This window comes from Rhipicephalus microplus, unplaced genomic scaffold (genome assembly GCF_043290135.1).
Source record: "Rhipicephalus microplus isolate Deutch F79 unplaced genomic scaffold, USDA_Rmic scaffold_97, whole genome shotgun sequence".
Classification (NCBI taxonomy): Eukaryota; Metazoa; Arthropoda; class Arachnida; order Ixodida; family Ixodidae; genus Rhipicephalus; species Rhipicephalus microplus.
Genome location: NW_027464669.1, coordinates 561,125 through 849,482, shown reverse-complemented (window position 1 = coordinate 849,482; position 288,358 = coordinate 561,125).

The window sequence follows — 288,358 nt, the reverse complement described above, 5'->3', positions numbered from 1 at the left end:
TCACGGGGTCGTGACGTGGCTGAAGACAGGAGACATTGTGTTGGAATTTAACTGTTTATTTGGGCGAACCTGTGTCCTGTAAACAGAAAATCCGATTACAGTAGCAGTCTTGGACTGATAGCGGCGAACGGAGCGTCGGCCGTCGATCAACTACTCACAAGCGGCGAATTGCGTTGGCATTTGTGCTCTTGCCATCGAATGTTCTAGCGTTATCGCTGGCGGTGGCGTAGGTTCCAGAATAATCTGTACTAATCACAGAGTGGGCGTGAGCTTATCGAAATGATCCACTAAAGTCCGGAAGGTTCTCGAAAACTGCAGGCGCGGTTTGCACTGAGAATTGTGTAGTGTTTTGGGGCAATAACAAAACTTGAGAAATAGAACGTAGCAATGCTCTCCTCCGAAAAAGGCATCGTCCCGATGCTTTAACTAAGACGAAGGTACAACAATAATGCAAGAAAGCACAATGAATAAATTACGATAGAGTACTAATACAAAAACACTGTTTCAGTTTGTTAACGCGCATGAAACGGCTTGAGGCGCGCGACATGGACGACTTCAGGTCGTGATTCGTGTCGTTGAGAGTTCGTTATGCCGTCGGGAACAACCTCGTAATCAAGTTGGCAGAGACGTCGAACCACCCTGTACGGTCCGAAGTACCGTCACAGAAGCTTTTCACTTAGTCCGTATCGGCGTCCACACCCAAACACGTTCGCCGGGCTGGTATTCCACGAAGCGTCGTTGAAGATTGCAACGGCGCCTGTCAGTCGTCTGTTGATTCTTGATACGGAGACGCGCGAGTTGTCGGGCTTCTTCGGCGCCTTGAAGGTACTCACTCACATCGAGGTTTTCTTCGTCGGTGACGTTGGGTAACATGGCATCGAGTGTCGTTGCCGGGCTCCTTCCGTAGACCAATTTGTATGGAGATATCTGCGTCGTCTCCTGCAGCGCCGTGTTTTATGTGAAGGTCACGTAGGGGAGAATGGCGTCCCACGTCTTGTGTTCGACATCGACGTACATTGCCAGCATGTCGGCGATTGTCTTGTTTAGCCGCTCGGTGAGGCCGTTGGTCTGTGGGTGGTACGCTCTCGTCCGGCGGTGGTTTCTGTGGCTGTATGCCAAGATCGCTTGAGTTAAGTCAGCAGTAAATGCCGTTCTTCTGTCGGTAATAAGGACCTCCGGGGCGCCGTGACGTAGGACAATATTTTCGACGAAGAACTTAGCTACCTCAGATGCACTGCCTTTGGGAAGGGCTTTTGTCTCGGCGTAGCGGGTGAGGTAGTCGGTAGCTACCACAATCCATTTGTTTTCGAAATCTGACATCGGGAACGGCCCCAGTAGGTCCATACCAATCTGCTGGAAAGGTCGCCGAAGTGGTTCAATTGGCTGCAAAAGTCCCACTGGCCTTGCCGGTGGTGTCTTGTGTCGCTGACGGTCCTGGCATCTCCTCACATAACGAGTGACACCGGTGGTAAGACGCGGCCAATAGTACCTTTCTTGTATCCTCGCAAGCGTGCGAGAAACACCGAGGTGCCCTGCTGTCGGATCGTCGTGCAGGGCCTGTAGGAGTTCTGGTCGCAGAGCTGAAGGCATCACAAAGAGGTATTTGGCTCGAAGCGGTGAAAAGTTTTTTTCCTTTTGGAGAAGACCGTTTCGCAGAAGGAACAACGCAAGTGCACGCTTGAATACCTTCGGGACTTCGATGGTCCTGCCTTCGAGGTATTCTATTAGGGCCTTAAGTTCTTGGTCGGCCCGCTGTCGCTCAGCGAAGTAGTCGGTAGTTATCGTTCCCAAGAAGTAGTCGTCATCCGGATCGTGGGGTGGTGGTTGGTCGACAGGCGCACGAAAGAGACAGTCGGCGTCGAAATGCTTTCTGCCGGACTTGTAAACGACGGTAATGTCATATTCTTGAAGTCTCAGGCTCCATTGTGCGATGCTACCTGAAGGGTCCTTCAAGGTTGCTAGCCAACACAAGGCCTGGAGGTCGCTCACACCTTTGAAGGGCCTGCCGTAGAGGTAGGGGCAAAATTTCGGCGTAGCCCAGATGATGGCGAGGCACTCCTTTTCTGTTGTGGAATAATTGGCTTCTGCTTTGGATAGCGATCGGCTGGCGTAACTAATAACCGTTTCAAGTCCATCAGCCCTCTGCACAAGAACGGCGCCAAGACTTACGCTGCTTGCGTCAGTGTGTATTTCTGTCTCGGCGAATTCGTCAAAATGGGCAAGTAACGGAGGCGTCTGGAGGCAGTGTATAAGCTCCTGGAAAGCGTGTTCCTGCGGCTTTTCCCACTTGAACTCCACGTCGGCCTTGGTAAGGTTAGTGAGAGGATCGGCTATGCGGACGAAGCTTTTCACGAACCGCCTATAATAGGCGCACAGGCTCAGAAATTGGTGCACCGCCTTCTTGTCAGTGGGGGGCGGGAAGCCGGCGATGGCGGCTGTTTTTTGTGAATCGGGATGAACTCCAGACTTGCGAATAACGTGCCCCAGAAACAAGAGCTCCTCTTACGCAAGTCTGCACTTTTCAGGCTTCAGTGTGAGCCCGGACGTCTTGATGGCTTAAGTACAGCTTCAAGGCGTCGAAGATGCTCGTCGAAACTAAAGCAAAACACGACGACGTCGTCCAAGTACATAAGGCAACTCTGCCACTTCAATCCTGCCAGTACTCTATCCATAACAAGTTGAAAAGTTGCAGGCGCTGAGCAAAGACCGAAGGGCATCACCTTAGACTCGAAGAGGCCGTCTGGTGTTATAAACGCCATCTTCTCTCGGTCTCTTTCGTCGACTTTGATTTGCCAATAGCTAGTCTTCAGGTGCATTGATGAAATATACTTGGCGTTATGGAGCCGATCAAGTGCGTCGTCTATTCGTGGGAGAGGATACACGTCTTTTCATGTGATTTTGTTCAGGCGGCGATAATCGACGCAGAAACGTAGGGTTCCATCCTTTTTCTTCACTAACACCACGGGGGACGCCCATGGACTTTTGAACGGCTGGATGATGTCATCCCGCAGCATCTCATCCACTTGTCTCTTCATGGCCTCACGTTCTCGCATCGAAACCCTGTGCGGACTCTGACGGAGTGGTCTGGCATTTTCTTCAGTTATGATGCAATGTTTCGTGATTGGGGACTGCCGAATTTTCGATGACGACGAAAAGCAATCTTCGTATTGCAGGGGCAGGGCCTTGAGCTGTCCTTGCTTATGGTTCAGAAGTCTGGACGTCGAAAGCTTTGGGAGGGGCTTGGTTCCTCTGAGCAGGTTCCGCAGAATCGGTGAGGGCGAAAGCACTGGTGGCGTCCACAATTTCTTCGATGTATGCGACCGTTGTTCCTTTGTTCACATGTTTGTACTCATTGCTGAGATTCCTTAGCATAACCGTTGCTTTGCCTCCCCGCAGCTCTGCTACTCCTCTTGCGACGCATATATTTCGGGTGAACAAGAGATGCTGACTGCCTGCAGCGACGCCTTACAATTCAGGTGATTTAGGAGCGCCGACTGAAATAATGACGCTGGAGTGAGGCGGAATGGTGACTTCTTCCAGCATATTCAAGGCACCGTTTCCTGATGGCGTGCGCGGCGGTAGTGCTTCTTCTGTGGATAACGTTATCGACTTTGTTCTTAGGTGGATGACAGCCCCATGGAGGCATAACAAGTTCATACCAAGGATGACATCTCTCGAGCAACGCTGTAGGACTAGGAAGTATGTGGGATAAATACGGCCGTAGATGGTGACTCTCGTTGTGCCGATTCCTGTAGGCGTTACAATATGACCTCCGGCTGTGCGGATTTCAGGGCCTTCCCAAGCTGTCCTTTTTCTTTAACTCCGTGGCGAACGACCCACTGATGACGGAAAAGTCGGCTCCAGTATCGACGAGAGTGGTCACACTAAGGCCGTCGATAAGAACGTCGAGGTCGCTTGTTCGCCGTCTCGCATTACAGTTAGGGCGTGGCGTCGGGTCACGGCTGCGTCGGCTTGTTCCGCTGCTTCCATGTTGCGTCGTCAGGCCACCTTCGGTAAGTGAGTTTTCGCCTTAGGCTTTGCCAGGTTGGCCTTGTGTTCGGAAAGCTCCGTCGCATCGTCATCATTGTCGGTGGATCTTCAGTAGTTCGTCGCACAGCAACCGCACCTCCATTGGTTGCTGCCCTTAGTTTCCCGGATACGGGCTAGGAGACCGGCGCCGCGTTGGGCCAAAGTACTGCCGGTGGTGCAGCGACATGCAGCGGCTGGGCGACGGCGAAGGGGAAGGACTTCGTGTCGTCCATTGAGCTCCTGTCAGGTAGTCGGCGATGTCACGTGGCCGCTCTCCTGGCTGTGGACGCGGTGCATTGACGGCGAAGCCACGCAGTTCCATCTGTCGGTACTGGCAACGGCGGTGTGTGTGTCCGGCCTCGCCGCAGTGGTAGCAGAGCGGGTGGTGGTCAAGGGTGCGCCAGACGTCAGTCGTCCTCTGCGCACTGCGCTGGGCCGCTGGCAAACGGTAGGGCGTCGGTGGGTGTGGTGGGGGTGGTGGCGGCGGTGGCGTTTGGCGACGGAAGTGCGATGGGGCAGCGTTTTGGCGTGCGCATAGAGGAGAGGCGTGGCGGTGGGCTGCAGCAGCAAAGGCTCTGGCTTGCAGCTGAGGCTCTTGAGACTGAGGAATGCCAAGCGACTGCTGGATGTCCTGGCGTACGACATCCGCGATGGATTCCACGTGAGGCTGCGCTGAAGGAAGTAATTTTCGCAGCTCTTCTTGCACGATCGCTCGGCTCGTCTCACGCATGTAAGTGGTTCCAAGCCCTTGAATGCCGGCGTAGCTTGTAGACGAGAAGCTACGGTTATATTGCCGCGTGCGCATCTCGAGCGTCTTCTCTATCGTACATACTTCTGAAATGAATTCGATGACCGTCTTTGGCGGGTTTCTGATCAGCGCGGCGAAGAGTTCCTGCTTTACTCCTCGCATTAGCAGACGGACCTTCTTCTCCTTGGACATGTCGGAGTCAGCGTGGCGGAAACGTTGTAACATGTCTTCCACGTGTTCGTTTGGCATTTGCATGCGGGTTTCGAGAAGAGCTACGGCTGGCCTTCTGCTTGCGCACCACACTTGCGAAAGTGGTTAGGAACCTGGGGCGAAAGACGTCTCACGTTGTAAGGTTTCGCTCTTGATTCTCGAACCAGGTCCGAGCAGCATCTTCTAAGGCGAAATACACGTGCCTGAGCTTGTCGTCGTCTGTCTAGTCATTGAAGGCAGTGACGCGGTCGAACCTTTCAATCCAGCTTTCCGGGTCTTCCAGTGGCGAACAGCGGAAAGTTGGCGGCTCTTTGGGTTGTCGGAGCAGGAGTGGTGCAGGCTGATGGGGGCGGCCATGGTTGCAGTAGTTGATGTCAGGATCCGGGTCTGCCTAGCTGCTTCAGGAAGAACCAGTACTGTGGTTGTAGTTCCCTCTGCCGGCGGCTTGTTCGCTGTTCAGAGTTAGCGTCCATGTCTGCTTTGCCGCTTGGGCTGGGGTCGCGGTTTGAAGGGGGCGTCGGGAACATCAAAGAAGCAGCACCTCCACCAGATGTCACGGGGTCGTGACGTGGCTGAAGACAGGAGACTTTGTGCTGGGGCGAACCTGTGCCTGGTAAACGGCAACGCTAATTACGGTAGCAGTCTTAGTTTAAGAGAATTTTATTTCCGGATATATCATACACTGCTATGTGCACACACAAAAATGGACAATGGTGAACAATGCGTATGTACAATGCAAGCTGCTATATACAGCGAAAGAACTTATAGTGTATGCAGTGACGTACAATGCGAAAATTGTTCAACAGAGACAGGACATTCTTGTCATCGAGATGATTAAACTTAAATAAACAGTAAGGCTATATGAACAAACAAGGAGAGGTCATTCACAGTGAAGGGTGATCTTTAGCATTCAACTGTGAGGACAATTAGCTCTGGCGCTCAAGAACAATACTGCACAAAAGACATGTTTCTAAGGAAGAAATCAAAAATACACACTATAATGTCACAGTGGTACAAGCTCTAGCCCACCTCCACAATAGGGGAGGAAAGGCATGGACACTCTTTTGTTTTTTACGATAATAAATCGCGTAGACCAACGTCGGAGGAAAGCCTCCTCTCTCAGCGTTACTTCTGTGTTAAGATGCCTAAGCATTATGTTTCTTAGAGGTAGTAGAGAAAACATGGCTCTCTGGGGGCGTCTCCTCAGACGGGCCAGTCCCCTTCGTTTCCATAGGACTAAGGCTCCGATAGTCTTTAAGAGTACGACAAAGTTATTCCTGTGGCTAGACTTCCACTGCGTACTTGTTTGGAAAATTGTATAACCATGCGCCAAAAGGTGCGTGCTACTATACATTTATGGAAGACATGGTTCAGTGTTTCGACGCGACCGCATTGCGGGCGTGTGGCGGAGGACGCCACGCCCTACGCCGCAAGGCGGTTGGCCGTTGGTAAAGCCTCCCATTCCCTAAGCCAGTTTAGGTCACGGACCTCGGAGGGGAGAGACGTGTTTGTAGAAGCCCAACGTCTTTTCGCCCGGCCTTACCGGTGTTGTTCTTCAGATAGGCTTTTAAATGCTAATAATTCACTCATGTCGGTGGGGGACATTTTCATAAGTTCTTGAACTGGAAAATCGTTTCGCCATTGTTGCAAAGTTTTTATAACATGTGTGTAATACACCTGTGGCTGTTCGGCAGCTGGTCCCGTGTCGTTTACTAAACCGAAAAATCTTCTAGAGGTTCCTTGCAGATACACTAGGAGTTGCCTGCCTCGATCCGATGAGTTCTCCAAGAGTGCCCAGGTGTTTTTGAGAGCCAACATGCGGCACATTACATCAAGGTTGGGTACACTGAGCCCTCCCCATTTTACTGGTAGGCGGACCAAGGCTCTGGCAACTGCTTCGGCCTGGCCATCCCAAAAAAAGGAGGAGCACGCAGTAGCCATTCTCAGCAAAACCCGACGAGGTGGTCGAGCTATTCTGGCTACATAAAGCAGTGGGGCTGTTATGCTGGATTTAATTAGATAGCTCTTTCAGTAAAAGGTTGTTGAAAAGTTCTGGCGACTTCAATGCGTCTGTCCACTTTGTGTTGGATTTCTTTCCATGTGGTGCGGGCTACCTCACCAGTCGAAAGGAAAGTTGCACCTAAGACTTTAACGCCTTGGACAATTTGGACGCCATCAAGGAACTCTTCAATGTGCATTGAAAAGCACAATGCCTTGGTTTTTCCGGGATTAAGACGTGCTCCCGACAGGTAACTATACGTGTGGAATATTCGCAGAAAGGCTCTGTGGCTATCTATGTTCCGAACAAACAGCGAGATGTCATCGGCGTATGCCGCTACTTTCACTTCGCCCAAGCCTGGGAGAGGAAAACCACGCATCGTAGTGCAGTCCTGGATTTGTTTCAATAATGGATCTATGCATAATACAAAGAGGATTGCGGAGAGGGGACAGCCTTGTCGAATTCCCCTACTTACAGCAATAGGTTCAGATGTATAGCCATTCACTACTAATGACGTTTCCAAGTCTGTGAAGAGTAAGCAAAGGATGTCGGTTAAATGTGCTGGGAAGCGATAACATTCAAGCACAGCGAAGAGATAGTTCCATTCTACGCCATCAAAAGCTTTATCCTGATCAAAGGAAACGAAAATACCAGATATTTGTGTTCTTGTAGCATATGTGAACAAGTCGCGAGTCAGCGAAAGCGAGGAATAGATCATACGACCTGAAACACAGCATGTTTGTATGTCGCTTACTATTTCCGGTAAAAAGATAGTTATGCAGTTTCCAAGGATTGCTGTCAATATCTTATAATCCGAATAAAGTAGGGAAGTGGGCCTCCACGCCCTTGGATCGGACGGCTCTCCTTCGCTTTTAAGTAAGAGTATAACTCTGCTCTTTCGAAACGTATTCCGTCTGATTCCGTCAGCAAGACGCCCATTCATCATTGTCAAAAGGTGGACTTGTATTGTTTCAAGGAAGGTTTTGTAGAAACTCAAAGGTATCCCGTCAGGGCCGGCGGCGGTGGTTGCGTTCATGTGCTGAAGCACAAAGCGTAATTCATCCAGCGTCACTGGGCTGCACTGACCATCGCGAAGCCCCTCCGGTACGCGGGAAATTCCCGCGCAAAACTCAAAAACTATGGTTGTATAGTTCACGTCGCTCACGTCCTCCGCCCTGAAATTATTCGAAAATTGTGTTTCAAAGACCCTCATTATGTCTTCTGCTCGTGTAGACTGTTCGCCGTTCGGCAACTGTACGAAAGTAACATGCACTTGTTCACCCAAGGAGCCGTTGCGAACACTTCGAAGAACAGCTGCATCTGAAACCGGTCGTCCGTTGTGAAAAGACTGCGTAGCCGTGCGCGAACTAAGACGCAGCAAAAGTTGGTACCGCGCTTTTAACTGATCGAGATAGTCGTGCATTGCGAACGTCAGCGTCTTGTCTCTGCGTACAATGCGCGCTTTTCGTAGCGTGTCGTTTATCTCTGTCGTCAGGCGCGCTTTCCTTTCGCGCCCCGCTTAGATAAGCTCGGCGCGCCAACTGTGTTTCAATGCGTCCCAGCTGCGGGGTTCAGGCGGCCTATCGCACGCTTGCTCTAATGCATTGCGCAGTAATGCTACGCTTTCCGGGTCGTGCACGAGTGTGGTGTCCATTTTCCAATGGTTTCTAAATGTAGTGGATTGTTCAAAGAAAAGTTTTACAGACACTGGAAAGTGGTCTGTAACGCATGGAGCGTCCGGTGGGAAATGTAGGACGTCGCAGCTTCGGACATGTGTGGCTAGCACTTCAGGAAAATAGTAGTGATCTAGCCTGGTCATGTTGGAACCCCGTTGCCATGTTGCAACGAAGTCAATTCCGTGAGTGTCGACCCACGCATCCCTGTGCTTGAACGTGTGGATGAGTTGTCGCAATGCGATAACTCCGCTATATTGTCTGCTTTCTATGCGTCCGCGCGCATCTCTGTCGGTGTCCTCAACACAGTTAAAATCCCCTACCATGAAAGTGAGGTAACTGTCAAATATAAATAAGTCGAGTGAATTGAAAAAATTTGCCGTGCTCCCACGTTGAGCTGGGGCGTATATTACGAGCGCCCTTACTCGTCTGTCGTGAAGGTCGAAGTCTACTGCTATTGTGCGACCGCCAAAACCATAAACATAGTGTGCTCCTCGATGTAACACTGGTGTCAAAAAAAAAACAACTCCAACTCCGCACATGTTTGAATCGGTCAGCGAAAAAAGGCTTCGACTCCAAAATGCGAACAAAAGAATTGGACATCATAAGGGGTTCTAAAGTTACATTCCTGTAAAAAGAGGACATTGACATGACACGACCTTGCGAAGTGCATGACTTCTCTCTGCATCAGAGTCCATGGTCGGTGGGTGGGCACGTTTCGTGGCTGGACGGTCAACTTCCATGGCGCTGGCACCGACACTCGCACCAGCAGCCGCACCTGTATTCTGGTAAATGGGGTTAGACAGGCTTAGTTTATGGGTCTGGGCCGAGTATTTGCCGGCGGGGGCGCTTGGCGTTGTCAGTGGCATGATCACTATCGTGGTCTTGACCGGGCCGATGACCGAAGCTTCTGCACGTCCCGTTGTTCGGGTGCCGCGTCCTATCGAAGCTCTCGGCGCCTCGGTGCGGCTGGTGGCGCCAACTATGGCGGAACTGTAGCCCTCGTGGTCTCTGCTAAGTATGGGCACACTGGCTTCGACTTTGGATGAGCTGTGGTCTTTATAGGCGTCTGGCGAAAGTCGCTAGTCTCGGACAGCTCGTGAGGGGTTAACGAGGCTTTCTCTGACAGGGGAGGCAGGTCTCCTGCGTCTTGTGTTTTAGTATGGGCGTCACTGTCGCTTGTGTCGGTGTCGCTTACTGGCTTGAGCGCCGGATAATCATCTGGATATGCGGGCATGAGGTCAGTACACGCTTGTTCTTCAGTTGCCGCTGCTGCAGCCGCTGCAAAGGACTTCGGACGTACGCAGTCGGCTGTTGCATGGCTGCTCGAGCACTTGCGGCATGGTTCTGCGCATGCCTCTGTGGCATGTCCAAACATTTTGCAGCGCGTACAACTGGACGTGGCAAAGTCTTTGGCAATGTGGCCAGCATTTCGGCTTTTAGAGCCCACTTTCTTGACACCCCGGTAGTCACACATGACATTGTAGCCTTGAACTGTCAGAAAGTTGGGTATTTGGTTTTTCATTTCCACTCGCGCTACAGGGACACCTGTGCCTACCTCAGGGCGACCCTTGAACACGGGCTCGTGGATTTGTTGCACGTTGCTGTATGTGGAGAGAGCGGTCACTAGGGCCGCGTCACCTACCCACAGCGGTACCCGAAAGACTATGACGTGGACTATTTCAGGACCGACGCTGACCAGTGGAACTGATACGCCATTCAAGATAATGGCGCCCCGGCTCTTCAGCTTGGTGGCGGCGTGGACGTTTGCGGCTGCGGCGCCGAACTTTGCTCCTCTCATGTGCTGGAGGGACTTGATACCGGCTGGGCCAGTAACGGCTTCGAGGGCATCTATGATGTCGTCGATGGTGCTCCCCTCTGGAGCGCTGAAATTAAGGCAATGAGCTTTCGGCGGTGGCGCTGCACAAGCCATCACACTTTCGTCCTGGCCCTGGCCTACACGGCTTGCGCTGTGGTGCCCGGGCGTTGAGTCACCATGAAGGCCTGGACCGAGCCGGGGGGATGTCCTGGGGTCCGCGCGATGCTCGATGAGATGGGGTCGACAACTGGCAGCGTGCCTGGTCGCGAGAATCCCGGCACCAGATAAGCGGCGAACGGAGCATCGGCCGTCGATCAACTATTCACAAGCGGCGAAGTGCGTCGGCATTTATACTCTTGCCATCGAATGTTCTAGCGTTATCGCTGGCGGTGGCGTAGGTTCCAGAATAATCTGTACAGTTCGCAGAGTGGGCGTGATCTTATCGAAATGATCTACTAAGGTCAGGAAGCTTCTCGAAAACTGCAGGCGCGGTTTGCGCTGAGAATTGTGTAGTGTTTTGGGGCGATAACAAAACTTGAGAAATAGAACGTGGCAATATAACAATTTCAATCAGTCAGTGGAACATTGGCAATGGCGTTTAAAACAGACACGCTAGTACTGTAGAGCAAAGATATACTTGACGCTGTCCAACGCAATCTAGTTGCTGCTCTTGAATGAGATCGAGAAGCTGGCTCTGTGTTCTTTCACGTGACTGAAAAGTGATGACTGGTTGCATACAAAATTGTGAAGCGATAAACTGGAAGGGCTTCAGCACTGATGTTTTCTTTCTGTGTTTTAGTTGTTATCATCCTGGTATTTTTGTCGAAACAGTGAGTACAAATCCGTAGTGGGACACTAGGCTGAGAACTCAGAGGGCATAAATATATCGATCAATTAAAGTTTAGTTACTTTCGTCGTATTACATTCTGTGAAAAGAACACGAATCGAAGCTAAATGTACTTTTATTCAAAAAGAAAGAAGAAGAATCAGTTTAATCTTGTGCAGCCAATTGGCTGCCGGAATTACAAGATGTATTATCCCTGTGAACAACGCTAGCTGGAACTGATCATCCATTGCGTATAATAATGAGCTATCAGAAAGTGGTGGCCTACAAAGGGTATACGCAGAGAGCGCTTCCCACTGTTTTGGTAAACTCGTCCGGAGCCTTTGGTCGATCTGCACTTGTCAAAAGTGCGAATTTAAAATGATATGAAATCTATCATTATCATCATCATCATCATTATAATCAGCCTGGCTACGTCCACTGCAGGACAAAGGCCTCTCCCATGTTCCGCCAGTTAACCCGGTCCTGTGCTTGCTGCTGCCAATTTATACCCGCAAACTTCTTAATTTCATCTGCCCACCTAACCTTCTGTCTCCCCCTAACCCGCTTTCCTTCTCTGGGAATCCAGTTAATTACTCTTAATGACCAGCGGTTATCCTGTCTACGCGCTACATGCCCGGCCCATGTCCATTTCCTCTTCTTTATTTCAACAATGATATCCTTAACCCCCGTTAGTCCCCTAATCCACTTCGCTCTCTTCTTGTCTCTCAAGGTTACACCTACCATTTTTCTTTCCATTGCTCGCTGCGTCGTCCTCAATTTAAGCTGAACCCTCTTTGTGTGTCTCCAGGTTTCTGCTCCATAGCTAAGTAACGGCAAGATACAGCTGTTATATACCTTCCTCTTAAGGGATAATGGCAATCTACCTGTCATAATTTGAGAGTGCCTGCCGAATGTGCTCCACCCCATTCTTATTCTTCTAGTTACTTCAATCTCGTGGTTCGGCTCTGCGGTTATTACCTGTCCTAAGTAGACATATTCTTTTACAACTTCAAGTGCACTATTACCTATCTCGAAGCGCTGTTCCTTTCTGAGGTTGTTGTACATTACTTTTGTTTTCTGCAGATTAATTTTAAGACCCACCTTTCTGCTCTTCTTGTCTAACTCCGTAATCATGAGTTGCAATTCGTCCCCTGAGTTACTCAGCAATGCAATGTCATCGGCAAAGCGCAGGTTACTAAGGTACTCTCCATTAACTCTTATCCCTAACCATTCCTATTCTAGGCTTCTGAAAACCTCCTGTAAGCACGCGGAAATTACAAAGGGCTCTGAAGCCAATCTTTACAAGTGCAGAGAACTGCTAATACTTTTCAAACGAAGAACTTTAGAGAAAAAAAAACAATTCAGACGAAGAATAAAAGCGATCGCTGTTTTGTGAGGGCCTGTGTTTTCAATTCAGAGAGTTTGGTTCCATTTGGTATGAGGTTTATTTTTTGTTCACTTCACAGTTCAACTTTAAACCTTGTTTTAAGAACTTTCCCTGTATCCACAAAAATCTGCGCAGGGTTGTTCTATTGCCTTGTACATTTCTCTTTCAAAGAAATCATTTTGTGGCGAACTTCATCAACCTTATTTTTTCACGGATTGGCTGGATTACGCAAATGCGTGTAGGACAAAATACCAATAAATAAAGAGACGATGTTGCTTTTAAAGGCTCAAATCGTTTGAAAGGCGAAGGAAAATCCGTTTTTAAGCGAGGTTCTTTCTTTTTTCTCTCCCATTGTGCGTGCATGTATGTTTTCGTAAAAGTGTGCGTGTGTTCAAATGTTTGCTTGTGCTATGAGTGCTTTAGGTCACCATGCGGTGTATAGTTAGAATGCGAATTTCTTGATTTTTTTACCGTGTGAAACCTACTTGCTGTCATAATATGCATCCATAAAACTCTTCACATATACTTTATATCCTTTTTACACTAACCTTATTTTTTGAAGAACTTCTTCCGAATATGCGGCAAACTGAAAGTAACGAACACGAACAGAATTATGATTGCCGCTCAATAGTCGAGTGACACTCTGGTGGTTTTTGTGACATTTCTCGAGTGACAATAAAAAAATAAAAAAAGCAGTTGGCATATTTACATGGACCATGGAAGAGATCCCAGGCTTAAAGTCCAGACTCCCGATTTCCTAAGCATGTCCTTGTGACGTCTTCTAGATAGAAGTAGACGCGAGGCAGCTTCCGTTCCATGTGCAAGTGGGAGAGCCTGGGTCATGGATCTTGAGCCAGGTCTCTGGGCCTTCATTAGGGAATCAATGAAAGCTCGGTGACTGTGTGGGTGGCTGCATGACGATTGTTGCAGGTGGCATGAAGTCTGTCATCGTCACATTGGCCGAGGTCAAGGTCTTGGTCTGCCAGGTGTTAGCAGGTAGAAGCCCGAACTTTTGCGGTAGAACTTCCTGCCTGCGGTTTGCTCGCAGCTCGGAGTTGTCGTAGGTGCTTTTACGAATGGCGCTGGGTTTCTGGCTTCACGGAGGTGTCAAGTACATGAAAAAAGAACCACCTCCAACAGATATCAAGGGCTCGTGACATAAGTAAACAGAACCGGCTCGATGTTCAGATTAAAACTGTTTATTCGGCCAAACTTGTGGCCCGTTAATGAAAAGCCAGGTTACAGCAACACGCCGGAACTCACAGCGGTGAACAGAGCCTCGGCCGTCGTTCAAATGGCAAGCAATGACGTGTGTCAGCATTTATACCTGTGCCGTCGAATAATCTAGCCCTATCACAAGCGGTGTCGTAAGTTGCAGAAGAATCTGTAATGTTCCCGTTGCGGGCGTAATTGCATCGGAAGGTTATACGATTACCTAATGGATCTTTAGTCAATGGGCGTGGTTGCTCAAGGCAGCGCTTGAACGAGCGATGTGGTTATAAAAAATCAGAGAAAGAAACGTCGCCATAAAAACACTAAAAAACGAACCACGTGCCTGTTTCTCGATTTCGTCAAAGCTTTTGAAGCTGTACCTGACTGTGGTTCAGTCTTTAAACTGTCTTCTCTCAGTATTGACTCATTCACGCTGTCTTGAGTATGCAACTACTTGTATTTCTGCCAGCAGTTAACGGTGGTTAATGACACTTGATCTAACATTTGCGATATCAAGTCTGGTGCTCCCTAATGCAGTGTACTTGCTTTATTACTCTTTTTGGTATACATTAACGACTTGCTCGCTAAGCTTTCATCATCAGGTTGTTTGCGGAATTGCGCCATCTACCAGAATATTCAATCAGTTCACAATCATTCCGCTCCCCAAAATGACCAAATCTAACTGACAGGTGGTGCGAAGTTTAGCATATATCTCTTAATGACTCCAAATGCAAGTTAATCTTGTTCACTAGAAAGCGTACTAACTTCTTACTTCTTTCTATTATTGATAATGCTGTTGTTCAGTCGAACCAACGTACAAGTATCCTAGTGTTCATCTTTCATCTTATTTATCATGGACTACGCACATAGTAGCTGTCTCATCGAAAGCCTCCCACTCTCTCGACTGCTCAGATGAGCAGAAACTTCCGGAACGCTCCTTATAACGTAGGCGCAATATTATATATAACGTATGTTCGCCCACAACTTGAGTGTGCGTCATCCTCAAGGCCACCATATCAACATTAGCTTGTTGGTATGTTATAAATCATTCAGAATAGGGAAGGGAGACTCATAGCTAGTAACTACGGCTATCATGAAGCATTACCCTAATAAAACAAGGCCTTGTGTTTATGTCACTAAATCAGCGCAGCGTCATTGCTCTTTTATGTTTATTTATTGGTAAATCTAGAGTAATTATGTAGCAAATTGCAGCACACTTCGCCACTTGATCCTTTTTTCGCCAAGCTCGACGCATTCACAACGCAGGCGGTTTCATATGCATTTATGACGACAGGCATCACGAACCTCTATCCATCGCACATTGGAAGCGCCTTGCAGATGATATCAAAATATTTTTTAGTCATAAAACTCTTCCTGATTACCTTAATTTGTTGCGTTTCTTGTCCTTTGCACTTCATCATTTGTTTTTTGAATAATTTGTTTATATAGTTATCTATTTGTATACTTATGCGCTTTTTACTCATTGTCCTTTCATTGGTCTAAAGACATTTTTAATAAATGAAATAGATAAGTAGGTACATAAATAATAAATAGTAATAAATCTTGTTGTTACCAGTGTGCGCCCTAATGCTCGTTTTCTTCATTTTATTACATGTCTTTTGTGTACTCCCCCAATTCATTTTATATACAAAGCGTGTCCTAGATAGCCCAAGGCAATTTGATTGCATTTATCTATCTATCTATCTATCTATCTATCTATCTATTTATCTATCTATCTATGTCTCGGGCGCTGTTCATCACCTTCTTAGTATGGTAATAATCAAAATTGGTGTGGCACGTTATGAGGGTCCGAAGAATGTGCATATCTGGTTGGTACTCCAATAACGTGAAAATGCTTGCGCGCACGTCTTGAAACTGCTTTCTCCAAGACGCGTCTGGCGCATACCGGAAATATATGGGCCGTGAGAGAAAGGCAGATTAAGCCAGCTCAGTTAAACCGTCATCATCATCGCGTGCTATTCTCAGCACTGCCAAATTTCAACGCACTATTGAAGTTTCGAATAAATGCACTTTCAGCCAAATAAAGAAGTCGTTGCAGCACTGTGGGACGATCAGGGTTGACCAATCGCAAAATGTAACATGTGGAAAGGAACAATTTCCAGAATATCATTCATAATTTTGAGCACCGTCATCACCGTCGTCTAGCGCCATATGTATATAAGGCCTATAATGTATATAGTAGGCACATAGTGCTTTTGATTAGTTTCATTTTTCTTCTTTAAATGTTTCTCCGTACAATACTGCGATGATGAGAGAACCGGCGCTTGCGTAGCCTACCTTCTCACATTTTGTCAAATCTAAATAACAAACAATTTGGGGCTTCATCTTCAGTTCGTTTTGTTTATTTCTTTATTTACTGTCCTCTGCTAATGGTAACTGCGTGATGCCGGGCACCCATCAATATGGCACAGGCTTCATTTTGATGGCAGAGGCTCGGCTATTGATGTGCTTCCATCAATTCTGTGTGTATTGATTTAGAGTGCGCAGTAGGTCGAGAAGAACGTATGTAAAAGAACAAAAAGTAAGCGATCGATTTGCCACAGCTTGTGTTTTCGTTAACCAGCAGACAAGCCTGAGGTACTATTTGATCTTTGGGGCACAGTCCTTGAAAAAGAAGTTGCTGACTTAGACGGTTTGCGTACATTTCTGAGTTTAGTTGAGTTGAATGAACTTGATTTGTCCAACGGTTGTTGATGTGCCCAGGGCTTGGGTGGCACAGGCATATCGTTCGAGGAACATATCCGAGCTCTTTTACCACTGCATTTGTCAGGCTTTTTTATGGGTGCAGCCGCAACAATTAAGTTGTTCTTCCAGTATTTCTCTTTGTTTAGCTCTGCATATTTTAGTTTATTGCAATGGTCTAGATCTCTCCACAATTTTTTCTTTAATAGTGCGTACTCCCATAACATATGTTACTTATTTATTTATTATCTGGTAATGTTTTCACCAGGCCATTCCGAGCGGAATAACGGTATTGAACCGGTTTTCTGGTTTCCACAGACGAATCGGAGTAGCTACCGTATTTGGTTAGTCCGTCAAGTGTATATATATCAAAAGGTGGCTCGTCAGGCCCTACGTTCAAAGCATTGCGGTTTAGAGACAGTGAAGGCAAAATAGACTTAACACGGGTGGAAATGACTAAGAGAAGGCTAACTGAATGGTGGCTACAATCAAGGCGCGACTGAAATGCAATCCTTCAACGCATAATGATAGTAACTAAAGTTGTGGCTAGGTGGCGTTCTGGTCTAACGACTAAGAGCACCAGGAATGCAGCTGTATTGACAAATAGGGTACTGTGGAACTACAATAGGTATTACGTCGTGAGAGAGCTTTGGATAGGTGTCATCGTACCAGGTTTGACGTTCGGCAATACGGTCTTGTGCATGAAATCGGAAGTTCAAGAAAGAATGTAAATAAACAACGTGGCATAGGTAGACTTGCCATGGGAGCACACGATAATACCACAAATCAGGATATACAAGGTTTCAAAAATTGTTTTAGTACAGAGAAGCAAGCAGCAAGATGAAATTTGAAGAGTGATTAAGAAAAATGGGAGAAGAGCGTTGAGCTAGGAAAGTTTTCAGCTATTTGTACATAACGAATATTAATACTAGTTGGAGGAAACGAACTCGAAAATTGTCAAGCAAGTATATAGACAACAGCAGAATACTAAGCCAAAAGGAAACATAGGTTAAAAAGAAGTCGAAGGAAACAGAGAGGGACATGAAGCAAGAAGGGAATGCTTAAGAAATCATCACAGGAGACCTACCGAACTTTCAAGCAGGAAAGCGCAAGGCAAGAGATCTACGATAATTCTCGGGGTGGTTCTCTGCTCTTCGGGGCTAGAACAGAAGTAGTGCGGACCAAGACTTACCGAGTATTATAATGTTACGGGTAACTTATTTAATAAATTAAATACGATGCACCGTGCTCGGCGAACAAGATGGCGACAGTTCATCAACAATCAGCCACCAACGTCGTCTTTCTCTTTCTTGCAGACAGGCTGTGCCGGTTGTTGCGTATCATAACCCCCGGCGGTAGAAGCACCGTCTCGGTGCTTAAGCAACTCGGATGCGGTAGAAGGAGGGTGATAAGGCTTGAGTCGAGCTATGTGCACGATGTCACTCGAAGGTGACGATGATGACGTTGAATCGGCTGGAACGATCTCGTATGCAACGTCAGTCACCTGGCGAACGACGTGGTATGGTCCAGTGTAGCGTGGCAGCAGTTTTTCAGAAAGCCCTACACGCCGAGTGGGGGACCAGAGGTGGACAAGGGAACCCGGTGAAAAGTGCACGTTTCGATGATGGCAATCGTAGAGCTGTCTTTGGTGCTCCTGTGAAGCCTGCAGGCGGCTGCGGGCGAGTTGGCGTGCGTGGTCGGCACGCGTGATGGCTTCACCGGCAAACTCAGTGACCGAGGGCAGCAATGTGTCAAATGGTAGGGCGGGTTCTTGGCCGTATAGAAGATAGAATAATGAATGGCCGGCAGTGTCGTGACGTGAAGAATTATATGCGAACACCACAAATGGCAAATGAACGTCCCAGTCCTGGTGGTCCGCCGCTACGTATTTAGAAAGCATGTCGGTTATGGTGCGGTTGAGGTGCTCCGTAAGACCGTTGGTGTGCGGATGGTACGAAGTAGCAAACTTGTGCTTGGCAGAGCAAGAGCGCAGGATTTCATCAACGACAGTTGATAGGAAGGTCCGGCCCCGGTCAGTGAGAAGTTGGCGTGGAGCTCCGTGTACTAAAATAATATCATATACCAGAAAGTCCGCCACATCGGTTGCGAAACTCGTCGGAAGTGCTCGTGTGACAGCGTACCGTGTCGCATAGTCAGTGGCAACAGCGATCCATTTGTTGCCTGAGCTGGAGATCGGGAATGGGCCAAGCAGGTCGAGGCCAACTAAAAAAAGGTTCAATGGGAATGTCGATCGGCTGAAGGAATCCAGCTGGTAGGGAAGATGGTTTTTTGCGGCGCTGACAGGGCTCACAAGCGGCGACGTAGCGTCGAATAGAGCGGCATGACCAGGCCAAAAGAAACGACGACGTACACGGTCGTATGTGCGAGAGACGCCCAAGTGTCCCGCCAAAGGAGCGTCATGAAGTTGGTTGAGAACAGTCGTACGAAGATATGCTGGTATGACGGGGAGCAAGTCATGGCCATATGAATCGAGGTTACGGCGATACAGGATGCCGTCTTTTACCAGGAACATTTGTAGAGATGCGTCGCGAGGCATTGACTGAAGCTTGTCAAAGATGGTTCGCAGGGAAGCATCCAGGCGTTGTTCGTGGCCAAGGTTGAGTAGCTGCATCACAGACAGAAGGTCTAGAAAGGTGTCAGTATGAGCAGCCTCTTCCACAGGGTAGCGTGATAAACAATCCGCATCTTGATGTTACCGCCCTGTTTTGTACGTTACGGTGACCGTGCATTCTTGTAATCGTAGGGACCAACGAGCGAGGCGTCCTGTGGGTTCCTGGAGCGAGGCCAGCGAGCAGAGCGCGTGGTGGTCGGTGACTACCCGGAATGAACGCCCGTATAAGTATGGGCCAAACTTGGCGACTGCCCACACAAGAGCGAGACACTCACCTTCAGTGATTGAATAGTTGCGCTCGGCTGTAGACAGCAGGCGGCTTGCATATGCTATAACACGTTCATATCCGCGTTGATGTTGCATTAGCGTTGCCCTGATGCCATGCCCATTAGCGTCAGTGCGAACCTCGGTTGGAGCTGATGGATCGAAATTGGCTAAAATCGGCGGTGTTGTAAGGAGCTTCGTGAGCTGAGAAAAAGAAGAGGCTTGATCAGCGCCCCAGAAAAACGGGGTGTCCTTCTTCAGGAGGTTTGTGAGTGGGCGTGCAATGATGGCGAAGTCTTTAACAAACCGTCGAAAGTAGGAGCACAAGCCCACAAAACTGCGAACATCCTTTGTTGACTTCGGAACAGGAAATTCCGTGACGGCGCGAATTTTCTCGAAATCCGGGCGGTCTCCTGCGGCATCGAGGATGTTGCCAAGTACGGTTATTTGACGACAAGCAAAGTGGCATTTCGACGAGTTCAGTTGAAGTCCGGCTCAACGAAAAACTTCAAGAATCGCCGATAAACGCTTGAGATGGGAGTCGAATGTGGGCGAGAAAACGATAACCTCGTCTAAATAACATAAGCAGGTTGACCATTTAAACCCTTAGAGCAATGAGTACATCATTCTTTCGAATGTTGCTGGCGCATTACAGAGACCAAAGGGCATAACATTGAAGTGATAAAACCCGTCAGGAGTGACAAATGCTGTCTTCTCATGGTGAATCTCATCCACAGCGATTTGCCAATAGCCAGATCGAAGGTCGATAGTGGAAAAATACGTAGCACCGTAAAGACAGTCTAAGGCATCGTCGATTCCAGGCAACGGATAAACATCTTTCTTCGTAATTTTGTTGAGATGCCTATAATCTACACAAAAGCGCCATGTTCCATCCTTCTTTCTGATCAGGAGGACAGGAGAAGCCCAGGGGCTATAAGAGAGTTCAATTATGTCTATTGCAAGCATCTTTTGAACTTCCTGTTGTATGACTGTGCGCTCGGACGCGGAAACACGGTATGGACGTCGGTGAATGGGACTCGCGTCACTAGTATTGATGCGATGAGTAACAACACTCGTTCGGCTTAAAGTCGTGCTGGCGAAGTCGAAAATGTCACTATAAGACTCCAGGACGTGACGAAGGGCTTCCGCTTGATCAGGAGCGAGGTCTGATGGTACCATTTGGTCAACGTCGACGCCCAACGAACGTGATAGAGTTGGTTCATGGTTTGAGGTGCAGTAATCATTCACTCTGAAGGGTTCAACCGTATGGTCTTCTAGAGAAGTAATTTCGGCCAGGGAGATACCTTGTGGAAGAATTTGGGAAGTGAGGGCAAAATTGACAATAGGAAGGCGTGTGCGGTTTTCAACGATTGTCAAAATGGTGGGCGGAACAGCCACGCAATGCGTAAGCATCACGGCATGAATTGGTGCCACCAAGTAATCGCCGTCAGGTACATGTGGTGTAGAGAAGAGGTCGATATGTTTGACACAGGCGGAAGGCGTGCAAAATCAATGGAGCAAAGGCGACATTGGGATGGGTTGGTCAGATCAGAAAGTAGAGGCATTTCAAGGTCAAGCCAGCCGGCTGAACAATCTATAAGGGCCGAGTGACCAGTTAGAAAATTCATACCTAGAATTACTTCATGAGGGCAATTTTCTATAATGGTGAAAAGAACAGCAGTGCTTCTATCGGCGATAGTCACACGGGCAGAGCAAATGCCAATAATCGCGGCAGTTTCTCCGCCGGCGACTAGAACGACTCGGTTCAAGGCGGGCGTGACAACTTTCTTTAGGCGCTGACGAAGAGCAGCACTCATTATGGACACATGTGCGCCGGTATCGATTACCGCTCGCACAGGTACATTGTCTAAAGTAACGTTCAACAGATTCCGGGTGGTCGGTAATGTTACACGAGGGTTTCTTGCAGAGGTCGTCGTCAATGCAGCTTCGCCTCCAGAAGCTGCACTGCCTAGTTTTCCGGTTGGGGGCGCTGAGAATAGGTCGGAGAGGCAGGACGGCGTTGTGGGGGCGAACGAGATTGACGGCGAGCAGGGGATGGTGAGCGGGCGTAGCGAGGTCTCGTCAGAGGTGCGGCAGAATCAGTGGATGTGGTCGGCATAAGGAAATCAAAATCAAATGTTGAGGACGACTGGTGGTCAGAAGTGGCCTGGGTAGGAGGCCCATAGCGTGCCGGCGGAGCCCAGTGATTGCGGCTGTGGCGAGCAATATGACCGACACGTCGGCAGTTGAAGCATATGGGCTTGGCGTCCAGTGTACGCCATTCGGACGAATTGCGCTGTCGAGAGTAGTTGGAACCAAATCGAGGAGCGGAGGGACGACGATAAAAAGGCTCGGCAGAGTAGACTGGTTGAATGGGGTGTAGGCCGACGTTCGATAATTCTTGACGAACAACGGCTTGTATCTGTGATATAGTGGTCGGTGAAGGATCAGGCGTTGAAAATGGAGTAGCCACTGGTTGAGCTGCCTCGACCTCACGACGAATGATGCGGGTGAGGTTGTCACATCGGGGAACTTGGTGGACGGAGTCATCACAAGAGGAAGTAGCAGCTGTGTTCGGCAGGCGCGTGATGCCGTGGGTGATGCGGCGGGCTTTAGCCTGTTCTAGACGGTGGCATTCTGTCAGGACCGTGTCGATGCTCGAGACATTATTAAAAACCAGCAGGTTGAAGGCATCGTCAGCAATCCTATTGAGAACGTGATTAACTTTTTCTTCTTCTGACATGCGCTGGTCTACCTTGCTACAAAGCGCCAAGACGTCAAGAATGTATAAGACGTACGATTTTATAGACGTCTGGGCGCGAGTGGCGAGAGTCTTCTTGGCAGCGAGCTGACGACCAGATGAATCCCCGAAAAGATCACGGATCTTCGATTTGAGAAGATCGCAGCTTGTGATTTCGGCTTCGTTGGTTTCGAACCATGTCCGCGGCGTGCCGTCGAGGTAGAACACAACATTGGCGAGCATGAGCGTGGGATCCCAGCGGTGGGTAGCACTGACTCGCTCGTACCGGTGCAGCCAGGAGTCAACGTCGATGGTACCGCCAGCGGAGAAAGTTCCAGGATCCCGCAGGGTGGCAGGGTGACGTAGGTTGTCGACTCGGATCGAGAGACCGGTGGAGATGAGGCACTGGCAGTTGAAGTAGCCGAAGAGTCCCCGATGTTGCGACCGCTGCGCGTTCATCGAGGTACGGGAGTCGTCCACCTCCACCAATAATGTTACGGGTAACTTATTTAATAAATTAAATACGATGCACCGTGCTCGGCGAACAATATGGCGACAGTTGATTCTGATGCTGATGACCTCTGATGGATGGCGCTTACTCACAAAGGATATGAGCCAAGAACGGGGCGGCAGGATACTTAAATGAAACTAAATTAAAAATGAAGCCAATCTGAAAATGTAGCTTAAAATAACACTACCAAAAAGCAAAAACGTTTGCTGAGCAAGCGGTCAAACCATTTTGGTTTTTGAAAGACATAACTACGAATTATAAACTAAAGATCTGCAAAGGTAGGGGTTCACTAGCATGGTAATCTTTTAGTTGCGTTGATGTAATCAAACACAGCGGAGCATACATTCCTGTGGCAGTAACCAAATAAAGTTCCGCCAAGTGATAAAATTACTGGTAGAATTACTTGTATTCCTAGCTTTTGTTATGGGGCTACTAAAAATCTTTTTCTCTGATAAGAATAATGATGACAGAATAAAAAGAAATGTTCAATTGTTTCAATTTTGTTGCACCAAATGCATAGCGGTGACGCCTTGAGCCGAGCTTTATTAAAGTAATAATTTAGTTGTGGAACTTCACAGCGCAATCTGGTATAAGTGACCTCTAACTGGCGAGATACACACCACTCTTTATTCCATCAATAGCTCAAATGCTCGAAATCTTGGAATTTATCCAAATTACCTTTTCCCCATTGCAGGCAAGCATTTCGTAACCTTAGCGCGGTTACGTAAGCCGTATCTGGCAAAACTGGGATGGTGGGCCCACCCAGGGAAACTGCTGCTAAAGAGTCCGCCATCTCGATCAAATATAATCCGCGGTGGCCTGGTACCCATAGCAAGTGCAGTTTTTTTACGTTTTTCGGTACCAAATGCCGAAACGTATTCATCACCTCTAAATTTACTGCCGCAGAAAGTGCATTACAAACTGATAACGAATCTGTATCGATAACTGCTAATGATTCGCTTGAGGGTAACTTACGTAGGGCAAGAACAATGGCCAATAATTCTGCAATGAATACCGGGGTATAATGTGGGAGCCGAATCAAAAAGAACCAGTCCAAAGAGGGAGAGAAGTTGCCAACCCCAGCCTTTTCTTTTGATACAGATGCATCAGTCGCTATGATATTGCTTATCTCTAGGTGAGCTAGATAATCTGCTAACTGGTCATTTAAATACCTATATGCCAATTGTTTTGCGTTATGAGGAAATATATTATCAAATTGTATGCTAAGCATCGACTTTAGGCTGTGTATTGGACCAATATGTCTAATTTTTACATTCAGTTGCTTTAGTAGCGCTTGTGCAAATACTATTTGCGGGGTGTGTAGTCGCGACCAATGGGTTTCGAAAAATAAAGTCGGTTCTTGAATGAAAGCGTAAAATGAGAGTCTTTGGTGTGAATTGTATATCTTTAAGAATGCTTGCAGAGTAAGAATTTTAAACCTATTTAGCAGAGAAGGTAGGCGAGCTTCCATAAACAACACGTTATTTGCAACAAACTTTGGTAGACCCAGACACAAACTCAACGCTTCTCTTTCCAGCAGTATTAGGAGTCTCATTTCATAAGCTGCGCTACCAGAAAATAATACACAACCGAATTCCATGATGGGCCGCACATAATGTTTATATATCATTATTAGCACATCTCTTCCTATACCCGCTTTACGGTTTGCAAGCTTCCGTAGCCACCTCATGGCCCGTGTTGCCTTTGGAGTACACATCAACAATGTGACCTATCCAATTTAATGTGTCATTATATATGATGCCCAAATATTTAAGGGAATTCGCCTGCGGAATGAGCTCATTACTGTACTTTAACGAGATGTTGATAGGCTGCAGAAAAGAGAATGCAAGAAGCACACTTTTGTTTACGTTCAGGGTCATATGAATATTTTTAAGCCATCTTTCTATCATATTGAGATAATTTTGTAGACTCTGGTATAATGATTAGAGGTCGGTATTACTTGCAAAGAAAGCAATATCGTCCGCGTACACATATAACTGAATATCCTTAGTTTATGGAATGGAGCTTAAGAAAATGTTAAAAAAAACTGGCGACAGGACAGCCCCCTGTGGTACACCACGTGTCTGCTTATATCTATTCGATGAGTACCCATCTTTAAAGCAGTAATATTCTTTCCCTCTTAAAAACTCCGACACCCACGCAGTGATGTAGTTGGGAAAGTGGTGATATTCCATCCGTTTTAATAAAAGTGAATGCTCAACCGTATCGTACGCTTTAGCCAAATCTAGAGAAATTAAAGCACAGTAGTGGCGCCGACGCCGAGCCAGTTGTATTTGGCTCTCTAAATCAACATGCGCACGCCATATTGAGCAACCAGATCTAAAACCAATTCGACTGGGGTTTAATATTGCGTTATTATTAAAATATTTCATTACCTGGGCATTCAAAACTCTTTCAATTAGCTTAACCAGATTTGACGTGAGTGATATCGGCCTTACATTGTCCAAGGCGAATCCTTTTTCCTGCTTTTTAAGAAGTGGAATCACTTTAGAGAGCTTCCATTCCGCAGGTATGTAAGCTTTTGTCAAATAAAAATTCACCAGATTAAGTACTTCAGTTGGACAAATCTAGAATATTGCTTTTATCATTGCATTTGTTACCCCGTCTGGTCCAGGTGCCGAAGGAGATAAGTGCCTTATTATCTCTGCCAGCTCATCTAAAGTAACCTCCTCGAAATTCTCGCCTGCCATTAAGTTCACAATGTGCAGTGGTATAGTTGACATAAATCTATCTTGGAGCCCTTTCGCAATATTTTCTACTAAATCAGAGAGCTCACGGGGGGAAAGAACATAAGAGTCAATATTTTCAGCGAGTGGTAACATCTTTTGAGATATTAAAAATCTGAAGAGCGCTTTTTTGTTTTTAGCTGTAGAAAGATACTCATGTCGTTTCATATTAAAACCATCTTTTGCTGTACTTACTGTGCGTTTGAAGTCTGCTGCTGCGAATTTATAATCACACCAATTTTTTGGACATTGGTTGACCAGCAGTTCTTTCAATGCAGCTTTCCGTTTTCTATAGCTCCTCATGCACTCTTCAGTCCACCATGGACTAAAATAACCTCTTGTGGCCGAGTCTAATTTAAACGTTGCGTCTTTTACTGATCTTTTTAACACTGCACACAGACTCATAGCCCTAATGTCACCTTGTATGTCCTTGCGGTGATCAAAAGTAGCCCTCAAGTCTTTTTCTAATTTTTTATAGTTGAGGAATGAGCGGGCCTTTTCGGTGACATGTATTTTTGGAAAGTTCAGTACAAAACTAATAGGCAAGTCTTCACTGTTAGTAGCACAGTCTGAAGTTTGCGACGAACATATATTTACAGATGAGCTTGAATATGTCAAGTCAATTGGGGATTTAGAGAGACCACGAACAAAAATAGCATATTGCGAATTCAAACAAGATAAATTCTGGTCAATAGCCCATTCCCACAAGCGTTTTCCGCTTAAATCTGTTTTAAAACCCTAGGCCACATGATGTGAATTGAAGTCTCCAGTGATTAATATATCCCTTCTGCAGGCAGAGAACATATCGTCTAGACTTCGTGTGTCTTGCACCCTGGCTGGGAAATACGCATTTACAAATGACAAGGGAGAAGCGTCTGGCAATATTATGTCTACTATCAAAATTTCACAATCTGGAGTCACACAACGATAAGAGATCATAGCTTTGTGACTAAACTTAGTTGCTATCAAGAAAGCAAGCCCACCACCTCTGCTAGGTCAGTCCAATCGAAATAGCCGATAATTTTTTAGGTAAAACTTCTGGCTGGTTGAAAGCCAGGTTTCTTGCAGTTATATAATATCCGGGGAAAGTTGTGAAGAAAGGTATGATAGGTTTGTGGCTGCGGAAAATATAGATCTGCAATGCCACTGTAATATGGTTAGTGAACCTATTTTGACGACAGAACCGTCGCAGAAACTACTTGGTCCAAAATGTCCTTTCGCAAAAAGTCTTTCTTAGACATGTTCTCAAAGAATTCTTTTTTGGATAGATACTTTTTAGATTTCGAATTATGCGAAGAGTTTTTTGATTGAGGAGATCAGGTTCGCTTCAGAACCTTATGAGAGTCCATATCCATATCTGCACATGCTTCCGAATCATCCGTAAGATCACCGTCTTCCGTTGTTTTGGAAGTCCCTGCCTCAGGAAAAACCGCTCGCTGACGTGTTGTCGCACTTTCTATTTTCGGACGCTGCGATACCAATGTTGTCTGAGGAGCCCAATCGTTCGTAGATGATACACCTAGAATTTGAGATAGTTGATTGGAAACCAATTGTGCCAAGCCTTTAAAAAGGTTGTTTGCGAGGCGTTCCATTGCCTTTTCCATAGCCTTCTCTATGCCCTCTGCGATAGATTTTGCGAGATGCATCCATGGCGGTGGTATTACGTGCTGCAACACCTGCATATCCTTTGGATCTCTCCTGCATTTCTGCAACGCCCTCTCTCCGAGAGCACCTCTTGCGTTCTACAATATCCAATATGGCAAGCTCCCTTTCTTTTGCTGAACAGTCTGCGGAGTCTGCAGGGTGCGCCCCATTACATAAGCAGCACCTCTCTTTTTCAGAGCTGCACTTGCGGCTGTCATGATTTTCACCACACTGACGGCATCTAAGAACTGATCGGCACCCTCTGACGCTATGTCCATATCGCCAACATTTCAAACACTGCAGGGGTTTGGGTGAAAGTGACTCTACCTTATAGATCAGTGGCCATGCCTTAATTTCGGAAGGTCGGACTGTTCCTAAAAAGGTCACTATCACCGATTCCGTATGGGATTTTGTGTTGTCAATTGTACGGGTGCACCTGTACACTGAAATTGCACCCGCCACCGAAAACAAATCGAGCACTTCTGCAGGTGTCAGGCTTGTGTTCACACCGCGGACTAATCCTTTCGAGCATGCGAGGTGTGCCGGAATAAATGGGCTTACCAGATGCGCTGCGAATTCGGAACATTGCAGGAGCTCACGAATGCATTCCTGATCTGCGGAACAGCACAGGATGCCTCCGCGACCAAAGTGGCGGACCTCATTGATCTCCTGGAGATGCGAAGTGGCTTTTCGAAGCTCCACTTGAATCGCCTTAGGGTTCTTCTTCTGAATACTGCCCCCATCTGTAGGTACCAGCGCCACAGGGACACTTCTCGCTACACTACGTAACAAATAGTCTATCGGCCAATCCTTGGCGGGAGTGGAAGCTAACCAAGGGGAGGGCCCTTGGCCGGGGAAAAAAAATGACATCAAGATTGAATGACTCGCTTCAGCTGAGAAAGACCAATACAGTTACCGGAAAATAACGAACTCTCAAAGAACAATAAGGATACTGCCGCCCGATCCTGAGCCCGGGCAGCTTCTTCACAGCGCTCTTCATTAACAACCAGCCACCGACTTCGTCTTTCTCTTTCTTCCAGACAGGCTGTGCCGGCTGTTGCGTATCAATACGAAGGCACAAACACGGTTTGTAGTGCGTGTGGAAAGGAGGAAGAATCAGCTGAACATTTTATAATGTTCTGTAAAGGGCTCCACCCAATAGTCGAAGATAAGGGCGCCAAATTTTTTCGAAGCATAGGAGTTTAAAGACAGTGAAGGCCAAATAAACTTTAAAAGGGTACAAATAACCAGGAGAACATGCATGCATGCATACATACATACATACATACATACATACATACATACATACATACATACATACATACATACATACATACATACATACATACATACGCCCGTCCGACGGTCCGTCCATCAATCCATCCATCCATCCATCCATACATCCACTCACCCATCCATCCACCCATCCATCCATCCATCCATCCATCCATCCATCCATCCATCCATCCATCTATCCATCCATCCATCCATCCACCCACCCACCCACCCATCTATCCATCCATCCATCTAACCATCCATCCATCCATCCATTCTTCCATCCATCCATCCATCCATCCATCCATCCATCCATCCATCCATCCATCCATCCATCCATCTATCCATCCATCCACGACGTCAACCCTTTTTATTTTCGAAATCTTTCATAGCGAACCTTGGCGACTTTGAATCTATCTATCTATCTATCTATCTATCTATCTATCTATCTATCTATCTATCTATCTATCTATTTATTTATATAACCTCCTACAAATTTAGCTATCCTGGCCGTTTCGTTATTGGTATCTATACCGAAATTGGTGTGTCATGACACGACTGTACGTCAAGCATAAGTGACTTGTCGTAACATGCAAATAATATGTATGACAGTAATGTCATGTTTAACATTTCATCGCACCGCTGCTCTTGAGGCAGTTTCATTCCCATGACATATTACAAAAATGGTATATATGGTATGATATGACTGCATGACGAACATAAATGGCAGGCCCTAATGCGAAAATCATGATAGGCATTTTTGTAGGTCATGAAACACGCAAGGCTAATGATATGCTCACCGTCGTATCGCTTGCTTCACGTGTACCGAATTTGGTATTACGGGACGTGTGTGGATAAAAACAAACTATAATTGGTGCAAACATGATAATCATCAGATGCGTGTCATGTAAAACAATGACTAAATACCACGCTATGAATTGCTCGCTGCCATTTCGCTAGCTACACATATACCAAAATTGGTAATACGGGGTGCGAACAGAGGATGGAGTGAAGTGACACGTCCAAAAATGATACTGATAACATGCATGTCATATAAATACATGCAAGTCACGTAAATATGTCAAATACGTATGAATGTCATGTAAATACATGCATGTCACGCAAATAGTGCGCTCGTGGCCATTTCGCTAGCTTCACATATACAAAATTTCGTGCAACGCGAGGTTAATGGATGACGAATGTATACGACGTCTGCAAACATGATAATTATGACATGCGTGTCATGCAAGAACACGACAACATACCACGCTGATAATGCGCTCGCGGCCGTTTCGCTAGCTTTAAGTTTGGTATTACGTGATAACAGTGATATGATTTATTTACGGCGTGCATACGAAGGTTTTCAGAGGCCTATGGTGGGAACAGTTAGGCATAAGAGTTAAGAAAGAGTACCTTAGTAAGCTGTGCTTTGCCGATTACATTGCATTGCTGAAAAACCCAGGGGACGAATTTCAACTCATGGTTACGGAACTAGACAAGAAGAGCAGAAAGGTTGGTCTTAAAATATTCTGCAGAAAACGGAAGTAATGTACAACATGCTCGGAAGAGAGCAGCGCTTCGAGATAGGTGATAGTGCACTTGAAGGTGTAAAAAATTATGATTTTTTAGGACAGGTAATAACCATGAAGCTGAACCACGAGTTTGAAGCAACAACAAGAATAAGAATGGGGTGAAGCACATTAGGCAAGCACTCAAAACCATTACTGGTAGATTTTCAGAATCCTTAAAAAAAGGTATATAACAGCTGCATCTCTTCGGTACTTAGCAACGGAGCACAGACCCACCGTGGTGGTCTAGTGACTAAGGTACCCAGCTGTTGACCCGCAGGTCGCGTGTTCAAATCCTAGCTGCAGCGGCTGCATTTACGATGGAGGCGGCAATGTTGTAGGCCCGTGTGCTCCAATTTGTGTGCACGTTAAAGAAACCCAGGTGGTTGAAATTTCCGAAGCCCTCCACTAAGGCGTCTCTCATAATCGTATGGTGGTTTTGGGACGTTTAACCTCACACATCAATTCATCAAGCCACGGAGCAGAAACCTGGACACTTACAAAGAAGATTCAGCTTAAATTGAGGACGACGCAGTGAGCAATGGAAAGAAAATGGTAGGTGTAACTTTAAGAGACAGAAAGAGAGAAGAGTGGATTATGAAAAAAAATGGGGGTGAAGGATATCATAGTTGAAATCAAGAACAGGAAATGGGCATGGGCCAGGCATGTAGTACGTAGACAGGATAACCGCTGGTCATTAAGGGTAACTAACTGGATTCCCTGAGAAGGTAAGCGGGTTAGGGGGAGACAAAAGGTTAGGGGGGCAGATGAGATTAGGAAGTTTGCGTGTATAAATTGGCAGCAGCAATCACATGACCGAATTAACTGGCGGATAATGGGAGTTGCCTTTGTCCTGCAGTAGACTTAGTCGGGCTGATGATGTTGATGATGACATTAGATGACGACAAAAAATTTCAGAAGCAAACATGATAGTGAATACGTGGAAGTCATGTACGGCATAATTTATTTCCTAAAGAATCCCAGGTGGTCGAAATTTCCGGAGCCCTCCACTACGGTGCCTCTGATATTCACATGGTTGTTTTAGGACGTTAACCCCCTGTCACAGGTCCCGTTAATTCGGGAGGCGATCGCCGGGCTAATTCCAAGGGCCGAAGTATCGGCCCCTCGAACCGCACCACGAAAGCGTGGACAATTCAGAAGTGGTTCAATTTGGCGTGCCAACGGACGCCGGCTGTGGCCCAAAGAGCAAGTCAGAGCTGAGAGCTGATAAACAAAACAAAATTATATTTTCAATTATGGCAGATCAAAACGATACACAAGTATGCACACTCGACAATAGTTGAATACAATTGGTCACCAATCAAACAATGTACTACACAGTACAATCAGCCACACTCGAAACAACGGACACAGACAACAATACGCACTACAATGGAGTCGCATGCATCGAACAACCAAGACACTTAAAGACTAAAGAGTTAGAAAACTTATTCAGTCCAAAGTTCTTGGAACAAAAGTCTGAACGATACTCTTCCAAGAATCACTCACTCAAAGTCCAGCGTTGTTGTCGTTCCGCTGCCCCCGAAGTTTCTCTTCCAGGAAACCTCGCGTCTTCAATTGGCCACTTTCCATGCTTCAAACTTCTTCGCCGGAAACACGTCGGCTTCAAACACGCAGCTGTTGCCACGCGTCTTCGCACGATAGCGGTAGACACACGCTCTTGCCTGTAGCTCGAGCCTTCACCCCTCAGGTGGAAATCCCCTTCTTCTGATTTGTCCCTACGGACAAAACTTTCGCCGACTACACGGCGGAATCCCTACGTGCCCTGGCACTAACCTTCTTCTTCTCCTTATCTCCCATGTCCGCTGCTCGGTTAAATACCTTCCGCGAGAGATTCTAGAAAGTTCTCATCATTTCGTCGGCGCGATACGCAGCGAAGGCTGGGGAGAGGGCGAGACGGTTCGAAGGCCGTCCGCGACGGATGACGCAACCCGGCATCACCCCGCCCCTTTCCATCTAGAAAATTCCAGGGCTTGCTCAGCCGTCGACGCGAGGAAGTTCGTTGGCGAACCTACGCTTCCAAGGGGAGAGCGTCGCGCGCCCGGGGAGTCTTTGGATGCTTGTTTTCTTTTTTTATCCTTGACATCTCGGTGCTTCGTCGCGAGAAATTGCCGGCGCGCCCTTTTTTGCGCGCTCGTTTTGTGACACCCCCCCTCTAATAATCAAAAATTAATTTATGTCTGCCTCGTAATGTTGTGCTGATTTTAAAGTGACGTGTCTTCTTTCCTCCTTCTTGATGTATATATCATCGATTTACGTCGCACGTGAAATGTGCCAGTTTATTTTTAATGCTCTTTATTTTTTCTTCACTACAATTTTCTTGCAAACCAGTCCATTCTAGACTACAAATAACGGAACGCATAACCTTTAATAAGGTACACCGAACTGCGTAATTGCGCTTCCTTCGCTTAGAAATGAGAGTTTGGCTATCCAGCAAGAGCCATGCTTTTGATAGACTCGGCAGTGGTAAGTCACTAGCTGAATCATTATCGACTATTCCTCCTACCACTGTGTTTGCTGTTTGTGGCAGTAGTATCATTGTTCACAATAGCTACATTTTGTTGCTATAAGACGTAGGACATATTTACCAAAATCCTAGAGTGCCGGTCACTGTCCTGTTATGAGAGAAGGACGAGAGAAAGGCAATGGGACCTTAAAGAAGAATCCCGACGTCACTGATAACAAGTGCTGTGGGATAATTCGATGCCCTCGGTACTCACGACTGCAACATCCCAGAAGGTGCACTTCCTCGCTTTTTGTCACTTCCTGGAGCCCGATATGGACTTTCGAGCGCCATGGGTCCTCGCCACTCACAAAACGTTACGTATATCAGCACGACACGAGAAGTCTGCTTCATATTTAATATTTGGCAGAATGAAGCATGTTAACAGATGTAATATAAAGAAATAATCCAGAAGCAAGTAAAAAGGAAAGCAAGGTTACAACGTAATAGGCTACAGTCCCACTTCGAAAAAGACCTTAGGGCAGAACGAAGGCTTGATAGAAGCTTCTGAACTTACGCGCACTGCTTTGTTAAAAGAACTAGCTGCCTGTATTGACACGGAAATTTTTATTCAAGCAGAAAAATGATGCTTTCATGAGAACTTATACGCAACCACTTTGTATAAAATGTTCATCTGTTTACACAAATCAATTTTGAAGATTGTTGCCCACGTGTTAGGTAATAAATAAAAAAAGGCACAGCTTTGCCTCAAAAGTAAAGAAATGAACGTGATAGCAACATATTGGAATATCACGTGCAGAATGGCCAGCGGATCAAGACAAGCCCCGCGTTTCTCACGCAAGAATGACGCACAAAACGTACTTTGAGGTACAGATAAACGCGAACAAGCGTCTCAGTTGTAACTTCGCTGTGTCTGAAAAGTGCGCTCTTTTCACAAACGTAAATTGTGGAACGATTGCAGTGACCTTTGTGCGCCCGGTAACTAAAACAGAATCGCTCCGTAAAAGCTGAAAGCCAATCAAGACGTACCATTCTCTCTTTTTTTTGCAAGATGAGGGTGCGTGAGGCGCATTGACTCCCTGCTTCTTGAGGGGCAAAGTGCGCGTGCCAGATTGGAGTCCGGCCGCGTCGTAGTGACGATGTTGCCAAGCGCGCTCATTGCACCATCGTACATATATAGCTTAAAGCAAAATCGTCCCTCCGCCCCCCCCCCACCCTGGAAAAAGTTTCAAGATAGCTTGGCACTTCAACTTTGAAGGAAGTGCCCCTCAGTGGCTCAGTGGTAATGCCTTACACTCGCGAATGAGGAGACCCTTTTTCGTTTCCACATGCTAGAATTTTCTGCATTTCTTTCTTTCTTGAATTTTCATATATATAGATACGTATGCATATACGGTGAGCGACAGCGATGATGGCGCCGGCGGCAAAGTCCAACCGAGAGTCTCTGTGTAATTGATATCGCAATAGAAAATTGCTCTACATAAACATTCTTTTATTTCCTTGCAGCATCGTTGAGACTGCAGCGAAGGCACTCAATTCCAATCTCACTTGCCTTGTTTATAATAGCTGCTCGAGTCGAATGGCTTATACTTTTGTGATACTGATTTAAAATATTTCTAGATTGCAGGCCTGAAATAGAAAAATTAGGCCAGCAAAAGCAGAGGATTGCGTGTCGGTGGGCAAACTAGTGTTCACAATGAGTCCAGGTTTTCTAGAACTCTTTCAGAAGACAAAAAAAGTTAAGCCTTGCTGTTCAAGGGAAGGTACTGATAATAAATGTGGATCATTTCTCAGTGAACTTCCGCGAATTGGAATCTATCTATCTATCGATCGATCTATCTATCTATCGATCGATCTATCTATCTATCTATCCGCCAATGACCTTTAGCTTTCCTCGCCATTTCAATAATAGTATCAATACCAAACTTGGTATGACATGACATCACTGTATGGAGAACATATTTAATAAGTCATAAGATGAAAATCACCACACGTATTTCATGAGTGTCATGATATGCATTTCATGGTCCTGCAGCTCCTGCGATGGTTTAGTTCACATGGCATGTTGCAAAACTGGTATGGTATTACATGTTTGCATGGCGAACACAAGTGACAGACCCTAACATAAAATCATGACATGCGTGTCACGTAACATGACTGCAGGCCAAGCTCATGATGTGCTCGCTACCGTTTCGCTAGCGTCACATATACCATATTTTGTATTATGGTACGTGAAAGGATAACTAAGGTATTTGACTGGTGCAAACACGATATTTATGAGAGGCGTGTCACACAACAACATGACTGCATGACACGCTAATGATGTGCTGGCGGCCGTTTCGCTAGATTCACATGTACCAAACTCGGTATTACGCGACACGAACGGACGACATAGGTAAATTACACATTCAAACATAATATTCACGACAGGTGTGTCACGTGACAAATGATGACATGCCGCACTAATGATGCGCTCGGGGCCGTTTCGCTAGCTTCCATATGCCATATTTTATATTATGTGACGTCGTTGGACGACGAAGGTATGTGACTGGGGCAAACATGATAATCATAAGATGTGTGTCATGTCAAGACTTGATTACAAGCCACAGTCAAGGCACCTACACATTTTGACGTGACGCGATGCACGTGCTTGCCGGTGCTCATTTCATCGCGTCACGTCGGCGTTGCCCCACCAGACGCCGGGTCTGCCACGTACTCGCAGGCGCACGCCGCGCTGAGTTGTTTTGACGCATGCGTGTTTCAGTGTGTGCGGCATCCTTCTGTCACGAAAAGAGGGAGACGCAGTGTTCTCTGGGTAACGCGACGGCGCGCAATGCAGCATGTCGCATTTCGCGCCGGTTGCCGTCGGGCCACGCCGACGGACGCTGGTCACGCCAGTCGCGCCTGGCGTCAGCCTATAGGGTGGTCACGTTTTGCTAACGTAGCGTCGCTGTGCCCAGCGTGCGCGCGCGCCAACACTACATTGGAGTATATTGAGCCCTTCATGATGCGTTCAAGGCTGCTTTGCTAGCTCCACATATCTCCCGGCTGCGGCGGCTGCATTTCCGATGGAGGCGGAAATGTTTTAGGCCCGTGTGCTCAGATTTGGGTGCACGTTAAACAGCACCAGGTGGTTGAAATTTCCAGATCCCTCCACTACGGCGTCTCTCATATTCATATGGTGGTTTTGGGTTGTTAAGCCCAACAAATCAATCATTTAGCTCCGCATATGATAAATTTGGTGTTACATGACGTCAATGAATGAAGAATGTACATGACTGGTGCAAACATGATAATCCTGACAAGCCTGTTATGTAAGTGAATGACAACCTACCATGCTGATAGCGTGCCAGCGGTCATATCACTAGCTCCACATCAACTAATCTTGGTATCACGTGACGTGAATAGATGATAAAGGCAAACGACACATCCAAACATGATAATCATGACACCGAAGTTGTGTACGGTATCATTTACCTCCACCTTGTAACGTTGCGCTGATTTAAAGTGAGATATCAACCTTTCTCATTCGTGCTTCGCATATCATAAATTCCTACTGTACGTGGGATCAGCCATTTTTTTATATCAGCGGCTCCGGGTAATCTCCAGCGTTTCGAGAAAAGATAAAACTATATTTTCCAAATGTGCACATAATTTCTTTCCTTTGTCCGCATTCTGAAAATACAGAAAGCGCTCGAAAACTTTTTTTGTAACAAAAGTATTTGTTTGCCTTGTGTTTCTGTATGTTTGGGAGCACTCTCATAGTTATACTTGTCCGAAAACTCTAAAAATAACGTAAAATGGACACATTGGTTCTCCTTTTCACCTTAGCAGTCTAATGTTTATTGGTAAGTTTACGATAGTTTATACCATTTCCCCCCTTGACCTGTGGTTTCTCAAGCAGTCCAAAAAAATATCAACTAAAACAGCGTTGAAGAGAAGAAGCAGAGGGAAACCCGAAATAAGGCAAAACACCGAAACAGTCCCGTACCATCTTCTCCATTTTTCTGCTTTGTGACGCTCTTAGTGAGTCAGCACTCGCTCTCGCCACATCAGTTTTTTCGAGCAAAGATGATGTGCGCATACGGTGTGCCTGCTTTAGCAGTCTTTGCAAGGGTGCAATCTGGCGCTTGAAAAAAGAAGAAGCAACGGCAGCCGTTATATGTGCGGTCAGGCCTCTGCTGATAGCTTGTGAATGAGACTATTCTAAAAGCATGAAGGGCGCTCAAGATATACGGCGGACATTATCTGCAGAGATCGTAATTCTTACGATATCTGCTTGATCTTTAGGTATGGGCTTTAGACGACGTGACACCTTAGCAAAAAAATATAAATGGGTATAAAATAGGCACACAGAAAATTGGTGGATCCTGAGTGAAAATTCTCAAACTTTAAAACAGCGTAACTAGATGATTGTAAAACTTTCAGATTCAGATAATTGTGAAAATTTTTTCAGAGGAGTGCTTCTGGATGGGTCGGCATCCTTAGCCAGTGATGCGCTTGCTGAAGTATTTGCTTATTCAAAAAGAAATGCTTTAAAAATTAACACAAAAAAGACACAACTCACAATTTTTCGCATTCGACAAACAGTCATCGAACCTACAAAATACTTACATCGTGATAATGAAATTGTTAGTATTGTAAACGAGAATAAACCTTAGGTGTCATTTTTGCAGGAACATTATCATGAAATAACCATGAACACTATGTTCATGGTTACTTCAACGTCTATACATATATATATATATTTATTTATTAATTTATATTTAAAGTATGAAGAAGACTTTATTCGAGACGATCTCGAGCTGGCACGCACTGATGATGATATTGCCACGTTCCATTTTTCAAGTTTTTGTTATCGTTCCGAAACACCACACGATTCTCGGCGCAAACCACGCCTGCAGGTTTCTAGAATGTTCCGGGTTGTAGTAGATCATTTCGATAAGACCACGCCCACTGTGCGAACGGTTCAGATTGTTCTGGAACCTACGCCACCGCCAGCGATAACGCTAGAACATTCGACGGCAAGGGTATAAATGCCGACGCGCTTCGCCGCTTGTCAGTTGTTGATCGAAGGCCGACGCTCCGTTCGCCGCTATCAGTCTGAGACTGCTATCTGTGCGAGACTGCTGCTGTAATTGGACTTTCTGTTTACCGGGCACAGGTTCGCCCAAATAAACAGTTAAATCCCAACAAGAAGTCTCCTGTCTTCGGCCACGTCACGACCCCGTGACATTTGGTGGAGGTGCTGCTCCGTTCATGTACCGGACGCCCCCGTCAAGCCGCCCTCAACCACTGGGACCATGACGAAAAGCTGCGTCGTGTGTTCTTCTATTTAGAAGACACCGCAAGGACCTGGCTCGAAAATCGGGAGTCCACGCTCCGAACGTGGGATGCTTTCTGCGGCGCCTTCCTGCAAACGTTCGCGAGCGTCGCTCGAAAAGAGAAGGCCGCTGCTTTATTAGAGACCCGGGTTCAGCTACCAAATGAACATGTCGCCATTTTCACAGAAGAAATGACCCGACTATTCCGTCACGCTGACCCAGACATGCCTGAGGAGAAAAAAGTTCGTTTCCTCATGCGAGGGGTCAAACAGGAGCTCTTCGCGGGGCTGATAAGAAACCCACCGAAAACCGTCCAAGAATTTGTAGCCGAAGCGACCACTATTGAAAAGACCCTGGACATGCGCACCAGACAGTATAATCGTCGCCTGACTGCAGACTGCGCTGCTGCTCAAGCCAGTAACTCCGGAGACCTGCGTGAAACGATCCGAGCGATCGTGCGGGAAGAGCTGCGCAAGCTGTTGCCTTCGGCGCAGCCTCAAGTGGATTCGATCGCCGACATTGTGCGAGAAGAAGTTCGGCAATCGCTTCAAATTCCCCACGCACCGCTGCCCGAGCCGGAAGCTATGAGCTACGCCGCTGCACTGCGCCACAACGCTCCTCCCCGTCCACGCCAAAACGCCGCCCCATCGCACTTCCGTCGACAGACGCCACCGCCGCCACCACCCCCACCGACGTCATACCGTTCGCCAGCGGCCCAGCGCAGTGCACCGAGGAAGACTGACGTCTGGCGCACCCCTGACCATCGCCCGCTCTGCTACCACTGCGGCGAGGCCGGACACACATACCGCCGTTGCCAGTACCGACAGATGGGATTGCGTGGCTTCGCCGTCAATGCACCGCGCCCACAGCCAGGAGAACGACCACGTGACATCGCCGACTACCTGACAGGAACTCGGTGGACACCACGAAGCCCTTCGCGTTCGCCGTCGCCCAGCCGCGGCACGTCACCGCACCACCGACAGTACTCTGGCCCAACGCGGGGCCGGTCTCCTAGCCCGTATCCGGGAAACTAAGGGCAGCAACCGGTGGAGGTGCGGTTGCTGTGCGACGAAATACCGAAGATCCTCCGACGACGACGACGCCGCGACGGAGCTTTCCGAACACAACGCCAACCAGGCAAAGCCCTGACGGCGAAAGCTCACTTACCGAAGGTGGCCTGACGACGCAACATGGAAGCAGCGGAACAAGCCGACGCAGCCGTGACCCGACGCCACGGCCTAACTGTAATGCGAGACGGCGAATTAGCGACCTCGACGTTCTTATCGACGGCCGCAGTATGACCGCTCTCGTCGATACTGGAGCCGACTATTCTGTCATCAGTGGGTCGTTCGCCGCGAAGTTAAAGAAAGTTAGGACAGCTTGGAAAGGCCCTGAAATCCGCACAGCCGGAGGTCATCTCGTAACGCCTGCAGGAATCTGCACAGCGAGAGTCACCATTAACGGCCGTATTTATCCTACAGACTTCGTAGTCCTACAGCGTTGCTCGAGAGATGTCATCCTTGGCATGGACTTCTTATGCCTCCATGGTGCTGTCATCAACCTAAAAACAAAGTCGATAACGTTATCCACAGAAGAAGCACTACCGCCGCGCACGCCGTCTGGACACCATGCCTTGAATGTGCTGGAAGAACAAGTCACCATTCCGCCTCGCTCAAGCGTCATTATTTCAGTCGGCGCTCCTGAATCACCTGACTTCGAAGGTGTCGTTGAAGGCAGTCAGCATCTGTTGGTCACCCGAAATATTTGCGTCGCAAGAGGAATTGCAGAGTTGCGGGGAGGCAAAGCAACGGTTATGCTCACAAATTTCAGCAATGAGTACAAACATGTGAACAAAGGAACAACGGTCGCATACATCGAAGAAATTGTCGAAGCCACCAGTGCTTTCGCCCTCGCCGATTCTGCGGAACCTGTTCAGAGGAACCAAGCCCTTCCCATAGCTTTCGACGTCAATCCCAGACTTCCAAACGATAAGAAAGAACAGCTCAAGGCCCTGCTCCTGCAATACGAAGATTGCTTTTCGTCGTCATCGACAATTCGGCAGACCCCAATCACGAAACATCGCATCATAACCGAAGAAAATGCCAGACCACTCCGTCAGAGTCCGTACAGGGTTTCGACGCGAGAACGTGAGGCCATCAAGAGACAAGTTGATGAAATGCTGCGGGATGACATTATCCAGCCGTCCAAGAGCCCATGGGCATCCCCCGTGGTGTTAGTGAAGAAAAAGGATGGGACCCTACGTTTCTGCGTCGATTATCGCCGCCTGAACAAAATCACAAGAAAGGACGTGTATCCTCTCCCACGAATAGACGACGCACTTGATCGGCTCCATAACGCCAAGTACTTTTCATCAATGGACCTCAAGACTGGCTATTGGCAAATCGAAGTCGACGAAAGAGACCGAGAGAAGACGGCGTTTATAACACCGGACGGCCTCTTCGAGTTTAAGGTGATGCCCTTCGGCCTTTGCTCAGCGCCTGCAACTTTTCAACGCGTTATGGATACAGTACTGGCAGGATTGAAGTGGCAGACTTGCCTTGTGTACTTGGACGACGTCGTCGTGTTTTCCTCGAGTTTCGACGAGCATCTTCGGCGCCTTAAAGCTGTACTTCAAGCCATCAAGACTTCCGGACTCACACTGAAGCCAGAAAAGTGCAGATTTGCGTATGAAGAGCTCTTGTTTCTGGGGCACGTTATCAGCAAGTCTGGAGTTCGTCCTGATCCACGGAAAACAGCCGCCATCGCCGAATTCCCGCCGCCCACTGACAAGAAAGCCGTGCGCCGATTTCTGGGCCTGTGCGCCTATTATAGGCGGTTCGTGAAAAACTTCGCCCGCATCGCCGATCCTCTCACTAACCTTACCAAGGCCGACGTGGAGTTCAAGTGGGAAACGCCACAGGAACACGCTTTCCAGGAGCTTAAACATCGCCTCCAGACGCCTCCGTTACTTGCCCATTTCGACGAATTCGCCGAGACAGAAATACATACTGACGCAAGCAGCGTAGGTCTTGGCGCCGTTCTTGTGCAGAGGGCTGACGGACTTGAAAGGGTTATTAGTTACGCCAGCCGATCGCTATCCAAAGCAGAAGCAAATTATTCCACAACAGAAAAAGAGTGCCTCGCCATCATCTGGGCTACGTCGAAATTTCGCCCATACCTCTACGGCAGGCCCTTCAAAGTTGTGAGCGACCACCACGCCTTGTGTTGGCTAGCCACTTTGAAGGACCCTTCAGGTCGCCTCGCACGATGGAGCCTGAGACTTCAAGAATATGACATTACTGTCATTTACAAGTCCGGCAAAAAACACTCCGACGCCGACTGTCTCTCTCGTGCGCCTGTCGACCAACCGCTACCCGACGACCCGGATGACGACTACTTCTTGGGAACGATAACTACCGACGACTTCGCTGAACGACAGCGGGCCGACCCGGAACTTAAGGCCCTAATAGAATACCTCGAAGGCAGGACCGCCGAAGTCCCGAAGGTATTCAAGCGCGCACTTGCGTCGTTTTTTCTACGAAACGGTCTTCTACAAAAGAAAAACTTTTCACCGCTTCGGGCTAAGTATCTCCTTGTGGTGCCTTCAGCTCTGCGACCAGAACTCCTGCAGGCCCTGCACGACGATCCGACGGCAGGGCACCTCGGTGTTTCTCGCACGCTCGCGAGGATACAAGAAAGGTACTACTGGCCGCGTCTTACCACCGACGTCACTCGTTATGTGATGACATGCCGGGACTGTCAGCGACGCAAGACACCGCCGACAAGGCCAGCGGGACTTCTGCAGCCAATTGATCCACCTTGCCGACCTTTCCAGCAGATTGGTATGGACCTACTGGGGCCGTTCCCGACGTCGGCTTTCGGAAACAAGTGGATCGTGGTAGCTACCGACTACCTCACCCGCTACGCTGAGACAAAAGCCCTGCCAAAAGGCAGTGCATCCGAGGTAGCTAAGTTCTTAGTCGAAAATATCGTCCTACGTCACGGCGCCCCGGAGGTCCTTATCACCGACAGAGGAACGGCATTCACTGCCGACTAAACTCAAGCGATTTTGGCATACAGCCAAACAAACCACCGCCGGACGACAGCGTACCACCCACAGGCCAACGGCCTCACCGAGCGGCTTAACAAGACGATCGCCGACATGCTGTCAATGTACGTCGATGTCGAACACAAGACGTGGGATGCCATTCTTCCGTATGTGACCTTCGCATACAACACGGCGGTGCAGGAGACGACGCAGATATCTCCATACAAGTTGGTCTATGGAAGGAGCCCGGCAACGACGCTCGATGCCATGTTACCCAACGTCACCGACGAAGAAAACCTCGATGTGAGCGAGTACCTTCAACGCGCCGAAGAAGCCCGACAACTTGCGCGTCTCCGTATCAAGAATCAACAGACGACCGACAGCCACCGTTACAACCTTCGACGACGCTTCGTGGAATACCAGCCCGGTGAACGTGTTTGGGTGTGGACGCCGATACGCCGACGTGGACTAAGTGAAAAACTTCTGCGACGGTACTTCGGACCGTACAAGGTGGTTCGACGTCTCGGCCCACTTGATTACGAGGTTGTCCCCGACGGCATCACGAACTCTCAACGACGCCGATCGCGACCTGAAGTCGTCCATGTCGCGCGCCTCAAGCCGTTTCATGCACGTTAACAAACTGAAACAGTGTTTTTTTGTATTATTGTTGTATTGTAATTTATTCATTGTACTTTCTTGCATTATTATTGTACCTTCATCTTTAGTTAAAGCATCGGGACGATGCCTTTTTTCAGAGGGGGGCAATGCCACGTTCCATTTTTCAAGTTTTTGTTATCGTTCCGAAACACCACACGATTCTCGGCGCAAACCACGCCTGCATGTTTCTAGAATGTTCCGGGTTGTAGTAGATCATTTCGATAAGACCACGCCCACTGTGCGAACGGTTCAGATTGTTCTGGAACCTACGCCACCGCCAGCGATAACGCTAGAACATTCGACGGCAAGGGTATAAATGCCGACGCGCTTCGCCGCTTGTCAGTTGTTGATCGAAGGCCGACGCTCCGTTCGCCGCTATCAGTCTGAGACTGCTATCTGTGCGAGACTGCTGCTGTAATTGGACTTTCTGTTTACCGGGCACAGGTTCGCCCAAATAAACAGTTAAATCCCAACAAGAAGTCTCCTGTCTTCGGCCACGTCACGACCCCGTGACAATATCAACAGACGAGGAAATTATAGAAATGATGACGACACGTCCGATTGATAAAAAAGAGTTGGTGACTGCGCTCACACCAATTCCCCATCACGCTGGAAGCGGCCTCCTGGCCGTGCGAGAGAAAAGATTAGGCATTGCGTCGGGTATACCGTTTCAGTCGAGAAACGTGCATGATTTGTGTCCCACAGAAATGGTGGTCGGAACGAGAGTTAAGTGGGGAGATACAGTAATATACGGGGGACGTTTGTTCAATCAGCGTATACGGTCCTATAAAAAGACTGAGGCATTACTTACATAAGCCGGGCACATGCACTGGAGTCTAGAGAAGAACTTCGTCTCCTGGAGTAAAGGTGACAGAACGGTGAGTTGAGTGGTAGCGAGACTTGCGAGCTTCCTGAGGGATGCCGGTGTTGATTCGGGCCAGATGACGGCAGCACTCGGGGCGAGACAAAAACTGTGCGGATAAAGGGCCTGCTGAGGTAGCAGGAGCCGAAAGGAAGGATACGTCCAGAGTTACACTTGGAGAACAGCCTTGAACCAGAAAATAGGGACAAAAGCCGGTGGTGCGTTGCGTAGCCGTATTGTAGGCGAACGTTACGAATGACAAATTGACGTTCCAGTTCGTGTGGTCAGGGATGGCGTACATGACAGTCATGTCCGAGAGGGTAAGAAGAAAGCGTTCCGTCAAGCTGTTTGTTTGTGGATGATAAGTAGAAGTAGTCTTGTGGATGGTATTGGCGGCGCGTAGAACCTCAGCAATAATAGAGGAAAGAAAGACCTTGCCGGGGTCGCTGAGCAAAACACGTGGAACTCTATGGCCTAAAAATATGTTACGCAAGAAAAAAATGTGCTACTTCAGTGGCTGAACCAGCGTACAGCGAGGCTTTTTCGCCTAATGAGTGAGGTGGTCAACAGCCGTCACAATCCAATGATTTCTATTGGAGGTCACAGGAAGGAGGCTCAACAAGTCTATCCCGACGACTTCGAATGACGAAGCGGGACAAGGAAAAGGTTGGAGAAATCCAGAAGGAGCAGTAGTGGGTCGTTTTCGTCGTTGACATAAGACACACGTAGAAACATATATGGCAATAGCGAATGCAAGGCCAGGCGAGGTGAACCAACAGCGTATATTGTCGAACGTTTTGTGATAGCCGAGATGCCCACCAGCAGGATCATCGTTGAATGCCTCAAGAGCCTGACGTTGTAGACAACGCGGCATAACAGGGACCCAGTTCTTTTCTTTAACATGGTAAATATAGTGGTGTAAAACACCATCATTAAGCTTAAATTGTTCCAGTTGTCAACGAAGTCGGGCGTGCGGAGGGGCAGATGTGCCTTTAAGCGTGCCAATATGGAGCGGCAGTAAGGGTCAACGCGTTGATGCGACACAAGGGTAGATGGGCGGCGAGATCTTAATCAACTGATACTTGCAATGGGTAATACCACGGTAGAAATTGGTGACGGTGGGCTATTACGGTTTGGTAGTGGGCAGAGAGGGAGAGGATCAGCATCTTGGTGCTTCGTACCAGACCTGTAGACGATATCCAAGTTGTGCTCTTTTAAAAGAAGCACCCAGCGGCCCAAAACAGCTCAATAAGTTCTTTAGCGACGAAAGCCAGCAAAATGCGTTGTTGTCGGTGACGACAGTGAAGTGGCGGCCGTGGAGTTATGAAAGAAATTTTGGTACCACCTCTACAACAGCGAGACACTCTTGTTCGGTTATTGTGTAATTGTTCTAGGCAGCAGTCAAAGCGCAATCGGCGTAAGCGATGACACGTTCGTGTGCGGTGTTGTCACGCTACAGCAGAACGGCACCGAGACCAAACCACTGGCTTCAAGATGAAGAATGTTGAGTGCACCTGAATCGAAGTGACTGAGTACCGGGTCGGATGTCAGGACTTGCTTCAACGCCAGGGAAGCCTTTTCTTAGCCCTCGGACAAGACGAATGCCGTGTTACTTGCGAGCAGTTGATGGAGCGGAGAGGCAAGCCTTGCGAAATGGCGTATGAAGCACCGAAAGTAGGATGCCAAGCTGAAAAATTGCGCAGGTTTTTTTGACGCCACGGACGGGGAAACTTGAGGACAGCAGCAAGCTTTTAAGGATTTGGTCGAATACCGTCTCTGCTGACTAAGTGCCCTATAACATTGAACGTCTTGATTGTGAAGGTGCATTTTTTTGTGTTCAGCTGTAAACCAGCTTTTGCAAGGCAACCTAGGACTTCTTCGAGACAGTACAGATGTTGCGAAAAGGTAGACGAAAACACTATGATGTCGTCGAGGTAGCATAAGCAGGTTTTTCATTTCAGGCCACGCAGTCCGCTATCGATCATACGTTCGAAGGTAGCGGGCGCGTTACAAAGTCCGAAGTGCTTTACGATAATTTGATATCACCCATCTGGAGTAGTAAAAGACTTATTTGACAGATTCGGACACGGTATTCGGATTCGGTATTTGCCAGCAGCCTGATCGAACCTCAAGGCTGCAAAAATACTCTGCGCCATGCAACGCATATAGAGCGTGATCAATTCGTGGGAGAGAGTAAACATCTTTGCGCGTTGTTTTGTTCAGTGCCTAGTAATCAACGCAAAAAACGTACTGTTCCGTCTTTCTTTTGCACCAAAACAACTGGTGAAGACCATGGCCTTGAGGAAGGACGTGTTATATACCGTCGAAGCATGTCTGGGACGTTTTCCTTGATTGTCTTCCTTTCTGAAAGAGACACGCGGTATGGGTGCTATAGTGAATAATTCGGAAGCCGTCAGTCTGAATTCGGTGAGTCGCGTAAGTTGTCATACCAAGGACAGCAAATTGAATGTCAAACAAAGAGAGAAGTCTGTGCATGTATTCAGCAATTCTTGACTCTGGGCTTCTGTCAGATCAGGGTTTATCGTCACCGATAGAGGAGTGGGAGAGTTGAGTGGTGGTGTGCTTGGCTCCGGTAGGTCTTCTTGACTTAGAAGGGCAACAATTGCAACGGAATGCGGGTCAATAGCGCATGTGACTGTTGATGCACAGGACAACAATAAGGGTTCGGGGGTCTGATTTAACGCAGTAATAAAAGCAGACCCTTCAGGAAAACGAACAAGGCCTGGATATATAAGAATACCTCGACGTACCTTCTGGCCACAAGGTAGTAAAAGTACGTCGCCATCCACAATGTCGATGCAATTAACGCTAATTACTTTTCGGGTTGTCGAAAGAACACATTGTGAAGTGGTGACGAGACGAATGCGCACTTTGTGTTCCCATGCAGAAACGTCGGTGGAATTGAGTTGCATTAGGCGCTGACGACAAGATATAGATGCGCATGCAGACGACAGGAAATCCCAACCCAAAATGAGTTCGTAGGTGCACTCACGAAGAACTGCAACAGCAATATGATAATGAATACCGTCTATAAAAACACTGGGCGAGTGGGCGAGAAATGGCGATCGTCGCAGCACGGAGAGACGGGCTCACGTAAGGTGTTGTGACTTTGCGGAGACGGGATCAAAGGTAAGAACGAATAATCGGAATAGCAGCGCCAGTATCTACTAGAGCTTCGACGCGTATACCGTCTACTAACACTGTTAACAAGTTCGATTGTCTGCCTGGAAGAATTGCTGGCTGTTTGTTGGATGCAGTTTCCCCTCCTAAAACTGCATTGGTTAGTTTTCCGAGTGGGCATTCAGAACATTGGAGGCGGGTCCCAGAGGCGACACAGAACGGCGATTGGGAGATGGTGAGCGGTGGTGAAACTCACGGGAGTTCACAGGCAGACCCATACTGTAAGGTGGAGAGGGCGAACGCGGAAAGGAAGACTGGTAAGGCGTGCGCTGGTAGTTCGTGAGTGAACTGAAGCGTCCGCGTTCCTCTGGAGCGTAGCCACGTTGCTCGCCCTGTTTGCGCCTTCGGCAAAAGTGAGATATGTGATCCCTATAGCTGCTATAATAACAGATTAGGCGTGGAAGACGTGGCATGGTGTATAAAAGCTGTGGGCACATCGGCGGTGACACTGACGGCACACGTCCCTGACCACCTGTTGTAGCCGCTGAGATAGTGGTGGGTGCTGAGAGTGCCGCAACTTCTGCGTACGTTGGTACCTGACGAGGTTTGGAATCGGCGAAACAAGGTGGATGTGATGCAGATGCAATCTCTTGCCTAATAAAGTCCCCAAAGTTGGTTGGACCTGAGGCTAAATTAGATGGTGGAGCGCTGGAAGAGCAGCGCCGATCAAGCTCTTCACGAACAATGTCGTGGACCAGGGCATGAATGCCGAGGGCTGCAGCAAGTGGAATGTCCGAGGCATTATGGCAGAGACAAAGAGACAAGTTCTTCAAGTTTCTGGCAAATGGTGACATCATCTTGGGTCGTGGTAGAATTTTGCGACGAAAGGGCGTTGAATTCGATGGTATTCACGCCTTTGATGATATGGCGTATTTATTCACTTTGAGGCATAGATGAGTTTACACGCTTGCACAAGGGAGGAACATCCTCAATGTACGAGGTGTATGATTCACCCACCAGTTGAATGCGTTCAGCAAGCTTATTCGTTGCTGCTTTAGCACGAACCTGGGGGAACTGAAAATCTCAAGAAGCCACCGTGCGAACGTGTCCCAGTCGCGAATATCTTGGAGGTGGTTCCAAAACCAGGTTTTGGCAACATCATTCAGTTAGAAATGACTATACGTAATTTTTTTGAGTATCGCGCCTGTTCAACTCGCTGACGAGGTTGTAGGTGTTTAGCCATTCTTCAACATCATTCTCTTTGAGACCCGAGAATACTGGCGGATCACGCTGGTGGCGGTGGATGGCCAGGGTTGACGGCGGAGGCTGCACTGGGCTAGTGGTGTTGGATAAACCAGGATGGTCTTGCACTGCCTTGTCATGTCGTAGTAGACCATGACCCGAGCGGAGCTCCAATGGTAACGTGCGAGAGAACTTGGGGATCGAGAAGCACCGTCCACCACTTATGAGGAAGAGCTTTATTCGAGACAAGCTCGAGCTGGTACACATTGACGATGACATCAACAGTTGAGGAAATTATAGGTATAATGATGACACGACCAATTGATAAAGAAGAGTCGCTGACTGCGCTCACAAGATATATATGTAACGGATGAGACATGGCGTCAGTCAGAACACCAGTTTATTCTGACCCTTCGTCTTCCTCCTCTTTCTTCTTCACATTCACTTGTGAAGCGTCACACGTTTCCCCCTCCCCCCGAGAGAGCGTCAACTTATTAGGACAATAGTAGCGACGCAGTTTGTTGACGTGCACAATATCAGTAGTTATGCTTAACGGAGCTACACATCGGTCGATCTCATAGTTCACAGGAGAGACTCTGCGAAGAATTGTGTAAGGTCCTTCCATGACTGAACTGAGCTTTCCTTTGTTCGGGTGCCAAGGTGTTTCGTAGAGGACCAATTCGCCAGGTTGAAGATCTTGTGGTAGGAATTTTTTGTCGTAGATTATCTTGTTCTTCTCATGCTAGGCAAGCGTGTTCTTGATTGCACTTTTCCTTGCTTCTTGCACACTCTCCATTGGTGCGTCTAAAATTGTGTCGTATGAAGGAATTCCATACATTAGGTACGATGGTGGATATCGTGTTACTTCATGTGGGGTTCTGTTGTATTCATCGACAACATCCGAAAGATGTTTGACTCAAGACTTCTGTGGCTGCTCATTCATTTTGCACTTTAGCCGGCTTACAATAGTCTGATTTGTACGTTCGTTCATGCCATTACATTGAGGGTGTTGGGAGGACGTGAACAATTGGTGGACAGCATTGCGTTTTAGAAACTGCTTGAATTTTCCAGCTGTGAAAGCTGGTCCACGATCAGATAGGAACTTCTTGGGTTTTCCTGCTGCAAAGATGGCGGTGATGCGCGAAATGTATGCGTCACAAGTTTCGTTCTTGTGGGGAAACGCCCAGACATACCGCGTAGCGTGGTCGATAGCCAAGTGAATAAACTTCTTTGTCGAGCCATATCCTGAAAAGCCACTTATAGTGTCCATTGCTAAAAGATCGAAGGGTTGTTCTGCAGGTGGTAGTGACTCGAGAGATCCGAATCTCTTGGTTTTCGGCTTCTTGCAACGCTGACATATGTCACAGTGGCGGACGTAGGATGAAACGTCTGTGATGATTTCCGGCCAATAGTAGGATGATGACAACAAGCCCAGAGTTTTGTTTACTCCGACGTGTCCGAACTGACAGTGTGCTTTCTGCAGAAGGCCCAGTCGAAGCTTGAGAGGAACGTACACTTTGCGAATTCCCTTACGTGTCACGATAGTGACCCCATCTTTCCGTTGTGTACTTGCAGCGAGGGTGGTCATCCTGGTAAGTTTGAAGTTCTGGTAATGAAAGGAGTTGAACCATAGGGCTTCGCGAAAATGCGTCCGCCTCGATGTTTTCGCTGCCTTTTTGATGTCGAATATTAACGTCACACATCGACAGCTTCAAAGACCATCGAAAGAGCCGGCCATGTGGGTTTTTTATGTTTCTGAGCCATTTTAAAGCAGCATGATCGGTGACAACAGTCAATGGTCGTCCATGTAAGTAGCAGTGCCACTTGTCAACATCGTCAATTATAGCGAGGCATTCGAGCTCTGTAATGGCATAATTTAATTCGTGCACGAGTAGCTTACGCGAGTGATAGGCAACGGGGTGTTCTTTACCATCATGATCTCTTTGCTTCAGAACTGCACCTACGCCTACGTTAGATGCGTCGCAATAAAGAATGCATGGTTGCTCGCAAGAAAAAATTCGTAAAATGGGTTCTTTGGTCAGACAGTATTTCATGTTCTCAAAGGCTTGTTTACATGAGGAATCCCATTCCCATGGTGTGTCCTTCTTCAACAGCTTCGTAAGTGGGAAAACTATGTCACTGAAGTGCGGTATAAACTGGCGGTAAACGTTGGTGGTGCCTAAGAAACGCTGAAGCTCTTTCGGGGATTTCGGTCTTGGGAATCGCAAAACAGCTTCTATGTTTCCTCGTATAGGGGACACTGTACCGTGCGACACTCTGTGACCCAGATATTCAATAGAATCTTGGGCAAAATGGCATTTCTTCAATTTAAGTTTTATATTCTCCATTTTTAGGGCATGCAAGAGAGCTTGGAGGTGCTGTAGGTGCTCAGTAAATGTGTCGGAGAAGACTACGATATCATCAAAATAATTAACGACATTCTTTAAGTTATGTTTTCTGATAACTGATTTCACAGCTCTTTCGAATGTAGCAGGAGCATTTCTCAAACCGAAAGGCATAACAAGCCACTCATAATGGCCATTCGGCGTGACAAAAGCTGTTTTTGGGATGTGCTCTGGGTTCATTTTGACATGCCAATAGCCTGATGTGATATCCAATGTCGAAAAATATTTCGATTTTCCCAGGTAGTCTAGAACATCGTCTATACGCTGAATAGGTTGGTAGTCAGGCACAGTGACAGAGTTAAGCTTTCGATAATCAATGCATAAACGTGTGCGTCCTTCACCTTTTTTCTCTGCAAGAATGACTGGAGCCGCTTATGGGGAAAAAGATGCACGCACTACACCTTGCTTGAGAAGTAAGTCCACTTGCTTGACAATTTCCTCTTTGTCTGCCAGGGAGCATCGATATGGTGGTCTGTGGATAGACACGTTGTTGCTGAGGGCAATGCAGTGTCGTTCCTCCGCGATACATCCGAAGTCCACCTGAGACTTTGATAAAATGTCTTCGTAATTGTGAAGCACCTCTCTCAAAGCAGCTTGTTGCGATGGTGGAAGGTGCGTGACATCAACGGCTTGGAGAGGGGTTGTATCGGCACTGAAGACACACTTTTGTGTTTGAAAGGAATTCTGCAAAGCTTTGTTGTCTTGAAACAAAGTCATTGTGTTTAAATCCAGTGATAGGTTATAAAAGAAGGCGTTGTCCAGGCCTAGCAAGAATTCAGTCTTCATGCCTGGTAGAACGTGTGCTTGGACTGCCCGCTTTAACTTCCCTATTTCCAACTGTATGCGTACGCGGCCTAAAGTTTTTGTGGTTGAGGTGACTTGTTGGATACTAATGCATGAATCCTTGAGCAACTGCAGCTTGAGTTTTTTGAACACAACTTCATTGATAAAGGTAGCAGTCGCTCCTGTATCCAGAGTTGCGTTCACATGTGTCCGTTCACAAGTGCACCAAAACGTATTATTGAGCCTTTGGGCCGCCCTCTTCGTTTCCCTAATTGTCAGTTAGAGCAGACACCATTTCACGACGAGGGCACTCATTGTGCCAGTGAAACTGATTCGGCAAACCAGCAGATGCACAATGTCGGCACTCACTGTGAGGGGTGCGCATCAATCTTGTAGGGAGCCATGGTCGCGTAGAATGAGGCTCTCGACGCATGAGCTGCCGTTTTGACGAGTGTTGGGAAGCATCTCTGTGGACAGAGTCTTCCGCTTGAAGCGCAGCAGTAAGCCACTTGGCTGGGGTGGTGAGCGCCAATCCAGCGAGGCGCCTTTCGATCTCTTCAGGTACACCATCAGTCAATCCTGATACTATGTGAACGTCTTTTAAGTCTGCGAGGTGACCAAGGTGTGTCTTCTCTTCGTAGTAGTGCCTGATGCGCTGTTCTCTTTTGAGCCTGCAGTGTATGAATTGGCGGAAAGGCTCGCTAACAGGTGTAGAAAATCGTGATATCATGCTTGTTTTGATGCCTTCCCACGTATCCTCTGCGTCGAAAATCTCAGTGAGGTACCAGCGGAATGCCTCACCTTCCAGGTACTCGCTGATGCAGTCGATGCGATCTCGTTCGGACCAGCTGACGTTGCTCGCCTTCATTTCGAAGAGGTGCAACCACTTGTCAACAGGGACGTCGTCTTCAGCTCCGGTGTATTTCGGCAGGCTGATCATCTTCTTTGGTGGGCTCATGATGTTGCTGCGGTAGATCCTGTCGACTTAGTGTAACGGATGAGATATGGCGTCAGTCAGAACACCAGTTTATTCTGACCCTTCGTCTTCCTCCTCTTTCTTCCCCACATTCACTTGTGAAGCGTCGCACACACACACACACACACACACACACACACACACACACACACACACACACACACATATATATATATATATATATATATATATATATATATATATATATATATATATATATATATATAAAATACTTAACAGCCGCTTAACACGGCTGCATGAAAGAGAAGGACGAAGTGAGTTTCGTTTGAAGCTGGACTGGCGCCATCTTGCTCGTCTTGTTCTGTGCGTTCTAAATAGATTATTAAAAAAGTTATTCTTAACTTATTGGCGGAGGTGGACGACCCCTGCACCTCGATGGAGACGCGCAGTGGTCGCACCATCGGCGACCTTTCGACTGCTTCGACTGCTAACACTTCCTCTACGCCACCCTCATCAGTCCAAGCCACCACCTACGTCACACTTCCGTACCTCCGGGATCCAGGCACTTTCTCCGGTGATGGTGCAATCGATCTTGACACTTGTCTGAACCGGTCCGAGCGCGTCAGTGCTACTCACTACTGGGATCCTACGCTCATGCTCGCCAATGTGTTTTTCTGCCTGGACGGCACTCCCCGAACACGGTTTGAAAGCCACGAAGCCGACATAACGCGCTGGGATCTCTTCAAAGAAAAGATACGCGACCTGTTTGGCGATTTATCTGGTCGTCAGCTCGCTGCGAAGAAGACTCTTGCCACACGGGCCCAGTCTTCTACCTAATCCTGCGTCTCCTACAATCTTGACGTCTCGGCCCTTTGTTCCAAGGCCGACCAGTGCATGTCGGAAGACGAAAAGGTTAACCACGTCTTGAAAGGCGTTGTCGACGATGCTTTTGACCTGCTGGTTTTTAACAACGTCTCGAGCATCGACGCCTACTTTAAAGAATGCCGACGTCTCGAACAAGCTAAACCCCGCCATGTAGCCCAAAGCATCGCGCGTCTTCAGAACACAGTGGCCACTTCTTTGTGTGACAACGCCTTCCACCAGGCTCCTCGATGTGACAACCTTACACGCATCATTCGTCGAGAGTTCGAGGCAGCACAACCAGTAGCCAGGCCATTACCAACGTCTGCGCCTTCCCCGACCACGATCTCTTTAATACAAGCGGTCGTTCGTCAAGAGCTATCGAATATCGGCATACATCCTCTTCCTACCGTATACTCTGCTGAGCCTTCTTATCGTACCCCTTCTGCGCCTCGCATAAAACGCAATCCGTCCAAATGGCGTACTCTTCATGACAGGCCCATATGTTTGAACTGTCGACGCGTTGGTCATACCGCTCGTCACTGCCGCAGCCGCTGGGCTCCACCGTCCTGGTATGCACCTCTGTATCACGCCTCTTCTGTCCGCCAGTCGTCCCCATCACTTTCTACATCAACGCCGGCTACATTTTCCGCTCCCGCAGCACCTCTGAGCAGACCTCTCTATGACCAGTCACCATCCCCTCCTTGTCGTCAGTCCCGGTCGCCCCCGCAACGCCGTGCTGCCTCCCCGACCTATTCGAAGCACCTCCGACCGGAAAGCTAGGCCGTGCAGCTTCTGTAGGTGGAGCTTCATTGACGACTTTTGTGGGAAATCCTCGATTAACGTTAATGACGAACCGGAACCTTTTGGACGTTACTGTCGACAATGTTCGTGTCAGTGCATTGATAGATACTGGCGCGCATGTGTCCATTATGAGTGCTAACCTTCGCCACCGACTTAAAAAAGTTGTCACGCCCACCCTCAACCGAGCTGTATGAGTCGACGATGGTGGAACTGCCGCAATTCTCGACATGTGCTCTGCGCCAGTGTCTGTTGGGGAGAGAAGCACTGTCGTTCTTTTCACCGTTATCGAACATTGCCCTCATGAACTCATTCTTGGTATGGATATTATAGCCACGCACTCTGCCCTCATAGATTGTTCAGCTTGCTCTTTCCATCTCGATTTATCTCTCTTTTCCGCCCGACCAGCTGTCACAGGTCCCGTTAATTTGGGAGGCGATCTCCGGACTAATTCCAAGGGCCGAAGTATCGGCCCCCGGAACCGCACCACAAAAGCGGGGACAATTTAGAAGTGGTCCTATTTGGCGCGCCAGCGGTCGCCGGCTGTGGCCCAAAGAACAAGTCAAAGCCGAGAGCTGATAAACAGAACAAAATTATATTCTCATTTATGGCAGATCAAAACGATACGCAAGTATCCACACTGTCATCTTTAGAGTGGCCGACTCTGTCATGTTTACATTGTTGGTCAGTTGAAGTCGACAATAGTTGAATACAATATGTCACCATTCAAACAACGTAATACACAGTACAATCAGCCCCACTCGAAACAACGGACACAAACAACAATACGCACTACAATGCAGTCGCATGTTTTGAACAACCAAGACACCTAAAGACTAAAGAGTTAGAAAACTTATTCAGTCCAAAGTTCTTGGAACAAAAGTCTGAATGATACTCTTCGGAGAATCACTCTCTCAAAGTCTCGTGTTGTTGTCGCTCCGCTGCCTCCGAAGTTTCTCTTCCAGGAAACCTCGCGTCTTCAACTGGCCGCTCTCTAGGCTCCAAACTTCTTCGCCGGAAACACGTCGCCTTCACATACGCAGCTGTTCCACGCGTCTTCGCTCGATAGTGGTAGACACACACTCTTGCCTGTAGCTCAAGTCTTCACCCCTCAGGTGGAAATCCTCTTCTTCTCCTCCTTTGTCACGGAAGACAAAAGGCTTCACCCACAAGGCGGAACACCCTATGCACTCTGGCGCATACTTTCTTCTTCTCCTGCTTTGTCACTACGGACAAAACCTTCGCTGACTACACGGCGGAATACCCTACGCGCTCTGGCGTTAACTTTCGTCTTCTCCTGATCTCCCATCTCCCCTGCTCGGTTGAATACCTTACGCGCGAGATTCCAGAAAATTCTCATCATTTCGACGGCGCGATGCGCAGCGAAGGCTGGGGGAAAGAGCGAGACGGTACGAGGGCCGTCCGCGACAGATGACGCAACCCTGCATCACCACGCCCCTTTCCATCGAGAACGTTCTAGGGCTTGCTCGGCCGCCGATGAGAGAAGGTTCGGCGGCGAACCTACCCTTCGGAGGGGAGAGGGACGCGCGCTTGGGGAGTCTTTGGATGCTGGCTTTTTTTATCGTTGACCTCTCGGCGCTTCGTCGCGAGAATTTGGCAGCGCGCCCTTTTTTGAGCGCTCCTTTTGTGACACCAGCCCACCGCGAACCAGCCTCTGCTGCATTGATTTCACGTGCCTCTCACCTAACTCTTTCACGCATGTCGACTTATGCTCCACGCCGCGAGTACCTGATGGTGATTACATGGTGGCCCCTATTACTTTCGTAATGTTTACGCATGGGGTTGCTGTGCCGCTTATGATTCTGACGATTACGAGAAACCGCACCTTCCTTCCACTGGTGAACTTCTCACTCACCACCCAAGTTCTACCACATGGTATCTCCCTGGCCAAAATTACCGCTCTCCAAGATGACCATGTCGAGCCCTTCAGAGTTGGCGATTGCTGCAGTTCATTCAGTGGTTCCACTTCATCAAGTTCTCGGGGCGCCAACATCGAGCAAATGGTGTCATCGGAACTCACGTCTGAGCAAGCTGCACCGCTTTGCCATGTCCTTGAGGGCTATCGCAGCATTTTTTACTTTGCCGGCAACTCTTTAAGCCAAACGACCATTGTCACTCATCGCATAATTACTGGCCATGCAACTCCCATTCACCGACGCCCCTACAGTGTCTCTGCATCGGAGGGTACAATATTACAACATGAAGGCGGCAAAATGCTTGCGAAAAACATTATCCAGCCTTCATGAAGACGCTGGGTTTCTCCAGTCGTCCTTTTTAAAAAGAAGGATGAAACATGACATTTTTGTGTCGATTACCATCACCTCAATAAAATTACAAAAAGAGACGTTTATCCTTTACCTCGCATCGACGACGCCCTCGACTGCCTGTACGGTGCCACTTATTTCTCAACTATTGACCTTCGGTCAGGATACTGGCAGATAGCCGTCGACGAGATGGACCGTGAGATGACCGCACTCCTCACTCCTGATGGCCTTTATTCATTTAAAGTGATGCCCTTTGGTCCCTGCAATGCGCCAGTCTTGTTTGAAAGAATGATGAACTCATTGCTCCAAGGGTTGAAATGGTCCACCTGCTAGTGTTACCTTGACGATCTTATTGTCTTTTCACCCACATTCGACTCACATCTCGATCGTTTGTCAGCTATTCGAGACGTTTTTCGTCGAGCCGGACTCCAGCTTAACACCTCCAAGTGCCACTTCGCTCGTAATCGAATTTCCGTGCTCGGTCACCTTGTCGATGCCCAAGGCGTGCGTCCAGATCCAGAGAAAATTCGCGCAGTCACAAACTTTCCCGTTCCGAGGACCACGCAGGATGTCCGCAGTTTTGTGGGGTTCTGCTCATATTTCAGGCGTTTTGTTAAGGACTTTGCGACCATTGCACGCCCCTCACCGACCTCGTGAAAAAAGACGCCTCGTTTATTTGGGACCTTCACCAAGCGTCATCGTTTTCCCAAATTACGACACTGCTGACAACGCCACCAATCTTGGCTCATTTTGATCCATTAGCCCCAATTGAGGTTCACACGGACGCCAGTGGACACGGCATATGAGCTGTGCTATTGCAGCAACAACTGGGGCACGACCATGTTATCGCCTACACAAGTCGACTGCTATCTCCAGCCGAGCGCAACTATTTCATCACGGAGCATCAGTGCCTCGCCCTTGTATGGGCAGTCGCCAAGATTCGTCTATACCTGTACGGGCGCTCATTCTCTGTTGTCACGGATCGTCACGCGCTCTGCTAGCTAGCCTCCCTGAAGGACCACACAGGACGTCTCACTCGTTCGGCCTCAGGCCTTCAAGAATACACGTTCTCTGTATTCTTGAAGGCCTGATGAAATCTTACGGAAAATATATGGACTCCGTAACATTTCCTTATGCTACATACGGAAAAAATATGGAGTTTTATGGAAATATACAGAAGTTGTATGGCATTTACGGAAAGCTTTTTATGGAGTATACGGAACGATAAGGAAAATGTATGGCATATATGGAAAGCTTTTTATGGAGTATATGGAAGGATAAGGAAAGATAAGGAAACTTATGGAGCATACGGAGAGTTCATGATGGAAGATATGGAAAGATAAGAAAAGTGTATGGAGTGTACAGAAGCTTTCATAAGGAAAATGCAGAATGTAAGGTCTTACGGAAATATACAGATTTTGTAAGATGCTTACGAAAATGTGCAATAGTCTATGAAAGGCATGTGGATTGTTGCAAAAATGTGGGAACTTTACAGTTGTCACATTTTAAGCAGGAAATCCGAGCTCTCCAAAGTTATAAATGAATGCACAGTGACATATATAGTACAAAAGAATAACGCAGGCTAGTCTGTGTTGTCAGTCACCGCTGTTCGCCCTTTTCGAGAATGAATACAACTTCTGCAGATGACCAGGTGCTAAAGTCTGTCACACGGAAAATGTGTCATTCACAAGGAATGACAATAACTGTCATTTTACTTGCATGCTGTCACACGAAAACAAATCAAGCAAAAAAAGCGTAACTTCAAGGGCTCGTTTTTTGGTAGAAACAATAATAATGAGAACTAAATTCAATGTGAATGAACTTGTCAATATCAATGAAACTGTTCTCATTGGCAAAGAGAAATGTCATTTTAAAATATCGACCATGAGCTTAGCTCTCCTGAGCACCGACAAAAGAAATGAAAATCTATGAAAACTAATTGCATGTAGCCAAAAAATAATTTTTTATTGATAGTATGTGCTCCTACAATATAAATACAGCTATACACAACTTGCCACAGCTTCACGACAGAAACGAGGTAGGGGCAGAGGGAGTGGTCAGAAAAATAATTAAGTATGAGAGCACAACTGATATGTACAAACACATAATGGTGCTTATCACTGATGCACGGATGGTCGTGTATAGAGCTGGGTCGTTTTGAGATTTTCAAAAGCATTGTTTCAGACCACCATGCAGATTACGCTTCAATTGTAGTGCTACATAAGACACAACTTATGGGCCAGCTTTAATGAATAAGAAGATTATAGGTTAAACAAATGCTTTAAAATATATCATATCATGGCTGCATGGACGCATACAAGCTATGTAAAGCGAAATAAAGTGAGGACGCATGAGTTTCTCTTGATGCTTCAGTTCTACATAGATGCTTCAACTGTGCTGCAAAGAAATTTAACCAATGTCTGTGTGTGCAACATTGTCCATTTTAAACTATCTATATGTATATATAAAATTCCTACACCGAGTTACGCTACGTAGCACTCCATAACTCTTCCTTTTATTAAGGGCAATTTTTCAAACAATCAACATTATTTATTTTCTGTCTGATGACTTCGTGCCCGCAATTCTTGGTTTGGCTCGATCACAATTGTGCAGCCCTTATTTTGGAGGAATCAAAAAACATCAACCAAAATATCTTTTGGAACTGCTTCTCGGTGATATTGCCTTCCCTCAACTGCCACAGCTTGAGATGAGTCATATAGCAAGTCTCGCGCATACCTAGGGCCTACCCTTGAAGAAACTGGTCCGGCTGTGAAATGCTCAGTTTTTTCTCAAATGAATTTTTTGGTTTGAGTTTTCTCACTTCTCGAGTCCCTTCACAGTCAAGCAGACCCATTGTTCCCCTTAGTCCTTAATTTTGTGATATTATGAAATAAATAAAAAATTAATAATGAAAATAAAAATACTAATAACTGTTGCGCAAAAAACAGTCCCACATACGTACTTGAACGCAATATTGCTTTTATTTTGTTTTAGAACCCAAGGCTTTAGAAAAGATAGCAGTACAATAAAAACGTTGCAAAAAAAACGAAAAAAAATTAAACTTGCCGGGACTCGAACCTGCGCCACTTAGTTGTGCTCGCGTACGTGAACTGAGTGCGTTAGCTTGCTGAGCTATTCGCGCTGAAGGTAGGACATTAGTTTAAGTTATGTATATAAATTTGCTTTTACACGCTATATGTTGGCATATTTATGTACGATATGCGATCGTATCTATTGTTGTGTGCATATGTTTTGGGATTGTATATACGTCACATGCTTTTCGCATGTCTTTCAACTATAGATTGCTGCCCCGCCGCGGATGAAAACAAGTATTTTTACACCCACACACAAGCTTGAGCAGTTGAAGGTTGTTTCCCGGGGCTCTCTTGCGATTGAGTCTGCCACCACAGGGAATAAGAGTGATACGCCATTAATCCCTGCATCTAGCTGTATTCCACTTAGTAGCTCTATCGCTTGATGACAAATCGAGCGCGGGGCACGACGCTATTGCGCACGACCATGCCTCGCGTAGCGGCGACATCAGCTGATTGCGCCGGCCGGCTTGCTTCAATTTGCTTCAGAGCAAAGAAATGTCATACCTTGAAAGATTGCGTACTGCACTATGTCAAAATGTTACTGCTTTGTAGCCATTCTATGATTCATTGAGAATTGATAACTCTGATATCACTACTGTAGAGCTTTGCGTCGGCGACACGCACCGAACGTGAAACCGCACTACGTCTGTCGTAGAAGCAGTAGGAGGCTGTCGCCTGCTAGAACAAAAACAAAACAAAGACCTGGAAAATATTCATAAGTTGTAACTTGTTTTTTGAATAACCGTTTATCACTTTTAAAGTTATTTTGCCAGACAACATAGATTTTTTTTTCAGTTTATAGCAGCGACAGGTGTTTTTTTTATTTTCCTCACACAGATGTCCAAGTCAAATCCATTCACAGCTAAAGCCACATGTTGTTTGTCTTTGTTTTCGTGGGCATGCCGTTTCGGTGCGTCTATGTGTTCGCGCTGCTACACACGAGAGCACGAAATGTTAAATTTACGCAAGGAAGCGCCGTTCCTCGTTCGTGTGATGTGCTAAGATTGCGCCCTATTCCCGCGGTTGTTCGAGTGCGGATCAAGTGCGAGTCGTCCAAGGAATCGGCGGGTTGGGCGGGCGCTCGAAGGACTCCGAGGTGACGGCTGACGCCTGTGGTCGCTTCCCTCAGCACAGTGTGAAAGAAACTAATAGTAAGGGGGACACTTTTTTATGTAGACCAAGTATGCCACTCAGTGCAAGTGTGTGTTGCTGCACTCGAACGAGGCGTCGTGAAACGGCAACCTTACGCGCCTTTGCGAGTGCGGTTGCCGATTCGCTTTGACAACGCTAACGCCAGCAGAGCCATGGCGCATCGGCGCGGCCTTACTGGAGCTAATTCGAGACAACTGCGGCAACATGCATGTCTATGATGATCGATTTTTTCATATGTGCAATGTAGTGAGGAAGACGCACACGGCGCTTGCTACGTTGTTGATTAAACGAAGCCTGCAGTGCCATTTGATGCAAAGCAGCATTTTGTTTACGTTCGCGGGCGATACAATTTGTAACTTGGCTCGATTCACCTAGACAACCGCCTAAGTGGGTTGATTAGCATACGTTCACGGTAGAGCGTTATTATGCCCCTAAACAGTGGCGTGTGCTTGTTGAAAGATATAATGTGTGTGCCTAGTGTAGAGAGAGAGAGAGGTGTTCGTGCAATCTGCATGTGTACCTGCAAGACGCCTTTGCTTGTAACTAATAATGTACCGGCCAGCACCTACATTGTACGCCTGACTTTGAAGAAAATTTGCATGCACAATGTGAGATTTTGTAATCTGCCAGAGTTGCTTTTTATAAAATAATACACTGCCAGCATGTTCAAAATATGTTTCGCTGCTGTGTGGCAGGGGTGCGGTTATCACGCTGTTGTGTAGTTGCTGATGCAAGCACTTATAGTTTTGATGTATTAATATTTCTCATCTAACTCATCAGGTGTTTAGCTGTTTCAGCACAAACAAGGCAAAGAGAGAAGGAAGACTGGTAATGACAGGACCAGTGCCGACTTTTGTTTGCAGGAGAATACCCATGTTGGTGTATTTATTGTGACAGCCTTTCTGTGTTGCTTTATTGCCCAATTTATGCAACAACACAGTTGTCAGCAATATGAGAGAGAACACTGAAATTAGCTTTTAAAGATCATGGTGACTAAATGCCTAGTAACTCACAGCACAAAGTAACAACAAAAGACATCAGTATGATCAATGTGGATGAGTACAGTCTTGCATCTAAAAAATATATTGTGCAAAATGTTGCCTAAGTAAGAAACCTCTCTATGTTTGCAAATAGTGTGACGTCACTTCGAGCACCGTGCCAGCCATTCCCTCCCTCTGTGCAAGGGCTGGTTGGCAAGGAAGTTGTTTGTGACGTTCCTGATAGACCACTGAGATGTATGCGATTCTAAACCTGTAGCCTAATATATACGTAATCTTTTGTGCAGTTACATCGCTGCATCTGACACCTACAACTTATTTGCATATTTACATTGCTCCCTTAGGACCTAACACACAAACTTGTTGTTTGCATTGTCACTTCATGAATATCGAGCGGTAAAGGTACTGAGTATATGTGAAACAAGAATCTCTGCTTATTACATGAAGAAATATGAGGCCTTCGATAAAACGAGTTATACCTTTATTGAGCTTGCGTACTCGTCGGGGCGATTCATACATGCAGCTTCAGCAAATGGTATCTTCCAGCCCGGTGACCTTGCAATTTTTTTCTGCACACAGCGCAAACACCGAGATGTACCCACTCGCAGGTGGTCACGTCAAGTGCATATTTACCTTGACTAAAATTTCGAATCAAGTTTTTTCATCGACCGGTCCCTGCCATGAGTGCTAGTCTTCGCAAACAAGACACATTGTTATTGACACTGCACACACCACACTCAGTACTCTCAGTTGAACCGATATTTTCAATACCTTTCAGTGCACACTACATGCCGCAATCAACAGTGCACATTTTTGAAGACTATGCCGCTGTTGCTCGCACAGGCCACCACGTGTGTTCACTTCTTCAAGATAAACAGACAGTGTGGCAAATATTTTACCACAGAGTTTACCACACAGCTGGATATTTGCTGACACATACTACAGCTAATGTCGACATTGTAACGTGAAGTGTAAGCTTTGAAAAATTAAAACTTGCCCCAAACACCGCACGACTGTACCGGGCTGAGCCACCAGCGGGAGTGTTTTTCCAGCCACACCTTTTACATGTGCCAGTGACATCATGCTGTGACGTACCTCGGTAGGGGCCTATCGCTGCATACTTTATGTGAATGAGGGTCCTGTTAGTGAAAGCAGGCATTGTTGATTTCGTAACTTGTTCATGCCCAACTGGACCTTCATTTGCAAAAGTTGTCTTACTGATATTCAGGCGAACTTTTGAGTAATAAATTATACAGTTGGCAGTCTGCGCTTGCCCCATACTGTTGTTACTGGTGTTTCTTGTTTAACGTTACTTTGCACTGCTCATTACTACTCACCTACACAAACTAGCCTATCTTGCCGCTATTTTGGACAAGATGGAGTAGGCAAGTGCGATAGTGTTCATAACTCTAAATTCTCGAGCAAAATTTATCGTTTCATATTCAGTTAGTTGCATTTATATCAGTACATTATAAGAAATCATTGATTAAACATGAATTCGTGTTCCTTTACATAATGCTCACAACTTTTATATCAAATTGAATGGTGTTTATAAAAAACATGGGTTTTAGCTAAACTTCATGCTCTTTTCTCGAAGAGCTGACAAAACGCTATTGCATGCTTACTTGCCATGAATTGGACGGTGTTCTAAATACATTGCAATTCTTCACCGGACTGCCAGTACACTTCACATTGGGAGAACATTTAATAACCATGGATTGATTAATTAAGAACGGAAAGAAAGAAGCGGCAGGACGGTATACTTGATATTGGCATCCGTTTTGCTACCCAGCGCATTATCATGCAAACTTCCTATAGAGTGGTTATGCGTCTTGCATGTGTGTCTGTAAACCAAGAACTTTGGGTAGAACTATATTTATCTTACAAATGGTTGCAGGACTGTGGAGGCTGTAGGGCTGCTTAGGAATGGTGGAATCCCTGGACATGTGTTCAACCTTGCTGCATCAGCTCCTTGGTGTTTTCACGGCATCTTTACAGATGTGTTGGGTGAGTAAAGCAAGCAGGTTTCAACACAAGGAAAAGTATAATATGGCAGCACCTCTTGTGCGTGCCTTACATCCCAAGTATATCAAATATTTATCTTGCCTTGTGGCCTGTAATTTTTAAAGAGACACTTCTTTTTGCTTTATATTTGAGTCTTGATGCTTCGACAGCAATGTAATTGTGTTTGACAGCAAGTGTTCTTGAACAAATAACTGATCTCAATAATGACAAAACACCCTTCATACTTGGTCCTTAGCATAAGCTAGCACTTATCTGTAGCAGATTCAATTCTTCATTTTTTGCTGGGATGATAATGGGCAAGTAGCAAAGGCAAGTTCAGATTGGATTGGTCGGTGACGTCTGTTTAGGCTCTGCCATATTGCTTTGCAACCAGAGTTACTTGTGGCCACATATACAATGAAGCCACATGACGTGCATTCTAAATGAGATTACCATATCACATTTCACTGCATCTTAGTATGTGCCAAACAAATGCAGATATCATTAGCTTGCCACTATAAAGGGATCTAAACCAACACAAGGTTGAAATTTAGTCGTGGTGTTGCAGCTGTGTATGACTCTACAATAGATACATAGCCGTGATAATTTGTCTATATGTGCTCGCAATAGTAATGTTACACACATTGTACGATACAAAAGAGGTACTCGCTTATTTCGCTTTTTTTCGCTATGCTTCTTTCTTCTCTCTTCTTGCCATGTGCTCCTCCTCACTGTACAAGGAGCAAGAGCAGTGGGCATACAAACACGTATTTAAAAAAAATGTTGTAAGGTGAGCACTGAGAAGCTGAACACTTCCAAAAGGCTCAAAGAGGTAAAGGTATTGTTTCTAGCTACTTTTTGGGCACCCATAGCTAGTTGTGCTGCAGTTAAAAAATAAGTTAAATGTTAAAAATAATTGTAGATGGTTTGGCACCCATAATTGCAGTTACATACAGAAGTAGGTTTCAATGCGTAAGCAAAATCTGTTTACTCTAAATCAATCCTAATGATATCTGAAATTCAGGAAATATTCACAGAAAAGCTCAGGAAAAGGCTGAGTGTTTGCCCCTTGAACGTGAAGGAGATACCCTTCTTCTAAAAGGTCAATAGACAGTCTAGTAGTCTCGATATTGCATGCACTATAAAATATTCTGGTGTGGTGCTTTTCATGCATGTTATAATGAGAGGGGCTTTTATTAGAACTGTTGTCACTTTGCCCTGCGTTGCTGAAATTGTTCACTTAGTTATAATATATGAATCACTTTATGCCTTTTGATTTTATGCAAATGGTTTGCTTACCAATTCGGTTTAACTTGATTTGGATAAAATCATAAATGCTCTGAAACTTTTTTTACTACACAGCAGGTTTAGTTTTAAAATACGCGACCATTGAGGTGAACGCAGTTGGTGGCGTGCTTGATTAATGCTTAACTATCACCACTCTAACTACACCTGCTACAGTGCATAGTGTGACAAAAGTAATGGTACTTAACATTACTGGCAGCATACACTTTTATGTCTCAAAATAGGTTAAAAAGCCTGGTAAAATTGTGTGTACGTTTTTTTTTCGCTTCTTTTTTCGCTTCTTTTTTTTTCGCTTTTAAGTTCCTCAAACATTTAGGTGTTCAAAAGAAGTATCATAGCCATATACTTTCTTTGTCAGCATACTCACCACTCTAATAATGAGAATTACCCGACAACATTACCCAGTAAAATAAAGGGATGTTATAAAAAGTAATGTTAATTCAATTGTCAAAAAACGTTGCCAAGTTACGTTTTTGTTCACTTTTTTTCACAATTTTGTTAAAGTTACTTTTGACAACATCCTGTATAGTTTGTTTGGCATAATTTTCTGCTAGTTGTCATTATAATGTGTTCAACAAAGACAACAAACCCTTAAATTTATAGTTCTTTCCTTTACTCATGAATCTGAAACAGTGAATCTCAGTAATCTTAGCGATGTGTGACTTGTTTTGCTTTTTTTTGATCAGTTGTGCATGTGTTCAAGTACATGCATTTAGGTGGGAGGGCAAACTATTGCCTCCTCCTGTGACTAGCAGATTTTCTGAGAACGGACAGATGCATAATGCTGCCAAAGAAGTATAGGGATATTGGAAGTAATCGTAACGTAATTGCAATCGTAACGTAATTGCCAGTAGGCAAAAAAAGGTGTCCCACACTCGCCATAATGGTAACAGGCAGCGGTGACTGACTCTTCCATGTATAAATGCACATATATACCGTACAAAATGGAAGAGGGATAGCCGCCATGGTAGCTCAGTTGATAGAGCATCGGACATGTTATTCGAAGTTTGCAGGCTCGGTCCCTGTACAGGGCAGGTTATCTTTTTTTTCCTGCCCCGCCACGGTGGTCTAGTGGCTAAGGTACTCGGCTGCTGACCCGCAGGTCGCGGGTTCAAATCCCGGCTGTGGCGGCTGCATTTCCGATGGAGGCGGAAATGTTGTAGGCCCGTGTACTCAGATTTGGGTGCACGTTAAAGAACCCCAGGTGGTCAAAATTTTCGGAGCCCTCCACTACGGCGTCTCTCATAATCATATGGTGGTTTTGGGACGTTAAACCCCACAAATCAATCAATATCTTTTTTTCCTTCTACTTTTCTTTCTTCACAATTACAACAATTCTATTCTTCTTGAAGATTTTCTGGTGTAAGAAAGGTACCTTATAATCTGAAGAGGCAAACAGAATGTGCCAGTGTACGAGCTAGCTCTTGTAGTGGTTACAAGTAAGATATGTTTTGAAGAATAAATCATTCTGCCACTTGCCTAAAGAATGGCTACAGGACATTGCGCTGGATGCACTTTGTTATTTTTGAATCAAGCTATCTTGTATTCTATTTTTATAAATTACATGGGATACACATGACGGTATCACACACTTTAAGGCCACAAAGATTATGCAGCAAACAATGTTATAAATGCGACATTGCATAAGGATAAGGTGAAAACTGCACCCTCAACGAGAATGTACAGAAAGCACAGGGTGCAGGCGTCATTCCTTCTGCCCGTGCTTTTCAAGTGCGAGCTGTTTTCACCTCGTTCTGACCAACTAACTAGATTGAGATGTGTTGTTATAGTGCAAGAGAATGCTCCACGGGAAACTAGGTTTGTCTCAAAGTCTGTGTGTGTCTTTCAACCTATATGTTGCCCGGTTGAAGAGTTCATGCAGACCAGATCGTGTAAAACAGGACCGTGTAAAATGGACCGTGTAAATAAAATAAAATGGACCATGTAAATAAACAGGATCGTGTAAAATGTCGTTTTCGTGTGCAACTGTAGTTGTGGTTGTGCTGAATGGCCTTTCTTTATATACACTACATAACAAACTTGCTTCTTTAGAGTCGAGTGCATCTTCCGATCGATTGTAAATGTTTGCATATGCGAGGCCTTAAGTTTTATAAGAAATTCCTCAGTGTGCCACGAGGAAATGTGTGTTCAGCGAAAATTTGTATATCATTATATACAACTCTTAAAGCCTCGTCTACAACTTTATGCAGGTTGACCTTGAGCAGAAAACGAGGAGCGGCAGCAGCCCCCAGAAAAGAGCAAGCACCCTCCAAGCTCCCGAAGCTCTCTTCGACAGGAACAGCAAGGTCACTGTGTGGCATTGAAAACCATTGCAAGGAGTGCCTTATCAGTACACTGTGCTGCTCTTTCATCGCAGAAGACGAAGTTGACCACTCCAGAGGAACTTCACGCTGTGTATTGTGAGTGCTTCAGTGGTTTTGTTTTTGTCCAGCCAGCAGTTAAGAAATCATGTGTCAGATTCAGCCAGGATGGCTAGAGAGAGTCGGGCAGGCATGTTTGGACATTTGTCTAGCCAAGTAGTGCCAATTTTCGCACTGGTCCTGTTGGAGTTACTGCCACAATCACAGAAGCTACGTCACCTCTCTAAATGTACAGATGTGTCGGGGAAGATTAGCTGCATTAGGTTTTTCTATGACTGATAGCTGCCAACATTCTTCATTATTCAGGAGTCTTGTTCCTCATTTATGGGTGTAAAGCCCTCTACAGAAAAAATGCAACACGTCTACTTCCAGAAGACTCCAAGGCCCTAGTTGTAGGTTTTTTCGGCTTGTATCATAAGCACCTCGTCTGGGGTACATGAAGATTTTATAAACATGTACAGCGAAAATTTTGGGTGGCTGGTCGTTTTGTCGTTATCTTGTTCCTCGCAGTATTCTTAAGCATGTTGTGCATTACGTTGTCAATCTGGTTCATGTGCATAGAAGACATTACGAAGTTTCAGGCTACAGTATAAAAAGCCTGGAAGCAAGCTATCAATAATTTTTAACAGAGTTGCTTAATCTGATACATGATACATCACTAAACTTTCGGCGTATTCATCAATGTAAGCTCGTCTTAGTGTTATCCAAAATGAAGATGTGAGTCGACAGATGGAAACATCTAGTGGGGTAATCAAGGTGAACAGTAGAAGTGCTTCAGACAGGCTAGCCAATGTTGCGATAGGAGGACCTATCTTTTAGAAGTCACCTTGCCATCCTTGGCGTGTTAGTTTAAATGGGGTCAGTAATGACATCATCTTTTGGTATAGGCGTGTGTGCCTGTTGGAAATGTTTGTCTGAAAAAAAAAACCTATAACGCAGAAGAGTGCAGCCCTTGCTTCTTTTCAAGTTAGGTTGCGCTGATACAAAGTGTTCTCCTATCGGAGGTTGGGGGTAAGGGAAGCAAAAAAAAGATAAATGATAGAAAAGAAGAAAAAAGAAGAAAGAGAAGGGGAATGCAAAGTAAAAGTAGTGCTACACTGCTCCTACTTTGCATCCCCCCTTTTCTTCTTTTTTTCCTCTGTTTTCTTTTTTCACCTTTTTTGTTACATTTGCATTGTCCCATCTTGTGCATGAATCAATGACACATGGCTTTGCTATAGCAAAGATGCCTATGTGGTGTTGGATTGAACAGTGCATTGTACTTCATTTAGTTTATTACAGACTGATCAGTCTTGCAATAAGTGCTTCCTGTCTATCACCACACATGTTCAGTTGAAAAGTTTGTGCTTAGCTCTTAGTATGCTGGTGTATAGCTTGTGTCTTGGACTACTCAAAATGAATGTTATTTTGCTGCTGTTTATGGTAATGAATTTATCCAACATGAAAATATCTTGCCTTGTGAACTCTGTCGGTCCTGCCTTTCTTTTTCTTTCCTATGCAGGCATTGTATGTGAGGGAGGCAGTAACAGAGAGGTGATAGCTTGAGCTTCGGAAGAATAAATGCTGGCAGTGAGGCTATTACGCATTAAACATCCCAGCCATTTTGCCAACCGTCTTAAATGTGTTTTGAAAAAAAAAATATTGTGCTCGTTTACTGTATTTTTCTGAAAACAGCAAAATCCTAAAGTATATTGCAGAGAACAAAATATTAGGACACGTTGGTGCCTTCTGGACTTCCCAGGATGTCGTCTGGGTGTTTTTTGTACAAAGTAAAGTGTTTCAAAAATACTGCCTCTTCTACACCAAATTCGGTCTTGGTATTAAGTAAAGGTGATTGTGTGTAGTGCATGAAGCTCAGTAATATTAGTGCAATTTTTTCGCCACATCAAAAGCAAGGAAGCAGTTCTCTTTATATGGCAAGTTATATGATTACACTATGTCTTAAAGTAGAAATGAATTTTTGAAGTTTTCTTATGATGGCTGTTTTCTGCATTTGATGTACGACAGCTTCCGTTCCGAAGTTCTCCATGGCCCTCAATAGGAGACTTCAAAAATCATTTTCCTCATTTAAACAAAAATTGTAATGATAACACTTGCCTTGTAACAAGAACTGTTTATTTGCTTTCAACTTACATATAATAGTAATTTTCAATTAGACAAACACCCAGATCAAATTGCATCCCAATGTGGACAAAAACGATTATATAGTGATATTTGTAATCTGGACCTAACATTATTTTTTTTCGTAAAATATAACTTCTGTGCAGTGAGTATTTGTGGCTCAAATATTCATACAAAATGCAGTATTTCCATACAAGAAATGCAAACGATAAACAGTTTGGCTGAATTTTTCAAAGCCTATGTAGCAGGAAAATTGCACTAATGTTACTTGACTTCAAATACTTTAAGAAGCATCTTTACTTAATATGTAGATCAAATTTGATATGGCAAGAAAAAGCGGTACTTTGAAATTTTTCTCACAAATAACACCCGCACGACATTCTGCAAAATTCTGAAGGTAACCACGTGACCACTACTCTTTTCTCTTCAAAACATTTCTGCAAATAACTATTTTCAGAAGAGTAAATTACCATCATTTTTTAAACTATACATCTGTGATGGTCGCCAGGCAGTATGGTTTGTATGTTTGGTGTAGAATAGCCCAGTGCAAAAAACAACAAATGGCTGAGCATCCTTTGACGCTCGGGAAATTTCGAAAGCATTTGTTTGTTAGCAGCAATTCAGTTAAGCCCTTGTCTTTATGCTTAGGCCCAGAAAAACAAAACACAAGTAACGAAGTAGTCCTAAGAGTCATGTAGTCTCACTGTTCCAAGGCTTGTGGAGCCTAATTTAGTGCAAGCTTCACCATTTTTAAAAAATTCAGATTCAACCAACAGGTTTTGGAGACACAGTGCATTTTCAGCTAACTTGTTTCACACCAGTTACTTAGATAAAAAGCGGAAAGTAGAGGTAAAAATACCACTTTAAAGGCATTGTAGGTAATAACAAAAAGGACTGCTTTCTTTTTTTGTGTGGTGCTTTGCCTGAACGCTGTGCTTTTTGTGGTATAGTTCATTGTCTAGTGAACATAGGCCTTAAAAACTAACATTAGCCATGTTGAGGTCGATTTCTTGGTTATAGTCATAGTAGCCATATAAATAATTATGACTTCAAACTTGATTGTTCTTTTGAAGATTTTTTCCTTGCATAATGATATTTGAGAGTCTTAGTCAATTTTGTTATACGAAAACGTGATGTCATAATAGGGTCACTTTTTGTAGAGTCGTTCAGTTCTACCTTACCTTTTACATTCCTAATAGAGCAGTTATTTTCAATATCGGTATTTGAAATGAAATGAGCATGCTGTATGTAGTAAGGTGTAAGCACTTACAGATAGCACATGCACCCTACTTTTCTGTTGGCAGTTTATATCTGTTATTCTTGATTTATATGTGAGGTTTCACGTCCGAAAACCACTATATGATTATGAGAGACGCCGTAGTGGAGAGCACTGGAAACTTCGACCACTTGGGGTTTTTTAACGTACACCCAAATCTGAGCACACGTGCCTACAGCATTTCTGCCTCCATCGGAAATGGAGCCGGGGTTTGATACCGCGACATGCGGGTCAGCAGCCGAATTTCTGGTACTCTTGCTCCCCTATATGTGTGCATTTTGATTATAGTTATCTGGCTTGGACAGATTTTTAATGGCACTTGCCTGGTCCTGCTTGCTTTCATGGTGACTTTAACCTTCATAAGTTGCATAGGTTTAACTCTCAAAATTGTTCAAGATGCCAATTTTGTGCACAAACTGTATAGTATAAAGGCAGCAGATGTACATGCACACACTATTAAATGAACATTGAGAGCTTTCACTTGCAGTTCCTAAAGTTTTACTGTGCAGGAAGCGTTTAAATCATAATTTCATAAGGACATAATAATCGATTATCTCTACCATTGAAAATCGTGACAACCTAGTTATTTTCACTGTGATAAGCATGCTGTTTTTTTTTGATGTGGCAGAACTAGTTTATACTCTCATTCCTTCTATTATTCACATATGCATAACATGAAGGATTGTGTGCCTTAAATTTTCAGTTTCATTCTGTGTGTTATATTTCTTGTGCATGTAAACTATTGTGCTAACATGTGTCTCTGACATTATTTGTGCCAAATATTTTCATTTCCAGGTGCCTATGAAGGACACATAAGTTCTATCGCAGTGACCTTCGAAATTTACAGTGGTGCCGGAGCCTCAAGCAGCATTTCGCCGATCTCCACAAGGCATTCATGAGATAAACACAGCGCCACACTTTCACAGTGCTATGATTATTATTTATGTTTAAACATTTCGTTCTAAAATTGCTGTTACATTGTGCCACCATCCTGTGGCTTAGGTGGAGCTCGTGAAATTGCGGTGCAGTCACCTCATTTGTGTACGATCAACACTGCATTGTCACTATTCACAGCTGGAGCATACAGACAAATAAAAAAACATATTGATTGTAGCAGGGCTGATGTGTATATGAATGCTTCTCTATTGATAATAGTAACTTTATAAATTCTTTAAGTCTTGCATAGAACACTGCATTATTGTGTAGCAATGTAACCACCATTTATGATCGCTAGCATGTTAATTTAGTAGTTTTGTAATGTATTTTATTTAAAAGCGAATTTTGCTTCCGCATCACGACAATTAGTAAGATGCCGATGATTCAATCCCTCATCATGCACATTTAAGAAATATTGTGATTTGTACACAGTATTGCATGTACTGAAGATGTGGACGTCTATTCAATTTACACATTATATTGCTTTGCACTAGATTCAGACGTAACATGCACACATTTCAGTAATTTCCGCATGATACGTCTTTCCATAAGATGCGGAGTCCGCATCATACGTCTTATGCGGAGTCCGCATCATACCTCTTTCATATTCCAATAATTCCGTATGTGAGGTCTCCGCATCTTACGGAACGTTTCAGTAGGGCTGTTGGGCCCTTTCCTCTCTCCACAGCCGCAAATAAATGGATTGCTGTTACCACAGACTACACGACGCTGTACGCAATCACACAAGAACTCTCGACCAGTTGCGCTACCGACGTTGCGGACTTTCTGCTGTACGACATAATATTAGTGCACGGTGCTCCCCGCCAACTTCTCACCGACCGTGGCCGCACGTTCTTATCAGCTGTCATTCATGAAATCCTTAGGTCTCGCATACCAAGCATAAATTTACTACTTCGTACTATCCCCAGTAAAATGGCCTCATTGAGCGCCTCAGCAGGACCCTAATCGATATGCTTGCTAAATACGTTGCGCCAGACCACCAGGATGGGGACATTCATTTGCCGTATGTCACGTTCACCTACGATTCATCTCGTCACAACACTGCCGGCTATTCACCCTTCTATCCTCTATATAGCCGGGACCCAACTCTACCCTTAGACGCTTTGCTAGCTGCGGCCACTGAATATGCCGAGGTAGCCATTGCCCGCGCCGACCACCTGTGGCAAGTCGCCCGCAACCGTCTACAGGCTTCGCAGGCGCATCGACAACAGCTATACAATTTTCACCATAGGGACCTGCACTTTTCCCCGGGTTCTTTCGTGCTCCTCTGGTCACCTACTCGGCATGTGGGACTGTCTGAAAAAATGTTATCGCCCTACACTGGACCATTCCATATCGTTCGACAAGTGGCAGACGTCACATACGATATTGTTCCAACCAACTCAACAGTCACCGTCAGCTTCGAGCGACTTCGTTGAAGTGGCTCGGCTAAAGCCCTATTACCTCCCTTCGACAAGATATGCGTAGATTTAGCACCGGGATGGTGCTTCTACCGCCGGGGGTTATGATACATAACATAATATTAAAGAAGTTCCTTGTAACAATATATATCATATATATAAGGGAAAGAAGTCTATACTCAAGGGGGCTCATCTTCCCGTGTTTTGACAAAAAGGAGCCCATAATTATACACTTCCTTTTCTCATTTATTAACCAGGGTTTCGTACTGGCAGACTTGGTGCCATAAGGTTGTATACGAGGGACTATTGGTCAACTGCCAGTTAGTAATAGCTTGAGCTGCTACGTGACGCCAAACAGGCTCAACAAGAGTGTGCCACACTCGCAGCCATGGCTACACTCTAAGGCCAAATTACCTGAAAAAGGAGTAACGGAGCTTAATAGGCGCGCGCAATGAACGGGCAGAGCGTTGAAGAGCAACCACACAGGGAAGTGTGCCGCATGCAAACCACTTAGTTTCCAAGCACGCTCCAAAGGGATGAACCGCACAGGGAATGCAGGCAGCGCGCAATGCGTTGCCAAGGTCACCAGCCGTCCTCTTCTTCTCCTGGCTCAGATTTGCCCATATTTTGCTGGCGATGGTTCGCGTTGCGTCGCGCTCGGAGTGCTCGACCACGGGCACCTGGATTCGACGATCTAGGAATTACGACGTGGTGCTTGTGCGTACGCTTGGAAGAGCGTGGGCTGCTGCTTTTACGTTTCGCTGCACCCCTGAAGTCCGGAGCAAGGCTCGACACGTCACCACGCCGCGCTCTATATCTCTGGCTTCAATATAGTCACGACCTACACACGACAGCAACAGTTGGGAAGGTCAACATTGTGGCCGAGAGAACAGCAGGCCTATCCGATATATACGTCAGTCCGACTCAAGGCAGAAATCAGTGCTGGATTCTTTTGCGAATGGGTTATCATTCTTTATTCTACTCTACTTGTCACGTGTGCGATACGGATCGCACTTACCGGCAACGGGCTCAGTCGTGTTGTATATCGCACGCAATAAATGCACTGCGAAGGTAAGCATGGACGTCTGCCGTTCGCCTGTGCTTTGCGAACGCCATTGCGGTCGGCCTCCCGTACACTCGCTTATCAAGTGCTCGCCTGTCTTTGCCACCGCGATAAGCTCCGGGCTGACAAAATTGGGCTGAGACTTCGTCGCTGTGTTCAGATTCGCCGAAAGCACGTTGTGGGTTCCCGTAACGAGCTTGGTTGTAGTATATCACGCGTTGTAAGTGCACTTGCATGGGCTGGCGGGCCTTTGGCTAGCGTCGAAAGTCAGTGAAAATTGGTCGCCATTACAGTTGGCTTTCCCGTCAGTCGGTAGCAGCAGCTCGGTGCCGTCCGTTGGCCGCGGCAGCGGACTTGCGTGTGCACGTTGAACTCGCTCGAGTTTGTGGAAAGGAGCCGCATGACCACCGATTTCTTCGGCGCTAGCTCCAAACCAGCATGGTGCTGTTCGTGGCAGCGGCCAAGCGTACGCTCGCTCTCCTGTTTGAAGTTCGCTGGCGGTAGACACTCCACGTGCAGCGCCATGTGTGGTCTCGCGTTCGCTTCCTCGAGCTGAACAACGTCGCTCGCTGCTTAGGACTCGCCGACCTGTTGCGGCACAGTGTTTCACGAAGTTGTGGCAGTGGCCACCGCTTCTAAGCTGCTGCGCTACGGGGATCGAAATGAGTCTGACGTTGTGTGACATCGCGGTGAAATTATTAGCATGTCACATCTCACGTATGTATTAGTTCACCTTGCACGTATTTCTCATGTGCATTCGTATTCACCCTCTGTCACGCGTGACTCACTATTTTATATACTTATTGTGCAGCCGTGGGCGCAGACTGTACTGAAGGCTGTGTGCGCTGGCGGGTGCGATGCCTGCCATCCATCCCTTTCGTCAGAGTAGCTTCAGAAGGATTGTGCGATATGTGAAGGTGAACTTAATTTTGTGTCATATTTTGCAAACATGTTTTTATATTGCACGTACTTGTGATATGCGTGCATCTTCATCTTCTGTCAAGTTTTTCTAACTATTTTAACTATTTTATTGTACGTACAGTCGTGGAAACACAACAGGCTGAAGGCTGTGTGCACTGGCGTCTGGAATGCCTGTCATCTATTGCTTCCGTCGGAGCAGCTCCACAAGGAGCGAATAAGATGTGACAACGAGACTGGACTTGTACACTTCACCATGAATTCACTTAAAAGAATGAAGACACTTCTATGAATGTAGAAAAGTAAAAAATTGAGATGTCTCACTTTCTTCTTTTGTTGTTGCTGTGACTACAAAAGGTGGTTGACACATAGGTGGCTGACTACTTTTTCGTGTGTTCTTTTCTGCACTATTTGTTGCTGACTGCGCAGAAAAACAGGCGAAAAAAGTACTAGGCCTGGCGGAAAAGGAAAAACTCTGTTTGAACTGGAGTTAAAAACTGCATCCGATTGGAGTATTTGAGTTGATCAACCGTTCGTCCGGTGAGCTGCAACTGTGAGGACTAACGGTTGCTGGGTAAGGTGCAAATGTGAGAAATAAATGTTAGTCTTTTGAGTTGAACTCTGGGACTAATGGTTACTCACTAAGGTGTAAGTGTGAGGATCAAATGTTAGTCCCTTGAGCTCGTTTGTGGGGACTAACTGTTAGACCTGGTGCCGTTAGTCCTTAAAATAATTATTTGCGTGGCAGTTCAATTCGTCTCCAAAAGAACGAACCATACACCCTTTCAACACCCTTTTGCCTTAGAGTGTACTGGTGGCACTGACTGACACTCCCATATTGAAAATTCACTTATATACCCAATGAGGTGTCTGGAGAGATAGCTCCATGGTACAGCTCAGTAGTTCAACATTAGACGTGTTATTTGAAGGTCGCCGGTTTGTTTCTTTCCCATGGCGAGTTATCTTTTCACCCACTTTTTTCTTGACGTTTACATTACAATTGGGTCTAATAACAACCCCTATACATTCCTTGCCTTCATTCTCTGTCTCTCTCTCTCTCTCTCTCTCTATATATATATATATATATATATTTAAATATATATATATATATATATATATATATATATATATATATATATATATATATATATACATACACATAGTGTATTCCGGTTGACCTCTCCTCCTCCCAAACAACCTTTCTATACTTGAACACCCCTGGTGCGAAGGTGTGTAGCAATGTAAATTAATGAGTACACCAAATCGCCTAATACCCGTGGTCATTGGACCTTCTCACTTCTCACTTTAAAAAACAAATATTTACGACTCCTGTTTACCAATCGTTCGATGTTATTGCACATTGCACCATTAAACAGCATGACGGCATTCCTAGAGTAGGAATTGTCCCAGGCTATAGGTAATCGAATGCACGACTGATGGCACGACATTTTCGAAAAACTTGTCTTGAAAATGTTACGATGAAGGGAACATGATTTTAGATGTGAGGCACCTTATGGTCGAGCATACAGTGAACGAGAATATACTCTAGAGACACGATCGACAGGCCGCGCCTGCTGTCTCGGCAGCCCAAGATGACACGGACAGTCGCTATGATTTCTCGTGGTGCCAGTGCGCCTTTTCATGTCATATGTGCCAAATGAGCGCGCACCGACAGCGTGTTCTTGGTTAGCACTGGTAGCGCGGAAGTCGCCTAGTGCGTGTGTATACGCGTGTGTTTGGAGCATTGAACCAATGCCACTTACAGAAATTTCGTCATGGCCTGGAAGCTCTACTGCATATGTCAACTGTGCGGCCATCGTATGCAGTGGTAGCCCACAGCGCAACCAACGCCAGCATTCGGTGGTGCGCTCGCATCGGCGTTTCAGTCCCTGCAGCATCACTTCGCTCCGACGCTGTACTTGTGTCGGACTCTTGACGAGCTAGCGGGCATCCCATGCTGAGTTTGCTGTTGGAAGAAGCGTGAGAAAAAAAACTCCCAAGCATTCCCCCGAGGGTGAACATTGTTCGGTGCGAATGCACGGGAAGATGCTATCAGGGGGAGTTTAGTTAAAATCCATTGGCATTCGCCAGTAAGCCGAGCCCACCGAAGCGGAGCCCCCCGCCAGATCGGCTCTGGGGCTGGGCTCGTTTTGTCCGCTTTCGTTCGGCGTCTCGCCGCCGGTCGTCATCACCGCAGGCGATGCGCCCTTTACGTCGCCCATCCGCCTCCCACGCGCGGAGTTCGGGATCCACGGCCCGCTTCGCCCTCTTGCGCTTGGCATCACGGGCCCTTCGCTGAGCTGCCTTGTCTTCAACATGCGCGACATCTTCAACGACGCGTGCAATGCTCGTATTTGATTGCATTGTACTTGTAGTTGGAGGTATCGCAGTCGAAGTTGATGCCTGCGATAGATCTATACCTACGAAGACTTGCCGATTTCGACCAAGTCGTCATTGCAGCAAGTCGTCATAGCTGGTCATCCCACAAACTGGGAGCGAGAAGTGAGAGCGAGCGGCTACCAGCAGACGTTGACATACGGACTGACGCTCAGGCGCCGCGCACGCGCACACAGGGACGGTGGAGCGAAACATTGTTGGTGAGGGGAGGAGCGGTGGAGAGACAACCACGAGGGCGCAGTACCGGTGAGAAGAGCTGTCAGGCGAGGATAGAGTCGCGCGCTGAGAGTGAGTGCAAACATTAAGGGGTGAGAGGCACACCAGCTGCAAGGCGCCGTAACGTCATGGCGCGGGAGAGGGCTGCAAGAGGGCGTTGCGGCGCGCGCTGCCACGGCGCGGAGACGCCAGATGTACAGTGCGCCGTGACGTCACGGCGCGGAGAGCAGTGCGGGAGCCGGCGTGGGCGCGCGTTGCCACGGAAAGGAGGGCGGAGCACGCGCAATCACGTGGTGTGTGACGTTGCTGCGCCGTTTCTACAGACGCTCCTCTCTGCTCCTCGCACCGTTGCTAGGGGAGAGGAGGAGGCGCACCACGAACGGCATATTCAGGGTCACTTATAAAGTGCATTCGCACCTAAAAAAACGTTGCAACGTTTTCTGTGTTTCGCCGGGCTTTTCAGAGTTGTGATGTGTGCTGGTTGTGTTTTCCTGCTCGTTGGTGAGTGGCAACACTGCGAATACAGTAGTTATGCCAAAGAAGTGTTGTGCCCACATTTTGTGGAAGCCATGGAACTGGGCGACGAGTGTGCATAATTGAATTTTGGACTGACCAAGGCGTGTGGAAAACATGAATACGGGCTATCATAAGGCGCAGTAACAGCCCAACAATACATTCAAAAGGAATTATGCTGCTTTTCTGCCGTTTCGTCTATTGTGTTACATCTAGTACCGTGCAGTTTTGTATAACTTTTAGCCATGCGCGCGTTTCAAAGTACAATTATGCCAATACCAGAAACGGTAAGCATAATGCTGTCTCTTTCTTGTCAGTCGCTAGTGTTCGAAAAAATTTCAGTCTGGGCGATATAGGTAAGAGGGCCAGCGACGACCAGAGAGAGATCATGGAGAACACAAAATGCGCTTTTTTTATTCCACTCGTCTGTGCGCGTGCTTCTCAACCAGCGTTCTTGTGTGATGCGTACCGCGTTCTTGCGGGCCGATGAGCGCCTTTTGCAGGCAGTATAATTGAATTTCCAGTTCTAGCAAGCTACTCTACTGCACGTGTGGCAGTGTACTCTGCAGCATTCTCTCATACGGACCGTGGCGGATCCTGTACTCTGTGTGATATCCCGTTCTAACAAACATGTAGTTCACGACATGTCGAAGCGGAGAACGAATACTCATTGGGTTGCTCAGGGTGTCCAAAGCGGCTACTCAGGTGCTCCGAAGACATCGTTGTTTGCAAATTCTAAGGAGAATAATCTCTGAAGAAAGCGGCAGCGCAGACTTCGGAGGGTGGACAAGCCTGTGACTGAAACTTCAACGGTGTGCGACCATCACTTCCAGCCAAGATATATTCTGCCTGATTATGTGCACGTCATAAAAGACAGTGAAGTGCGCATTCTCCGAGGAAAACCATCACTGGTTCCTGATGCCTTTCGAAATGTTTTGCCAGGTTGCCTACGCAGCAACTAAGCTGGTAATTTAACGTTTGGTGGCAAAGGTACTTGTCTGCTGACCCGCAGGTCGCGGGATCGAAGCCCGGCTGTGACCGCTGCATTTTTGATAGGGGTGAGAATGCTGTACCCCCGTGTGCTCAGATTTTGGTGCACTTTAAACAACCCCAGGTGGTCTAAATTCCCAGATCACTCCACTACAGCGTCTCCGTTAATCACAAGGTGGTTTCGTAATTTAAACGCCACACATCAATCGATCAATTATACGTTTGCATGAACCACAAAGCAAACGTGCGTTAGAAGAAACTACATCACAGCACTGCAGGAGTCCGCGACCACGCAACAATTCAGCAGAAGCTGGCATGAAAAGTAGCCGCGGTGCCATCTGGCAAAATCAGCTTGAGAGGTGACGCCAGAGCCCGCTTGGTCGCGCCGCTACAGTGTGGCGACTATTTGACTATAGTCGAGCACAAAACGCTGTGCATGCGTTTTCACAGTTTTACTGCACATGCGCTTGCCCTCTGTGTCTTCTAGCTATCCCACCTTGCAGCGTTTACACCACGATTGTGTGTGTGCGTCCCCTCTCACTATATCACGTCGTAAGCCAACTGAAGCTGCGTCTGCTTGAGAGAGAGAGAGAGAGAGAGAGAGAACAACAACTTTATTGATGGCATAGCAAGGTCGGCAAACTTATTTTTGCCGGTGGTTCTAAGGGTGGTGGCCAAGAGCTTTCCACCACCGCTTCGGCCCAGCTAACTACTTCTGCCTGGAGACGGTAGTGAGCTGTCGACAAGAGCAACTCCCACACCTCGAGGAAGGAAGCTGGCAGTATTATTCTTGGGGGGCGGGGGTACCCTGGTATTCCCAAAAAAAAGTAATATTGAGTAGCTTTCACGCAACTGCAATGTCGCCACTTTGGTGTAAAGTCTTCTGGATAAAGTTTAGACAGTCGATGAGGGCTGGGAAAATAATTTATTTAGATCTTTCTCCAGATCATGGCCTGTTACCTTGACATATCTGCAAGCGAGGCCACGTATGTCTTTTGGTTCTCTCGGTAATACACTGCAGTTTTGTTGTATGTGGTCTTCCTTTCCGGCGGCAAGTCCAGGGTGCAGGGCTAGCTCCACGGCCGAGTTGAATAAACTTCAGGCTGCGCGGTGGGCCGCCTCATTCCTTGGATTCCCCGCGTGAGCAGGTACCCATATATGCTGTATTTTATTTCCTCGTTTCTAATGTTTGATGATGGCCGACCGCTAGGGGGCCGTATAGACCAGACGCATCTTGCATGGGCTGTTGCTTTTTGTGCTTTTTAACCAGAAATAAGGCCAGTGACTAACTCAAGAGTTTCACAGCCTCAGCCGCCAAGACACGAGGAATTGGCGGACACCAGCTTCTTTTGGGTAAGTGCATCCTGTCTCAAAATATAAGACTTAATTCCCGACAAGCGCGCGTCCAGTTGATTAAGCCTAACGCCAAGTTCGTTCCTGAGCGAAGCTGCGCGGCGCGTGCACAACGCGCTCAGGCGTTCCTGACGGCACGGCACGAGCGCTCGCGCTCACCGTGGCGAAAAGCTTAGAATGAGCCGAGACGCAGCCGCAGCAAGCGAAAAGCAAAGAAATCAGCAAGACGAAGAAAATACAATGCAAGCTGACCCAGTGGAGGCCAACAAAACAACAAAAAATTCGTGGACCTATGACGCTGGCAGCGGCAGAACAATTGCAACGGAAAGGGCTTGGATCATGAGAAATAAGAAACACAAGAAGGCTGTCGCCAATTTAAGGACACCGGTCAACCAACCCACAGAGCAGCCACCTATCAATGAGCAGACACTAAAGTCATCACCAATGCAGCAACAACGCAGGCCCAAGATTCCACCTCTGCCGCTCGATGACTTCAAGATCATCTACCACCCGCAAGCAGGTCTTGACCTCGCCAATTCGAACACCGTCGCTGTCACGCATGCCATCGGGAGAGTGAGTGGAATATCACAGCAAGACTTTAACGACAAGGTACGCGTACAAATCCAGAGAATGGAAAAACTAATCATCGCAAACACCGCCACAAAAGTAGACGCCAAGAAGCTGGTAAGCATCCAGAAAATACAGCTTGGAGGAAGTTTTTACAATGTGAACGGCAACATCAGAACACCGGATGATGTCTCCAGAGGCGTCATCAGTGGTTTGATACCCGGTACGAGCACTGCAGAACTCATGGCTGGAATTCGCGCACCAGCAAGATACACAGTTCTTCACGCCCGAATGCTAGGACAATCGACCGCGCCAGTCGTCTTCTTTGAAGGACCGCATGTTCCCTACTACATAATTTTCCAGAGCGTAGACTTCCGCTGCAGACCATATCGTAAGTCAGTGCAGTATTGCCGAGCTTGTGGCAATACGGGTCATCGCCAGGACGTCTGTCCGAAACCTATCCCGGATTTCTGCTATAAATGTGGCAAGGCCGGACAAACGCAGGGACATGAATGCGCACCCATCTGCAAGATCTGCGGGGAAGGACACGAAACAGCAAGTAAAGAATGCGAAAGGACACTGAAGCCAGGTCCACCACCCTTCAACGTAAGACAACAGCGGCTCAACAGGCTTCAAGAAATAGGCAACAACTTGAACGCCAGCGGAGAAGAGTTCCCTGAGATTAGCATATCGGCCGCTACCTCTAACAGTAACAACGCGCAGCAGTTCCTAGTCAATATTGCGTTCGAGTTCACGCTCCCACTCTCGCAGGCGTTCCGTCTCTGCGCGCAGTAGATCCAAATCAATACTGCGTTCCAGTTCGCGCTCCCGCTCTCGCACGCAGTCGCGTTCCGTTAAACTTGCGAGCTACGCTGCCATGGCAAGTGGATTTAATGACAGCAGCAGCTTAACCTCCTCGAAGTCGGACACCTCATCCATAGAGGTTCTCGAAGATAGACTGAAAAACCAGCAAAAAAAGCTTCAGAATCAGCACAGCCAACTACAAAGCCAACAAAGCCTCATAAATAAATGGCTTTAGAGTCAAAAACGACAACAAGAGCTCATTGACAAACTACTTGAACAGTGCACACATCAGCAAGGACATTCGGAGAATGCAGAACAACAGTATCAAGAACAAGCAAACTCAAGCAGAGAGCCAGCAACGATGCTGACCAAGTTTAGGCGTCCAAGCCCTAGTGAACGCAAGGTGCACAATATTCGAAGAATCTTTCATGAGTACCATGCACGCCACAATGGAAAAGATTGTCCAGTCTGCAATAGAAAAAACAGCCTCAATGTTTGAACACAAGATAACTACGCCTAATGCCAAAATTGATGAGATTTCTGCGCAAGTCAACAATTTCATCACGCACGTGAAGAAAACTTACGTAACCATGGCACAGTTCGACAGCTTGAACAACCCATGCCAAATGACTCGGAAGAAGGCACGAGCGAACAGTCATGATGCCTCTCGCTCAGTCTCGCCGAGTAGCGATGGCAGGCGTGACATCAAATTGATTGAAGATGGCAGTCCCTAACCATAAGTATAAGAACCAGCATTCAACTTTACGCATATGGCAATGAAACTTTCGGTCATACCGCCCTCGACACGCAAGCCTACAAAAATTCATCAAGCTTAACCAACCAGACTTTATTGCACTTCTGGAAACCAGCACGCAGAACGTACGACTGCAAGGATACACGACCTGCGCACAAACCCAACGCACTGCGATACTTGTCAAAAAAGCACTTTCAACGCAAAAACGCGAAATCGAGGACACTCAGATAGAGCATACCCTAATAGAGATTCTGCCGGAACAAAAGACGCAGCAAAGTCTTTTCATAACCAATATATACAGCCCCCCATGAGACCTACTACCAGACTTCGATCACTTCATACGAGAAATCAGGAAGCGCACGAATGGCCACCAGATAATAATAATGGGAGACTTTAACGCCTCTCACACGGCATGGGGCTATCATATCACCACGAGAAAGGGCTCTAGGAAGCACGATACTGCTCAACATCACAGACTAACCCTGTGGAACGACCCTCTTCAGAAGATGAGAATCGGGAACAGCGTCTCCAGGGATACAAATCCAGATCTTACATTTACCGCGAACGTCACTAGGGCAGAGTGGAGTGTGCTACCGGAAACTTTAGGAAGTGGTCATCACATCATCCAACTCTTCGTAGTGCACACTCGTAAATAAACCAAGACTAGAATAGCGCGATTAACAAAATGAAAATCCTTTAGGAATGACCTCGACGTTGAAACCACCATAATCGACTTTGAAGACTGGTTTAAGAATGTGCTCAAAATAGCCGAACACTACACTAAAGACATACAGCTTGACGTCAATACACCCGCCGTCGACTCACATCTTCTGCACCTTTGGGAGGCTAGAAGAGGACTTCTAAAACTGTGGAAGCGGCAAAAACTAAACAGAAAGTTACGGAAACGCATTTCTCTCCTCACCGAGCAAGCTCAAGATTATGCGAACCGATTGGCCAGGCAGAACTGGCATGCTTTCTGTGACAAGCTGCAGGGGACTCTGAGCACCAAGAAGACCTGGCATCTGCTACACACACTTCTAGCCACGCAACCCTCCAAAGCAGCACAGAAGCAACACCTTCAGAGGCTTATTCGAAACTACGCCGGTACAGGAGAACACCTCCTAGAAGAATTACAAAAGAAGCTCTGTGGCGATGCACCCACTGGGGCTTCAGTTCACACCAAAGAAAACGCTGGTGCACCAAACACTTAATTAGACCGGCCTTTTAGCCTGGCTGAGCTGCACACAGCCCTAACAAAGTTGACAAGAAATACCAGCCCCGGAATAGACAGGATTGTCAACAAGCACTTACGCAACCTATGGCACCAAGCCACCACGGCTCTTCTCCAATATTACAACGACTTCTGGGATAAAGGAGAGCTACCTGCGGTATGGAAGCACTCGGAAATCACCATGATCCCTAAGCCTAACAAAACAGTCGGCATCGAGAACCTACACCCGATTTCTCTCCCCTCGTGCGTGAGAAAGCTGTTCGAACACATGGTGCACGACCGCTTAACCCAGCACCTGGAAGATAGTGGACACCTACCGGACACCATGTTTGGCTTCAGGCAGCATCTTTCGACGCACGACGTGCTCTTACTACTCAAAAAAGACCGCCTTGATCACCTCACCCATCGAAAAAAGCACTCCATACTCGGAGTTGATGTCAAGGTGGCCTTCGATATCATCAGCCACGACGTGATTCTCAAAAACCTCGAAGGCGTTGGCTGCGGCATTAGAACCAACACGTATGTCAGAACTTTCTGAGAGACCGTACAGCAACTATGGGCATATGCAACATCCGCAGCAAAAGCTTCCAACTACCGAAAAAAGGAACGCCGCAGGGTTCGGTCATCTCGCCGTTACTATTCAATGTGGCTATGATCAATCTGCCAAAAATTCTCGACAAAATACCTGATTTACGGCACGCGATCTACGCTGATGACTTCACGCTCTGGACCAGAGCTTCGAACACTGGGAGACAGGAGAACTACCTACAAACAGCCGTAGATGCCATCGAACGGTATCTCAGAAACTGCGGTCTCTGCTGTGCCCCCGAGAAATCCGAACACCTCGTCCTCAAAGCGACAAGAGGCAGACCCCCTCTATACGACGTGCCCTACCCTAGCGTAACGCTAAAAGGGACCTTAATTACAAAAGTCGAGACCCTGCGAGTGCTTGGAGTTCACATCTACAAGGATGGATTGGGAGCTGCCACCATACCGAGACCCCAACGGACACTATCACAACTCACGCACCTCGTCAAGAGGATCGAAAATCAACGAAACGGACTCAAAGAGCACGACACGCTACGTATAATGCAAGCTCTGTTCACCAGCCACATTACGTACGGCACGCCGTACCTCAATTTGAAAACCGCTGAAATTGAAAAACTTAATATCATGATTAGAAAGGCCACTAAAGTAGCTCTGAGACTTCCGCCAATGGCCTCTACCACACGTCTCCTAAAGCTGGGCGTCCACAACACGTGGCAAGAGCTCATCGAAGCGCATAGGAACAGTCAGCTGGAGAGGCTCAAGCTGACGCCCACGGGGAGGTCGGTGCTCCGGTACCTCAACTACAGCGACACGTTCATCGCCGATGGAGATCGGAAAAAGCGCATACCGCTGTACATTAGAGAGCCGCTGTCCATCGCACCTATTCTACGCAACATGCACCCTACTTTTCACAAAAGTAGACGCAAGGTTAGAGCTAACGCTATTCGACAAAAGTTCAAGCAAGACACGGACGCCCGCTTCACTGACGCGGGCAAGTATCCGCATAGAAACGCGTACGCTGTCAGCGACGTCGATTCTCAAGGCGGAGAATTAGCGTCGGCTATGGTCAACGCACTCAATTCAGACGCCGCAGAAGAATCGGCGATCGCTCTAGCAACCACATGTACAGACGCCGCAGTGATTTTAACCGACTCACAAGCCGCCTGCAAGAATTTCGCTAAGGGCCGTATCTCAGCCAAAGCCATCAATTTTTTGAAACGGCGAAGCACTCCACTCCCATACACTTGGGTACCGTGGGTGCCAGGACACGAGGGTCTGCAGGGAAATGAAGCGGCCCACGCCACTGCACGCGAGCACGTCAGCCGGGCTTCCCCCTGCCCACAGGACATTCGACCCGTCGTTGAAGAGACGGAAGTTGTTCAAAACACCTACTCGTCGTTACTCCAGCATTACAGGCTGGAGCGACGAGTATACCCTCCATCCCACCCAAAACTGACAAATGAGGAAAGCGTAATACTGAGACGCCTGCAAAGCAGCACATACACACATGGGGCCCTAATGCACCGTCTCTACCTAACGAGATATAGCTCTATGCGCCCGCTTTGCAACCTACCGGGCACCCTGGCGCACTTGCTTCTTGCATGCCAGTGTATTGCCAGACGTAATCTGCCACAACATACGACTGATAACGAAGCAGGACGGACGAACGAAGACCTAACCGAAACGTGGGAGGCGAAGCTCACCCTCGAGGACCTGGAAGAGCAACAACAACTCGTCGCCAGGGCCAAGAGGGCGTAGAAGCCAGAGGGTTCCTGGACTAAGAAGCCCTCCCACCTGAAGGTGACACCGGGCATTGCTCGGGGCACTGTTTCAAAATAAACGTTTACTTTTCTCTTTTTCTTATGTTTGATAATGTTGGCAGCAAACTGCCCAACACAGCCCGTTGTAAAATTGGTGAACGCCCTTTTCGAATTACTCAGGATGGAATTTATAGCCAGAATTGAGGAGGCCAGCGCAATAGTGGCTTCTCCTGCCTCTAATACTAAGGCCATTTTATGGTGGCTGCAGTAACACGTTCCCCATCGCCGGTAACCGCGAATATGGGGCAATGGTCTTTCGATTGTCCAGTGGCGTCAAGGTAAAGAATGTTTTGGGCTCCCTTGAAATTGTTTCGGGTGGTTGTCTGCTCTTGCCTTTCGTTTCTCGTCATGTATTCTTGCCAGCACATTTCTGGGCAGGGGTTTGATTATATTGTCTGCACGAGTGGCCGCTGGCAGGAAAACACTATTGTCTAGCCTGCAACAAATGCATCGTCCGAGACAGTTGAGTATGTGAACCCCTTCTTTGGTTCGTAAGAGCCTTTTTTGGGCCGTGTTATGCCCTTGAATTAGTTCCTCCACTGTGTTGTTTATACTAACCTGCAGTAGTTTATCTGTGCTTGCGTATCTGGCAAATCCTAGGGCACGTTTATATATGTGTCTAATTAGAGAGTTTAGTTTTTCCACACCTCTCATTCTTAGTTTGTAATACAGGAACGAGCAGGTGACTCTACTGATTACAAAATCGTGGATTAACTTGCATAGGCCTGATTCCTTTATTCCCTGATTTTTCGCTGCCACTCTCCTTAGACGCCTAGTCGTTTGCTGTACGGATGCCTGTAAATTGTTGAAAGTTTCTGTGTTACGAGTATTATGCTCGATGAGCATTCATAAAACCCTGATTTTGCGAACAGTGGAGACAACGTCCGATTTACTGTGTTATCGATTGCGGAGCGCGCTTCACTGTAGAAGTTATCTTTCCTATTTTTGGTCTGATTACTAAGAGCTCAGATTTGTTGGAAGAACAACTAAGGCCCATTTTGTACGTACTCCCGTACAGTGTCGGCGGCTGTCTGCAACGCGTCACAGATTTGCCCACCTGGACTTTTCGATTATGGTATCGACATCAAACTTGGTATGGCACAACGTGACGGTATGAACAGCATAGTTGACTAGTCATGGCAAGAAAATTGTGACACGAATGTCACGAATGACATAAATTAAATTGCACTGTCCTGCAGCTCTTGCGGTAGTTTCGTTCACATGGCATGTTGCAAAACTAGTATGGTATGTCATAATTGCATGGCAAACACAAACGACGGACCCTAACATGAAAATCATGGCATGCATGTTATGTAACTACATGACTACATGTCGAGCTCATGATTGTGCTCATGGGCGTTTCGCTAGCGTCACATATACCAAATTTGGTATCATGGTGCGTGAATGAATGACAGAGGTATGTGACTGGGTCAAACATGATAATCAAGAGGTGAATGTCATGTAACATCACTACACGCTACGCTCTTGATATGCTCGCGGCCACTTCGACAGCTTCACATGTACCAAACTCGGCATTACGTGACGCTACCGGATTGCATAGGTAAATTACACATACAAACATGATAATCAAGACATACGTATCATGTTACAACACGACTACATGCCACACTCATGATGCGCTCGTGGCCGTTTCGCTAGCTATATATAATACATATGCCAAATTCGGTGTTACGTGACGTCAATGGATAACAAAGGTGTGTGGCTGGTGCAAACATGAAAATCATGAAAAGCGTGTCATGTTAGAACATGACTACATGCCACAGTCAAGGCGCCAATATATTTCGATGTGACAAGGTGTGCGTGCTCACCGTCATTTCCTGCGCGTTCATTTCGTCAGGTCTCACCTGTGTTGTTACGCCCGGCGCCGGTCCTGCCATATACTCGCAGGCGCGCGCCGCGCTGCGCTCTTTCACGCATGCGTGCTTGAGCGCTTCCGGCGTCCCTTCGTCAAGAAAAAAGGGAGAGGCAGTGTTGTCTAGGCAACACATCGCATGCTGCGCGTTGAATTTCGCGCCAGTTGCCGTCGGGCCGTGCCAAGAGAAGCTGGTCGTGCCGGTCGCGCCTGGCTTCAGACTATAGAGTGCTCGTGCTTTGGGAACGTAACGTCGCTGTGCCCACCATACACGATTACTTCGCGAGAGCTCCACTCGCGGGTATAAACCTACAAACGAAATAGCAAATAAACTGTCACGCGAAACGACACGTATGTGTGGTTTTTAAACGATGCAAGCACGTAATCACTCGAAGGAATCCACGCGTTACATAGCCGCCCTTCAATCGCGAATCCCCCGGCTGAACGGTCACAGTAAAGATGTACTGATAGCAGTTTGCTCTGAAATATACAAGCACGCAAGAAAACTCAAATGAGAGTGCTAATGTTAATGTGAGTTGCTGCACACCAGTTTTCTTCATTCAAAACAGCAACGCGAAAACTCTGATGTTCTGCTATCAGTATTTTGAGCGTCTTTTCACGTATACATTCTAAGCGCACAAACCCGTACCACCATTTCAAACCAGTCGGCGCATTACGACAAGCCGTGCACGTAACGATGTATTGTTGTAGAAAAAATAGCCCCCGCAGAAGCGTTAGTAAAACCTGAGTGAGAGATCACGATGTCCTGCAAAATAACGGCGACTTGAGTATGGCGTTATAGCAGTCATTTATTTGAGCGAACATTGAACCATACCGTGTGATAATGAGACACGCACAACTTAATTCGCAAAGTGGATTCCAAAAAGTGGGCATGAAGTTTTCATTTCCGATTCTACGTAACCATGTTTTTGTCGCAACTCGTTGGACTTCACTGGCGGTATCATGGAGAGCTTTCGCCCGTCACAAGAATAGCTCTGGCAACTGAAGGTGCGAAAACCACTGATGGCAACGAACAGCGATGACATACTTTGGTGAAAAGTGTTTCGAAGCACAGCGCACACGGAAGGAGAATTTCATATCCGTAAAAAATGTGCGCTGCGCCCCAAAGAGTCCGCGCCTCGAGAGTAAAGACGGCAGTCGCGAGCAATTGTAAACAAATGAACACTGCGAGAGGTCCTACGTGACGTAGTATGGCCAATAGCGACGCGGCGCTGGGCTTGGAGAGGTCGAAGGAGGGGGAAATAAGAGGAGGCGCGTGAACAACCATGTACGTCTCTACGTTATGAAGTTTAAGGGGCTTTACTTGGCACCGCTCCGACACGCGCAGCCAGGAAACGCGGTGCGCACGAAGGGACCGCGATATGCAGGCTGAGCCTAGGGGCTAGTTTCAATCTAAAAAGCCACGATCTTTTGGGCAACCGGAGGAGTATCTTAATCACGCATTGTGACATTCAAGATCTGCTTAGGCAGCACAGAAAACAGAAGTTCAATCAAACGAGTAATTTATTTATTTATTAGGTGCAAGGAGCTTATAGCGGAGTTCAATCTGGTGCGCGTAAACACCCTCACTGTGCACGCGCAAAAGGTGCTCTAACCACTGCCACAATGCACTCACGCGTTAGGACCTTTGGGATATATACAAATTTATTTAAAATCACCGCATTTCCACAGAATGAATGATGATGCGTAAGGTGAAGCGTTCGCCTTCCATTTATTTGTGCGTCCGCCCGCCCATGCATACATTCATGCGTCCGTCCATTCGTCTGTTCGTACATGCGTCTGTTTGTTTGTACATGCGTCCACACGACAGTTCATGCTTGCATTTACCTGTCCATTCGTCCGTGCACGTGTCTATTCATCCATCCATCTGTACATACGTCGGTCCTTCGATACGTCCATCTGTCTGTACCACCATGCGTCTGTATGTCTTTCAGTTCTCTGTCTGTTCGTCTGTATGCTTGTCTGTGGATATTATTTGCTGGCTACGCCGGAGGAACATAAAGCTGTTCTAGAGCATAAGAAGCTTTGCCACTGAAAATTAACGTGACTTTTGCTGGGCCCTTGAACGTTATGGAGTCACCTGTGCGACACCTCTGAACAAGCCCGGTCCAACCGCCTCAACAAGTAGTCCGAGACAATGGCCGGGAGAGCAGCCTCCCACGAGGAAATGTAAGAGTTAGGAATATGTAGAGGGCTGGACAAGATCAACGTAAGACGCTGTGGCCTCCTCCCTTACCCTCTCGCAGCAATCACGTGATGGCATTGGTTCTGCACATTCGGCATAAGCCAACGTGCTTCGCTTCACTTGATGATGAGCCCAGGTGACGTGCTCCAACTAGAGTTAGTGACATAATAGCATCGGAAACTACAGTGAAATCATGGCACGCTCCACTTGCAAGCAAGTGTATTCTCTTGAGATTTCAAGTCGGGGTAAATTTTATATTTTCATATTTTCACCAATCAACACATTGCCTACTTTCAAGGTTCAAGGATGCCCTGTGTTTTGGCCTGCACGCCTTTTAGGCGTATCGTAATCATGTACACTGACGTTTTAAAGCGAGGGCTGAAATTAACAGTTTAATTGAGATATCTACTGTATGAACACTCTCGCTAGATTTATTTTCATCACTGTCGTGGCCCAGACATGTGTATGAAGGAAACAAGCACCAAAAGTAAAAAGAAATAAATTCAGAAGAAAATAAATCAGAAGAACTCCACCGAGAATTTGAAACAGGGACCTCCTGCTCCGCATCGCACTGCGTTAAACAGTTCCCCGCGCACCATTGTTGTTACGGCCACACAATGCCACGATATTTTAAAAAAATCCTTACCTCTGGTGCAAATCTCGAGGAAGCTTACCCATGCTTACTATCACGCAGTGTTCATGAACAGACAGACAGACAGCGAACTTTAGAGTTGGAGGACTTATTGCAGGACACTCTAACGAGGGTCTATATTAACAGCAGGCCGCGCCCACGTAGAGGACAGAACGCCGTGACGCTACGCCCATTGCTGGGCCCTCTGGACTGCCTGGAAATGCCTGCTGATTTCCGTACTTCTGATGGCTTCCTCCCATTCCGCTCCGCTTGAAAGAAGGTTGTCAGGCAGCGCAGGACATCGCCAGAGCCTTTGAGCCATACAGCAGAAGGTTTCATTGCCGTCAGGGCAGCTGGGGTCAACGTCCGCTTATAGTTTACTTAGAAATCCCCGCGACGGGAAAGGCCCCGTCTTCAACATTCTCAAGGTAGCTGAGAGTGCTTTGCTGAGCTTCGCGTGAGAAAGAGGATATTATCTTCTGCCAAACTGGTAATGCGTAGTTATTTATTTGAATGTAATTAGTGCATCTTTTGCTGAGTCCTTTCCTGCCCCTCCAAAGCCTATAGACCATCGTGGCACGTAAGTTGTCGCGCACAATCATAGGCCAGCTCGTTAAGGCCTGGGAAGTCTTCCAGAACGTTCTTCCATATATGTGTGCGGTGAACCAAGTGTTAAAATGATACCTGGACAAGCCCTCTATTCTAGAATGGAGGCTGCTTCTTGAGCGAGGTGGCCCAATTGGTAAGCTCTGATTGCGTCTCTTGAGTCGGTGTAAATATAGGAACGCTCTGGGCCAAACAAGCTCTGCGCAACCACGATTTGCTCTGCTTTACACGGGGTGGCCACCTTAACCAATGCGGAGGAGTGAAGCAACCCCCTTCCGTCTATAACCGGCAACGAGAACATTCTACTCCTACCATACTGCGCTGCGTCGACAAACACGGCGGAGTGAATGCCATCCCTAACTCTCTTCAGGATGGCTCGTGCACGGGCTTTGCCCGTGCACGAGCCAATAATTCGCTGTGTGTTTTGCAGGGAGATAAGGAAGGTGGCTTCGCGGTTTTTTCGCGTTCATGCTCCTTTGAAAAACCAATGATGCTATTTCTAGGGTGTTCCATGTAAAAGATGGCGTATCGTTGAACAAAGTAAAAGCAAAGGCTATCCAATTGTGCAAAAACATGAACGTAGTTGGAACTCTAAAAAGTATTCAAAAAAGTAAGAAGAATAGCCTCGATGTATTTTTATTGCAAAAACTCACAAAGTAAACACTCCTTTTCGAGTAGTAGTCTCAGAAATTGGTACTTGGCAGAAAGAACTCGCTGCGTTTTTGTTAGACAAACTCAATCTTCTCCAAGTCCAAGATCCGTTTTTAGTCAAGAGTTCTGATAGTATTTTAAGGTTCATGGAATCCCATGAAAATGAAGGGCTAAGTGCCTTCACAATTGACGTGATAGACCTGTACTATTCTCTCCCCCATCCTCAAATGGTAAATTGTGTTGGAAGTAGCGCTCTGTCTTCTCCGTCTGTTCTTTCCCGTGTTTCTTTTTTTTTCGCCTCGCGCTACATAAATTTCTTTCAAATGTTTCACCAACAAGCCCACATCGCCACTTTTTACCCTACCCTCGTTGTGTTGTGGATGTAAGTTTCGCAGGAAAGACCCCACCATGTAGGTCGCTCTTGTTTTCCAACTCAGTGTTGTTCATCATTTCTCTGTAAGGCTAGAAGACATGCCGACCTTGTCCAGGATTCTCCTGCCTGCCGATGTCGACAATAGCCTTACCACCTTGGCAGTGACCTGCGCCTTTATGAAGTCGTTGCTGTTTTTGTGCATACCAAGTTCACATAGTCTTTTTTTTAAATTCGAAAAGTGCCTTTGACACGCAGACAATAACGTGGCAAGTTTTGTATTCCCTGGGGTCCCTGAAAAAATGGCAGCATATCCACGGAGTGAATGATGGAGAGTTGGGCGAAGCATCCGTCCGTCCATTCGTTCTTGCTTCTGTCTATCCATGCGTTCGTCTGTGTGACCGTCCATGCGTCCATTCGCCCATCCGTGCGTGCGTCTGTTCCTACGTACGCACGTCCATCTGTGCGTCCTTCCCTGCGTTCGTCCTTCCATCCGGCCATGCGTCCGTCCATGCATCTGTCTGTGTGTCCGTTTTTCCATATTTTCAACACTCCAAGTACCACCATCTCGCATCTTTTCATCATATATTCCCGTTATGGAAGCACCGCCATCCAGCGGACATTCCAAGGACAGTACGAGAGGTGGCACACGCACACTTTCTTATGGCTTGCGCGTAGTGTCTACTTCCCACGTTTAACCACCTCGACTTCATGGTATATACTAGCTCACTGTATTCATGGCACTGCGGCCCAACGCTCGCTAAACCTTCCTAAAACGAAGGAGGTTACGCCCGGCGAGTATAACGTAGCAACCCTTTCTTGTCAGATGTTTCTCAATGTACTTGGTAATGGCTGCTAATGGTGAATGACAGACAGAAGAATTCTGCTTTTACTTTCTTACGGCTTCCGCTTCGTACGCACTTTCCACATTTAACCAACTTGAGTTCATGGCATATACTACTTCACTGTATTCATGGCACTGCGGATCAACGCTCGCTAAACCTTTCTAAAACCAAGGAGGTTACGCCCAGCGAGTATAACGTAGCAGTCCTTTATTGTCTGATAGAGTCTCAATGTACATGCCAAAGGCTGCTAATGGGAAATGAGAGACAGGAGAATACAGCTTTTAGTTAACGCGCACGCTACGATTTTCTTATTGTTCAAGAACGCACAGAAGAAATCTCCCACCAGCATCACCTTGCAGGTCAAAACGTAAGACTGGTTACACTCTACGACTACGATTACGAGGGATGAACGGGTGCTGCTATAAGGAGCTTTGCCCCTAGAAGGAAAGCCTTCAATTCTGTGGGTCAGCACCGCCGCGTATAAGAAGACGCACAGCAGTCACTCAAAGCGCCGCAGTATAGAAGAAAAAAAAATATCTAATAGCTTCAGATATAGCATTGTCGGAACTTGCATGACGTTGCTCTAATAAGAAGACTTAACAATTGTGACGACTGTTTTCAAAATTGTTCTGTGTATGCATGCTCGTAATGAACGCTAAGCCGTTCCTTGCGTACGGCAACAACTTCTGGCATCTATCTATCTATCTATCTATCTATCTATCTATCTATCTATCTATCTATCTATCTATCTATCTATCTATCTATCTATCTATCTGTTTATCTACCTCTCTATCTATATAGCCACCTATGCTCTCGTGAAGTGCTCTCGTGATCTTCTCCTAACCTTGCAATAAACCAAAATCATCGTGGGTGGGTAAGATGGTCAGACATATACGACACGCTAGTCATGCATGAATAATGTCAAAATAAAGTCACGTGGATCGTCAAACACTCTGCGACAGACAGTGGCACATACTCGCGACCCGTTATTTGCCACTGGTATAGGCGTATGGGCCACAGTGATCGACATTTTATATCAACCCTGAAATGGGGTGCACAGATATGAGTAATTTTAACGGGTGAACATTAGGACAAAGCTGACATCAGCGTCGTTCACCCGACGAAAACAAAGAATAGATGTGAGGGTCCAAGCTGGTATCGAACGCCAGCATTTTGCGTGAGAACCTAACAGTTAATACCACAGAGCCACGCCATGTATCGACACAGCTTTTCAAATAGGCAAGCAACGTTCGTGAATATTCTACTGGGGACGCAGTGATGGCTTTCAAATTTTCATAAAATCTCATGTGTACTCCTACTATACCGCCATGACGTGGGGTTGAGGTCAACTGTAGTTAAGCGCAATGTACTGAAGGTGTTTGGCATTTCCCACCAACGAAGGAATGGCACAAACCGACATTGTTAGTTTTATTTAGAGAGTGGTAAAAAATAACTGCATCTCGACGAAGTGAATGGCGAAGAGTGGGTTAAGCGATAGGTCCTAAGGCCATATTATATATGTAAAAAAACCGACTAGTGGAAAGGACGAACAGATGGAATGACGGAGTTGTAGAGGGACGAATGGATGGACAAATGGGCACACGTACGGACAGATGGACGGATGGAGAGACGGGGGGTACAAATCGATATTGTTACGCATGCCTGGGAAGAAAACGAAGATGGCTGAACATGCTGGCTGCCCCAAGCTGGAGGAAAAAAGAAGAAGACGACACTGCGATCATCAACCTGTTGGCCGCTCCGGCGCTTCTCTTCGCGACCAAAATAAACGGCCCCCTTCAGCCGTATACGTCCTCGTCCTCCTTGTGCGTAACAGATTGGTGGAGATGCTGGGTACACGTCTTTTTTCTTACAGCATTCAATCGGCGATAATCGACGCAAAGTCTCCAGGATCCGTCTTTTTTTAACGAGAATTATTGGAGCTGCCCTTGGATTTACCGACTCTTGAATGATACCGTTTTGAATCATTTCGTTCACCTCCTCATTATTAATCCGCCGCTCGGATGGCGAAACACGGTATGGCTTTTGTCTAATAGGATTGGCCAAACCCATGTTGATAGTGTGACATGTCCGAGAAGCAGGGATTAGGGGCGCTTTGTCTTTCTGCTCAAAGTCGAATGCAGAGACGTGCTTCAAAAGTACATTGACCAATGTTCGGCGTTCACTTGTGATCAGCGACTTATTCACCATTGACAGAAGAGCCGTTTCAAAACTGTGACAACGATGCTCCTCCGGCGCATCTCTAAGCTCGGTCACCAGTAAGGCCTCGTGTTGTCCACTGACGACGGCTAACTTTAGACCATCTGGTAACATCACGGGTTCTGTAGAGCAATTGACAGTCCATAAACCAGCGCGTCCACGTCTGATCGACACCACATAATGTGGGATCAACACATTCTATTTCATGCAGTTGGTGTACACTGGTTCTACGTTGGCATCAAAGTTGGCGGAATAGCTGTCACTGCAACCCACAGGTACACGAACGGTTGATAACGGTGGTATGATAGCGTCACCACAGACACACAATGCCGTCTCACCATCCACGGGGTTTTCCAAGAGATCTGGCGGAACGTGATCACTCAAGACTATTGTCCCTGTGCGGCAGTCGACAGTCGCACCACACTCCCTCAAAAAGTCCATACCCAAAATAACATCATGTGTCGCCTGCGGAATAATCACGAACTCCGTTGGGATAACGCGGCCTCCAAGAAACACGTCAGCTTGACACACACTAACAGGATGCAGTGCCTCACCACTCACTCCGCAAAACTTCGAAGCTTGATTCCACCTAAATAAAACCTTCCGCCCCAAGGTATCTTTAAAACACGCAGTCATGACCGAAATGGTTGCCCCCGTATCCACCAAATCCATCACAGGCACGTCATCAACAAAAACACGTACTTTGTTCTTGAGCATCAACACAGGAGGTATTTCTGATATTAGCGCGTCTCAGGCGACCTCACCTTCATCGGCCACGCTTGCTAGTTTTCCTGTGGTAAAGGAGACGTGTTGCGACGCCGTGGTGAAGGAGAACGGGGAACACGAGGGGGTGGAGGCGTCAAGCTCCTGTCAGATGTAGGGGAGTGATTCTGGAACCTGCGTGTCCAGTAGTCGTCGCGAGGCAGCAGGTGTCTTGCCTTAGGGTCGTCGTACGGTCAATCAGACGATCGTGGGAAGTGTTGTGATGGGCCATACCGTGAGGCTACACGTCGACGGTTGCCAAATCGCGAAATATGTCCTGGTACACCATAGGAGTACCACCACAAAAGTGGTCGATGACACGCCGACGCAGATTGCCTTTCACGCATGCCACTGAGCACTACAGAGTGTGACGCCGATGACCTCGATCACCTCGTAGCTTCTGTGTCACCAAAGTTTCCCGACCTCAGTACTTTCAAAGATGAACAGCGAAAGGACACCAGGCTATCATCCCTTTGCACAGCTCCTACGGCATGCAATTTCTGTGTACGCAACGGACTGCTATACAAGAAGAACTTTTCCAGCACTGGCGCACGTTTCCTCCTGGTAGTGCCAGAAAGCCTTCGGACAGCGATTTTAGGTGCTATGCAAGACAATCCTACGTCCAGACATTTAGGTTCTGCGCGGACGCTTTACCGTGCTAAGGAACGCTTTTATTGGCCAGGAATGCGACAGTCAGTCGAGGCGCATGTGGCCAGCTGTACACAGTGTCAACGCCACAAACGCCCATGTACTGCTCCGGCTGGCCTTCTACAGCCCTTGCGACCTCCAAGCACACCTTTCCAACAGGTGGGCAATGACCTCGCGGGCCCTTTTCCAAAGTTGGCTAAGGGCAATCGCTGGATAATTGTATGTGTCGATTAGCTCACGCGCTACTGCGAGACGGCGGCCATACCAACCGCAACTGCCAGCGACGTCTCTGTGTTACTGCTGCAGCACGTTATCCTCCGACATGGCCCACCTCACGTGATCATCAGTGATCGTGGGTGACAATTTACGGCAGATATAGTAGAAGAGCTGCTTCGATCGAGTGAGTTCCACCTTCGTCACTCGTCGCCATACCATCTGCAAACGAATGGGCTCACGGAGCGCACCAACCGCACAATTGTAAACATAATCTCTATGTATGTGGCATCTGACCACAAGAACTGGGATTACGTGCTACGATTTATAACTTACGCGTTCAACACCGCTAAGCACGAGACAACAGGCTATAGCCCCTTTTTCTTGATGTACGCACGACTGCCACGGCACACACTCGACACAGTTTTGCCATTCTTGGCGCACGAGAACCTCTCAGTCACCGAAGTCATCTGCCTTGCAGAAGAGGCGCGTCGTATTGCTCGTCTACGCACTTTGGCATCACATGAAACATCGAAAGTACGCTATGACGTCCGCCACCGGCCTGTAACTTTCCATCAAGGCGACTTAGTGTGGCTGTGGAATTCGGTACGAAGACGCTGGTTAAGCCAAAACTTCTTGGCCACATACGACGGACCGTTTGTCGTTCTCGACAAAATCACAGAAGTCACATACACAATAGCTCGCCTCACGAGAAGTGGTAGAAGAACCGCTAAAACTCAAGCAGTCCATGTCGCTCGATTGAAGTTGTACACACCAAGGTGAATCAGTTACCTCGCCCGGCGAGCTTCGTCTGCGAGGGGAGGAATGTTACGCATGCCTGCGAAGAAAACGAAGATGGCTGAACATGCTGGCTGCCCCAAGCTGGAGGACAAAAGAAAACGACACTGCGATCATCAACCTGTTGGCCGCTCCGGCACTTTTCTTCGCGACCAAAAGAAACGGCCCCCTTCAGCCGTATACGTCCTGGTCTTCCTTGTGCGTAACAATATTATAAAGGAGATTTATTGAGCGGAAAGGTTGTTGCTAGTCTGACGTTGCACCAGCAGCAGTTCACGAGCTCGAGCCTCTTCTGCACGCTCGATGCAACTGCGGCTCTGCGCCGGAGTTAGGGTAGATAGAATGGGGAGGTGTAAAAAGCGGCTGCCGAAACCAGTTCCCAAAGCGCGCCGATGCTGCTTAGGGTGCTTCATGCACCGGCGCGGGTAACCTTGCAGAGGAGACAAACGAGACATCACGCGCCGCTCTCCACAAAAATTGCTCCCACGGTGTGTGTTCGTGAGCCGTTTTCGTTAAAATCATTTTGATCGAGCAAGTGTAGGGCAGCACATGGCACCTAAGCTCTTTAAAGTCTCATCTCGGAAAACCATTCTTGAAAAGGCGTTGATATGTTTAGTTTAACTTCCCGAAACCATCATATGATTAAGAGAGACGCCTTAGTGAAGGGCTCCTGAAATTTTGACCACCTGGGGTTTTTTATTGATTATACTCCAAGATCAGAAGTTTGAATCAATGCGCCCGCGCTGCGGGAGCCAGAATATAATTTTAATCAACCTCGTACTTTTAATTGGCATATTATAAAGCATTCGTTGAAGATGATTGTAGTACCATAATTTATCTTGCTAAGATAAACGTAAACCAAAGTGTTTGTTTCAGGCACGAAGAATTAAATGTAGATTTTAGCTGTTTCTAGAAGCGTTTAGGATGAGCATTGTCCTACAGGCTACCTTACCTATTAACCACTTTAAAGCACGAAGACATTGACCATTTGTCCTTCCTTCTGCCGTTGAGAACTTCCTTTGAATCTATCTAAATATTGCAGCCCCGCCGCGGTGGTCTAGTGGCTAAAGTACTCGGCTGCTGACCCGCAGGTCGCGGGTTGGATTCCCGGCTGCGGCGGCTGCATTTCCGATGGAGGCGGAAATGTTGTAGGCCCGTCTACTCAGATATGGGTGCACGTTAAAGAACCCCCGATAGTCAAAATTTCCGGAGCCCTCCACTACGGCGTCTCTCATACTCAAATGGTGGTTTTGGAACGTTAAACCCCACAAATCAATCAAATCAATTATCTAAATATTGCAAGAAACGCCACTACAATTGGCGGTCTTGCACATTTTTTTATATTTCTGATTACTGTATTGTATCTTTTAATGTGATGTCTCTGTGTATCAGTGTATAGCTTTGATCCTGATAATTTCTCACACTTCATTATAACAATATGCGTAGTTAATTACGATTCAGTCCCAACTATAGCACTGCTATACATGTAATTTTAAATAATCAAAATCGCCACAATAGATGCTTCGTCCAGCTAATTCACTTTCCCGAATAGAGCTCCCGGAATTTTGGTCAATCTACTTATTTACTTTTGCTTTTCATGTTCATGCCAAGTCGTGGTACATATGTGTTTCCTTGCTCTCTATTTATAGAGGTTTGTTTTGTAACTTTGTATTCGTACTTGTGTCATTTTATACTTGCAAGGTTTATTTTTTTATTCTACATGTATGAATGTCTGTTGTGTATTGCTTCTTTACCAACTTAGGACTGGGTCGTTAATTTGTCAATCCCTCGAGCTTTTAGTCCCGCGCTACTCGACCTACTGAAAGAAAAGAAATGAAGTCTCTGACCAAAACAAATAGCTAATTTAAATGAATTAAACTAGCGAATTTCGCCCAAGATGCCGGACGTCGAACACAGTGGCCTAATGTGCACCGAAGAGTTGCATGTGATGGCTTATAACAATGTGACGCATGTTAAATCTATTTCTCATTGTCACATTAAGCCGAAATAATATTTCACCGTCACCCTCTCCGCAAAGATATGACCACTGACCTGAAAAAAATTACACAATTTCTGGAAGCTTGCGTCTTCTAGCGGACCATAATCGCAGGTATTTGCAGGGTAAAATATTTGCAGTGTAAATGGTTTTTGCCTTTTAATCTTCACAGGGCCCGCTAGAATCGAAACTATTTATGGAAACGTCAGCCTTGATTTTCCAGGTACTACAAACTTAATGCTACGTGACCTGTACTATCAGCAGAAGCAAATTTTATTTTAACAACATGACTGATAAATACCGTGTTGCAGGAACGACTTGCAGACAACTACAACTCGCACAATTTGAGCAGCAGCTCCGTTTTTACATGTATAACGAGTGCGTCAAATACTAATTGCCGAAGTAACGTGCTATACTAGCAATGGTGTTACTAATAACGCGTAACCACCAACACTGCGAAACAAGGCGGGCGTTCTTGCACTCATCACGATTACTACGAAGTACCAGATTTCTCACTACGTAGCTTGCCCCATAATATATAGGGTGACCACCCACCCCTCAGCGGTGTACGATTCATGGGCGACAGACACTGCTAGTGCATCATTTGGGAGCCTTTTGTAGTCCTCCTCATTTTATTGCATCTCATAGAGCATTTTTTTTCTACAGACAGAGCGACTCCTCCACTAAGTAATCCACGTTGCCACCCTTGGGACTCTTCAAGAGGCTGAGCTGAAGCGTTAACTTTTGCGGACAAGCATAATGCAGCGACGCTGGACCTACTTTTTTTGTCGTAACCACCTTCAGGCATTTTCGAGTAACCCGGTGCAATTACCGGTTGATTAAGTACTTGTAAAGCAGCTACCGCCTCTCAAAAAAAAATAACAGCAGCGCACACGAAGAAAACTCTGCGAAGTGCGCCGCTCACTACCCACGCCGCTGCCACTGGTGCCCCTAGCGGCATCGGCGCGCCGAAAGGCCTTCTTCGGCAAGCAAAAAGCGCCGCGCTCATCACACCTCCCCCTTCTAGCCACCCTACCGGAGTACTTCCTCTTCTTTGCAATGGCCCCGCGAAAAAAAAGGAGCCATCCTGGCGACTTAGTCCTGTGCAGGCGGCGTAGAACCATGATTCTGCTTCAGTCTCTGGACGTGTAAAACCTCGCGATTGCGACGTCGCAAGTCTGATGGTGGCGTAAGAGGCTCAATGAGGTAATTTACTGCAGAAGGCTGCAGAAGTCTGCAGAAATTTGCAATATGTATTGTGCTGTCATATAGTTGATTATTTTACACGAGACTGCTATTCGCACACATGCTCTAGTTTTTTAGGAGCGAAGTTCCTTAGGGTGTTGGTCGGTCTGTTCTGCATATTTATGTATGTATGTATGTATGTATGTATGTATGTATGTATGTATGTATGTATGTACGTATGTATGTATGTATGTATGTATGTAAGTATGCATGTATGTATATATTGTAGGCATCTATTATGCGCTTCATCCTCATCTGAACAGCAGTCAATCATCATCATATGTTCTGGCTGACAATCATCATCTGCTTGGCACGAGCGCTTCTTTGTCGGGTCCGTTGCGCTTGTTCGTTCCCGAGTTCACGGCCAATAAACCTCGCTACAACCGAGTCGTCATACGTGGTGGAGGTGGATTGACGTTCCCAGTACCTCTACTTACAACGCCTACTCGCTGGAGCTCCGTTCAGGCCGCCGCTTGGACCCTCAGTCCGCCAACATGTCTCAGAGTGAGTGGGTGGATGCCCTTTCGGCTCCCGTCTCTGCGCCGCAAGCCGTCTCTGCGCCGCAAGCCGTCACTGCGCCGCAAGCCCCTCCTCTTTACATCGTAAACCACCAGCGTGACCCTCCGATCTTCGCTGGTCTCCGCGGCGAAGATGTGGAGGACTGGCTCGATAACTACGAGCGGGTCAGCGCAACTAATCACTGGGACGACTCTAACAAGCTCCGCCGAGTATCACTTTATCTCACGGGCGTTGCCAAGACATGGTTCTTGAACCATGAGATCGACCTCACCGCCTGGCCTGCCTTCAAGCAGCAGCTTCGCCAAGTATTCGGCACACCAGCCGTTCGATCTGCTCTAGCGAGGAGGGCCCTAGATACTCGCCAACATCATCCCGGCGAGTCATACACATCTTATATCGAGGATGTCCTTGCGTTTTGCCGGCGCGTCAATTCTTCGATGTCCGAGTCGGACAAACTGCGCCACATCCTGAAGGGCATCGGAAGCATTGCCTACAATGCCCTTGTTGCCCAGAATCCTTCTACTGTCACGGACGTCGTCTCTACGTGTCAGCGTCTCGACGAACTTGATTCTGTTCGCCTTCAGTCGGGCAATAGTGAACACCGTACCGCAGACCGGGACCTGCGTGACATGATACGGGAGATCATACGAGAAGAACTTCAATCAATGGGTATCTCAAAACCTTCTCCATCTGTCACACAGCCTTCAAGCATGGCCCTCCGTGACATCGTAAGGGAGGAACTAACATCATTCACCGGTCCAGCCTACGTCCAGCCACCTCCGTCTAGCCCTCCAACCTACGCGCAAGTTGCGGCCGCGCCTCCTCGCAACGTAAACTCTACTTCGCCGCTGCCATCATTCACGCCAGTTGCTGCTGCACCACCGGTCCACTTTCGGCCAATCCCACCCGAACCTCCGTCAGTCCACTTGAGTGCGCTATCTCCCGGGGTGCCGAACGCCCTCTACTACCCGCCATGGCGCCCGTCTCGCCCAACATGCTTTTACTGTGGATATCGTGGCCATATGTCGCGCTTCTGCCGCAAGCGCCAGCAGGACGAGCGTCGCGGGTACGACATGCGCGAACGGAACTTTCCCAGAGGGGACTCTTACGCTCGGAGTTATTCATCTGGACAGCAGCGGTCTCCATCTCCGCCCGCGTCGACTGAGACGCGGAACACTTACCGTTCAAGCCGACGCCGATCACCTTCGCCCTTCCGTCGCTCCTCCTCTCCTCTTCGGCCAGCCTCGTTTACTACTGATAACCGGTCGGAAAACTAAATGATGCAGTTTTCGGAAGAGAAACTGCATGTAACAGTAGGACTCATATTCCTCCAGCACGCCCGTTCAACATGGTTTCTGTTACGCTGGAAGGAGTTCTCGTGGACGCTTTGGTGGACACCGGTGCTACAGTTTCTGTGATTAGGTATGATTTGTGCAAACGCCTGAAGAAAGTAATGACACCTTATAATGGACCCAATCTAGTCGAAGCCCAGGGGAACGCTATCCGCCCTTTTGCTCTTTGTACTGCTCGTGTGTTTATTGATGACATTTTGCATTACATCGAGTTCACTGTGCTTACCCGGTGCTCTCACCAGCTGATTCTAGGGCGGGACTTCCTATCTTCTTCTTCAGCCGCTATATGTTGTGGTGAACGGATTCTGCACCTAACTAATACGGACTCCATGTTCGACGAAGGCGTCTACAAGCCTCTACGCCTGTTCGCTCGCGAAGATCTCGAACTACCGCCACACCAAGAACGAATTGTGACCCTGATTTCTAAGGACATCGACCACGGTGACGTCTTGGTGTCCCCTTCGTCGACTTGCGTCGCAAAAGGCATAGCCCTTGCATCAGGTGTCGTACGCTTTCACCATGGCTCCGCGCTCGTCATTGCTACGAATGAAACGCCAGAGAAAGTTCTCCTGCCAGAGGGCACTGCAGTAGCCTGTGTTGTGGATGCTGAGCCTGTCAGCGTCACGCCACTTAACCCTGCCTCTACCAACGACCGTTCTATGAGTAAGCCTGCCTCATCCTCTCCCTTCACAGCTCTTATCAGTGATGACTTAACAGCTATGCAGGCGCAGCAGTTGCTTGCGTTATTAATGAAACACGCCAATTCTTTCGACACCTGCTCTTCAACGTTGGGCTGAACTACCACTGCAGCGCATCGCATTCAGACGGAGGGAACATCTATTGTACATCGCCGCCCGTACCGCGTGTCTCTCGCTGAGCGAAAAATCATCGAGGAAAACGTCGCTGACATGCTCCAACGAGAAATAATTCGTCCATCAACTAGCCCTTGGTCATCCCCTGTTGTTTTGGTACGGAAAAAAGATGGCTCCGTGCGCTTTTGCGTTGATTACCGGGCACTTAACAACATCACACGCAAGAACGTATACCCCATGCCACGCATCGACGACGCCCTTGACTCACTGCAAGGCGCCGAATACTTTTCAAGCCTTGATTTGCGTTCGGGATATTGGCAAATTCCCATGCACGATGACGACAAAGAAAAAACGGCATTTGCAACCCCCGATGGCCTATACGAATTTAACGTGATGCCTTTCGGGCTCTGCAATGCGCCCGCGACGTTTGAACGCATGATCGACACCGTCCTGCGTGGTCTGAAATGGAAGACGTGTCTCTGCTACCTTGATGACATTATCATCTTTTCATCAACGTTTTCTCAGCACCTGAGCCGCTTGGATGACGTCCTAACATGCCTCGCCGGTGCGGGTCTGCAGCTCAACACTAAGAAGTGCCGTTTCGCCACCAAATCCATCAAGGTTCTCGGTCATGTCGTCAGCAAGGACGGTATTCGCCCTGACCCCGAAAAGATCGCTGCCGTCCTTCGATTTCCATGCCCCACAAGACTTAAGGATTTGCGAAGTTTTCTTGGCCTCGCATCATATTTTCGTCGCTTCATACAAAATTTCGCTTCAATAGCTGCGCCACTTCACAAACTACTTGCATCTAATGCACCCTTTGTGTGGTCCGAGGAATGTCAGTCGGCGTTTCACCTATTGAAGAAAGCTTTGACGTCAGAGCCTGTACTCTGCCATTTTGATGACACCGCCCCAACACTCCTGCATACCGACGCCAGCGGCTGCGGTATAGGTGCTGTTCTCCTCCAACGCGATAACTCTGGACGGGAAAGGGTCATCGCATATGCTAGCCGAGTGCTAACTTCTACCGAAAAAAACTATACCATCACTGAGCAGGAGTGTCTCGCTGTGGTTTGGTCCATACAAACGTTCCGTCCTTATCTGTACGGCCGTCAATTCACCATCGTAACGGACCACCACGCCTTATGCTGGCTTTCTACAATAAAGAACTTGTCCGGACGCTTGAGTCGTTGGATTTTACGCCTGCAGGAGTATCAGTTTGAGATTATTTATAAATCGGGCAAAAAACATCAAGACGCCGACGCTCTTTCTCGTTGCCCACTACCTACAGCGTCGTTCGACACTCCAGCTGCCACCTCCAACGACACCAGTGCGGATGTGACTCCCACTTCTGTTGCCTTGCTCGCCTCGCTGTACCAACCGCCAATCGACGATGAACAACCCTTCAGTTCTCACCAGCAGGCTGACCCGTATTGTCGGCGCATTATAGACCACCTTTCAGGAGCTACGCGTCCACCCAATGCACGCCTTCGTCGACAACTCGAGCACTTCAAGTTTCAGGACGGTGTGCTGTATCGTCACATATATCATCCTGACGGCACACGCTGGGTACCTGTTCTGCCACGCGCTCTTCAACATCATGTACTTAACGCCTTTCATGACGATTTATTTGCTGGCCACCTAGGCTTTCAAAAAACCTACGACCGCATTCGAAGCCGCTTTTATTGGCCTGGGATTTCTACCAGCGTAGCAAAGTACGTGGGTTCCTGCTCTCCATGCCGACTTCGCAAACTTCCGACATCTCCCCCAACTGGTCAGTTACAGCCAATGACGTGCCCTACAACACCTTTCGAGGTCGTCGGTGTCGATCTTTATGGACCCCTTCTTGTTACTGGTGCTGGAAATAGATGGATAGTCACCGCCGTAGACCATATGACACGCTACGCCGAGACAACTTCAGTAGCTACTGGTTCAGCATCGGAAGTTGCTGACTTCGTCCTTCAGGCCATAATACTACGTCATGGTGCACCTCGTGTACTTCTGAGTGACCGTGGAAAGGTGTTCTTATCACAGCTTTTAGGTGAAGTTCTTCGCGTTTCTGGTACCACACACAAGATGGCGTCTAGCTACCATCCTCAAACAAATGGTCTGACCGAGAGATTTCATCGAACCCTTGCCGACATGATCGCCGTATACATTCAACCGGATCACAGAAACTGGGATAAACTTCTACCGTTCCTCACTTTCGCCTACAACACCGCTGTTCAGCGCACAACAGGCTACTCACCGTTTTATCTCGTTTACGGACGTTCACCTACTTTCTTTATCGATGTTTCCTTCTTCACAAGCAATGGCCCTACATCACCATCTTCTTGCGAAGAATATATTTCTCGCCTTACCCAGTGCCGCCAGCGCGCTCGTATGAACACGGAAGCTACGCAACAAGCAAGGAAGGCCGTCTACGACACCTCTCATCATTCCGACCGGGTGACGAGGTGCTGCTATTGACACCAATTCGCACACCTGGTCTCTGCGACAAATTCCAGCCTCGATTCATCGGCCCATATGTTGTTTTAGAGCAGACTTCACCTGTCAACTATCGTGTGACGCCTCTTGTCGTGCCAACTGACCGCCGTTACCGCAGCACCGAAATTGTACACGTTTCCCGCATGAAGCTTTTCGCACGGCGTTCCTCGTCACCTTGACTACCCGCCCGCAGCGGCCAGGCTGGCCGCTTCCACGGGGGGGGGGGAGGGAATCAGTGTAGGCATCTATTATGCGCTTCATCCTCATCTGAACAGCAGTCAATCACCATCATATGTTCTGGCTGACAATCATCATCTGCTTGGCACGAGCGCTTCTTTGTCGGGTCCGTTGCGCTTGTTCGTTCCCGAGTTCACGGCCAATAAACCTCGCTACAACCGAGTCGTCATAATATGTATGTATGTATGTATGTATGTATGTATGTATGTATGTATGTATGTATGTAGCAACCTTGCAAACATCCCACTACACCCCATCACTTATCAACCACTTCAGCGACCATGAAGCCTATACTGTTGACAAGCAGCCAATATCAAATGCAAGATGGGCGTATACTTGTATCCAAGTGCGCGTCAAAAAAGCATAGATTGTCCCACTGTGTCCATCCCTTTTTTGTATGTAACCACCTATAGTTCCGCCTTTGCAAACTGCCCACTACTTTGTTCTTGCAAACATCCCACTACACCCTATCTCCGAACCACTGACCATAAAGTCACTAGAATAAAGATCAAAAGGAAGTGACGTATAGCTACCACTTGCGTATAATAAATTGTTTTGTGGAAATATATACAGTGTTTGTCAAGTCTTTGTTAATATCGTTGGCGATCATCGTGGATGGTTTATGACTTAGCATTGAAACATTCCAGCACTTCGCCCTACTCATCTTTATTCGCTACGGGGATATGAAGTGATTTTTTGGTGTTGTTATTCAGGTGTTCAGTTCTCGTTCGAGTTCTAGGACCTTAATTGGCTTCATCTCTAAAAGCAGGCATCGGCAGCGCTGACCCAACGAAGGATTTTATAAATATCAAGGTCTCTGGAAAAATCAAATCACTGTATTCTAAGTGGAAGTTAAGTATTCTACCACAGAGGCCACACCAGGTTTCAAAACTGGTTTTCAAGTAGACCCTAATGTTCATGAAACATCAATTATTATGGCAGTGCTGACTATCCAATCTTTTAAACAGTGCATATGTTCTCCAATCAGACAGTTGTCGCGTCACGTTAACGAGATTTGCAAAGGAAGCGCCAATTCATGAAACCAATATATGTAGTGGTCTCCAGGGACCTCATCCTCACCAGCACAACCACAAGATATAAACGTACCGCTTCTGGTGTGCTGATACCCCTGTTGCTGTTCGCGTCAATACGCAACAGTAAACGTGCGACTGTTTAAGATATGTCTATGTGTCTAACACTTGTACGTATCTTTAGTGTCATTTCGTAACGTCTCGCTTAATAAAAAATTACAACACTGTCAGTTTTCTTTGACATATTTTGCATGCTATCAGTTCCCAAGGTACGTGGGATCTGCCGACTTTTTTTAGGCGTCTACTTTTGTGCTTCAAAGTGGCACACCAAGTATGTAGCTACTCGTAATTTTTCGTAGGACATTCCGAACTTTCGCTATCACATTTATTGCTTCTCCCTTGAGGCGAAGCTGTGACTTTTCATTGTTGTGTGGAGCGCTTTAAAGGATCAGACTGTCATATGCTACCGTCGTCACTTGATGTAACGCTTTATGTGTAGCATGTTGAGTGTGCACTGATCCCAAAATAAAGGTCTTCTTGCTCTTGTTCTCCGACTGCCTTGAAGGTTATCACTTATCATCTGTTAAAAAAACATATTACTCTTGGCTCAACGTAGACAGTACCACGTATAAAATAGACAAAAAGGAAGCAAGCCAGAAATGTAATGCTGGAAAGAAAGAGAAAAACAGGAAGACAAATACAAAAAGCAATAAAAACAAATTATTAACTAAACTGAGAGGGAGTAAGTGAGCTAATGGGCGAAAATACTCTATTTTATTCAAAATACATGCGAGTATACTCCTAGTCACTTGGCTTCGCTCGCGCGTGGTTGGTCAGGTCTCGCACGGGCGCTCTGGGCGATCAGAATTTAGGAGAAGAAATGTACTGCGCCATGAATTAGCGTTGCCACGGGACAAGAGTATGTGCTTTCTACTGAAAACAAAATCAGCGTCATATTATTACCTGGAATCTGTTGCTTCGGTGAAACTGCCTGATTTACACTTTTACCACTTCTCTACACTTTCTTTAGTGCATATACTAGAAGGGCTTACTAACATGTTATATACCGCTGAACCATGTCCCTTCGCAAATAAATAAAGCCCAAGCAGGACTCATATGGCTTAAGTTGTAAATAGAGGGGTCTCGGCAGTGCACTGACCGGTCGAGCACTCAGAATCGAAAGGACAATCCTGATTATTAAGTATTGCTATTCAACGCACATTGTCTTATGCATCGATGTCACGCCATGTTTTTGTTTGTTTCGCTAGTTCCAGATTTCATACACCGGCACTGAGGCCAGTGCGTCTGCTTTCATGAATGATTGAGTGTCTGTTTATGGTGCACCCCACGTATTCACTTCCAAAGTGGCTTTCACTTATTCAAGAGAGACAGTACGTGATAGAAGACTAAAATATATTGTTTCTACGCCATCCACCAGTATTGAGCATAGTGGCACTCAAAAAAATAGTGCCTTCTGGTACATTTACTTTTCTGGTGTAGTTTTAGGTCGATCACAAAGCAGCCCATCGAAATTTTATTTATACCTTCATGTGCCCTGGCTTATCAGCTGTTCCATGTAAACAGAGAAAATTGGCGCTTGTTTGTAATGTTATTCCTACTGACTTACGTTATCCTGCGATTCAACTGCAGCTTTTATTTCTTTGCCAAAGAGACTATGGCAAGAACACAAAATTTTTCAAAAGTGCGTTCAACCATTGCACTGTTCTGCAATGACTCTATGATATTCTTTCATTAGCTATGTTCCCAATCAATGGCATGCTTCTAGCAGCTCCTCATGCGGTTTGCATTAAAAATCCACTAATTTCCATTCATTTCTGCTTGTTCGACTACCTGCTGCGTTTTGCGAAGGCTTGTACAGCGTGTTTATGCTTTTTTCATTTAAATTAGTTCACGATGCAACCTTCTGTACGTAAACAATAATATGATACATGCGAATGCATACTAGCCTGCACCAGTGGGCGTGTATTCGAGAACGAGTTCATGAGGCGGACGGCTGTTGACCCCGCCTGCAGAGAACATAGCCGAGAGCAAGAGTGGAACTACTTTTGAGTCGCTGAGACGACCAGCTGCGGTTCTGCGGTCATCTGGGTGGGACCTTCTTGACTTCCGAAGTTGTAGTCGACTGTAAGTGAACAGCTGCGTTGATCGCGGGTTGCTTTATGTCAAGTAGAATGTCCCTCACCTATTAGCATAATGAACAATTATAGTGAACTAGGCATTTAAAACACTGCAGCTGCAGTAGGCATTCTAGGATAGTTCTGAACGGCGAATGTTACGCACACAGTTGCTTGTTTTATGACGGCACGGTTGAAGTATGCATGCAGAACCAAGGTCGGGTTAGCAACTGTGCAGGTGATGCTCCCAGAGTCCGACTACGCTATGGTATTCTACACTTTAGCGGGAAGCTCGAACATTGTGAAAGTTTTAAAAAGGAGCATGCTTTATCTATTTGGTTCAGTGAAACATATCTGTGGTTTCAAACTTGGGGAAAAGCGTAAAATGTTTAGTATAAAAGGCATTCAGTGATTCGCAGTGCATGAATAACCACAATTTAAAAAGCGTTTTTGTTTCCTTGACTACTAATGTATACATGAATAAAAAATATCTACTACAGCTTCAAATAGTTAACGTTTCAGCACGTTGCCTCAGCATTTTATTTGCACTGTTCCTTGTTATGAAAGCGAAAGCAACTTGAAATCAACATATTTTGAGGCTTAATAATGTAGACCTTCAATCCCATGCCGAGAACATGTCTGCTTGGCTACCCTACACCTAAGGGATGTTCAAGAATATTCACAAGAGGATATTGGAACAGTAAAGAACAAAGTATATTAGTAACAATATTATGCAGGGTTTGACGTCCCCAAGCCATCATATTGTTACGTGGAAATAACAGTAGGCAGTCCGCAGCCACCACAAAGCTCACCAACAATGTCAACGACTTCACTCTCAGCATGAGCTGCCCTTTATGGGTATGTCCCTGTTACAGTCAGCCGAAACGACGTAACGAAACCCCCGGCGGCAAAAGCGGCGACCCGGCGAGCTTACGGGGGCACAGCAGGAGCAGTTTGGAAACGCTTGAGGCTTGATGCGTGGAGGACGTCCCGAGACAGCAGCGCAGAATACGTTCATGGATCATCAGAAAAAGTTTCATAGGTAGTGGTGGTCATTCGTCTAAGCACATGGTATGGGCCCATTAATCGATAGAGAAGCTTCTCTGAAAGGCCTGCATGTCACGTAGAGGACAAAAAAATGAGGGAATCTGTCGAAAAGTGCTCGTCGCGACGCCGCTCGTTGTAACAATGCTTCTGCGAGTCTTGAGACGCCGTTAATCTGCTGCGGGCAAGCTGACGAGCTTGGTAATCTCGGGCACTAGCGTCGCATGCATATTCAGAAGTTGACTGTGCAGGGGGTGGCAGGAAGGTATCCAACGGAAATGTTGGTTCGCGTCCAAGCAGCAAGTAAAATGGCGAGCACCCAGCAGTGTAATACCGGGAGGAATTGTACGCGAACGTCACGTAGGGTAGTGGAAGGTCGCAATCACGATGGTTTGCCGAGACGTATTTCGATAGCATGTCCTCATGGTGCGGTTGAAACGTTCTGTAAGCCCGTTTGTCTGGGGTGATACGATGTTGTGACCAAAAGCACGAGCGCGCGTGCTTTTGGTCGGTTGCCCGCTGCATCGGCTCCCAGAAGATTTCGCCGAAAGGCAAGTTTTCACCTCTTCCTGACAACTTTACTTAGTGGCAGGCCTTTTTTGAACGTATCAGGACTCGCCCCACAGAGAAAGTTGGAGCTGGAACGGTCATTTTGACCGTTATTTGATCGAGAGAGGCGATACCCGGGTTCGGCAAATGGCGGGTATGAGCCGGCCCCACTATGACATCTAGTCGGGCCGTACACGAAGTTTCGCCCGATGGGGCGGGTTCTCCCGCCGTAGGACCTTCTTCCAATACACCAACTCATGGTTTTTCGCCGGAAGGCGATAGCGTTTTGGCAGATTTGCAGAACCCAACGGAACAAGAGGTGACGAGAGGCGTTGAAAGCACGCAACCCATTACTGCCCAAGCCCATTCCTGTCCTGTGAGACCAACAGCGGGTGCGAGCGAGGAAGAAGATGCCGGATCTTCTGTTTCGGAGGTCACCGCGGTCGGGATCGGACACAGGGGGGATCCGGGCACTCGGATGCAGACTCGGGCGCGCGAGATCGAAGATGAGATCTCTCGTTTCTGCGCCGACTCGGTAAACCGCATCACGGTGAGTGCCCGAAACTACATAATGTCCAGGGTCTTCGAGTTGGTGAACCTGTGCTCCGACATGCGGGCGGACGCGGCCACGGAGCGGGTCGCGGCCCTGGCGCTACAGGGGCAGTTGGTAGATGCGCGCCGGGAGATCGCCGGCCTACAGAGACAAGTGTTAGTGGCGGAGCGACCCCCGGTTGGAGACATCCTAGGCGGCCTGGCGGCGGCTCCCGCAGTTGGTCCTGCGCATGCTGTGCTTGCTGCTGGGCCTGGCGTCCAGGTGGCGACGGGCGCCACGCCTACTGGTCCGGTTGTTCCTGGTGGTCCGAGCTACGCCGCAGTGGTCCGGGCGGGCGGGCCGGCCGGCATTCCTGGTGCTGGGCCGGCTGGTCCTGCCTGACTCGTTGGAGCTGCTCCTGGCAGGGTGTCCGGCGTCAGACACGAACACGTGGCGTTCCTGACACCGGTTGGAGCGACGGAGGCGCCGGCACGGGACGTGGTCCGACTATTAAAGACGAACATTGACCCTGTGGCAAAGGACATTCGGGACGTCACGCTAAGACACACCAGGTATGGCGTCATGGTTTTCACAAACAATGCTCAAACACTCACAAACATACAAAACGCCATTAACGAAAATGCAGTCACGCGCGCCGCCATGACCATTCGCATCCCCGCCCGCCGAAACCCCCACGTCAGGTTTTCCGGAGTAGACCCCGACTTAGGACCCGAGGAGTTCTTGAGACTCCTCGACGAACGCAACCCCACCCTCCAGATAGGGGTAGACATATCGAAGGTCAAGGTGACATTTCGAGAGCGTGGGGGAACTAAAGCCTACGTGGTAGAGGTCGATCCGGAGGCCTTCCGCAGAATCATGGCCTCTCCGCGTTTATCGGTCGGGTGGACGATGGTGCACGCATCGGAAGACCTACACGTGCCCACATGCACCTTTTGCGCGTCTTATGGGCACGGAAGAAGTTCGTGCTCCGCCGCAGCGGACCCGACCAAGGCCGTCTGCACGTAGTGTGGGGCCGAGGGCCATGTGGGGGCTGCATTTCCCGTAAGAATGGGTGACGCGACAGTCTGTTGCGCGGCCTGCTGCCGTGTCGGGTTGGAGACGGTTGAGCACCCGACCGGCTTCTCGGGATGCCCGCTGCTACAAGAGAAGGTGGCGAGGCTGAGGGCGCGCACGCACTATGGCGGCGCGTAACAGCGAGGGTAGCGCCGAGGGGGGGCTACGGGTAGGGTTGTTGCGTCTGGCGTTCATGCAGGTCAACTTAGATCACGCAAGGCTCTCTCTGAGTAACTTGTACGATCGCATGATAGAGACCGACATACGCATCGCGGTAGCGTGTGACCCATATAGACCAAAGGGAAAAATGCCCAACCTACCTGCGGGATTTACGGCTTTTGCTTGCGAGGAAGACCCGGCGGCTATCGTACTGGTGAGGCGGCCACCGTTCGACCTGTGCCCCGTGATGTTGTCGAAATATGTGGTTCGAGTCTATGGGCAATATCGTGACTCCCACTTTACTATAGTGTCGGTCTATGCTCCGCCACACAAGCCGATGGACACGACACTCCGGGTGGTTCAGGAAGTGGTGTCGCAGTCGCGTTCACCACAAGTCATCGTAGCCGGTGACTTTAACGCCAAGCACCGAGCATGGGGTCCCAGAGCCGGGGACGATAGGGGCGCACAGGTCATGGAGTTCGCGGCCGCGGCAGGACTGGTCGTCATGAATGACCCACAGTCCGAGCCGACCTACGAGACGGCATACGCCACCAGCTGGATTGATCTCACCCTGGCGACGCTCTCAGTCCTGATGGCGGGATACACATGGATCGTACGCTCCGATATCACGTATTCTGAACATAAGAACATAGAAGTGCGAATAGGATCTGACGAAAGAGTAGCCCGCAAACGCTCAACAAGGTACGCTCAGCAAGAGCTCTTGCGCTCGCTAGAGAGGGAGCCCTGGTTCGCGAAGATCATATGCTCGCAGCCACGGTCCCCAGAGGCATTAGATTTCATATTGGGGGCCTTTTATGAAATTTTCAATAAACACCTGCGACGGCAGCTCAGGCCAGTTAAGTCAAACGCCAGGGGAAACTCCTGGTGGACACCAGCTCTGGCACTAGAGCGTAAGAAGGTAAACGCCATGCGGAGACGTTTTCAAAGAGCAAAAAGCGACGACGTTAGGGCCCTCCTCAAAATAGACTACAGTCGCGCATTGGCATGGTTTCGTCTGTGGGTCGCGGAGGCAAAGGCCCAATACGAAAAAGAATGCCATATGGCGTGTTCGCGCGGAAACGTCTTTTCGACGTCATATAGAGAAGCTTTCGGCAGAAACCGCCCACCACGGTTCTTGCCCCCGCTGAAGCGAGCTGACGGCTCGATGACTGCGACACATCTCGAGTCGGCAGCCCTCCTACTCGAAACACACATCGTGGTGGACGACCCGAGCAAAGACTTGCCCGAGCACGCCGAGGCCAGGCAAATGGCCGCAAGGCCATACAGTCTTAACGAGGTTGATGTCCCATTTACCGAGGCGGCGGTACGCGAGGTGATTGGGGCGATGCCACCACGTTCGTCGCCGGGGCCGGACGCAATAACGCCGCTCCTCGTGAAGGGCCTATTTAAATTGCACGCGCGGTTCGTGATGTTCGTACTGAACGCGGCGCTCACGCTTGGATATTTCCCTCGCTATTGGCGCCGCGGCAGGATAATTTTCATCCCGAAACCCGGCCGGCCCCCTGAGCTCACAACGTCATACAGGCCGATATGTGTGAATTCGGTTCTGGGCAAGATCCTCGAACGACTCCTGAACGGCCGCCTCTATCACTTCCTATCTAAGCACGGGCATATCCACGACCATCAGTATGGATTCATACACGGTAGAAGTGCGGTGATGGCCTTAGTTCACCTAAAAAAGACTCTCTTACAGCTGAGAGCCTCAAAGACGCCCGCGGTTCTGATGTCAATAGACTTCCAGGGCGCTTTCGATAGTGTATGGCACCCTCGAGTGCTCGGGTTTTTCCGCGAGCGCCGGGTGCCGGCTAACCTGTACAACATGCTCAGGACGTTCCTACAACAGCGGTCGGTGGTGTTTCGATCAAACGCTGGCGAACTGGTGGCATACCCCTCGATGGGGAGTCCGCAGGGGTCCCCAATCTCACCCATGCTCTGGAACGTGGTGATTCACGACCTGTTGTGCCTCCCACTCCCTACGGGCGTCACAATTCAAGCGTACGCCGACGACACCATTGTTGTCATCCCGGCGGAATCGCGAGAGCGCTTGGGGAGGTTGGGTCCACAGTCTTAAAAAACATAGTGAAGTGGACCGTTGGGGCAAGAGTCACCCTCAGCACGGAAAAAACATACTGCGTGCTGTTCTCTAACGGACACCGTGGTATGGAGAAATGGCGCCCGTGCATACGCCTAAACCCAACAGACAAAAAACTTACGTACAAAGACTCCTTGAGGATACTCGGAGTCGTCTTTGACACTCGGATCTCTTTCTTTAAGCATGCAGACTACCCTAAAGAAAAGACCGAACTGCTGGTTGCGAAGATCGGGGTACTTTCTGGAATGCAGGGTGGACTGTTGCGTCCCGAACAGAAGGTGACGCTGTATAGAAACGTCATTCTACCTGCCATTATGTACGGTTCACCAGTTTGGTGGGACGCAATATGCCCTGACTGCCACCTCAAATCTCGCGTTACCTACCTGCAGCGCGCTGTTCTACTCAATTTGTTGGGGGCGTTCAAGACCACACGAACGACAGCACTTCAAGTGCTCATGAGAGCACCGCCCATCGCGCTAGAATTGGAAAGGGCCAATGCGGAGTTTGACCTACTCATCGCTCGCAAGTCAATTCGTTACGGACAGCTGTCCGTGCGTCCAGATCGCCTCCTGCCCCCACTGGACGTCTGGCAGGAACACCCCGCGGCCCGATGCGCCTTCCGCTTTTGTCGACTCACGAGGGACGAGGCGCGACGAATGGCCCGCTTGCCGGGATTACACATTTATACGGACGGTTTGTATACCGATCGCCTGGCAGGAGCGGCATTTATCTTATTAGGACCGAGTGAGCGCATCGGAGCGGTAGGAAGATACCGAGTTGAGAATGACACGAGCGCGTATTGCACGGAGGTCATAGCGTTGATCGAGGCGTTGATATACATCAAAAACAAGTGCTCAGCCGCCATGGTCAGACTATATACAGACTGTCTGTCCCTGCTACAGGCGACATCTGAATATAAGACCACCGACCCGAGAGTCCGGGATGTGAAGGCTCTCTTAAAGGAAATTTCAGCCACGACAAAGATTACACTCTATCACGTACCGGGACATTCCGGTCTGTTCGGAAACGAGCTGGCGGATTTTCTCGCAGCTCGCGCGGCACGACTGGGCGACGCGAGGCAGGCCCCGCTCACTCCGAGAGCGGTCCGCAGTATGCTTAGGAGAGAGCAACTGTGCCGCTGGGAATCTGACTGGAGGCAAAACAACGCCGACACGGACCTTTTTAAGGGGGTACCACACGTATTAGACGCGCCTTCTTGGTTTCCGCCCAACCGAACCCTAGTGACCCTGCTAACGGGGCACGGCCGATTTCATTCGTATTTCCACCGATTTAATCTGCTCGCGGAACCCGTCTGTTCGTGCGGTGCAACATGTGAGGGAACCGATCACTACTTGTACGATTGCCCCCTTACGACACCGATAACGCGGAAAATTTAACCACGAGCCGACTTCGACCAAAGAAGATATGCGTCTCTGTTGCGACACGCGAGAAATCGCGCACTGTTGATTAGACTAGTGAAACTGGTCGGAGACACGATCCCCGTCCTCGCTTGAGTACGGCCTGCATTTCGCGTCACCTGTTCTTGCGTTTTGTACGCGGAAAAATAACGGAACGTCGAGTATGAAAATCCGAACACACACAAAGAACACACCCGCGCGATCGGGACGATGTGGGGGCAGGGTCACCCTGTAGGCCATGTACTGGCGAGGGTGAGAACCTCGGCGGCCTCTGCCTTACCACATTGCCCCGGTTGGCGGGCAAAGACTGAGGTGAGACCGTGACGCCATCATCGATCGAAAACAGCCATTATTGTTGGACTACCAATCTTACGACCACGACAGAGCACAAAGGACTGCATGCAGTGCAGCGCAGTGATTTTTTTGTTTATTTATTTATTTATTTATTTTTTATTTTGATTTTTATTTTATTTTTATTTTATTTTATTTTATTTTTCTATTTTTTCCCAACAACTTTATCTTTCTTGCTGGGCTGGACCCAGCCTAGCCTCGTTGTGAATTATTAAACGCCCCGCGAGGTATCTGTGCTCGTTGCGCCCTTACGACACAATATGCGTTACCGTGGCCCACCTTTTTTCTTTTCAATATCGGCTTTTCACCTAAATTTGCGCTTTGGGTATTTTTTAAAACCCCTTTTCATTTATTTTAAATTGGCATTAAACCTGGTATGCATAATGCAGAGACAGGTTATCCCACACCTTTATTTTTTCGGCTTTCTTTTATCGTAGCTGGGAATGAAGTTTGGATTGGGGTGATACGATGTCGTGAGCTTATGTTGGGTAGAGCAGGAACGCAGGATATCGTCAACCTCTTTCGAAAGGAATGGACGGCCTTGGTTTTTCAGCAAGGGACGAAAGCTCCGTGCACAAAAATGAAATTGCGCAGTAGAAAATCAGCGACGTCTGTAGCGCAGTTTGTTGGCATGGCTGGCGTAACTTCATAGCGGGTCGCGATTCTGTAGCAACCGTGACTGACTTGTTCCCGAAGGCGGATGTTGGTAAGGTCAAAACCAACAAAGAAGGGCTCCGATGGAATGTCGATGATCTGAAGATACCCGCAGGAAGTCCCAACGGCTTCTTGTGGCGCTGACAAATTTCCCAAGCGTTAACATAACGACGTACAGAGCGTGAAAGGTCAGGACAGTAGAAGTCGTGGCGCACATGGTCATATGTGCGAGAGACACCAAGGTTTCCCGCGGTTGTCGCGTCAAGGAGCCCGTGGAGAACTCTGGAGCGCAGGTTCTTTGACATGACCGGAAGTAGGTCGTGGTCGGTGGGCGATAAATTACGCTTATGTAAGGAGTGGTCTTTTAGGGTAAACATGCGAACAAAAGTGTCGTACGGTGAAGATTTGAGTTGTTGTATTAAGCGGCTGATATTCGGATCGCGGCACTGCTCGTCACCATGGAGATGGAGCATCGTCATCGTCAGATGGAGCAAACGCGAGATGGAAAGGACGCAACCCACGGCGTCAGTGCTCGTAAGGTGGCAGTTGGCCATAGGGTAGCGTGACAGGCAATCCACATCTTTGTGCAGTTTTCCTGACTTATATACTACGGTGTAAGAATATTCTTGAAGGCGAAGTGCGCTACGGGAGAGACGACCTGTGAGATCTTTGGAGGAGGCGAGCCAGCAAAGAGCGTGGTGGTCGGTGAGAACTATAAATGATCGGCCGCATAAGTAAGAGTGAAACTTAGTGACTGCCCACACCACTGCAAGGCATTAGCACTCTTGGATTGAATAATTCCGCTCCAAGGGGGACAGCAGCCTGCTGGCACAAGCTATCATGCGATGTTGGTCACGTTGTCGCTAAGTTAACACCGCGCGAATGCCGTAACCACAGGCATCGGTGCGGACTTTGGTCGTTGCAGTACGGTTGAAGTGAGCAAAGTGGTGAGATCAGAAAATGCTGCTGATTGCGAGGGTCTCGAGCTAAACGTCTGAACTGGTTTGAGGAAATGTGTAAGGGGACGAGCAATTTCCGCGAAGTTCTTGATGAACCGCCGAGAGTAGGAGCAGAACCCCACAAAGCTGCGGACTTCTTTGGCGGTTTTTGGCGCAGGAAAGTCATTCACAGCTCGAAAATTTTCTGGGTCAGGCTGTAGCACGTAAGCGTAAACAATATAGCCAAGTAATGTTATGCGGCGTCGGCCAAATCTGCACTTGGATTATGTTTGTTGAAGACCGGCGGGACGGAATACGTCAAAAATCTTGGACAGTCTCTCAAGGTGCGCTTCAAAAGTATAGGAGCAAACACAATCCCGTCATCCAGATAACAAAGACACGTAGACCACTTCAATTCCTTGAGTAGGGAGTCCATAATTTGTTCGAAGATGACGGGGGCATTACATGAGCGGAAAGGCATGACCTTAAGTTGGTAGTGGCCTTCAGGTGTTGAAGAAGCCGTCTTCTCTCGGTCCGTGCGGTCGACAGTAATCTGCAAATAACTAGAACGAAGATCGATGGAATGAACCAGGGAGCGCCACGGAGGCAATCAAGGGCGTCATCAAATCGTGGCAGAGGGTATGCGGCTTTCTTCGAGATGTTGTTAAGGTGGTGGTAGTCCACACGAAATCGCCATGATTCATCCTTCTTTTTAACAAATACCACCACGGATGCCCAGGGACTGGAGATAGTTCGATAATGTCCTTCGCTATCATCCTGTTTACCTCCTTCTGAATGATATTCCGCTCAAAAGCAGGCACTCTGTAGGGACGGCGGTGAACAGCGTTGGCAACACCTGTGCGTATGCGATGCTGGAAAAAACACGTCTGCCCGAAAGTTCAGTCGACAAAATCGAAGATATCTTGGTAGGCCTCGAGACGACGCTGTAGAGCTTGAAATTGCGGAGGCGGGAGATAAGTGGCGATCATGTCTACAATGTGGTGGCTGCCCGAATGTGATTAGGGCGGTGTGCTCTGCGTTGGAACAAGGTTGTCTAAGGCAAACACTTTGGTTTGTGAATCGAGCGATGGGCACAGGTGGGCCACAGAAATGCCTCATGGAAACACTTGATTCATGTAGCCGAAATTTACAAGTAGTAGACAAGCTCTATTCTTTGTGATGCTTAGCACCGTGTAGAGAACTGTCACATTATGCGAAATGAGTAGGTCGTTGAGAGGCGTAGCGTAATAGATACCGTCGGGCACAGCTGGTGAGCACAGAAAATTGATGTATATCACAGCTTTGGAATGCAGGTAAACAAAGTCACTGCATTGTAATCGGCATGTAGGTTGGTAAGGGGTGTCAATAATTTGTGGAAGTTCAATGTGGAGCACGCCAGCGGAGCAATCAATCAGAGCAGAATTGGAGGCAAGAAAAACAAAGCCTAGTATGAGGTCGTAGGGACATGTTGCAAGGGCGATAAAAAGTACGACCACTTGATGGCCGGCAACGATAAGCTGAGCTTTTCACATACGGACGACAGGGACTGTTGCGCCATTTGCAACCTTGACGACACTGATCAAGGGGGGCATGAGGACCTTCTTCATGTGGCGACGAAATCGAAACTCAATAATAGAGACGTGAGCGGCGGTATCAATCGAAGCCTAAGGAGGTGTGCCGTCAACATATATTTCAAGGGTGTTCCGGTTCAAACATAAGGGTAACAGAGGATTTTTGGGCGAGGTCGACAGGGCAGCTTCACAACCAGAAGCTGCACAGCCTAGTATTCCGAGGACATTCGGTGGTTAAGCGACGACGAGGAAGAGCGGCGACGTGTTTTAGAACGAGGAGGGTGGTTTTGAGGTGGCGGCGACGACGGGACAGGGTGGCCGTACTCCTCAGTGGCAGTAAATGCTGTGTAAACAGTGTGGGTAGGATAACGGTGGTTCCGTGGACGGAATGAGCTACTTACTGTAAGTGGGGTGCCGGTCACAAGGCCTAGATAAACACTTACTGCGGCATTAACGAGCGATGTGCCCCGCGCAACCACAGCGGAAGCACATTGGCTAATCAGCTTTGCGCCATTCAGACGGGTTATTGGTTCGAAGATAGCACGGACGGCGACGTGTCATGTCAACAGAAGCTATCGAGGAATCAGTATTAACCATGGTAGGTGCAGTGGACAGGATACCCAGGTTAGCGAATTCCTGGTGGACAACAGCCTTGATCAAGGAGACAGCTGGCGTTGAGGCGTCGGGCAACGTCGGTTTGTTGGCAGCTAGGTAAGTGGCCTCGAGTACACGTCGGACGATGCGCGTCACGTCTTTCTCTGTAGACGGCTGACAAGGAGTGGCTTCGCAAGACAACGTTACCGTGGTGTTGGGTAGGCTATGCAACTGGTGCTAAATGCAACGACTTTTCGCCTGCTCAAGACGGCGGCACTTTTTGGTCACTGCGTGGATGGTCGTTCCGTGTGTAAAGAAAAGCAGGTTGAACGAGTCTGCGGTGATTCCTTTCAAAATGTGAGATATCTTGTCAGCCTCAGTCACGTTGGGATCGGCCTTTCTACTCAAGGCTTTAGACGTCTTGAATATTCGTCAAGTCGAGGTTGCTAGACGTCTGTGTCCGTGCGTCTGGCTAGACGTCTGGCTAGTTGCTCTCAAGCATCAAGCTATTGACAAAACGGGTAGCCAAAAGGTCGCGGAGCTGTTTAAACCTTTCCCACTTTGTGATTTCAAACTCATGCGTCTGAATTTAGATGTTAAAAGTATGTTCAAGATATAAAATGACATTTGAAAGCATATTGATTGGGTCCCAGTCATATTGCTTGCTGACGCACTCGAACATACTGAGCCACTTGTCCACAATCGTGTTGTTCTCTCTAGTAAATGAACCAGGATCACAGGTTTGAGTTAGGAAGACGTACACGGTTGCTTTCGTTGCCGAGGCAGGTGGCGAAAGCGTATCTTCAACCGGAGCCATGGTAGTAGGCTTAAGGAGGCGTTCACTGCGTAGCTCCGTTGTCGAAAAATCCCTCAGCCCTTACACCAAAATTTTACGTGGAAAAAAACAGTAGACAGTCCGCTGCCACAACAGGGCGCCAAAAAGGGCGCCTCAGGCTGAGAGTGGGGAGGTTGACGTTGTTAGTGAGCTTTGTTGGGGATGCGGACAATCTACTATAATTTCCACATAACAATATTGTCACGGTGTCGTGACGTGGCCGAAGACAGAAAACTTTATGTTGGGATTCAACTGTTTATTTGGGCGAACCTGTGCCCGGTAAACAGAAAGTCTGATTATAGTGGCAGTCTGGCACAGATAGCAGTGAACGGAGCGTCGGCCGTCGATCAACTACTGACAAGCGGCGAAGTGCGTCGGAATTTATACTCTTGGCATAGAATAGTCTAGCTTTATCGCTGGTGGTGACGTAGGTTCCAGAATAATCTATACAGTTCGCAGAGCGGGCATGATCTTATCGAAATGATCTACTACAGTCCTAAAGCTTCTCGAAAACTGCAGGTGTGGTTTGCGCTGAGAATCGTGTAGTGTATTGGGGCGATAACAAAACTTGAGAAATGAAACGTGGCATTGCTCTCCTCTGAAAAAGGCATCGTCCCGATGCTTTAAGTAAATATGAAAGTACAACAATAACACAAGAAAGTACAATAAATAAATTACGATACAGCAATGATACAAAATACACTCTTTCAATTTGTTAACGCGCATGAAACGGCTTGAGGCGCGCGATATGGACGACTGCCGGTCGCGATCGGCGTCGTTGAGAGTTCGTGATGCCTTCGGGGACAACCTCGCAATCAAAAGGCCGAGACGTCAAACCACTCTGTATGGTCTGAAGCACCGTCGCAGAAGCTTTTCACTTAATCCACGTCGGCGTATCGGCGTCCACACCCAAACACGTTCACCGGGTTGATATTCCACGAAGCGTCTTCGAAGATTGTAATGGCGCCTGTCCGTCGTCTGTTGATTCTTGACACGGAGACGCGCGAGTTGTTCGGCTTTTCGGCGAGTTGAAGGTACTCACTCACATCGAGGATTTCTTTCTCGGTGACGTTGGGTAACATGGCATCAAGCGCAGTTGCCGGGCTCCTTCCGTAGACCAATTTGTATGGAGGTATATGTGTCGTCTTCTGCACTGCTGTGTTGTATGCGAAGGTCACGTACGGAAGAATAGCGTCCTACTTCTTGATTTCGACATCGATGTACATTGCCAGCATGTCCGCGATCGTCTTGTTTAGCCGCTCGGTGAGGCCGTTGGTCTGTGGGTGGTACGCTGTCGTTCGGCGGTGGGTTGCCTGGCTGTATGCCAAGATCGCTTGAGTTAGGTCAGCAGTAAATGCTGTTCCTCTGTCGGCGATAAGGACCTCCGGGGCGCCGTGACGTAAGACGATATTTTGATGAAGAACTTGGCTACCTCGGATGCACTGCTTTTGGGCAGGGCTTTTGTCTCGGCGTAGTGGGTGAGGTAGTCGGTAGCTACTACGATCTACTTGTTTCTTAAAGCCGACATTGGAAACGGCCCCAGTAGGTCCAAACCAATCTGCAGGAATGGTCGGCGAGGTGGTTCGATTGGCTGCAGAAGTGCCACTGGCCTTATCGGCGGTGTCTTGCGCCGCTGACAGTCCCGGCATGTCCTCACATAACGAGTGACGTCAGTGGTAAGACGTGGCCAGTAGTACCTTTCTTGTATCCTCGTGAGCGTGCGGGAAACACCAAGGTGCCGTGCCGTTGGATCGTCGTGCAGGGCCTGCAGGAGTCCTGGCCGCAGAGCTGAAAGCACCTTAAGGAAATACGCGGTCCTGCCTTCGAGGTATTCTATTAGGGCCTTGAGTTCCGGGTCGGCCCGCTGTCGTTCAGCGAAGTCGCCGGTAGTTATCATTCCCAAGAAGTAGTCGTCATCTGGGTCGTCTGGTTGTGGTTGGTCGACGGGCGCACGAGAGAGACAGTCGGTGTCGGAGTGTTTTTGCCGGACTTGTAAACGACGGTAATGTCATATTCTTGAAGTCTCAGGCTCCGTCGTGTGAGGCGACCTGAAGGGTCCTTCAAGGTAGCTAGCATACGCAAGGCGTTTGTGGTCGCTCACAACTTTGAAGGGCCTGCCGTAGAAGTAGGGATGAAATTTAGACGCAGCCCAGATGATGGCAAGGAACCCCTTTTCTGTTGTGGAATAATTGGCTTCTGGTTTGGATAGCAATTGGCTGGAGTAACTAATAACCCTTTTAAGTCCGTCAGCCCCCCACACAAGAACGGCACCGAGACCTACGCTGCTTGTGTCAGTGTGTATTTCTGTCTCGGCAAACTCGTCGAAATGGGCAAGTAACGGAGGCGTAAGGAGGCGATGTTTAATCTTCTGGAAAGTGTGTTCCTGCGGCGTTACCCACTTGAACTCGACGTCGGCTTTGGTAAGGTTCGTGAGTGGATCGGCGACGCGGGCGAAGTTTTTCACGAACCGCCTGTAATGGGCGCACAGGCCCAGGAATCGGCGCACCACCTTCTTGTCATTGGGCTGCGGGAAGTCGGCGATGGCGGCTGGTTTTCGTGGATCAGGACGAACTGCAGACTTGCTAATCACGTGCCTTACAAACAAGAGCTTCTCGTACACAAACCTGCACTTTCTGGCTTCAGTGTGAGTCCGGACGTCTTGATGGCTTAAGTACAGCTTCAAGGCGTCGAAGATGCTCGTCAAAACTCGAGGAAAACACGACGACGTCGTCCAAGTACATAAGGCAAGTCTGCCACTTCTATCTTGCCAGTACTGTATTCATAACACGTTGAAAAGTTGCAGGCGCAGAGCAAAGGCCGAAGGGCATCACCTTAGACTCAAAGAGGCCGTCCGGTGTTATAAACGCCATCTTCTCTCGGTCTCTTTCGTCGACTTCGATTTGCCAGTCTTCAGGTCCATTGAAAAAAAATACTTGGCGTTATAGAACCGATCAAGTGCGTCGTATATGCGTGGGAGAGAAAAAAGTGCCGCCATATCCACGAAGTGAATGATGATGAGTGGGCGAAGCTCCGGAGGTAAACCTGGTAAACCATGAATCCTCTGTAGATTTTGCCCACTGGATTTTATTACATCGCTTCCCTAGCGTACGTCGCCGCACTAAATCGAACGATTGCCTTCAACCAATGACACGCGCCATATGTAATATCATTCCTTTTTTATAAGATCTCGCGTCTTTCATCAGCTACAAGTACCGCTTTCTAGTTTATAACATCTTGCATCTTTTCATCATCAGCTACAAGTACTACCATCTAGTGAACACTGCAAGAACTAAACTAGAGTTGGCTACATACAGGGGACGGTACCGCCATCTAGTGAACACTGCAAGAAATAAACTAGAGGTGGCTACATACCGGGGACGCACAGCCCACGCCCTAAGGAGCTTCGCCCCTAATACACGTCTCGTCTTGTGATTACGTTCAGGCGGTGTTAATCGACGCAGAAACGTAGGGTTCCATTCTTTTTCTTCACTAACACCACGGGGGATGCCCCTGGACTCTTGAACGGCTGGATGTTGTAACCCCGCAGGAGTTCATCAACTTGTCTATTCATGGCCTCATGTTCTCGCGTGGAAACCCTGAACGGACTCTGAAGGAGTGGTCTGGCATTTTCTTCGGTTATGATGCGATGTTTCGTGACTGGGGTCTGCCCAATTTTTGATGATGACGAAAAGCAACCTGCGTATTGCAGGAGCAGGGCCTTGAGCTGTTGTTGCTTATGGTTCGGAAGTCTGGGATTGACATCGAAAGCTATGGGAGGGGCTTGGTTCCTCTGAGCAGGTTCCGCATAATCGGCGAAGACGAAAGCACTGGCGGCTTCCACAATTTCTTCGAAGAATGCGACCATTGTTTCTTCGTTCACATGTGTGTACTCATTGCTGAAATATGTGAGCATAACCGTTGCTTTGCCTCCCCACAGATTTGCAATTCCTCTTGCGACGCAAATATTTCGGGTGACCAACGGATGCTGACTGCCTTCAATGACGCCTTCCAAGTAAGCTGATTTAAGAGTGCCGACTGAAATATTGACGCTTGAGCAAGGCGGAATGGTGACTTCTTCTTCCTGCACATTCAAGGCATGGTTTCCTGAGGGCGTGCGCGGCGGTAGTGCTTCTTGTGTGGATAACGTTATCGACTTTGTTTTTAGGTTGATGACAGCACCATGGAGGCTAACAAGTCCATACCAAGGATGACATCTCTCGAGCAACGCTGTAGGACTACGAAGTCTGTAGGATAAATACGGCCGTTAATGGCGACTCTCGCTGTGCAGATTCCTGCAGGCGTTACGAGATGACCTCTGGCTGTGCGGATTTCAGGGCCTTCCCAAGCTGTCCTAACTTTCTTTAACTTTGCAGCGAACGACCCACTGATGACGGAGTAGTCGGCTCCAGTATCGTCGAGAGCGGTCACACTCTGACCGTCGATAAGAACGAGGAGGGCGCTAGTTCGCAGTCTTGCTATACAGTCAGGGCGTGGCGTCGGGTCACGGCTGCGTCGGCTTGTTCCTCTGCTTCAATGTTGCGTCGTCAGGTCACCTTCGGCAAGAGATGATTCTCCGTCAGGGCTTTGCCTGGTTGGCGTTGTGTTCGGAAAGCACTGTTGTGGCTTCGTCGTCGTCGGAGCATCTTCGGTAGTTCGTCGCACAGCAACCGCACCTCCATCAGTTGCTGCCCTTAGTTTCCCGCATACGGGATAGGAGACCGGCCCCGCGTTGGGCCACAGTACTGCTGGTGGCGTGTTGACATGTGGCGGCTGGGTGACGGCGAACGGGAAGGACTTCGCGGTGTCCACTGAGTTTCTGTCAGGTAGTCGGCGATGTCACGTGGCCGTTCGCCTGGCTGCCGACGTGTTGCATTGACGGCGAAGCCACGCTGTTCCATCTGTCGGTACTGGCAACGGCGGTAAATGTGCCCAGCCTCACCGCAGTGGTAGCAGAGCGGGCAGTTGTCAGGTGCACGCCAAACGTCGGTTTTCCTCGGCACACTGCGCTGGCCCGCTGGCGAATGGTAGGACGTCGGGGGGAAGGGGAGTGGTGTCTGGCGACGGAAGTGCGATGGGGTGGCGTTTTGGCATGTTCGGGGAACAGCGTTGTGGCGCACTGCAGCGGTGTAGCTCATAGTTTCCGGCTCGGGCAGCGGTGCTTGGGGAATTCGAAGGGATTGCTGAACTTCTTCTCGCACAATGTCGACGATCGAATTCACTTCAGACTGCGCCGAAGGCAACAGCTTTTGCAGCTCTTCCCACACGATCGCTCGGATCGATTCACGCAGGCCTTCTGAGTCACTGGCTTGGGCCGCAGCGCATTCTGGAGTCATGCGACGATTATATTGTCTGGTGTGCATGTCCAGGGTGTTTTCGATAGTGGTCGCCCCGAATACAAATTCTTGGATGGTGTTCGGTGGATTGATGATTAGTCCCACGAAGAACTCTTGTTTGACCCCTCGCATAAGCAAACGAACTTTCTTCTCCTCAGGCATGCCTGGGTCAGCGTGACGGGATAAGCGGGTCATCTCTTTTGTGAAAATGGCGACATTTTCATTTGGCAGCTGAACTCGAGTCTCTAAAAAAGCAGCGGTCATCTCTTTGCGAGCGACGCTCACGAACGTTTGAAGGAATGCGCCGCAGAAGACATCCCACGTTCGGAGCGAGAACTCCCGATTCTCGAGCCAGGCCGTAACGGCGTCTTCCAAATAGAAGTACACACGACGGAGCCTTTCGTCATTGTCCCAGTGGTTGAGGGCGCCCACACGGCCGTGTGTTTCTAGCCAGGTCTCCGGGTCTTCGAACGATGACCCACGGAATATTGGTGGTTCCCTGGGTTGATGCATGACGATCGCGGGCTGGGACGCTGCGGTTGTCATTGTCACTGCAGTCGAGGTCATGGCCTTGGTCTTCCAAACCTTATCTTGTAAAAGTCCGTACTCTGGGGGTAGACCTTGCTTTCGGCGGCTTGTTCGCTGCTCCTGGTTGGCGTCGGTGTCTTCTTCGTGACGTGGGCTGGGTTCACGGCTTGACGGGGGCGTCGGGTATATGAACGAAACAGCACCTCCACCAGATGTCATGGGGCCGTGACGTGGCCAAAGAGAGGAAACTTTATACTGGGATTCAACTGTTTGTTTGGGTGAACCTGTGCCCGGTCAACAGAAAGTCTGATTACAGTAGCATTCTTGCAAAGTTAGCAGTGAACAGAGCGTCGGCCGTCGATCAACTACTGACAAGCGGTGAAGTGCGTCGGCATTCAAACTCTTGCCATCGTATGTTATAGCGTTATCGCTGGCGGTGATGTAGGTTCCTGAATAATCTGTACAGTTCGCAGAGTGGTCGTGATCTTATCAAAATTATCTACTACAGTCATGAAGCTTCTCGAAAACTGCAGGCGCGGTTTGCACTGAGAATTGTGTAGTGTATTGAGGCGATAACAAAACTTGAGAAATTGAACGTGGCAATATGATGACGAGAGACGCCGTAACGAAAAACTAAAGAAATTTTGACCATGTGGTGTTCTTTAACGTGCCAGACATTGCACAGTACATGAGCCTTTACAACTTCACCTCCACTAAAGTATGACACCGGGGCCGGGATTGAACCCGCTACCTTCGTGTATACAGCCCAGCACCCTAGCCCCTCCTGTCCAATGAGCTACCGACGCAGAAAACGAGGGAAAAAAAGGCAATATACAATAGCTGCATTGACGCATCTTTGTCGTTTGCATTTCGCAGTAGTAAAAAGTTTTTGCAGTGCGATGTGTTCCTCTGAAATCATGTGGAACAATATACGTTAAGGAGGTGAAAAATTTCAAGCAGACAAACGTGGGTCAATACTATGCGTTGAAAAAGTGAGATAAGTTGGTTTCAAGATTGGTATAAGAATTAGGGTGCCTTAGTTAGCTGGCAAATCTACCCTCGTGAAATTCGAAGGCAATCGACCCGCCCGCTTTCCTTTTTGCTAATTGCAACAAATGTCCTTTTTTGTTTTTTCAACTAAGCGTAAGCAGGCTCTTGAAAAGTCATGCGCAGCGTGACATAACTGCCTAAGCTGGCGTCTTCAATACTAGTCCACTTGAAGTATTGTACCGCGCCCTTCTCTCAGTGCAGCATACCACAACACAATTGTTACTTCTCAGCAGTCACATAGCATATCTTTAGCATTCAAAAGCTTCAAGAGAATTTACAACGCCTCACTTCTGACGATTCAGTGCCTACGCGGAACCAGAATATCGGTTACACTGTCACGTGGTGAGGGTAAACGTTGTAGTTTCTAAAATAACAATGCCGTTCTTTCTTAAGCTGACGACCCATAAGCACATAGTGTTCTCAATCACCACTTGCCTTGCAAGTCAGGTGCAATAGAAACGCCGAAATCTATCTTGTGGTGTGAAATGTGACAAAAAAGCTATCAATGGAAGACCCCTGTTCGCTTCATCGCATGCGAATGGGGTCATCGCGTACACCAGAGTAAAGGGATTACAAGGGTTGAAAATTGTATTCCAATGCTACAAAAAAGGCATCGCGCCATGTGGATTCAAAAACAAACCTTCAGAACTAAACTTTTAGTCTCAAGATTTTTCTTTTTAAGGTGCCCATGTAAAAAATTAGCCCCGTATCTTCATGGTAATTTGCAAATGTCGTCGAAAGAGAATAGTCTAGCGTGTAGAGAAAGTGAACAAATCATTTATTTGATGTTCTGCGCAAGATTATTGGTGAATGGTATTCTGGAGGCGCTGCGGTAGAGTGCCTCGAGCGTGCCACAGAGGCAAACGAGCGCATCAAATCATATCACACGTGAGACATGAGCGCCATCTGGCACTTTTCTTCGAAAACAAAGCGCGTGGCTCTGAGAAGGGTGTACGCGCCCGTCTCCGAGCTGATAAGGTGTAGAACAGAAGGCCACTTGTAGGTGACACCACCGTCTTTTTTTAGCAAAGCGTTCGAAACACTCTCCTGTTCGTGCAAGCGTTGCATGGTCAGTGCAGCGTGATAAGTGCTACGGTCCTTAAAATTACTTATGTATGCCTTTTCTAGTAAAAGACGCACATGCAAATTCTATAGATGTTGTTATGGTGTCGCAAACATGTGGAATGAGTGCTTTTTAATTAACCATTGCATAAGTATGAACGCTGAATCTTGCGCAACATTGACGGGCGCTGCAGATGGGGTCGGCCGTTCCAAGAACACGGTGCTGTTAGGAATGAACAAACAGACAATCTTACAGACAGACAGACAGACAGACAGACAGACAGACAGACAGAACGGCAGACAGGCAGACCAAAATTTTCGCGTCGAAGGCTGCCAAGAGAGACTATCGTCTTTAGAAACTTAATCATCCGCATATCTGAAGTAAAGGCTCTTCAAGCTTTGCAGCCACTCACTACCCGCAACTCTTTTAGCCCTCCAAAGCAGCGAGAAAGGCTGTCTGTTCAACGGCTTCCATAACTAACACCCACTTCCCCTTGTAGGCGCACTTTCTTGCGCTTGAGCTGTTTTGTCGGCGATGCTCACATCGTAAACTCCCCCCGCCTCCTAAAACTGCCCCAGACTCTCATTGTATCGTTTACGCTTTTTCACAAAGTTTTATATTTAAAGGGCTAGGATCTCTGGCATTTCAAAACAGTAGGGGGCGTATAGTTACTGTGGGGCGATAGGTCCTCGGAGAGCACTGATGATCTGGTGTTCTTTTCTGAGACGCATTTGGTGTTGTTAATATTTCTCGTTCTGTTGCATTCGCTGGCATAATAAAGAAAAAAAGCAGCAACCGTTGTCTACCTGAAGCGACGGTGGCGTTATCTATTGAAGCCTAAGGCGCTGCATGGCAGAGCTTCACGTACCAGGATTCTTCCAAATGAAAGTGAGAAGTCACAAAAAAAGATGTAAAAAGTTGCAAGCATGGGTTTCACGCCCAAGATGCTCGTTTGAAATAAATGCCGCGTACAAGTAAAGTATTAGCGCTATTGTGTGTGTTTCTTCTTCGACGTTCGCCATTCTCGAGTTTATTTTTAATGGTAAACCATGTCTCGCGAGCCAAGTTATCTAGCCTTTCAACATCTGGGCCCTAAAGACTTATTAGCCATTCCTTGCTTTATCTATGTTTGTCCGGAAACAAAGTACTTTTGCAGAGTGCTGTGGGAACTATAGCTGTTTTCTGTATAAACCTTGTAAACGCAAGCGAATATTGCATGCGACTTTATAAGCACATGTGTTAAAGGATCAGCGAACACTTCTTACCTTTCTTTTCTATCTGTACTTTGTCCTTCTCTAAGGTATCTTGCATAGATTTATTGATATGTGGGGTTTAACGTCCCAAAACCACCATATATGATAGACGCTGGTGTTTTTCACTTAAACGGCGAACAAAAGCAGTCGGCACTCCTACAATCGAACTCACTGCTTCCTCTGACAAGAGAAATGATGCCCTAACTTACGGAAAAAAGAGAGAAAAGCAATACCTTCAATAATGGCCATAACTAGAGCTCCAGATATATAAATGCATACTAATCAAATAGAATATGACTCACAACTTTGTGTGAGTAACTTGATGTAAGCAATACGATTATACCTATGCAAACACTATAAGCGAAGCAGCCTGTGCTTACAAAAAGCCAAATACCTCAGGTGCACTACGATATCATATTTCATTTTATGTAAGCGTATTCCACGTCTGCCTTGGGTTACTTGTAAAGTTTCCCATTCTTATGTGCGTTCTGATGCTTACGCAGCTTTGTTTAGTATTCATAATGAAATATGTATGCCTGAATATTACCTTCTTCTCTTGACACATCGTACTAACTCTTGTTTTTGCAGAAACAGGCAGCAGGGGTCAATGAACTCCTTCAAACTGGCGGTTCACAAAGAAAAACAGAGCATACTAGGCAAAGAGCACTGGGTGTTCTACATCAACAAAAATTCGTGGAAAAAGCTTTAGAAAACCCCAATTTATACCATTTTTGAACCATATCTTCACTGCCATGTTTTATCATATTCGGCGTCATAACCGAAACCAAGCCAGAGACGTGAAGCATGTGTGAGCAGTTATTGGTGCAGCAGCTATTAACGTCAGTATGAACAAGCAGCCTGCGTTGCTTTCGTTATGCTAAGACCGGAGAACACAGGTGTTCGAGTTTTATCAGATGCGTCATAGTAAAAAGCATGGGTATCATGTCCTTTTGCAGTATCGCTAGTGTCGCTAGAGTAATATTTTATACGCCTCCTCCTAGCGTGGCAGCCCCCTCTCCCATATAAAATCAGAGGATGTTTCTACAAAATTCAAAAAGCAGCCATGAGAAGCAATTTGCTGTTATCTATCACAGACAATTATTGTAAAACGCGAATATATATATATATCTTTATATATATATATATATATATATATATATATATATATATATATATATGTATATATATATATATATATATATATATATTTATTTATAAATATATATATATATATATATATATATATATATATATATATTTATATATATGAGACATGGCGTCAGTTAGAACACCAATTTATTCTGATTCTTCCTCTTCCTAATCTTCCTTTCCCACATTCACCTGTGAAGCGTCACACGTTTGCCCCTCCCCCCGAGAGAGCGTCAACTTATTGGGAAAAAAGTTGCGACGCAGTTTGTTGACGTGCACAATGTCAGTAGTTCTGCTTAATGGAGCTACGCATTGGTCGATCTCATAGTTCACAGGAGAGACTCTGTGAAGAATTGTGTAAGGTCCTTCCATGACTGAACTGAGCTTTGATTTGTTCGGGTGCCAAGGTGTTTCGTTGAGGACCAATTCACTAGGTTGGAGATCGTGTGGTAAGAATTTTTTGTCGTAGATTATGTTGTTCTTTTCATGATAGCAAGCATGTTATCGATAGCACCTTTTTTTGCTTCTTGCCCACTCTCCTTTGGTGCGTCTAAAATTCTGTCGTGTGCAGGAATTCCGTACATGAGGTACGATGGAGGATATCGTGTTACTTCATGTGGGGTTCTGTTTTATTCATCGACGACATCCGAAAGATGTTTCACCCAAGACTTCTGTGGCTGCTCATTGATTTTGCACTTTAGTCTGGTTACAATAGTTGATTTGTACGTTCGTTCATGCCACGACATTGAGGGTGTTGGGTGGATGAGAATAACTGCTTGAATTTTCCAGCTGTGAAAGCTGGTCTACGATCAGATAGGAACTTCTTGGGTTTTCCTACAGCAAAAATGACGGTGATGCACGAAATGTATGCGTCCCAAGTTTCGTTCTTGTGGGGAAACGCCCAGACATACCACGTAGCGTGGTAAATCGCCAAGTGAATAAACTTCGTTGTCGAGCCGTATCCTGAAAAGTCACCTATAGTGTCCATTGCTAAAAGATCAAAGGGTTGTTCTGCAGGTGGTGGTAATTCGAGAGATTCAAATCTCTTGGTTTTCGGCTTCTTGCAACGCTGACATATGTCACAGTAGCGGACGTAGGATGAAAAGTCTGTGATTATTTCAGGCCAATAATAGGATGATGATAACATGCCGCCCAGAGTTTTCTTTACTCTGAGTGCCCGAACTGACAGTGTGCTTTCAGCAGAATTCCCAGTCGAAGCTTGAGAGGAGCGTACACATTGCGAACTACTGTACGTGTCGCGATAGTAACGCCGTTTTCCATTGTGTACTTGCAGCGAGGGCAGTCACCCTCGTAAGCTTGAAGTTATGGTAGTGAAAAGAGTTGAACCATAGGGCTTCGCGAAAATGCGTCTGCCTCAATGTTTTCGCTGCCTGTTTGATGAAGAATGTTAACGTTATACATAGACAGCTTCAAAGACCTTCGAAAGAGCCGACCATGGGTTTTTTTATGTTTCTGAGCCATTGTAAAGCAGCATTATTGGTGACAACAGTAAATGATCGTCCATTTAGACAGCAGTGCCACTTGTCAACAGCGTCAATTATAGCGAGGCATTCGAGCTCTGCAATGACACAATTAAATTCATGCGTGAGTAGCTTACGCGAGTGATAGGCAATGGGGTGTTTTTGACCATCACGATCTCGTTGCTTCAGAACTGCACCTACGCCTACGTTAGATGCGTCGCAATGAAGAATGCATGGTCTATCGCAAGAAAAGATTGTAAAATGGGTTCTTTGGTCAGACAGTATTTTATGTTCTCAAAAGCTTGTTCACACGACGAATCCCATTCCCATGGTGTTTCTTTCTTCAACAGCATCGTAAATGGAAAAACTATGTCACTGTAGTGCGGTATAAATTGGCGGTATCATTTGAGGTGGCTAAAAAAGGCTGAAGCTCTTTCGGGGATTTTGGTTTTGGGGATCGCAATATAGCTATGTTTCTTCGTATAGGTGACATCGTACTGTGCGACACTCTGTGATCCAGATATTCAATAGAATCTTGGGCAAAATGGCACTTCTTCAGTTTAAGTTTTATATTCTCCATTTTTAGGACATGCAATAGAGCTTGGAGGTGCTGTAGGTGCTCAGTAAATGTGTCGGATAAGACTACGATATCATCAAAATTATTAACTACATTCTTTAGGTTATGTTTTTTGATAACTGATTTCACAGCTCTTTCGAACGTAGCAGGAGCATTTCTCAAACCGAAAGGCATAACAAGCCACTCATAATGGCCATTCCGCGTGATGAAAGCGGAGGGCAATGCAGTGTCGTTCATCCGCGATACATCCGAAGTCCATCTGAGACTTTGAGAAAATGTCTTCAACACTGTGAAGCACCTCTCTCAAAGCAGCTTGTTGCGATGGTGAAAGGTGCCTGACATCAACGGCTTGGAGAGGAGTTGTATCGGCACTGAAGACACACTTTTGAGTTTGAAAGGTATTCTGCAGAGCTTCGTTGTCTTGAAGCAAATTCATCGTGTTTAAATTCAGAGACAGGTTGAAAAAGAAGGCGTTATCCAGGCCTAGCAAGAATTCAGCCTTCATGCCTGGCAGAACATGTGCTTGGACTGCTCGCTTTATCTTCCCTATTTCCAACTGTATGTGTACGCGGCCAAAAGTATTTGTGGTTGAGATTACTTCCTGGACACTACTGCATGGATCCTTGAGCAACTGCAGCTTAAGTTGTTTGAACCCAACTTCATTGATAAAGGTAGCAGTCGCTCCTGTATCCAGAGTTGCGTTCACCAAGTGTCCGTTCACAAGTGCAGCAAAACGCATCACTGAAGCCTTGGGCCGCCTTCTTCGTTTTCCTGGTTGTCGGTTAGAGCAGACACCATTTCACGACGAGGGCACTCATTGGGCCAGTGTAACTGATTCGACCAACCAGCGGAGGCACAATGTTGGCACTCTCTGTGAGGGGTGCGCATCGAACATGCAAGGAGCCATGGTCGCGTAGAATGAGGCTGTCGACGCATGAGCGACCGTTTTGGCAAGTGTTGGGAAGCATCTCTATGGAGAGAGTCTTCCGCTTGAAGCGCAGCAGCAAGGCACTTGGTCGGGGTGGTGAGCGTCAATCCAGTGAGGCGCCTTTCGATCTCCTCAGGTAAACCGTCAGTCAATGCTGATACTATGTGAACGTTTTGCAAGTCTGCGAGGCGACCAAGGTGCGTCTTCTCTTCGTAGTAGTGCCTGATGCACTGTTCTCTTTTGAGCCTGCAGTGTATGAATTGGCGAAAAGGGTCGCTGACAGGAGCAGATAATCGTGCTATCATGCTTGTTTTGATGCCATCTCACGTATCTTCTGCGTCGAAAATCTCGGTGACGTACCAGTGGAATGCCTCACCTTCCAGGTACTCGCTGATGCACTCGATACGGTCTCGTTCGGACCAGCTTACGTTGCTCGCCTTTGTTTTGAAGAGGTGCAACCACTTGTCAACAGGAACGTCGTCTTCAGCTCCGGTGTATTTTGGCTGGCTGATCATCTTCTTTGGTGGGCTCATAATGTTGCTGCGGTAGATCCTGTCGACTCAGTGTAACGAATGAGAAATGGCGTCAGTCAGAGCACCACTTTATTCCGACTCATCCTCCTCCTCAACTTCATTTCCCACATTCACCTGTGAAGTGTCCCATGTACACACACACACACACACACATATATATATATATATATATAAATATATATATAAGGGACGAACCACACGAGAACGGTGTGGTGGAATGGTAGAGAAGGAGGAAGACGAAGACAAATAAATGGTTCATCGTACAGCCATCACGCCTCCTGCGTCACACGAGTCGACAGGATGGAGACCTGCCTGCCCCTTCATCAGTCGCTCACCATCGACGCAGTTCCCCACAAGACGCCCTGACCATCATTCACTACCGAATCATCTTCAACCAGGACACAACCACCAGCACCATGACTGATTCATCGGCCAACCTTGACATCCCCAAGTACACCGGAGCAGTGGACGATAGACCCGTGCAGGACTGGTTATACCTGTACGAGCTCCACGCTACCACTGCATCATGGCCGGAACGGGAGATGATCATAAACTTCACTGACTACATCTCAGGTGAGGCATTCAAGTTTTACCTCACCCACATCTTCGAGAACGATGAGTCTTGGAAAAAGATCAAAGAAGAAATTATCAGTCGTTTCAAGGAATACGGTGAAGACCTGTCCATACTTCATCAGCGGAAAGCTTTTCAACTCGCCCATCAGAGTTACGCGAAGTCTTCCCGCAGTAAGCCTATTTTCCAAACGAGACCTCAGAAAAAATATACCACCATTGTACCATCATATGACTCTTCCGAAAAAACGTCACGCATTTGAACACCGACTGGTAACTTGCACGTCGCAACAGACAAGGTAAAGCCTCCGTATACCGAAAGGAATTTAGACCATTTCGGCAAAAGACTAAACCTAAAGCCGGCTTTCCCAAGAACAATGAAATCGGCATTTTCAACGTGTTCACTGCACCACAACACTTCACATTTTACTGAACCACCCGAATCCCTTGGTGCTTCGTGTCACACACAAGGCCCAGACGGTTTCGAGCGTGTGACGGAATTTACGCGTGACGAGCTAGTGAATCTTCACAATACCAGCCCCTACCCTGACGTTGCGGACCAGGGTCGTTCGAAAGACATTGTCAGCCTAACTACGCTGCAAAAAGAAAAACATACGCCATCAGAACCACCTGAAGCCATGTCTGTTGTGCTCTCATCGTCAAGTGATAACACACATGTGAGTCAAAGCACTGCAGGAATTTCGAATCCACCAACGCCGGTGCATTGTCACATGACAGAAGCATTTACAATCAAGGATGACTCACAACCATCTTGAGAGCTTTCTCATCAGCCTGTCATGCTGCTTTCATCACAAGATAAGCCTGGCAGTACAGTGTCGACTACCGGCTATCTACTGATCACATCACCATCTAAAGAAAAGCAGACTCATGTTTCTGAAAGAGGCCCATTGACGAACTTTCACAGGAAGACGAAGACAAATAAATGGTTCATCGTACAGCCATCACGCCTCCTGCGTCACACTAGCCGACAGGATCTACCGTGCCCTTCATCATGGCCACATCCAAGAAAGTAATCAACATCCCGGAGTACTCGGGAGCATCTACGGACGTCCCCTTTGACAAGTGGCTCCGACTCTTTGAGGTGAGGACTGCGGCCGCAGCATGGACGGAGCGAGACAAGCTGTGCTACTTCTCCGATTCCCTTGAAGGTGAGGCTTTCTGATGGTTTCTCACCGAGGTTTTCGACACAGACGCGTCTTGGGAGAGCTTATGTGAACGCATGAAGGGACGCTTTACGAGCGGCGTCGCGGATCCTTTTCGCAAATTCATTCATTGCCGGTTGCGAACAGGCCAGAGCTTGCAGGAATACTATAATGAAAAAATGTCTCTCGGACGCCTCGCCGACTTAAAGGACACGCACCTTATATCAGGGCTCATCGACGGCCTTCCTGCGCATATGGAGATGGCGCTTGCTGGGCTTACCTCGTCTACACCAGAGGCATGGCTTACAGCTGCACTTCGTGTAGAGTCAACCATGCAGAGAATGAAGTTACGTCGCTTTTCACCTGCTCGGAATACACAGAATAAAGTAACAAGTGACAGAACTAGTCAGCGTCCACGTAATTCCCCGGTACGGACACCCGTGCGTGAGTGCAAACACTGCGCGATGGATGGCTTACCCCGACAGATGCACTGGCATAATGAATGCCGACGACGCGCAAGCATTTCCGCCCTCTCCACCAACCAGGAAAACGAGGAGGGCGACCCAGAGTTCATAGAATTCAGTTTGATGCCCTCATTAACGGGTACCCTGTCAGCGCTACACTTGATACCGGAGATACAATTACCTGTATCAACGAAGCATTGCTGAAGGCACTTCACCTGCAAATAATGAGGAATTTATGCATCTCAGTTCAACAAGTCACATCATCTACCAAAACTTTGGGTCGCGTTATTCTAAAGGTACAGATAGGAAAAGTGACAAGAGAAATTCAGGCTCATGTTCTACAAGGCATGAAGAGCAACTTACTTCTTGGCTTGGATAGTGCTTGCCTCTTTAACTTGTCGCTGGACCTTGACACTATGACTCTACGCCAAGGGAAAGACATCCTCCATTCTCGTACACAGAACCAAACCACGGTTAACAAGGGCGCGTCTTTGCAAGGTGTTGAAGTTTGTGATGTACTACATCTAAATAAAACTCAACAGTTGGCATTGAAGCAGCTTATCCACAAGTACGATGACATTTTTTCCAAGTCACGGACAGACATTGGGTGCATCAACGGCGAAATGCATCGCATTCATCTCAACAACAACGTTGCCATTCGTAGAGCTCCCTATGGATGCTCAGAAACTGACAGCGTTGAAATGGACAGACAGATCAATGAGCTTCTCAAGCAAGGTGTCATACGACTACCTACCTCCCCATACGCTGCGCCAGCACTTCTGGCAGAGAAAAAAGGGGAAGGACGCACGCGCTTCTGCATCGACTAGCGCAAGCTGAACGAATTGACGGTGCCTGATTATCAGCCCATCCCTCACATCGATGACGTTCTCGATTCTCTGGGGAAATCTACGTACTTTTCGACATTAGACATAACGTCAGGTTACTGGCACGTGAAGATTCACCCTGATGACATTCCAAAAACGGCGTTTGTCACACGTACCGGTCACTACGAGTGGCTCGTCATGCCTTTTGGCCTTCGGAATGCTCCGGCCACCTTCGAACGGGCTGTCAAATTCGTATTGGCAAAACACCGTTTGCAGAACGTCACGAATTACTTCGATGACATTGTTGTCTACTCTGACACGTTTCCAGACCATCTGAGGCATCTGGAGGGCCTTTTGAAAGCTTTCAAAAGCGAAGGCGTCAAGCTGAAATTAAAGAAATGTCAATTCGCTCGAACCTCCATTGAGTACCTGGGACACAAGGTTTCGCATGGCACCGTCACTCCAAAGCAAAGCAACGTGGACGCAATCTTACGGTTTCCGACACAATCACGCCCTAAAGAGTTGCAGCGTTTTCTCGGCACTGTCAATGTTTACCGGCGATACATCGACCACTTCAGTCAAATCGCTCACCCACTGACGCGCCTACTCAGCAAAGACGCCACCTGGAACTGGGATGCGGAGTGTGAACTGGCTTTCGCTCAGCTCAAGAAATGCGTGACGGAAGAGCCAATCCTTAACATCTACGATGCCACTAAGCCTTGTGTGCTATACTGCGATGCATCCAACAGAGGTATCGGCGTCGTCTTGAAGCAGGCTGATGATAAAGGTAGAGAGCACCCAATCGCATACCATTCACAGAAGTTACTAAAACACGAAATTAATTACGCCATCACAGAACTCGAATGTTTGGCAATTATTGACGCCATCGATAAATGGCACTGCTATCTACACGGGAAACCTTTCACTGTGATCACAGATCACGCAGCGTTGCAATGGCTTAAAAGCATCAAGAATCCCCGAGGCCGACTTTTCCGGTGGTCCTTGAAACTCTCCATGTTCGACGTCAACATCAAACACCAAAAGGGCATTGACAACATTGAAGCTGATGCACTATCTCGAAGCCCGGTAGTTCAACTCCTATCTGCTGAGCAACTGCGAGAGCATGACAACGACAAACCACCCGGAAAGCATACCATTGAGAACGGACGGAGTATAGTGACACGCAGGCGAATACGAAAAGTCTATGTGTCTTTTGCCCTCCGGTCTTATCTTCTCCAAAAAGCTCATGACGCTTTCGGTCATGTCGGGGTAAAGAAGACGCTGCGGCTTCTCTCTCCACAGTACTATTGGCCCGACATCATCACCGACGTGAGCGAGTACATACGCCACTGCGATACCTGCCAGCGCTGCAAGAAACCGAAGAACAAACGATTTGGTTCCTTGGAGTCTTTGCCACAAGCGGAACAACCGTTTGATCTTCTGGCCATGGACACTATCGGAGGTTTTGGCAACTATGGCTCATCCAAAAGATTCATTCACTTAGCCGTTGATCATGCCACCCGTTTTGTCTGGGCTTTCGCACACAAGAATGAGACTTGCGACGCGTACATCTCTTGCCTGAAGAGTATCTTCTCTGCTGGAAAGCCGCGGAAGTTCCTTTCCGACCGCGGCACAGGATTCACTGCCGGCAAATTTAAGCAGTTCCTCAAGCACAACAATATTCATCAGCTTTTAACAAGCTCACAACGCCCGCAGTGTAATGGCCTTAACGAGTGCACTAATCAGACGATCGTTACTCGCCTCCGATTCAAGATCAACGATGAACCCCAAAACCGTGGCCGCGCCTCCTCTCGGACGTTGTCGACGAGTACAATAGAACGCCTCACGAAGTCACAGGCTACCCACCCTGCTTTCTTAAGTATGGCACACCATCGTATCCCTATCTTCTTCCAGGCGTTACCAAAAATCTGCAGGAAGCTCGTACAAACGCAGTCCGCAATTCAGTAGCATATCACGAGAAAAACAAGATCATATATGACAAGAAGTTCCTTCCATTAGAGCTTCAAGTGGGAGACTTTGTTCTATATGAAACACCCTGGCACCCGAACCGCGGCAAACTCAGCGCAATCATAGAAGGACCCTATACGATCATACGCAAGATTTCGGCAGTTAACTACGAGATCGACCGCAGCGTGGCTCCACTCGGTCGCCAGACTGACATCGTTCATGTCGGGAGACTTAAACGATATCATCCACCCCTGCACCTACGTCTCTCTCGGGGGAGGGGGGAAGCGTGTGACCAACCACACGAGAACGGTGTGGTGGAATGGTAGAGAAGAAGGAAGACGAAGACAAATAAATGGTTCATCGTACAGCCATCACGCCTCCTGCGTCATATATATATATATATATATATATATATATATATATATATATATATATATATATATATATAGATGAAATAGATGATCAGAGTTTCTTCCGGCTACCGTAATAAAAGTTATAAACTTCGAGAATAGTGCAGTATAGGAAACAAAACAATAAAATATTTATTTATTCCTAACAGTTTCGGCTGGTGGACCAGCCTTCTTCAGAGGATGTAAGTGAAAAAAAAAACTTACACTTTCACTTACACCCTCCGAAGAAGGCTGGTCCACCAGCCGAAACTGTTAGGATTAAATAAATATTTTATTGTTTTGTTTCCTATACTGCACTATTCTCGAAGTTTATAACTATATATATATATATATATATATATATATATATATATATATATATATATATGAGGTAAAGAAGTGTATACCCAAGAGTTTGTTTTTCCGTGTTTTGACACAGAGCATAGAACGCATTATTCGAAGGTCATAGGTTCGATTCCTGCTCACGGCAGGTTATTTTTTCACCCACATTTCTTTCTTTTTATTCACCTTATATTGGTTTTATTAACTTCCGCTATACATTCGTTGCCATTATTGTCTGTTATATCTCATATATGTATATATATATATATATATATATATATACATATATATATATATATATATATATACATATATATATATAAAAACACACTTTTATATATATATATATATATATATATAAAAGACACACGTCGAAAAACAGAAAGGTTTTTTTACTTTTCGGCCGTGGGACCAGCCTTCGTCAGAATAACAAACCTAACAGTGGTGCAACAGCATATAAGCGCTTACATTTCGCTTGCAATGATCACGTGATCGCGAACATCATAAAAGCAAGTGCAACAATCAGACATGAAACCTATATGGGAGCCCCCGTATCACATCCTACTTACAAGCAATCATTTCACAAGTCACGACATGTGCACAAGGACTACAGCTGGTACAAGCAATGACATCTACAGTGGTCACTGATGCAAGACGCTAAGTTTCCCCGTACAATCATTTCAATCACCTGCGATTGTATTGAACTTAAAGATGAAAAATGGTTCGCGAACTTCACTGTCATGATGCTTCTGTAGTAGTACCACAGCTCCACCTTCATCGGCTGGTTTAATTTTTCCAATTCGGCTCTGCATACCCTCGTTCCACCAAATCCAGTAGTGGGTCGCTTTTACTTCTTGCCAAAAATACATAAGTCAAGAAGCCCTGGTCGACCCATCGTTTCCAGCATTGGTACTGTTATGAAACTGATCTCCTAATTTGTAGATGCAGTGTTTAACCGAATTCCGTCTTTTTTTTCATCGTACATCAAAGACACTAATCACTTCTTGTCGACATTGTCGACCTCTCTGTCCCCCCTGATTTGCTCCTGGTTACCCTTGACGTAGCATCTCTGTATACGAATTTTCCTCATGCAGATAAAATACGAGCAGTACTTCACTCATACGAGTCTGTCTGTGACAAAATAGTTGACAGCTCGACCATGATGACCATTTCAAAATTCGTCTGGGAAACTAACAACTTTGAATTTGACAGCTTTCATTACCTTCAAGTTAATGGTACCCATATGAGCACACTCATAGGCCCTAAGTATGCCAATATTTTTATGGGTATACTTGAAAACGAATTTCTGGCAAGCCGTTCACTTAAACTATTGTACTACAAAAGGTACATTGACGATATATTGAGGATTTGGCAGAACGGTGAGCCTCATCTCTTATCGTTCATTCACGGTTTCAACAGCGCTCTTACGTCAATTTCATACTCCCATACCTACTCAGGACAAGCTATCAACTTTCTTGACGTACAAATGACAACGTGTGACGGCCAGCTGGCCACTATTTTACAGAAAGCCATCTGATACTCAACAGTACCTTCATTTTAATAGACACCATGTCAAGCACTCTAAAACCAGAATACCCTATAGCCAGGTCCTTCATTTTAAAAGAATCTGCTCCCAAGAAACTGATTTTATTTCCAATTGTGTGTACCTTCGGAGTGCTTTATCAACACAGAAATACCCTTGCGAGATTATAGATGACGCCATCAAAAGGGCAAGTAACCAGGACCACAAAGCGCTTTTAAGCACCGAAAATGAACAACAGCCCGTCTTCTCCTAGACTAACCTTGTTCTAACATTTTCTGTGCCTGCGCAACACGTAAATGACGTTTTAAGAAAGTACCATAACATACTCCTACAAAGCGAACGACCTAAATCAATTTTCTCAGAACCACCACGTGTGATGTACAGAAGAGCCCAAATTTTCGTGACCTACTCACGTCGTCAAAAAGCGCACGCAATACATCTACTGGCTGCTGTCCTTACAACGAACCTCGTTGCAAAGTCTTTTACCATATGACATCTTCCCTTATCGCAAACAGCACCACATCTAACTTCAGCGTCAAATTAAATGGTGGCTATAACTGCGACACACGTAATGTAGTTTATCTCCTGGAATGCACGGTCTGTGGAATGCAGTACGTAGGCGAAGCCGAAACACCCTTCCGATATCGGTTTAACAATCACAAGGCTCATATCTCTTCACTTGTTCACCTTCCAATATCAAAGCATCCTAACGCAATGGGCCACCCATTTTACAACATAAGAGCCGCGATTTTGGAGTCTGGCTTCCGAACGCATCATGATAGGGAAGTTCGCGAATCATTTTTCTACGTTAAGTTCATTACAATCGCAGGCGGTTTAAATGAGAGTACGGGAAAACTTAGCGTCTTGCATCAGTGACCGCTGTAGACGTTGCTCCTTGTACCAGCTGTAATCGTTGTGTCCATGTTATGACTTGTGAATTGATTGCTTGAAGTAGGATGTGACACGAGGGCCCCCATATAGATTTCATGTCTGATTGTTGCACTTGCTTTTATGATGCTCGCGCTCACGACATCATTCTAAGGGAAACATATGCGCCTATATGCTGTTGCACCACTGTTACATCTGTTATTTTGACGACGGCTTCTTTATATTCGTACCACTTACCGGCGTCCAAAAATTTTTTCCCTGCTAATACATACACACACACACACACACACATATATATATATATATATATATATATATATATTTATATATATATATATATATATATATATATATATATATATATATATATATATATATATATATATATATAACAATACATTTGTTATAATAACTTCCTCTATACATTCTTTGTCATTATTGTCTGTTACATCTCATTATTGTGTCAAAAAACGGCAAAACGAGCCCTTAGGTATACACCTCTTTCTCTTATTCATTAACGAGGGTCTCGTACTGGCAGACATGAGGTCATTAGGTTGTGTACGAGGGTCTATTGGTCAGCTGCCCACTCGTGATAAGTTAACGTCCTACGTGACGTCACACAGGTTTATAAAATGGTGTTCCACACTCGCCTCATGGCTACAGATGACGCTGACTTACACTCCCAAGTTTAAATTCACATATAAACCCAATAAAGTGGGTTGACGGAAGGCCGCTGTGATAGCTCAGTGGTTAGAGCATCGAACGCATTATTAGAAGGTCGTAGGTTCGATTCCAGCTCACGGCTGGTTATTTTTTCACCCACCTTTATTTCTTCTTATCTACAATACATTTATTCTAATAACTTTCCCAATACATTTTTTGGCATTATTGTCTGTTAGACCTCATTAATATTGTGTCAAAACACAGAAAAACGAGCCCTTAGGTACAAACCTCTTTCATTTATACATTAACGAGGGTCTCGTACTGGCAGACTTGGTGTCATTAGGTTGTATACGAGGGACTATTGGTCAGCTGCCCACTCGTAATAAGTTCACGTGCTAGGTGACGCCACACAGCTTATAAAAAGGTGTTGCACACTCGCCGCTTGATTACAGATGGCGCTGACTGACACTCCAAGAATTAGAGGCAAAATTAGAGGGAAGTGGGCTGGGCTTCAACCTCTCTTTAGTCAAACAAGAAAAACTTATTTATCAGGCACTACCAGCATTAATGTACGCAGATGATATAGTGCTAATGGCCAACAACAAGGAAGATTTGCAGAGATTGATGGACATCTGCGGTAATGAGGGAGATAGGTTAGATTTTAGATTCAGTAAGGAAAAATCAGCAGTCATAATTTTCAAAGAGAACGAAGGTAGTGAGCTTAGGATACTGGAGGTCACGCTAGAGATAACAGATAAATACAAATATCTGGGCGTATGGATAAGCAATGGGACCGAGTACCTGAGGGAACACGAAATATACGTGACGACTAAAGGTAACAGGAATGCAGCAGTGATGAAAATTAGGGCACTGTGGAATTACAATAGGTATGATGTTGTGAGAATAATATGGAAAGGGGTCATTGTTCCTGGGCTGGCGTTCGGCTATGCGGTCTTGTGCATGAGATGAGAAGTTCAAGCAAGACTAGAAACTAAGCAACGTGGAATAGGTAGGCTTGCTTTAGGAGCTCACGGGAATACAGAAAATCAGGGAGTACAAGGCGATATGGGATGGACATCATTTGAGGGCAGGGAAGCTAGCAGCAAGATAAAATTTGAGAAGCGATTGAGAGAAATGAAGGAGGAGCGTTGGGCTAGGAAGGTTTTCAGCTACTTCTACATTAAGAATGTCGATACAAAATGGAGGAAGCGAACCAGGAAGTTGACAGGTAAATACTTAGAAAACAGCAGGTGGCCAAACCAAAAAGAACTATCGGTTAAGAAGAAATCGAAGGAAACGGAGACTGACATGTGGAAATTGGACATGATTAAGAAGTTCGCACCAGAGATCTACCGAACTTTTAAGCAGAAAATTGCCAAGGAAAGGATCTATGTTAATACTCGAGGTAGTTCTCTACTCTTTGAGGCAAGGACGGGAGTACTGCGAACCAAGACATATCGGGCCAAATACGAAGGGGTAGACACAGTATGCAGTGCGTGTGGAGAGGAAGAAGAAACTGCCGAACACTTCATAATGTTCTGTAAAGGGCTCACCCTATAGTTCAGGATGATGGCGCAGAGTTTTTCAAAGCACTGAGGTTTAGGGACCGGGAGGGCAAAATAGACTTTAAGCAAGTAGACTTAACTAGAAGGAGATTATCTGAATTGTGGCTAAAATCAAGGCACAAGTGAAAAATAAACTCTTCACTACAAAGTACGAATTCTCAAACTCACTTTTTAAGGAAAAAAAATAAATATAGTTCTGGGTTCATTAGGCATTACGGCTTGGTGGCGCTAGCCACCGCCCGATCTAAAGGGTACAGCCATATCCATTCATCCATCCATCTAGAGGGTACAACCATATCCATCCATCCATCCATCCATCCAGAATTAAATTCACATGTAAACCCAATAAAGTGGGTGTGGGGAAGGCCACTGTAATAGCTCAGTGGTTAGAGCATCGAACGCGTTATTAGAAGGTCGTAGGTTCAATTTCTGTTCTTGGCTAATTATTTTTTCACCCGCTTTTCTTTCTTCTTATTCACACTACTTTGTTATAATAACTTCCCCTATACATTCCTTGGCAATATTGTCTGTTAGATCTTATTAATATTGTGTCAAAACACGAAAAAACTAGCCTTTAGGTATACACCTCTTTCTTTTTTATACATATATATATATATTAGAGGGGTCAATATAGTGGCACTTGTGGTGTGTCAATATATGTGGTCTTCGTCTGGTCTTTTCTTGCAATGCGCTGCATCAGGAATTTTAAAGTAACATGTCATGGGCAGAGACAGCGCACAAACTCACGGGACGAAGAGAAGAGACACAAACAAGCGCTGACTCTCAACTGAAGAATTTATTGAAATATACAAGATATCTGAACACATAAGATAAAAACGCAGAGAACATGCGCAGAGGCCCGGCGAAGGATCGTGTTGACGTTATTAACAATTTTGTGCTACAGGTAACTGCGCAGGCGTGGCATAATACTTTCATCAATGATAATTGATGAAAGTATCCTCGAGCGCATCATTGATCATAATAACATCAATGATGCGCTCGAGGAGCCCGTAGCGGACGAGGAGCTCGACGCAGAGTATATCGCGGCAGGAGAGTAGAATGACGAAGCTATATGGATGCTCGCTGAGATTCGCTGCAGGATAGACGGTTTGCGACATGGAGACAGTACAGCAGCGGCTGCTCCTCAGAACGCAAACACACCTTTTGACGTTCCGACCGCAATTGGCCCAAGGCTGCCGAACCTTCGCATGCCAACATTTAGAGGTAATATACATGAATGGTCGGCTTTCTGGGAGCAGTTTGAGCAAACTGTCCACCTGAACAACGCTTTGTCAACAACGACGAAGTTCTTCTATCTACGTCATTATCTTGCGGGTGAAGCGGCAGCTGCGATATTTGGTTTTCCGACTTCCGAAGCCTGTTATGCAGACGCCATCGAGGTATTGAAGGAACGCTTCGGAGATCGAAAATGCATCGAGCAACACCACCTATCAGCACTTCGCAATCTACCTCACACGAAGTCGGGAAGCGACGTCCGCGACCTTGGGCGACTTTACGATGCTGTGCAGCTGAATATACGTTGTCTAACTGCACCAAATGTTCCTACGCTTAGCTTTTCCGCTATGATGATTGACATTTTACAGAAAGCTCTACCATACGACTTCATTTTGGCCTACACACGTGCAAAGCGCAGTCAGGCACTAAGAGAAAACGGGTCTGCTGCCAATGTCTTTGAGCCAAGCGTGGCAGCTGCTACATCTGATGTGGAATTAAAGGAGCTGCTCACTTATACGCGTATAGAGCTAGCAAGTCGGGAGCAGTGCAAGTCCTTTAATGAGCGACTGCTGAATGACCGTGCACAGAGGACTCGAAGCGGCAGCACCAGCACGGCTTCCAGCAACCTCAGCAGCACATCGAGCAGCTGGGTTGAGTTTTTTTCTGCAAGTCGAATAAACATGGCACCCGCGCTTGTGACGCGAACCTTGCCATCGATTCGAAGAAAGGAATGCTTGCGAATGACAACCGCTGCCATCGATGCACATCCCGAGGACATCAGGCACGTTCTTGCCGCGTCAAACTCACCTGCTCGAGTTGCTACGGGAGGCACGCATCAAGTATGTGTGACCCGCACTATACATAGAACCAAACAGCGACACCTTCTCGTCCAGTTGACTCCTCCAGCAGCACAGTAGGAATGGTGTCGTCACAATCAGTTATGCTGTGTGAGAAGGATTCCTTGAGCGGGGGCACAACAAATTACAGTGAAGTATATCTACAAGCGTTTCGCGCCTTTGTCATCAAAAACGGCAAAACAAGGTATGTCCGAGGGATTCTCGACGGAGGGAGCCAGCGATCCTTCGTCACGGAAGATCCCGCCAAGACATTACACCTACAGGTCTGGGAGAAACTCAAATTTCACTGAATACGTTTGGCTGTTCATCACCAAGTACTGTGGAAAGACGGCAAGTGGTAGAAGTTCCTCTGCGTAGCCAACATGGTTCTGACACCTGCACGTTGCGCGCAATCGTTGTTCCAGTTATCTGCCACGATAATGCTTCCCCGAAAGCTGATAGCCATTTCGTTCAGAACCTGCGTCTTTAAGACAAGGTCATTGCGGACGAAAAGAAGTTTGATGCGGAAACGGAAAATAGCCTTAGCTTGTTGATAGGTGTTGACCACCTCTGGCAAATCATGAGGGAACGTATCGTCAAAAGTGCAGAAGTTCCAGGATTGGTAGCAATAGATACAGCTTTTGGATAGACGCTACAAGGACCCAGTCACCAAAAAGCCTTTCTTGACTGCAACTCTAGCCTAATGTTCTGCATTCTGAAAGTGCAAGCAATTGGTGATGACGAATCAACCTCGCAGACCTTGCAATCTTTTTGGCAACCAAAAGCAATGGGCATCGCAGATTCTACGGAACCTTCCTCCCATGAGTCCGTTGCACGATTACATGAAACCATTAGCAAGAAAAGCGACAGATACACTGTGGCGTTGCCTTGGAAGGAAGCTAAGAAACCGCTTCTAGGGAACAACAGACAAATTTCGCTATCACGTCCACAAAATTAACACGGAGGCTATCAACGATGGAAGGAATGTTGCAGCGATATGACAGAGTAATCCGGCAATATCTGGAGATGGGTCACGCGGTAGTGGTGCTTAAGGATACTCCTCAGGATCGAGATCACACCATATATCATATGCCACAATGGGAAGTAATAAGAGAGGAATCGTTAACTACCAAACTGCGTGTAGTGTTCGACGCATCGTCACACACCCAAGGTATATCATCCCTTAACGACTGCTTGGATAAAGGAGTGAATCTCAATCCAGAATTGCTGCAAGTCCTTCGCTTTCGGTGGTACCCTGTCGCCATCAATTCCGACATCGAAAAGGCATTCTTACAAATTGATATACAGGAGACTGACCAAGACGCAATCCGGTTTTTCTGGTTTGACTCTATTTCCGTAAGCCAACACTGTAAGCTCGTCGAATGGCCTATGACACGGGTACCGTTTGGAGCAACGTCAAGCCCTTTCTTGCTCATGGCAACTATTCACAACCACTTAGATAACACATGTGAGGACAAAGAGCTCGCTTCTACATTAAAGAAGGCATTTTATGTCGACGATTTATTGGTGGGTACGGAGACATTCCATGAAGGTCGCCGCCTCTATGAGCAGTCAAAAGCAATTATGAAAGATGCTGGCATGAGGCTCACAAAGTGGAAGACCAATGACCATCAGCTGCAGAACATTTTTGACAACCAGGAGGAGCAAGTAGAAGGAGCATCCGGAGAAGCAGCTGCGGTCTTGGCAATGCAATGAGATATTGGAAATGATTACTTCAAATTTTCTTCCAAGTCTGTGCCCCAGTATTTAGTGACTGGCCAGCTCGACACGAAACGTACCCTACTGAAGGTTGCTTCTCGATTTTATTACCCGCTTGGCATTCTATCGCCATTCACCATCACTGCGAAGCTTTTGTTTCAACGCCTTTGGGTTTTAGACCATTCTTAGGATAAAAAATTGCCCGCGGAGATCAAGACGCAGTGGGCAGCCTGGTGTGCCAATGTAGTACAGCTCGGCCACATAAGGATTCCGCGTTGCGTGAGAGACGGACTGCATGGACCACACAAAGAGGCTGAACTGCATATATTCGTCGACGCCAGCCTGAAGGCTTACGAAGCATGTGCCTATTTGAGAGCATTTGATGAAGGTGGAAACTCCGCTACCTCTCTCATAGTAGCGAAGTCAAGAGTGGCACCTATTAAGACATTAACGCTTCCAAAGCTCGAGCTTATGGCCGCGGTAGTGGGAGACAGATTGTTAAAATACATTTGCTCCTCGTGGGATTTCAAACATTTCAACTGCGTCATGTGGACTGACTCCATGATCACACTGAGCTGGATCCGCGGAAACTATAGCAAGTTGAGTCAATTTGTAAAGCACAGAGTGTTTGAAATAACGCAAATTACTGAAAAAGCGTTATAGCGCTACTGCCCGGGCGAAGACAACCCGGCGGATGTACTGACTAGACGCATACCGATAAGAACTCTACGTGCATGTCGCTATTGGTGGTATGTACCTGAATGGTTGTCCCAGCCAAAATCAAACTGGCCTTCAGAACCTAACCAGTACAAACCGATAAACGAAAAGGCAGAGATTGAGACGCAACAGGATTTTCTTCAAGCGTCATCCAAGAACTTACACCCGGTGATCGATATAAGGAAGCATAGCGACCTGCAGAAGCTCTTGCGCGTCACCGTCTGGGTCTTTTGCTTTGTGGATTGATGCCGTGGACTTCAACCTTCACTCAGCGAAGCGATTTCGGCACGGGAGCTAAGCAAGTCTTGAATGTTTTGGGTCCGATATGTTCAGCTAGAAGTATTCGCGAACGACGTCGAACAACTGCAGCTTGGACACCCACTCCCCAAAGAGTCTAGGCTGATCGATCTTCACCCTTTCTTGGACCAAAACAGAGAGCTTCGGCTTGGCGGACGACTCGAGAGATTGGACGCCACATATGACGAAAAACATCCGGTCATACTGCCACAGAGACAACCTTTCACGTCTCTGGTAGTGATTGAGGCTCACTGCAGAGCTTTGCACGGTGTTGTGGCAAACACTATGATTCAAATACGACAGCGGTATTGGATCATCCGCGCTCGACAAGAAGTCAAGCGAATCATCAACAAATGCTTTCTCTGCCAAAGGTACAATGTGAAATCTGGGAACGTGCAATATGCGCCGATGCCTCAAGACCGTCTTCTAGCGTCACGGCCATTTGATGTAGTAGGATTGGTTTTTGCAGGTCCACTATATACAAAGCAACGTGAGCTACATGGTGACACATCAAAAGCTTATATCCTGCTGTTCGCCTGTACGACGACTATAGCAGTACACCATGAACTTACCAGTGCGATCTCGACCAGCACCTTCTTGCTAGCGTTCCGGAGGTTTCTTGCTCGCAGGGGAGTACCCGCAACAATGTATTCGGATAACGCTCTCGCCTTCAAGAGAGCGTCACGGGACCTCAGGAACATCTGGAGTGTCATGAAGAGCTCTCCATTCGCAACTTTTTTACTGAATTACCGCATATAGTGGAAGTTTATCGTGCCAGGTGCACCTTAGTGGGGCGGTTGGTGGGAGAGGCTTGTTCGGACTGTCAAGTCATCGTTGCGCAAGGTGATGGGAAAAAGCAAGCTCAGCAGCGAACAAGCTGAAACGATGCCACTAGATGTAGAAGCGGTTGTTAATTCAAGACCGCTGACCTACACGTATACGGACGCCCAAGAGCCCTCTCCGATATGTCCCGTGCATTTTCTTGTTGGACCTTCATTGTTAGCGCCTCCGGATCAGAGAAACACTGACTACGATGTCATCAATGCTCAAGCTAGTCGAAGATACATCAGCAAAAAGTTGAGATACTGACTGAAGATGATGAATCATATGTGAATGCGATGGAAAAAAGAGTATTTATTAGATCTACGCGCACTTCACCTATACCCAACTCATTCCAGCAACTGCCTCCGAGTAAACGACGTGGTGATAATCGAACAGTCTGGTATTTCCAGAGGAGCTTGGCCCCTTGGGCGTATCACAGACGTTTACCCTGGGCAAGATGTAATAATACGAGCTTGTCGAGTGAAAGCTCAAGACGGGAAGATTTTCAGCATACCAGTACAGAAATTGTACAGACTGGAATTGAGTGACGCTACTGGGGGGCGGGAGTATGTTGGAAAAGAAAAGGAATAAATGTGTGCAGACAAGTACTGCAAGACAGAAGAAGAAGAGGTTGAAAACGAGAAACGGCATTCGGTCTGGTTTCTTCACCGATTGGTAGTTTTCCTTTACAGGCTCCACGTGAATGAAAGCTGACAATCATGACTTACGTTTGGAGTTGATAAATCGAGCCAACATTAAATAATTTGCCTGACGCAAACAGGACATGCGCCCGTGGTACTAGACCAAATAATTAAATCTAAATGAGGAAAATATTTTGTCAGCGTCCGAAAAACCCGGTGCGACATCAATCTAGTAGGCCTCGTTTATATCGATGCTGCATCAACAGAAAAAATAAAGAAATCGCAATGAAGAACTTTGACGAAGTGGATTTTCTTCCAAGCAGGCTGACTGAGGGTTTGTAACACCGGGGCTTCGTCACCTTTATGATGCTGCGCTTTTCATAAAATTGTGTAGTGTTGTCTATTGACAGCACGTCTTCTGCCTTTACAGGAGAAGATTGATACTAGACGAATGCAGATATACACTCTAACCGCAGAAGACCGATAACGCAATTAGCGCTGCCATTCCTCCACGCAACAAATAGTCCGCAGGGCGAATGATTGCAAGACGAAGATGTTAAATGCAAACTGAGGGAGGAAGTGTAAAATCATACGGATAATTGCATGCTCCCATGGAACTTCCCGGCACAGTAGTGGCACCGGCAGAATGGTCAGCGCATTATTTTACGCGTGCCAGTTCATTTTAGTTTCAATGGTCATGAAAATATGGCAGCTACGACAGAAGCAAAGAAATCTCGTTTATATAGCAAAACAAAAAAAAATCGAGCGAATCTGTACCCCAACCTTCTAAAAAACATTCTGGCGCTCAAGCTGCATCATTGTGTGGCGTGTGCTTGCGTAGGGCTAACCTCGAGGGTGTAGCAGTGTGTTGTGGATAGGTTCTCGTCACGTGGTAGACTGTGCTGTGTCTTGTGGTGCAGTGAAACTTCTTCGAGCTGTTGCAAACGTGATTTGCAACCGAAATGAAGCGTTGTGCTAGTGAAATGCTATGCGCGTCAACTAGATTATCGCTTGAGAAGTGATTGTAAACAAGTCTGCTATCACTCTGCGTCATTGTACCTTTGTGCAGCTAATTCGTGACGGTCGCTGCTTGTTTAACATTCCCGTTGTTTTTAAACTGAATCCGCATGGTTGATGAGTTCGCACTATACAGCGTTGAGAGTGCTGCCCGTTCGCTATAAATGTCAACGAGGCCAGGATTCCGGCTTACGAGGGGCTAGTTCCTTAAACGTCCACCACGTGCCGCAAGAAGTTGAACCCTTCCCCCGCTCACTTTTTTCTCCTCCCACCACGACGCTGACGAGTTCCCTACGGAAATCGTTTTGCTCTTCAACATGTTCTCGACCGCCCCTTATTGTGGGAACCAAAGAATAGCGCCCCGCTGCCAGCGCATTCTTACCCCTGAGCCGTGCTCCCCACTGGGTTGCAGAAATTAGGTGCCTTTTCTCATTTTCTAACCACTACCACCACCGTTTAAACGCCGGCCGGTGTAGAGTACGCGAACATGTTCCGGACCGGCCATGAACGGTTTTTCAGACTGAGGACTTCTGTCTTTCTTTGGCTCGGTTGAACTCGAGTCCTCACAGTTTTAATATATAGTCATAGATAATTTATATACGAAGAAGCTACGACCAACCGCATTACATTCTTTAGATTTTTTCTCGTCGTAGGTAATGTATAGCACTCATAATATCAAGTTCAATACTTAATTTGTGGCTAAGCCATATTCTTTGCCGACCCAAACTTTTTCTAGGGCAGAACAAAGTTGTTTAATCTTCTTTTTCTAGCTAATAGGCTATTAGAACGCATGCAAAAAATTAAAGTTGTTAGTACAACTATTTTAACAGGAGAACCATGTCCACATACAGGACACTGTTGTTGAGTTGTTGAACATATAGGTACACACATTCTGTCATTCTTTTTGGAAGAGCGCTGCTTTTGGCCCTGTTAGGTTAATAGCCTTATAAAACAGAAGCGAGGTTTGTTTTGACTCAAGAAAAAGTTTCTCAAGGTTGGCTGTAGCACATAGCGTTCAGCACCACTAAGTAAACAACACGTAGAAGAGATCGTGTCTATTTTATCAACAATTCAACTTCATCAGACGCCGATCTCCCTCGTGCTTCATGCTCTTGATAGATTCCCAGGATGTCCCAGTTTAATTTTTCTATGACTGGGCTTGAAGACTGTCACGTCAAGCCACCTCTTGTTTTCTTTCTTCCTTCCGTATTGAGCACGAAGTGCACCAATTGCATCTTGGTGTCGAATGTACTGGACGTAAGCAATTCTCGTATTGCCAGCAAAGATTTCATTACAATGGTTACGTTTTTTCTACGATTTATTGAAAAGACAAAACAGAGCTCGTACAATTTATATGATTTCAATGGTGCCAAGATATTTCCTGAAATACTTTTGTATACTTGACCGCATCGTGCACGCATATTTTCGCGTATATTACGCAATTACTTCTGGTGGCCAATGAATAGGTTGATATATATGTGGGGTTTCACGTCTCAAAACCACCGTATGATTATGAGAGATCCGTAGTGGAGGGCTCCAGAAATTTCGAACACCTCGGGTTCTCTAACGTGCACCCAAATCTGAGCACATGGGCTTACAACATTTCCACCTCCATTGAAAATGCAGCCGCTGCAGCCGGGATTTGATCCCACGACCTGCGGGTCAGCAGCCGAACACCTTAGCCACTAGACCACTGTGGTGGGGCGGCCAATAAATAGGTGGGGTTGAAGGATGAGCTACTTTTAAATACATGTTACTCGACTCTTACAGAAGCTACCAAAGTGGTTTCAGTTCCGACTGTAGCTCTGCTTACTTTTCTGCATGACTTTTTTGTCATGTTTTTGTCAATACAAAGTGTATGTACCACCCTGCTGAAATCACCAAATGATGATTGCAGCAATCGTAAATAAATAGTAATAATAAATAATATGTACAATACACTAGACATGGGGCAGGAAAGGAATATGCTTGGCAACCACATGGTAAACGCTCCGAGATTGTACTGTCCAGTTATCCCTTGTGGAAGCTCTTTCACTTTATTTATTTGTAGCGCGTATTCTTGGCGTAAATGTATATAAGGAACTGAGTATAGTTCCATAGAAAAAAACAAAAACAAGAGACGCTCAGGACGGACAGCACAGTTACACTGTAAGCTGGAGCAGTGGCGTTTGTAGACTTTTTTGTAATCTAGTGTTAGCATCTAATTTGCTGGCATCTCTTTGCAGGCGTCTTACTTTATAAAGTACCTAGCATAGTTCCGTAAAGTCTCCTTCAAGCAATGGCTGCTTCAAGAGACAGCATGCCCCTGATTGTTTTTGCACTACTACCTGACAACATTTATTAATGAGGTTCGCAACTTCAGATTCTGCAGCATCAAGTGTTTTACAAAAGATTCGCTACACCTAGAACTATTGTCTTTATCGATGTTTTTGGCACATTTCAATCACCTTGTTATATGAAAAATAGTAATAGATAATTTATTATTCTAACACTTCATCTGGTGAGATTTCATTGCGACATGTGAAAGTAAATTTCATGGTGTTAATGCGCACGTTACAGGTGCTTTTTGCAACAGATAGTCGAATGTGCAACGATCTCCGCGTTGTTGATATATGTGTTGAAGGCCTGTGCACCAATAAAGCGGCTACCGAATGGGGTCGTTGGCATACGATTTAAGGGCTAACATGCTCATCTTAAAATCAATTTTAAACCCACACTGTTTATATACGTGTACTTCTCAAGTATGTAGTGCTTCCTCTCGCGCCCAGATATTGTCAGAATTCAAAGTATGATTTTGCGATTGACGAGTGAATGCACCATAATTATTGCATATATTAGATATGAAAATAGTGATGATAATCCACCTTTTTACTCAATGATGTCGGTGATGTATGTGTAAACATGGCAACGGCAATAACACTAATGCTGTAGCCAAGAAAAAAAAGTGATGCAAAACATTTTGTATCAGTCTCTAAAGCCGTTATCGATTGATAATATTCTATTAGTTGCTAACGTGAGGTCATTACTGACAGCGTTATGCTTTTATTTTTCCTTCCAGGAAAAAGAAAGCTGATGTTCACGGTTGGTGCCATCGTATAGTGTTACACCTTCAATCCACACACATCTCAAACAAGAGTGCAGAATGTAAATCTAGCTGAATTACACGCTTGACACATGTAGCATTTCATTTTCAACAGCAGAATCAATCTTTGAGCTTCATTTCCAGCCTGGCCGACGGCCACTCCGTACTCGGAACACATGCGTCAAGCTAAGTGGAAGCAAAGCATAGCCTTATGTATAATTGTTACACTAATGACGAGTCGATAGACTGTTTTAATATTGTCCCTGTATAATATAGCAAGAAGGGAGAAAGGAAACTGAGGAAGAAGAGGAAACTAGAAAGGAGTTTGGGTAGGCCACCAGCACCGTTGCTTCCACAATCTTCTCGTGTGCGCCAGTTAAATCTCCTTTTTTTTTCTTTAGCTCAGCAGTAACATTCGTTCATATATTAATGCTATGTAATTCGCATTTTTTCGCACAGTGCTAAAGCGCCCGAAGTGGTCTAGTTTGTAACTGTTACAAAAGGAAGCGTCAATGAAATCATCATCGAACTAGAATAGCATTTTGTTGGTAAACATGTCTTTTTTTTCTTTTTCAAACTGTTCACCTTATAGGTAGGTCTGTTTCATGGAATCAGTCGTTGTCAGCTTTTGAGTCTGAGTCACCGGAGCCCCCTCTAATTTGACTACTCTAATAATAAGACTAGTGTTGTTGCAGAGTAACAGAGCTTTTGCGGAAAGCAATAGAGATTTTAAGCGGCTTTGCCACACTAAATGCTCATATTAAATTATTCATCACAGATGGTAGGGTTACGTTCCTGGTGCTGAGGTGTACGTGACGAACTACAGGAGCAACATCTGAGTTTTAGTGCCGGAAAGCAACACAGTAACACAATATTTAGCTACGGCATTTTTTCAATTATGGTAAGCGTTACCATAAATCATTCCTAACATTTTTTTTTCAGTTGGCTTACCACTTTTAATACATCTCAGCAACCAGGTTTTACATTTATCAACGGAAATGTTCACTTTTTACACTTTTGTGAAGCCCCCTCGAGAGGTAAAGACTGACAGAATTATTACCCAGCATTGTGTATTTAGATGGCTTTTGTTTTCTTTCCGTTTGTGCCTGCGTTTTTTGTATTATAAGTGGGCGTCACGGCATGTATTGAGAGAACGACCACTGTACCGTGCAGAGGGAACCGTGAAAGACACACTACGCGTCAACCTTCCCTCCCTGGTCACCCCACTGGCAAACAATATTTGAAGCCAGCCAAGCCCATTGTCATCCCATATTGGCCGGGCGCCAGTGAAGAGTTCTCCGCGATTTTCGGAAAATCAGGGTTCGAGGTGGTTCGCAAGCCTGCTTCGATGCTCACCCTCTTGCTACCACGGCCGAAGGAAAAAGCAACACCAGCGAGTAGTCTGCAAGTTGCCGTGTTCAGAGTGCCCAGCCAGCTATACGTAGGCAAAAGCGAATGTTTCCGTTCAGAGAGCCCGTGAAGCGGCCGACAGTCCTGGACTGGCGTTCCCGACATGGAAGTCGGCCGCTGAGCGCTGACGCACGTCTTGCCGGGCAGCAACAAACTTTCGCGCCCACTTGTTAAGATTACGCCAACTTAGGAACGACGTCAGGAAGGCAGAAGTGCAAAGCGGCACTTTTGCAGAGCCCTTGAGCAGCCCGACCATATGATCAATTTCTACAGCTTTTCTGTTCAAGAAACAGAAAGGAATTTCAGGAGGAGGTGCTTGAGTGAATCCTGGCACATTTACAACACGCCAACAAACTTGAACCGCTCTCTAGGATCAATCTCCTCAGTATAGGTTCACGGCTTTGGAAACGTGTTGGAAACGGAAAGCCGCAGCTTTGGCAAAACAAGACACGGATATGTTTTGTGACAAACACAGACAGATCGTGTGGAAGTTACCAAGTTGTTCGGGACACCTCAGGCCCTCTATGAACTTCCCAACTTCCTAAATCTTCTACCAAGTCCAAAAGATTTCAGTCAAATTGCTTACATTTAAGCTTACACAATTTACACTCCACAAATTAACCTAGACATCGTATATATATATATATATATATTGTCGACCCATTTCATAGTTCGGAGGCTTCGCTACAATATATATATATATATATATATATATATATATATATATATATATATATATATATATATATATATATATATATATATATATAGGAGAAAGAAGTGTATACCTAAGGGCTCGTTTTTTCGTGTTTTCACACAATAATAATGAGATCCAACAGACAGTTATGCCAAGGAATGTATAGGGGAAGTTATCAGAACCATTAGAATGTAGATAACAAGAAAGAAAAGTGGGTGAAAAAATAACCAGCCGTGATCACCCACTTTTCTTTCTTCTTATTTACATTCCGTTGGTTCTAATAACTTCCCCTATTTATTCCTTGGCATTACTGTCTGTTGGATCTCATTAATATATTTATATATATATATATATATACATAATAACTCTAAGGAAACACGGACAATTGCATATAAGCAGACGCTTACGGCAACGATATAAAAACCAATATAATAAAAGAAAGGGCCAACAGCAATATTTATGGTCGTAGTAGCCTAGGCTACGTAACAGTTTATTACATGCTTCTAAGCGATCCCACAACCACTGCATGCCTCAAGAAAAGCAAGAAAGTCATGATCGGTAATGCGCTCAGTAAGAGTTAGAATCTCTTGAATTGGATTTGCGGCACTTTCGTAATAATAAAGAACTAGAACGAAAACAAAATAATAAGGCCTAACGTATCACATCTTTGTTATTTCAGTTTTGTGGACAATATTGCGCTTTTTAATAATGCCGGTGATGATTCACGAAAGAAAATCTGGGGATGTAAAAGAAAGACACGTTAAAGTAGGAGTAAAGAGATGCCCGAAGAAAACAAAGATAACGTTAGACGGCCCGACGAAAACACGGAATTAAAATTACTAACAGTAAAGCCACTCCTCCCCTTGAGTTTGTCGCATTCACCAAAAAAGAATAATAAAGTCAAGTTGATTCGAAATAAAACGTTAGTCATTTGCAACACATGCCCGGCAATCACATTGCCGATAAGCGTCAAGTAGAAATTAAAAATATTTCAGTAATAGCTTACGGGCCTAAAACACGAATAAACTACTGCACGTGGCCTGAAAAACATCACGAGGCTTGAGTGGTACCACAAGATCCAATAAACTTTAAATATAGAGGATAGACACACCCCCACGCACGCATTGCTCATCTCACTATATTATTGTAATCAAATAAATCATGTAGGAAAACCTCTGCCGTGTGCCCGTTTCATCGGTAACAACACGAGTGAATGGAACACCCAGTCACACCATAGAAAGAGAATACACACAAAAAAAGAATGTTCAATAGCAAATGTGCAGTAAAACCAGAACCGAAATATGATGAGACGTAGAGCAGCCAACATAAGGCCTTATATGAAGCGAGCGAGTCCAAAATGGAAGCAATGGGTCACTGGCTGCATGCTGTGGTTATCTCTGGCGGAAGCAGCGCCGGAATCCTGCTGCGTATCCAACTCGCGAACGATTCTGGCTCCTCCACACTTGTCCACACACCGGCACTCCATCAAGAAAAACCTGCTCGCGCAATAATGATTATTCTTCCGTCAAGCCGACTACTGAGCTAAAAAAAAGGGAGGAGAGGGGGGGGGGTTTGTTTCATGGGAAAACTTGGCGATCCGGAACAACTGAGGTCATGCAACGTGAGCAACATCATGCATACCTAAGGGCACAGAATCAGTGCGTATCTGTAGGGCAGGCATCCCTAAGTAAAAGTGTGTCCAAATATTATGGAAAACGAAAAAAACTGTCAACCATAGACGTTTGCATTTATTCAAGCGGGCTTTCGCATGCCTTTCACACAGGCCACCCAGAAGTTTGCTTGATCAGAACAGTGGTCACGCATATAAGAGAATACCCTGGATGACAGGCTGCTTCTGATATCATGCTCGCACTATTCACACACACACACACACACACACACACACACACACACACACACACACGCACTGGTTTGCGCATTGATTCGCGTTATTTGGTTACGAACCCACGGTAAAGCTACTTGCGCTTCCTTTAGGAACGTTGTAATTCATTTTAGTGTGGTCCCGGGTTCTTAAAGGAAAAACCTTATGTTTTTATAGTTAATTTACCTTTAATGTTTTGCAGAAAAAGAAAAACCATTACGAACCATTAGGGAACTTTTTGTTTCGCTATGGAACGGAAACGGAATGAAACTTTTTGCGGCGGAACAAACTAAAATCAAACTGGCAAACCCTGCGATAGCATTCGCTTCCCGCACGTTAGCTCCTGTGGAACTAAATTATTCTCAGGTGTATCACGAAGGACTGGCCATTGTCCATGGAGCCACGCATTTTCATCAGTACATCGCGGGTAGACATGTGACTGTTCTGGCTGATCACCGGCCACTCCTGAGTATCCTAGAGCCCCAGAAGCAGATTCCAGAGCCATGTTCGCCTCGTAGTCGGGGATTTGCGGCCACACGCAGCATGTGCTAAGTTGTGCACTTTTCTATCATAGGTTGACTCGTGCTTGCCGCTGTACGCTGCCTGGCCGTCCGTCATCAACTTCTTCCGCGCATCTGCATGACGTAAAGAACCTGCTGACTGCGGAGATAACCTCACGGAGTCTGCGCCTGCGCCATCAGAAACAGTGCCACCTACGCCTATAAAAGCATCGCCTCAACGGGAATTCATCGGGATTTGCGGCCACACGCAGCATGTGCTAAGTTGTGCACTTTTCTATCATAGGTTGACTCGTGCTTGCCGCTGTACGCTGCCTGGCCGTCCGTCATCAACTTCTTCCGCGCATCTGCATGACGTAAAGAACCTGCTGACTGCGGAGATAACCTCACGGAGTCTGCGCCTGCGCCATCAGAAACAGTGCCACCTACGCCTATAAAAGCATCGCCTCAACGGGAATTCATCGGGATTTGCGGCCACACGCAGCATGTGCTAAGTTGTGCACTTTTCTATCATAGGTAGGAATTTTGTGCTTGTTATTGTGACTTAGCTAAGTGCAATTGTTTGTGGCTGCTTATCCCCCTTCCTGTACTTTGATTGTTGTTCAAATGGGTGTTGATCTGTGCACTCACCGGGCACGCATTGGTCTGTTCTCTGTGCGCCATAAGCCCCGGTACAGCAGTGTCGTTCCCTTCAGTGACAGTTCGCACTTCATCCTCGCTCTTTGCCCTAGACCTTCGCTAGGATTACTATCAGTATGCTTCGCCTTGCTACTGCTCCAAGCGGGAGACGTTGAAACCAATCCAGGTCCCAAGATTGACGACGTCCTAGTCTTCCTTAGGGAGTTTCGTGAAGAAGTCGCGACAGACATAAACGATGTGAAAGAACAAGTTGCTAATCTAAACACCCGGATCACCGCTATTGAAAGCAAAATTAGTAGTGTACAAGAAATACAGGATCACTTTGACGCAGTCAGGACATCCGTTCATGAAGTTAAGGCTAACATAAGAAAAACTAATGATGAGCTCATTGATGTCGTAGACGATATCAGTAACAGAATGAGGCGAAACAACCTAATAATTAAAGGCATACCTGAAAATGGTCAGGAGGGATATGCCGAATCCGAAGCCATCGTGAAAGATTTCTGTTCTACCCACTTGAAGATTAACGTTGGCGACATCGAACGCGCTCATCGTATTGGTCAGCGCCGTCCTGGCTTTCATAGGCCTATCATCATTAAGTTCCTCAATTTCAAAACCAAAACAGAAGTTTTACGGAACGCCCCCAAACTGAAAAACCTCGATTTCCCGAAGGTATGGATAGAAGAAGATTTTTCTCCCAAAGTTCAGTTGGCTCGCAGAAAATTGCGTGAATATGCCAGGAGTAATCGTGAAGGAACAGAACCATTTTCTATACGTTATAACTCTCTGCACTTGAAAGGCTCCATCTACCGATATGACCCTGTCAAAGATAACATCGTAGAAGTTCCTACACGCAACCAGTCATCGCGTACTTGACAAAAACTTGCAGAAAAATCCAAAGCTGTATCTTCAAATACTGTCTCGTTACTTTTGGCCAACTTCCGCAGCCTGTACCACAAACTAGACAGTTTAAAGGCACTGATGCATACTTGCTCTGCTGATGTTATAATTGGTACTGAAACCTGGCTATCCAGCGACGTCGCGGACAGTGAACTAGCTCTGCACCCGTCTTTTAAGATATTTCGCAAAGACAGGGAAAATTCTCGAGGAGGCGGAGTTATCATTGCTATCAGAGGAGTTTATAATCCATCACTTTTGATTGTCGATACTCCCCTAGAACTAGTTGCGATTACCGCGCGTATTGGTCATGCGCAGTGTGTGATTGTTGCATGCTATCGCCCGCCTGACAATCGGTCAGACTTTGTACACTTATTTAATACCGCCATTGAACATATTTTTTCTCAATATCCGAAATGCATTTTGATAGTAGGGGGAGACTTTAACTACCCTTATATCGACTGGTCAAACTCTTCTCTGAAAGAAAACAGCAATAGATCTGAATGTGTTAACTTCTTGCATACTCTGCATTTTCATCATTTATCTCAAGTTGTACAAAAACCAACACGAGGCAATCATATCTTAGACTTAATCTTGACAAATCATCCTGAATTCAGTGAAGTCCGAGTGCTTGATCCAATAAGTGACCATAATGTCGTACACTGCTCGTTTGCACTGAAATCCACCGTACAAAAGAAAATGAAGAAGTGTATTCTCAGTTACGCTCGCGCTAATACTGAAAAAATGATGGCCATTTTAGCACCATTTGCCGCAGACTTTTCAAATGAATTCCAAAATAGATCTGCAAATGACAATTGGTGTTTGTTTCGAGACAGACTGAAGGAAGTTGAAGCTAACTGTATACCTAAGATAACCATCACCTCAAGGCCGAACGACCCCTGGTTTAACCACGATGTAAAAAAATGCATAAACAAGAAAAAAAGAGCTTTCAGAAAGTTTTCTCGGACAAAGACTCAAGCAGACTGGGAAAACTACAAGAACATATCACGTCTTACAGAAACAGCTATTGCTAACGCCAAAAACGAATTCTTCAACTCTATCCTTCCAAATATGCTGAAAACTGACCCAAAAAAGTTTTGGCAAGTTGTAAACCCCAAACATAATCATGCAGCTCCCTTACTTACTGAAAATGGCGTGACTTTGAGCATTATAGATAGCGCAAACAAGTTTCGTAAATGTTTTTCCGACGTTTTTACTAGGGAACACGCACTTCATGATGCTCATATATCTCATCAACCGCTCATCCAGTACCCTTTCTTGCCCATCGTAATATCACAAAATGGCATATCTCGTGCCATTGACAGGCTCCCTAATAAAACCAGCCCCGGTCCGGATGGTATAAGCGCCAAACTTCTAAAATTTACGTCCCATTACTCGTCTTTATTGCTATCTTTAATATTTCAACAATCGCTGGATACAGGATGCGTACCAGAAGATTGGAAATCTGCCTTAGTGATTCCAGTTTTTAAATCAGGTGACTCCACAGATCCCACCAACTACAGACCAATTTCTCTAACATGCATCTCCTGCAAACTGCTTGAGCATGTTTTGTATACCCACATTATAACTTACCTCAACCAAAACAACTTGCTTCTTGACAACCAACATGGATTCCGTCAACATCGCTCATGTCAAACTCAACTGTTCGAACTCGTCACAGATATTCACACTTCAATACACAATCAACTTTACATAGACGCCATCTTCATTGACTTTTCTAAAGCATTTGATCGCGTGCCTCACAATCGCCTCAAACTTAAAATCAGAAATTTACAACTTGATTACAACTGTACGCGATGGATTGAAGAATTCCTTAGTAATAGATTTCAGGTAATCAGTTTGCAAGATTGCTTTTCTACCCGTGCTGACGTCATCTCGGGAGTTCCCCAAGGCTCCGTCCTTGGCCCATTATTATTTTTGATATACATAAATGACATAGCCGTTAATCTCGCATCTCAAATACGCCTTTTCGCAGACGATTGCGTCATTTACAAACCCATAACCAGCAACAGTGACGTCATTTCTCTACAATTAGACCTAAATAGGCTATCAGAATGGTGCAACTTATGGCAAATGGAAATCAATATTTCAAAGACTAAACACGTGCAATTCGCTTCAACTATTCGCCAGAACGCTAATCAATATAAAATACGTGGTGCTAACATTGGCTCAGTATCCTCGATTAAATACCTTGGTGTACTTTTTACGTCAAACTTAAACTGGAATGCGCACATTGAACACGTCACCTCCAAAGCATGCAAAAAACTAGGATACCTTAAACGACGCCTACATGTCGCAAACACTGATACGAGGCTTCGTGCGTATATCTCACTCATAAGGCCTTCTTTGGAATATGCCTCTATAATTTGGCACCCTCATCACGCTTACTTGTCCAATCTACTCGAATCAGTTCAAAATAAAGCAGCCCGATTTATCATGTCTTCATATTCTCACTACGTAAGTGTATCTGCCTTGAAGAAAAGGCTAAATCTTGTCAGTCTTGGCTCACGCAGAAAATTTGCACGTCTGGTGTTTTTTCATAATCTTCATCATGGAAACTCCACATTTGCTCGAGCTAACCTTCTGCCTGCTCCCAATGTATCTACTCGGCGAGACCATGTTCATAAAATAAAACCAATATTTGCACGAACGAACTTGTATCAAAATTCGCCGCTAGTGTTATCAATTACAGAATGGAATTCCTTGCCCTCATCTCTAGTGTCGCTTACAGAATCAACTCTATTTCAAGCTGCCCTAACAGTGTTTTTCGATGGAAACCCTCCTTAGCCCAATATATTCGCATATCTTGTGAACTTGTCACTACTGTTGTATTTGCCTTGTGTATTTTTGTCCCAAACTTTCTCGTTACCGCTTCGCATTGTGCTCTATTTTTATAATGTCACCTAAAGTATTTCATGGTTTTTGTGTGCATTTTTTACCATTATATGTACACACCTCGTTTTTGTAAACTCACTTGCATCCCCCCCTATGTAATGCCCTCTTTGGGCCCTTAGGGTATTTGTATAAATAAATAAATAAATAAATAAAGTATGATTCGATGGTGCATTAAGATGTCAGCATAAGACTACGACGTGGTGTACTGTCTATCACCGACGCACTGAGCCGCTTACCCATCAGCGAATCCATTGAGGATACACCTCATGTTGACTGCGTGCTCATGTTCGAAGCGCTAAATAGCCCCCCCCCCCCAACTAACGGTCGACGAAGTCACAATGGCCACGCAAGATGACCCAACATCGTTCAAGCTGTACAACGCCCTGATGGAGGGCAGAGTTCAAAACTTCAAGAATGAGAACTTCAACGCTTTTAACAAGAAAGAAATGAAGTTGAAGTGTCATCGTGGTTGTATCAAATTGGGATCACGAGTTGTCTTCATGGGGCACATCGACAACGAGCAATGGCTCTCATTCATGCCAGACACCGAGGCGTGATCACAATGAAGTGCGCCCTCAGCTACATGTGGTGGCTGGGGATCGGCCAGGGCACCGAAATAGCTGCAGAATGCACAGCCCGCCCCTTAAATGAACGCGCTCTGACGCGAGCTCCAGCACCGGACTGGGGCAGACCGAGAACACTTTGGCACACATTCTTGGTAATTCCGGATGCCTACAGTAAATGGGTTGAAATTCACCAAGTGAACAAAACAACATCGACAGATGCCATTGATTTCCTGCGCATGTTGTTCAAAACTTTCAAATTACCCCACAAGGTGGTTCCAAACAACGGAATCGCATTCGTGTCAGCCAAAATACAGAAACCCTACGAGTGACAACTGCATCACAGTGGTGAAATCTGGTCCGAACCACCCAGCCACAAATGGACAAGCCAAACGCTACGTGGTAGAGCTAAAACGTGCTCTTGCAAGTACGGGGTCATTACAGCGGCGCATTGCACGCTTTTTTTTTCGAGCCACTGCAACGAGCCATACGGGCCAGGTACAGGAGTATATCATGTTTTCTTGTGAGCTGCGAACGGACATCTCACCCATTCTGCCAGAACCGCCTTGGAAGGTCACACCACATAAGAAAGACGCCTCGCTTTGCCGGTAACTCCACAAAGGACAACCAGTGCTCGCCCGCCAGTTTCATGGAATGCCCGAATGAACGGCGCCCGTCCTAGAAAAATGGCAAGAGATTTTGGCTTGTTGAAGCTAAAGCCCCTCCATCGCGTCTTCTACCGAAAAACGCATGGAGGGGCTTTAGACCGTGCATTCTCGCGTCCTGCCAGCTGCAGGGATGCGCTTTGCCCTCCATCTGACCCCCCCCCCCCCCCCACGGTTCTTGACGCCACGTGCCCAGGGCTGACTGACTGTCGAGGCAATCAGTGAGCCCGCGCACTAGCTGCCTCTCCTTTGTACTCCTAATCCCTTTTATGGCCCACAGTGGAGCCGAAATCCAGCGCTTGGACCATTTGGACTATGCTGCACACATACGCCTTTATTGAAAGTAATAAAATCAGTTTCCTATTACAGATGCTTTTTATTCCGGCTACCGTGGACATTACACAGTACATAGGGTTATTTGTTCCTAGAAAATTTAACCTCCCTGCCTTTCAGCATTATATCTGTTTCTTTTAACTCACTTCCATGAACATTTTTAAAATTTATATCGTTAAAATTGGAGAGTCACGTAATAAAAAAGAGGAAGTGGATTTATTTATTTTTAGATTTGTTATTTATTTTAGAGAAAAACTGCAGTCAAGTGCCGGCCTTTGGGCAGAGGTGTGTGGCGCAATGGACGCAACAATGTGTAGGAGGTACAGCAGTAGATATTGTTTTGAACGAAAGCGCGATGAATAAAAAAAAAGAAATGACATAAAATACGATCCACAGTCCAAAGCGCAAAACAAAAACTATAAAAACAGTGCCCACTAGGTTATGTTGTTTGGGTAAAAAGTAAAAATAACTCAAATACCAACTGTAGCAAAAATAAAGCCGGAAATGGAATCGAAGCAATGAAGAATCGTGCAGAAGCGAGGCTTTGAACCTCAAGCAATCAGTCTAATCAAGACAGGTATTAAAATGAAAAGCACTGTATTATATACGAAGCTGTAGTTATGAGCCATGTGAAAGAGCTAACGCACGAAGAAACTAGTTGAGATCGACACTTTCAAGAACCTCTGGTGGCAAATTGTTCCACTCTCCGCTTGTGCGGGAAAAAAATTTTACCTGTATATAGGGGCTCAGTCACTCTTTCAAGATTGGATGCACGCGTTTGGTGGCGCAAAATCGGTTCGATATAATTAGTTTTTTTTGTATTTCTAGCTTATTCAAATATATGAGATAGAACAGCTTCCTTATTTCGGGATAACGTCTCCATTCCAGGGTCTCCAGTTTAGCGCTCTCCAGAAGAACTGACGGATATGTCTTGCTTTTCGGCATTGAAAATGAATTTGACAGCTTTTCACTATATTGATTCAACTTTATCTGTGTTAGCTTGCGTCTGCGCGTCTGAGACAGCTGATGAATATTCTAGTATTGGTATTACGTACGTTTCACTTGACGTCCTTTAGGTTCACTGCATGCCTTAGCGAGTGCCCATCTTAGGTAGCCTAGTATTTTCAAAGCCTTTTTCTCAGCATAAGACACATGTTTGTTCCATCTTAAATCAGATGTGATGACAAGGCCAAGGTGCGTATACTGTGAGACAAAGGACAAGAATTGATTGCCGAGGTTGTATTGAAACTTTAATGAATCTTTTTTGTGGTTTATGGTTATCGCCAAAGTTTTTCCCGCGTTAAAGGTCATCTGTCATTTTGTGCACCAACGTTGAATCTTAGATGAAGAGTTATATAAAAAAACCTGGTCGTTGGAAGCGTTCACTACTTTAAAGCACGCAAGCATCTGCAAAAAGCTTTAGATTTGCTGGGTATCATGGGTGTAATTATTTATACAAACCGGAAAGAAAAGAGATCCGAGGATGGATCCTTGAGATATGCCGGATTTAAGCGGCGCGGACGGCGAGTTGATACCACCGTCCATAATCTCGCACCCGGTAAATATTACTCGCAATTTCAAAGCCTGACCAGGGATGCGTTAGTTAATTAGCAATAATTAACCAATCATTAAATAACTGTAATTCCCATGTATGCTGTAAAACTCGAGAATGTGCTGTTAATTCAGGGGTCTATGTGGTACATACACTGAATGTTCGGAAACACGCACTTCGTCTTTTTTTTTTCAAAATACCCCATTGATGTGCTATACTATCGATCTTTACCTCAACGAACCCTAAATATCGTTTCACGGGGTCATGAATATGCCTTCCATAAGAATGCTCTCTTTTTACGCGCACCCTATTTTATTTTTACGAGGCACTGTAGGGTACACCATCACAATGCTAGATGGAGCTACAAGGGCTTGACGGCTGTCGCTCCCTGAACAAAACTGGCCAGGAATCTTTTTTTTTTTACCACGCGATTCAGACACGCTCTATACCATCATAAACTAGACATATGCCAGTACCTAAATCCCAGAAAGCAATTGGATATCTTCAAGCACGTCTCCGGGGCAGCGATTCAAACGCGGTAAAACAGGCGCTATTTCCGAGAGCGCCCTTAGGCGTTCTGCATAATCTTTAATAAGCTAGGGAACTCACACTATTGCAACTACGACACTGTAACTCTAGCCGAAGAAAGGTTCATATAGGTGCTACTTGAAACGGTGAAAGCAATGAGAAAATGAGAAAGGGAGAGGAGTTATCATCGTTTTGCTCTCCGGTCCCTTAGAGTGACGTGGGGTACCGCCCCCACCGTGCGGGAAAGCGCGCCTCCTGCTCGTGGACCGGAATCCTGGGGACGGATTGATGGCTGTGTCATTGAAACGTGTTAGCCCAGGTGAGCAGGGGCGTTGGCAGAACTTTTTGGGGGGACCTTGAGATGATTTTTTTTTATTTCTATAGGACACCGGCCCGGAGTGCCACCCTTTTGTAGGTGACGGCTCACCATTGACTGTAGCAAGTGTACCTGTTTGAAAATTGTATTGCTTTCAGTGCTGCACAAAGAAGCACGTTGATTCAGAAATTTTCGCGGCTTTTGAAAAAAAATTTCTTCAATGCATTTTCTTCAACTGCAAGATAAACAAGGTACTTATAAATGTTGGCTGTTCATATTGCGTGTCTAACCTAAGGCTTGGTAGTGCTAACACCGGCAGTCGGGAACCACTTCGGTGACTTCGCTCCTTTGTAGCGATGCTACGTATGTTTTTACTTTGTATCTCTAAACTCAAGAGCAAGCTTCATCGATAAATAAATAAACACACATGTGAATAGCCGTAAAACCATCAAACGGCAAACTTGAGAACGGGCTTCTGGAGCTTTAATACATATTAGCACAGGGTCGTGACGTGACGAGGGGTGCAGACTAGATGTTCAGGTGAAACTGTTTGATTGGATTGATTTTCGGGGATTAACGTCTCAAAACCACCTTATGATTATATGAGACGCCGTAGTGGAGGGCTCCGGAAATTTCGACTACCTGGGGTTCTTTAACGTGCACCCAAATCTCAGCACACAGGCCTATAACAGTTCCGCCTTCTTCGGAATTGTAGCCACCGCAGCCGAGATTTGATCCCGCGACCTGCGAGTCAGCAGCCGAGAGGTTTATTTAGCTGAATTTGTGGCCGGCAAACAAAAATTCAGACTGAAGGAACACAGTGGCACAAGTAGCGGCATAACTATAGCGTACGCTATCGATCAACTGACAACGGAGGCAGTTCGGATTTCTACATGCGGCTTCGAATACTCAAAATTTCTGCTTTATGACTGGTGGCCGCGCAGACTCTAAAATAATCTGGAGTGTTTGCGTCTTGCGGGCAATCATAACCGAACGATCTATACAATCGTGTACTTTCTTAAACAGTGAGGTGCCGTTAGCGCTGAGCATTTTCGACAGGATTTGGGAGCAAAAACCGAAAAAACCAAAAGTGAAAATAAGAAAAGTCCGCGGCAATATTGTGAACTTTTAAGTGCGAATGCACTTCATAAGCGATCCCTGAATCCCCCGTTCGCGGTGCGCCTCCTCTCCCCTAGCTAGGGCGCGAGAAGCAGAGAGGAGCGTCTGTAGCAACGGCGCAACGACGTCACACACCACGTGATAGCGCGCACTCCGCCCTCTGCTTCGTGGCTGTGCGCGCCCGCGCAGCCACGACTTGCTCGAGATCGGCAAGTCGTCATAGGCATAGAGTTTCTCAAAATTAACTATAGGGCACTCTGGCGCTGCGATCGTTCAGCGACCATGGGAATCATGGTTAGTACACACATTTGCATAGTCTTCGTACTTGCGGGCGGCAAATCGTACTTGCGGCTTCGTTTATTGCTTCGTTTCGGTTTCGTTTTGAAAGAAAGATCGAACCCTTTTGAACTTCGTGAGCCAATTTGAAAAGTAAGTCTAAAAAAGTAAAATGGTGAAGCGCAACCACTTAACATTTGCTAATACTTGTTTCGAAAGAAAACAGCTCCAAGCCACGCGAACACACACGCAGCCAAAAGCAGGCCAGAAGTACGAATATTAAACAAATGTGTGTACTACCCATCATTCCCATGCTTGCTGAAGCGCCGTGTGTTTCAGCTCCCATAGACACTAGCGCCAGAGTTGCCTCTAGTAAGTATTGTAAGAAACTCTATGGTAATAGGTATGGATCCATCGCAGGCATCAACCTCGACTCACGCGTCATTGAAGATCTCGCGCCGGTTGAAGAAAAGGCAGCGTGGCGAAGGGCCCGTGGTGCCGAGCGCAAGCGGGCGTAGCGGGCCACGGACATAAACATCATTATAGTGCAAATTTGCTCTTACATATGCGCATAAACTCACCAAGAATTCCCGAGAGGGTCTAATGGTTCGTGGGAATCGCATTTTGATCACAAGGCGGAGTTTACGTTAACTCACTAGTGAAAGCCAGCGGATTTAACTTTACTCCCCCTCACAGCACCACCCCGTGCATTCGCACTTAACCATGTTCACCCTCGGGGAAATGTTTGGGAGTTTTTTGATTGCACTAAGACAAGTTCAGGATAAAATCAGTGTTAGTCTAGTTTTCACGCATGCAGCAATTCTAACCAACGTGATGGGATGTAACTACAAGTGAGCGAATAGTGCTGCCGGAAATAATGAATGCTTCTGCAATTACTTCTTCAGAAAATTGATGAGAGCGCATTGCACCTCCCAAGAAAGGTACTCTTCTTGTTCAATGTTTAACCAGTGGAAATAAACTGTCGAATCAAGTGGGAAAACCAAGCGCTTCCTTAAAATAGTCGATAGCTACAATAAAATTTCTGAAAGGCCGCCACTAGTAAGCATTACGGGGCGTTGATATGAGGCTAATTTTTGCAGGGGAAACCAAAATTGATACGCCAAACAGCGCATCAACCATTTACTACAAAAACGCCCAAAAAAGCAACACCGCTTTTCTCGAATTGTGGAGGAGCTTAAAAGAGAGTCGACAAGCGGCCATACGGCAAAATTCTGTTTCCACGAAGCTAAGTATGTAGATTGACGGTTGGAGAGCGGTGAGGGAAACAGTGTCTCATCGGCGCGGTTCTCGACGTTTTTAGTAGATGCGCCGTTTGACACACCAGTTTGAATTTTCTTGCTAAGTATTTCAGATTTTGTCGCTCGGTGGAGATTTCCAGTAGCTGCCTTTCAGAAAGTTTTAAAGTACCTATCGACTATTCCATGCAAGGTCTTAAATTTGGCCAGTTTACTCGACCGCCTATTTCTACAGGTTATAACACGTATATTGTAATATTAGAACGCATCTTCAGTTGTCTTCCGCCGCAGTAAAAAAGTTAACGCCACAGGTAGCCCACAGATGCATCTTTCTTTGTAATTTTTAAATTAGATCAGACGCACTTTTTGAAGCAAACTGTATACTTTAAGGATGACATTTGGCTGGGTATGAGACATTGTGAACATTTGGTTGAAACAGAAAAGTGACATTACAAATGTCAACAAAATTTCATTTATATGTGTTAGAGTTATGTATTGCAAATAATTTCAAGACTGCGTTGCGTCGAATTGGAGCCGAAAAAAAGGAGTACAGAAGTCAATGCGATTGCTGCTTATTTTTGTTCTGTATGTTATTACAGAAAAAACTCCTGGGTTCACGACAAGTTCATCATAGTAAGCCCACATTTCTCAGGATTGTGCCTGTGAAGCAAAAGCGTCTCACTTTGAGTTTCTTGTACTCGATAATACGTGATAATCTCCAGTCATGTATCGCAGTGGTCTTTTTCCATATCCTAGCATGTGGGGGGATGTAATCGCGGCAGCGGCGGCTGTGTTTAAGATGGAGGCAAAGATGCTGCAATCGCGTTTGCTCAGATTGCAGGGCACATTCAAACAACCCTAAATGGTCACATTTCCGGAGTCCTTAAAAACGGTGTCTCTCATATTGACATGGTGATTTTGCGACGTTAAGCGCCACGCATCAATCAATCCTTCCATATTCCGAACGTACCTGCGTGCCAGCCAAAGCTACCAATGGTTATTCTCGGGTAGATATATGACAATCCGCGTGCCCTCGCCTGAATAGGATACGCTTATGAGTAACCAGTTCCTTTAAAAATAGTACGTCTGTACAAATGCTGATAAGTCTGGTTTCCGCGGTATGAAGAACCAGAGCTGCAATTTCCGCAAAAAGGGTGCGGCATCTTGGCGGTAGCGTTCGGGCGTACAAACAAAAGAGGTCGTGATGCAAAGCAATGCACATGGCTAATAAAGTGAACTCTGCTGCCATGTGCAATATTCAAACGAGAAAAAGAAGCTTCGTGACCATCGTTATAGCTATGTTCACACATGCTACAACTGATGAAAAAAGCTTTTTATTCAAAGGTAAAATTATGCCATAGCATTGTTTACTCCCTGCGGAGTCGCTCTCTACCAATGCATAGGAGTAAAACATTACAAGTCATCTGTTTTAAACTTGTCTTCAAACTTAAATAAATCACATCGAATGCCTATGTAGCAAGCGTCATGCCGCATTTCACGCACACCGTTTTTATTTGATTGAAACAACGCCCTTATTGTAACACGCGAGATTATATTTTATTACGTCCACAAAGAAAAAAAACATATTATTTTTTTCTTTGGTACGCAAGCGTCAACCTTAGTAGACAATTTAGAAACAAATATCTTTGTGTTAATTCAGTGCAAATACAATAATATGTCTGACTTCAACCAGCACTGCTCCAGGTCGGTTACAAAACGATAAATGCTACGAAGACCATGCTAACCTTTGCACATTCTTTTACTGATCACAAACAGCCTATCACACAAGAAACGACCAAAAAGTCAATTACTGCTAGGTTTTTCAAAGGCGCTTTTTCGGAAGGTATTTAGATGATGGCCGACCACAAGCTTGCGAATCGTCTGCAGACAATGGCGAGTGAACTTCGTTGAAGTACAAGCATTGCGAGACCTTTGCGTTTCCGCTGACACCACTAATCTCCATTTTACACTGGAATTCTATCTGCAGGTTGCAATGGACATGTATTTGACGATTCACCATAAGCCCCAGAAGCTTTTTTTTTGTTTTAAAGAGACTGTGATGGAACATTCCTTGTGTTAATGCACACCGCATAACACACGATAAAAGAGAGCATGTGACGAAACTGCTTCTGTAATGCAGTGTGAGAGCTGTGGCTGCCGACTAAGTATAATGGATCTCCTTGCTCAAAACAGTTGTCACTGGGCCAGCAGAATGCTACATCAGTGCTTTCCGAGGCGCTAACTTTATTACAGAGCGGGCACATCAACAGCACCCTACATATACGAGGTCAATTTTCGCTAGCAATTTGAACACAGTTACCTTTAAGTTTACGTCGTGCGAGGCGTGGCACTTCACTGAAAAGTCACAATTCCTGTCTATGCGAAAAACTGTTTTTTTCCAGGACACAAATGTACTTCATCATATTGGACAGCTTCCATACTTTCAACAACACAGTCTCACGAAGATACCCACCCAACCACGCACACCACATCGCTGAAACCATTGCGAAGAATATTCACTAGTGTCGCTGCTCACCCCGTGCGTCAGATTTTCAGTGAATTTTCTTATTATTCGCTAGTCTTGAGCGTCCCAAAGTGCCTACAACACGGCGCATGTCGAATAAAAGCGGTGGAATTGTCGCGAGGCGTTCACTGTGCGTTTCAGCGCGCTAGGTGTATACGAGGACACGTTAAAACGTGCACGTATTGCACGGCATCTCAATGTGTAAAATTTAGGCGGGCTACCTGGGCCGTGCTGGCTATCCATTCTGTTTTTAGGCAGTTTATATTGGCCGTTCTTCCTTTCTGTTGCCACCCCAACACCTAATATTTCAGTTTTGACCACCTACATAAATGTAAAACAACGTTTTAATCTTCACTTTATTGATGTTGGCATAATCTGAAAAACAACAAAGTTCATTGCTTTTGTTTAGATTTTACACCTACATGAAAATATTATCAGTAAAGTGCCCTGCAAGACTCGTTTTCCTGTTAATTTCTCTCCCTTCTCCTCTGTGATTTGACAGCGGTGGATGTACCGTTATTGCGATTAAAAGAGTGTGCTGCAGCCTCGTGCCCTAGACGTGGCCACCTTTTCGAAGCACAAAGAAAAGAGCAATAGACAAATCTTGTGCTTTGAAGTTCAGAAACAAATCAACTTATTTCTGTGTCGTTACTTCATCGTTTTTTTTTGTAGGATGCAACAGCTGCAAACAAACTCTTATTTTAATCTACCGGCATATCACCCTATACTCTGCTGTACCCTGATACCCTGATATTTATAGCACAAACATCTGTAAGGTATGCCAGGCAGACACAGCTACGTTAAAACTCATGTTTTTGGAATGCTAGGCTAAACCAAAATGTATTAGTTCCGATGTTCTTTCAGCGAGGTGGGAAGCCGCTATGCGTAGCTACAAGCTCGCCGACGAATTCTGGGCAGTTCAGCATGCACGTGAAGTGGCGGAGAGGCAACTCCTTGACGAGCGAACCTGGTAGACAAGAGGCCTCGTCATTATTCTGCCGATGAAATTTTGAGCGTTTTCTATCTATTCATTTAAGAGGAAAACGTCTCATTGCCGGACGCCTTGTTTTACAGCGCAGTAATCGGTCACTGTCAGCGCTAATCGAGAAGAATGGCTTTCATCTTGTCTCGGCGTAGCTCAACCTAGTCTTTCATCTTGATTCGATATTGGTATAGTTTGTGCGCTCACGTGGTTCCGGAAAGTTATCATTTGAGGCCGCGACCCCACACGCTAAGGCAAAATTACCGAAGGAGGAAAAACGGATCCCAATATGTGCGTGCGTAGAAGGGCTAGACCCTGGAGGAGTAACCACACAAAGATGCGTCCCGCGTGCAATCCACTTAGTCTTCAAAAGGATGAACCACGCGGGAGATGCGGGCCATGAGCGAACTTTTATCGAGAAAATTAGCCGTCTCTTCTTTGTTGGCTGAGTATTCTTTCTTAATTCTGGTCAACGTTGGCATTCCGTGTCGCTTGGAGCGGTCGACCACCTAGGAATCGCGCTGCGATGCGTTGTGCGTACGTTTGAATAAGCGTTTGGATGAGCCCATGCTTTTACGTTTCGCCGCACCCATGAAGTCTGGAGAAGGTCTTAACACGTCGCCACGCCACGCTGTATTTCTCTGGCTTAGTGAAGATGGTTGCGACCAACCTACGACACTACTAGTTGGGAATGAAAGCCAACACGGCGGCCGAGAAGGCAGCAGGTCTATCGGATACACTATATCAGTGTGACTCCGGGCGGAAATCAGCGCTGTATTTTTCACAAGTAGATGGTCATTCTGTTATTTGCCGTACACTCTAAACAGAAAAAAACAGATGGGAGTTATAATATAAATATATAATAATATAATAATAATTATTATATAATAATAATAAATATATAATAATAAATGCGAAGCATTTCAAGCGAAATTCGGAGACTTTGAGCGCATCTATCTATCTATCTATCTATCTATCTATCTATCTATCTAGCCACCTACGACTTTTATCTCTCCGTGCCGTTTCGATAATGATGTCGGTACCAAACTTGCTATGGCTTAACATGATAGTATGAAGAACATATATGACTTGTCATAACCTGAAAATTATGACACGTATGTCATTAATGTAATAGTTTACATTTCATCGTCCTGCATCTCCTGCGGTCGCGTGAACCTGCATGTCCTGCGGGAGCCCAGGTGCACGTGACTGAACCATGAGTCACGAGGCGTGAAGGTACCCAGTGGGCTGACCTTGTTGCGCTAGACTTTGGTTAGCTGGCACTTGAGACAAGCACGTGTCCAGCGGTGGACGTCGATGTTCATTCGAGGCCATACATATCGCCCTGTGGTGAGGCGCTGTGTCGCACGTATACCGGGGTGCGACAAAGAATGCAAGCCGTCGAAGACTCTGCGGCGAAATGGTGCTGGAACGTGAGGGCGAGGACAACCGGTATAGATGTCGCAAACGAGAGAAATCTTGCAGTCTGGAAGTTTGACATCTTCCAACTTCAGGGTATTCTCTTGCAGTCGCTACACCAGATGGTCGCTGTCGTCCTCTTGTGTAGTAGGCATAGCGGCAAAGTCGACTGGCGGGCACTCATTTATAGTTGCGTTGATTTCTATTCGGGAAAGCGCGTCAGCAACAGGGTTGTCTTTGCTACTGATGCGCAGGATATCAGTAATGTACTCCGATAAGTATGCAAGTTGGCGGATCTCACATGGAGTGCGAGAAGAGTTGGTAGCGGTACATTGACACGTAAGCAGCTTGTGATCGGTGAGGATATTAAACTTCCGACCTTCTAGAAAGTGTCGAAAGTGCTTGAAGGCCGAATAGGCTGCGAGCAGTTCGCGACCGAACGTGCTCTAACGATGCTTGTTCGTTATAGCACATTCCCTGAGTAGAAACCGACCAGCTGCCAGACTCCGTCGACCAACTGCTTCAAGACAGCTCCTATGAAGACGTCCGAGGTGTCCATTGTGGGTGACGTGATGTCGCTCTTTGAATACGCGAGGAGCGTTGCATTAGCCAGAGCTTTCTTGATGGAACTGAACGCTGTATATGGATCGCGCTTCCAGAAGATGGAAGTGTTGAGCTTCGTTTGACTGGATAGAAGTGCGTGGAGTGGTTGCAAGGTGGCAGCGCAACCGGGAAGAAACCGCTGATAATAGTTGGCAAGCCCGAGGATCACACGTAATTTCTTCGTAGTTGTTGCCACGCGTGCTGAAGCTCCATATAGCTTCAGCAAGCGTGGCCGGTGAAGACATCCCAAGCGAATCCACGTGATGGCCAAGAATGTCCAGTGAGGAAACGCGGAACTCGCTCTTTGGTCCGTTAACGACTAGTCCATATTTGCGAAGTCGAGTAAAAAGCAGACGCAGGTGAAGTTCCTGATCTTCTGCGGAGGGGCTGAAAATAAGGATGTCGTCTATGTGCGCGAAGCAGAAGGTCAAACCACGAAGTATTTGCTCCAATAACCGTTAAAAGGCTTGAGCGTTTCGTAAACCGAAGGGCATACGCGTGTATTCAAACATGCCAAACATTATTGCAGTCTTCGGTTCGTCGAAAGGCTGGACAGGTATTTGGTGGTATGCCTTTACTAAGTCGATTTCGCAGAATGCGGTGGAACTATGCAGCAATGTCGTGAACTCCTGGATGTGCGGTATCAGATAGCGATCTGGTACTGTCACTTTGTTGAGGACGTGGTAGACTCCGCATGGTCTCCAGTCACCTGAGGGCTTGGGAACTATGTGTAGCGGTGACGACCAAGCACTGGAAGAAGGGCAGACGTATCCGAGTGTAAGCATGTGCTCGAATTCTCGGCGTGCAACCTTGTAGCAGTCAGGAGTGAGACGACAAGCATGTGCAAACACCAGCGCTTCCACTGTCACTATGTGATGAGTGACATTGTGGCGTATCGGGTCTTCAAGAGATGGGGCACGAAAACGGTCGGAAAATTCTCGCAGAAGCGTAGACCACGACGGAGAGACTTTAGAATGAGCTTGCACGAGACGCAAGGGTGGCTAATTTGATGTCACGCCCTGAACTGTCAGAAGGGTCTCAGAATCCACGAGTCGGCTACTTCGCTGCTCTACCACAAGCCTAAAATGAAAAAAAAACCTGCGCCGATGATGGGTGGACACACGTCGGCGGTTAAGGAGATCCACCGAAATGTGCATCTCAGGCCGATGTCAAGCGTAACAGACGTCTGTCCGTTGTTCTGTATGGTCGAACCATTGACCGCGGTGACAGGCGGCGATGTCTAGCGTCGACGGCGGTCCTCCAACGTAGGAGGAACAACACACTCCTCGGCACCTGTCTCGATAAGGTAGTGGACTTTGGTGACGTGGTTTGTGACGTATAATGGGCGGCTGTATGTCGGGCCTGAAACACTGGCCGCAATCAGTGCGTGGCTCGTGTGTCTCTCGCAAACTGGCATTGCTGTTTGCACTGACGAGGTCGAGCTCCGTATTATTAGTGGTACCAGCAGACGCCGACAGGCGGACTTGGCGATCTTTCGCGGGTTTGGCGCCGTTGTTGTGACGCGTTGCGGTGGTGTGTACCTTGAGCGCGCTCAGTTCAGTGGCCAACTGATCCACCTTGTGCTTTATCTCCTCCTTAGCTTGAAGAAGGCAGTCGTCGCGGACCGGTACAGAGAGGGTAGATTCACATGGTCTCTCGATCGTAGAAATGGATGGCGCACTGATATCCATATTCTTCTCGGCCATCCGCGCTAGCGAGTCGAGGGTTCCTGTAGACAATATGCTCAAAATCAACCGCACCTGCTGTGGCAGTCACTGTAAGAAGAGTTCGCGTACGATGCATACGTCCAATGCAGCAGAGTGGTCCCCAATAAGGTGTCGCATGCGACGCAGAAGCTCCGTAGGTATTCGGTCCCCTAGTTCTTCCGAAGTGAGTAGATGCTGCAGCCTACGTTGTTCCGACTCAGTTGTCCAGCGTATGAGCTCGTCTGTAAGGGTGTCGTAGGAGTTTTCAGGAGGTGGAGAACGCAGAATGTCTCTTACGATGGCGATGACAGCAGGCGGTAAAGCACAGATGACGTAATTGTACCTCGCTGTTCGCGACGTTACCCGGTTTTGTTGGAAGTGTGGTCCGACACTCAGAAACGAAAGCTCAGCGTCCACCTGCCGAAACCTTGGGGGCCTGAGAGTAGCGACGACAGGGTCAGTACCGTGGTATTCGGCTGACGTCGCTGTTGGTTGTGGTGTCCATGGTCAGCCTACATGAACGGGGCTATAGAAGTGGAGTTGGTCGTGACACTCGGTGTTGTGACGAAAGGGCGAGTAGGTGCGCGTTCCCGCAAGAAGTCCGGGTTACCACTTGTAGGAAGACGTGCGGTTATATAGTGGTTGTGGAGTCTGACTTGTCGGATGAATTGCGGGCTGTGGAAGTCGGGAAGAATGGTGAAACCTGTGCAGTTGGGGGCCGAGTAGCAGGCCTGACAATGTCCCGGGTCATAGCAGACTCCAAGGTGTGCGGCAATGTAGCAATCATGGAGTCTTACATTTCCGAGAAGTCGTGGTCTGTGGAGGTTGGAGAAGACGTGCGGGTGGCGAGCGTGCCAGAAAGATCATCGGTCGAGGACTTCGAGAAAACGCAGCTCGTGGCAGACTGGTCGTCGGCAACAGGAATGCCTTGAAGGACCTCGTCAGGTGGGCAGTCAGGCGTGGGAATCGCGCCGCTAGTTGCCAGACGAGAGGTTAAAGAAGACGTAACCGGAAAATCGAAGGCTTGGTCAAGGCAAGATAATGGCCGGTTGATACCGCTGTTAGGGCGCTTATCAGCCGTCACACAGCGAGCATACACAATGGCGACATTAACAGCCAAGCACGGACTCTCAGCGCGAGCGGCGTCCTTTTTGGTTAGGCCCACTAGAAAGCACTTGAGAACACGACCCATTTGAGTGTTCGGCGGCTTCTCTACAATTACCCCGGGGTCGAAAAGGGAGCCACCTGGCGACCTAACAGCTTGTCACTATGAGTGGGTCATAGTAAGCCTTCAGGCGCTCCACATTAACTATGTCGCGCCTGCGACGGTGCACGTCTGAAGATTCTTCAAACGGTTCGATCAGATAGTTGACCGGAGATGTGCGCTCGATCACATTGTAGGGACCTTCGTATTTCGGGAGTACTTTGGAAGAAAGATCAGCTACAGAGGTGGGGCATGAGAGCCATACAAGGGAACCAGGAAGAAACGTGGGCTCGGAAGTGGTGGAGCCATCACAAATACTCTTCTGCTGCTCTTGCTCATGCGTTGTAAAAGTCTTGGCAAGCTCTCGACATTCTTCAGCAAGCCTGGCTGTCTCAGAACTAGGTGCTCACTCAGATGGATCTGGCGTGCGCGGGAGTATCGTGTCGATGGTGTGTGTGACCGGTGCCTTCCGTACAGCAAGAAGAAAGGTGAAAAAATGGTCGTGCTCTGAGGGGCAGTGTTGTAGGTGTTCGTGACGAAGGGCAATATAGTATCCCAATTCATGTGGTTGGCGGCGACGTACATTGAAAGCATGTCACCGAGGGTGCGGTTAAAGCATTCGGTGAGACCACTCGTCTGCGGGTGCTAAGCAGTAGTTTTGAGGTGGACAGAATGGCACTCAGTGAGAATGGCTTCGACGACTTCTGACAAGAAGACACGGCCTCAACCGCTGAGAAGCTCCTGGGATGGACCGTGGCGCAGTATGAATCGATGCAGTAGGAAGGACGCAACATCACGCGCAGTAGCCGCAGGAAGAACGGCGGTTTCGGCGTATCTCGTTAAATAGTCTGTGGTGACGATGGCCCAGCGGTTACCAGCCGACGTCAGAGGAAGTGGTCCATACAAATCGATATCTATGCGCCCAAACGGACAGTCAGGACAAGGTAACGGTTGCAGACCGGCTGGCGACATGTGTGCTGACGATGTGCGGCGTTGGCAAGCGAGGCAGGAGCGAACGAACTGCCGCACGTAGCGGTACAGCCTGCGCCCGAAACAGCGTTGACGAATGCGGTGGTAGGTTTTGAAAACCCCGGAGAGCGCTCATTGCGGATAAGAATGGAAGGATTGACGTATCTCCGACCGCAGACTGTGGGGTATCGCGAGAAACCCCTGCCGGTCATTGGCGTCGTAATTGCGTTGGTATAGGAGGCCATCATGAATGGTGAAATGGTGAGCTCGACGACGCAAGGCACACGTGGATGGCGTTGCAGACGGATCAGAGAGCAAGTCGATAAGCGGGACGATCCAATTATCCTTTCGCTGTTGGGTAAAGATGATGTCAACATCAATGGCAGAAACAGCAACCGAGGATACTGTGCAGAGCACGTCATCTTCAGGCAGAGGGGAGCGCGAGAGGGCGTCGGCGTCAGCATGCTGGCATGCGTCGCGGTACAGCACGCGGATGTCGTAGTCTTGTAAGCGAAGAGCCCAACGGGCGAGACGGCCAGAGGGATCTTTCAATGATGGCAGCCAGCATAGTGCATGATGGTGGGTGACGACATCGAATGGACGAACATACAAGTAAGGTCGAAATTTTGGTAAGGGCCCAGACAATATCCAGGCACTCTTTCTCTGTGACGGTGTAGTTTGTCTCGGCTCTCGTGAGCGTACGGCTTGCATATGCCACGACATATTCAGGGAATCCGGATTTGCGCTGCACCAGGACTGCGCCGAGGCTTACACCGTTGGGTCTGTGTGCACCTGCGTTGCGGCCGTACGGTCTAATGGCGTAGAAAAGAGGAGACGCCAATAAATGGCGGAGCTTCGCGAAGGCGTCGTCGCACTTGGACGACCACGAATTTAGGGGCCCGTTCTTCCTATGAGCGTCGTCAGCGGTGATATGATCATGGCAAAGTTTCATAGGAAGCATCAGAATTATGAACACAGGCCCACGAAACGACGCAGTTCTGTGACGGACGCAGGTTTGGGGAATTCGGCCACGGCCCGAAGCTAGGCTGCGTCAGGAAGAATGCCATCCTTGGACATGATGTGCTCTAGGATGGTGAGTTGCCGTGCTGCAAAGCGGCACTTCTTCAGATTTAGTTGCAAGCCAGCACTGCTCACACGTGCGAAAACTTCTTTCAAACGTTGGAGATGCGTGGAGAAATCTGGAGCGAAAACAGCAACGTCATCAAGGTAACACAAGGAAGTGTGCCATTTCAAGTTGCACAGAACGGTGTGCCTGATGCGCTCAAAGGTCGCAGTTGCATTACATAGACCAAATTGAATGACGTTGAATTTGTACAAGCCGTCGGGTGTAATGAAGGCAGTCTTTGGTCGAGCGTCATCAGCCATGGGTGCTTTCCAGTACCCCGAGCGCTGATTGAGAGAAGAATAATATTTGGCTCCATGAAGGCTGTCAATTTCTTCATCAATCTGGGCAGTGGGTAAACATCCTTGCGAGTGATCCTATTAAGCCGTCTGCAGTCCACACAAAACCGCACAGAACCATCCTTCTTCGCAACAAGAACAACAGGAGGCGCCTATATACTGTCCGAGGGCAGACTAACGTCTCGTCGGTGCATATAGTCACGCTGTTCGTAAATTGCTTGACGTTTCGCAGGTGACACGCGGTATGGAGGTTGCCGTAATGGTGGATAGGCACCAGTGTCGATACGATGCGTAACAGTGGACACGCGACCGAGAGAACTGCGCCCGACTTCGAAAGAAGAACGATATTTTTGCAACAGGTCTAGAAGCTGGGAACACTGTACCGGCGTAAGGTGGTCATCAATGTAGGGGCCAAATACATCAGGAGATGATAGATCAGAAGTGAAAACAGCACTGATGGTACACGAATTGGGACAACGCGTGTCATCGGGTAAGTCCTGGACTTGCGCGTCGTTGACTGGTTCCACTCTGCCAAAACATTCCCCTCGAACCAAGGTAACAGTGAATGGGGATGGGTTGGTCACAAAAATAGCGGCGTTAACCTGGGTGATTTGCCCGGTCGCGAAAAATACTAGCAACACTTTCCTTCTGCAAGCACGGTCGGATGGCGAAACGAGTGCAGTTGTGTCGGGCAGACTGTTGCAGTAGACCGATACAATCATCGTCGAGGTCGGTGGCACTCTGGTATCGTCTTTCAAGAGAACCTTGCTCAGTGTCGAGGGACCGTCTTCTGGGGTCAAATGCAAGAAGGGTGAGAGTTCAATTTCCGTGGCGCACAATGGATGACGGCGTCGTTGCGGAAGAGAAACTCCCATTCCAGGATGACGTCATGAGAACATGCAGGAATGATGATGAATTGGGCAACATACAGAACGTCCTGAACGACAACGCAAACTGTGCACCATGCTGTAGGATGAATACGGTGTGAACTAGCGGTACGAAGGGACAACTCGAAAATTGGCGTTGTCACTTTTCGAAGCAAGCGGCAAAGCTTTTTGTCCATAACTGATATGGCAGCTCCAGTGTCAATAAGAGCAGATGCATGAACGCTGTCCACAAGCACGTCAATGACATCAGATGGGCGACCCTGAGGGCTTTCACATTGCAATAGCGTCGCAGCCCTTGCCTCGGGGACTGCGAGAACTAGTTTTGCCGCTCATGAGCAGCCGAACTTGGCTGCATGGGGGACAAGGAACGACGTCTTGGAGACGGTGACAATCGAGGAGACGGACCCAGGCGAGATGGTGGTGGCATACACGGTGATTTGTCGTGATAGGGTCGGCTGAGTTGGCCAGCAACATGCGTAGAAGTGGGAGCCGGCTGTACGCTAGAGCAATAACGTGCTACGTGGCTGGCGTAACCGCAGGCAAAGCAGATGGGGCAGTTGTCGGGTGTGCGCCATCGGCTCACCGGGGATGGTCTTGTCCATGTCGCAAGAGCCGATGCACCGAACGGTGGCTGTAAAGGCTGCAGGGTGGGCTGGAGCTCAGTCTGAGGGGTCACGACGACGTACGCAGCCGGCATACCCGCTGCAAAGGATGGAGGTCGTGCAGCAGCTTCGGCGTAAGTCAGTGGGGCGGGTGCTTGAACGACTGGAGGTGGCCTGGCGACCACTCGGGCGTAAATTGGTGGCGCAGGGGTCGGAAGTTGTTGTGGGTGGTACGCAGGCATGACCTCCGCTATTTTCTGCTCAATCGCTTGGCGGAAAAGTGTAAGAATGGTAATGGCCAATTTTTGAACAGCCGGTGGGTGGGCAAAGGGCAGGAGAGAGAACTGGCGTGTGATTTAATCACGTATGAAGGACTAGTCATAGTCAGAGTCAACACGGCATCTATCGCAGAAAGTTCGCACAACGAATATCCGTCACTTGTTGGGCTGTCATTCTTCATGATCTTGTGCATATCGGGTCGTTGTCGTGAAGGGCGAGTCAGTAATGAGCCGAAGAAGAAGTGAGGGCTCCCGTCTCGCAAGCCTCCAGACAATGCCTGCACTCACGGAAGGGCACTGTCAAGATGTACGTCTTTAATCTATGGACTGCCTTGACTTGTGAATATCGGGCCGTTGTCGTGAAGGGCGAGTCAGTACTAAGCCGAAGAAGACGTGAGGCCACCCATCTCGTCAGCCTCGAGACGGTGCCTGTAGTCATTCCTCCATACTTGTCTGGTTGATTATATATATATATATATATATATATATAATAAACCGTCATTTATTGAAATAAATCTTTTGGTGTCACTTTGGATAAATACCTTAAATTTAATATTCACGCCAACTCACCTATTAAAAACATTTCTTTTGGTATCGGCGTTGCATTAAAACACTTGCGTTTTTCCATCTTCACATTGTTTTCTCGCTTATTATTGCTCATATTAACAGCGATTTATCTTACACCCATCAACATTTATCAACAGCCCATCATCACGGCGTAACACATACGCCATTCTTCTCAAATGGCTTCGGTGTCTTCAACGATAAAACTATTGACATAGAGCCCTTTGCGTTCCCACTCTATAACCATCTATCAACAGCTGCCCATTCTTCCGATTCAAGAGTTATTTTATCCCAGATTGCCCCTGCTCACATAACGTCTTGTTCATCGTGAAGTATCATTACACAGTATTCCTCACCATGTCTTTGTCAACAACAATAGTACCAGGTTTTCAAAGCAAAATACCTTTCTTTTACCCAAAATAAGATCCAACTACGGAAGATTCACTGCTCGCTTCTATCGTATTTTTTTGGAATCGCATACCTCTTTATACTAAATCAACTCGGTAACTACAATCTTTTAAACACAACATCGAAAACCCATTTTAAGAAACTTTTTGTTCATCTGTAATAAATTCATTTTCATCGTCACTTCTCAGCCCTGTATTGGTATTTTGATGCTTTGTATAGCGCTGCTATGGTAATCTATGTAATCTCCAGTAGAGACAGTTTTGTTTTGATGGCGTTTTTCATTTCTTCGCTCTTTTTGCTGCAGTTAGCTTTAATGTATGCTATCAATTATGGGAAGTTCCCCTGACAGCCTGGTACTTCGTTACCTCCTGATTCTGTATGTATAATGCAACCCGCTTTTTCTACATGCAGTAATAATGAATCAACTTGAAAAACAAGTCCTTCGTAGATCAGACGTTAAGCACTATAGGTGCTAAAACACCATGACGGCTAACGAAACTTCAACGAAGTAAGAACGCGTGATGTTCCAGCAATGAAACGCGTACATAGGATGCTTGATACCTGATCAATACGTACGTAGATAAAGGTACATAATTTTGGTGTTGTTTGTTTTGATTGCCTCGTAATCACCATCAACAACGCAAACAGGTTCCAAAAGGCCGAGTGAGGCAAAAGACTATCACCAAGCTCCACAGTGTTTAAAATACGGGAAAGGGGGCCCAATACTATCCGTTTAAAGTCAATGTCGGAATCAACATCAGCAGTAAAGTGGTAAAATTGGGCAATATCAACCGACGAAAACCAACTGCTCAGATGACAGAGGCAAAAGCAGCACAATATTTGCTGATGACAGTCATTGGCTTAGCTCATGCTTGTGGGAAGGCGATAAATCAGGTCAAATATTACCGGTGAAAATTCAATGTTGATTGAAGGACGGCCAAACCGGCCCACTGCTGCCGGCCAAAGCCAGTGACTCAGAAAATAACAGCTCACTAACAGCAACATAGGGCCGACATTGGGTCTTGCATAGCCGTCGTAAAACAAACATCGATCCAACGTTGTGTGTTGCCTGGGTCTGTGCGTAGACTTGTACATACCTTCTGTTTCTTGAAGACGACGGGTTTGTGTGAATGCCTCTGACTTGCGGTGCAGTTGTACATGCTGCAGAGAATTTACTGTCTGTCGCTTATTTTTTCTTCTCTTCCGTCTTTTTTACCTTTTTTCTTCCCTTCCTTAGTATCCCACTGTAGAGTAGCCAACCAGACGTCTGTCTGGTTAACCTTAATGCCTTGCCCCTTTTGTGGCTTCCTTCTTCCTTTAGCGCCACTTCGTCACGTTTCACTCCTAAGAAATCTAACAACAGAGTTCCCTTTAATCCGCATGCTTCGCATAACATTCAATGTATGCTAATGAGAATTTTTAATAACAATAAGAAGGGGTTGTAAATATTCTAGTGTGAAATCGTGGTCATGTGTCCGATGGTAACATTTAATCGTAGCAAACTTGGTGTTTATCAAATATGTCTGCCTCCATTAAAAAAAGTGTTGTGTAGGTATGTGTTATTCAAAGTGTAAGTCCGCGATGTCACCTTTAATAAATATGCAAAACCCCCATTCTGGGAAATACGTTTATTCGCCAATTAAAAATATTAAAAAAGAATAGTTTCACTTGTGTTGCATTTGGTTTGGTTCACGAGCCAAATGATATTTACTTCAGTTACCAGATATTCCTTGAACACCTTCGTCTAACGGAATATACTCCATTCCACCACGTCCAGATTCGAACACACAACCGGCATACGTGAGCTAAAAACATACAGCTATGGGGCAGTGTAAACATCTGTGACCGAAAAGAATTAACGCGCACGCAATTCAGTCTAATTTTTCTGAAAATGATAGGCATTAGAAGTGGGTAAATACGGCAATCAACTCCAATTGAGTAACACGTTGTAAGACTGGCAGCTTCATTGTTTTGTTCAATAAATCAGTCAATTGCCCAGATTTGTGCACTTCAAGTTCAACAGCCACTTTGAAGTTTTTAAATACAAGCTAAAGTATTTTTTTAGGTTCAGGCATCATTCAACGTGGTCTCAAGCCACTATCACTTTCATAAGATTTGTATTGATTCACGCAACTTTTATTTTTGGTTTTAGTGTGTTTTAAAATAAAACGATTATATAGTACCTCGAAAACTTAACTGCTAGGTTCATACTACAGTTAAAAGGTACTTCATAGGCCCTGCTTAACACTCTATAAAGGCATACTTCAGTTTACATAATTGTGTTATCTTTAGCTTATTAACCAATACTGATATGGTAATTTTGTTAAAAATATATTTATATTTGTTTGCATTTAATAATCATTGAATTGTAGATCTGTTGACAAAATGTTGCGTTCATATTGGAAAACAATCAGTGTTGTATCTAAACGGTATTTCTACTTGATTCAGTAGGACCACTTTTTGATCGTATTTAATACCGTTCCAAATTTCACAATTCGCGCATCCGTACATTAAACGACTGTGTTGGAGCGCTTTCCACTAGGCACTACTGATATGCGCTACATACGCAAGTTTACACTATATAGCACACCTTATTTACGGCCCCCACGTTGGCTATTCCGCAACAATTCATTCCAGCCGCCATTTTTATCAGGCACCTTCTTGCAATAAAACGATAGCGCGCTTTCCGGAACGCCTAATCAATAACGGCTGAAATAAATGTGAGCCGGCTAAGACAAACGCATGCATGGAGAGTATAAGCATTTTCGGGCTCTCAATCGCCTTCAATAAGCGAGGAGTCTTCTAAAGGATCAAAGTAAATGTATGTGTATGTCAGAAAGTGTTCACAGAAGTCGTTAATCGATCACGCAAGTCACGAAATAAGAATACCTCTATTGACCAAGCAAAACCATCAACCGTTTCTAGACAATCCTCCTTCGTACTTTCACTAGCTCGGGAGCTTGGTTACGCAGTTCGACGCAAAGTAATTGGAGCTACTCTGCTAGCTTTTTTGATCGGCTACGAGAAAATGTCTGACATGCCTGCAAATGTGCCCACTTACGCCTTCTCGAAAATTCCTATAGATGTTCTTGCGTTACAGGCGGAGGTCGGCTCAAGAGAAGGTTTGCACTATTATTATCCGGTAAGACGTCGTATAACCGTTCTTAGTTAGCGTAGTTATTGAATTGATGAGGAGCTCGATTGCAAGAGTATGCTCGATTACAGGACGTAGCAGGGTGCCCGTACGGAAGTATGACAGAAATGTTTCAACCATTCAAAATTCAATAAAAAGTTTTCCTTATGACGTTCTCTTCACATGTGCACTGTAGGTGTCCATATAACAATACTGCAGAACTATGTAACAAAGTTAGTTCGGATAACCAGCGGGCAACATGCATTCAGCTATTTGGTATCGCCTTTTGAATGACACCCAGTTTACAATTTCAGCAAATTAGTCTTCACATAATGGTTTTTAAACTGGGCACGTTTCGCTGTTTGATTAAAAACAAAAAATTCTCATATTCATTGAAGTTTATGACAAAAAGTTAACTAGCAATTTCAGTTACTTCATTTGAGACGTCTGTTTAATGTACTGAGTAAAGGAGCCAAATTAGTTGGGTTTCAGCTAAGAAATGTCTTGAGCGAATGCGTAAGTCACCCAGTGAGTTTTTGCAATGCCTATGCTCTAACTAAGTGCGTAGGTAATAGTCTACTTTTGTCTTTATTGAATGCTCTGTTTATGTACTGATCGCATTGCTTACTAGGTGGATTCTAGTGTGACAAACTCCAGAGGATATTGAGTGTTCTTCTGCACCATTCGTTTACTGAGCTCTAATGCTATCTTTGCGCCTATGCCTGACACATGCAACCCCGATTCTCTCAGACCCATCCGCCATCTGTCCAGCTTACTACAAAACAAATCACAGGGCTACGGCGTTTAAAAGCAGCAAAGTCGGTGAACTGCATACGAGGATTCATGCCTAACTCCACCATGAAGCGCACGAGCAACATTGGGGCCACCAATATTCGCCCACGAAGGCAACCTGCTGAGCGTATCAGCAATGACTACCTATTTCCATAGATTATGCATCTCTGTGGAACAGTAGGCTTTCAAGAAAATGACGGATTCGAGAAGCGCCATAGACGGGGTCTTATTTTCAGGCCTGCATTCACAGGACACACTTGCGATCTCTTAATATCCCATATTCACGACCATTGCGGTATTCATGAAACTTCTTCACGCTCAGCACTGTGCACGCGCTCCACAACTGTGGCTTTGCCGTTTCCACATAGGATAAAAAATTTGCAGGTCGAAGATCACATGCCTCTCCTGCCAGTTCCTAGGAGAAGGTTAGTCGTGCTTTGTTGTGAATTTTCAAATCTATGGGAAGAATACCGGCAGCAGCCTTACTAGAAACCAATAATGGGCCCTCAAACACGTTCATTACGCAATTTACTGTATTGACAGAGAGCCGTACGTCCTTAAAAGGTAGAAGCCTCTCGCAATGGTTCTGTATAATCGCAGCAGAGAACAGAATGTCATCAAGGCAAGGAATTACTCAGAGTTTTTTATTCAACCAGCACAGTGGTCTTTACAGGCGGAATGTCGCAGGCACCGAGAAAAGACCAAATGGCATGACCATGAACTTGAATAGGCTGTCTGTTGTGAAAAGGCGATCTTCTCTCGATCTCTCTCGTCGATTTCAGCTTGCCAATAGCCGCTCTTGAGGCCTATCGACAAAACGGACATCGCGCTGTACAGTCGATTCGGGGCGTTGTGTATACGTTGGAGAGGGCACACATTATTCTTAGTTATTTTGTTCAGCCGGTGGTAATTCATGCGAAAACACAATGTTATTCGGTCTTCTTCACTAATACCATGGGTGACGAACGCAGACTCTTGAACAGCTGATTGATGTCGCGTAGCATTTCATGAATTGTTTCTTCACGGCCTCACATTGGCACGTCGTAACTCGGCACGGGCTCTGTCGAAGTAGTCGGGCACTTTCTTCTGTTATGGTGCTATGTTTTGCGACTGGGGTCTGTCGAATTCTTGGTGATTACAAAAAGCAGTCCTTGATTCGCAAGAGCAGGGTTTTCTCCCACTTCAGAAGGTTCGGGTTGACTTCAAAAATAAATTAGGAACCTCGACCCGTTGAAGCAGCTTCGGCAGTATAGGACAGGACAAAATCATTACTGACGTCTCCAAAATCCTTGATGAAGATGATCGTCATACCAACGTAGAAGTGCGCATATTCGTTTCTGAAGTTTGTCAGCACTACCTTTGTAATGACTTCACGCAGCTCGGCTACATCTCTTGCAGCGCAAATCTGATGGTTTAGGAACAGGTGCTGATCACTCTCGATGACGCCTTCAAGGTTTTTGGCTTTTTCGGAGCCGACGGAAGTGTTGACGCTGCAGAAATGCGGCACGTTGGCCTGCCCTTTTATTATATTCAATGCCTGATTCTCCCGCTTCGTGTAGGATGGCAGCGGTTTATCTTAGGTTATTTTTGTTGACTTAGACCTCAAATCATTGATGGCCCCATGGCGACTCAGGAAGACCACCCTAAGTATGACGTCCTTGTCGCACTATTGTATGATAACGAAACTCGTACTCTGGATAACGAAACACACTGGTACTGATAGCGGCGCACAGAGCGTTGGCCGTCGATCAACTGACAATTGGGGAAGTGCGTCCACATTGATACACGTGTCGTTATATATTCTAGCGTTATTGCTAGCAGCCACGTAGGTTCCACAATAATGTGTAATGTTCACGAAGTAGGCGTATTCTCAACAAAACAATCTATTGCACCAATGAAGATTTTGAAACACTGCAGGCTTGGTTTAAACTGAGAATTACGAATAGTGTAACAGGGCGATAACAATACTTAAGAAAGAATTGTAGCATTAGTAATACAAAACGCATGATCACCTAAAATAAACCTCACAAACAAAACAACTTCAAATTAAGCAGTAATTTTTCCTTTATTCTTCCACATTGGCATGAAAAATTTAGCCAAAAAGGTAGATCAAATTTATTACCTCAAGTTTGCAAGTTATGCAAATATATCAATTTATCACCTTATTCATGCACACAAGCTCATGAGGCCAAAACGAAAGAGGCTATCCGCAGTTTCGTACGATATCGGGCAGAATATAGCTTAGCACATGCAGCCGAGAAGGCCGAACGGATCAGAGTTCGCGGAAAAAATTATCGCAGAAGGCCGAATGTGCATTTTCGGTTGGAAAACACAATACTTAGACAAAGAACGGAAACGCCGTGGTGGTCTAGAAGCTAAGGTACTCGGCTGCTGACCTGGAGGTTGCGGGATCGAATCGTGGCGGTGGCGGCTGCATTTCCAATGGAGGCGGGAATTTTGCTGGCCCGTGAGCTCAGATTTCAGTGCACGCTAAAGAGCCCCAGGAGGTCGAAATTTCCGGAGCCCTTCACTACGGCGTCTGTCATATTCATATTGTTACGGGTACCTTATTTAATAAATTAAATACGACGCACGGTGCTCGGCGAACAAAACGGCGACAGTTCATCAACAACCAACCACCAACGTCGTCTTTCTCTTACTTGCAGCAAGGCTGTACCGGCTGTTGTGTATCATAACTGGCCGGCGGTAGAAGCACCGTCTCGGTGCTTGAGTAACTCGGATGCAGTAGAAGGAGGGTGATAGAGCTTGAGTCGAGCTATGTGCACGACTTCACTCGAAGGTGATGATGATGACGTTGAATCGGCTGGAACGATCTCGTATGTAACGTCAGTCACCTGGCTAACGACCCGGTATGGCCCAGTGTAGCGTGACAGCAGTTTTTCAGAAAGCCCTACATGACGAGTGGGGGACCAGAGGAGGAGAAGGGAACCCGGTGGAAAGTGCATGTTTCGATGATGGGAATCGTAGAGCTGTCTTTAGTGCTCCTGTGAGGTCTGCAGTGGGCTGCGGGAGAGTTGGCGTGCGTGGTCGGCTCGCGCGATGGCTTCGCCTGCATACTCAGTGACCGAGGGCAGCAAGGTGTCAAATAGTAGGGCGGGTTCTCGGCCGTATAGAAGATAGAATGGTGAATAGCCGGCAGTGTCGTGACGTACGAATTATATGCGAACGTCACAAATGGCAAATGAACGTCCCAGTCCTGGCGGTCGGCCGCAACGTATTTAGAAAGCATGTCGGCTGTGGTGCGGGTGAGGTGCTCCGTAAGACCGTTCGTTTGCGGATGGTACGAAGTGGCAAACTTGCGCTTGGCAGAGCAAGAGTGTAGGATTTCATTAACGACAGCTGATAGGAAGGTCCGGCCCCAGTCAGTGAGAAGTTGGCGTGGAGCTCCGTGTACTTAAACAATATCATATACCAGAAAGTCCGCCAAATCGGTTGCGACACTCGTCGGAAGTGGTCGTGTGATAGCGTACCGTGTCGCATAGTCAGTGGCGACAGCGATTCATTTGTTGCCTGAGCTGGAGATCGGGAATAGGCCAAGCAGGTCGAGGCCAACTCGAAAAAAAAGGTTCGATGGGAATGTCAATTGGCTGAAGTATACCAGCTGGTAGGGAAGATGGCTTTTTGCGGCGCTGGCAGAGCTCACAAGCAGCGACGTAGCATCGAACAGAGAGGGCAAGACCAGAACAGAAGAAACGACGACGTACACGGTCGTATGTGCGAGAGACGCCCAAGTGGCCTGCCAAAGGAGCGTCATGAATTTGGTTGAGAACAGTCGCACGAAGATGAGCTGGTATGACGGGGAGCAAGTCATGGCAATATGGATCGAGGTTACGGCGATACAGGATCCCGTCTTTTTCCAGGAACATTTGTAGAGATGCGTCACGAGGCATTGACTCAAGCTAGTCAATGATGGTTCGAAGGGAAGTATCCCAGCGTTGTTCGTGGCAAAGGTTGAGTAGCTGCGTCACAGATAGAAGGTCTGGAAAGGTGTCAGTATGGGCAGCCCCTTCCACAGGGTAGCGTGATAAACAATCGGCATCTTGATGTAACCACCCTGTTTTGTACGATACGGTGAACGTGTATTCTTTTAATCGTAGGGACCAACGAGCAAGGCGTCCTGTGGGATCTTTGAGTGAGGCTAGCCAGCAGAGCACGTGGTGGTTGGTGACTACACGGATTGGACGCCCTTATAAATATGGGCGAAACTTGGCGACTGCCCACAAAAGAGCGAAACACTCACGCTCCCTGATTGAATAGTTGCGTTCGGCGGTAGATAGCAGTCGGCTTGCATATGCTATAACACGGTCATGTCCACGTTGGTGTTGCAATGGCATTGCCCCGATGCCGTGCCCACTAGCGTCAGTGCGAACCTCGGTTGGAGCTGATGGATCGAAATCAGCTAAAATAGGCGGTGTTTTAAGGAGCGTCGTGAGCTCGGAAAAAGATGAGGCTTGATCAGCGCCCCAGAAAAACTTGGTGTCCTTCTTCAGGAGGTTTGTGAGTGGGCGTGCAATGATGGCGAAGTCCTTAACAAACCGTCGAAAGTAGGAGCACAAGCCCACAAAACTACGAACGTCCTTTGTTGACTTAGGAACAGGAAAGTCCGTGACGGCGCGAATTTTCTCGGGATCCGGGCGGACTCCTGCGGCATTGACGATGTGGCCAAGTACGGTTATTTGACGACGAGCAAAGTGGCATTTCGACGAGTTCACTTGAAGTCTGGCTCGACAAAAATCTTCAAGAATCGCTGATAAACGCTTGAGATGGGAGTCGAATGTGGGCGAGAAAACGATAACGTCATCCTAATAACATAAGCAGGTTGACCATTTAAACCCTTGGAGCAATGAGTCCATCATTCTTTCGAATGCGGCCGGCGCATTAATTACAGAGACCAAAGGGCATGTTGCGTTCATATTGAAAAACATTCAGTGTTGTATCTAAACGGTATTTCTACTTGATTCAGTAAGACCACTTTTTGATTCGTATTTTATACCGTTCCAAATTTCACAATTCGCGCATCCGTACATTAAACGACTGCGTTGGAGCGCTTTCCACTAGGCACTACTATTATGCGCTACATACGCAAGTTTACACTATATAGCACACCTTATTTACGGCCCCCACGTTGGCTATTCCGCCACAATTCATTGCAGCCGCCATTTTTATCAGTCACCTTCTTGCAATAAAACGATAGCGCGCTTTCGGGAACGCCTAATCAATAACGGCTGAAATAAATGTGAGCCGGCTAAGACAAACGCATGCATGGAGAGTATAAGCATTTTCGGGCTCTCAATCACCTTCAATAAGCGAGGAGCCTTCTAAAGGATCAAAGTAAATGTATGTGTATGTCAGAAAGTGTTCACAGAAGTCGTTAATCAATCACGCAAGTCACGAAATAAAAATACCTCTATTGACCAAGCAAAACCATCAACCGTTTCTAGACAACCCTCCGTCGTACTTTCACTAGCTCGGGAGCTTGGTTACGCAGTTCGACGCAAAGTAATTGGAGCTACTCTGCTAGCTTATGCCAAAGGGCATAACTTTGAAGTAATAAACACCGTCAGGAGTGACGAATGCGGTCTTCTCACGGTCCATCTCGTCATCGACGATTTACCAATAGCCAGATCGAAGGTCGATAGTTAAAAAAATGGCAGCATATCCACGGAGTGAATGATGGGGAGTGGGGCGAAGCATTCGTCCGTCCATTCGTTCGTCTGTGTACCCGTCCATGCGTCCACCCACCCGTCCGTGCGTGTGTGTGTTCATGCGTCCGTCCCTGCGTTCATCCATGCATCCGCGCCTGCGTCCGTTCATGCGTCGATCCATGCATCTGTCTGGGTGTCCGTTCGCCCATCTATTCGGCACTCCAAGTACCAACATCTCGCATCTTTTCATCATATATTCTCCATATAGAAGCACCGCCATCCAGGGGACATTTCAAGGACTAAACGGGAGGTGGCACATGCACACTTTCTTACGGCTTGCGCTTCGGGTTTACTTCCCACCTTTAACTATTTCGAGTTCATGGTATATACTAGTTCACAGTATTCATCGCTATGCGGCCCAGCGCTCGCTAAACCTTTCTAAATCCAAGGAGGTTACACCCAGCGAGTATAACGTAGCAATCCTTTCTTGTCAGATCGTGCGCAATGTTTCAGTTTTTCAGTTTCAGTTTTATTGAGCATTTTCTTTACATAGTTGCGAAAAAGAAAACGCAAAGATAAGAGCAAAAAGCTGCTATGTTAACAGCTTGAAGAGGCTCCTACCCCTTTTCACTTGGTATTACAAAAATCCGCAGAGCACAAAACATGAAAAAACAATTTGACGTCGATTTTCAAAACTTCAAGAACTGAGGAAATAAAAAGAAAATGCATCAAGATTACATCAGTTTCAGGTTTACATAAAATAGGCAAACCACAAAGAGAGAAAAACAACATAAAGACAAAAGAAAACAGCGCGCGGTTAATCATGAAACAATGCACACGTTGCTAAACGGCTACCTAAGTATTGCAAAATGATTATACAACGTTTACAACACCGCGTATGCGAAAAGCACAAGTTTTAATGCACAAGGGAAACACTGACGAGTGAATTGTTGCATGTTTTACTCGTAAAAAAGCAACGAAAAAAATGTCAAGGAAAGCAAACATCATAGGATGCCATTTTACACACGAGCACTATTATAGGGTGTTTCTTTTACATTTAGTATTGTAGCCGAACAACTAGAAAAAGCTAAACTACACGCCGACAATTTGGATGAGAAGGTTCTTAAGTTGTTTTTTATCTATAATAAAGACGTCAATGTTTTTGTTTTCAAACACGTTAAAACAAGCTGGAATACAGTGTTGAATTCTTGTCAAACCGTGATTAGTTCGCGAATAAGGAACGAATCAAGAAGGCCTTTTCCAAATGTCATATTGGCATTGTGTATTTTTTCTGGGGTTACACAGTTTATGAAAACAAGCGTTGTTTGATAGCAAGCATTATATGTATTTCATAAAAAGGTTGAAGCTGTGTATGTGATCGATGGCTAAACTTTATATTCTCTGAATAAATGATTTGTATGTGCGTCGTATGGTACGTTTGCAATATGACGAATCGCTTTTTTCTGCAGTAAAAATATTTTGTTCCGATTCGCTATAAATGTATCTGCCCACACTAGACTACAATAGTTTATGTGAGATGAAAACAGCGTATTATAGAGTAAAAGTTTAATGTTTGCTGGAAGTATCTGTTGAAATTTAGAAAGAGCACCACACGTCCTAGCTATATTTCTAGTAACTTTATTAACGTGTTCGTCCCAATTATTATTTTCATAAAAAATTACTCCTAATGATGAAACTTCTTTGACAACCTCAAATTTTTTCGGGCCCGAGATATATATCCAAAGCACGACAGACAGCCTCCTGAATCGGTGCGAATACCACAGCTTTGGATTTTTTTGTGTTGATCAATAAATATTTTGCAGTACTCCATATGAAGATGTCGTTAAGAATGTTGTTGGCTGAGTCTGGAAGTTTACCTGAATCATTACCATAAAAATTATACTAGTGTCATCTGCATAAATTTAAAGTCTACATATTTGCTGACACTTGTTATGTCGTTTATATAAATATGAAACAAAAGGGGCCCTAATATGCTGCCCTGAGGTACACCTGACGTTATGGTTAGTATGGAGGATTGGCTGTCATTTATAACTGAAGATTGCTTTCTTTGTGATAAATAAGATTTTAGTAAGTCAAGTGGGGTTCCCCGAAAACCATAATGGCGCAATTTTGCATAGAGTACTTCGGGGTTGATTCTATCGAACTCTTTGGAATAGTCAATAAAAAGACCCAGTGTTAACAGTTTCTTTTCAAATGAGTTAAGTATGAGTTCTTAATGTGTGAGGAGAGCCAGTTCCGTGGACATGCACCGCCGGAAGCCAAATTGATGCCGTGATAATATAGAGTACTTTTCACAAAAAGACATGACACGTTGATATATGATTTTCTTGTGCCCTTTAGATATAACAGGAAGTATGGAGATCGGACGATAATTAGAAAAGATATTTCGGTCACCAGATTTGTATAAGACACTAACTCTCGCATGCTTCATTCTTTCTGGGAAAGCTCCCGTAGACAAGCAGATAATAAACAGATGGGTAAGAACAGGTAACAAAAGATCAAGTGCTGCTTTAATAGGCTTAATTTGTAGGTCATCTATGTCCCGAGCAGTAGTGTTTTTAGTGACATAAATACAGAAAATACTTCTTCAGGAGTTGTGTTTAAAAGTATGCAGTGCTCATGTTTGGCACACCTAGAAAGTCCCTGTAATCATTATTACAGGCACGAGAAGGGTTTGATAAATCAGGGGACACCAGCGTTGTGAAGTACCCGTTAAATTTATTAGCAAGTTCTTGATGTTTTACTATCTTGTTATCTATGTTTAACTCAAGCGCGTTGTCTCGAGATTAACTTCTATTTAGAAGCTTATTTATTTCTCGCCAAATCACGTCGCCACGAGTGCTAACACTCTTAATTAGAGCTTCATAGTACGCATCCTTAGTTTTTCTCAGGTGCTTCGTTACAAAATTTCTATACCGCTTGAATTCCGAAAGATCGTTATGGTGTCTTGTCTTCACGAATTTCGCGTACAGTAGGTTTTTCTTCCTAATCATTTCCAAACATTCTCGCGTCATCCATTGTTTCCGACCTTTCTTTAGCGTTTTGACAGTTTTATATTTAAAACACTTATGGTAAGTTTTTCTTAACAGGCACATGAACATTTCATACGCCTCATTAGCGTTAACTGATTTATAGAATGGATCCCAACAAATCTGCGCAGTTTCACGCCTAAAAGTGTCTAATGTTTTGTTACTAATTTCCTGTATTTTGTATGATTCTGGAGTTGATACTTTTGCACGATTAAAGTACTCGTTGCGATTTTCCAGATACGGTTGAATCACTTATGTCATTTGTGATAATTTAGTCTATAAGGCTTTCAGTATCTGAAGTGACACGTGTTGGTTCAGTAATAATATTAGCACACGCAAAGGAATCAAGTAGTAGTTGGAAGGTACCAGAGGTTTCAGTTTGCTGTAAAAGGTTTATGTTGCAGTAGCCCCCTATGATAATGTGCAACTTGTTAGTGCACGCATACGTAAGCAGATTTTCAAGAAATTGAAAAAAAACGCTTCTTTTTTTCCGTCAGGTGGACGATAAACTACCACATATACATACTTGTGACATGCTAGTGATAATGCCTCATAGTCTGGTGTAATCGCTGAGAAGTCTGAGAGAAGGCTTCAAACTAAATTATCAGCAAATAGTTGCAACACACCTCCCCCTCGACAAGAGGGCCTGCTTAGAAAGAACGATTTATACGTTGGCAAGCATAGTACCTCTTCATTGCACGTGTACCAAGTTTCAGAAATCAAGATGATGTCGATTTTAAACGAGAATTCGTCGAGAAACGTAGTTACATCATCGTGCTTCTTGCGAGATGAGCGAGCATTTAAGTGCATGATACTGCAAAAGTCCACTAGTGTAAGGTATATTGATATCACGTGGTAATATCGCCATGTTAACATGCCATCTTAATGTACATTCCATCATGTACATGTACATGCCATAATGTATATTGCCATCTTAATGTACATGCCAATAGCTGCTAATGGGGATCGCAGCGTGCACGTTACCTAAAGGCCGAATGCTCCTGTCTCTCATTCCCCCTTAGCAACCACTAACACGTGCATTTAGCACTATCTTTTATTGTTCAACAACGCCCAGAAGAAATCTCTCATCGGAACCACCTTGGAGGTCAAAATCGTAAGGACCGCTATTTCGGGTATGTTCCACTAGTGGTTATGTACTACGAGGGACACACAAGCCACGCCATAAAGAGCTTCGCCCCTAAAAATATGTAGCACCGTAAAGGCAGTTCAAGGCATCGTCCATTGTAGGCAACGGGTAAACATCTTTCTCCGTAATTTGTTGAGACGAAGATAATCTGCCCAAAAGCGCCATGTTTCATCCTTCTTTCTGATCAGGACGACAGGAAAAGCCCAGGGGCTAAAAAAGGGCTCAATTATGTCTTCTGCAAGCATCTTTTCGACTTCCTGTCGTATGACTGTACGCTTGGACGCGGGAACACGGTATGGATGCCGGTAAATAGGACTCACGTCACCAGTATTGATGCGATGAGTAACAACACTCGTTCGGCGCAAAGCCGTGCTGGCGCAGTAGAAAACATCACTATAGGACTCCAGGACGTGACAAAGGACTTCCGCTTGATCAGGAGCGAGGTCTGATGGTACCACGTGGTGTACGTCGACGCCCAATGAACGTGATATAGTTGGTTGATGGTATGAGGTGCAGGAATCATCTACTCTGAAGGGTTCAACCGTATCGTCTTGTACAACAGCAGTAATTTTGGCCATGGAGATACCTTGTGGAAGAATTTGGGCAGTGAGGGCAAAATTGACAATAGGAAGGTATGTGCGGCTTTCAACGATTGTCAAAATGGTGTGCGGAACAGCGACGCCATGCGTAAGCATCACGGCATGAATTGATGCCACCATGTAATCGCCGTCAGGTACAGGTGGTGTAGAGAAGAGGTCGATATGTGTGACATAGTTAGGCGGAAGGCGTGCGAAATCAATGCAGCAAAGGCGACTTCGGGGTAGGTTGCTAAGATCAGAAATTAGAGGCATTTCAAGGTCAAGACAGCCGGCTGAACAATCTATATTTAAGAACCGTGTGAGCGGTTAGAAAATCCGTGCCTAGAATTACTTCATGAGGACAATTTTCTAGAACGGTGAAAAGAACAGCAGTGCTTCTATCGGCAATAGTCACACGGGCAGAGCACATGCCAATAATGGCGGCAGTTTCCCGTCGGTGACTCGAACAGCTCGGTTCAAGGCGGGTGTGATAACTTTCTTTAGGCGGCGATGAAGAGCAGCACTCATTATGGACACATGCATGCCGGTATCAACCAACGTGCGCACAGATACATTGTCTAAAGTAACGTTCAACAGATTCCGGGTGGTCGGTAATGTTACTCGAGGATTTCTCGCAGAGGTCGTCGTCAATGCAGCTTCATTTGCAGAAGCCGCACTGCCTAGTTTTCCGGTCGGGGGCGCTGCGAATGGGTTGGAGAGGCTGTAAAGTTCTGTAAAGTTCTGTAATGTTCTGTGAAGTGCTTCACCTTATAGTTCAGGATGATGGCGCAGAGTTTTTCAAAGTACTGGGGTTTAGGGATCGGGAGGGCAAAATAGACTTTAAGCAAGTAGACTTAACTAGAAGGAGGTTATCTGATTGGTGGCTAAAGTCAAGGCACGAGTGAAAATTAAACTCTTCACTGCAAAGTACGAATCCTCAAACTCACTTTTTAAGGAAAAAATAAATAAATATACTGTCGAAATTTGGGCTTGTTGGTGCATTGTGACGACTGAAAATAGCGCTAAAAACGAGGACACAAGAAGAGGACACACATAGCGCCTGTGCTGTGTGTCCTCTTCTTGTGTCCTCGTTTTTTAGCGCTATTTTCAGTCGTCAAAATAAATATAGTTTTGAGTTCAATAAGTATTACGGCTTGGTGGCGCTAGCCAACGCCCGATCTAAAGGGTACAGCCATATCCATCCATTCATCCAGAGGCAGCACGGCGTTGTGGGGGCGAACGAGATTGACGGCGAGCAGGGAATGGTGAGCAGGCATAACGATGCCTCGTCAGAGATGCGGCAGAATCAGAGGATGTGGTCGGCATAGGGGAATCGAAAACAAATGTTGAGTACGACTGGTGGCCAGAAGTGGCCTGGGTAGAAGGCCCATAGCGTGCCGGCGGAGCCCAGTGATTGGGCCAGTGGCGAGCAATACCACCGATACGTCGGCAGTTGAAGCATATAAGCTTGTCGTCCAGTGTACGCCATTTGGAACATTGCGCTGTCGAGAGTAGTTAGAACCAAAGCGAGGAGCGGAGTGACGACGATAAAAAGGCTCGGCGGAGTAGGCTGGTTGAATGGGGTGTAGGCCGACGTTCGATAATTCTTGACGAACAACGGCTTGTATCAGTGAGATAGTGGTCGGTGAAGAATCAGGCGTTGGAAATAGAGTAGCTACTGGTTGGGCTGCCTCAGCCTCGCGATGAATGATGCGGGTGAGGTTGTCACATCGGGGAACTGGGCGGACGGCGTCATCACAAGAGGAAGGAGCAGCTGTGTTCGGCAGGCGCGTGATGCCGTGGGTGAAGCGGCGGGTTTTAGCCTGTTCTAGACGGCGGCATTTTGTCAGGGTCGTGTCGATGCTCGTGTCATTATTAAAAACCAGCAGGTTGAAGGCATCGTCAGCCATCCCTTTGAGGTCGTGATTAACTTTTTCTTCTTCTGACATGCGCTGGTTGGCCTTGCTACCAAGCGCCAAGACTTCAAGAATGTATGAAACGTACGATTCATTAGACGTCTGGGCGCGAGTGGCGACAGTCTTCTTCGCAGCAATCTCAGGACAAGATGAATCGCCGAAAAGATCACGCATCTTCGATTTAAAAAGATCCTAGCTTGTTATTTCGGCTTCGTTCGTTTCGGACCATGTCCCCGGCGTGCCGTCGAGGTAGAACACAACATTGGCGAGCATGAGCGTGGGATCCCAGCGGTGGGTAGCACTGACCCGCTCGTACCGGTGCAGCCTGTAGTCAACGTCGATTGTATCGTTAGCGGAGAAAGTTCCAGAATCCTACAGGGGTGGCAGGGTGACTTAGGTTGTCGACTCGGGTTGAGAGACCGGTGGTGATGAGGCACTGGCAGTTGAAGTAGCCGAAGAAACCCCGGTGTTGCGACCGCTGCGCGTCTCCATCGAGGTACGGGAGTCGTCCACCTCCATCAATATTGTTACGGGTAACTTTTTTAAATAAATTAATTAAGATGCACTGTGCTCGGCAAACAAGATAGGGACAGTTCATCAACAACCAGCCACCAACGTCGTCTTCCTTTTTTTTGCAGGAAGGCTGTGCCGGCTGTTGTGTATCAATATGGTGGTTGTGGGACATTAAACCCCACTTATCAATCAAGATGACTCTATTGAAACTCTGAATCTAACATAATCGGCAAGCGGATTGCACTAGTGCAACCCTTAAATGACAATGAAGCAAATAGGTTGGCTCATTTGGAGAATCGCTAAGAAGGAGGTTTGCGCAAAAGCAAAACAATAAGACTGGATAGCTTCTATCTTGGGCATGGCTAACATATGCTTTGTCGCATTACAATTCAAGTTGCTCAGAAACTAAGGTGGTGGTGTTAGTCATACTGGGAACCTACAAAGTGGCACGTAGATTGCTGGTAAACATGATCAATGAAACACTCGACGACACAGGCGTTTAAAACACATTTCAAAAGATGAGTGTCATGGTTCTGATACTCAAATTAAATGACTGTGTCTGAGGTATGTCGGCCAACTACTAGTATTTGAACGAAGATACCCTGTCGTTCCACAAAACCCAAGCCACAATAGGACACAAAATCAAGTGACACTGATACCAAAGTAAATGAATGCGAAATACAACAAAAGTAGAACCAAAGCGCGGCCTAAGCAACTTCTCAGCTCCACTACTAAGATGCTTCTCGGAATGTTGAGGACACATCACTGCAGCCGTTCGCAACACACAGCTCAATACATGTGTTTATCATGGCCTCAGCACTAGCCGGAACAGCAGCCGGAGCAACCAATAGAGCTTTTCTACCCCGACCTAGAAACAAGCCTCCATCCTGCTTGTGTTCTTTCGTGCATTTGTTAAGTCGTAATTTTTGTGGTAACTATCGAGTTCGGTCAGCAAAGTTGAAAATAAAGATAAGTGAGAAAGAGTGCCTAACTGTGTTGCTGGCAGCCGCCATAGAACTTCCTAAAATTAACTAGAGCGGACTCTGGCGCAGCGAAGGTTCACCACCATGGAATTGTTATGTTGTACACAAGTTTACCACATCTTCGTATTTGTGGGCTTCAGAGGCACTTGTGTTTTTTGTGTTTCGACTACACCGCTGACACTCCGGCACTTGAACCACACTTATTGCACATATGGGAGGGCCAGCGAAGCTTAAGGAACCATTGAAACCTTAGAGACTGGGCAGTAAACTAAGGCAACAGTACTAGGTCTAATGGAACAAGTTAATGAGTATTACAGGCAGCTGCAAGCAGAGAACTGGCTCCTTTTTTTGCGATTCACTTAGGGGTACGCTCTCTACCAATAAACCAATCGCGAATTCATGAAGCAAGCTAGACCAGGACTATGAAGAGACGTCAACAGCGAGAACAATGCGAAACCTAGTGCGTGAATACAAAGGGGGTAGCCGAAAACTGATCGAAGCCCTCAGAGAGAGATGTACACAAACAGGAGGGATTGCGCTTAAGCGCTATACTAAGAAGGACTAACAAAGGACGCTTTAGTTGAGTCCTAAGCAGTAGCGGAATCATACGCAGTGGCACATGACATGAGACGAAACACAGCACCGTCAGAGCATGGCATCACCACCGTGATGCTGTGCACCCTCAGCAACGAACAGATTGGGCGTGTAGTTGACAACTTGAACAAGGTGATAAGAAAAGCTCTTAAAATTCAAGAAAATGAATAACAGCAGTCATGGCGCTAGTTCTAAAAGCCTGAAAACAACAAAAACCATTACTATTTTGGAAGTGAATATCACTTCACTTTGGGAAGCCATTTAAAACGCAATTGTTGTCAGGTTAACGGCGTAACGTCCTATTCGTTTTCATGTATGCTTGCGGAAACATCTGACGACGCAGAATCCTTTCCTTCGGACACCCAGAAGAAGTAACAATGATGGGCCAAGTGGAGAGTAGGATATGTGGTGGCGTTTTTCGTCCCAGCTCATTCGACACTATGTCTCATAAGCTTAGCATGAGCGAGGTACAGTGAATGGGCGGCGGAAAGAGAATTTCTCGCTACCCCGAGCTCCACCGGGGCCGTGATGTGACCAATGGAATGGGCTGGATGTTTCGGAAAAACTGTTACTTTTGACTGAACTTGTCGCCTGTTAACGGAAAGTTAGATTGCAGCAACACACTGGCACTGACAGTGGTGAACAGAGCATCGGCCGTCGATCAACTGACAATAGATCAAGCGCATTGGTATATTTACACATGTGCAATGGCATATTCTAGATCTATCACTAGCGGTCACGTAGGTTCCAGAATAATATTGTCACGGGCTAAGTAGATGCCTGAGGATGACGACGACGAGGTGCTCAACGTGAACGTGCTCGGATTGCAGCAGCGTTGTACGCATTAGCTCGCCAGTATATTCGCCAGTACGCATTTTCTCTGCAGTGTACGCTTTATTCACCGTAACATCATTGGTGGAGGTGCTGGGTACCACTCGCTATACAGCCCAACGAGCTGGATCTTCGCAGCGGATGGCGCATTGCTGCTACCACGATGACTGACCAGGCTACTCAATGTCAACAAGATCCGTCAGCCCCGCAGCCGATCGTTGTGGTGCAACCTCGTGACCCAGGCCCATTCAACGGCACAAGTGGCATAGACGTTGATGACTGGCTGGTTCTATATGAGGGCGTCAGCAGCAGCAACCATTCGGATCCGACGCTTATGTTGGCGAACATCATCTTCTACTTGCATGGCACTGCAAAACTCTGGTACGAGACACATCAAGAAGAGTTGACTAGCTGGGACATCTGTAAGCAGAAATTGCGCTATCTATTTGGGAAACCCATCGGACGTCAAGTGGCCGCAAAAAAAGAGCTTGCGACTCGTGCCAAGATATCCACAGAGCCGTACATCGCGTACATCCAGGACGTGTTGGCTTTGTGCCGCAAGGTCGACAAGGACATGCTCGACGAGGACAAAGTCGGACACATCCTGAAAGGAATTGCGGATGACGCCTTCAATTTTCTCCTGTGCAAGGACCGCTCGACGGTAGAGTCGGTCATCGAAGCATGTCGTCGCTTCGAACAGGCAAAAAGTAGGCGCATAGTTCACCGATTTGACCGTCTTCCCAACGCGGCGGCTACGTCCTCTTGCGAAGATTTGCCCACACTACACCAACCACCAGTACCAGAAAACGTCTCCTTAATAGTCCGTCGGGAACTCGAGGCTATGGCTTCCGCTATGTCTAGCGTCAGCGCGCCAAGACACAACCTCGATGCTGTTTCAATGATACAGGTTCGCGAAAAAATCGCGAATATGGGAATTTCGCCACCTCATCAAAATGCCCCTGCTACTTCCAGCTCGGTTCCAGTCGTTGCGGCTGCCACTCCGAACCGCACGTTCCCGCCACGACGAAACCCAACCGAATGGCGCACTCATGATGATCGGCCCATATGTTTCACGTGCCATTGGATAGGACACATCGCTCACCATTGCCGCAGCCGTTGGACCTCATCACCTCTACCGAGCTTTTATGATTGGTGGCCTCGCTCAGAACGTGCACCTTAAGGCCCGTCCTACCGTGCTGAGACAGGTGCAGAGCATAATATAGAACGTCGGACCCGCCGCTCGCCATCGCCCGTGTGTCGCCAGTCCCGCTCGCCCCAACCCCGCCGTTCTCTGTCTCCCTACGACCGTCGCTCGGAACACTAGCCGGTGCAGCTCCCGGAGGTGACGCTGCATACAGGACTCGGACTGCAAATCCTCTGATTACTCCCGACCAGCGGTGCAACCTTCTTACAATTCTCGTTGATGGTTTACCTGTAACTGCTCTTATTGATACCCGTGCACAAATATCTGTGATGAGCTCAGACCACCGCCGCCGCCTCCAAACATTTTTGACGCCTGCAATTGCACCTACCGTTCGTACAGCGGATTGGAGTACTCCTGCTGTGCTTGGAATGTGCACTGCGTGATTAACGATTTCTGAGCATCAAACTTCAGTTCTGTTCACTGTACTGGAAAATTGCGCTCATGACCTCATCCTTGGACTCGACTTTCTGTCTTCACACGCTGCTCTCATTGACTGTTCCAAAGGTCTTCTTCGGCTCGAACTACCATCCTTCTCGGAGACCGCATCTACCAGCCCATCTCATCTAAGCTCTGTCGATTTCCTCAGACTTCCGCCGCAAGCCGCAGTCCAAGTCCAACTCTCGCCATATCCTTCTGTACCCGATGGTGATTATGTTGCGGCCCCAATTTCTGACGTGGCCATGACACGCAATGTTGCACTCCCCAACACGGTGGTTACCGTTAAGGACAACCAAACTTCATTTCCCGTCCTCAATTTTGGCTTCTCAGCGCAAGTTATTCCTCGCGGCGTGTCACTTGCGCATCTGACACCACTGGTCGACCGCACAGTTTCCGCCCTAACCACCGATTCGCCACGCGATTTTTCATCAACGTCGTTCTCGTCACGTTCCTGTTCCGAACTTTTCAAGCCAATGGTATCTGACAAGCTCATCTCTGAACAAGTCTCTGCTTTCTGCCGTGTGCTTGCTTCTCATCAGGACATCTTTGACTTCGGCGACCGTAATTTGGGCCAGACATCAACGGTAACCCATCGCATCGACACCGGGGACGCTCGACCCATTCGCCGACGACCCTACCGTGTGTCAGCCCCGTAGCAAGCTATTATACAGCGAGAAGTCGACAAAATGCTTGATAGGGGCATAATCTAACCCTCATCTAGTCCCTGGTCCCCACCCGTTGTACTTGGTAAAAAGAAGGACAATAGCTGGAGATTCTGTGTTGATTAGCGCCATCTCAACCATAATACCAAGATACCAAGAAAGATGTCTATCCCCTACCGCGCATAGATAATGCACTCGATTGCTTGCACAGTGACAAATATTTATCTTCAATAAACCTTCGCTCAGGCTACTGGCAGATCACTGTGGACGACAAAGACAGAGAGAAGACGGCGTTCGTGACTCCTGATGGACTTTATCAGTTCAAGATGATGCCTTTTGGGTTATGCAATGCCCCCGCGACATTTGAGCTCATGATGGACTCTCTCCTTCGAGGCATGAAGGGGACCATCTGCCTCTTCTATCTTGACGACGTTATTGTTTTTTTTTAACTACTTTCGACGACCATCTTACCCATCTATCCACAGCGCTTGATGTTTTTTGACGTGCCCACTTGCAACTTAACTCGTCCAAATGCCGCTTTGGGCAACGCGGGGTACATACAAGATATGTATTACAACATCCCGCATCGTCCGCTATTGTCAAGTGTAAAGCATTGTATAACAGAAGAAAACGATGAGTTAGAGTTTGTGAGTAAGTGTGGTGTATCGGTGGATGCCTTTCTTGAATTGTTAACCTTTTACCTTAGGTCGACATTTGTTATGTGGAACAAGGCTATGTACCGAAAAAAATCCGGTATCACAATAGGCTCGAAAGTAGCCCCGGTTTTAAGCACAATTTATTTAGCAAAAATGGACAAGGCAATAGATTTAAACCTTAGAGGGCTTGCACTAAAAGTGTTTCGGTTTGTAGATGACTTTTTGGTTTTTATTGAATCGGATGGTCGGGATAAAATGGTCGCAGAAGTTTTGAAAGTCTTCAAGAAAAATAGTAGAGGGCTTGAATTTACTCATGAATTACCAGTCAATGACAAACTGCAGTTTTTGGATATTGAGTTAGATGCCAACGCAGAACATGTATGCTGGTCATACAATCTGCGAACGGAAAAACCCTTACTTAGCTACCGATCGGCACATTCTAAAGTTGTAAAGAGTGGCATAGCCTTTTCATGTTTGAGAGCAGCCTTAACAAAGTCATGTCCAGAAAAGATTAGCGAAAGCTTCAACCAATAAATTATCAGGCTAAAAAATGCTGGGTACAAAAAACACGTGTTGTGTAGATCAGCTAACAAGCTGATTAGTCACGTACGCAACAACTTTCATAAAAAATGACAAGTAATGAAAACAAGAAGCAGATAGTGTCAGTTCCATATGCGCACAAGATTGCCCATAACTTAAAAAACGTAGGTAATTGCTATGGCCTAGAATTAGTTTTTTCAGCACCCAGCAAGCTTAGTAAACTATGTTCCAAACTAGACCGTAAAGTTTCCATAGCAGTAAACACTAATGCTGGTAGTTGTACGCGAAATCACACAACAAAGTTTGTTAAGCGTAGCCTATCAGTCGTGTATTGCTTGCCGCTCACGTGTGGGAAGGTATACATCGGCCAGACGGGTCGTTATTTGAACACCCGACTTTTAGAACACAAGCGATCATTAGGAACTGACATTCATTCTCACATAAAGAGACACTGTTCCCAGTGTGGCTGCTCACCACTGTACAGTGACACAACCGTAGTCTTCCGTCATGAAAACCAACTAACCAGAGAAATTGTCGAAGCCTTTCATATTAAAAAAGAAAAGAAGGATGCATTAGTCAGTCATCGGTTTCGTTAAGTAACCGAGAAGCCAGCTACCTCGAAGGACTAAATTGAGATCAGTGTTTGCATGTGTCATACTCTCCTTTTTGTCGTTTCAAAATTTTGTTTCAAACACGTGTGAATTCCCGCAAATTTTTTGGTTTTTTTGATTTGATGTTACCCAGGGCTGTTTTAGTTATGTCATCTAAAAGTGTCTAAGCTTAACTGCCGTGTATTATCGCTTGAGTCTGCGCAAAAGCTTCTGTTGGCATGATTCAGTGTTCGTAGTGCTTTTCTGTGTCGCTAGGGTTATGGGTTATATATGAAGTGCTGCTTCTGAAATAAAAAATTAGTTGCGAGTGTAGCGAGTGTCGTGTTTTCTTGTCCTCTTTGTCCCCGTGATTTTGCGCTACTACACCATATGGTAAAATGAAGACATTGAGCGTCGCGACCGGCTTTCTTCCGTACACCGACTTGTATGTGTCATTCGTGCCGTCTCCTGCACGGCCAGGTTGTATACGCAGGTCACGTGTGAAAGGATGACATCCCACGTCTTGTGTTTAACTTTCACGTACATGGCCAGTATATCGGCAACGTTCAAAAATAGACTCTCGATCATGCCATTTGTTTATGGGTTGTACGCCGTTGTCCGGTGGTAGCTTGTCTGGCCTTATCTCAGGACTGCCTAAGTCACGTCAGCAGTAAATGCCGCACTGGTGTCGGTGAGGAAACCTCGGGCTGCCATGTCGAAGGACAATTATCTCAAGAAAGAACTTCACTTCCTGAACGGCACTGCCTTTGGGAAAGGCTCTTGTTTCGGCGTAGCGGGTGAGGTTGTCAATAGCTACGAAGATCCATTTATTTCCGCAAGTCAAAGTTAGAAATGGCGCCAGGAAAATCATTGCAATCTTCTGAAATCGTTACCGAGGAAGCTCTATTGGCTGGAGGAAGTATACTGGTCTTGTGGGCGGTGCGTTTCGTCACTATAGTCGCGAGAGACGTCGACGGCAAGGCACGGTCAGTAGTGGTTTCCTTGTACTCTTGCGAGCGTATGGCAGAGTCCGAGGTGTGCGGCCGTCCGGTCGTCGTGTAGAGCTCTAAGAATTTCTGGCCGCTTTGCATAAGGTACAATGATGAGATAGCTGGCTCAGTCCGGCAGATGTTCTTCTTTACGAGGGTGTTGTTCTTCGAAAAATTGACACCAGTCCTTGCCTGAATACTTGTGGAGTGACGGTGGTCCAGCCCTCGAGGTATTTCACTAGGCCCCTTCGTTCCGGGTCGGCTCGCTGCCCCTCGGTGTAGTCGTCAGCGCTTACAATTCCTAAGAAGCACTCATTCTGGTCGTCGTGTGGTGGTCGATCGCTTGGGTCACAAGACAGGTAGTCGCCATCGAAGTGTTTCCCTTCGGACTTGTACACGAAAGCAACGTCGACTTTCGGAAGTCTCAGACTGCGCCATGTGAGACGACCAGGAAAGCTCGCCCCGCCACGGTGGTCTGGTGGCTAAGGTACTCAGCTGCTGACCCGCAGGTCACGGGTTCAAATCCCGGCTGTGGCGGCTGCATTTCCGATGGAGGCGGAAATGTTGTAGGCCCGTGTACTCAGATTTGGGTGCACGTTAAAGAACCCCAGGTGGTCAAAATTTCCGGAGCCCTCCACTACGGCGTCTCTCATAATCAAATGGTGGTTTTGAGACGTTAAACCCCACAAATCAATCAACCAGGAAAGCTTTTCAAGCTCGCTAGCCAACACAGAGCGTGATCGTCGCTCACAACTTTGAAAGGCCTGTCGTAGATGTAAGCGCGAAACTTTGATGCAGCCCAGATGTTGGCAAGGCACTCCTATTCTATTGTGGATTAAACGGCCTTGGCCCTGGATACCAATCGGCTATATTGGAACGGAAATGGAACGTGGCAATATTAACTGATAACGTTTTGCAGACATTCGGTCCTTAGCCAAAGGAGGGCACGACGTTCTATGTCGCTTGCGTCTGTGTGTACTTATGCTTCCACGTATTCGTCGAAATACGCCAGTATCGTTGTATTTGTAGGCGTCCTTCCTGAAACGCTTCATCGTGTACTGTTTCCCACTTGATTTTGACGTCAGTTTTGTGAGATGAGTAAGCGGCTCTCCAATCAGTAAATATCTCTTGACGAAGCGCCTATATAGGCACTCAGCCCGAGGAATCAGCGCACTGCTTTCTTGTCGGTGGGCGGTGGGAAATACGCGATGGCGGCTGTTTTGCGCAAGTCGAGATTGACTCTAGAGCTAATAACAACGTGTCCCAGCAGCAAGAGCTGCTCGTAGGTGAAGCGGCACTTTTCTGGTTTCAGGGTGAGCCTTGAGGCAACGATAACTTAAAAGTACTGCTTTATGGCACCGCAGATGCTTGTGAAAGCTTGAGCGAAACATGAAAACGTCGTTCTAGTAAACAAAGCATGTCTATCATTTCAGTTCAACCAGCACAGTGGTCTTTACAGGCGGAACGTCGCAGGCACCGAGAAAAGACCAAATGGCATGACCATGAACTTGAATAGGCTGTCTAGTGTGACAAAGGCGATCTTCCCTCGATCTCTCTTGTCGATTTCAGCTTGCCAATAGCCGGTCTTGAGGCCCATCAACAAAACGGACATCGCGCTGTACAGTCGATTCGGGGCGTTGTGTATACGTTGGAGAGGGTACACATTATTCTTAGTTATCTCGTTCAGCCGGTGTTAATTCATGCGAAAACACAAGGTTATTCGGTCTTCTTCACTAATACCACGGGTGACGAACGCAGACTCTTGAACAGCTGATTCATGTCGCGTAGCATTTCATGAATTTTTTCTTCACCGCCTCACGTTGGCGCGTTGTAACTCGGCACGGGCTCTGTCGAAGTAGTTGGCCACTTTGTTCTGTTATGGTGCTATGTTTTGCGACTGGGGTCTGTCGAATTCTTGGTGATTACAAAAAGCAGTCCTTGATTCGCAAGAGCAGGGTCTTCTCCCACTTCAGAAGGTTCGGGTTGACTTCAAAATTAAATTAGGAACCTCGACCCGTTGAAGCAGCTTCGGAAGCATAGGAGAGGACGAAATCATTACTGACGTCTCCAAAATCGTTGATGAGGGTGATCGTCATACCAACGTAGAAGTGCGCATATTCGTTTCTGAAGTTTGTCAGCACTACCTTTGTATTAACTTCACGCAGCTCGGCTACGTCTCTTGCAGCGCGAATCTGATGGTTTAGGAACAGGTGCTGATCACTCTCGATGACGCCTTCAAGGTTTTTGGCTTTTTCGGAGCCGACGGAAGTGTTGACGCTGCAGAAATGCGGCACGTTGGCCTGCCCTTTTATTATATTCAATGCCTGATTCTCCCGCTTCGTGTAGGATGGCAGCGGTTTATCTTAGGTTATTTTTGTTGACTTAGACCTCAAATCATTGATGGCGCCATGGCGACTCAGGAAGACCACCCTAAGTATGACGTCCTTGTCGCACTATTGTATGATAACGAAACTGGTACACTGGATAACGAAACACACTGGTACTGATAGAGGCGCATAGAGCGTTGGCCGTTGATCAACTGACAATTGGTGAAGTGCGTCCACATTGATACACGTGTCGTTAAATATTCTAGCGTTATTGCTAGCAGCCACGTAGGTTCCAGAATAATGTGTAATGTTCACGAAGTAGGCGTATTCTCAACAAACCATCTATTGCACTAATGAAGATTTTGAAACACTGCAGGCTTGGTTTAAACTGAGAATTACGAATAGTGTAACAGGGCGATAACAATACTTAAGAAAGAATTGTACCATTAGTACTACAAAACACATGATCACCTAAAATAAACCTCACAAACAAAACAACTCCAAAATAAGCAGTAATTTTTCCTTTATTCTTCCACATTGGCATGAAAAATTCAGCCAAAAGGTAGATAAAATTTAATACCTCATGTTTGCAAGTTATGCAAATATATCAATTTATCACCTTATTCATGCACACAAGCTCATGAGGCCATAACGCAAGAGGCGATCCGCAGTTTCATACGATATCGGGCAGAATATAGCTTAGCACATGCAGCCGAGAAGGCCGAATGGATCAGAGTTCGCGGACAAAATTATCGCAGCAGGCCAAATGTGCCTTTTCGGTTGGAAAACACCATACTTAGAGAAAGAACGGAAATGCCGTGGTGGTCTAGTGGCTAAGGTACTCGGCTGCTGACCTGGAGGTTGCGGGATCGAATCGTGGCGGCGGCGCCTGCATTTCCCATGGAGGCCGGAAATTTGCTGGCCCGTGTGCTCATATTTCAGTGCACGCTAAAGAACCCCAGGAGGTCGAAATTTACGGAGCCCTTCACTACGGCGTCTGTCATATTCATATTGTTACGGGTAACTTATTTTATAAATTAAATACGATGCACCGTGTTCGGCGAGCAAAACGGCGACAGTTCATCAACAACCAACCACCAGCGTCGTTTTTCTCTTCCTTGCATCAAGGCTGTGCCGGCTGTTGTGTATCATAACTGGCCGGCGGTAGAAGCACCGTCTCGGTGCTTGAGTAACTCGGATGCAGTAGAAGGAGGGTGATAGGGCTTTAGTCGAGCTATGTGCACGATGTCACTCGAAGGTGACGATGATGACGTTGAATCGGCTGGAACGATCTCGTATGTAACGTCAGTCACCTGGCGAACGACGAGGTATGGCCCAGTGTAGCGTGACAGCAGTTTTTCAGAAGGCCCTACACGACGAGTGGGGGACCAGAGGAGGAGAAGGAAACCCGGTGAAAAGTGCATGCTTCGATGATGGGAATCGTAGAGCTGTCTTTAGTGCTCCTGTGAGGTCTGCAGGCGGCTGCGGGAGAGTTGGCGTGCGTGGTCGGCTCGCGCGATGGCTTGGCCGGCATACTCAGTGACCGAGGGCAGCAAGGTGTCAAATGGTAGGGCGGGTTCTCGGCCGTATAGAAGATAGAATGGTGAATAGCCGGCAGTGTCGTGACATACGTAGTATATGCGAACGTCACAAATGGCAAATGACTGTCCCAGTCCTGGTGGTCGGCCGCAACGTATTTAGAAAGCATGTCGGTTATGGTGCGGTTGAGGTGCTCCGTAAGACCGTTCGTTTGCGGATGGTACGAAGTGGCAAGTTTGCGCTTGGCAGAGCAAGAGTGCAGAATTTCTTCAACGACAGCTGATAGAAAGGTCTGGCCCCAGTCAGTGAGAAGTTGGCGTGTAGCTCCGTGTACTAAAAGAATATCATATACCAGAAAGTCCGCCACATCGGTTGCGACACTCGTCGGAAGTGCTCGCGTACCGTGTCGCATAGTCAGTGGCGACAGCGATCCATTTGTTGCCTGAGCTGGAGATCGGGAATGGGTCAAGCAGGTCGAGGCCAACTCGAAAAAAAGGTTTGATGGGAATGTAAATTGACTGAAGTATACCAGCTGGTAGGGAAGATGGCTTTTTGCGGCACTGGCAGTGCTCACAAGCGGCGACGTAGCGTCGAACAGAACGAGCAAGACCAGAACAAAAGAAACGACGACGTACACGGTCGTATGTGCCAGAGACGCCCAAGTGGCCTGCCAAAGGATCGTCATGAAGTTGGTAGAGAACAGTCGCACGAAGATGTGCTGGTATGACAGGGAGCAATTCATGGCAATATGAATCGAGGTTACGGCGATACAGGATTTCGTCTTTTACCAGGAACATTTGTAGAGATGCGTCGCGAGGCATTGACTCAAGCTTGTCAATGATGGTTCGAAGGGAAGTATCCCGGCGTTGTTCGTGGCCAAGGTTGAGTAGCTCCGTTACAGATAGAAGGTCTGGAAAGGTGTCAGTATGGGCAGCCCCTTCCACAGGGTAGCGTGATAAACAATCGGCATCTTGATGTAACCGCCCTGTTTTGTACGGTACGGTGAACTTGTATTCTTGCAATCGTAGGGACCAACGAGCAAGGCGTCCTGTGGGATCTTTGAGTGAGGCCAGCCAGCAGAGCACGTGGTGGTTGGTGACTACACGGATTGGACGCCCGTATAAGTATGGGCGAAACTTGGCGACTGCCCACACAAGAGCGAAACACTCACGCTCCCTGATTGAATAGTTGCGTTCGGCGGTAGATAGCAGTCGGCTTGCATATGCTATAACACGGTCATGTCCACGTTGGTGTTGCAATAGCATTGCCCCGATGCCGTGCCCACTAGCATCAGTGCGAACCTCGGTTGGAGCTGATGGATCGAAATAAGCTAAAATAGGCGGTGTTTCAAGGAGCGTCGTGAGCTGGGAAAAAGAGGAGGCTTGATCAGCGCCCCAGAAAAACGGGGTGTCCTTCTTCAGGAGGTTTGTGAGTGGGCGTGCAATGATGGCAAAGTCCTTAACAAACCGTCAAAAGTATGAGCACAAGCCCACAAAACTGCTAACGTCTTTTATTGACTTCAGAACATAAAAGTCCGTGACGGCGCGAATTTTCTCGGGATCCGGTGTGACTCCTGCAGCATCGACGATGTGGCCAAGTACGGTTATTTGATGACGAGCAAAGTGGCATTTCGACGAGTTCAGTTGAAGTCCGGCTCGACAAAAATCTTCAAGAATAGCTGATAAACGCTTGAGATGGGAGTTGAATGTGGGCGAGAAATTGATAACGTCATCTAAATAACATAAGCAGGTTGACCATTTAAACCCTTGGAGCAATGAGTCCATCATTCTTTCGAATGTGGCCGGCGCATTACAGAGACCAAAGGGCATAACTTTGAAGTAATAAACACCGTCAGTAGTGACGAATGCGGTCTTCTCATGGTCCATCTCGTCATCAGCGATTTACCAATAGCCAGATCGAAGGTCGATAGTTGAAACAATGGCAGCATATCCACGGAGTGAATGATGGGGAGTGAGGCGAAGCATTCGCCCGTCCATTCGTTCTTGCTTCCGTCCGTTCCTGCGTACGTCTGTGTACCCGTCCATGCGTCCACCCACCCGTCCGTGCGTGCGTCTGTTCATGCGTCCGTCCCTGCGTTCGTCCATGCATCCGCGCCTGCGTCCGTTCATGCGTCGATCCATGCATCTGTCTGTGTGTCCGTTCGTCCATCTATTCAGCACTCCAAGCACCACCGTCTCTCATTTTTTCATCATATATTCTTCATATAGAAGCACCGCCATCCAGGGGACAATTCAAGGACTAAACTGGAGGTGGCACATGCACACTTTCTTACGGCTTGCGCTTCGGGTTTACTTCCCAACTTTAACCACCTCGAGTTCATGGTATATACTAGTTAACTGTATTCATCGCTATGCGGCCCAACGCTCGCTCAACCTTTCTAAAAACAAGGAGGTTACACCCAGCGAGTATAACGTAGCAATCCTTTCTTGTCAGATCGTGCTCAATATTTCAGTTTCAGTTTCAGTTTTATTGAGCATTTTCTTTACATAGTTGCGAAAAAGAAAACGCAAGGATAAGAGCAAAAAGCTGCTATGTTAGCAGCTTGACGAGGCTCTTACACCTTTTCACTTGGCATTACAAAACTACGTAGAGCACAAAACATGAAAAAACAATTGGACGTCAATTTTCAAAACTTCAAGAAATTAGAAAATAAAAAGAAAATGCATCAAAATTAGATCAGTTTCAGGTTTACATAAAATAGGCAAACCACAAAGAGAGAAAAACAACAAAAGACAAAAGAAAACAGCGTGCGGTTAATCATGAAACAATGCACAGTTTGCTAAACGGCTACCTAAGTATTACAAAATGATTTTACAACGTTTACAACACGGGGTATGCGAAAAGCACAAGTTTTAATGCAGAAGGGAAACGCTGACGAGTGAAATGTTGCATGTTTTACTCGTAAAAAAAGCAACGAAAAAAATGTCAAAGAAAGCAAACATCATAGGATGCCATTTTACACACGAGCACTATTATAGGGTGTTTCTTTTACATATAGTATTGTAGCCGGGCAACTAGAAAAAGCGTTACTACACGCCGCCAATTTGGTTGAGAAGGTTCTCCAAGTTGTTTTTATGTATATTTAAGACGTCAATGTTTTTATTTTCAAACACGTTAAAACAAGCTGGAATACAGTGTTGAATTCTTCTCAAACCGTGATTAGTTCGCGAATAAGAAACGAATCAAGAAGGCCTTTTCCAAATGTCATATTGGCATTGTGTATTTTTTCTGAGGTTACACAGTTTATGAAAACAAGCGTTGTTTGATAGCAAGCTTTTTTGTATTTCATAATAAGGTTGAAGCTGTGTATGTGATCGATGGGTAAAATCTTATATTTTCTGAATAAATGATTTGTATGTGCGAACCTGAACTTGGCAACGTTTAACGCTAGAACCTTATCTAGTGAGGGAAGTCTAGCTGTACTATTCGAGGAGCTAGAGGGTGTTAAATGGGATATAATAGGGCTCAATGAGGTTAGGAGGACAGATGAGGCCTATACGGTGCTACAGAATGGGCACGTCCTTTGCTACAGGGGCTTGGCAGACAGAAGAGAACTGGGAGTGGGGTTCCTAATTCACAGAAACATAGCTGGCAACATCGAGGAATACTATAGCATTAATGAAAGGGTGGTAGGTATCGTAATTAAACTTAATAAAAGATACAAAATGAAGGTAGTACAGGCTTACGCGCCTACATCCAGCCATGATGACGCTTCAGTTGAAAGCTTCTATGAAGACGTGGAATGGGCATTGAGTAAGGTAAAAACAGAGTATACTATAGTGATGGGCGACTTTAATGCAAAGGTAGGGAAGAAGCAGGCTGGAGACCAGGCAGTAGGAGATTATGGCATCGGTACTAGAAACGCCAGAGGAGAGCTACTAGTAGAATTCGCAGAACACAATAATTTACGGATTTTGAATACCTTCTACCGAAAACGAGAAAACCGCAAGTGGACATGGAGGAGCCCTAATGGCGAAAATAAGAACGAAATAGACTTTATAATGAGTGCACACCCTGGAATCGTGCAGGATGTGGAAGTGATTGGCAAGGTACGATGCAGTGACCATAGAATGGTACGGTCTCGAATTCGCCTAGACTTGAAGAAGGAATGACAGAAACTGATACGTAAGAAGCCAATCAATGAGCCAGCACTGAGAGGGAAAGTACAGGAATTCAGAGTGTCACTGCAGAACAGGTACTCGGCTCTTAGTGAGGAAACCAACCTTAGCGTAGATACAATGAATGATAATCTGACGAGTATAATACGGAGTGTGCAGTGGAAGTTGGAGGCAGGGTAGTTAGACAGGACACTGGCAAGCTTTCCAGGAAATGAAGAACCTAATTAAGAAGCGTCAAATCTTGAAAGTGTCAAGTACAACAGACAAAATAGAACTGGCAAAGCTTTTGAAGTTGATTAATAGACGTAAGGTATGCGATGTAAGAAGGTATAACATGGAGAGAATTGAACACGCTCTGAAAAACGGAGGAAGTGTCAAAGCATTGAAGAGGAAACTTGGGATAGGCAAAAGTCGGATGTATGCACTAAGGGACAAAGAAGGCAAAATAACTACCAATATGGATAGGATAGTTAAAATAGCGGAGAAGTTTTACAGAGATCTGTACAGTAGCCGAGACAACCACGACCTTAATACTATAAGAACTAGCAGTAACCCAGATTACATTCCACCAGTAATGATAGAAGAACTCAGAAAAGCTGTGGAGAGCATGCAAAGGGGCAAAGCTGCTGGTGAGGATCAGGTAACATCAGATCTGCTGAAAGATGGAGGACAGATTGTGTTAGAAAAACTAGCCACCCTGTTTACGAGGTGTCTCCTGACAGGAAGAGTACCAGAGTCTTGGAAGAACGCTAACATCATCTTAATACATAAGAAAGGAGATGACAAGGACTTGAAGAATTACAGGCCGATCAGCTTGCTATCTGTAGTATTCAAGCTATTTACAAAGGTAATTGCTAACAGAGTAAAGAAAACATTAGAATTCAATCAACCAAAGGAACAAGCAGGATTTCGAACAGGCTACTCAACAATTGACCACATTCATACTATCAATCAGGTAATAGAGAAATGCTCAGAGTATAACCAACCACTATACATAGCCTTCATAGATTACGAGAAGGCGTTTGATTCAGTAGAAATATCAGCCGTCATGCAAACACTGCGGAATCAGGGCGTAGATGAAGTATATATAAACAATCTGGAAGAAATCTACAGGAGATCAGCTGCTACCATAGTGCTTCATAAAGAAAGCAACAGAATACCAATCAAGAAGGGTGTAAGGCAGGGGGACACAATTTCCCCAATGCTATTTACCGCGTGCTTACAGGAGGTTTTCAGAAGCCTAGAATTGGAACAGTTAGGGAGAAGAGTCAATGGAGAATACCTTAGTAACCTGCGCTTCGCCGATGACATTGCATTGCTGAGTAACTCGGGGGACGAATTGCAACTCATGATTACGGAGTTAGACAAGGAGAGCAGAAAGGTGGGTCTTAAAATTAATCTGCAGAAAACTAAAGTAATGTACAACAACCTCGGCAAGGAGCAGCTCTTCGAGATAGGTAATAGTGCACTTGAAGTTGTAAAAGACTATGTCTACTTAGGGCAGGTAATAACCACAGAGCCGAACCACGAGATTGAAGTAACTAGAAGAATAAGAATGGGGTGGAGCACATTCGGCAAGCACTCTCAAATTATGACAGGTAGATTGCCACTATCCCTCAAGAGGAAGGTATATAACAGCTGTATCTTGCCGGTACTTAGCTACGGAGCAGAAACCTGGAGCCTTACAAAGAGGGTTCAGCTTAAATTGAGGACGACGCAGCGAGCAATTGAAAGAAAAATGGTAGGTGTAACCTTAAGAGACAAGAAGAGAGCAGAGTGGATTAGGGAACAAACGGGGGTTAAGGATATCATAGCTGAAATCAAGAAGAAGAAATGGACATGGGCAGGGCATGTAGCGCGTAGACAGGATAACCGCTGGTCATTAAGGGTAACTGACTGGATTCCCAGAGAAGGGAAGCGGGTTAGGGGGAGACAGAAGGTTAGGTGGGCAGATGAGATTAAGAAGTTTGCGGGTATAAATTGGCAGCAGCAAGCACAGGACCGGGTTAACTGGCGGAACATGAGAGAGGCCTTTGTCCTGCAGTGGACGTAGTCAGGCTAATGATGATGATGATGTATGTACGTTTGCAATATAACGAATCGCTTTTTTCTGCAGTAAAAATATTTTGTTCCGATTCGCTTTAGATGTATCTGCCCACACTAGACTACAATAGTTTATGTGAGATGAAAACAACGTATTATAGAGTAAAAGTTTATTGTTTGCTGGAAGTATTTGTCGAAATTTAGAGAGAGCACCACACGTCCTAGCTATATTTCTAGTTACTTTATTGACTTGTTCGTCCCAATTAAAATTTTCATTAAAAATTACTCCTATTGATGAAACTTCTTTTACAACCTCAATGTTTTCGGGCCCGAGATTAAATCCAAAGCACGACAGACAGCCTCCTAAACCGGTGCGAATACCACAGCTTTGGATTTTTTTGTGTTGATCAATAAATACTTTGCAGTACTCTATATGAAGATGTCGTTAAGAATGTTGTTGGCTGAGTCTGCAAGCTTACCTAAATCATTACCATGAAAAAATATACTAGTGTCATCTGCATAAATTTAAAGTCTACATATTTGCTGACACTTGTTATGTCGTTTATATAAATATGAAACAAAAGGGGCCCTAATATGCTGCCCTGAGGTACACCTGACGTTATGGTTAGTATGGAGGATTGGCTGTCATTTATAACTGAAGATTGCTTTCTTTGTGATAAATAAGATTTCAGTAAGTCAAGTGGGGTTCCCCGAAAACCATAATGGCGCAATTTTGCATAGAGTACTTCGGGGTTGATTCTATCGAACTCTTTGGAATAGTCAATAAAAAGACCCAGTGTTAACAGTTTCTTTTCAAATGAGTTAAGTATGAGTTCTTAATGTGTGAGGAGAGCCAGTTCCGTGGACATGCCCAGTCGTAAGCCAAATTGATGCGGTGATAATATAGAGTACTTTTCACAAAAAGACATGACACGTTGATATATGATTTTCTTTAGCCATTTAGATGTAACAGGAAGTATGGAGATCGGACGATAATTAGAAATGATATTTCGGTCACCAGATTTGTATAAGACACTAACTCTCGCATGCTTCATTCTTTCTGGGAAAGCTCCCGTAGACAAGCAGATAATAAACAGATAAGTAAGAACAGGTAACAAAAGATCAAGTGCTGCTTTAATAGGCTTAATTTGTAGGTCATCTATGTCCCGAGCAGTAGTGTTTTCAGTGACATAAATACAGACAATGCTTCTTCAGGAGTTGTGTTTAAAAAATATGCAGTGCTCATGTTTGGCCCACCTAGAAAGTCCCTGTAATCATTATTACAGGCACGAGAAGGGTTTGATAAATCAGAGGACACCAGCGTTGTGTAGTACACGTTAAATTTATTAGCAAGTTCTTGATGTTTTACTATCTTGTTATCTAAGTTTTACTCAAGCGCGTTGTCTCAAGAGCAACTTCTATTTAGAAGCTTATTTATTTTTCGCCAAAGCACGTCGCCAGGAGTGCTAACACTCTTAAAGAGAGCTTCATAGTACGCATCCTAAGTTTTTCTCAGGTGCTTCGTTACAAAATTTCTATACCGCTTGAATTTCGAAAGATCGTTATGGTGTCTTGTTTTCACGAATTCCGCGTACAGTAGGTTTTTCTTCCAAATCATTTCCAGACATTCTCGCGTCATCCATTGTTTTCGACCTTTCTGTAGGGTTTCGACAGTTTTATATTTAAAACACTTTTGGTAAGTTTTTCTTAACAGGCATGTGAACATTTCATACGCCTCATTATCGTTAACTGATTTATAGACAGGATCCCAACAAATCTGCGCAATTTCACGCCTAAAAGTGTCTAATGTTTTGTTAGTAATTTCGTGTATTTTGTATGATTCTGGAGTTGATAATTTTGCACAATTAAGGTACTCGTTGCGATTTGGAAACATGTATATAATGTAGTGATCACTAATATCGGCAATAACAGTTCCAGATACGGTTGAATCACTTATGTCCTTAGTAATAAGTAAGTCGATAAGGCTTTCAGTATCTGAAGTGACACGTGTAGGTTCAGTAATAATATTAGCACACGCAAAGGAATCAAGTAGTAGTTGGAAGGTACCAGAGGTTTCAGTTTGCTGTAAAAGGTTTATGTTGCAGTAGCCCCCTATGATAATGTGCAACTTGTTAGTGCACGCATACGTAAGCAGATTTTGAAGAAATTGAAAAAAAACGCTTCTGTTTTCCTGTCAGGTGGACGATAAACTACCACATATACATACTTGTGACATGCTAGTGATAATGCCTCATAGTCTGGTGTAATCGCTGACAGGTCTGAGAGAAGGCTTCAAACTAAATTATCAGCAATTAGTTGCAACACCCCCCCCCCCTCAACGAGAGGGCCTGTTTCGAAAGAACGATTTATACGTTGGCAAGCATAGTACCTCGTCATTGCACGTGTACCAAGTTTAAGAAATCATGATGATGTCGATTTTAAACGAGGATTCGTCGAGAAACGTAGTTATATCATCGTGCTTGTTGCGAGATGAGCGAGCATTTAAGTGCATGATACTGTAAAAGTCCACTAGTGTAAGGTATATTGACATCACGTGGTAATATCGCCATGTTAACATGCCATCTTAATGTACATTCCATCATGTACTTGTACATGGGATAATGTATATCACCATCTTAATGTACATGCCAATAGCTGCTAATGGGGATCGCAGCGTGCGCGTTACCTAAAGACCGAATGCTCCTGTCTCTCATTCCCCCTTAGCAACCACATGTGCATTGAGCACTATCTTTTATTGTTCAACAACGCACAGAAGAAATCTCTCATTGGAAACACCTTGGAGGTCAAAATTGTAAGGACCGCTATTTCGGGCATGTTCCACTAGTATTTACGTACTACGAGGGACACACAAGCCACGCCATTAGGAGCTTCGCCCCTAAAAATATGTAGCACCGTAAAGGCAGTTCAAGGCATCGTCCATTGTAGGCAACGGGTAAACATCTTTCTCCGTAATTTGTTGAGACGAAGATAATCTACCCAAAAGCGCCATGTTTCATCCTTCTTTCTGATCAGGACGACAGGAAAAGCCCAGGGGCTAAAAAAGGGCTCAATTATGTCTTCTGCAAGCATCTTTTCGACTTCCTGTCGTATGGCTGTACGCTAGGACGCGGGAACACAGTATGGACGCCGGTAAATAGGACTCACGTCACCAGTATTGATGCGATGAGTAACAACACTCGTTCGGCGCAAAGCCGTGCTGGCGAAGTAGAAAACGTCACTATAGGACTCCAGGACGTGACAAAGGACTTCCGCTTGATCAGGAGCGAGGTATGATGGTACCACGTGGTGTACGTCGACGCCCAATGAACGTGATTTAGTTCGTTCATGGTATGAGGTGTAGGAATCATCTATTCTGAAGGGTTCAACCGTATGGTCTTGTACAAGAGCATTGATTTCGGCCATGGAGATACCTTGTGGAAGAATTTGGGCAGTGAGGGCAAAATTGACAATAGGAAGGCATGTGTGGCTTTCAACAATTGTCAAAATGGTGTGCGGAACAGCGACGCCATGCATAAGCATCACGGCATGAATTGATGCCACCATGTAATCGCCGTCAGGTGCAGGTGGTGTAGAAAAGAGATCGATATGTGTGACATAGTTAGGCGGAAGGCGTGCGAAATCAATGCAGTAAAGGCGACTTCGGGGTAGGTTGCTAAGATCAGAAATTAGAGGCATTTCAAGGTCAAGACAGCCGACTGAACAATCCATATTTAAGGGCCGTGTGAGCGGTTAGAAAATCCGTGCCTAGAATGACTTCCTGAGGACAATTTTCTAGAACAGTGAGAAGAACAGCAGTGCTTCTATCGGCAATAGTCACACGGGCAGAGCACATGCCAATAATGGCGGCAGTTTCCCGTCGGCGACTCGAACAGCTCGGTTCAAGGCGGGTGTGATAACTTTCTTTAGGCGGCGATGAAGAGCAGCACTCATTATGGACACATGCATGCCGGTATCGACCAACGCGCACACAGGTACATTGTCTAAAGTAACTTTCAACAGATTCCGAGTGGTCGGTAATGTTACACGAGGATTTCTTGCAGAGGTAGTCGTCAATGCAGCTTCATTTCCAGAAGCCGCACTGCCTAAGTTTCGTGTCGGGTGCGCTGCGAATGGGTTGGAGAGGCTGTAAAGTTCTGTAACGTTCTGTATATTCTGTAAAGGGCTTCACCTTATAGTTCAGGATGATGGCGCAGAGTTTTTCAAAGCACTGGGGTTTAGGGACCGGGAGGGCAAAATAGACTTTAAGCAAGTAGACTTAACTAGAAGGAGGTTATCTGATTGTTGGCTAAAGTCAAGGCACGAGTGAAAATTAAATTCTTCACTGCAGAGTACGAATCCTCAAACTCACTTTTTAAGGAAAAAATAAATAAATATAGTTTTGAGTTCATTAAGGATTACGGCTTGGTGGCGCTAGCCACCGCCCGATATAAACGGTACAGCCATATCCATCCACCCATCCAGAGGCAGGAAGGCGTTGTGAGGGCGAACGGGTTTGACGGCGAGCAGGGGATGGTGAGCGGGCGTAACGATGTCTCGTCAGAGATGCGGCAGAATCAGAGGATGTGGTCGGCATAGGGGAATCAAAATCAAATATTGAGGACGACTGGTGGGCAGAAGTGGCCTGGGTAGGAGGCCCATAGCGTGCCAACGGAGCCCAGTGATTGCGCCAGTGGCGAGCAATACGACCGATACGTCGGCAGTTGAAACATATAAGCTTGTCGTCAAGTGTACGCCATTCGGACAAAATGCGCTGTCGAGAGTAGTTAGAACCAAAGCGAGGAGCGGAGTGACGACGATAAAAAGGCTCGGCAGAGTAGGCTGGTTGAATGGGGTGTAGGCCGACGTTCGATAATTCTTGACGAACAACGGCTTGTATCAGTGAGATTGTGGTCGGTGAAGAATCAGGCGTTGGAAATAGAGTAGCTACTGGTTAGGCTGCCTCAACCTGACGACGAATGATGCGGGTGAGGTTGTCACATCGGGGAACTGGGCGGACGGCGTCATCACAAGAGGAAGTAGCAGCTGTGTTCGGCAGGCGCGTGATGCCGTGGGTGAAGCGGCGGGTTTTAGCCTGTTCTAGACGGCGGCATTTTGTCAGGATCGTGTCGATGCTCGTGAAATTATTAAAAACCAGCAGGTTGAAGGCATCGTCAGCCATCCCTTTGAGGTCGTGATTAACTTTTTCTTCTTCTGACATGCGCTGGTCGACCTTGCTACCAAGCGCCAAGACGTCAAGAATGTATGAAACGTACGATTCAGTAGACGTCTGGGCGCGAGTGGCGAGAGTCATCTTCGCAGCAAGCTCAGGACCAGATGAATCGCCGAAAAGATCACGGATCTTCAATTTGAAAAGATCCCAGCTTGTTATTTCGGCTTCGTTGGTTTCGAACCATGTCCCTGGCGTGCCGTCGAGGTAGAACACAACATTGGCGAGCATGAGCGTGGGATCCCAGTGGTGGGTAGCACTGACCTGCTCGTACCGGTGCAGCCGGTAGTCAACGTCGATGGTATCGTTAGCGGAGAAAGTTTCAGAATCCTACAGGGGTGGCAGGGTGACTTAGGTTGTCGACTCGGGTCGAGAGACCGGTGGTGATGAGGCACTGGCTGTTGAAGTAGCCGAAGAAACCCCGGTGTTGCGACCGCTGCGCGTCTCCATCGAGGTACGGGAGTCGTCCACCTCCAGCAATATTGTTACGGGTAACTTTTTTAATAATATAAATAAAATGCACTGTGCTCGGCGAACAAGATGGTGACAGTTCATCAACAACCAGCCACCAACGTCGTCTTCCTTTTTCTTGCAGGAAGGCTGTGCCGGCTGTTGTGTATCAATATGGTGGTTGTGGGACATTAAACCCCACTTATCAATCAAGATGACTCTATGGAAACTCTGAATCTAACGTAATCGGCAAGCGGATTGCACTAGTGCAACCCTTAAATGACAATGAAGCAAATAGGTTGGCTCATTTAGAGGATCGCTAAAAAGGAGGTCTGCGCATAAGCAAAACAATAAGACTAGATCAAGCTTCTATCTTGGGCATGGCTAACATATGCTTTGTCGCATTACAATTCAAGTTGCTCAGAAACTAAGGCGGTGGTCTAAGTCATACTGGGAACCTACAAAGTGGCACGCAGATTGCTGGTAAACATGATCAATGAAACACTCTAGGACACAGGCGTTTAAAACACATTTCAAAAGAGGAGTGTCATGGTTCTGATACTCAAATTAAATGACTGTGTCTGAGGTATGTCGGCCAACTACTAGTATTTGAACGAACATACCCGGTCGTTCCGCAAAACCCAAGCCACAATAGGACAAAAAATCGAGTGACACTGATACCAAAGTAAATGAATGCAAAATACAACAAAAGTAGAACCAAAGCGCGGCCCAAGCAACTTCTCAGGTGCACTACTAGGACGCTTCTCGGAATGTTGAGGACACATCACTGCAACCGTTCGCAACACACAGCTCAATACATGTGTTTATTATGGCCTCAGCCCTAGCCGGAACAGCAGCTGCAGCAACCAATAGAGCTTTTCTACCCCGACCTAGAATCAAGCCCCCATCCTGTTTGTGTTCTTTCGTACATTTGTTAAGTCGTAATTTTTGTGGTAACTATTGAGTTCGGTCAGCAAAGATGAAAATAAAGATAAATGAGAAAGAGTGCCCAACTGTGTTCTGGCAGCCGCCATAGAACTTCCTAAAATTAACTAGAGCGGACTCTGGCACAGCGAAGGTTCACCACCATGGAATTGTTATGTTGTACACAAGTTTACTACATCTTCGTATTTGTGGGCGTCAGAGACACTTGTGTTTTTGTGTTTCGACTGTATTCCGAGTAAAAAAATCGACCGTTGCGAACATCGTGACCCTATTTTTATAGGTGAGCCTAAAAGATAGTGAAGTGCAACTGCTGAACACTTCTTCATTGTCGTTTTGCGACAAATCAGCTCTAAGCCACCCGAAGTCAAGCGAAGCCGAGAGTACAAAAATTAGTTATATTTGCGTACCGCCAATTATTCCTATGCGGGCCAAAGTGCCGCGCGTTGCAGCTCCCATAGAAAGTTTTGCCAGAGTTCGCTCTAGTGCATTTATAGGAAATTCCAGCCTCCTGTCATTTGTGCGAGCTGCGCTAATTTTTTTGTGTGACGCAGTATGTTGTCCGAATGCATTGAGACTGTTTTATTCGTTATTTCAGTCTGGCCAAACCGCACGTTTTCCATCATTTTATACAAAAAAGAAAGGTTTAGTTGGTTTAACCGTACGTCTTTTCCTGTTCAAGCACGCCCCAGGGTAAGTAAAAAGTATTTATGAATAACTTCACCGTTTTTGCGTTACTTGGTCAAATCGTTTAAGGCGCATCGTAGCTCTCAGGATGTTGTTATTTCTTCTTTAGAAAGACAGATGAACGAGTTGGTGAGTGAGTGAACAAGCGAATGAATAAAATGTTGACTTGAAAACTAGTCCATGTACGGGTGATGTTGTTTTTGGTTTTCCAAGTGAGGGAGTGAGGCAGTGAGCTTGTGGCACATCAGTGAGCGAGTAAAATGTTTACTTCAAAACCGGTGGGCTGAAAGTATTAGCCCCTTCGTTAGGTCACTATGATGCCTTGGCTTCGGTATACCACTGCTTTATTCACTAACATGGCAGGCAGGTGAAGCTCAATACTGTGCCATAAAGAAGTTGCGCTACTAGTTTACGTATACTTCACCTCAACTGCGGAAAGCCTTTCCGATTGTGTAGTGCGTGCCATCCACTTATCACCATGAACAGGCACGCGTAATTGCGCCGAACTTCTGAACAGGATGCTCGCGCCATTCAACAGTGATGACTGGACGGCTCGCATTCTAATGTTATGAATCAAGATATTTGCACAGCGCAAGACTAGAGTAGTTACGGCGTAACTACAGAAGAGGCAAGGACAGAAAGAGCGCTGACTTCAATTGAAATTTTATCAGCGAAAACGCTGGAAATATATACTCGTGACAGAACATAACCGCGCAATAGCGCAACCTATTGCAATTATCATCACATTATATGATTACGACGCCACAGCTAAGCACAAGTTCACAACTATTGTGTCAAAGCCAGAAACCCGATTGCTTTTTTTAGTCAGAGCAAGCCAAGGCATGCTGATACATTGATCACCAAGCATTTGCATTTCATTGGGCTCCATAATCTTTGGTTTTAGCTGGGAACGGTGTTTGGCTACGACAGCGCACTTTTCGAATTGCGGTCTGCAATGGATGCCCAAATGACCTTGCACAGCTGAGTATACATTGTATTGATGCTCCTTTAAACGTTCATTTGGGCAACGGTCCGTTTGCCCAGCATGTATCTTGCCGCATGACAACGGGAGCAAATAAACCACGACTATCACACATGCTCTAGGTAGTATACAAGCTATTTACAAAGGTAATTGCTAACAGAGTAAAGAAAACATTAGAATTCAATCAACAAAAAGAGCAAGCAGGGTTTCGAACATGCTACTCAACAATCGACCACATGCATACTATCAATCAAGTAATAGAGAAATGCTCCTAATATAACCAACCACTATACTTAGCCTTCATAGATTACGAAAAGGCGTTTGATTCAGTAGAAATATCAGCCATAATGCAGGCACTGCGGGATCACCGCGTCGATGAAGTATATATAAACATCCTGGAAGAAATCTACAGGGGATCAACTGCTACCATAGTGCTTCATAGAGAAAGCAACAGATTACCAATCAAGAAGGGTGTAAGGCAGGGGACACAATCTCCCCGATGCTATTTACCGTGTGCTTACAGAGGTTTACAGAAGCCAAGAATGGGAACGGTTAGGGATAAGAGTTAATGAAGAGTACCTTAGTAACCTGCGCTTTGCCGATGACATTGCATTGCTGAGTAACTCAGTGGACGAATTGCAACTCATGATTACGGAGTTAGACAAGAAGAGCAGAAAGGTGGGTCTTAAAATTAATCTGCTGAAAACGAAAGTAATGTACAACAACCTCGGAAAAGAGCAGCGCTTCGAGACAGGTAATAGTGCACTTCAAGTTGTAAAAGACTATGTCTACTTAGGGCAGGTAATAACCACGGAGCCAAACCACGAGATATAAGTAACTAGAATAATAAGAATGGGGTGGAGCACACTTGGCAAGCACTTTCAAATTATGACATGTAAATTGCCACTATCCCTCAAGAGCAAGGTATATAACAGCTGTATCTTGCCGGTACTTAGCTACGGAGCAGAAACCTGGAGACTTACGAAGAGGGTTCAGCTTAAGTTGAGAACGACGCAGCGAGCAATGGAAACAACAATGGTAGGTGTAACTATAAGAGACAAGAAGAGAGCAGAGTGGATTAGGAAACAAACAGGGATTAAGGACATCATAGCTGAAATCAAGAAGAGGAAATGGACATGGGCTGGGCATGTAGCGCGTGGACAGGATAACCGCTGGTCATTAAGGGTAACTTACTGGATTCCCAGAGAAGGCAAGCGAGTTAGGGGGAGACAGAAGGTTAGATGGGCAGATGAGACTAAGAAGTTTGCGGGTATAAATTGGCAGCAGCAAGCACAGGACTTGTTAACTGGGGGAATATGGGAGAGGCCTTTGACCTGCAGAGCGTAGTAAGGCTGATGATGATGATGATGATGATGATGATCACACATTCTACGAATAGCCTTCTATGTTTTGTTGTGCAGCAGCTTTTTCGTGCGGACTGTGCAGTCACCCGTTTGCAAAGCGCTGAAAGCTTTTCTGGGGCAGAGAAAGCTACCCTCACACCTACCTTATCACCCATCTTTTTCAAATTGTGAAAAATCCTATGTAGATAGGGAATCACCGCCATGCACTTTGAGCTACTAGCCACGCAGTTCACTGGTGCTTCTCGTTCCTATTTACTTGTCTTAAGCAACTTTTCCGCCACCGAGACTTGCACATGATCGGGGTAACCAGCGCTGACCAGACGGAAAGCCTGCTCAACAAAGCTGCTGATTATCGAGTGGCCGCAAGACTTTCGGACAATATGTTTGAAACAATGATTTGCAATTCCTCTCTTTACGAGCTTTGAATGAGCAGACAACTACGATAGAATAGGTTTGCTTCCTCTGGGCTCATATTTCTAGCAAAGGTGATCACTTGAGATGTATAATCTGAAATCTACAAACATTAACGAAGAATCCTGCGGAAGCTCATGTGTCAAAATAAGATACGCCAAGCAATCATCAAAAAGACGTAATGCGTTTGAAACGCCAGCTTCAAAGCCCCGGTCATCGCAGTATAAAAGCAGAAGGAAATCTTCAACAAAACGAAACACCCTTACGACAGCCGTTCTCTAAAAGTAGCTAGCGAAGAGTCGGTCATGATAAGCGAGAAAAATTTCACTTAAAACGGGTGCTATGCATGAACCGATGCACACTCCTCTTTTTTGAATAAAAGTGCCTTCGTTTTATGATACAAACGTTCTCTTCAAGGAAAAGCCAATAAGCCGGATAAAGTCACTCACTGTTATGCCCACAGCATTCTTGAACGCAACAGAACCAACGTTGTCAATGCAGTCCTCCACGTACCGTAGTAGCGTGTCATGTGGTAAAGAGTAGTAAAGATCCTTGACGTCAACGGAGCAGGCACTGAAGCCATTGTTGTTACGTGAAAGAAATGAAAATGTCTTTAAAATCTTTTACTAGAAAAGGATCGTCGATGTTCAGCAAGTTGAGCTTATATAGTAAAAACAAGGTCACTTCCTTCTGCCACTTCACATTTTCCGAAACTATGACTCGAAGCGGGCAGTCTGCTTTATGAGTCCTGACTGTGAAGAATAAATTGAAGCTGAGCTTCTTACTTTTGTCTATTGATCTTGCAAGTTCACTTATTATCAGCGCTTTTCACAACTTCTTGGCTTCAGATTTACTTTTGTCAGCATTGAGTCGCTTCGGCTTTAAAACACGGAACTTATAGCATTGCTGGAATATGAGCGGAGAACTTCATTCGGCGACGCAGAAAAACCCTCATACTTATCCGCGGTCAACAAGGCTAGTGAATTCTCTTTAAAAACGTGAAAACACAGTGAAAAAGCAGGTTATAGCGGTCTTCAGGCCACTGCAGGCCTGAAGGTGGCTTCAGGGTACTTAGGTTACACGAAAACTTTGGCCAGAGTACAGCAGCGCTACTTCTGGCCAAGACTGACCATAGCCGTAAAACGCCATGTTCGTACTTGCCTCGACTGCCAGCCACGGAAGCCACCGCCAACTAAGCCAGCTGGCCTCCTGCAGCCCGTGCAGGTCCCAAGAAGTCCATTCAACCTAATTGGCAAGGATATTTTGGGCCCACTTCCAACTTCTACTGCTGGGAACCGCTGGGTTATTGTCGCGACTCATTACCTTATCCGTTATGCTGAAACAAAGGCTCTAAAGAGAGGTAGAGATGCGGAGGTGGCACATTTTTTCATCGAGAACATTGTCCTGCAGCATGGTGCACCAAGCGTCGTAATCACAGACAGAGAACTGCATTTACGGCAGCTCTTTTGGATCAAGTCCTCATGCTGAGTGGAACAACCCATCGTAAGACCACCGCCTCCCACCCGCAAACGAACGGGCTTACAGAGCGTCCGAACAAAACAATTGAAGAGATGCTATCAATGTACTTGAATGTCGAACACAAAAATTGGGACGAAATCTTGGCGTATATCACGTTTGCATACAACACGGCCAAGCAAGAAACAACCCGGATGACCCCGTTCAGCCTAATTCACGCAAGGGAAGTACGAACCATGTTAGATGCGATGCTAGCGCATGAATGCGACGACATCAAACCAGACGCCGAGATGTTTACAGAACGAGCGGAAGAAGCAAGGCAACTAGCACGCTTGCGAATCCAGCAACAACAAGAGTACGACATGAGCCGATAAATTCTCGCCGCAGAACAGTCCTTTACCAAACCGGCGAGAGAGTATGGGTTTGGACGCCCATACGGCAACGAGGACTCTCTGAAAAGCTCCTAAGGAGATACTTTAGGCCATACCTAGTACTGCGACGGCTGAGTGATGTTACTTACGAGGTCGTCCCCGACAGTTCTTGTAGTACGAAGCTTTGCCAGCACCGTCCTGAACTAGTTCACGTTGTGCGCGTGAAGCCTTACGAAAGGTAGTGACTGCGCAAGATACCTCTTAACAAAAAAACAAAAAAACTGCACTACTGGTTTAGCATCGGGGCGATGCTCATTAAGAGGGAGATAAATGACGCGTGTGTGGTGGACCAAAACGACGATAAGAGATTTGGTGGACACCAGGTATTGGAGCTCTGGCTGATCGAGGAGAAAAGAAGGTGATCTTGCTGTTCGGCTGCTGAGAGTCGCTGTGTCAACGTTTATCTGCCTTTCGTTCGCGCTGTACCGCGACAATATAATCTTTTTCTACATAGTCGTAATTACATACATGCCAAAATTACTGTAAACAATTTTACGATGTATCTCATACCTGGTTAAATGGTTGATTGTCTCAAATTTGTTTGTGTGACATGAACGAGGAGAAAAGTGGGGAGGGGCGTACTCAGTCAATCTGCTATCAGAGCTTGTCTTCACTTCGGCGTGTTCTTTGGTTCGGCGCAATACTAGGTCAACGAGGTATCGCTCTTTTTTCCGGGGTCATCCCGGATAGGGCGGCTGCATTTTCAATAGAGGCGGAAAAGTTGTAGGCCCTTGTGCTCAGATTTGGGTGCACGTTAAAGAACCCCAGGTGTCCAACTTTCCACTACGGCATCTGTCATAATCATATGGTGCTTTTGGGACGTTAAGCCTCACATTTCAATAAATCTTTTCCGGGGTGGTTTCGTGTGTACCTTCACTAGTTTAATCATTTTTGTGTGCCTTTCAATTGTGGACATTTCAGAGCTCAACTAGCTTATAGAATGTCTAGATAATCTTTACTGTGACTACCGATTGCTTTCGGTGGCGCATGGCCAGCGTGGACTCGCCTTTGGCGACGGTGAACGCGATAGGCTAAGCAACAAGACGCTGTACTCTTAGGCGGCAAAAGCTACACTTTCATAACTGCTATCTCGATGCAGTGATTTTCGACAATTGTGAAATGCGAGTTCTCGAACGATTATGCATGTGTTTATGATTAGTCGTCTCACAATTGCCTCTGTGAAGCTTCTTGTGCATATTGCAAGTACGTCAATTAACTAATAAAAAAACCTTGCTTTCTCATTGTTTAATTTTTTTCTTTTCCCTCCCACATGCAAATAGCAAGAAATAAGGCTAAAGAAATTGTGGATTACTAGTGGCACGTAAAACGTCAACAAATTTAAAATAATTTCGCGTCATGTAAAGCGAATGCACCACGCCATAAATATATATATTATATATATATATATATATATATATATATATACATATATATCTATTACAATAGAGGTGCTGTACGTCAAGAAAGGTTCAGACGCAGCTTGGCAAATTGTGCTTTATCAGGCAGGTCTGGCTAATGGCGAGCGGCGTCCGCGAGCTACTACTACAGCCACCGATCATCATCGTTTTCTTCATTACCAGCAGAGCGTCCGTTATTGAGATTCATTACAATATATATATATATATATATATATATATATATATATATATATATGTGTGTGTGTGTGTGTATGTGTGTGTGTGTGTGCTGTTCGCTGTAGCCTCTTTACGCAGATAGCGACGGTGGCAACGCGCCGCCAACGACTGGATCCGTCGGCTTCCATGAAATCTACGCTGCTAGCGTACATATAATATACAGTTTACCCCAACTGCGGCAAGCCTTTCAGATAATATTGCGCGCGCCGTCGACTCATCACCATGGACAGGCACGCCTATAGCCCCGCCGCGGTGGTCTAGTGGCCAAGGTACTCGGCTGCTGACCCACAGGGCGCGGGTTCGAATCCCGGTTGTGGCGGCTGCATTTCCTATAGAGGTGGAAATGTTGTAGGCCCGTGTGCTCAGTTTTGGGTGCACGTTAAAGAACCCCAGGTGGTCTAAATTTCCGGAGCCCTCCACTATGGCGTCTCGCATAATCATATTGTCACGCAGCAAAGGACGACGCAGTTGTCTATGAAGAAAACAAGTTTATTGGAGCGAACCTGTGCTCCCCTAACAACTGAAAAAAAATTGCCCGCAGCTTCCCTCGGGGGAACACTGAGGAGGATGCGGAGCATATAATTGGTTAAAGGGGTGCTAAAGTCCGACTTACTTGGGTCGATGGCTCAATTGGTTAAGGTGGTTGTGAAATGGGGTGTTATATTGCGACTTGCTTGGGTCGCTGGCTTAATTGGTTAACGTGGTTGTAGGAGGGGTGTTAAATGAGTGAACACGTACGACACGTATGCGAAAGGGCGGTGTTTATTTATTGCGACGAACTTTGAGCGGTTCCGCCAACATTTTGGCCGGCGCTGGTCGAAGGGACGTCGATCATTGCGACCTCGGACGTCGACGCGCCGTACAAACCAACCGACGAGCGGCAACTGAGCGAGCGAGCACCGACCTTGAGTATATATACAGCGCGACGGCGCATGCACTGTCAGCTGTCGAATGTTCGAGAAGGGGGAGAAGCGCAACGGCGCATGCGCATGCGCCAGCTGCCGATGTTCTCGAAGCGCGACGGCGCATGCGCGCGCGTCAGCTGCCGATGTTCTCGAAGCGTGACGGCGCATGCGCGCTACATTATACAGCTAGCGAATGTTCGTGAAGAGGAGAAGCGCACGCGGTGTGTAGAGGAGGAATTGCTGAAATACCATCGCATCGATGGTTAACACTTCTTGTGTGGACACCGTATACAGGGAAGTATGGCTGATCTAGCTTGGCGGATGTCTAAACTATATTTTAGAGACATTGATACACTATAAAAATGTGTGTACTTAAAGCAAGAAGCGCCGGTAACAATTACGCCGACACGGCTTGCACGCGAAGCCTGATTCTCGCTGGGACCGGGCAGCGGGTTAAACAACTCTCGACACAGCTAAGTTGCCGCGGTTGAAGTTTCTGCACATGAACTTCGGAACATTTATACTTATAACCTAAACTATACCTTAAGTAAGTGGATAGACAAGAATCGCCAGGCATGTATTTTCGGTGAGGCAATCAAACAACCTTTGTTTACACGCCTCCGCTGAGAAACGTTGTTCACAAAGACTATTTACACGTCGTCAACCTTGCAGCGATGTAACGATTTGCTGCTTATGTTAGGAGAGGTGCCTCCTGGCTTATAAGCACTGTCAGACAGAATCATTACCACATTGAATACCTTATTCGAAGTTGGTATACTCGGATGGCATGGCGAAAATCACAACATAGTCCTGGAGTGCATGATGATGAGTGGGGCGAAGCATCCATCAGGTTACCCGCGCTTCCATCCGTCCGATCCATTCTTGCTTTTGTGAGTTCGTCTGTGTGACCGTCCGTCTGTCCGTGCATCCGTCTGTCCCTGCGTCGATCCGTTAATGCATTCGTCTGTGCGTTCATACGTGTATCCGTCCGTCTGTCCGTGCTTCCCTCATTTCATCCATGTGTCCGTCGATTCATGCATTTGTCCGAGCGTCCATCCATGCACCTGTCTGTCCGTCAATCCGTCGGTGCATTTGTCCATCCGTCCGTCCATCTAGTGAACACTCCATGTATCGCTATCTCTCAATTATCATGCAATTTCAATCACATAGAAGTACCGCCATCCAGAGGACAATCCAAGGAGTAAATGAGAGGGGGCACAGCCGGATTACAGAAGCGGCACGCGCGCACTCTTTTATGTTCTGTGCTTCGGGTCTAGTTCCCATCTTTCACTGCCACTAGTTCATTGAACTGCGGGCCAACCCTCGCCAAACCTTCTTAATACCAAGGAGGTTATGCCCAGCAAATTTAAAGTGGGAACTTCCTTTGGTCAGATTATGCTCAAAGTGCGTCCTACTGTTGCTAAATTTTTAGTAAGCATCAACTTCAAGGCCAATTTATTGGAGATTAGGTGACCAATACTCGTCTTTGCAGTTGTTTTATCAAAAACAACTGTCTTTTTATTTATGACTTACGTGCGTGGGTTTTCTCCTAAATTCAAAATAGTGCGTGCGTGCTGCTCCTCTAGTCCGGCCGTGAAGGTGGCTCCTACTACTAGTACTACGACGACGATGACTACTACTACTATTACATATATCGCAGACACACGACCCACAGCGTAAGGTGCTTCGCACCTAAAGAACTATGAACCAGATCTCCGAAGGGAAACCTGATGAGACACAAAGCAACAGCAGTGCGCACGGCGTTGGCCCGCTTCAAACGGGAGTCGACGGGAGTACCGGACGGATGGTTTCAAGTGAAAGTCGGTATAGCTTGTACTCTAGTAAACGTTTCTTTGAAACGCAAAGACACAGAAGGCAGGACGCGCTTAATACGCTTGCTCTCGGCTTTCTTGGCTCGCGTCTCGTCGGTGTCCCCCGCGCGCCATCTGAATTTTTCAATGCGATTGGTGTTCTCGACTCGCACCTCGTCGGTGTCACTCCTGGCGTTTGCGTCCGGCTTCCCTGGCGCTCGCCTCATCGGTGTTTAGGTCACTATTCGCGAAAGCGATCGGCTTCGCTAACCTTTGCCACCCAGGTGACAGCTGGTTATGGTGCATGCACAGTAGCGGCAAGAATGCCGCGACGGCGTCCCACCCGTTGGCGCGATCGTGGGGCAAGCAGCGGCGCGCTGTCCACATTGTCGGCCCTGCGAGGTTCTCGAGGCACGCGGCCTATTTTCGCCGAAAGATTTGGAGAGGCGGTGTGGGCGAGCACTCACGTTACGGGGGCTCGTCCCATGAGCTCAGGTGACGAGTGAGCTCGAGCATAAAACCTGGTGGAGAGAATGAAGCAAGAGAGAGCTGACACGTGGCGAGAGTGTGGAAGGCAAGGGAGAGAGACGTCACCAAGCACTGCTAGGACGGCTTGAGCTACTTGGCACAGCCCGAGCACCTGCCACGAGGAGAGCAGTGTGGACGGGGGGCCAGCGTTACACAAGCTACTCAAAGAGCCGCTTCGCATATAAAACGTGCTTTTATTGCTGCAGCGCACTGCACCGGAAGAATTCACGATGGCATTGACACCGCTTGAGAAAAAAAACAAGTGGTAAGAGAGCAAAATATTAAGCGTTAGTAGCTTTGTTTCATCAAGATATCTTTAACCACCTCCCCAAGGAAAATAATAAGGAGTGACAGTAATTCGGCATATCACATGTATTATGATTCACTCGCACTTTATCTCTGCCAAGCGTCAAATTATGAGGCATGCTCAGGACATGTTAGGGTGTAATATATTTATGCCATCGAATTAAGTGTTTTATAATCAGCGATACGGAAACATTCTGCCACACGCACCACATACACATGCACAGAGCACTGGCAGAAGCACAGCATGCTCAAGTATGTACTAGCCACGCGCGTCGAATGAAATATTTCTCGTGGAGGAAGGCACCTCCTTAATTTGGGTAAAGCCACCCACTTGAAATGGACATTTTTTGTTTTTATGCCAGGGCGGAAAGGGGGGGGGGGCTCTTTGCGCCATTGTCTGGCCAGGCCCCTGGTACTAGCACACTGCAGTGAAAATTCCAGCGTTTCAAGCCCCACCCAGTGCGTACCAGCGTCACAGCAGTTACGTCACTGCGTCTACCAATGCGACTCATCTTATTCCCAGTGTGTTCATTAGAGTGCCGGAAACTACCAGCATTTACCCGAGTTTCCAGCCTGTACAAGTGCCAAAAAACGAAGTTGCGGCATGATGGCGACGCTAGTTTTTTCAATAGGAGATGTGAACTCTGGGTTTAGTCTTTCTCGATGATGACTCTTGGCAGCAACATTTACTGTGCCTTAGTGGTCTATGACCTCATTTATGCTTAAGTTGGGGGCAAAATGGTTTCGTTACCGTCTGAAGGACAGAATAGGCAGTCTCACGTTTAGTCAAAGTTGTTGCAACGACGTGTCTTGGCCGGAAGTTTTCTCGGAGGTCAGTTTTTACGACGCTGCAACTTGGTTTGGAGATTGGTCAGAAGTTATTTGAGAGAGGGTACTGGGTGTGACGCAGTTATCGTCGCACACCAAGCAGACAATTATGCTCCACCGGTAAATACTTTCGCCGCACAGAATGCGCACAGAATGCGTACAGAATGCGCGCGAGTGTCAATCGACAGCAGGACTTGACCATGATAAACGTGGCTCAATCTGTCTTGCTGTGATTCTTTTCGTTCTGTGGTCCTTGCTGTGCCTGTATGCGTGAATGCAATCAATCTTGCATTTCAAGCCGACTTCGTGAGCGTTCTTCGACGCAACATGGTTGCTTTGGTGGAGGTGGTGACTGTGCGAATGTTGGGTGGTTATTTCTATGCTGACAAAATGGCGTGAAGGTTGTCCTTGCAGTGGTCAGGTGGTTCGCCGCTAGTCTTGTCGCACGCGTCGTTGTTTGCAAGCTCGAGTGCCACATGAACGCATGGCCTGTAGCGCCTTCATATAGGTAGTCTTCGTCATCGTCATTTTCCAACCATCGCGCCGCACCACTCTCACAGCTCAAGCTGGGAGCTCGAGGTGCGCGCAAGTCAGAACAAGTTCTTGAGCGTGGTGGCTCGGACGCTGGAAGCCACCGCCACCTGGTTTTGACCTTGTAGAATACAATTGCGAGATCTTTCGCGTGGCTAGGCCTCAACGCTACAATGGTGACCCGAAGAGCATTCACCGAGCGGCCCGCTACCATGCTTCCACGGCTCAGCCAACAAGTCAAGTCCTCATCTCAAGCCTATCCCCAACTGTGGTTTATGCAGATCGACGCAACTCTCATGCTGAATGACGTCACCGCACATCCGACAATGCATGCCATACAGTTCGACAGCCTCTAGGTAAATGTTGCAGAATGGGCACCTTCATTTGATTGCAAGTCAGTGACGGGGAACTAAAACAGCTGCAATTCCATGTCTTTCAATTTCGTCGAATCAAAAAAAACTCAGCGGATTCCTGTCCAGGCATGATGGGGCCGTTAATCTGATTCCTGTTTTCTTCGCTTTAGGAATGACATGTTTATAGTTTAATCGAGTTGAGAATGAACGCACAATGAAGCTAGTGTGATCAGAAATATTGAGGTATGTTGCCACCCTTCAATATGATCTCTCTTTTTTGATTAAAACAAGTTTACCATCATTTTATATTTTACAAGTTTTTAGAATCCACCGTCATTCCGAACTGTGCAGCCGGGAACCTTACATCTCTATCAGGTCACATTGAAATGTAGTGCACGTTTTTACTACTGGTAAACCTTCCAGAATCCTAACCGTTTTGTGTACATTAAAAGCTGTACTTTATTCTGTATACAAACCAATGTTTGTCCGTAAATTTACAGGATACGAGTGTATTTGTTTGTGGTGAAGTATACTAAAGCTTAGTATGAATAACCAATAGTAGTTGTGATCATTTTATGAAATCGAAAAAAAATGCAACGCAGGATCCCACAAACAAAGACACACCTTGTTTACTCTGCACCGGCATGCCATACTAACATTTCGATAGCCACGTTTTTGCCCAATCAATGTGCTAGACAGTTGTCTTGGAGATTATAACAAGCTCTCCATACGTTCCGAATGAAACACAGGTACTAACGCAAAGTGTGAAAAATAGGTGGGCCTGCGGGGAATTAAAAGCCATTGGTAGCAGCACAATTCATGCACAGAGAAGGTTTTTACAAAAACGTCCTGAACAACAGAAAGGCTGTGTATGCTGACCTCTTTCTAGATAATATATTTTTCCAAAATTTTAACGTGGGAAGCCCACCATAACACAAATAAATGCGTCAGTAGGATACTTCGACAGCTTGGCTCTGATGTCATCAATGTAGCTCCACGCACTGTATTTTTGGGATTGTGGGGTTGCATAGTTATTTTAACAATGCAAATAGTGGAAACGCTCGGTATCATGAGGTAGAAATATGCCGACTCTGCTTGCTGAAGCACCGCAGCTTGCCTTAGCAGGGACCAAACTCACTGGAAGAACGCCAGCCATCTGTCAACGGCCTAGTAAAAACAAGCTTAAAAAAACTTTGAGCTCCTAAATGACTGTAAAGAGGCTTAGCAGCTCCTTCGCTGCCTCTAGCTCGAGGGAGTAAAAAAAATTCCATCTATTAGCACTATCAGCCTGGCACTTTTTAAGGCCACATGACGTTTTAATCATGTATATAACACGTGAAGAAGACTTGCATGTTTTTGGTTCACAAAATTTAGTTGTTTTTGTTGCACCTAAACCACAACTTCTGCGAGGCACCAGATTTTTTTATAAAAGTTCCTATGCTTCTTTTGAGGCATCAATATAAACTATCTCAATCTACACCATCTCTACCTCTGATCTATACCAGAATATTTGAAAACAATCAATAACATTTGATGTCGTGATAATTCGACAGAAGTGCAAGCACCTGAAATTACGCAATTTCGGGATTTCGGCCTTACCATACCTAATATTTACGCTAGTGCAAAGATTCTAGTTCATTGCACAGCATAAAATATTTTCTACATTACGACAAAACCCACCAAACTAGTCTAGTGGCTAAGACACTCGGCCACTGACCAGCAAGTCGCAGGATTGAAAACCGGCCGTGGCGACCACACTTTTGGTGAAGGCGAAAGTGCTTCAACCTCGCGCGCTTAGATTTTGGTGCACGTTAAAGAGCTCTAGGTGGGCGAGAATTCCGAAACCCTGAACTACGGCGTCTATAATAATCGTTAGCTGATTTTCGAACGTTCAACCCCAAAAAATAATATTATTTCACGGTCAAGCAACTTTTCTTTTGTGTCAGAGAATCACTATTGACGATCATATTCCCGGTAGTTTCCGTAAAGAAATTGTGAATAAATGCACTTTCCATGAGTGGAACACTTAAAGTTCCATTAAAAACCTTTTTAAGGCCAAGACAAATCAATTTTCCTTCATAATCTATCAAGATTTCTAAAGAGGTGGCAACGTAGCTTAAGAACTGCAAAATACGCGATAAACGCAGCGAAGGTCGAAGTATAGTAGCTTGGTAGCGTACCTCGTGCAGTTTTGGACAAAGGTGCCATCTGTTGAGACAGCGAGACAGTATTGGAAAAAGATGGTGGGGGGGGGGGGGTGAGTTAAAACGGCACGCAAGTTGGTATACTAAAGCTTGCAGTGTATACAAAAAATGCGCTAGCGTTATTATCTCATAACTATTAGAGAAGCTGTTTTTCAGCTATGCGTATGAGTCACCGATAGTGACAGAAGCAAGAAAAAAAAATAACCAAGAGTGGGCAGACAGTAGGCGGCTCGGGCGCCGCTGAGAGGAACACAAATCACAAGACGTCGGCTATGCCACCACCAACGACGAATAAGAGCAGTATGAAACCGCGGTCGCGCGAATATTGGCGACAAGCTTCGAAGCAACACAGCCTCTATACGGACGAAATTCTAGTAGAAACGTTGCTTATAAGTCTACCGTGCTTTTAATCAGCCAATGCATTTTTAAAAGAGTCCTTTAATTTTATATATGAGACATAAACATCCTGCAATATGAAAAAAACACCTAATGTGATTCTAATTTCACTTCTAGCAAAGTGCACACAATTCCGTGCCCATTTCATCCATTGTTTGCGTAAATTTTGAATGATTCCAGAATCATGCATATTCTCGACTAGTGACTCCATAACTCTGCTCTCGGTACAGCTACGCCATCTTGATACCGCATCCACATCCAGGCCACATCCATACCGTTATGGTGCTCGCCTGCTATTGCCACACCTTACTCCCAATTCCAGAAACACTCTACTTCCAGGTTTCCCTTGCGGCACAGTGCTCGGTACCAATCGGCCCGCACTCTTTCCTTGACGAAGACCTAACTTCCCGTCTATGCCTTTTCCAGCTTCACGTCCAACCATAAGCGCAGCGATTACCTCACCTGACTACCCGTAAAATAAGGTTTTGGATGCTACTGCTACCTTTGAGCAGTTCGGCATGAGCTGCATATTTTCGACGTGGTTTTTCGACAGTCCTCCAGGCATGCAGACCAAATATACGTCTTTCCCTACCTTCACAGCCCATTAAACCTCTGGCAAGTCAGACTGCATGACGACTACGTCTCCACACGCCCTGAGGACAGCCATGGACATTGTCTTATCTGATATTTGCCACCCCATTCCGCAAACATCGCTGTTGCTGATGGTTGATAATGAGATCTTGTATCGACTTCCACGCTCTGTGCATTTTTTCCAGAGCAAAATGCACAAAGCCCAATTACCCCAAATGTCTCACACCGAAAAAAATTGCGTTTCTAACCAACTAAAGTGAAACCTAAAGGACCAGGCAACAATAAAATACGCACTTGCGGATGGCATGCCAGGTCCGCCTATGGCAGATCAGGCCACGTATGCCAAGCCTGTCATGAAGGCAGTCATAGACCAGATTAACCTGCGCTTGAGCACTCGTGTGCCGATCACCAGAAGTGCTTCACGAGTCCAGATGCGCCAACTGACTCTCCTCTCGAGTCCGTGCTTGCTGTGTTTCACGACATGCCTATGGTCGTGTTCCCGACAGGGGATGCGAACCAGCAGGGATGTTACGCAAATTCTGTCTTTGCAAATGAGTACTGCGGAAGCCCGCGAGGTGGCGGAAGGGTTAAGAAAGTGAAAGAAGACATCCCCTCGACTATAGAACAAAGCCACAAGCTACTTGCCCCGGAAAAACATCGGTCTTGGGATCGAACCCTGCGCTAGGACAAATTTTCCAGCAATCATCAGGCGGCTTTTCTGAGAAATCTCTATCAATTTCTTAGTGGCCTCATGCTACAATCAGGTGGGTGTCTTCTTTCCCATTCTCAAATGCAGGTGTAGGACGTCTCTTTGCCTCTAGCTACACAGGCATGCGATTCGACTCATCGCAAGCCTCTTTCACTTCAGCCCAACGCCCTCACTGACCACGAACTTTAGCCGCCGCTTCACGCTTTGCGTTTGGCATGCTCCATTGAGCGCGGTGTTTCTGTGTCTGGTAACTCGTACGCCAATGTCGAAACGCTGGCCGAAATAGAACGGGACGGCGTCGTTACACTGCCACCTACGTCGACACCAGCACCACTGACCACCTATCAATGTTAGTGGCCCAACAAGCACTTCTACAGGTAGCCTCCTAAGCCGCGTCTGCGCGTGCCACCTTTCGCAACATCAAACGCACCCACCAGGTATTCGTCGAACTCGCTTGTCAATGACCGCGATATCCAGGAATCATCTTCCTCGCACACTGCGTTTTAGGAACGAAGCTCCTCAAGGTGCGGCTCACTCCCTTGAAGTATGTTGTAGTAGCCACTTATAGTTATATTTAAGAATTGCTTCCTAGATGGCGGTGTATATGTCATTAAAAATATTATTACTATATGGCGTTCGTGGCTTTTGTATAGTTGATGGCACCGTTATAATAACAAATTCACAGCATATGCATGGAGTAAATAGTGCTGAGTGAGGCGAGGCGTCCGTCCGGTGCGTGCACCAGTATGTTAGGAGTAGATACACCAACGGATGGACAGACGGACAGACAGACGAATGGACTGACGGATGGACAAATGAACAGAGGCTTCGTCGCACTCATCGTCATTTACTCCGTGAATATGCTGCAATTTTTTTCCCAGTGCCGACTACCACAAAATGTCGCAAAAACCCAGTACCAATTTACGCTGACCACCTGAACGCTCCATGGAGTCCCTTGGCTCGCGCCGCCAGCCCTGTTGTGTGCACGCTCTAATCGTTTTGCATTTCTGGTTTGTTTCTGCGGGGAGGGGGTGGCGGGAAGTAATTGTAGCACCTTCATGTTACCCGTTCATCATTTTCGTCACTTTTCAACCATTGGACGCGCCCCTCCCGCCTTTCATGGTGGGACTCGAGGCGCTTTCTAGACAGACCTAATTCGTGCTCCTGGCGGTTTGAAACTTGCAGCCACCGTCGGTTCGCTTTGAACCTGCGGAATCATCTGGCAAAATCTTTCACGTCGCTCTGCCTCTTGTCATGGGCTGATGGTGATTCTATCTCCTTTGGGCATATTGATAGAGCTCGCACACTCGCCTAATGACTGCACCTACGTTCGCAGATCTGGCAGCGACTGGATTGAGAGGATCTCCCTTCTACCCAAGGGCAGGTCTGACTGTGACACTGAAAGTTCCATCCCTATATGAAACTTCAGTCGGTCTTAGGTAACAGATACTGGTAGTGATGGACTTTAGTCCGGTACCGACAACGAGTCCACAACCTCATTAGGGGAACAGAAGCACACAGCCGGAACCTCGAGGTGGAACCCTCTTCTCTCCTGAGCTATACCTTGATAACGGTCAAGTTGAACTTATTGGTGAGAGACCCGAAGACGTCTGGCCAAAAGCATCTCTGAACCTCGAGCTCCACTCCGCGCCCAGGACTACTGCTTAATGCTTTCACACGTGTGATACACCGCCACATCTGCCTGAAATTAGTCTATGACAATGGGCGGTTTCCTATGCTCCATCTAGTCCTTCCACACTCCTAGCGTGGTGATGGTTGCCAGCTAGCTGTTGGCCTCGTTCTGGAAACCATGGAGTTCTTTTAGGTGGCACACTACTGGCGATGGCAGGCGAAAATGCAGAGACCGCCACTGCAAAGCAGCCTAGCAGGTGTGACAGGCGCCTGAAGTCAAACGTGAGTTCTCTCTGTAGCTAGGATGAGCACGCCTCAAGGTCTTGTGAGGTGGCTGTATCTAACACGGCATTGCTGGTGCTTCGTGCCGGTAGATGGCAGGAAGTAGTGCGGAGCTTGTCGCTGTCATGGCGTGAACGTGACGCGGAATCGTGTGATGGTACTCCACAGCTTCGCTGTGTGTACGAGGATCTGCCTCTGGAGCCTCCGGCAAGATTTGATAAGTGCGATGTGGAGGATCTATGTCAGAGGAAACTATAAAAGCACGCTTCATCAGCTCAGGAGCCCATGAAGTCATCAGTGAGAAATGGTCGCCACGGGAAGTGTGAACGGTATTGCCGGGCATTAGGAGGCCACTCCTTCACGTGGCCGTGCAGGAGTACACCAAGTAAGCCTCAACGAGGTCCCTTTGATGCACGTGGTTTCCTATCAAGTTGTAGCCTAGAGCCACTGAAGAGGCACTGACGCTGGGATGCGGATGATTCAGAGGGTAGCTGCAGGAGCGGTTGCTTCGGGAAATTTAACATCGAGGAAGCGTTGATGGCATTGCTGTGGGTGGAGAAGCCTGCGCTGCTGACGAGCCGCGAAAGTACAGCAAGGTGGGTTAAGCCGCAAGGTTCGGTTATTGTGCAGCGCTATTGTATTGAGCCAGCTGTTCTTAACTGCCCTTTCTCCTGCGCTTCGCTATTGCTGGCCGCGCACCCAAGCTGTGGTGTAATTTTTCTTGCTGTGGCTCATACTTATTTTGGCTGAGAAGAAGAGAACAATTTCGTTGCTCTGTTTCAAGTCACCTCCAGGCTGTCGGTCTTGATTTGCTTTGCTCGGTACATTACTTAAGTAGGCGTTGGTTGCGTGTAGTTAGGCTATGTCGGCCATGTTAGAGAGAGCTACATATTTCAGAGAGCGAGAAGCAGCCTCCGCCTGCGTGGGTTACCCCCGGAATTTGGTCTCTTGGTGTCGACACCCATAAAAATAGCAAATTCGATGAAAAGCCAGGTGGTCTGAACCAGCGATGCCCATGGTTCTATTCTCGCGCATGTTTTTCATGCTACACAGGCACCAAAGCCGTTCCATGGGGAATTGTTCGAGAATGTTGATGACAGGCTCGACCACTTTATTGTGTCGCCAATATCAATAAATGGAACGGTGTTCGCAAGCTGCGCTGAGTTTACTTCAACTTGGAAGATTCTGCGAAAACGTGGTGCAAGAACCACGGGCGCTCCTTTGCAACCTAACAAGAATTTAGCTGGCAGCACTGCGAATCCTATCGCAACACTGAGAGGAGCCCTGCCGTGGTGCTCTCGTGGCTGAGGTACTCAGCTGCTGACCCAGAGTTTGTGGCATCGAATCACGGCTGCGGTACCTGCATTTCCGATGGTGTCGGAAATGTTGTAGGCTCGTGTGGTCAAATTTGGGTGCACGTTAAAGAACCCCAGGTGGTCGAATTTAGCGGATGTCTCGACTACAGCGTCTGTCATAATCATATGGTAGTTTTAGAACGTTAAACCCCACATATCAACCAGTTATCATCATCAAAAAACAATTTCGCGTGTTTCACGGCGAGATAAAATTTGCTCTTATGTGCGAGAGGGAAGACAGGTATTCTTGATGAAGAGGGTTTCGGCAACGTTATAACTTGACCTAATGAAGAGTGTAATGCTTCCCAACAAATCCAAAGCTGTCATGTGCTCGCGTGTGTCGTCTGCTTCAATGAGAGCATGCGGCAGCAGTTTCACCTTCACGACGCAATCATTCCCATTTCAAGTGGTCGCTACCTCGCGCAGTATACATATCAGTGGCTGGCTTCATCTTTAAATGATATTGTTATGCCACGTTACACGTCTCCTAATTGCCGAAGGGACAAATCCAGCCAAGGTTTGCTCGAGAAATGTGGCGGTTTGCACGTTTTCGGTGTCATTGACAATTACTGGAGCCACTTTGTCCTAACTGTTTTTCATATTACGTGTCCCAGATCGGTTTTCGTACATTGGTTGTGGAAAAGCTTAATTTCTTTGTTGTTTCATGCTTAGACACGCACACCCCTAATATGCTTCGGTTTGCAAAGCACGCGCCCGTTTCATATCGTCCCAAAGTGCACCGGCAGCTGTATTTGAGAGATCGTGTCCGTTACAGTTAGAGCCAATCAAGGTATACGAGGGTGCAACCACAAAAGAGGCTTTAAAAACAGCCAACTGAAAGTACCGCTGCTTTTTAATTCCAATAGTTTGCATGTAAAGGAATCCCAATGAACTATTTGGTGGTAAATTCCGCAAATGTTGTAAGCATCAAGAATTTTATTTTAATCTGATGATGTGGGACGCAACACAACAACATGGTTAAAGCCTCCTAAAAATTATGCCTGGGACGTAAGCCGCGAACGTCCTGCCCTACCCTCTGCTTTTACCCTCCGCGTCCGGAATAAAGGCAAACACCTCTGGCGGCAGCCCCCTGCACACCCAGTCAGGTGCCGGATATCGAACGGTATATAGGCGGCGCGCTCTTGCGTACTGACAAAAATCCTGTCCATAGAGAGCCCAGCAATAAAAAATACCCGTGACAGTAGCGCTAGGTGGAAGTAAGGCATACAGCCGGTAAGAGCAGGCGCTAGAGGGAAAAAATGAAAAAAGGGAGAGCCGCCGTCTCCGTCGCGTCAGCCTGGCGCCAGGAGCCGGCATCAACCTACACAAAATTTTTGAGCCAGTGCGAGTACGAAAAAAAAACGCACCCCCCCCCCCCTCCCCCCACCCTGCTGCTGCTGCGCCAGCTGGGCGCCCGCGACATCACGTTCACTGTCGCCTGCATTCCGTGGCATTTGTGCATCGCCGTTTTATCCCGCTGTCTTGTGATGGTCGTTTTTCTACAAGATGGTCTCAGCCGGAAACATTTTCTAGCGTCATACGGCACACTTTATTCAAGATATCATACATCTCTCTAAATTTTGGCGAACTCTGGGGTGTGCAGTCCCATTGTTACGCTTTTGATTTCAATAAAAGAGTGCAAAGAACTTTCCGATTATCAATTGTCGAGGTATGAAATTGTGGTCTCCACACTAAAAGAAAATGACCTGAAATAACCTAAAAAAATCGGTAAACCATTTGTCCTTTAGCGCACTACTTTCCTAGTTTTTTTCCCACTTACTATCGAAGTTGATCTTTAGTCTCGTGCTAACTGAGTTTTTGAACTTAGGGAAAGTAGTAATTATTTACCTCAGCGAGGTTTTGAGTGAGTATAGAGAGTGAACTTTTACTGGCTTCACAAGGTTTTTGAGGTGATTTCTGGGAGTTAATTCTGGTGGAACCTCTCAAAAATAAAATTTGAGAGGTACAATTGCCCAGAGTCAATAAATCTATGAAATATCTGATGACCGCATAATTGATGACGTGTAGATGCACATACAGACAAACACACACACACAACAAAAGCAGAATAAAACACCACTCAAACAGACTGCACGCACTTTTTTTTCTTTATTTCCAGTTAAACTTCACAAACGGGTTGCTAAGATAACTATATTACAAATCACAAAAAACAATACAAAAAAACTTGAAAATAACCAAGGCCGTCAAGCATTACTATAACAAATCACGCCCTAGAATTCCTTCATGGTCAGTAGGGCTTCTACCTTTTCTACTCATAAAGGTACACATTCGTCTGTTCTTACTACATCGAGTAATCTTGAGATGCTTTCTTTAAAATACTCTCTTGCTGGTCTCCTGTCTGGATCACAATGAAATCCAGCCAATCTAGAGCGCCATATACTGTGCAAGGCAGTCATCATGATAAAATCGAAAGGTAATCCATCCTCAATCTCTATTGCCAAATACCTGATGACATGAGGGTCTGACGCGAACTCTTTTTTGATTGTCGTTTGTAATACGTCCCAAAAATAAACTCCTTCCCAGCAGTGCAGAAAAACATGGTCAAATGTTTCCGGTTTCTTACAGATTAGAGAGTGAGATTTCCAAGGTATATAAAACCCACGCTCCTCTAGGAAGGTTCTTACGGGAAGTGTTCCGGTGTGTAATTTGAAAAAGAACGTTTTTGCACTTGGAGCTGCTGGCATTTTTTAACTCGTTTAAGTACATTCTGACCCTTCCGTGCTCTATATAGCGCTCTATACTGAGGTGTGGGGAGCATTGTGTCACATTAATCTTTGTAGAGTTTTTTTTCTTTCCAACAGAGCACAGGGAGTCAGTTGAAAAACGAACACACAAAAACCGCACGCAGGCCACAACTTTCTTCATGTATCCTTGCACAGCCCCTGTGGTAACATGAGTGCTCACAACAAACTCGGGCAACAGTCTACTTAGTCATGTTTGACACACTGTAAGTAGGAAAGGATCTCTTGTCTTGCGAAAAAAAAACCTATTTACTAACTGCTTGATAAACAGATGTCCTAGCCCAAGGCCTCCACACTTCACCCGTCTAAACAAATTCATGTGACTGCACCTTTCTCAGTTAGACCCCCACACGAATATAGCAAACTCCCGATGTAATTTTTGCACATTGACCCGGGAACAGTACAGCACTTGCATCACATACCACAGCTTAGACACAAAAAGACCAGTTGCATGCGGTAGTTCTAGCAAAAATGGACAGATAAGTTGCATTCCACCTATTCGCCTTCTTATTAATTTCTTTTGTTTGTTGTTTCCAATATTCTTCAGCACTTTTCTATTACTCGAGCGGTTCTCCGAGATATTCAACTGGCGTTCTTGTCCAATTAGTGGCTGCGAAAAATTCTGGTGTTGAAGGCCAATATCCATGCCAGAAGCCGAGGCACTTACGCCAGTTTATGTGGCTTCCTGTAACTTCGGCGAAATATTTGGAAACTCTGATTGATTCTTCAATTCCTTCGTAGGAAGTGCTAGAAATCGCAACATCATCAGCGTATTCGGGTAGTTTGAACTCTGAAGATTGTACTCTAAACCCATTTATGAGGTCATTCTGCAATATCGACTGACATAAAGTTTCAGTATAGATGCAAAACAACAGTGGATTAACAGGGCAACCTTGACGCACTGACCGCTCAAGGTTAAGGGGGGGGGCCCAATGTCTTGTTGATAATTAGTCTCGTACTACCATTTCAATACGCCTTGGCTACACCGTCAATAATTATCTTACCAACATTAATGTGCTTCAATACAGCAAACAAAGAGCGTGGGCAAAGCAATCAAACGCTTTCTCCAGATCCAGCTGGAGTATGGCCACACGAGCTTGACTTGTGTCAACACATTTGAGCACGGATCGCATTTTATGAACAGTCGTAACTATGGACCGACCTTTAATTCCATACGTTTTGTGTGGACCGACTATGTCCTTTCTTACCGACTGAAGTCTAGCCGCCAAAATTTTCACTATTATTCTGTAGTCAACGTTTGTCAGTGCGATTGGTCTGTATGCTGTGACGTGCCTGAGTTTTTCAGCCTCGTCTGTTTTCGCAATGAGAACGGTACGCGATTCACCAAAGGATGGTGGTAATTTCTTTTCCTCATATGCTTCATTAAAAACGCCTGCAAGTATAGGAGACAGCTTACTTTCAAAACATTTGTACCACTTGGCACAAAGAGCATCTGGTCCTAGAGATTTCCCGGGGCTTATCAATCGCCCGTTCCACTTCAGATGCAGATATAGATGATTCCATAGCGTTTTTCACTTCCTCACTCACTTGCGGCATGCGTTCTCAATATTCTTCTTTAAATCTTTTTAGGTTTACCTGTCTACACGCAAAAAAGTTTTCAAAATGACTTGAAAATACGGATAAAATGCTGTCCATATGGGTTTTTTCGCGACCATCCTTCTCTATTTTTTTGGCATGATTCCGTCGAGCGTTCGTTTTCTCCATCCCTAACGCTCTTTTGGCTGGCGTCTCTCCAGCCACTAAAGCCTCAGCCCTAGCGCGGACGAGTGCACCGCGGCAGCGTTCCTCATCATGCAGTGCAAGTTTCTTCTTAATATTGCGTATGTCAATTTTATACTCTCCAGGTTGTTTGCACTCCAAGTCTATTAGTCTTTCCAAAGTCTTTCGGAGTTTTTTTTCTTTCTTTTTTTCGTAACTCAATGCGCAAGAACGATAAATAGCTTTTATTTTTAATTGCTACTTGAACTCTTTTCATTGTTCTGCAAGTTTAGCTTCATCATCCATTTTTATTTCATTGATGCAGTTCATTACCTGATCTAAGAAATATTCGCCAGTGATCAAAGTGGAATTCATCTTCCACAGCTCCCATGAAAAAGTTCCACCTTTTGTTTTCTCTCCCATATCACATTTACCTAAACAATCATCGCTAAAGTGTATTGGGTAAACACCATATGTCGTGCAGTGGGCTATTAATTCAAGCGTCACTTAAATGCGATCAAGGCGCGCATGGCTATTCCCCTGAAAATGTGTGAAACTCACATCATGCGTTTCCTCCAAACAGCTGGCCACGTCTTGTGACTCGAATTCAGTAACTACGTCCGCTAGCGTCCTACAACTTTTATCGTAAATGGCACGTCCATTCGCTCGATCTCGCCCATTGAGGACGCAGTTAAAATCACCAAGTAATACAAATGTCCTTTCCAAAGTGAAGTGCTGCTTTAGTCCTGGAAAAAAAAAGTGATCGCTCCTCACAAATAGTTGGTGCATAAATACACACTATACGCCACTGACATTCATTGAATACAAAGTCCCAGGAAACCAATCTACAAGACGGGCAAGCGTAGGTATCTTGCACTACCAGACCCGGTAACTTCTTAATGAACAAAACAGAGCCTGCAGACGTGCCTATTGCTTGAAGTACAATTGCGTAGTAACGCGCCGTAAACCTCAGCGCCATGCCCCGGGTTTCCTCCTCACCGTCTACTTTTGTTTCTTGTACAGCTAGCACATCCAAATCATGATCCACAAGCAGCCTGTGGACTTGGCTCTGTTTCCGCTTAGCGGCAAGACCTCGAACATTTAACGTTGCCACTCTAAGTTTCGGTGCAAAATCCATGTCTACACAGTGAAGAAGTTAGCCCGGGGCATGATGCCTACCTCCAGCGTCTAGCATAGAGCTAGTCATCTTCGGAGCCTCCAGGTGGACCCGTGCCACTGGAGGACAATTGTGGCCAGTGTTTGTCCAATGTCGCGTTCGGACGCAACCTTCTGCTGCAGCATCTGAACGAAGTCACCTTCGCAGGTGGCCCCTATCATGCTTGTCACTGGACACCTCACGCCGTCCTGTAGACTGCTCGCGGGGTCTTTTGCTTGGCACCCCACCACTGATGCTCTCGCACGACACTGGAAGTTCGGTTAATTCCACCGGCTCAGGCTCCTTCGATGGGGTGCTTTTGAGGCCTTCTTCGGTTAGGCCGGCTGGCTCTTGAGTAACCTCCCCAGATGCTATGTCTGCTTGGGCTGTTGGTTCATCACCACCAGACGGTGTGGCTGTACCTGTTGAAGCTTCTGGGTTCACCCCGTCGCCTGCGCCTTTCGTAGCGTCTTCAGTCTCGGTCGCGTCCATCACCAACTCTGCTGTGTCTTCACCTTCAGCTGATCCGATAGCCGATGCGTACGTGCGCATGCACGCATCTTCGCTGTGGCCAAACCGCCGACAACGCGAGCATCGGGGTACCTTACACTCTCTTCTAACATGACCGGTACCTTTGCAGCGCAGACACTGCATTGGCCGACCAGGTGCAACCACAAGTGCCAGTTCACCAGCCACCCTGATTTGGTCGGGAGATTTTAAACCTTCATGCCACTCTTGAGCTTAAGAAGCACAGTCCGTGTGGTTGACCCCTTGTCGCTGACTCCTTGAACACGCCAATGCTCCCTGGTGACTTGTACGACCTTCCCAAAAGCCGCCAACGCCGTACGTACGTCTTCATCGTTGACGCCGTACAGCAGCCAATGAAGACGCAGCCGCACCTGCTGATCCTGCGGGTCTACGATGATGCAGCGTTGACCCTCGAATTTGAGCTCCTTCACGTCCAGCAAGCGTCTCGTAGCGTCCGCGTTGTTCATGGTCACTGCCCAGACATGATTTATCTGGTAGGCCCCCAGCGCCAATACCTCCGGCAGTAGTCCTGTAGGTCCGAGCGCGTCTCGGAAATCTTCTACTCGATACAGTCTGCCACGCACATCACCGTGTAAAAACACAGTGTTTTGCGCGACGCCTTCCTTGGGCAGTGGTGGCAAAATAATCTCGTTTCCTGCGTCTTGTCTTCGGTCGTCCTGTTACCGCGGCTAGTATGTGCCGCAAACGCCACTCCTACGGAGCACATGATTCTTGCGTCCGACTGCACGCGCTATTTTATTTTCTTTTTATTGCTTTCTTGACTACAGGTCAAGCTAATATGACATTCACTATCACACATGTTTCATGCGTGATAACGCGTCAAACAAAGATACTACATCTTCACAGTCGGTAGTCTTATACACATCTCGCACTTTTATAACAGCTTCCACGAAACACTCATTAACGGATAGAACTCTCACATCACAGTGTCTGTACGATATCATACTACGCCAAACCGAATGAAGACCAAGTAAAAATGTAACATCCAAGTTTTGCACAGAACTATCACCAGGCAAAGAACGAATTCCATATGAAGTAAGAGGTAAATCTTTTTCTAAAGTCCTCTGTAAAATGTCCCAAAAGAAAATAGCGTTCTTACAATCAATAAACACATGTTCAATGGTCTCAGGTTTGTACACAGGAGACAGCTGCTTCCCCATGGTACATACATCCCTTTCTCTTCAAGCCACGTTTTTACTGGCAAGGTTCCCGTATGAAGTTTAAAAAAGAAGGTTTTCACATTGGGTTGTATACACATGTTTTTCACTCGCTTTAGTACGTCATGACCATATAATTTTTCGTACCTTGAATGGTACGGGGGCACAAGAAAAACATTCTGTATTAGGTCTAGGACGCCAATGCAGTCTCCCCAGAACAGCTTGGGGCGCGGTGGAGAGCCGCGCTGATCAGCTCAGATCGCACATATCAAATATGGGCCATCCAGCGGGCACGGGAGGCGGCTGAGAGACAGGGTCTCTCCACCGCCCCTGGTGCGGCTTAGGCCCACGCCTCAATCCGCTGGTTAAATAAAGTTTGCTCACTCACTCACTCAGGTCTTTCATAAGGCGCTTTCTTTTCACATTAGTTAGGTAACCTATCGAAAACCTCGTCCTTAAGAATCGATATGAGAACACAACTTCGCGCAAGAACGGTGACAAGGTGTGTCGTTCTCGCCTGTCTGAAGATACAAAGAAGTCAGGCATGTGGTGTAACAGCGTTGTTTGAAATAAAGAACGTAAAAAATAGTCCCTCTGGTCTCTAATGAGCAGGAAACGTGATATTACTTGGTTAAGAAACAGATGGCACAGAGACAGCCCCCCTTGTTTAACTCGCCAAAACAAGTTCGTTCTTGATGTTCTCTCCCACGTAGAGCTCCAGACGAACGTGGCGAATATCCTGTGGACTTTGTAAATGCTTTTATGCGTACAACTGAGTACTTGCATAAGGTACATTATTTTAGCAGCCAGAAACACGTTGCATACAGCTGACCGAGAGAAAATTGATAAGCCACGACTGCCCCATCCTTCGGCGGTCGCGCGCAGTTCTTCAGCTTTTCCTAGCCAAAATGCTTCACTGTCTTGATACCTGTCCAATGGTACCTCTAGGTAACGACTAGGCGTCGTGAGCCACTGAATATTTCCAAAGGAACTGGGCGTAAGGTCCCAATTACCATGCCATAAACCAATGCTTTTCTTATTGTTCATTAAACTTCCACTCGTGTCACAAAACCTTTGAGTGATTTTTAATAACGAAGTGACACTCTCTCTATCAACTGCAAAAAAGGCAATATCGTCGGCATATGCCAAAACACGCACTTCACATGACTGCAACCTGAAACCATTAATCTCTGCATGGTGAATCACTTTCTGACACAATGGTTCCAAAAATAGAGCGAAGAGCAAAGGACTTAAAGGACACCCCTGGCGCACAGAGGAAAGTACTTGTATGCGCTGTGAGAGTTCAGCATTTACAATTAAATTTGTCGTTGAACTTTTGTGTGCCAATCTAATACCTTTACATATGATCGCACCAAGGCCAATGTACTCAGCTAGCATGAAGAGTATATTGTGTGGAACCATGTCGAAAGCCTTGGCTAGATCAATTTGCAACATAGCTACTTTTAGAAGCGCAGCATCACAATACTCCAAAATGCTCCTGGCGACATGAATATTCGTGAATATGCTCCTACGCTTGATGCCGCAAGTCTGATGTAACCCGACCAACTTGTATATAACTACTTGCAACCTTCTAGCGAGAACTTTCATAAACACCTTATAATCTACGTTGGTTAGCGTGATTGGCCTGTATCCTGTCACTTTGCGTAAAACATGTTGCTCTTTCCCTTTAGGAATCAACACGGTGTGTGCCCGATTAAACGATGGAGGCAGAGTTCCGCGATCTAAAGACTCTAAAAAAAACCTCATGCAATGCGGCGGCCATATCCTCCTTGAACGCCTTGTAAAAGGCGGCAATAATGCCATCTGGACCAAATGATTTGCCCATGCCAAGATCATCGATAGCCTTCTCAATTTCCCCTTTACTAATAGACAATTCCAATAAATTTGTGTCCTCAGCATTAAATGTCTGCATTTCTATCAAGAACTCATCTACAAAACCCGGACCCTTTGGTTCGCGATAAGCAAACAAGTCCTGATAATTGTTTTCAAAAGCTTTCATAATATCTTTATGTTCTTTCAATATTTTACCATTCCATTCTATCTCTAGTATGTCTTGAGCTTGCGCATATGCCTTTTCATCTGACAAGGCTCGCTTTGTCGGGGCTTCACCCACGAGGTATCTCTGAGCTCTTGCTCGTATAATTGTGTCTTTATATTTATCTTCTTCAAGATATTCAATTTTGTTTTTGACAACCTGCAGTGGATGTGTGAATGATTCCGGGTTTTCTGCTTCAATTTTCACCAAATCATTTAGCTCTGCCCGTAGCTCACGTTCCTGTTTTCGAGCTTGATACTGCATGTATCAACCACACTCTATTGCGATAATTTTTATCTTTTGCTTAAATAATTCCCATCTTTCCGTGGCACTCCTTTCTGCGTTTTTGAAAAACTTCTTGATTTCCTTCTTTGTCTTACCTACAAATCCTTCGTGCGTAATTATCTTAGTATTCAGTTTTCATGTTTCGCATACAACCTTCTGTTTGCACTTTCTACCTATCTGAAACAAAAGTAAGCTATTATCACTGAAGGAAACAGCATAAACGTCATAGTTCTGACATAAAGGTACTATCTTAGAACAAACATATGCTCGTTCTAGTCGTGCGTGACTCGAACCTTGAAAATGTGTGAAGTGTTGGCGACTGCCACCCATCGCAAACAGAGCTGCGTCATGTAAAAATTACTTATTAAGGCTGTCTCTAAGCACACCAACGCTTTCATCACCTAATTTAGCAGTATATGTGCAATCTTCTTAGGTCAAAACACAATTGAAGTCAGCCAACAGAATCACACATTTCTGGCATTCAAAGTACGCTTGCATTTCCCGAAAAAACAAACATCTGTCTCTCGAATTTGTAGGTGCGTATACACAGATAACTCTAAATTTAGTGTTCCCGTAACAAAAGTCACACAAAACAAAACGCCCATGTAGGCAACTCTTGACCTCTTCCACTACAATACGCAGAGAGTTCTTGACAAAAATAATACATCCAGCTGATGCTCCTACTGCATAGCTCACACACGCATTGTACCGCAATGAAAAATGTGCTACCAAGCTATCAGTCGCGTCCTCAGTACTAACTTTAGTCTCCTGGACCGCGAGCAAGTCAAGGTCTTTTTCTTGCATCAAGCTTTTCAACTGGTACTGTTTGCGATGCGTTTCTAGACCACGTACATTCAGCGTACCAATGCGTAAAGGCGCTGTCATGCTAGCCATGTTCATGACAAAGATGAAAACTACAACGCTGCGCTCACCGTGTCTCGTATACCGTGCAGTGGGAAAACCGGGGTCTTACGCGTCTCCATCCTGTCCCCGAACCGGCGACGATGACGCCGACCGGGTTTCGAGGGCATATTGTTTACTCTTAGCGCCCGTGACGCGATGCCACAGATGCTCCGGGCGTTTCAGGTTGCGTTCAGTGCTCTCCACTCGGTAACGCTTGCCACGTCCCGTGGTCGCTTCCGGAGAATTTGTGCCGGCTTCTGGCGTAGCGATCTCGCCACTGGTACCCATGTCTTCCTCCATTGAGTCTTGAATGTCCTGCTGGCCGCCTGTTGCAGCCAACTCCTCGAATTCTTTCGTTGAGTGTTTGCCGTCTTGCGTTGTCGCATCGGCTGTCTCTTCTCCAGTTGCCTGAACCGTGGCGTCGGGTCCCACGGCGTTGCTGCCAGGGGCCAACTTCTCAGCCTCTTCGTCGTCCATTAGATTTTCTTTGGCGTCGACTGTTGGCAGCACGGTCTTCGTAACTCTGGCATAACTCCTGACGCATCCTTGACATTCATGTCCAAACGCTCGGCATACACCACAGCGGGGAGTCTGGCCGCCTCGTCGTATATGTCCTTGCAAGTGACACCTTAGGCAAAGTGGTGCCCGACCCGGGGCCACAAGAAGGACGGTGCCCCCTCCAGTCTTAAAAAGGTGCGGCAAGTCTTCTAGCACCACGCCTTCCTTCAGTTTCAGTCGCACCACCCTCGCCATCGATATCGCGTGTTCAAAGCCCGCGGCAAACCAGTTGTGGTTGGAAACCTCCAGAACTTCACCAAACTCACCTAACGCTTGTCGAATGCTCTCATTCGAGACCGCAAAGTCAACCCAGTGGCTTTTCACGGTTACATCATGTTGAATAGGGTCGATGATAGCAAAGAAGCCACGCTTGACTCGGAGTCCACCTGTTTTGAGTAATGCATCTTTGTCATCCTTGCTTCGCATCTTCACCAGCCAGACGTGATTTATCTGGAAGGCTCCAATGCCAAAGATCGCCTTGATGAGTCCCACTTCTTCCAACGGGGTCCGAAAGTCCTCCAACCGGTATGGTCTTTTTTCCAAATCCCCGTGCAGAAACACACACTCTTCCATACTGTCACCCGATGGCAATGTAGGCAACAAAAACCGGTAATCCGATGGTGCACAAGGGAACCTAACACCGCGGCCAGCAGCGGCCGCCGAAGCACCTCGCACGGAGCGAGCCATCACACGTCCGTCTCCCACTGAAGCCGAAAGTCGAGTGACTGCACGGGCTATTTTTCTCCTTTATTTCCGGTGAACTTCACAAACGGGTTGCTAAGATATATTACAATTCACTACGAGCAATATAAAAAACTTAAAAATAACTAAGCCCGTCAAGCATAACTATAACACGTCACGTCCTAGAATTCCTTCATGGTCAGTAGGGCTTCTACCCTTTCTACCCATAAAGGTACACATTCGTCTGTTCTTACTACCTCAAGTAATCTTGAGATGCTTTCTTTCAAATACTTACTTGCTGGTCTTCTGTCTGGGTCACAATAAAAACCAGCGCCATATACTGTGCAAGGCAGTCATCATGATAAAATCGAAAGGTAATCTATCCTCATTCTCTATTGCCAAATACCTGATCCAATGAGGGTCTAACGGGAACTCTTTTTTGATTGTCCTTTGTAATACGTTCAAAAAATGAACTCCTTCCCAACAATGCAGGAAAACATGGTCGATAGTTTCCGGTTTCTTACAGATCAGACAGTGAGATCCCCAAGGCATATAAATCCCATGCTCCTCTAGGAAGGTTCTTACAGGAAGTGTTCCAGTGTGTAGTTTGAAAAAGAACGTTTTCGCACTTGGAGCTGCTGGCATTTTTTGAACTCGTTTAAGTACGTTCTGACCCTTGCGTGCTGTATATAGCGCTCTATACAGAGGTGTGGGGAGAAGCGTGTCACTTAAGTCTTTGTACAGTTTTTTTCTTTCCAACAGATTACAGGTAGTCAGTTGAAAAACGAACACACGAAAACCGCTTGCTGGCCACTATTTCTTTCATGTATCCTTGCACAGCCCCTGTGGTAACATGGGTGCTCACAACAAACTCGGGCAACAGTCTACTTGGTCTTGTTTGACACACTGTTAGTAGGAAAGGATCTCTTGTCTCACGAAAAAAGAAAAGTCTATTTACTAACTGCTTGATAAACAGATGACCTAGCCCAAGGCTAGGTCATCACTTCACCCGTCTAAACAAATTTGTGCGACTGCACCTTCCCCAGTTAGACCCCCACACAAGTATTGCAAACACCCGATGTAATTTTTGCACATTGACCCGGGAACAGTACAGCACTTGCATCACATACCACAGCTTAGACACAAAAGACCAGTTACATGCAGTAGCCCTAGAAAACATGGACAGATAAGTTGCATTCCACCTATTCGCTTTCTCTTTAATTTCTTTCGTTTGGTGTGTCTAATATTCGTCAGTACTTTTGTATGACTCGAGCGGTACTCCGAGATATTTAACTGGCATTCTTGTCCATTTAATGGCTGGAAAAAATTTTGGTGTTGAAGGCCAATATCCATGCCAGAAGCCGAGGCATTTACTCCAGTTATGTGGCTTCCTGTAACTTCGGCGAAAGATTTAGAAACTCTGATTGATTCTTCAATACCGACATAGGAAGTTCTACAAATCGCAACATCATCAGCGTATGCGAGTACTTTGACCTCTGAAGATTGTACTCTAAGCCCATTATAGATGTCATTCTGCAATATCGACCGACATAGAGTTTCAATATAGATGCAAAACAACAATGGACTAACAGGGCAACCTGGACGCACTGAGCACTCAATTCCAATGGGGGGGTCCAATGTCTTGTTGATAATTAGTCTCATACTACCATTCCGATATGCCATGGCTACTCCGTCATTAATTATCTTACCAACATTAATGTGCTTCAATACTGCAAACAAAAGTGCGTGGGAAACGCAATCAAACGCTTTCTCTAGATCCAGCTGGCGAATGGCCACACGAGCTTGACTGGTGTCAAGACATTCGAGCACGGATCGCATTTTATGAACGTTTGTAACTATGGACCGACCTTTGATTCCACACGTTTGGTGTGGACCGACGATATCTTTTATTACTGACTGAAGTCTAGCCGCCAGAATTTTCATTATTATTTTGTAGTCTACGTTTGTCAGTGCGATTGGCCTGTACGCTGTGACGTGCCTGAGCTTTTCAGCCTCGTCTGTTTTCGGAATGAGAACGGTACGCGATTCACCAAAGGATGGTGGTTATTTCTTTTCCTTATATGCCTCATTAAAAACGCCTGCAAGTATAGGAGACAGTTCACTTTTAAAACATTTGTACCACATGGCACAAGGACCATCAGGTCCTGGAGATTTCCCTGGATTTAGCTTATCAATCACCCGTTCCACTTCAGATGCAAATATAGATAATTCCAAAGCGTTTTTCCCTTCCTCACTCACTTTCGGCATGCGTCCTAAATATTCTTCTTTAAATCTTTCCAGGTTTACCTGTCTACACGCAAAAGGCTTTTCAAAATGACTTGAAAATACAGATAAAATGCTGTCCGTATCCGTCTCTTCGTGACCATCCTTCTCTATTTTTTCAACATGATTCCGTCGAGCATTCATTTTTTCCACCCCTATTGCTATTTTGGTTGGCGTCTGTCCCGCCGCTAAAGCCTCAGCCCTAGCACGGACGAGTGCACCGCGCTAGCGTTCCTCGTCAAACAGAGCAAATTTCTGCTTAATATTGCGTATGTCAATTTTGTACTCTCCAGGTTGTTTGCACTCCAAGTCTATTAGTCTTTCCAATATCTTTCGGAGTTCTTTTTTTGTCTTTTTCCTTTCGTAACTCAATGCGCAACAACGATCAACAGCTTTTATTTTTATTCGCTGCTTGAACTCTTACCATTGTTCTGCAAGTTTAACTTCAGTGTCCATTTTTATTTCATTGATGCAGTTCATTACCTGATCTAAGAAATATTCGCCAGTGATCAAATTGGAATTCATCTTCCACAGCTCCCATGAGAAAGTTCCACCTTTTGTTTTTTCTCCCATATGACATTTAACTATACAATGATCACTGAAGTGTATAGGGTAGACAGCATATGCCTTACAGTGGGCTATTAATTCAAGCTACACGTAAATGCGATCAAGGCGCGCATGACTATTCCCCTGAAAATGTGTGAAACGCACATCCCGCGTTCCCTCCATACAGCTGCCCACGTCTTCTAACTCGAATTCAGTAATTACGTCCGCTATCGTCCTACTACTTTTATCGTAAGTGGCACGTCCATTTGCTCGATCTTGCCCGTTGAGGACGCAGTTAAAATCACCAAGTAATACATATTTCCTTTCCAAAGTGAAGTGCTGCTTTAGGCTTGAAAAAAAAGTGATCGCTCCTCGCAAATGGTTGGTGCATCAATACACACTATGCGCCACTGACATTCATTGAATACCAAATCACAGGAAACCAATCTATCAGACGGGCAAGCGTAGGTATCTTGCACTACCAGACCCGGTAACTTCTTAATGAACAGAACAGAGCCTGCAGACGTGCCTATTGCTTGACCTACAATTGCGTAGAAACGCACCGTAAACCTCAGCACCATGCCCCGGGTCTCCTCCTCACCGTCTACTTTTGTTTCTTGTACAGCTAGTATATCCAGATCATGATCCACGAGCAGCCTGTAGACTTGGCTCTGTTTCCGCTTGGTGGCAAGACCTCGAACGTTTAACGTTGCCACCCTAAGTTTCGGTGCAATAGCCATGTCTACACCATGAAGAAATTAGCCCGGGGCATGATGCTTACCTTCAGCGTCTAGCATAGAGATAGACATCTTCGGAGCCTCCAGGTGGACCCGTGCCACTGGAGGGCAAAGGAGGCCAGTGTTTGTCCATTGTCGGGTTGGGACGCAGCCTTGTGCTGCTGCGTCTGAACGAAGTCGCCCTCGCAGGTGGCCCCTCTTCATGCTTTTCACTGGACGCCTCACGCCGTCCTTCAGACTGCTCGCGGGGTCTTTTGCTTGACGCCCCACCACTGATACTCTCGCACTACACTGGAAGTTCGGTTAATTCCATCGGCTCCGGCTCCTTCGATGGGGTACTTGTGAAGCCTTCTTCGGTTTGTCCAGCTGGCTTTTGAGTAACCTCCGCAGATTCTATGTCTGCTTGTACTGTTGGTTCATCACCACCAGTCGGTGTTGCAGTACCTGTTAAAGCTTCTGGGTTCACCACGTCGCCTGCGCCTTTCGCCGCGTCTTCAGCCTCGGTCACGTCCATCACCAACTCTGCGGTGTCTTCACCTTCAGTTGAACCTACAGCCGATGCGTACGTGCGCATGCGCGCGTCTTCGCTGAGGCCAAACCGCCGACAACGCGAGCATCGGGGTACCTTACGCTCTCTTCTAACATGACCGGTACCTTGGCAGCGCAGACACTGCATTGGCCGACGAGGTGCAACCACAAGTGCCAGTTCACCAGACAGCCTGATTTGATGTGGGAGATCTTCAACCTTCACGCCACTCTTGAGCTAAAGTAGCACAGTCCGTGTGGTTGACACCTTGTCGCTGACTGCTTGAACACGCTAATTCTCCCTGGTGACTTGTACGACCTTCCCTTAAGCCGCAACGCCGTTCGCACGTGTTCATCGTTGACGCCATACAGCAGCCAATGAAGACGCAGCCGCACCTGCTGATCCTGGGGGTCTACGATGATACAGCGTCGACCCTTGACTTTCTTCCTTCGCGTCCAGCAAGCGTCTCGTAGCGTCTGCGTTGTTCATGGTGACTGCCCAGACAGTATTTATCTGGTAGGCCCCCAGTGCCAACACCTCCGTCAGCAGTCCTGTAGGTCCGAGCGCGTCTCAGAAATCTTCCACTCGATATGGTCTGCCGCGAACATCACCGTGTAAAAACACAGTGTTTTGCGCGACGCGTCCCTTGGGCAGTGGTGGCAAAATTACTTCGTATCCTGCGTCTTGCACTTCGCTCATCCTGTTACCGCGGCTCGTATGTGCCGCAAACGCCGCTGCTATGGAGCACATGATTCTTGCGTCCGACGTGCGTGAGTGCCGACGAAAGAATGAGTGACTGCACGCGCTACTCGACTGCATTTCGACAATCTGGTATATCTAACAACGCGCTGCAGTGCTGGTATATATAAAGGCACAACTTTTTGACCGGCCGTTTAGTATTGGTAGGAGAGTTCTTTTTTTGCATCGAATAACAACAACGGGTAAAAGTGCAAGCGTAAACTTTAGGTGGGCTGCAAGGTGCTAAATGTCATACCGACCTTTCATTTTATATCTACTGATCTCATTTTTTTGATTATCCATTTATTACTTGGCACACCGGGCTCTTGGCCCCGCACGTGTTAGCACTGCTGATGTACAAGTCCACAAAATACACCTAAGTACGCAAAAACCATGGCAGCTCAATAATTTACATTGGGCGACGGTGCACAAACACAGTAGCAGCACATATTATGACAACGGGCGTAGAGTAGCGGTGCAGCCTGCATACAAGCTTCTTGCCGACGGCGTACTACACCTTTTGAAGGAGCACAGCTATCTGATGAAGCACAGCTGGCGATTACAGAACGCATATCCTGCGCGAAAAGACACGTGTCGGCTATCTTACGGGGAGGAGGCGATGTATGTGCTTCCAACGAAAGAGACGGACCACCATCTGGGTTTTCTTCGTGCTCACCAGCAGCAGCTTGTTGGTTGCGTCTACCTCGTATCGGCTTCACGCTACATGTTTGAGAACAGTTGGTGCATGAGGTGGATGATTAGAGCCGCACTTTACTCCAGCAGACATGGCCTTCTGTGGAACAAAATATATGCGATGCTTCATTTACCTGCCCCGGTGACTCACTTTCACTGGTCACTGGCGGCCGCACCTTGGTGCCGACAACATAGTGAAGCGTCTTGCTTACCACTTCTCCAGGAAGCAACCACGGACGATGATACCAGATTCATTTTGTTACAACTGGCAAATCTTCGCGATTCGTCAAGAAAGCGAGGCAACCACGACGTGCAGGTTTGGAGGCGCTCGGAAGCGCATGGTCGCTGGATGATGTAGGAAACACGTGAGATTCATCAGCTCAACCAGACACACAGATCGCGAGCTTCTTGCACCGTCTCTTTCCAGGGCCACCACAGAGCAAAAGCCAACAATTTGCAAAAATATGCAGGACAACTTTCTGCCACAGCTTTTCGTGTTTTTTTAGAGCCCCCACCTTATCTTTTTTATTCACAGAATGCTGTCATCGCTAATTCTGCTTATGCTGCTCCCAGTTCCTGTAAAAGTGCGCTGCCTTGAGGCCAGCCATGAGGCACGACGATGCAAAAAAAAAAATCTGTGGTCCTCACTGTTACAAAAAACGGCGACGCCGCTGCTCCTATTTCCGCCGACACGGACACCAGCGGTTTGGTAGCGAAGGTTTCCCAGCTCGCGACTGCTTCTGCGCAGAGCTGATAGACGAGCGGACGAGACGACGGTGAGTTAAAGCAAGGTTTATGTACAGCATTTAAAGAGAGGCGTTACAAATTCGGCACTGAGGCCGACAGTTTAGAGACTCGAAGAGCCGCGCTTTCTTCTCTGACACATAGGTCTACTGCTGGCGACGCGCCGCAGGGCTATTTTTAAGGCACCGGGTGGATCCTTTGAGTAACCAAATATCGAACCAGAAGCGTCGCAGGCCGTGACGTAAGAATCGTCAAATGGAGCTCGCGGCTGGGCGCGTCATGCTCACCAAATCGAGCGCCGCTGCCCGTGGTTGCAGCCAAGAACGAGTGACGTCGCCACGCATTGCGTAAGATTTGCCAGACTAGAAGGCGCCCATTGCTTCAACGGGCTCGTGGGCGGAGGGGGATCGCTATGCGTTTCGAGACAGACCGGCGCCGCCGCATGATGATGCCGTTGAGTTGTTCGCGTCAGGCGGGCTCGCGCGCTGGCCTTGACATAGATTGCCTTTTTCAGAGGAATGAACATTCGGTGTGGACTCGCAGGCATCACACACCCCCGCCGCCAGACAATGCACCGGAAAGACGAGGTGCTTCCACGTGGCTCGGATGTCAGGCGCGCCCGTTCGCCAGGTCCCTCCAGGTTCGCCTCCAGGGCCATGAGGAGAATGCAGCTCCAGACTCCGTTCTAAGAACACATCTTATTTTTGAGCACTGATCCCAGCTCCACTGGTTTCGTGTCTGAGGTTCCGTCAACTCGCCGCCAAGGTCACAATGACCAGAAGCTATTGCACTTGGTGCTTCGCCAGACTGAACAAGATCAAGTTTTGGCGAAAGCTTCCGCGCTTGCGATCACGCGAGGGCCATGTACGCTAAGCTGGAGAAAAACGATTTACCCTGCTCTTTGAGAAGCTGCTCTGAGTTATTAGAGAAAAGATAAAGCAAACGATCAGGAAGCGCGGCAGACACAGCCACTTCGGTGCGAAGCTTACCGAACGGGCCTTCAATGACAACCGTAGCGATTGGTAAGCAAGCACTCTGCTCATCTGCGACTAGCCTGATCCAAGCGCATTCTCCTGTAAAGCCATTTGGAGACCTAAATGAAGGATGGACAACATTTATGGTTGCCACTGAGTCTCGAAGTGCTACATATTTTCCCATTCACACTAATTTCTTGGAGATACGGCATTAACAACCGCATGTTCTTTTCTGATTCTCAGATTGTTGCGAAAGCAAACTTTTGCTTACAGTTTGTCGCGATGTGTCATTCCTTTTTGCAGTTGTAGCACATTAGTGGCTTCCGTGATTCAAACGTCCGCGTGGTATCAATGCGTTGTTTAGGAACCGCACTCAATTTCTCCGCTTCAGTTTGCCCTTCCCCTACAGCGTCCTTCGTAAGAGACGGGTCTTCTTGAAATTACGGTGCGGAGCGGGTTTGCGTTGATCAGGTTTCTTTGAAAGCCCTCTTTTCTTTCATCCTTTCCAACGCGCACTGCCCTGCTATGCAACTTTCGGTGAGTTTAAATACTCCTCAGCTAACTCTGCTGCCTTGTTTAGCTGTACTTCACCAAGTTTGTCCTGCAGCCAATGCTTGACATCGTTCTCCATGCAGTGGTAGAATTGCTCAAATGCAGTGCATTCCACCACTTTATCGCGATTACCGTAGGCACCTTCGCCCTCGAGCCATTCAATAAATTGGCTTTAAGACGAAATGCGAGGTCAACGTATGACTCAATCCCCTTTTTAGCAAACCGGAACCTTTGCCTGAAAGCCTCGGGTGACAACTTATAACGTCTCAAGAGCACTTGCTTAACCTCGTCATAGCTTTCAAACGCTTCCCTCGACAAGCACATTATCGCGTCAGACATTTTGCTGGGAAGAAGAGCTAACAGGTTCTGTGCCCAAACAGACCGTTTCAAAGATTTTGCACACAGACGTGTTCAAACTTGACGAGATACTTCGCCATGTGCTTGCCTACTACGAATGGTGGCAGTTGGTACCCAATTCTATAACCGCGTACCTGAACTGTCGGAGAAGCTACGCTAGGCACCTGCGAACACTGTAGGATTGCCAATTCTATTTGTTTCAACTCGAGGCGCTCCTGTTTCTCGGCCTCCTCACGCTCGCGACGTTCGCGCCTTTCAGCTTCTTCACGTTCGCGAACTTCTACTTCTCGCCTTTCAGCCTCCTCGCGGCGTCCTTTGATATCCTTCCAGGCCTCATCGACTTCCTCAGCCGACACTCCTTCATCCTTCATGATCTGAAGGATCACTTGCTTCCGTTTCGAACGACCCAAAATAATGCCTAGTTCCTCACAGATTTCGATGAGTTCCTTCACTTTAAGGCTCTCCGTCATTCACACTAGCCTCTTGCTGTTTGCCTCTGTTAAGAATCTGCTTGCCGTTCCCACTATAAGTCTTCTAGCAAGACGTGCAAGCAATTTTTAACACTCCCGTGTTTATACCCTCCGCATTAACTTTGGTTTCGAAGTGCTCTGACATGGCTTGAAACGATCAAAACTCACTCAACCATGCTTCATACAGCCCTTCTCCAAACTACTATAACTATAACCTGAGCTAGAGTCTGGTGAACTGAGGGGAAAACATCAGAAAATCACCGAATCGATGTCGCTGACAGCGGCCGATTCCACCGCTGCCACCGCTGTTACGAAAGACGGTGACGCCAACGCGGTCCCGAAGGCACCACTGCTCCGATCTTCGCCGATACGGTCACCAGCCGTTTGGTAGCGTAGGTTTCTCAGCTCACGACTGCTTCTGTGCAGAGCTGACAGACGAGCGGACGAGACGACGGTGAGTTAAGGCAAGGTTTATGTACAGCATTGACAGAGAGGCGTTACAAATTCGGCACTGGGGCCGACAGTTTAGAGACTCAAAGAGCCGCGCCCTCTTCTTTGACGCATAGGTCTACTGCTGGCGACGCGCTGCAGGGCTGTTTTTAAGGCACCGGGTGGATCCTTTGAGTAACCAAATGTCCAACAAGAAGCGCCGCTGGCCGTGAGGTCAGAATCCTCCAGTGGGGCTTGCCGCTGGGCCACGTCATGCTCATCAAATCCGGCGCCTCTGCGCGTGGTTGCAGCCAAGGACGAGTGACGTCGCCACGCATTGGGTAAGACTCGCCAGACTGGAAGGCGCCGATTGCTTCAACGGACTCGTGTGCTGAGGGGACTCGCTGTGCGTTGCACAACAGACCGGCGCCGCTGCGTGATGACGCCGTTGAGTTGTTCGCGTCAGGCGGGCGCGCGCGCTGGCCTTAACACAGATTGCCTTTTTCAGAGGCATGGACGTTCGGTGTAGACTGGAAGGCATAACATCGCGTACTTTCAGGAATCATTGAGAGCGTCACTAGGGGGGTATGGAGCAAAAGCTGCCGAAGCAGCTTTACCTTGCAGTCACGTGGTAACAAACTCTGAACGCAGGTTAAAAATGGCGTAATAAAAAACTCCCTACGTGGTAAAACTGGATTTTGACATCCTTTTATTAGGTGCCTCAGACGTGGTGGTAAATCTATGTCATGTACCATCTTTTACTCCAACATGAGGAAGAAGTTTTAAACGCGAGAAAGTTTTCAGAGGTCATGAGCCACAAAACCCCCAAACTTGGATAGTTTTTGCTTACAGTGTGCACAATATAAAAGATTTCTAGTGCACGCACGACAGCTTATTGAAGCACTGGCCTATATATCTTGATGCTCCTCTTTAACAAAACAAGTTGAATTGTTGATTTTAGGAAAGCATGGCAAAAAAAACCGAAGGCAGTGAGACAGAGAAAGATCAAAACTGAAAATGAATTGGTCGATGTTTGAATATTGGTTGCATAATTTTATGATGAACATCAAGCGTAGATGTCAGACGTCAGGTGCAGAAGTCAGCAGGAGAGCGTATGTCACGACATTTTCTCACTATTTCGGATAATAAGTACAGTTCTTATATTGCAGCATCAATTTGTAGCAGTGAACCACGACCAAGACAACCAGTGTACGGCGGTGGAGATAATGTACCAGCTATAAAATCCCATTTTCTAAGGAGCAACTGCATGCAGTAACAATAACAATTTTGAGGTTTGTTCTGCGCCATTTTTTGACGCCAACTGCACACGGACGTTGTTCATGAAAGAGTTGTGAAGAAGCATTATTTATTTGAAGGGAGACTGACCTCTCCATCGCTGATTTGTGTACGTCATACTTGACCTTGGCGCGTGTTTCGGCATCCACTTGAACAGCGGTGTGATGCTGAATAAAGGTATTAGTGGCCACTCCCCTTAAATAAGATTAGTTAAAGACGGAAAGTGAGTAAAAAGCACTCTAAATTGTGAAATAATATGCATAAGTTCTATTTGCAGAAATAACTAATCGTCTAAATGCTAAAACGTCGCTGCTGCACCAGCGTGCAGCTCGCGGCAGTTCGCGCGCACGAAATACAAATGTTAGAGTAGGCACGCTAAAATACCCATCCAACGTTTACGTGCGTAAGCGCATTGTCTTCAACAGCTGAGAATGGGCTGCTGTCACTAACACGCACGTACCTCCCGACACAAATAAGCGAAATTTCGCACAGCACACGCACGTGCGAGAAACACACGCAGGTTTCGACAGCCGAAAACTGCCTAGTCCACGAATTTTGGTGAGCTTAACACCCGTGGTTCACGAGGAAGCACTAAAACGACGCTAAAACGCACGTTAACTGTTCTTGCAGAACGGCGCACTACAAACCGAAGTCAGATCCGAAAGCGCTCAACGTGGTTGTCTCCAGTTGATGAAGCCCTACAAACTATTTGCTGATAAAATGCATGCATATCGCACAAAAACGGTTCAAGGTTCCGCCACCGATTAGCAATAAGCCACTTGGTGGATATATACCCCGCAAGAAGACTCGCCTTCATGCGGTGGTGCTGTGGTGCAATGGGTAAGATATTTGCTTCACGTGCATGCGGTCCCGAGTTATATTTCAGGGTTGTGCGTGCTTTGCATGTTAATCTCGCAGATGTAGGTGATTGTGATACAAATGGTTTTCTAATTACCTCTAATCATAATATCCGCCACATTGCCGGCGAGAAACCGCTCTGAAAAGCGTGAAATAATGCTTTTTTTTCGTCACCGCATCAGGGCCGGGCCGCCTACAGAAATGTCACGCCTAACCGCAGGCCGTGTCTTGCCAGTAAAATTGCCCGTCTTGCCCTGCTAACCTTTGTTCCGGCTATTCTGAAGGCCACTTCGAATCGGGCTGATTTCTCTGGGACATCGCTACAGAGCCGCGTAGAAGCGGCAATTATTTGACTTGTTTTTTTGCCTGCACGCGTGTAGTCTAGCCAGGATTTGACTAAGAGTGTGCGAACAGAGCAATACTCTCACAGTTGCCTTCGAGCAGCTGTGATGTCACGTGACAGTGCGGCACGGTCATGTCACGTGACTGAGTGGTACGGAGGCGAGCATTTGCACGTGGTGGACGGTCAGGACACCCAGCAGGAGGCATGGTTTCTGAGATTCTGTGCTAACAGGAAGCTCTCAACTGAAAAGTGAGTGACGTTGCAGGCATACTTCTTTAGGAGGCGTTGACATGACAATAAGGGCTCAAAATATGTCATGCCGTGGTCGAATTCATTGACGAACAACATTGGTTTTCATCTAACCACAAGTCTTTTCATTCTTCATTTCACACTATTGACCCCCATTAGTATTCTTTATTACTGCGAATATAATAAGCTTATTGAATGACTGTGGTTGTCAATACTGCCTATTTTTTGCAAGGGAAACAGCAGACAAGACTCAAAGCGCCAGAATGGTTAAAAACGCACAAGCAGTCATCAGGCAGCACTACATGGCTGTGTATTGACTCAAAATTAACCACACCAGCCATGTATTTTGCCGCGCCTGTTGGCTCTAAGTAGCCACAATGTTCATAAGAGTAGTCGAAACCACTCTTAGGATTTCCTCGTTGCGACAATGCTTGTACGCGCAATTTCGCTTAGTAAATCTACTTAGGAGCATTTTTCGTGACGTAAGCAACTATAGAAACTGCACTACCATCGCTGACAAGCTCCTGTGCAATCGCTGGCATGTTCCTGGGCACTAGCAGCGCGCTTTATTGCAGCTGCCGATGCGACAACCATGGCTTCTTACGAATTGTTATGTAACGTAAATCGACTTGCGCAAGAAAATTTTTCTTGTGTGAAAATTTAGTTGGAACTGAGTTTCGTAAATACGGCCCATGATCAATTGCTTTCCTCTTTTTCAGCTTTGGTGGCAAAATCACTTTTTTTTGGAAAGATTATGCCTTAGCCCAATACCATGCAACTGTCGGTGTAAATAATAAAGATCACTATACCATGAATTACCAGAAACACACTGGTGCATATTTTGAGCAATCGAAACTGAAGGTTGAGACGGGTGAATATTATTCTGTAGCCATTCGCTATTTGGATCGGGAACACTTTGCGGTAAGTTCTCTGACTGCATGAATGAACTTTGGGGAGGCATGTATTTCTTTATCTGAGATTCAGAAAAGCCGCCTTACAAACTTTAACAAAAGTGATATTTGTGGCGGCAGCTCTTTGTGGACATGAAAAGCTTTTTCATGACGAACGTATGTCGCTATATGCTGCCAAAATTTGGGCAGTAAAGGTGGTTGCTAATATTAATATTACTCCCGTGGGTTAAAGTCTCAAGAACCCTATAAGATATATAACAGACGCCTTGGTGAAAGGCTCCAGAAATTTTGATCACCTGTGTATTTTAACGTGCTCCTAAACTAAGCACAAGGACCTCAAACATTTTTGCCTCCATCAAAAATGCGGCGGCTGCTTCTTGCATTCGATCCAGCAACCTGCGGGTCGCATATCGAGATGAACCCAATCACTTTTTCTTTATTTTGACTAACCAATTGGTCGCGAGCATTGCTATGAGAACTAACATGCACCAAGGTTGTCTTGACTTCGCTAGGCTTTTCGAAGTTTTCGAAGTGTTGTTAGGTCGAGTAATACGTGTATCTACACACGGTTGCATGTAGCGATCACGTTTTTCATGTTTGTATTCAAGGTGCAGTGACTTCCTTATCAAACGTATCCTTTGAGTGTCGATTAGTGATCTTGTAGCAACACCGAATCAACGCGAGCCAAGGATCCACCGTGAACTTACTTACAGCGCAACACCAAAAAAAAATACAGGACAGGGAAAGAGCACAAGAGAAAGAAAAGACGGCGCGAGCCAAGGAGCTTGATAAGCGAAATTAAAATAATTCATCAAACTACCCTAATTTCCCAATTAATTGACGAGCGTATTGAACGAGCTAAGTAACCTGGCCTTAAGCTGACAAGTTCAATGGGAATATGTAGGTTTACAATAATCAAGACTAGTCAGTCCAGCTCATACGTGGTTCGATATGATTTGTTAGAGTCACCTAATATCTGCAAATAAAAGTCGACCTATGCTTAAATAGGGCAAACTGGTAAATGACCTAAGTTTCTATACTTTGCTTAATTGCTTCTCTTACAATGTTCAGATAGCCTTTATCGGGCTTATCTATGATTACCACGCGAGCTTAACTTTGCTTGCCTTGATATTCACAAGCTGAGCACGATAGTTTTTTTATGGCACACGCATAAACCTCGAGAATATGCGTTCTGCTGTGAAAATTGCTTTTAAAAATGAGCGTCGATGTAATCATGCTTTCACTTTTAAATGCACGAAGTCAAGAAATTCAAGATATATATTGTCACATGTCATTGTTTGGGCGCCATGCACTGTGACATGTCCTCGCTTACGAGTGGATCAAGAACAGAACATTGTTTACGGTCTGGTTCTGAAAAAGGCGTCAAGTCCTGCCTGCCTTTGTGATTTCGCTGGTGGCTTTGCGGAGGCTTCTGGGTACATGCACATCGGCTCCAGACTTTCTTTCAGGCTTCACACTGTGTGCTACTTGGAGACAACTACAGCAAAAGCCAGCTGCCGCCTTAGAAGCCTATGGACCGAATTTGGATCCATGTCTAAAGGGAAGATAACAAACTTCACAACAAACCAGGCGAGTCAAAACAAGGAAACCTACTACTCTCTTCTCCGACGTTTTTTCATGCGCCGCAACACCACGCTATTGCTATGGAGACATTTTTGAAGATTAAGGCTAACTTGACCACTTCGATCGAGTGGCCAGCATCACCGAATAAACGAAGCTGGCAAGAGAGAAAAAAAGTTCTCTTATATAAATATAGACGGGGAGTTGGAGGGAGATGGATCGGTGCAATCCACCCCTCACATACACTAGGTAGGCTCCTCATTTAGGAAGTTCTTTGGAAGCAACGCGACTTGGGCTCGGCTGACCAGAGCTTTCTGGATCGCCAGTGCAGAATAGCCGAGCAGGGCTGCCACCCAGTCCTCCCTGGTGTGGTTCCCCTTTTGGTTCAGGTGCGGAGTTGACTGGCATGCCCACACCAAGTGAAAGATCACCGAATCCTTCTGCGCACAGTGCCGGTATTTTCCTGTACAGGCAGGATTGACATAATTTATAACTGCCAGGCACATCAATCTCTTTGTGTGAAGGCGGAACAGTAAGCGTCCCACTGCCTTTTTAATGCTGTTACAGGGTTCAGTAAAAATTGCATGGCAAAATTGGTAGAACTCAGTAATTTCCTGAAATGTTAAAACCAGATTAGGTTTGGCGTTCACTTCAGGAAAGTTTGAAGGCATTACCCGGAGAGTGAGCACACGAACAGTGATGTCAGCCATTTAAATGCCTGAGATTGACGTGTGAGCTGGCACCCATATGATCCTGTGGGACGCGGGGGCGCCAATGTAATAACTGTTTTGTAAGATGTCGAACGGCAGGTATGGGACGTACACAAGACGAATCTTTCTGCAGGCCCCTGTCGAGTTCATAATGATGACGCACGAATCTTGGTCTGCGGCAACTAACGCGGTGACAACTTCTTCCCCATGTTACATCCTGTGCTCCGATTGTGAGGCCATTTGCCATGACATTTTGGTGGACGACAGCAGCCATGTACCACCCCCCATGGTGAGGGCCGCAGGCGTCTTCGTAGAAGATGCCGTGTTTGTTCCCAAAGTGACATGCGAATTCCTCCACTCGCACAAGGCACCTGCCACTGTGGTCATCACGTGTCATGTTGGCCAGACGAGGGCGCACGTGCAGGGTGTATCTCCAGGCTTTGGCGAAGCGTACGTGCTCTTCCGTCTCTTTTGGGTGGATGTGTGTTCACGCTAATAGGCAGTGACTAGGTGCGGTCTTTGAAATTCAGTTTTTTGGCAACTTGGCAAGAGTATAGCCGACATCTCGGCGATGAAAGCGCAGCGCATAAAGTAGAAAGGTATTGAAATAGGCAATCTCGTCTACGAAGCAGCAAGTGAATGAGATAGCTTCGATGGACTCGTACGCAGTTCCCTAAAAAGCGTGGATGAGTTCATATCTGAGGTAACAACGATGACGCGCACTCTCCAGCATCGCTTGTTCTACTTCAAACGCCACAACATCATCTCTGCTGCCTGCTCCGTTGGGACTAACTGTGAGAGGCAGGCCCTTGCAGAATTCATTAGAAGTTACGTGCCAGAATATATCAGTTTTACTACTTTAGTTCACCACTACCAAACTTACGGGGTGTAAAAAGCCACACGCTTTCTCAGCGAAACGTAGTCCCACCGTTAAAGTGCCTTTAAAGCGACAGGGTTCGCTAGAATTAACATTTATTTGGAGTATTTCACGCCACATAAATACACAATATTTTCATTCTTCTTTGACTTTATTTCTTACAAATTTATTATTTGTGTCAGCTACCACCAATAACTGTTTTTGCAAATAAAAATGGTAGCATTCATGCAGTACTGACCACCCACATCGAGCTGGAATTGCTCGTGCTACATGCCCGCTGCGCTGACAGCAGTAAATAAGTAGTGAAATCAGCCATCGATTTCTTTATACTCACACTTGGATTAACGCAACAGGTACGTTTGGTCGATACGGCCTAAATGTGCTGCTTGCTTAGCCACGCCTGCTGAGCTTAATGCTCTGAGGCAGTGTTCAGACTGCATCGTCAGATCAAGAATGCTGCATCTCCAAATATCGGGCATGCAACCTCGCATAGCATACCTTGCGCATCGAATACTTCTTCGGTGGAAACAAAAAAGCGAGAATAAGAGTGTTGCAGCATGCGACGCGAAGGAACCCTTCGCCGGAGAAACAGACATACGAGAGCCATATACAGCGTCAGAGAGAAACAGCCGGAAAGTGTAGTTATCCGCCGGCCTGAGATTCTATACCAATCTTCAGCAGAGCAGCAAATTCACACTTTTTCAAGTTTCTGGTGTAGCTGCTTTCTTGATAGTTTTGCTGCAACTTTAAGGTAATAAACTGGTCACAATAGCTACAAGTCGTTGAGCAGACGAGGAGTGAACGCGGTGAGTAGACGACACGGCGCGAACAAGTACAAGTAAAGGGGCCAAGCGCCCTTCCTATTGGCTGAGAGGCCTATAGCCTGCACAGTGCTGAAGGCAACTTTGAAAGAGAGTATTGTTACGCCAAATCCAAGCAGCGGGGTCTCAAGCACAGCGACGCGAGGGGATACAAAGACCACGGAATTCCTCTTTTCTCTCAGTGGGCATGGTGGAGCGGAAGCAATGAGGCACTCAAGCATCCGATTTTGTTTTTCGTGCAGGTTAGTAAACCTCCTTCTCTCTAATGTAAGCGGACCAACAAGGTTTGTTTGCTGCTCCTACCCTGCCCAAGTGTCATATTTGAGTAGCTATGTGAATGTCTGCTTGTCACAATGATGTTATTGTGTTGCGGAGATGTTGAGGTAAGCCCTGGCCCCGTAAATACTAACAAAAAAAATACTAGACGCCATCGCTAAGCTGTCTGAAAGAGGTGATCACCATCATGGTGAGCTAATGAAAGCTCTCGCCGACCTAAAGACAAAACAGGAGGCTCTAACACAGACTGTTGCTTATCTAACAGAAAGATTATCAGTGATTGAAGTTTTCGTTGAATGATTTGACGCTTCTGCAGAAGTAAGTGATATACCACGTCTAATCCCTGAAACTGTCAATATGCAAGGCCAGGCGCTCAGTGCCCGGCTGGATGATTTTGAAGACATGTACAGACGAGAGAACTTATTGTTCTTTGGTGTATCGGACAGCTACTGAGACGTGACTCGGTGTGACGGCCTTGTTCGTGGCGTATTGTCTCATCACCTTAATATGCACAATTCTGACTCTGAATTTTCCCGAGCGCACAGGTTAGGATGTTACGCCGATAAAAAGGCTCGACCAATTATCGTAAAATTTTCGTCGTGTAAGGCTCGCGATGCTACCCTGGCACAGAAACATAAGTTCAAATAAACTGGTTTATCAGCTAGCGAAGATTTTTGCAGAAGTACACAAAACTCAAGGAGGAGACTAACAGAATATGCAAAGGCAGCTGGGCAACCATCTTTGCTGCGAGCTAAAAAACTTACCATGAACATAAAATGTACTCTTACTGCACATAAACTGACAGCATTAGCGAAATCCGCTCACCACAAGCCCTGAAGAAAGAGGACAATGCGGCCACTGTATCTGCACGTGCTGTTACTACAAGCACATCATAGCTACGCCCGTCTATTTCCTGCGCAGGAGACCTCTCCCTTTTCTTTTTAATGTGCGGAGTGTGCTGAGTAAACGCGTTGAACTGTCTACTGCTATTGATTCCTGTTCCGCTGGTATTGTTGTTCTGATGGAGGCTTGGCTTTCGGCTAAGGTTAAAAACGAAGCACTCTTTGACTGTGAAAAAAGCTACAAGTTTTACAGATGTGACCGCGATTGCTGGTCTGGTGGTGAAGTCTTACTGGCGATAGCCGATAACCTTGCTTCTAATGTATTCATGTTCTATCTTTCACTTGAGCTAGTGTGTGTGGGTGTGCTCATTGATTCTCGTGAAATAATATTTTGTGTTTGCTACCCGTCTCCAACCGTATCACCATCCTTCTGGAATGACTTGCCCGATCTTATCAATCAGCTGCTCGTCAGATATCTAAAATCAGCCTTGTTCATTCTTGGGGACTTCAACTTTCCTGACTCCATGTGGGAAAGAGACTCAGATACATTAAAGCATAGCTAAGCCTAAAGCTAGAAATTTTCGGCTTCTTTTCACAACTTTAACTTGAACCAGCTCGTTGACTTTCCCACTCGCATTACTCTTACTTCCGCCAACATATTGGGCCTAAAACTTACCACTACACCTGACCAAGCTTCGCCTTTAACTCATCTACAGGGGATTAGTGACCACTGCATAATACACTTTACTTGAAAAGCATGGGTCTCTATAAAAAAACTCAAAGTTATCCCAGAACACAGTAAGGTGGATTTTGATGGATTTAACAGAAAATTACAATCTTTTGTTGACTTATGTTTTGCTGACTTTGAGAAACGATCAGTTGAGCAGAACTGGTTAGAATATAAGAAAAAAGTTGAAAGTTGAAATTTATTTCACCACAACGATACACCGCGATTTACACAAACAAGAAACAATTGTGGCATGGAAAGTAAGAAAAAAGCTGCGCTATAGCAGCTTGACTAGCCCCACCTCTAAATTGATATCCCTTATTTATCGCTTCGTACCTGAAAGAAAGGGTTTATCAAATCCTTGCTCTCCGTGGTTTATTAACACGTTAAAACACATGCGCATACAAAAAGAAGCGGGTAGTTTCATATCATCGAAGATTGATCATCACAATAAGGTTGGTCTACCATCCTGTCGCACCAGATTGTGCAATGACTTATTTGTTTCTAGGACACGCGCCACCTGGAACCACCTTCCCGCCTCCATCACCTGCATAATGAACAAAAAATATTTGAAGCTCGTTGTACAAGATTCCCAGTAGCTTCTTTTTTTTACTGCACTTGTAAATTATTGTTTTCCTCACTCCTTTCTTTAGTGCCTTTGGACCTAAATATCTTTAAAAAATAAATAATAAAGCAACCGTAAGAGCACTCTCAGATGTCATCCGAAATAAAATAAGACAGGCAGTCGTCCCACTCACACCACTAAGGCATGCGGTCTCTTTTCTGACTTACGCGGTGGCCGTGCGATCTCCTTCACCCCAGCCTCCTGATCTCACTATGTGGAAACAGTATAAGGCTAGCCATCTGCTTCTGGGCGCCTCTTCGACTCCGTCACCAGCGGTAAGGTTCCCGAGTGAACCCACACATCTTTTATCTTGATTCAAATAAAATATTACAAAGGCAAGCGTGGGGCGCACGTCGGGTAACCGTCCGCTGAGCCACGACCAATGTGGCGATGTTGGTCACATCGCAATTTTCAGAACTGCCAAATAGGTCTCCACTACTTCCACTTTGATGCTCTTTGTCCGTGCTACAGTGAGCGCCTCCACAAAATCGAAGCGTACTAGACGAACCAGCAAGCCCCTCGCCCTGGTCTACGCCACCTATCCTGACGCACTTCTGAATGCGATTCAAGAAGCCCACCAGACTTCTGTCATGCGGTAACGAATAAAAACGTCTCCGACATCTACATTGAACCCTGACAGTTTTTTCGTGGATCCTTCTAGCAAAAACGGGGCCACTTCCTCTGAACTTTTAACCCGGAAAAAGTCTCTGACACAGAGAGGGTGGATGCTTCTGAAAAATTTCTGACAACTCGCGCTTACAAGTCCCGAACTGAAGTAGCAGTGCCGACTCAAATTGTAAAGCAAGGTGCTGCAATGGTCTGCCTACAGGCGTCACTCAAGAAGACATGCCCTAATTGCACAGTTGAGAAATGTGCACGACAAGTGTAGAGTTTCCGGCTGTCTAGGTTCCCAGAATGCCTATTCGCCGTCTGAAGCAAAAGAATTTTTCAAAAGATTAAGTTAGAAGCGAGGGGTGTAGGTCAAGTGAAACGGACAGAACGGGCACCTTTTTTAGGCATTCTGTGTGTTATGGGGTATTCCATTAGTTGGAAATGCTAGTTCTATTTTCGGGTGCAGTCAGGTTTTTTTCTGTAGCAGACAAGCTTTGTCAGATTTGCGCGGTTATTGGTAAGAAATTTTCAGAGCAGAGCGAGCAAGACCACGGCTGTGACGCCAAGCACCATGGTAGACTTGTCGAATGTGGCCGAGAGGTAGTGTGTCATACACCGTTATTATGTGAATGTTTTCTGTAGGGCTTACGGGCTGGTGTTTCAAAAACAGATAATTAAACCATAAGTCTTCATAGCAGGGGACACTTTGTTCTAATCTTTTTTTATACTGCTGGAATTGTGGCTGCACACTCTTGATAACAGAAGCTAAGCTGTTCTGAAGATTAAGCGGGAAGGTTGCGCGAGAAATGGAGGATAGATTGGGCGAGACATGCGTAGCGAGGCCCCATACCTCGGTGCATGCCACATAAGTATAATACTGGAGCACTTGCCACAAATCAAATTTATTTATCTGACGTGACTTCTGACTAGCCATACCCATATATGTATGTTCACCTTTCTATATATGCGTTTTTTTAATAAATGAGATGATTGTTTGCGCTTTTCCTCCTATCAACTTGGTATTTGTGCTACCGTCATACTAAATAGTGTTACGGTAGTGCAACCGTAACACTGCTTATTGCCGCCGCAACACTGACTATCATCGAAAAGGTGCCGATGGGTTTGTGATGTGCCAAGGGCAACGATCATGTTTATAACCAGCAAGTCTAGATTTTATTCAGTCGGCATAGGTTGCAAAGTAACCTGACAAATCTCAGCTTGCTGCGAAGAAAATTGTTTGAAAAGTCTGTTCCAGCAATCGAGATGAGCTGGTTCTGTGCTTGTGCAAATATAAGCACATCAATATTGTAGCATGACTAGTGACGAAGAAGCGCGGGTATGCAGCGACCATTGTGCACATGCTGTCTGCTTGGACAAAAGGAGTCCCCGATCTTTTCAGCGGATCTGAACATATATAGGAAGATACACATCGCAGGGGACACCAAGTTCCAGTGGCAGCCTAATGAAAGGGCTGAATGTGGCGACTTCTGCATTTCTACCCTGAAGTTTTGAAGGTCCTCCGGGCGTTCAAATGACGCAGCGGAACAACCCGGCAGCAGAAACTTGTTCGCATAAAACTAATACTAGAGTACTAGGCTACAGGAGAATGTTGCACCTGCTATCCTTGGTGGGCCATAGGGGACACGAGGTAAACCGGCTCAACTTTCTGAAGAGGAACCTACTGCGTTAAAGGCGTATGCTGTGCAGCTGTCGACAGTAGTTACTCTACAGAGATAGAAGTTATGAAAAACACTACGTGACTGGTTGCATGATACGACACAACCACAATCTGTTTCAACCACGTAAGTTCAGAGTGACGACAACAGCATGCACTGGGTCAGAACGCCCTCAAACACGCTGACGCGTTTGGAGGGTGGCACTTCACCTGCTAGATGTGCCGATGAAGTCACCCGGCTGATTTCTTTTTTAAGCCGCATCATTTGCGATGACGTATTTTTGGTGGTAGCAAACACATAACTGAGATTCTTGCTTCACTTGCTTCAGGACTCTGGTTGTCAGCTGACGTCCCATACACAGCTATGCTGAACTGAAGCTATCAACTCTGGGACTATCTCGATTGCTATACAGGCCTTGGCGAGGATCTTTAAACTTGCGGAAAAGGTCCTGCTTCTATGAATCTCCTCTGCCACAATTACGGATTGAGCGTGGTGTAGACTACTGGTCGCATTGTTGAAGCCATCTGACACTGTAAATGCCGCAAATCATTGTGATGCTAACAGAAGGGTGTCGTCTAGCCCGAAGTCCTACAGGATTCAATTGCATCCCGTTATGCTTTGAGACCACCGATGACCACCTGAGCTGTTGTGCTTCTCAGGGCAATCACCTCGTGAAACCTCAAGTAATAAGCCACTATTGAAAAAACGCGTGGCCATTTAGATGGAACAAGTTCCATTCGAGGATTTCCCAGGAACGTCCAGGTGGCAAGATTTTCATCATAGAGCAGACTAATTGTGCTGCAGAAAGTTACGCTGTGTCTAGATAATTGGAGGACTTGTGCGACAAGTGTCAACGTGTCTGCGATGGCAAGCAGCTTTCGTGGCACCAGCTGTAGGCGGAACTGGAGCCACTGTCTGAATATTTACACCAATTTAGAGAATATGCGCTGGAAAACACAAGGACGCGAATGAGACGCAAGGCGTGTATTCTGTGCAAACTGGTGAACGCCTGAGCAGGCGCACTCCGAACAACATTGTTGTATGCCTTCGAAAATTCAGCCACTAATGTTGCCAGCCTTACCCACGTCAATTGTTGCTTTCCAATAGCAACCGTCCTGGTTCATTCACTGAAGTGCTAGCTGCGTGAAGACAAAAAAAAACAATTCGACAGATCCCACATACTCTCGGAATCGAAATTATGCGAAGCATGCGGAAGGAAGGTGACGCGCTTGTAATACAATAATTGAGCTACACGTCTGGAAAGAATGCAAAATATGCGTATAAATGTTGCACCTGCAGCTTGTGGTGAAGAATTTCAGATGTTTATCTAACCAGTTGTTTGCACTTCCACAACGATGTCAACAGCCACATGAGTATTAGCAACACCAGAAGCAATAATGTGATTTGAAGCCTCGCTAGGGTGATAGCCCTGGACACTGCTACATATATCGACTCCAGCGTGTGGCGCCCAACTAAAGCTGACGTTAACCCGACGTGACAGCTGTATCAAAAGAGTACAATTGTAAGCTTTGAAAAATCAAATTGCCAGCGCTGCACCCACAACTGACGTTTCATAAATGTATTTGAAAGCAGTTCAAAAACCTGGTGTGGAGCTGTTGTAGAATTCTGGACTGCCGCGTAGAATTCATGGGTTTATTTCATGCTGGGACCCTGACTATAATTTTTTGCATTCAACGAGTCAAAGCGGTCGCTGTCAGGTGCTTTCCTAACATCCGAAAGTTCAAGTTGCATATGTGCGTTCTCATCGTTCCTGAGTAAGTACTGAGCTTCAATAATTTTAAACAGCACTGACACGCAAATAAAATTGTGAGTAAGCGCTGTACCAACTCGCCCAATTGTCCCTTCTGATGACTTTCAGTCAACCGGGGTCATAATTCCTAACCGCTTTTTGACGGAAATGTTTGACGATGTACGCGATGTGATTATTACATCACACATTTGTTCACTAGAGCGTCAAGTTTATCGTGCCATCTTACTCTCTCATATTATTTTTGTTCACGCCAAGTTAAGAGTGTGATCACGACATATGTAAGCGGCTAGATAGGTAGATACGCTGATAGAAGGCAAAGGTCCCACAGTAAGCAAAGAAATGCTTCACCTTTATTAACTATAGTAATGTTGTAAGTGACGAAAATGGGTTTGCATTGTCAATCACGTGCGGGGGTTGTACAATTGTGCCCGTACTACGCAAGCTACCTCGACGAGTGTATGTCGCTTGCTTCAACTGGTCTACGGGCGTTGTGGCACCTCCTCGTAGTTTACGTAGCTGAGGCAGCGCCCAGCTTCGTAAGGGCCAAAGTAGCGTCGCGATAGCTTTTCCGAAAGCCAACAATGTCGGATAGGCATCCACACCTATAAATAGTCGCCTGTTTTATAGCGAAACTTCCGTCGGTCTGAGTTGCAGGGACAAGCGTCTGTATCTCGTTGCGTGCGGATGCTGTTTCGTGCAAGTGGATGGGCTTCCTGGGCATTCTCAACGAAGTCATCAGCGCAGTCACTTCTGGTGGTCTCCCAGTGTACTGAAAGCATGGCACGTAACTGTGCTGGGAAACGACGTCTCTAAACAAGGCCAAAAGCTGTTAGCTCAGTGGTTTTGGCACAGCTGTATTATAAGCGAACGTGATGTAGCTTCATTATCATCGCTATGCATCATGACCATCATTCACCAACCACCACGCAGTGCCTCTCACGCAGCTGATACCTAGCACAAGGCGCTAGCATAGAACGACTTCACGCGCCTGGTGTTTCGGGCTCTGGCAGCCGTCACCACTCCATTTCAGGCTTATAAAAAGTGACGAGATTGGCACGCCTACGTCGGCCACCTTCGCAACATTGTTGGACGTCCCTTTCTCGCTATAGTGGTGACCTAGAAAACACGCCCTCCGACTTTGTGCTCCAGTGGCAACGTGTACCGTTGTGGTTCCTTTGTTTCGCACAACTTGGAGTTTTAACTTCGGGTGTCTGAGGAACCACCGCAAGACACTTCCCGAAGGACGAGTTCGTTTGAAGCAAACATTTATTAACAATAACACGAAAGCACTTGACTTCAAGAAATAACAAGTCCTATCTCACGGACACAGTTACATATAAATACAGCAGGCCTATATTAGTTACTACACACAAGTCCTAAGCACTCAGGGTCTACACAGAGTGTGTTGCAGAACGTCAAAGGAGTGGCGTTTCACCCATGTCGTTGCGTAAGAGCTTGGGCGTGAAGCACGGGGCTGATTTTGTTGTCGTCGTTGGTTTCAGTGTTGGGCAGCTAAACGAACCATAGAAGAAGCAGCCTTCCTAGGCTGCCGATGGACGCTGCAGCAGCTGATGCTGCCCCAGCTCACGTTGAATTTTACGCAATGGCCTCGAGGTAGAGTCCTAGCCGAACAGCTCCGTCTGAGCACGAGCCCGAAGACCGACATCTCAGACCTGTCCATTGGCAAGGAATCTTTAGCGCAGCCTTGTAGTCCTGGAGCGCCTCAGGTCACCGGATGATGGATGTAGGAGCCTTGGCTCGGGTCTGAAGCTGACCACCCTGATGCTGGCTCTTCTTCGTCTTGTCACAGCTACGACTCTTCTTTTTTTTCACTGTCTCGCACGTGCTTCAAAAAATCGCTGCATAGAACTGGCACTTCAATCGTTTCCAGCTTAATCCTCGTTGCCGAATTCTAACTTGTTTCACGGCGGGCACTTCGAATTCCGCTCACTCAATCTGTTTCAAGCTCCGCGCACTTCAACCACTTTCCATTTCGCGCCCTCCATCACGTAGCGCCCCTTTCATTTAAGTTCACTTGTTCCAAAAAAACTGCTGCGAAGTGCGCGTTTGGCACCCCATCACAGATTCGCCATATATCTCCCCCACGCAGTTCACTAAATTGTCCAAAGGTCCACATTTACTAACCACTACATACACATCGTCCAAATGTTCACACTTCCAAACTCCATATGCACCCAGTAAGACTTGAGTGTTATAAAAAAGTTCAAAGTTATCGACCTGTTGCACACACTATTTCATACATATATACACGGTCATGCAAAACAGCATACCATGCCACCTTCAGATTGCACGTAAGTTCATGATCTCAACCATATAGAAGAGATACCCTTCCTGGTCTGCACTCAAGATCCAAAAGAGCCACGGGTAATTTTGTCTTGAAGCTCAAGTTACAGAATCCAACACAAGACGCGGAACAGCCCTGATCATCTGGCTGGAAGAAAGAATGGAATGACCAAGAAAGAACCTTCAACAGTAGGCTGGCCTGTATATAGAGCTATAAAAAATCTGGGGCTCAGCCATAAAATTATTAGTGTCAATGCACGATCGCCTACAATCCTGTGTGACGCGTTGCCTTCAAGCAAGCCAGTGCTATATTGCCTTAATAATAGAGTTAGTCCTAAGATTGCTTTGCTTCAAATCGTCAACTGCTGATGGTCCAGATTGCTTTACCGAGTGACTTTTGCCCCCCAAGATTCCCTACAGAAGAAGTCTCCTAGGACACTGCAATGAACTGAGGAAATACTGCTTTTTCCAAGATCACTTCCAGTTCATTCAGCTGCCTTTTGTAATTGATCCTTGAGATATTCAACTCTTCCCTCTGGGTATATTGACAACTCTTGTCATCACATATTGCTGATGGACGCAGTGACTTTATTCTGCATTCTTTGAATAGTGCTTCCGCACACACTTTCAATGCTCCCGGACAACTCGCTTCTGCGTTATCCCGAGACATTTATCTCAATGCATCTCGAGGAGGCTTGTTTACAGGGTACTCTAATATACCCGTGTCAAGCACTACCACAACCAGTGCTACACATGACTCTGCTGGTACCGACTTGCTTTCTGGATTGCGTTCACGCATTTTTCGTCTCATCTTCCTGTTACACACGGTATAACTGAAGACTTGTTGTCTCTCCTAGCCCCACAGTTTTCAAAAGGACGCTTTCCCGAAAGACATATTTCTTTTACATTAGGGGTGTCTCGTTTCTCGGCGCCTCCGCTAGCCCCACAGTTTTCAGAAGGAGGCTCACGCGAAAGACGTATTTTTCTTATATTAGGGCTGTCTCGTTGCGTATGCACTGCGGAAGTCAGGGTGCATTTTACGGCACCTTTCTGAAAGGCGCTATCACTTTTAAATGAATTTGAATGTTCCTCTGTGGCTTATTCGTCACAGCTTCCGGCTTTATCTGACCTCAAATGATCATTGGGCTTCCTCCTACTGATTCCAAGTATCTTGCTGCCAATCTCTCTACCATGCTTCAGCTGAGAGTCATTCTCTACCGAAATGTTATGGAGAGGTACCAGGTCATTCACCCAGAAAAAGTAAACTCGCTTCAACCAAACTTCTTCTCTGCAGCTGATCACTTACATACCAGTTCCTTCCGTTTCTAACTGAAGCGTCAATACCTCTGCGAACAAGAGCTTTTGCAGATGGGCTTTCTACTTTAGTTCCTCGCGTGCCAACTGCTCTGTCAGCGCTTTTTTTTGTTTTTCTCGTTCGGCAGCCCTCTTCTCACCACCGCGTGCTTCACGTTCCCCGATTCACGTCTTCATCTCTGTGCCTTCTAAACCAACCTACGGGTAACGCCAAGGCCGTAAACTTGGCTGCACTCGTCTTTCAAGCTATCTTGGACTCGTGAACCAGGTTTGCAAATAACATGGTCCTGTCGCTGCGGACGGCAATGTAACGTTGTGGTAGAGAGATTGAGAGTAGAGTTCCATCCGGGCAGCCCCGTCTGAACTTGAGCCCGAAGACAGACACCTCAGACCTCTCCACGGGCACGGGAACGTCAGCGCAGCCTGGTAGTCCTAGAGTGCCTCAGGTGACCGGAGGCTGGAGGTAGGAGCCTTGGCTCGGGTTCGAAACCCGACCACCCTAATGCGTGGCTCGTATTGCTCTGGCCACTTGTTTGTTTGTATCCTCTAATGCATGGCTCATACCTACTAGGATTGGCCAAGAGAACATATATACTCATATAGACAATAACTGCGCTATTGCTTACTACAAAAATAAAAAAAATGTTATAGAATGAAGATAGTATAAAAAAAAACAAAGATTCTGATAGTGATAAAAAATCAACAAGAAAATAGACACTAATAACTATACCCTAATTTTGGGAGCCGGCCAGACAGCTGGTTTTGCCAAACCCGAATAATTTGGTATGTCGCGGATTTATCCACATTTCTCGACCCACTATTTTTGAGTGTTTGCTAACGTCGGCTTTATGTTTAAAAACCTTTAGAGTGTTGAATAAAATTACACACCACATCGTATGCATCTCTGCGGCAATTTCCAATAACAGACGCACCAAGATTTACATCAATTTCTGTGGGTAAAATTAAACCTACCTTCGCAAACGGAATAGCTAGAAGTCTCTTCTTTACTACTGCATAGTTCCGACATGAGCCAAAATAATGTTCAATAGTTTCTGATTCTTCGAAGAACGGACAAAGGGGTAAAAGTGTCAGACCAGCTCTGTGTAAATAAAAATTTAATTGGGGAACAGGGTACCGAAATCTGGAGAAGATAAGTTCAAGTTTTTTTGACGGACTTCTATGGGCCTTCCGTGGAAATGTGAGAGGCTGATGGTCTGTTCATTTGGTGATATTTTTCAAACTATCTGTAAAAGTAGCGAATTTTCTATATCTAACCCATGATAGGTATTTCAACTCGGGAAGTACCGAAATTACTGCTGCATCAAGTGAAGCTCGCGCCACGGCATCTGCTAATGTATTTATTTTCAATCTGCACTGACCTGGAATCCACGCCAATTTCAGGAGTTTGAAATGCAGTGGTGCTAATGGGTGGAACGCTGCTAAGGGCACGAGATTGTTCTGAGCTTGTCAGAAGTGCACACACTGAAAGTGAATTTGTTAAGATTATTGCACCGGTTTCGGTCGTAGAAATTTTTCGAAGAGCTAAAATAATAGCTACTAGCTCAGCTTCAAACATAGGAGTGAAATCTGGAAGCCTCACAGAAAAGACCAGTCGAGGAAATCAGACGCAAATACTACGCCTGTTTTTTTCATTGTTGACAGAGGCATCTGTAGCTATTGCATTCTTTGTTTCTGAATGTACCAGGTAATCGTTTAAGGTAGTGGTCAAAAATCTAAGAGATTGCAACTTGGCTTGTGGGGGGAAGATTTCATCGTACTCTATCCTAATGTTGAGGGTGGGGAAATTAGTTTCAATTACCGTGCTAATGTCTACATTTATGCACGCCAGTTTCTTTTTAACAAAAATTATCTGGGGCGTATGAAATCAAGGCCAATGTGCATGAAAGAAAGAGTCAGGGTCACTGATAAATGCTTACTCTGATCTTCACGCTGGTAAACTGCTGAAGTTTAAGAAGCTTTCAACCATTAGGATGCGGAATCAACAGAAGATTCTTGGCGATCGCGCTTCTTGATGAATACATTATTTGCCACGAAACTTGGAAGGCCCAGGCGAATTCGCAGGGCATCTCGCTCTAACATTACTAGTGGTTTATTTTAGAACCAGCGGCGCCGGAGAATAATACACACCTAATCTACAATATTGCTCGCACATACATTTTATATACAATTAACATAGTGTCTCTGCGCAGCCTGTACTTTTTGTTGCTTAACCTGCGTAAAAAACATAACGCTGATTGTTTCTTTGCTGTTATATATTCCATGTTTTGGCTCCAATTTAGCTTTTCATTAAAAATCATTCCTAAGTACTTGACTGAATCTTCTGGCGGACTAGGTTCCCATATATATATTACAGAAATTGAAACTTAATCTCCTACAGGAAACACCAAGAGCGCACTTTTACTGATGTCCATTGAAATTGAAACGGATTGCAATCAAATTTCTAGAGTAATCATATATCATTGGAATTTTGGGTGTAGTGAGTAAATGTCGCTCTCTGCGGCGAAGAACGCGATATCATCTGTAAAAATGTAGACACTGACACCCTGAACGATTTGAATACAGTGCATCAATATACTGAATAATGCTGGAGATAGGACGGGCCCTTGAGGAACACCACGTTTTCGTTTGAATTTATGCGAACATCTATACTTCGCACAGTAAAATTCTCTTGATTTTCAGAGCTCTGTATCCACTCAATTATATCATGAGGAGCCTTTAAGCTCTGCAAGGTGTTCAGTAGAATAGAGTGCTCGACACTTTCATACGCTTTAGCTATGTCGAGAGTTACTAATGCAGCGTATTGGTTTCTTTTACGAGCAAGCTGTATTCGGCTCTCTAAATCCACATGGGCGCACCAAGTTGAGCATTCACTGTAAAAAACAACTGGGCTTGGCTTTCATATTAACTCATTCATCATCCAGAAGTTTATTCGGCTATTTAGGACCCTTTCTATGAGTTTCAATATGTTAACAGGTAGTGAGATGGGTCTGATGTTTTCTATGTTAAAACCCAATCCTTGTTTCTTCATTAAAGGGAATACCTTAGCTATTTTCCAGTCATACGATATCCAGGCGTTCTTTTGAGAGTAGTTTATAAGAGTAAGGACGTCGCCGGCGGATGGCTTGAATAAAATTTTAATCATAGAAACTGTGATTCCATCTTGACCAGAAGCTGACGAGGGTAGAGGTCGAATCACTTCTGATGCTTCAGACAGCGTTACAATTTCGAAGTCAGCGATTATGCTAGACTTTTGCCAGCTCAAAGCCATAGTTGAAAAAATCTAATTTCTAGACTTCTCCCAATTGACTCTGAAACGTTCTTCGTTTCTTTCAATGATAGTTTTTCATAATAAGTATATACTGTACACGGCAAGATTTTGCGAGATCGCATATATCGAAATAAAGCTTTCCCATTTTTTCGTTTCGGGAGAAAATCGAAATGTCTCCTAATATATTCCTCTGTAGTTTGTGTCACCGTGGGTTTAAATACAGCGGCAAGAAATTTATAATCTGACCAGTTTTTAGGGACTGATTATGTATTAACTTCTTCCAAGCTGCCTGTCGTCATCTGTGATCTAGTGAACAGTCGGAATTCCACCAGGGGCTGTAGGGTACTACCTTATACGATTGAACAGTAAATTCAGCGTTTTTGTATGCCCTTTTAATTACGGCGCTTAATTTCATAGCTTCAGTGTCATCCCCATCTTGAAAAGGTGGGTCTAAAGCAAGTTTTTGGGGATGTTGAAATTTTAGATAGCTTATATAGATCCGGGCATGAAAGCATGATGGCTAACGGGGCAAGAGATCTCGAAGATTATAGGAAAGTGGTCACTGTTGGAGGCGCAGTCAAGGGCGGTCCACGGTGTACTAACAATAGCCGAGCTTACGAAGCTTAAATCTAAAGCGGAGCGTGAATGTCCTCTAATAAATGTGGGAGTTCTAGCGTTAAGGCACAATAAATTGTTGTCTACCGACCAGTCCCACAACCGTTGCCCACACTGATCTGTTCTAAAACCCCAGTATGTGTGGTGAGAATGAAAGTCGCCAACTAAATTTTTTCTTTGCAACTTGAATTTGCAGTCATATCAAACAATCTCGTGTCTTGAACGCCTGCAGGAAAGTAGACGTTTATTAGCAAAAAAGGCAAGTATCCCGGCAAGGTAATATTAAGCGCGAAAATTTAGCATTCAGAAGACATACATTTGTATGAGAATGCAATTTTAAACTAATTTGATTGTTTATAAAGAACGCTATAGCTCCGCCTATGGAGATGTAACGTTTGTAAGTTGTGTAGGTGAAACAAGTGATGTGTGGAAAGCCAAGTTTCTTGTAATGCAATAATAGCCGGATAAAATTTCAAAGACAGGTATAACAGATCTGT